The sequence below is a fragment of the Canis aureus genome, chromosome 16 (genome assembly GCF_053574225.1).
Source record: "Canis aureus isolate CA01 chromosome 16, VMU_Caureus_v.1.0, whole genome shotgun sequence".
NCBI lineage: Eukaryota > Metazoa > Chordata > Mammalia > Carnivora > Canidae > Canis > Canis aureus.
In genome coordinates this window covers 62492163-62762876 of record NC_135626.1, presented here as the reverse complement: position 1 = coordinate 62762876, position 270714 = coordinate 62492163, and the positions used below count along the sequence as shown (strand labels likewise).

Genomic DNA, 270714 nt, shown 5'->3' with positions numbered 1-270714 from the left:
AGACAGGTCTTCCCTGGAAGTAGGAGCATTTGTTCCCCTCAATAAGACTTTTGTTTTGTTTTGTTTTTTAAGAATTATTTATTTATTCCTGAGAGACACAGGGAGAGAGAGAGAGAGAGAGAGGCAGAGCCACAGGCCGAGGGAGAAGCAGGCTCCATGCCGGGAACCCGACGTGGGACTCGATCCCGGGATTCCAGGATCGCACCCTGGGCCAAAGGCAGGCACTAAACCGCTGAGCCACCCAGGGATCCCCTCAGTAAGCCTTTTGGGGGGGCCTTTCTCTGCACAGCCAGGGCTCAGCCCCAGGGGACCCCAAGGAGAAGAGAACACGTTCTAGTAGGGAAGTTCACGGTCCAGGAGCACAGCCGCACGTTAGTCAGGATGAGGCAGCCTGAGCCAGGGACCCGGAGGGGTTCAGAAGGGAGAGGACTCCTGGCCGAATGGGGACAAGGGAAGGGGGAGGCCCTGAGATGGCGCTGAAGGGCAGGTAGGAGCAGGGGCAGCGGAGGACGGGGAGCAAGGGGCGAGGAGGGCCCTGATCTTTAACTCACCCAGAGGAGCGGGGCCTGTGGGCTAAGCCCCGCGATTCATGCCCCCGCTGCGTGTCTGTGGCGGCTGCCTTGGCGCTGCTGTGTTGTATTCCGTGGGATGGGCGGGCCCTGGCTTCCTTTCCCGGGGTCCCCTTAAGGACGCGGGCGCTCTGCAGAGCCTAGGGTAGTGCATCCCAGCGCGGCACCCTAGCGGGGCTCCTGCGCCTGTGCCTGCCAGCTGGGCTGCTGGGAAGCCAGTGCTCCGCCCCCACCCATGCCTCCGGTCCTCCACGTGGCGGCCGGGGTGGGTGCTGGTGGCCTGTACCTGGGCCAGCCCTGGGGATGACTCGGCCCTCACTCTGCCGTTTGGGGTGGGGGGACACACTCCTAACACCCCCGGCACTCGGATGACTGCCTGAGGCGAGGAGTGTCACCCCACTTACGGGACAGAAACTCTGGGGAGTGAAGCCACATTTGCCAGTGAGCGCTGGAGCTGCTCCTGGAATTCCAGTCTCAATTCTTCCAGAAAATGAAATGTGGCTGGGATGGGTAGCTGGCCAGCCCTGCGGCACGCTGCTCCAGCATGAGGTCAGGACTGGTGCAGAGCAAAGCGAGCTGGGGAGGGGACTCTGGGCTTTGGGGGAGGGCGGGCAGCAGCGGGGCCTTGGGAGCTGAGGGCTGAGGAGGCCGGGCGGGGGGCAGTGGGGTCAGCAGGGTCAGCGCCCACCTGGTGGGGCTTTGCTGGGGGCACATTTGTGCCCAGAGCCCGAGCTGGGTGCAGGGACATAACGGTGAACCCACGCAGGCAGGGCCCCGCCGCACGGTAATGGCAGAGCAGGGCAGCCGGCAATCAAGGAAATCCACAATAAATACATAATTACAGGCTGCGATGGGCGCTCTGTGCTGAGGCCTGACCCGGCCTGACATGAGGACCGAGAATGAACTGCCCTCAGACATCACGATGTCCCGGGGACTCTTAAAGGAGGTGGCCCAGCAGAATGGGGAGGAGGGCCTGGGGAGGTGGCGGGGAGCCCACCGAGCCTGGGGGGGTCACTAAACCACACCTAAGCTCGGGATTCGTCTCCACAGGACCTCCAAAATATGGTGACGTAGACAAGGACGCATTTCTTTCTTTTACGAAAAGCCTCCAGGACAGCTCTGGGGGCTCCAGGGTCACCGGGAACCTGGGCTCCTCATGCCTGGTGGCTCTGTCATCCTCAGCCGGGGCTCCGTCCTCGTGATCCAGGGGGGCTGCTCCAGCAACCCCGTGGGCCTGGCAGGTGGCAGGAGGGGAGAAGGGACCAGGAGGAGCGCAGCCCCGACCCCTGCCCAGTGCATGTGGCACTGCCGTCCTCCGTCTCCGGCTGCAGCGTGGCCCAGCATCCAGCAGCGTCCAGCAGGGGCCCCGCCACGAGGTGGGGTGCTTTACTAAGGTCTCCGCCCCTCCCAGGAACTGGAAACCGGGAGATGCTGCTCAGGGCCAGAAAGCCCCAGCAGAAGGGACTCCTGTCCCTCCCTGCACATAAGGTGTCCCTTGGCACCCAGGAGCGGAGGCCACAGGCTCCCAGGGCTGCTGCAGCCCCTGCCCAGGCCCTGTCCTGCTGGCACTCCTTTCATCTCATGTTCAGAGATGGGGAAACCAGGTATCAGGGGAGCAAGGGCCCACAGCTGAGACACGGGCCAGGAGAGGCAGGCCCGATGAGAACTTTCCAGAACTTCTACCCATCTGGGGGGAGGTTCAATACCACGAGGCCCCTGTCATTCCCTCACCCAAGATGCTTCCTCTCTTCCTGTCCCTGGTGGGCCCAGGCCATCACTGCCTCTTCTGTAAGCAGGACACGGGACCCAGGGGTGGCCCTAAGCCCCCTCCATCTTCCTAGAGTGCAGGAGGCAAGGCAGAGACAGTGAGAGGAGGCCAACCTCTGGGTGACCTGTGTACCCTCAGCGTTGGACAGGAGCCCAGGCAGGTAGGAGAGGACCTGGGTGCTGCCCGTCTCAGCCCTGGGATGCTCCCCGCCGGCTCCCCGCTCTGCTCCCCACGCAGCATCCTCCCCGCCAGAACCCGCTCTCGGAGCGGAGTCACAGATGCTAACTCCGGCTCTGCCGTTTGCCATCACCTTAAAACTTACAAAGGGCCACACACCTGTAAAAATGAAAGCAGACGCTGCTGAGGTGCATGAGGTCAAGAGTCAAGTCCTGCTCCCCAGGTGTGTCGAAGCCTCGCCCACAGGAGCCAGGCGGACTGGGGGTGGCAGTTGCCAGACCACGTCCACACCCGTGTAAGTGCCGCCCGCACACACGCAGACGTGGGACGGGCTGTGAAATCAGGGGAACCGTGCACCACGCTCCCCTTCCCGGCCGGGTGCACGGCGCCGAGTGGGGTTGCCGAGTCCCGCGGACGGTTGCTGACGGGCATGTGGGTACTTCCAGCTTTCCGTGGGAAGTCGCGATTTCAGTACTTGTGCAGTGGCATTGGGGGGGGGGTGGGTCCCCAGAAACCACCGCCCTTTCTCCCTCATCAGGCCTCTACGGGCCCCGCCCGCCACCAGAGCGCTTGCAGGACCGGAGCAGGGGGAGGCTGTGCCTTGGCAGGAAGGGCTTGGGGCCTCCGGCTGCGCTGGGAGTACGGGGCGGCAGGGCACCGGGCCCCAGGGCTCGCACACCCGGGCCGATTGGAAGCCCGACGCCAGGCTGCTCAGCTGAGGTTGCCTCCGAACAGCGAGGGGCGGCCCCGGCCTCTGGGTGTCTGAAGCCGTCAGAGATGCAGAACTTCTCTTGGTTGGCTTTGCTTCCTCCGCACACTGGCCGGGCCACCTGTCCTCGCTTGGTTACCCGGTGGGAGCACAGGGTTCCCTCTGCACGGCCAGGAACGGGCTTGCTCCCTGGGCCAGGGGTCAGCGTGCTGTGACCTTCCAGGCCTGGTCCTGAGCACACCCCCGCGCTGGGGATGGTTGGTGGCTCTACAGAACCATGTGGATCTGGTGAGGGGATTTCCTGCAGGAAGCAGAGCATCTGCTGTGGGAAGCATGGCGAGGAGGCCCACGCCCTGGCCCCGTGGAAGTCACACATTCTCCCTGCACTCACACCCACGACTCTGGGGGCCCCGCCTGGCACAGTGCAGCTGTGCGAGGGTCAAAACACCTCCCTCCCAAGAGAGGTTGAACTAGGGCACTTGCCGTGGCAATGGGAGGTGACTGGGGCCATAGTCCCCTGGGGCGTGTCCACTTCCCTGAGTTCTGGTGAGATCCTGCCCAGAGTGTGCAGCCTCAAGTAGGTGCCAGAACTACCCACTGCCCGCAAGTCTGAGACCCCACAGCAGGAGGAAGGAAGAGCAGAGGAGCAGAGAGTAAGATGCATTCAACCCCAGACAAGTCAAAACGGCCCCCTTTCTTCTCCCCATCGGGTCACAAACTCCTGGTGGTCCCTGTGCTGTTGACCTTCCATATTGGTGCCTCGGGCGGTGGCCTCTCCCTGGTAGGCTGACCTAACCTTTATTGCTGAGGAGGTAGGAGCCCTTGTGCCTTCTGGCCTCCTGGGATTGCAAGGTCCGCCATGAACACATCTGCACACTATGGAGGATCGTTCCTGAGGTCCCCAGGCGCACCGTGTCCTCCTGCCCACTGAAGGCCAGACTGGTAACCCCACACCCTCTTTCCCCATTCACCCGGTGTGGCCCCAGCTCCCATCTCCTGGCCGGGCAGTGTCCTCCCTTGCGTAACACAGTGCCGCTCTGATCAGGACAGAAAGCAGAGCCCTCGTTTGCTGCATGACGGAAGAAGCTCTGCCCGCTCCTCCTGCTCCTGGACTTGTGTCTGGGCCAGGGTGAGAAATAGCCCTTGTGTGGGTCTGTGGGCCGCACCCCCTCAGCCTGAGCTGCAGACGCCAGGGCGGGCGTGGCACAGGGACGGACACGTTCCTTCCTGTTGTACCTGTGCTCAGAAATGAGTTCCTTGCTTGCAGGGGCCAGGTGGGGTTTCCTGAGCGGGAGGGGTTCACAAGGCCCACGACACACATCCGCATCCAGAGTGGTGCCTATTCCTGGCGAGGATGTGCCACGATGGAAGGGCCCAGCGGAATCAACTTCCTGCCGCACAGCTGCCTGGCTCCCCCGAGGCCTGGGATCCCAGTTGGGATTTGAGGTCTGTTGTTGTTGCTGACAACTGGGTGCGTGTTGGGGATCCAGCTCAGCTATTAGGAGCAAGGTTCACGGTGGGGTCCTTGTCATAGTCTTCCTGCCTGCCCGCTGTGTTCTTCGCTCGAGCCCTTTTAGCAAGCCTGAGGCTGTCTGGTGGGAAGGGAGCTGACAGGCCGCCCTGGGGCGGGTCACAGGCCTAGTGGACTAGCGAGGGCTCTTCTGCAGTGGACCTCCGATGACGTCACACGATGCACGGCCTCTGGGCACAGTCCACGATGTCTGTCCACGCTCCTTCTTCTGCCTCCTTCCGCCTATGCTCCTTCCAAGTCCCTCATGTCTGGCCAGATGGACGAGCCCTGCCCAGGACTCTGTGTAGACTCCGGCCTTGGACGTCCAAGCCTCTGCTCCATGTTCTTCCCCCCAGGGGCAGGTGGGATTGTCCTGCAATGGCTGTCACGGCTCGTGGTCCGCTGGGGCTAGGGCTGGCACGTCTGTAAATCCACTCTGCTTCTTCCTTAGCAGATCGCGGGGCTTCACAGAGGCCACGGGCTTGTGCAGGAGTGGACTCCAGTGGCCTCCCGTGCCTGGGGCCTCTGCTCCATGCTGGGCAACTGCTGGGTGCACCTGCTTGTGGTCAGGTGGGCTAGGCAGCACCCGGTGTGACAAACAGTTGGGATTCAGGGTCATCCCCTTGTCTCACAGTAGCAAATAAATATAAGATGTCCCGTAAGTCAAAATTTTAGACGAGGGGATGCCTGGCAGGCTCAGTGGGTACAGCGTGACTCTTGCTCTTGGGTGGTGAGCTCAAGCCCCATGCCGGGGGTAGAGTTTACTTTAAAAAGATGTAGATGGGGGATCCCTGGGTGGCGCAGCAGTTTGGCGCCTGCCTTTGGCCCAGGGCACGATCCTGGAGACCCGGGATCGAATCCCGTGTCGGGCTCCCGGTGCATGGAGCCTGTTTCTCCCTCTGCCTGTGTCTCTGCCTCTCTCTCTCTCTCTCTTTCTCTCTGTGTGACTATCATAAATAAATAAAAAATTAAAAAAAATAAAAAGATGTAGATGAACAATGAGTAATGTGTAGTATAAGTATATCCCTAATACTGCACGGACCATACTTACACTAAAAGTCCTTTGTTGTTTATTGGAAAGTCAAATTAGCCTTGGGGGGGGGGGTCCTGTATCTTACGCATGCGCAGTCCCAGCCGAGCACCAAGTCCGACACCGAGGATTCATGGGCGGTCCCCCCGGGGTGCAGGCGGCGTCCAGTGCAGGCCCCGCGCTCCCGCCGGGTCACCCAGGCAGGGGCCACCCACCTGAGGCCGTGCTCGCCCACACAGGTTTGTGGTCTGATGGGCTCAGAGGTCACATATCGGCCCCCAAAGCTGAGCACCTCGCCTGATTGGGCCACTGAGGTCATGCAACCGTCAAGGCCGCCTGCGTGCCCGGTGCTTGCAGGGGTTCGCGGGTGTTCGCAGGTGTTGGCAGGCAGAGGGTGCAGGGGGTGTTGGGCGGCAGGGGGGATCTTCCCGCGGCTGGAGGGCCCCGGGGCATCGGGTGTGCGCAGCCCTGGGGCAGGGGAGTCTGCACGGGCGGCGGGGCCGAGCTCCCTCCTTGGGGTGCCCCGCCAGCCCCACACCCAGGGCACCGGCCCGCGGCGGAGGGGTGGTGGGGGGCTCGGGCGCGGGGTAATTACCCTGTCAGTGCGGAGCCTCCCGACGCTCGGCCGCCCGCCGCCTCCCCGGGTCTGTTTCTTATAAGTGAAAACACATTTCCTGACAAGGGGCGAGATCTTAAACGTGTTCAAAGGCTCCCAAATAAAAAGGGGGGTTTTAACTTTCCCTCGCAGCGCACCTCATTGTGAGGAGGCCCCTAAAGCGTTGCATGGCTGCGGGAAGGTCGGGGTGCAGCCCCCAACCCGCACCCTGCAGCGGCCAGCGGGTGCCCGGGCTCTGGCCAGGCCGCCCCAGGGTCGAGGTCCCCGCGGCAGGTGGCTCCCCCCGCCGCCCGCCACCACAGCCTCCTGCTCTCCTCCCGAAGCTGCTTCAGCTTGAAGGTTTTGCTCGGTTGCAGCAGGTGGAGGAAGCTGTGCAGGTGCCCCAGGAGTGATTCTGCGGGGGCCGGGCTCCCACCGCACTCCCCCGCAGCTGCTCCGTGCTAAGGGGCGCCTGTCCGGCCCCCTTTCCTGCCACCTCCCGAGGCCTCTCGGTGCCTGGCAGCGGGCCCGGCACACAGTAAGTCCTCGGCGGACTCGTGGAGGTGACGACAGGTGGCTGAGCAGCTGCAAGCTGCGCTCCTGCGGGAGCCGATCGCATCTGATGGAGAAGCCTCTGTCCCGAGGGCGGCTGCTTCCAGGACGTTCGCGGCAGAGGCATGTGTTGGCAGCTTCGCCGCCAGCCGGGGGTCAGCGCAGAGGGAGACAGGACCCGTGGAGGTTTTCTCCGGACCCTGGGCCCTGGCCTGGGGCGAGAACGGGCCGAAGACCTGCTGTGCGCTGGGCCCTGCCAGGCCCCCATCCCCCCAGTACCAAGCCAAACATAGCGGGGAGTTTGGAGGCCACTGTGGCCCCCTTTTGCCCGCTTCATACCCTCTCAGGACTCCCAGCGGTGTGGGCTGGGACTGGGAGTCAAGACTGCAGGATGGTGGCGGGGGGGGGTCTGTACAGCCTGCCCCTGCCCACACCCCAGCTACGGCCTCTACCATTCCCGCGTCCCGCAGCGGCCCCCGACTGTCCTGGCCTGACCCGAGGTGAGGAGGGCAGAGGAGGGGCCGCAGGGCTGTCCCCAGGGCCCACCGTGCCCCAGCCATCCACCTCCTCCTGGGGCGTCTGGGCCCTAGCAGGTGGGATGGACACTCTACCTGGGGCCCACGTCCAGCTGGACACGGGAGCCGTGTGTGTCAGTGCTCCTGCCAGGGCGGGTCCGGGAGCTGGGCCTAGGGACAGGCAGCCAGTGCGGGGAGGGGGGCAGCAGGGGAGAGGAGAGGTGACGCGTCCTACCCCAGCTGCCACCCAGACCCCTCCTCACCTGAGGCGCCCCTGCTCACCGGGCCTGGGAGCCTGGGTGTTGATCCTGTTCGTCTCAGAGCGTTTGCCCCTGTGGCCCCCACGCTCCTGCCGTCTTCAGGGCTGGTCCGGGTGCTGCATGGGGCCTTGGCGTCCAGGCTAGTGTGGAGACGGGGAGGCATGTCCAGGGGCTTTGGGGCCCGTCCTCCTTCAGCAGGGTGGCAGGTGGGTGCGAGCCTGATGCACAGCCCCAGGGAAGCCCCTGTCGGTCCCTGGACCGAGCGGGGGTGGAATCTGGCTCTGCTGCGTGCAGCCTGGGGCCAGGCGTGTGACCCCACACCTGTCCCCACATCTGTCGTTGCTGGCCGGAGGGTGAGAAGCCCCTGTGCTGGGAAGTGTGACGTCCGTGCTCAGCCCGGGCCTGGCCTGGCCACTCTCCTTCCCACCCGGGGCCGTGGTGCGGGGCCCAGAGAGGGAGCTGTGCGAGCGTGCATGTGCGCGGCTCCAGAAATCCCTTTTGCCACCTCTCGTGAACTTCACCTTAATCTCATCACATTCTCATTGGCGACAAGAGCCGGGTACCCTGCTTTCCAGCCGAGGACCCTGAGGTCAGGGCTGTTGCCGGAAGAGTCGGGCTGCAACCCCCTGCCGCCTCGCCCTGCCTGCCTCCACCTGTCCTCTCTGGAGACCTGTGTCACTCTGCCCCAGGTGACCTCCCGGCCCTTCTGCCTGGAGCCCGTGCATGGAGCAGCCCTGCTTTCTGCCACTGTCGCGGGTCGGAGCACGTGGCCTGAGTCAGGCGCAGGAGGCCCGACGTTTAGAGGAGAAGCAGCTTTGGGAGGGGGGTGCTGGCTTCACTGGGACCCCTGGAAATGGGGGCTGGGTGGAGTGTGGAGGTCGGGACCCTTGGGGTCCTGGCAGGAGGCCCAGATGCCCCTTTGCTGGCTGGGCCGCAGAGCTGACCTCCTGCCTGTCCCCGGCCTGGGCCTGAGACTGGCTCCCACCCTGCCCCAGGCTGGGGCACGAACAATTAAAACCCCTCGTCCCCGATTGGTTTGTGGTATTAAAAACGAACGGCGATCAGCCGGGTTGTCATTTCTACCTGATAAAACATCACTTGTATTGATCTCGCTCACCCAGTGCCATCATTTATCTTGCTTCGCGTTTCACATAATGGCTCGTTTGTCTTGATCAAAGTGTAGTCCTGCATGTTTAACCCTTGGGGCCCTGCTGGCATCCACCCCCTTCCCTCGCCTGGGCCCCGTTCTGGGCGGTCGGAGGTTCTGGAAGGCAAGGGCCACCGTGTCCGAGTGAGGGTGGGCCATTGGAGGGGCTGGAGGCCCCGGGGTGGGGGCAGGCGGAGGTGGGGCTGCGGGGGCTCACCCAGTCCTGCTTTGGCTCCCCAGCCCCCCGCTCACCCCACCTGCCCGCATCCCTGGGCCCTCTGGCTCTCCGCCCCTGCCCACCCTGGGCCTTCCCGCGGCGCCGGCCCGGCCGCTCTAACCCTGACCCCGAGTCTGAGTGCGGTCCCCCTGTCCCAGTCCTGCTCTGGGGGCCCCTTCCCGTTGGGCCGCTGCCACACTCTGGCTCCCAGCAGGCCGCCGGCCGCTCCTCACCTTCCTGCCTGCCTGCCCTGTCCCGTTCTGCCTGCGGGATGGCCCGGGTATCCCCTCCTCCTCCTCTGGGAAGCCCTCACGGACTGTTCTGGGCTGGGTGGGGGGTTCCTCGCGGCATCTCTGGCAGGACGGCTGCAGCCGGGACCCGTGCTGGGCCTGCAGGCCTAGCTCAGCCCTAGTGTCACAGTGCGGTTCCGCGGGGGGCATTGTCTCGGCGGCACGATCGTCCCCAGGCCTCTGCACGACTGTCCCCAGGCCTCCCGTGTGTCTCTTGGGCGCAGGGGCGTCTAGAAGGCTGGGGCTGCTGCCTGGCGTGCTGCTGGCCCCGCGGTGGCTGAACAGAGGCTTCGCACCCGCGACCTGCCCACAGGGGCTTTCCCACGCAGCTCCTGGGGGGTCAGGGCCGTCCTTCCCGTGGCTCGCCACCCATCCCAGCCTGCCCCAGAACTTCCCCTGTGACCGCTGGTGCCCACTGGGCCCTGCACGGCCAGGCAGGCCTTGGTGTGGGCGGGTGGGTGGCGCGGTGGAGTCGCGGCTCAGGGATGCCAGAAGCCCCAGGGCCCCCGGAGTCTGCTCTTCACGTGGCCGGACATCCGGATGCTCCTGAGGCTGGGGGGTCCTGCGCCTCTGGCCTCGCCCCGTTCCCTCGTCCCCTGCCCACAGGGCCCCTCACCCGGAAGCCTAGGGGAGTGGGCCCCTGCCGTCAGGGCTGCCGGCCTGGGTAGTGGGCCCCACTGCGGAGCCGGGCCCAGGCTCCTGCAGGCCTACTCGGTGCCTCACCCTGCCACAGGCCTTGCAGGTTCGGGCCCAGGGTCCAGGGCTGGAAGCCCCCATCAACCTGCGTGTGGGGGGCTGATTCACAGCCTGAGTCCGAGGGAGAAGTCTGCTCGCCTTCAGGCAGGGCTGAATCCAGGCGTGCAGACCCTTCAGGCAGGGCAGCCCCGGGCCTCCCGCGCAGGTACCCGTTCTAATCCCCCCACCGCGGCTCAGAGCCGCCCAGGAAGAGCTTCCGGGGCCTCTCCCATCCTGTCTGCCTGCTCAGGGCTCTGGGCACCACCCAGGGTAGGGGTCCTGTCCCCTCCGCACTCCCCCGCCAACTTGGCCCAGGGGTGGACGTGAGAAAGCAGGGATGGATGTCCCTAGGGCTGGCCGGTTGTGTGTGTGTGTGCCCGTGCAAATGGCCCACAGCTCCTTGCACACCTGCAGAGGTGGGGGGTACATGTACACTCCCCACACTTACCCTGCCCCTGCACACCTGCCCTGAGTCCCCTCAATGGGGTCCATGATGCCAGCTGGGACCTCCCTCCCCGGGGATCCTGGAGGTGGAGGGAAACGGAGCGCCAGCTCCCTGGCTACAGGGTCGGGTTCCGGGAAGACCTGGGGCCTGCAGGTTGGCTGGGCGTGGCTTCCCAGACCCCCACTGTACCCTGCTTCCTGGCACCCTCCAGCCTGGGGGCTCAGCTGTCCATTAGCGAGCTGGAGCATCGTGTATTTGTTACCCCTACACACAGCTGCCAGCTGTTTCTCGAATGAATGAACGCGTGCTCTCCTTGAGGATGGGTCTGCTGTCTGGTCCGCCCGGACCCCGCCCCTAGCTGGCCACGGCACTTCGGGGACGACCCTCCCTCCGTGTGGCCGTGCCCCGCGGGGCCTGGCCCTCCGCTCCTCTGCCCAGGAGCACCTGCCCCGGCCACAGACGGCTGGCTCACTTCTGGTGGGATCAGTAAACAAGGGACCCTCAGCTTGGGAGCTCCCGAAGGCCAGAGCCGCCCTGAGGGGCTCCCCTCTGGCTAACGTGGGGGCTCCCCCGGCCCAGATGTGGGCACGGGGCTTGGGTACGTCGGCTGAGACCCCCCCAAGACCCCAGGGCCCCCAGAGTAACCGCTGAGGTGCACACGGACACCGAGGCACAGTTAGGATTCCGGACCACCGAACACCTGTACAATAGTTCATATATTTATTCTTAAGCAAGTTATCAATAAAAAATTTAATACTAAAATGCCTTTACATAGAGTTTGCTGTTCATAAAACCTTTGTGTTTTTTTTTGTTTGTTTGTTTGTTTTTAGTGTTTACATTGAAAAAAAAATCCAACCATCCTCTTAGTTTACACATTTACAATAGTCGTGCTTCGCCAGGTCTAACCGCCGTTACAGGGAGGGCCGCACCGCCCACACGCACAGATGGAGGGGGCAGGGGGCGCTGGGGGAGGAGGGGCGAGGAGGGCAGCCCAGCTGAGAAGAGGGGCTTTTCCTTCGCTCAGTGCCTGGGGTTGAAAATAGCCGGAGGCTCTAACTCTTGCGGCCGGGCTGTCCCCACTCAGCGCCTGGGCACCACGTCTTCTCCGCTCTGCTTGTCCAGCCGCGAGCAGGCCCTCGGGCGCCGCCTCCCAGGTGACCGCCAGGAATGAAATATTGCACTCGTGCCGAGACAAAGGGGAGAATGGGGGTGGGAGAGGTAAGCTGGGGTGCAGGGGACCCCATCCCTGCCCCAGCACTTCCCACGGAGCCAGGAGCGGGAGGAGGGGCCGGGGTGGTTTCCTGGCTGCAGAGGAAGGGGGCAGAGGGGCCGGGTTGGGGTGCCGGGCACCCGCCGACATCCCATGTTTCCCGGGGACCCGGGCTGCAGGTCCGTGGTCACACAAAATCTAGTCCTAAGGAACAGTGATGAACTTGGGGGGCCTTCCAGGGACTCGGGGGGTGGCACACGGAAATACACGGCCCTCAGTTCATTTCGGGACAAGGGCCACTGGGCCATAGACCTGCCCTGTCTCTCCTGCCACAGGGGAAGTGGGGGGGTGACGAGGACTCTGGGGCTCCTGGGGTGGTGCTGCGGGTCGGTGCAGGGGTGAAGCCCCCAGAGGGGTACTCCAGCACTCGGGCCAGGGCCTGGGGTCGAGGCAGGGGGGCCCGGGCTCGCCCCACGCCCCACACTAGCTGCCAGCCAGGCCACCCGCCCGGCCAAGTGGCCACAGAAAAGGCCCCGAAACCTCCACGTGAGTCGGTGGGGGCTGGTCCCTTCCCTGCTCTGAGTGGAGGCTGGGCAGATTGGCCATCAAAACGGAAATCAGACATGACTGGGAATATTCAGGAAATAAAATCAAAACATTGTTCTCTTGTATCGATACTTTAAAATATTTGTTCATTTTTGTTTTGTTTTAAACAGAGGTAAGATACATGTATGGCTGCTGTCACCATCCGGGCTGGGGGGACCAGCTGGTCCTGGTTTCTCCTTCAGCTTCCGGAATCCCTCTCTCCCCGGGGCCCCTCGTCCTGACCTGCCCTGCTCCCTGACACCCCGATCCATTCTTCCCAGTGGGTGGGGCAAGAGGGAACACACTGCAGTGTGACTTCCATGTCACGCGGCCCCCGGTCAACGCTGTGACCGTCCCCCCGCCAGCCGCTTCTGTTGCCACAGACGCCCCTGTCAGAACTCAGCTAGGCTGAGCAAAACAGTGCATTTTCAACGAAAACCCCCAGAATAAAACCTACACACACACACACACACACACACACGCACACACACGCACACGCACACGCATGCACATACACCCTAGTCACGCCTGTGGGGAAAAAAATCCTTTTCCGCTATTTTTTTTCCATAAAACTTCCCGCAGAAATACAATATTTACATAGAGAAATAAATAGACAACACACCTGATTTCTGCTTTCCCTGGTGGGAGACAGTCGGAGGTACTAGGGAGAATATGGCTTGGATTCTAATCTCTCGGGAACTGCTGATGGGGAAGTGGGGCGGGCGGCCGGGCCGGGCGACTCTCGAGGGCCGGCCTGCTCGGGGGGACTGCGGCAAGGGCCCGGCCGCCAGCACGCGAGCCCTCCGCCCCGTGCCCCCGGCTCAGCACAGGATGGGCGCGCCGTCTGCCGCCACCAGGCGCCCCGTGGTGGGGTCATAGGTGCCCGCCAGGTAGTAGAGGTCTCGCCGGTCCTGGCACTTGCGGCTCCGCGTCATCTGCTCGTACTGCTCCCGCCCCACCACCTGGCACTTGTGGGAGATGGTCTGCACGTCGTTCTCGTCCTCGTGGCAGGACTGGTACAGCGCGTTCTGCGGGCAGGGGCAGGGCTGGGGCTGGGAGGCGGCCGGAGGGAGGCCGCCTGGGGCCCGGGCTGACCTCTGTGTCCCCACGGGAGTCAGAGAAATGCCCCTCTCTGTGCCACCTATACACTCGGGTTCTTCCCAGGGCCGCGCAGACAGGGCGGGAGGGGTTCTCTGTGTGGGGGCTGCATGGGGGGGCGGGAGCCCAGGGAGGGGCCGTTGCCCCCCGGGACCTGCTTGCTGCTACGTGCCCCCTAGAGGGGAAACCGTCCCGTTTCACAGGGAGCCAGGGAGCCGGGGAGGGACCCTGGTGACCTGGCTCAGGCGCCTGCCTCAGCTGGGAGGCCTCAGGGTGTGCGGGACGGCGAGGGGGCGTTCACGGATGAGGGGACTCCTCTTATTTTGACTGCCACCCCTGGTGTCCTGTCCTGCCTGCCCCAGGCCCCTCCAGGCCCCCAGCTGCACCCAGACCCCTCATCTGCCTCAGGTCCCCTCACTGCCCCCAGGTCCCCCACCTGCCTCAGGTCTCCTTCCTGTCCCCAGGTCCCCCCACTACCCCCAAGTCCCCCACCTGCTCCAGGTCCCCCACCTGCCCCAGGTCCCCCCACTACTCCCAGGTCCCCCCCATTGCCCCAGGTCCCCCACCTGCCTCAGGTCTCCTTCCTGTCCCCAGATCCCTCCACTACCCCCAGGTCCCCCACCTGCCCCAGGTCCCCCCGCTACCCCAAGGTCCCCCACCTGCCCCAGGCTCCCCACCGTGCATGCTCCTAGTCTCACCTTCCCGTCGCTCTGCCTCTTTCCCAGCTTGGTCTCCTCAGGGTGATAGAACCACTTGACCTTCACCACCATGTTGCTGGCCCAGGACTCCCACATGCTCTCGATGCGGCCGATGTACGGCAGGTTGGGCCGCCCGGCCGACAGGAAGACGGCGCAGTCGCCGATGCGCAGCGTCTCCTTGCCCCGGACGATGGCCTTGTAGAACAGCTTCCTGGCTTTCCCCTTCATGCCCCGCCGCTGCAGGGGAGACAGGAAGCGGGCAATGAGGGGGCTGCGCTGGGGGGCGTGGGAGCGTGACAGAGGGAGGGACGTCTCGTGTGCAAGCGTGTGTGCGTGGACACCTCCAAGGGCTGGACACGGCCCCACCAGCACCCGCCTGCACACAGGGTCACGACCTAAGACGAACTGAGAAGGGGTCCTGGACCTGCCTGTAGGGCCGGTGGAAAGAAGCCACCCGCGTCACCGCAGGGTGGTTCACAGGGGCAGAAGGCTGCGTGTCCCCCCAGAGCGCTGGCCAAGAAGGTCCGTGTGCGTGCAGCCCTCCCCGCATCCCTCCCCGCACCCTGCACCACTCCCAAAGCCGCGACCCTTGTGTGCAGACTCCGAAAGATGTGCTGCCAGGTGGGACCGCCCCGCGAGAAACAAAACCCCGGGTACACGCCCCCACGGCAGGGTGTGCTCAGCGACTGCCCAGCGGAGGCGGGGACTCAGAGGGGGCGCGGCTGCCATCCGCCTGGTCACATCAGGCAGGGACCCTTGGTTCTTCCCAAAGTTTACTTGTTTTCTTTTTTTGGTTGAAATGAAACAGGAAGACCCAGCGAAGGAAGGGAGAGGGCGGACGCGGCTCCCTGGCACGGGGTCCTCGGCGCCAGGAGGGCCCACCTACCTGCGTGGGGTTCCCCGACCACTTCCAGAGCTGCCGGGCGGGCAGGAAGGCTGAGATCTTTGGCCGGTTTTCCACGGAGGGCAGCCGCTGCCTCCGGGAAAGCTCTTTGGCTTTGGAGAAGCTCAGGGCCTCCTTGCGCTTGAGCTTGGACTTGCCGCCGCCCGCGCCCGCGCCCGCGCCGCCCACCGCGGCCCTGGACAGGAAGCAGCGCTGCGCGTGTGCGTGGGGCCCGCCCCCCTTGGAGCGCAGGGCTTCGGGCTGCGCCAGGAGCGCAGGCACCGGGTGGGTGAGGCAGGTCTGCAGCAGCAGGGCCGGGTCCTCGTCGTCCGAGCTGTAGGAGGAGCCCTCGTCGTCCGAGGAGCAGAGGCTGGAGGTGGACAGGGAGCCCGACGAGGAGGAGGTGGAGGAGCCCGAGGACGACGACGACACGGACAGGCGGGCGAGGAAGCGGGAGGGCACGCCGGGGGCCAGCCCGGGCCCGTCCTCTTCATCCTCTGAGTAGGAGCTGTGACAGTCGCTGTCGCAAGGCAGCGGGAACTCGGCCTGGCCCGCGAACTTGCGCAGCGCCAGCCCCATGGGCAGCGGGTGCACCGGCGCGCGCCCCTTCCTGTCCTTGCCCACGAGGGCCGCGTGTGCGTAGCTCGGGCTGGCCAGGGGCCGTCCCAGCTTGGGCCCGGGGTCCTTGTCACCCACGAGCAGCGCCTTGCAGTTCTTGTTCTTGGGGGAGGTCACGCCCTCGTGGTCCAGCTTGACCAGGAACTCGCTGCCCGCCCGCCGCCGCGCGCCCTTCTCCGCCTCGGCCCGCTCGGCCTTGCGGGCCCGCAGCAGCTTGTGGGCGCCCCCGGGCAGCCCGGGGCCGGCGCCGCTGACGAAGGGGCCGTAGGCGCTGGCCAGGCTGCTGAAGGAGTCGGCGCGGAAGCCGTTGCCGAAGACGGGCGCCGCCACGCTGTGCACCGGGAAGAGCGCGTCGCGGGCCCGCAGCTTCCGGGCGCTGCCGTTGAGCTGGAAGAGGTTCTGCAGCACGCCCGGGCCCTTGCCGCCCGCCGAGGCCGCCGCCGCCGCTGCCGCCTTCCGCTTCGTCTGCGCCACCGCCGACCAGCTCAGTAGCGGGCTGCCCCGGCGGCCCAGGAAGTGGTCGGAGGCGCCCCCCGCGGGGGCCTTGGCACCTGAGGTTAGGAGCTCCGCCTTGCCTGGGGGGGGCGGGGGAGTCAGAGGCCCACCTGCCGCCCCCCCTCCCGCCCCCCCGAGGGTGCTCCACGCCGGGCCGAGTACCGGCTTTGTCTTTGCCGGCGGACTTCTTCCCCGGGGTCTTCGAGGCTTCGGGGCCGTCGTGCGCCTTGGGGGACAGGCTAGGGGCTGCGGCCTCGCCGGGCGGGGGGGCGTCGAAGGAAGCTTTCTTGGTTCTCCGGCAGCTGCTGGACACCAGCAGGGCGGGCGAGGGCTCGGTGCCTGCGGAGTGGACGCGGAGCTCAGCACAGCGCCAGGGAGGCCCGGCCGGACTCCAGCCCCGGCGGCTGGCGCGGGGTGGAGGCGGGGGCTGCCCACCCTGGCGCCCCGGGGCTCACACTGGATTTTGAAGTCTGGAGGCAGCAGCCTGATGTTGGAGACGGCGATGTGGCCGGTGTCGCCATCATCAAACTCCACCACCACAGAGTCCAGGTCCTCTTCCTCGTCACTGCAGGTGCCTGGGGATGAGGCCCCCCTGAGCACCGGGCCCCCTGTCGGGGTGCACACCGCTCTCCCCGGTGGCCGGGCGTCCGGGGCGGGGGGATGACAGGACGGGCTCCTGGCGCCCAGTTCTGCCTCCTGATCACACTCGACCTGGGAGCTGCCACGGCTGCCAGGACACGGACGGCCTCCCCTCCGCCACCCATCACCCCCACCTGAGGCCCACACACAGGGACGCAGGGCCTGTCACCCCCCACCTCCTACCCCCACGCCTGCCTGTAATCCCCCCCGGGGATCTGGGGGGTCAGGAGGATTCACCCCCGGGGAGCTGGTGCCCACAATTACGAGTTCGTGCCGCCCAGGATGGGGGCTGTGGCCCCTTCCCAGTCTCATGCACGCCCTCGCCGGTCCCCTGTGGCCTGGGAAGCAGGGCTACTGGGAGGCCCTCCATCTGCCGCTCTGCCTGGGGGCGTGCGGGAGGCCTTGATGGGGAACCTGAGCATGGCTCACCTCGGACCACGTTGCCCGGATACAGACAACGGGACTTCTGGCTCCAGTAGGCGCAGACCCTCGTGCCTGGCGGAAGGTAGCGGCTGGACTGCGGCCGGACATCCAGAACCTGCAGGGGTGGGAGGTGGACTGTGAGTGCAGGCGGGGCTGAGGGGTGCCCAGGAGGGGCCGGGGGCAGCCAGGCCCACCTCCCCGGGGCGGCGGGCCGACTGGGCCCATCCCCTCACCGCCTCCTGCAGCAGCTGCTCCAGCGAGTAGATCCTCTGCCGGTTGCCTCTCTCGCCCTCGATGACGATGCTGTAGCTGAGGGCAAGGGGGGGGGGGGGCATGAGGGGCCTGCGTGTGCACGGTTGTCCACCCAGCAGGGCCCGCTGCCCGCCCTGCCCACACCCGGGCCTCACATGTCGGGGGGCTGCAGGGTCCTGACGCTGCCCGCGTACAGCAGACTGTCCTCCTTGGGAATGAGCACGGGTAGCCCGTCCTGCAGGTCCTCCTTGTGGATGGTGCACGAGCGTGCTGGGGGGACAGGGCCGCCCCGTCGGTGTCAGCGTCCGCCCCGTCCCCACCCCCCTGCTGCAGCCTCCCGGCCCTTCGCCCAGGGCCACTCACCCAGGGCAGCGCTCTGCTCGGCGCTCAGAGGACCGCTGGCCGCGGCCGGCTCCTCCTCCGCCTCCTCCTCCTCCTCTTCCTCCTCCTCCTCCTCCTCAAAGCTGCCATTGTCGTCAAATGCAAAGTCGTCCTCCACAGCAAAGCTCTCCAGCAGCCGACTCACTGCCCGGCCCTTGCCCTGGGGGGCCAGAGAGGTCAACTCCCTCTGGAGTGGGGTGGGGTGGGGGTGGGGAAGGTCTGCACCCTGCCTGGGCACCCGGGCGGTGGGGACGCTACCTGCTTGCCGACGGCCTTGTTTTTCACCTTGCCCACCTTCCTGCCTTTTCCCAGGATGGCCTTGGCGTTGCGCGGCGACAGGGCGATGGACAGGGCCCCGTTCTTCCGCTGTTGGTATGGGTGGGAAGGAAGTCAGGTCAGGGTGGCTGCAGCCAGGGTGTGATCAGGGCTGTGATGCAGGCTGACCCCGGGTGTGAGCTCAGGGCTGTGATGCACCCCGACTCCGGGCGTGAGCTTAGGGGTGTGATACAGGCTGACCCCGGGAGTGCTCAGGGATGTGATGCAGGCTGACCCGGGTGTGAGCTCAGGGCTGTGACGCAGGCTGACCCTGGGCATGAGCTCAGGGCTGGATGCACCCTGACTCCGGGCGTGAGCTCAGGGGTGTGATGCACCCCGACCCCGGGTGTGAGCTCAGGGCTGTGATGCACCCCGACTCCGGGCGTGAGCTTAGGGATGTGATACAGGCTGACCCCGGGAGTGCTCAGGGATGTGATGCAGGCTGACCCGGGTGTGAGCTCAGGGCTGGATGCACCCCGACTCCGGGCGTGAGCTCAGGGGTGTGATGCAGGCTGACCCCGGGTGTGAGCTCAGGGCTGTGATGCACCCCGACCCCGGGTGTGAGCTCAGGGGTGCACTATGCACTGACCCAGGGGCAGGCCTCAGTGAGCTGGGAAAGAGGGTGGGGTGAGTACCTGGGCTTCACCCGCCGGGTCCCCACGGGGCCCACTGCCTCTCACCCTCAGGCCCGGCTGGAGGATTGTGCTCTTGCGTGTGGCTCTCTTGAGGCGCTCGCTGGCCAACTTGCTGCCCTCCTCGCGGCAGGTGAAGGCCCGGGCAGGGCTGAAGAGGGCGTCCCTGCTGGGGGCGGCCCCCGGCTCTGCCCGCAGGCTGCCTTTGGCCTTGCCCTTGGCTTTCTTTTTGCCTGGTGCGCCTGGGGGCCTGCGCCCTGGGGCCCGCTCCAGCTTGGTGCCCACCTTGGCCTTCACCGTGCGCCTCTTGACCTTGACCTCACTCTCTGGGCTAGACAGGCGGCAGGCCCCTGCGGGGGGAGGGCGGCTGTCACAGGGGCCCCAGATGCTGGGCTCCCCCCACCAGGCTGACCCTGGCCCGCCCTGGCCTCCTGGTTACCTAGCAAGCCCTGTCTCTCCTTCTTCTTCTTGGCCTTCTGGTTGGCTTCCATCTTGACCACGGAAGAGGGTGAGGGCCCCAGCATGGCCACGCTGGCCCCTGCATGCAGCGCCAGCCCGGGCTCCTTGGGGGGTGCCTCTGTCCCCAAGAACCCCTCGCAGTTCTCACTGTCATAGCCACTGCCTGGGGGAGGCAGAGGGTCCAGATGACTCGGCGTTGGAGCAGCACCGTGTTGGGGTAGGGTCGGGGGAGCTGATCGTCCGTGCGCACGTGGCTATGTTGGGGGGCCGTGAGGGGGGCCCGTCACTGTTGCCCTTGGGGCCGCTTTACGGGGCAGGCACCCGGGCCAGGCATCCGGGTGAGGGTGTTTGCTCCAGGATGGGGAGGGGAGGGGCCCCTGGCTGACCTTCCTCCCCCTGCCTGTTTCCTTTCTTACGCCCTGGGCGGCGGGGCGCCTGCCCTGCAGGCCTGGGGATCCCCCCTCCCCAGGGCTGCCCCTTCCCCTTACTGCCCTCCTGCTTCCTGCTTCCTCTTCCCCTCCCTTTGTTCTTTCTCAGGCCAGGACTTGGTGGGGTGGGCAAGGCCTGGAGGGGAGGAAGCATCTATTTTCCCAGGTGCCTGTTTCTGGACATGTGGGTTAGCTGGGGGCCAGATAACCCCTCCGGGTCAGCCCGGCCGGACACAGCAGGACGGCGGCCTACGGCGGGCAGAAGGGCTATATTTAGCCCCGTTTCCGGGATATGTGCAGGGCCCCCCTCCTTCCCCGGCCCCGCAGAGTGCCACTGGGCTCAGCTCGGGAGGGGTCTCCTTCCCCGGGGCCTGGCACGCTCCGGGAGCCCCGACCCGGCTCTGATGGCCGTCGCGGCCCGTCGGCCCTCTGCCCCTGACCCCGAGGGACCGTGGCCCAGAGGCCCTGGCTGTGGGCTCAGACCCGTGACTTGCCTGCGTCCTGTGCCGTGGCCACTGCTGACTGGGCTGGGAACTTGGGGGAGTCCCTGCTGCCGCCGCCGTCGCCAGGCTGTGCATGCCGGGCTGCCCCGGGCACCTTGGGACTCTTGGCTCGCGACAGCTTCTTCCGGATGCGTCCCCCGGAGGCGGCCTCCTTCCGCCTGAAGGGACTGAGGCCAGCAGGCAGCCCCTTGCTCTTGATCTTCGGCTTCAGCTGGGCCACCTTGTGGGCCACGGCAGATGCCAGCTTCCCCTGGCCGCCGTTCTTCTTGCACCGAACCTTTTCCTGTGGACAGACGGGCAGCCGCTGCACAGGACCCCCACCCCAAGGCACAGCCCCGTGGCCTCCAGCCTGCCCTCCGAGGGGGCCCGGGGGGTGCCTGGCCCACCCCCCATGCCACAGCACCCCCAGACTGCCCACCCCCCTGCTAGGGCTCGGGACACCAAGGGCCCAGGTGTCTGTTCTCAGGGGGATGGGCAGCGTGACAACACGTCCCTCCCAGGACCTTGGAGTTGGGGGGGCCGGAGGCGCCCCCGACTCTCGGAGGAACATGATGCTGGCGGCGTGAGGGAGGCTGCCCACTACACCAGGGGTGCACCTGGCCTCGGGCTGCTCATCTGAGCAGGGGACCCCAGCTGGGTGCTGGCGCAGGGCAGGGGTGGCCGACAGGGCAGGGCAGGAGCAGGGCAGGGGTGCCTGACACCCGAGACCCCGAGCCCCGAGCCGAGGGCGCGAGGCTGCCGCAGTGCTCACCGCAGAGGCTGGCTGTAGGCCCACATAGACGCCGGGCTCCAGTCGGCTCCGCTTCTTCGTGGGCTCGTCACCTCCACGCAGCTCAGCACATAGCAGGCTCAGGCTGGACCTCACCGCCCTGGGGACACGGGGGCACAGGTGGGCACGGGGCAGGTGCAGGCACACCCTGGCACCCTGGCCTTGTGCTCACGATGGTCCCTGCGGGGGCTCTGCTTCCTTCCTGGACAAAGCTGTGGCCCTGGGCCGGGCTCCTCAGAGCACCACACGGCTTCTGGGCGGCCTGGGGGCCAAGCCAGTGCTGAGAACCCCCCACCCCGCACCTGCTCCCCAGCCAGGGCCTCTGCTTGCTGACTGGGAGTGGGGAGGCAGCCCAAGGCTCAGCAGCCAGGGCCCTGTGGCCAGCTGGACCACTAGGTGGCCAAGCCGTGGCCTCAGTCTTCATACCCAGAAAATGGGGATGGGAACCACCGTGGCTCTCTGCAAGGCTGGGGGGCCATGCAGGTCCCTGGCCTGGCCCGGCCCTCGGGGGTGCCAAGGCCAGCTGCTGCAGCGGTAGGTACACAGAGGGGGCTAGAGAGGCTCTTGAGAATGGGGTCTCCTCCCTCTACCTCTGCCGCTGCTAGGAAGAGGCCGGGGGTGGGGTTGGCATGGTGGCTGCAGAAGCTCACGTCTAGGCTCTGCTCCCCAGCCTCCCCCAAATTAATTCCAGGTCTGAAGGGAGGGAACCCTGCACACCACCGCCCAAATCCCCTCACTGACACCAAGTCTCAGTGTCCCCTTGTCCCACGGTGGGGGGGGAGCTTGGTTGCCTGTGGGGCTGGGTTACTTGCGTGGCCTTCATGAAAATGGGTCACAGATGGGGGCTGAGGGCCCTGACTCTGGGGGGCCCAGAGAGGTGAGGCCAGGTGGGACACTGGCTGTACGTGATGTCCCCCTACCCATGACCTTCCACCTCCTGCCTGGTCCCTACGGCTGGCCAGTCCTGCAGAGCCCAGCCCCGTGGCAGGAAGGAGGGGGAGAAGCCCAAGATTTAGGTGGGAGCCCCAATCCTTAGGGAGGGAGGGGCTGAAATCTGTGTCCTTCCGGGTCCTGAGGCTGTTCCCCCCTTGGGGACGACCTGGCTTCTGGGTCAGTGGAGAAAGTGGCTGGGAGGCGAGCAGCAGGACTAGGGGCTCAGTGCCACGTGCACTTGGGCAAAGCGTGGGGCGGCCTCGCCAGGACTCCTTGTCAGGGCTGCTGGCCAGACCCTGGCCTCAGTGGGCTCCATCTTGGCCAGCGGCCCCGATGGCAGCGGGTTCTCAATAGGAAAGCCTGAGGGTCCCCTGCTGGGTGGCACCTGGGCAGGGGGCAGGGACAGCTCAAGGGGAGACCCTCAACCATTCGGCCTCGCCAGGCCCCCACCCATAGGCGGTGTGGACTCCCCCTCCCTATAACCTTCTCTGCATTTGCTAATGTTTTGTGACATAAAGCCCTGAGATTAATTTTTTGCCTCTGTCTTAATTGAAGAAACCATTTAGTGCCGATTTAACTATTATTACCAAATCATCAGGATTGATGCAGTGCGCACACGCGCGCGCCAATCGCGTTTGCGGGAGCTCGTTGGATTTATGCAAATAGGTCTGTCGGGAGAGGCAATTTGTAGCCGAGAAGGACAATTATGCCCGGCCCGGGAGCGTGCCAACGAGTGCGCCGGGCGGGTAATGGATAATAACACGGCGCCGGCCGCGTGAGCAGCGCCCCAGCGTGACCAACGGCGTGATGCAGTGCGGAGAAAGAGGCTTCTCCGAGGGGGCGGGCGGGCAAGGCCACGGCCGGGTGCGACCTGGGGTGGCCCTGCTCCAGGGCCCCCGTGGCACCTGGCGGCAACCAAGCCGCCGCGTGGGATGTCTGCACGGACACTCACGGCGGCCGGGGTTCTGGGAGGGGGTGCTGGGTCTTCGGAGGGGGCGGTGAAGGGGGCACAGCGAGGGGCCTCAAGGGCACCCTGGACCCACCCCAGCCCCACCACACGGCCCCCGGCCCGAGGCTGCCCCCGGCGGCCCACGCACCCGGGACTCACTTGACTTTCTTGCCATCGCCCCGGGGGAGCTGGCCGCCGGGACGCAGGGCGGGCAGCAGGCTGGAGTACTTGCGCTTCCTCGGCCGGCCGGGCCCTCGGCGCGCGGGGCTGCGGGAGCTCTCGTCTCTCCTGCGGGTGCGGGGCAGCGCTCAGGGGCTGCGCCCACCCTCCCTCCCGACGGGCCCTGCCAAGGCCGCCTGGGGAGTTGGCCCTCATACTGGGGGCAGTTGCTCGGCCTGGCCGGACACCCTCTCGGCCCTCCTGCTGCCCCTGGGGCCGTCCCAGACCGCAGCCTCCCGCCCGGCCTGGCACCCACGGTGGCTCCCGCCCCGCGGCAGCGCGCCCCACCCCGCGCCTGGCGGGCCGTACTCGTGGTCATGCCTGCGCTGCAGGCGCGCCAGCTCGCGCTGCTTCTCCTTGTAGCGCCGCTGCAGTTCCGCCAGCCGCACGCGCATCTCCACCTCCTGTGTGTCCAGCCGGTCGATGGCGGCCTTCAGGGGGCAGACCTGGGGGCGGGGTGGCAGCGGCCGTGAGCCCAGCTACGGGCCCGTGACGGGGCGGCCATCCGGGTGCTGGGGGTCCCCATGGGTTACAGCACTGGGCGCGACCAGGGCCCCCCACTCACGGGCTTGGTCTTCGGCGTCCAGGTGTCCTTGCGTTGCAGAATCTGCATGCGAGGCGTGAGCGCGGGAGCCCTGCAGGCGGCAGCGGCCGGTGGCGGGGCGGCGGCGGAGGGGCTGTCCAGGCCGGCAGCCTCTACCAGGGACCAGGCCGAGGCCAGCGTGGCCAGGCGCTGCAGGTCGAACGCCAGCACGTCCTCTTCCTCTGCAGGGGAAACGAGGGTCAGCGTGTGTGCAGGGGTGGGCACATACCGCCCCTCAAAGAGGCTCCCGATGTCAGCCCGCATCTCAACGTGGCCTCCAGGCTGCCCTGCTCCCAAGAACTTGAGGACCAAGGACCAGGTGGGGTGGCCGGGAAGAGCGAGACGCCCACCTGAGCAGGCACCCAGCACCCCACCTCTGCCCCGGGACGGTGGGCCAATGTCCCCCTTGGCTCCCGGGGGCCAGGCCAGCCGGGATGCACAGACCTAGGGGAGGCGCCCACACCGTTGACTAAAGGCAGGCGGCTTGAGATGCACACAAAGCGCCCACGTGCTTCCACCGCCCAGACCGAGGACACTGCGGGGAGACAGATGGTGCAGGGTCGGAGCCGAGCCAGTGGAGGGCAGCGTCCATCCAGGGAGAGGCCCGGGGCCCGGACTCAGGACAGGGCAGCAGCTGGCAAGGCACTGCCCCAGGACGGGACGGGGAGCCAGCCAGCGGGGGGGAGCCAGCCGGGGGGGAGCCCCGTGGGGTCAGACGGGAGGCCTGGGGCGGTGGGCAGCGGTGACTCTGAGCAGAGCTGGGCTCCCTGGCTCCCTGGTGCAAGGCGCACACCTAGCACCCTGACCGCGGCTTCGCCCGCTGCCCCCCCGGGAAGGAATCGGGCCCCGCGGAGAGATGACTGGTCCCAGGGACAGCGGAGGCGCGCGGTGGGCCAGGAAGGGTCAGAGGGTGACTGGGCCACAGCACACATGTGGGCGGAGGGGGATGGATCCGAGGACCCCATCATCAAACAGCAAGGAGGGCGATGACAGCCAACCAGGGAGAGTGGGAATCCAGGAGCCACGCGGGTGCCGAACAGCAGGAGAGCGCCCCGTGGGGAGACACCGCTAAGTGCCCAGGGGCACCTGTCCGGCCCGGCCGCAGGGACAGCGAGCCGCATCAACGGGGCCAGGCGGCAAGGTCGGTGCTGGCAGCACAAACCTCCGGACCCCGGTTCCCAGCTACGGCCGTGGGGGCCTCGGGCCACATGGCTGCTGTGTCGGAGGCACCCGGACGTGCGGGGGACACGGAGGCCGAGGGGCTTCCTCCTGCCCCTCGCACCAGGGCGGGGCATCCCAAAGCCCTAGTTCAGCTAGACGTTCCATGCGGTGTCCTATCCGTTGGGCTCACCGTGGTGGCCAAGAGCCCCCCACACCCCCATTCCTCAGGCGAGGCCTGCCAAGGGGTCCCACGGGTGAGCCTGCGGGGGTGCACATGGGGAGATGGGCGGGGGGGCTCTTCTTGGCTTCCAACAACACACTGCATGGCTGTCTCATCCTGGGGGCTGTGCAGAGAGACAGCTCTCACAGCCCCACCCCAATGCCGAGGTGGGGGGACACCAGCTCCGTCCCTCGAAAGGCCTGGACCGGGGCTACCTGCTTGCAGGTGAGGATGGAGCCCCAGACTTCCCGCCACAGTCCTGCAGGGCAGGTGGGAGCTGGCAGGGCAGAGGGAGGTCAGCCGGCGGGGGAGGGGCGTGGGGGTCAGCAGAGCAGTCCGGGGGGGGGGGTGGGCCCGGGCGCAGGGTGGGATCTTGGCTCAGCCCATCAGCTGGTTCCAGGCTGACTCAGGAAAAAGGGCAGCCGCACTCTGGGAGGGACAGGGCCTGGACTTCCCAAAATTTCAGGGTGGACGGGAGGCTCAGTGGCTCCCCCAAGGGTGGACTGTTCTGGGGTGCCTCAGGGCTGGGCCCCTGCGCGCAGGCCTCACCATCCAGGCTGGACAGACACAGGGTCTGACCACCAGCGCCTTTGCTGCCCCAGGGTTCAGTCTGGGGCCCCCAGTCCCTGCATCTGGTATGGAGGCCTGGGGCGGGGCAGGTGGGGTCCTGCAGCCGAGGCCTGCGGGGTGGGGCCTGAGGGGGTCTGAGCACCCAGGCTGCTGATGGTGCCCATGAGCCAGTGGCTTTGGGTTTGAGCACCTGCTCCACCGCAGCCCAGCTGCCAATCCCCACTGCCATTCACCAAACACCATGCCCGGCCTAGGGGGAGTTCAGGGGGTCCCCTCTGGGGAGGAGGGGGCAGGAGGAGACAGATTCCCCCTGTGAATCTTCTGCTCATCCGAGAACACAGCTAATCTCCTAATTCATTTCAGGGACCATGTTCCCTGACCTTATAGGGAACAGGTCTGAATCCCAGAGAATGTGCAGACTGGCCAATTAACTGGGACAGGGGAGGTGGGGTCTGGGGGCTCCAGGAGGGGAGAGGAGGGTGGGGTCTGGGGGCTCCAGGAGGGGAGGGTGGAGTCTGGGGGCCCCAGAAGGAGAGGGGAGGTGGGGTCCCAGGAGGGGAGGGGAAGGCGGGGGTCTGGGGGCCCCAGGAGGGCAGGTGGGGTGGAGACCTGGCCTTGGTATCTCCCTTGGTCCATGCACCCGGGTGACTGGGGCGCCTGGCCCGGCCGCAGCTGCACACCCACACGGGGACACACGTGGTCTCCACGTGAGCGTTCATTCAATGGACGGGCGCCGGTCCAGCAGGCATTCACATGCACAGACTGGGTGGCCACACACACGGCGCCCGGCATCCGCTCGGCACACTGTGCCAGCCACGCTCACGTGGTGGCTCCGGGCGGCACAGGCCCTGTCCCGGGCGCCCCTGCCTCACCTACAGCCCCCAGCCCTCTGTGAGCCCCTCCTAGGGGTCCAGCTGGGAGCCCGCATGGACGTGCTCCCCAGCAAACTCCCCTCGGCCCGGCGGTGGGCCCGTCCAGGGGGACGGGAGGAGAGTGACACAGAAGCCTCTGGGGAAAGTAACTTTTCGATAACATTTGCTTGATGTCCAAACAGCACAAAAGGCGCCGGTGACGGGCAGCAGAGAGCTTTATGCATCAGGGAAACAAGTGGGCAAGCCCAGAGAACTTCCTTGGGTTCTTTCTATAAATATCAGTGAGCACAATGCCTGGCAGGGGCGATCCCCCCAGGAAGGAGTCTCCTCGAGGCCCTCTGGGGTTACTGCTCGGGCAGGGGGAGGGTCCCCCGTGGGGTGGCACCAGCCCTGTGCCTGCGCCCCGGGGCTTTTCCGGATGCTGGGAGCACAGGAGCCTCTCGGCCTGCAGGTCCCCAGGCGGCAATGACCAGCACCCGGCCCCCGGCCCCGGTGAAGCTGCGGGCGACGAGGGGGTCCAAGGCCCGGGGAGTGCTGATCGGCCTCAGGCCACCTCCCCTGGGCCCGGGGGGCGGGGGGGCAGGAGCGGAGGCAGCCCTGCACACCCTGACGGGGGCGTAAACCTTCCTCCCCGTTAGCCACCTCGTCCCCCGAAGGCCTGGGCATCATTGTACGTGAGAGGAAGATGGCCAGGCCACTGGCCCTGAGTCCCCCACAGGGCAGTGTGGACGTGGCGACCACGGCAGCTACGCCCTACTAGAGGCCACCCCCAGCAGCCAAGGGCCCTGCCCCCACCAACAGGGCCACAGATGGGGCTGCGTGGATAACAGCCCAAGCCCATGGACAGACCCCCGCGTGCCTCCGGGGCCCCAGGGGGTTCACGGAGGGCTGCGTGGGGCTCACCTGGCAAGGCCGGCTCCCTCCTCTGCTGCTGGATCTCCAGGTCAGCCAGCTCACTGAGCAGGGCAATCCCGTGAATCCCTGAGCTGCAGGGCGGAGGGGCGGTGCGCGGGAGCCCCGGGGCAGTGGCACAGGCTGGGTCCAGCGGGCTGGTGCCTGGCAGGTCCCCCAGGTCGATGGTGGCTGCCACCAGGGCATCCAGGCCCAGGAGCACCCTGGGCAGGTGGCTGGTCTTGGAAGCTGAGCCCCCAGCCTCGGCCTCCTCCAGCTTGTCCTCCCGATACTCGGCCCCCTCCTCCGGCTCTCCTTCCCTGGGGGGCTGCTGCTTGCCTGGCCTGGCCTCCTCCAGGCCGCCTGGGCTCCTCTGCGGCTGCAGGGCCTGGGGGCCCGCCCCCGACGAGGGCCCTGGCCCCACCTCCCCACCCCCCTCCGCCGTAGCCCTCTCCTCTGCAGCCCCTCCCTGAGTAGAACGAGCCTGGCCAATGGCCTCGGGGGCCCCTCCCTCGAGGAGGGCCCCACATGGCAGTTCTCGAAGCCCCTCCAGCGGGCTGGGGTCTGCTGCCTTCCCCAGGGGTCCCCGCTCGGCAGGGTGGGGGGTGGCGGCAAGGTCCTGGGTGGCCTCCTGGGCCCCGGAGGGCAACCCTGGCTCCTGCGGGCTCTTGGGGCTTTGGGGGGGCAGCTCCCCGGGAGGGAACGTCCTCACTGGCTCAGGCTGGACCCTAGGGGCTGCAGTTTGCATAGTTTTGGGGTCCAAGAGGTCAGAAGAGTGCACGTCGGGGGACATGGAGAAGCCCGAGCTGGTCATGGCAGGGCAGGTGTATCCAGCAGGCAGGTCTGTGAAAGAGCAGGTGTGTCAGGAGGGGGCAGCTGGGGGCACAGGTGGCCCTGTTCTGGATGGGGAGACAGGGGCCTCAGATCCCTGGCTCACACCCGGGGTCCCCAGCCAGCCCTCTGCCCTCACTTTTGGAACAGGTGACATAGGAGCAGCAGAGGGGAGCGCCCCAGCGCAGGGGAAGGGGTTCCCCGGACCCAGGACCTCGGCCCCCAGCCCAGCCTGGGCTACTCTCCCTGGCCGGCGGGGGCCCCAGGGTGTTCAGGGGCCGTCTGTGGCATAGTGTGGCATGGCTAACCGGAGGTGGGGTTCAGATAAGGCATCGGGGGCTCTCCCTGAACCAGAAGGAGCATGCACCCTGTAAACTGCAATTTAAAAATAATCAAGAAAGAAACCCAGCAGACCACTCCACCAAAAACAAAAACACCCCCACCCCCTAAATGCCATCTCTGCTACCAGTTCCCTTCCAGTGGAACTGGGGTGGTTTCATATGCACCACACGGCTTTGCCGCGTGAACCTGCAGCCTCTGGCAGGGGGCCCGTCGGCCGTGGGGGCGTGGGCGGCGGAGGCAGAGCCGGGACCTGGGGAGCAGGTGGCGGGGACCCTGAGGGCTTCCCCCACGGCCTGGCCAGGACTGTGGATGGGGACGGACAGCAAGGACGTGGGCAGCCCCGCGCTGCCCACTCTCACCTGGTTCCAATGGACTGAGGTCGGCTCCGGCCCGCCGGCCCTCCCCGCTCTTGTCCTCGGAGCCGGGCAGCCTGGAGCCGGGCCCGGGGCTGCCAGAGGGGCAGACGGATAAAGTGCACGGGGCGCTGGGACGTGGTGGCGTCGGGGGGCAGCCGGGGGGGGGCCTCGGGGTCGGTGAGTGGCAGCAAGGGGACAGCTTGGCAGGGCCTACGGTGGCGGGTGAGGGGGTGCCCTTGGCTGTGGGGGTTAAGGCAACTGGCTTGTGGGTGGACTTCAGGGTCTTCTCCTGGACGGGCTCCTCCAGTTCCGGGTGGTGATCCTCGGGCTTCCGCTGTCAGGGTGAGGGAGAGGCTCAGCCGGCCGGCCCCTGCTCAGGGCATCCCACGGTGGGGGGGCTCCTGGGCCAGGCCAGGCTGCAGCGGGGCATGGGGAGCATGCCCCGGATCCCAGCTGGCTGCGGCCTGGGGGGTACCTGGACGGGGCCTGCCCGTTGCTGCTGCTGTTGCTGTTGCTGCTTCTGCTGCAGGGCATAGAGCTCTTGCTGCCGCAGGAGCTGGGACCGGGAGTACACGGGGAGCTGGCCTGGGTGCTGCACGTGGGAGGCGGGGCCCCGGCTCCCATACATGGGCGGCCACAGCGAGGCCTGGTCCATGACGTCAGCTGCGGACAAGGCCAGAGGAGCCGTCAGACCCAGTGAGGACCCCAGCGAGGACGGGGACCCCAGCCCTGACCCCAGGGCCGGCCTCGCTGCCCCGATCCCTCCCTCAGACCCACTTCTGACACCCCAGCCACAGGAGGCTCTTACCAAGCGCGTGGGGGGTGGTATGGGGTGTGGGCTCTGAGGGCAGGATGACCAGCTGTGCAGGGCTGTCCTGGGACAGGGGGAAGACCGAGGGCATGGAGCCGGGGACGGAGGTGGTGAAGCCTGGGGGCAGGTTCTGGTGCAGGGCGGGGTGCCCAAGGCCTGGGGACATGAGGCACAGCAGTAAGGCAGTGTGCGGACCCGTGCTCCTGGGCCCCCCGCGCCAGGCTGAGGGGGGTCAGCCAGGGAGGGTGCCCTGCCCCATGCCAACTGGCAGCCCCCCTGCGCACGGAGCACTGACCGTAGGAATGTCCCCCCATCCACAAGGAGGGGCTGCGGGTGCGGGGCAGCCAGGGAGGGTGGGCAGGGTGCGCGTGGGAGGCCGGGTCCCCGCCCAGCTGGCTGCTTTGCAGGGAGGAGCTGCTGGCGATCATGAGATGAGGGGCCAGGTCTCCAGGGCAGCTGCCCGGGGGGTGGATCCGGGCAAACTCCAGGCGGTCTTTGTTGTCTCTGTGCATCACGGGGGTGGAGGGGGCTCAGCTCAGCCGCCCGGCCGCCCACCCACCTCCCCGACCCTGGCCTGTCCACACCAGCCCTGGAAGGAGAGGGGCCTGCAGGGTCTCGGGGATGCCCCGGGGTCAGGCAGGCCTCTGTGGTGGGGATGCCCGCCCAGCAGCGGCCCTGACAGCAGAGGCAAAGTCCGCAGAGCACCCCTGACCCCGACACCAGCACAAACCCCAGCAACCCCCAGGGGTCGGGGGGCACAGTCCCGCCCAGGTGAGTCCACAAAGCCTGATGTCCCGGCCACTTCATCCCACACGGCCAAGCCCCGATGGCCGGAGCTCCCTCTTCTTACTGCAGCAGCAGATCCCGGCCGGTGAGCCCTAGGCGCTCCTCAGACAGACGTGCCCTCTCCTCCTCGGCCTCCAGGTCCAGCGTGTGGGTGGCACGGGGCGGACCGCCTGCTACATGGTAGGGGATGAAGGGATGGGGGTTGGGATAACCGGGAGCCCGCGGGGATGGCGAGCAGGGGCCTTGCTCTGAGCCAAGGGGGCTGATGGCCCGAGGGAGGGTCTCCTGCCCTGTGGGCCGTGGGGGTCCTGCCGAAGACAGGTGTGGGGGATCCGTGGCTTCAAGGGATAGGGGGCGGGCAGGTCAGGACCGCGCACGTGGGGAGAGCCTGGTCCCGGCAAACGCCAGACGGGCACCCGAGGGTGGGCAGGCTGCACTCCCCACCCCTTCCCTGCAGAGAGGCCTACCTTTGAAGGCAGGGGCTGCACGGCCCTGGCGTCCGGCGTTGGTGCCATAGGCCGTCTCCGGCCGGCTCACCGGGTCCTTCTGCCGGGACAAGGCCACCGCGATGCCCACGGGTGGCTGCCTCACTTCCGCGTCACTGTGCGGGGTGTCATGCTCCCGGCTTCGGGCGCAGTCGGGCCTCTCTGCCTCACTGGGGACCTGGGCTGGGCCCTTGGACGCTGGGAACTTCATATCCTGCTGGGCACAGCTGGCCTTGAGGCTGCCCAGGCCCACGAAGGGCGCCTTCTGCCCAACGACCAGGGCCTGGTTGCTGTACTTGAGCAGGTTCTTCATGGCTGAGACCTCATCAGGGGGCGCGGGCAGGTCCTGCGGCAGGAGGGCGGCCTGCTGCAGGCTGCCGCTGAAGGGGTCCAGGTAGGCGCCACCCTTGCGCTCCTCGCCAATGGCCATAGCGGTGCCCTGGCCCGACTGGATGCTCCACGGGGGCAGGTGGGGCCCGCCGTAGCCCAGAGACGCCAGCTCCAGGGACTTGCGCTTGGCTTCAGACCCGCCGCCCCCGGGCTCCACCTCGGGGGTCGCCAAGTGCTGCTGATGCCGGATCCGGGCCACCTTCTGCGCCCCAGGGGGACCCGAGGGTGTCTCCTTGCTGGCGGTTTTATCTAAAGTGCAGCAGGCCTGGGTGACCTTCCCACCCAGCGGGTCCTGGTGACTCGGCCGGGCACAGTCCTGCGAGTGGCCGGGCAGCTCGAAGTAGCCGCTTTTGTCCAGACCGCCTTTGGGGAGCCCGGAGAAGGAGGTCTCGGGGCCCGAGCTGTTGAGATACTCCAGGCCCTTCAGCCGGGGGTTGAGGGTGGCCTCGAAGCCCCCAGGCCGCCGCTCGCCCTTGCCCTCGGCCTTCAGGTGGGCATAGGAGACCCCGTAGGGCACGGTGTGCTCGGGGGCCAGGGCCGCATCCAGGTGCCGGTCCGTGCCCTCACCCGCCACGGCACACGCCTCGGCGGCCTGGAAGGGGCGGCTCTTGTCGGCCAGGTGTCCCACGGAAGGCACGAAGGTGGGCCCGCTGGCCTTCAGGTCCCGGGGGACTTTGTCCTGCAGCGGGCACAACCCGTCCGGGCCCGCGTGCAGCTGCAAGCAGGGGAAGGAGCTGGCGGCGGCTGTGCTGAGGGGCGGGGGCGGCCCGGCGGGCAGGCCGGACGGCACCGTGTAGGCCACGGCGTGGTGCAGCATCTGCCGCCGCTCCAGGCACTCGCTGAAGGCCGGCCCGGGCTCCGAGGGCCCCGCCGCCTCCTTGGAGCAGCGCCCCGGGGCCGCGCCGCCCACGCCGGGCCGCACCAGCACGCCGCCCGCGCAGCTGGCCAGCGCCGCCTTGCCCATCTCGCCGTTGAGCACCTTCGTGTTGAGGAGGCAGGAGGCCAGGTGCTTGGGGCGGCCCTCGCAGGCTCCCCGGGGTGCGGCGCCGCCCTCCCTGCAGTGGCCGTCGGCCGGCATGGGCAGCACGGGCTTGTGCCGCTCCTTGCCGCCCTCGTCCTCGGCCGCCGGCCTCTCCTTGCCGTCCGCCGCCTTGCCGGCCTTCTCTCTGCCCAGGAGGAAGCGGTCGAAGTCCTTGGCGCCCTTCTGCAGGGGGCCGGCCTCGCCTCGGTCCCGGCTGCAGGAGCCGATGGGGTGGCCGGGGGCGGCCCGGGCCACGCTGGGGAAGTTGTGGTTGGCAGGCAGGAGGGTGGGCTGCGGGGGCAGGTAGAAGTTATCTGCGTGCGAGAGAACCGAGGTCACTGGCGGGCCGGGGCGGCCGGAGAGGTCCGCCTCCCCCGTGACACGCGCCCAGGAGCCCGTCCACGTGGCCAGCCACCGGGGCCCCGAGGTTACCCGCTCCGGGAGGTTTACCCGCGACGTCACGTGCACCGTCAGCATGTGGCCTGGCGCACATCCCACCGTGCAACCCCAACACCACCCGTCCCCAGAACTCTAGCATCGTTCCAACGGAAGCTCCGCGCCCAGTAGACATTAAGTCATCGCCCCCCCCCCCGGAAAGTTCTGACTGTGTGCAGCTCCCAGGGGAGCCCCCGCCCTGCGCCTCGGTGGTTGGGGGAGGGCAGGCGGGACAGGTGGCCGCGTGCACTGACCAGCACGGGAGCTGGAGGTCTGGGGCAGTGAGTCCTCTCCCCCACCCCGGCCCCCCGCCACGCGGGGCAGGATGCTGGCTGGCAAAGCGGGCGGTGGCGCCCACGATGTGCGGCCAGACACCGTGATACCCGGGGCGCTGCGGGAGAGCCCGGTGATGGGGGCCAGGCGCTGAGGGCCGCACCTGACCAGGCCCCGGGAAGTGCTGAGACAACCTCAGGAGACAGTGAGCCACGCCTGAGGATGGGTGGGTGTGGAGGCCCCACGGAGGCCCCCAGCTGCCCTGCGTGGTAATGGGGCCCTCGGGCTGGGGCTCCAGCGACGGCGGCACAGAGAAGCAAGAGGAAGCGGCCCCAGCGGGCAGCCCCTATGCCGAGCCCATCGGCTCCCCACGTCCCTGAAGCTCTGGGCCCCTCCCAGCGGGTGGGTGGTGGGTGTACCCCCAGCTTCCCCAGATGGGCCCAGCCTGGGGCAAGCCCTTCCCCGGACGGCCCCGGGACGCCCACTGCTCCCAAAGCTAGGGCGGGGTTCCCGTGTCTGGGGCCCTGGGGGCCACCCCCCGACGCCCAGCTGGGGTGGCAGACGGGCTGCGTGAGGGCCTGGAGCCCAGAGGGGCACGCGGCGGGGAACAAAGGAACATTTGGAACTTGTAAAACCGTCCTCAGCCGCGTAAGTTCCTCATCAATTTCCTGCTAATTAAAACAAGGGGGAAGAGGGGATCCTGGGTGAACCCTAATTAGCTGGGTTTCCGAAACCCAAATGTTCTTGGATGGGACCCCACCGCAACACGGAACTACAAGGCCGCCAGTGACCCCCAGCCCCCCGGCTGCAGGCGGGCTCCGTTGCTGCTTCACCCGGTTGGGTTCTCACCCCTGACAAACGCTGTCAGAGCGGCTGCATGCGCGGGCGTTTGGGGGGGCTCAGCCTGTGGCCTGGGGGCGGCTGTCCGCTGGGCAGCAGGGGGGCGGGGGGCTTCTCAGCCGCAGGCGCAGTCCTGTCGGCAGCGGCCCGGGCGCCGGTCCTGGGCTGGGTCAAGGCCAGGGCTCTCGGCTGCCCGACCAGGCCCAGGGGTGCAAGACACAGCAGGGGGGCAGGCTGGTTGGGAGAGAGGGCTGGAGGACGTGCTGGTCGTCGGCTCACCCCCAAAACCGCCTCGCTGGGGTCCCCCTCCTTCCTGGAGACCCCTCTGATCTGACCACTACCTCCCGAAGCCCTGCCTAGTGTCCTGTCCACGGCCCAAGCCCCGCGGGTGCTTTGTGGGCTCCCCCTCTGCCCCCAGAGAGTCTCTGCCTCAGGGCTCCTTGGGGCTCCCCTGAGCTGCGTCTGCCCTCACGACCCTCCTCACCCAGGGCAGCTCCGTGCCCCCCGGCCCTGACCCCCACCAGGTGTGTCTGGATGGTGTGTCCCCTCCCACAGCCTGGCCTCGGGTGCAGGTCATCTGGGACCTCTCGACCCTCGTGTCCCCTCCACACTCTCCATGGGACCCCGTGTCCCAATTCAGTCCCCCTCCCAACAGCCTCCCTGCCCGTCTCCCAGGAGCCACCCCAGAGAGACCTTTCTAAAACCCAAATGAGATGTCGCTCCACCCAGGAAAGTTCGGTGAGAAGCGGGGACGGGTACTAAGGCCTCCAGGAACTCCCCGCGCCTGTCCCATCTCCAGGCGGCTGCACCCCCTGGGCTCCTGGATGGGCTCCACGCCCCGGAGGCTGGGCCTCTGCACGAGAGAGTGTGCACGAGAGAGCACGCACGTGCATACATCTTCATCCCTGCTTCTCTAGAGCAAATGACCTCAGCACCCTTCTCCGAGGACACCTCCTGGAGGCCCTGTCTGCCGGGACACATCGCTGCCCCCACGCCGCCTGCAGCCCTGTCTGACCTGAAGCCCCGAGGTGCAGTGGGGGCCTCCCCGACCCCTGCCCGGCGGCATCTTCCCTCGGAGCTGCCCAGGCAGTCGGGGACAGCAGTCAGGTGTGCGGGGCAAGGCTAGGCACTGGGGGAGCTGGGTGCCACCTCTCGGGGCTGCGGTTACTGGAGGTGCTTCCGCTGCCGCCGGAGAGGTCCAAGCAGCGTGGTTGTGTCTTCGGCGTGCTCACCTGGCCCCAGCACATAACCTGCCTCTTGGCCACGTGCTGGGAGTTTCCGTCCTCCTAGAGCCTGAGAAGCAGGCTCAGTCTCCCCCAGTCCCTACCCTGCTGTGACCTGAGACCCGCGGGGAGGCCTGCCCAGGCTGGCTGCCATGACGCAGCGCCCCCGAAGCACCCCGCCCCGCCCAACCCCACCCTCCAGGATGCCCCTGCGCCCCAGACCCCAGCGCAGCCCCAAGCCAGCACTTGCCTTTTTGGGTTCCATAGAAACGATGTTGCCCATAGAGAACATTGCTGTTTCCATGGTGATCCAAGTGGCTCATGGGTAGAAAGGTGGATGCCAGACTCCCCGAAAATCTGGGGTACCCTGGAGCTGGGGAAGCAAGGGAACTGGCTGCAGAGGCACCTCTGAGGCCCAGGCCCACAGCCGCCCAGACCCCAGGGAGGTGGGACGCGGCGGGCGGCCCCGGAGCGACGCCCCGCAGAGCCTGGTGTGCAGCCCGCCGGTGGGAACCCATCAATACATCATATTAACTCTGACTCGACTAACACCATCCCTCTGGTGCGGCACAAATTGAATTGCTGATGGGCTGGGAGAGGGGAGGACGGAGGATGGAGGAGGGGGCCTGTGGTCCCCCCAGCAGCACTCGGCGCGGGAGCTCCAAGGCAGGGCAACAAAGCGGCTCTGGGAGGATGGGGACGTCGCAGACGCACACGCTGGACAGAGGCCCTGGCGGCATGGGCTCCACCCCAGGACAGCCGGGGCCAGATGCCACCCTGGCCTGCATCAACCAGCAGGCACCCGGGTGACTGGGCAGCCCCGTCCTGCTGGAGGCTGCAGGCGGTGTGGCTCCGCACTGGCCGGGCCTCCTCGGTGCCTGAGATCTGCAGGGCGAGCTGGCCCCCGGCCCGAGACCCTCCCTGGAGCCTCTGAGTCATGCCAGGCCAGCCCTTCTCTGTCCCTCTGGGGGCCTGGCCCTGCCCAACACAGGGACGCCAGCCACCTGGGACACACACGCTGCCCCAGAAGGGATGGACACACGGCGTCCGGGCCGGCCGCAGGGCCCCCAGCCACCTGAAGGAGGCCCTTCGTGCTGGTCCTTCCGACCCGGCCCCGCAGGGAGGGCAGGAGGTGGCACCCAGAGCCGGGGCAGCCGGGGAGCCAGCGGGGCTGTGGCGGGCAGGACGCAGTCTCACTGCAAGACGCGTGCGTTGAGCTAATGCCCTCAACTTTCTCTCCACGGAGAACGGGCTCTGTAGGAGTTTCTCTTGGGGGCCCCACGACTGTCCCAAGAGCGACCGGCCCCTGGGCGCAGCCTCCCATCCTTCTGGGCGGCCTTGGCTGTGAAGAGGGAGCAGCAATCCAGGGGTTTCCCCAGGGAGCGGCGGCCACAGGGACGGGGACAGGGAGGCACTCGTGCAGGGCCCCGCACAGCAGTCCTGGGAGGGGAGCGAGGCCAGGCCCAGTCCCAAGGCCAGCGTGGGAGGGCCTGTCACAGCCGAGCCGGGAGCCACAGGCCGGGGGGCAGGGGCACGAGCACCCCCTCGCAGGGGGTCACAGCGGGGTCCTGACAAGCCCTGAAGCAGAGAGCTCCGTTCCATCCTGCTCAGTAACCGTTCTGCACACTCCGTTTACGACAGAAGCAAACATTCCTGTGAGCTGGTGAGCATCCCAAGGGGAACGGTGCTGCAGAAGGGGCAGGGTCAGCACCACAGGTCGGGCCTGCCCCCCGCCCCCCATCCCCCCCCATCCCCCCCCCGTCCTCCGAGGGCCTGGGGTGTTGGCTCATGGCCTGAGACTGGCCTGCCTGGACGCCGAGGCGGCCCGTGGGTGGGGTGGAGCGGTGGGGCCTGGGCTCGCTCTCAGCGCTGGGGGGCGGCTGCAGGTGCGTGGGGGAGCCTGGAGCCCACTGGAAGCATCAGGGGCCGGGGAGGCTAAGGGGGGAACCACCATGGGGAACTCAGCTCAGAGGTCAAGAACGGAGCTACGGGGGCAAAGCTTGGCACGCGGCCTCAGTGGCGAGCGGGGGGCACCCCGGGGTCCCTCAGGAGCAGGCTGCCATTCAGACCCTAGGATGCCGTCTGATGTTCCCTGGCCCAGCGGGTGGGCGGTGAAGCAGCGAGTCCCTCCCCGAGAGGTGAGCAACGCAGGACGTGTCCCGGGTCCCACGGGCTCCTAGGAACCCCATGTGGGGGCCCCAGAGGGCCCGAGATGCCTCCCCGTGCAGGGCTCACATCCCCGGGCACCTCGGAGGGCTCGGAGGGCTCGGGAAAGGTGCCAGGCACCACCCGGCCCGTCCCCCTGCAGCCCCTCCTGCTGAGGGCAGGGCTGGGTCCGCAGAGCCTGGCCAACTGGCCTGGTTTGTGTGCGGAGACGCATCTGGAACAGCTGCTGCCTAGATTAAACTCAGCTCCTGGAAGACTTGACAAAAGCTGAGAGCCGGACGGGGCCGGGAGCCGCCGGGTGGGGGGGCCGAGGCCTGTGTGTGCTGGGGGGGCTAAACCGCCACAGCTGTCCCCTTTTAATTGGCTGCTGTTAAATGTTTTACGGGGCCTCGTTTTGGTAAACAGAAGTCTGTAAATTCCTCCTTCCCAGAACCCGTTTCCCGGGCGTGGACGCCCCCCTCCTGCCGTGACCCCTCGGGAGGTCCGGGCCCGCCGCCCACCCGCCCCCTTGGGGGTTAGGCCTTCAGCACCCGGCCGGGTCGGGGGGGCAGTGTCAGGGTGCCGGCTCGGCGTGTCCCTGTCCTGCTCCTGAACCTGTGATGGTGGCCTGGGTCTGCTGGGGGCGCAGGGGGCCCCTGCCCAACCCGAGGCCCCACCCTCGGAGACCTCAGACAGGAATACGGGCTGAGGGGAGGAAGCTGGGGACAGATGAGAAGGAAGCAGCAGAAAGGGCATGGGCCGGGGTGGGGGAGGAAGGGGATGGGGGGCCTCCCCACCCAGACACAAAAAGATCCCTTCCTCTCTGAACTGAATAAAAAATGATTTTACGAACCGCAGCAGCTGTTCTGAGCCAGGGCTGCCAGGGCCAGGACCCGAGGCCGGGTGCTTGAGGGGCGATGGCGTGGTGGCTGTGGGGCTGGAGCCGTGGCGGGGGGCAGCTGGACACCCAGGGACCCGGGCCCAGAGCCCCTCCCCAGACCCTGGAGGTTACTGTGCCCGCCCGAAGTGACAGGTGGCAAGTGTGCGTAAAGCAACGGCCAACGGTGGGGAGGCTAGGCTGTCCCTGGGCTCCCGCTGCCCTGACGGCCCCGGAGGGCCTGGCCCAGCTGCGAAGAGGGGCCCCGGGCCTCAGTGGACATTTCACCGTGGACACCCTGTGAGTTGCCAGGAGACTCAGGCTAATCCCATGACATAAGTGACAAGAGGGGACAAAGGGTCTACGCCATCACCCGATGGCTGGGATGAACAGTCAGGGGCTGGGCAGGAGCAGCACCACCGGGTCCCTGGGCCGCTGGGAAGCAAGCTGACCACACAGAGCAACCCCTCCCGGCATCCTCTGGGCCTGTGCTGGCTGCCCGGGAAGGTCAGGGGTGCAGGTGGGAATGTGGGCAGCAGGAGAGGAGGCAGTGGGCAGCCCTGCCCAGCCAGGGGACAGGGGGGACAGGAAGAAAGGCAGGGGCCCCCTACAGGGGACATAGCCTCGAAGACGGGCGCATTGGAGGGAGGGGCTTCTCCCGACACCGCAGTGAGGACGTGGGTGCCTGCAAGGGTCCTGCTGCAAGCCTCCCAGCCACAGAAGAAGGAGGGGCGGGCCCGCAGCCACTCGGGGCCCCCTGCACCCCATGTGTGCCCTCCACCCAGCCCGCGGCACCTCCCCGCTCCGGGTCTCCCTGCCGTAATCCCCCACCGCCCCGGGCCAGACCCTCCCAGGGACCACCCTCCTGGGGGGCGCTGGGCACTGTCCTGGGGCTCTCAGGAGCCCAGGGCTGGGGGTGGGGAGTGCCCAGCCAGAGGACCCCAGCCCAGGCCCATAGCCCACGGCGCTCGGTGAGCGCTTCTGGAGGCTCCATCCCAGCACCGCTCCCCGAAGCAGCTCTCCACTGCGTGGCCACAGGGCCGGCGGGGCACAGGGGGCAGGCTCTGAGGACCTCGACGGCCCGTCTGACCAATCAAGGCCCCGTGTCCTCGGGGCCAGGCCCAGTCTTGGGGCTTCAGCAAGGGTCAGACCCTCCAGACAGAGCCCCCGCAGGCCCCCCCACGCCTGCTGGCCCTGACGGGTCCCACGATGACCCACGGAGGCCCCTAGGAGGAGCGGCCCTGGACCAATGGCCCCCGCCCCTGGCTCTCCTGCGTGAAGCCCTTGCCAGGAGGTCAGGGGGGTCACTGTGACACACGAGTCTACTCAGTGGTAGTGACCACCGGGTGCTGGGTTAGGAGAGGTCCTGGGGCTGCGTCCCCGTGCAGCCCTGTGTGACTGACTAATCACGTCTGCCCCGGGAAGGGGAGGGCCGGGCGGCCGGCGGGCAGGACCTGCGCATCCCTGGGCTAGCCTCCGCCGGGAGCCTCCTTGGCCCCAGCCCCCTCCCCGTGTCCTCCCTGGCCCTGTCCGTAGGCCCCTCACACCTGGTGGTTAGACCCCGGGTGTCCAGGCTGGGCTTTCAGGGTGCAGCTCCCAGGACCACCCCCGAGCGCTGGGGGGAGCCGAGTGAGCCCTCCTGTGGGAGGGGGTGCCCTCGCTTCAGCCTCCTGCAGCTGGGCACATGGTGGCCCTTTCAGTGCACCTGCCAAGCCGTGGGTCACGATGCCCCATGCACACATGCCGCCCCCACCGCCCAGGGCGCAGGCGCAGAGCAGGGCTGAGGCCCGGGGGATGGGGCCAGGCTCCGGCCGGGGGGTCCAGGCACCTCGTGGACAGTCCCGGACTCCTGGCACGCGCTCGCGGGGAGGAGTGAGGCCCGGGCTGCCCAGAACGCAGAAGCCGCAGGCCTCTTGCCGGGAAAGGCAATAGAACCTCAGAGCTGAGAGCTGGGGGGCAAACCAGCATGACCCCCAAGACCTTCACTGACATCCCACAGCGCACCTGTGGCTACTAGGAAGCCCTGTGCCAGGGGCCGCCACCTGCTGGTCATTGGGCCTGGGCGATCCTGGGGCTCTGGGGTCACAAGCCGGGCTGCAGACGGGCCTGGGAGGTGACACAGGGACCTCTCCCCGGCCCAGACTCGCTCCCGCTGCAGACGTCAGCCCAGGACGGCACCAAGGGCCCTGGAGCAGTGGGCAGCTGCTCCGGGGGACAGGCCAGCGGGGAGTGGCCGTGCTCAAGGAGGCCCCCGCCCGGCACCTGCTGGCCAGGAGGCAGCGCTCCAACCGTGTCACACGGGGTCGGGGGCTCTTCTGTAAGGGCGGCGGGCACACAGAGTAAGCAAGGCTGCGAGGGGCGCTGGTGAGGCCAAGCTGCCACGGCTCCCGAGCCCTGCAGATGACCTCACAAGGTGTAGGGCTTTGGGCCTGGGCCAGCACGGCCCTGACTCCCCACGGCCACCTGGGTGCGGGCAGAGGCCTTGCTGCGGGCACCCCGGCCTGGGTGCCAAGGGGGCCCCAACACCGACCAAGAGCCTGGCTGACGGTCTGGCACGGGGACCAGCAAGAGCTGGAAAGGGGGTACCTCCCCCCGACACGAGGGAGGTGGAGGGAGACAGGGTTTCAGGGACGCGTCCTGGGGCAGCTGGAAGGGGAGGAGGGGACAGCCTCCCGGTCAGGAGCTCTGGAATGGAAGCCACCCTTCCTCTGCCCTATGAAACGGGGTGAAGAGCCGCCCAGTACCCTGGTGCCACTCAGACAGGTAGACAAGGCAGGTGCCATCCCTGGGCCAGGACGAAATGCCCCAGGTCTGGGCACCACAGGTCTGTCCCTGGCCTGACCTCAAGCCAGTGACTGGCCCGGGCGTCCTGGCCTCAGGGCAGCCGTGGCCTCAGGAATGAGCCAGGGCCGGGTAGAGCCCCCCACTCCGCCTGGGGACCTGCCTCACAGCCATCTGGCTGGGACCTGCGCCCCAGCGACCAGGCGAAGGCGCAGGAGGGTCAGGCCCAACAGCAGGGCAGGGGACACTGCAGACTGGGACCCTGGTGGGAGGGTGGGCCAAGGCAGCCAGTGGCTGCGGGCGCCGGGAGGGGAGGGGTCAGGGAAGGCCCAAGGAGGGTCTGGAGGGAGCCGGGATCCCCAGGAGACGGCCTTCTGCTGGCCACATGCGGCCTACCCGGCAAGGCAGCCCTGATGTCTGTGTCGGGATCCTCCCCACACGGGACCCTCGGCAGATCTCAGAGCGGCCAGCTGTCCCCACGAGCCACCCCCTTCCTTCCGGCACGGGCAGGGGTCAGGGAGGCAGGGCAGGCATCTATGCCCGGCTCAGGGCGGGGGCACCAGGACGGCCATCACCAGCAGTGGTAGGGGCAGAGTCCCAGAAGGTCTGAGCCGCCGGGGACACTGAGGCAGGAGAGGGGGGGTGGAGCTGACTGGGCCTGGGGGGGTCCGGGGGTCCAGGGCAGAGACCCACCTCCGACAGCTCCTTAGACAGTTCTGGACCGCGACGCTGCAGGAGGCAGGATGGCCTTGGAGGGCTGGGAGGCGGCGGGTGCTGTCCCTCCCACAGCCTCTGGCTCCCTCCCAGAAGTCCCCGAGGGGGGACCGAGGGGGCAGAGAGGCAGCATGTGGGGAAGCTGAGGGTGCTGGGCGCAGCAGGGAGCACCGGGGCTGGCCTGGCCCGGATGGAGAAGCAGCCGATGCCCGTGGGGGCCCCAGGCCGGGGATGCCGCGGGCGCTGCTGCCCCGGAGGCGCCCCCTCCAGGTGGCACGACAGAGCGCAAGGAGCCCACGGTGCACAGCGGCCGGGCCCACCCCTCCCCAGCTGAGCCCCCAGGAACAGAATCCCCTTTCACCGGCCCTGTGGGTGGTCCCAGCCCCAGCCGGCAGCTGGGGGTGGGGCGGGCAGAGAGGGGCCAGGCTCGATGACAATGGGACCAGCTGTGCTGTGCCCCCCCAGCCCCCGCCCCTGCTCCGACCCACCCAGGGCAGGCAGGCTGGACACCGGCTCACCCCTGCCTGGGCCAGTTCCGCCGCCCACTCCCACCCTCAGCCTCAGCGGGGAACGTCCAGCTGCAGGCAGGACCCTTCACTTGGGCGGGCGAGGAGGCCGGGAGTCTGGGGCTGCACTCTCGGTCCCTGCCCCAGGCCAGATGTTCCGGGGCGGCTCCTCCGGCTCCGCGGATGCTCCCCTGCACCCCAGCAGCTCCCCCAGGGAGGCAGCGAGCCTGGACCCTTGCTCCGGCAGCTGCCCCCCAGATGCCGAGCTGGGCGCACCACGGGCCGGGGCGAGTCCCGCCTGGCACCGGGGGGTCGCCGCCTGGGCCCCCCCCCCCACGCTGCCCGCCCGGCCTCCCTGCCCTCCCCACGGGGCTCCAGCCACCTGGCCCGCCACAGGTCAGGGGGGGCACCTGGCACCCGGCGGCCCGGGGCGGTGGGAGGAGGGGCGGAGGGTGGGAGCCAGCCCGTAGGCGGCCCGCCCAGGCAGCCCACCGTGCCTGCGGCCCCCGCTCTCCGGCCGTGTCGCGTGCCCCCCGCCCGCCTCACCCCCCTTCTCTCCGAACACACACGGCAGAGAAACAGGCCCCGGCACGCGGGGAGCCAGCTGGCACCCAGTCAAACTAGCAGCCAGGCACGCTGCCAGGGCAGCCAGCCAGCGAGCGCTGCCACTCGCTCCGGCCCCGCCCGCCCGCCGGCCTTTCCGCTCCAGCTCCGGCGCGCAGCCGGCACCACGTGGCCCGTCGGGGGGCGAGGCTGCAGTCGGCGGGCGGCGGGCAGGGGAACCCCCGCAGGAAGGAGATCCCGAGGCGGGGCGGCCGAGTGGAAGGCACACGGGGGATGCGGTGACGGGTAAACCGAGGCACCAGCCCGGACGGCCCCCTGGTCCCCCGCCCCAGCTACCCTCGGGTGGGCCCTGCTCCCCCCAGGCCCTGTGCCCTGGAGGCTGGCCGGTGGGGGGGTAAGAGGCCACATCCTGTTTCCCTCTGTCCCTTGTCCCCCTGCGTCCCCCCGGGTCCCCCTGAGCTGGCCCACGGAGCCTCCCCACGCCGGGCCGCAGGTGAGTCCAGCCCGAGGCAGTGCAAGCGGTGTTTTGGGGCCGGGTGGGTGGACCGATGACCGCTCGGCCTCAGGGCTGGCCCAAGAAGGAGGGACGTCCTTGGCGAGGCCTGGCACTGACCCTCGTCCCACTCAGGCTGCCCCGTAGGATGCAGGGCAGAGGCCCGCCCAAGCCCCGGAGCCCCCCACCCCTGCCCTGCGGGGGGCTCCCCTGGGGCTGCCGCTTGCTCGGCTGCTGGTGCCCCAAAGGCGACAAGCCTCTTGGCCGAAGCAGCCGTTGGCTCAGGGGAAGTGAGTGGCGGGAGGCCGTTGAGGGTGCAGTCTGCCGGCTGCCTCCCACCCGCCCTCCCCGCAGCCCCCAGAGGGGCAGGACAGGGCCACCCTCTCCCTGGGCCCCGGGGCAGGTGGTGCTGCCCACAAACCGCCCTCCGCGCTGGCGGGGTCCCCCAGGGTGGGCCAGAAGGAGCCGTGCGCGTCCTGACACAGAGCTGCTCCTGCTCCCGCCCAGCCACCACTGCACAGAGGGGAAACTAAGTCAGCCAACCTGGGTGCGCCCGTGCACCTGTGGCCAGGCCGGGGTGGGGCAGGGGCCGTTATTCCGTTACTTGGTTATTTTGAGGTGGTCCTGGGCGGCTGCTGCAGGCCTCCCCCCTGCTCCCCCACGCTCGGCCACCCTCCTCCCTCCCACAGACATCCTTCCCAGATGCTCCTGCCAGGGCTGGGAGCTTGCCTTGCAGACATGGAGGGTGGGCGGGCTGGAGGGGCTGGGGGGAGAGGTGCACGGTGCACGGGGCGCACCGCAGGCGCCAGCGAAGGCACAGCCAGGGCCCAGCCGCATGTGCACCAGCCCTCCCCTGGGGGGCCCTCAGAGTGCAGAGGGCAGGGGGCCGGCCGCGAGGGCAAGTCTGGGCCGGGGACCCCGCTCTGCCCGCCTGGCTGCCCCGCCACCAGGAAAGAGAGCTGCTCCTTATCGCCTGCCCAACATGTGCACTCTGCACAGCGCTTAAAGCCCAGATTATTTTAACAACTGTCCCTCACTTGTCACCTGTCCTGTTTGGAAAACAGCCCCTTTCTTGTTGCACAAAGAGGTTTCTCTGGCTCTCCGGTAGCGCCGGGCGCTAATCTCCCTGCCTGGAACGCGGGCGGCGGGCGCAGTGTGTGGGTGCTCGCTCTGCAAACGCGGTGCTTGCCGCCCAGCAGTCACTGAGTTACGGCGGCGCTGGTGCCAGGAGCGGAGAGCCCTCTGTGCCCGCTGCCAAGTGCAATTACCTCTCCGCGTGCCAGCCAGCGCCGCCGGGCTTAACCCTTCCCGAGCCGCATGGATCCCAGTGACCTCGGGCGTGAGCTGCCACCCACGTCACAGCACCGCGGGGCCGGACAGACAACAGGGCGCTGGGAGCTGCGGGGAGCCCCAGAGTCCCCAAGGGGCCCCCAGGGGCCTCCCTGCTGGCCGCGTGCCCTGTGCGCACAGGACTCCATTCCACGGGGAGGCCAGGCCCCCGAGGTGGCAGCGGGAGCCTGTTGACAGCTCTGCCCTCCCCGCCCCTCCCTCCCAGCGGGCACATCTGGAACCCACACCTCTCCAAGTCTGGGGAGGTGGGTGCAGCCCCAGGCAGAGGGTGCAGCCCGGCCCCCGCCCGCCCAGCTGGGCTCCACATTTCCCTGGCCCCCCCAGAGCCCTCTGGGCCCCTCCTCCTCCTCTCCCTCTCTGCCCATCTGTGTGCACATCTGGCTGGGACCACTGCCTGGCGGGGCCCGCCCTCCGTTTCCAACCAATTACCACCTCCCCCGTGGGGGCTTCCTGGGCAGGCCACAGCAGGGGAGCCCCCTCTGCTCACCCCCGGCCCTGGACTTACCTTCATGGGAGTGAGAGAACCAGATCTGGGAGGTGGCAGGGTGGGAGCCGCGGTAGGCCTGCTCCGAGGGGGCCGGGGCGGGGCCGCTGGGGTGCGCGGGGGCCGCTGAGCCCAGGCTGCCGGTGAGAAAGCTGCCCATGAAAGAGGAGGCCGCAGAGTTTCCCATCAGGCGGCTGCCGGCTGTGGACACGGGGCAGGGGGGCGAGAGTGAGTCTGAGCAGGGCAACCTCACCAGGAGCCTCGTTCTGAATGCTCCTTCTGGAGCCCTGGGCTCCAGGGCTGTGGCCTTCCAGTACCCCCCGGGCCCCCAGATGCCCTCAGGGTCCCGTGCCCCCGTTACTGTTTGCACTGCTGCCACCACCACGTCCCTGTCCCCACTCCACCCCTGCAGCCAGATGCCAAGCCCTGTGCCCGTGGGGGGCATGCTGCGGTGTGGGTGGGCCTCCTCAGGGGCAGAGCCCCCGACCCTCCCAGGCTGAGGTTCCCCCGCCACCAGCACACCTGCCAGACGCCTCTGCCCACACCTCCCAGGGAGCTCCAGCGTCGGCGGAGGCCCTGCCCCAGCCCCGGGGGCCCCCCAGCTCCCGGGCAGCACCGGGGTGACTGGCCTCACCCCACAGTGGGGTCCTTGACTTTCTCCCCACTTCCCCCCAGTTGACTTATGAGCCCTGCCCCAGGTGAGCGACATGGAAACAAACGGCGGCGAAGAGGAAGAAGAGCCTGCGGAGGGCTGGGGACACGCTTCTCACAGCCCCCGGGGTCTCTCAGGGTCAGGGTCCGGCTGGCGGGCGGCACACCCACGGTCACCCGCCTGCCAGGACCCTCTGCACCTCCGGGGCCGCCAGCCTTCAAGGCCTGCACGGCTATGGCCACCTGCACCCTGCGCTGCCGTGCCCCCTCCGTGCCCCTCCCTCCCCAAATCCAGCGGCCAAGGCCAGGCTGAGCGAGCCTCCCTGGATTTCCACGCCGACCGGGCGTCTGTGCGCACAGATGCTCTTCCAGGAGCGGCCCCTGCTGCCCGCTGGGTGCCTGAGGGCCATCCTGCGTGGCCCCCACCCTGGCAGCGCCTTGTCACCTCCGTTCCCCGGCAGCGAGCCTGGCCTGGGACCATCCCGGGGGATGGAGAGCCGGGCCTGGGGGCTCACCACCCCACTGGGCTGCATGTAGGGGCCCCGTGGGGTTCGAAGGGGCGCTGGGGGCCCGGAGGCTGTAGGCCCTGCCCAAGGTGAGTCAGGGCAGCTGTTTCCCAGCCCTGGAGGCAGGGGGAATTTGTGAATTTGTGATTCCTCATCCAGCCTGGCGTGGCCCTGGGAGCTTCCCAGACTCGGGGTGACTCAGCACAGAGGAGGCAGGGCCCAGCGCAGGGGCAAGGGAGGGGCGGCCCCGGCGGTGGGGGGGAGCACCCTGGCGGCCTCCCGCCCCTCCCATGAGCAACGATGGGACCTACTCAGGAAAGGGGCCTTTCCTGGGCGCCGGCCACAGAGGCAGGTCTGAGAGCGCTGGCGGGGGACCAGGCTGCGTGCTGACCTCCGTGGCGGGTGTCAGGCTGCAAGGGGACCCTGAGAGGACCGGGAGGCAGGGGACGAAGGTGCCCAGGAGCCAGGGACTTCCCGGACCGCAGGGCTGGGACTGCCATGGGCCGTGGCCAGACCACAGGCGTCCAGCCAGGGGAGGGGACTCTGGGCTGGGAAGGGAAGTGTAGGCCTCCAGGGGCTGGGGTGGAGGGGCAGGAGGGGGCAGGCAGCCCCTGCCGGGCTCCGGGGACCCTGGGGGGGCCATGCCTGGGGGATGAGCAGGCCTCTTCCTGCCTCGCCCAGGCAGCCCCTAGTCTCCCAGGGCCTCCCACCCCCGCACCCTCCCAGGGAAGTCCCGCCCACCCTGCTCCTCCCGGGACAGTGGGAAGCAACCGGGTCCAAAAGTCGGGTCTGGATAAAGGATTTCTCCAGGAGCCCAGCCTGAGAAGCCCGCACCTTGAGCTCTCCCACACGGCGGGGGCAGGCGGCTGGCCAGGCCCGGGCTGGGCAGGAAGTGCAGCTGGGAGTCCCTGGGGCCGGGGAGCAAGGCTTGGAGGATGCTCGGAGGTGGGTCCCGCCCACACGGGGTGTCCCCAGCCTGGGTGCTGCCGTGGCCGGCAGGTGGCCTCTGAAGACCCACCGCCCCGGCCCCTACGCCGAAATCAGGTCGGGGAGGTCCCGGGACATCATGGGTGCCCTGTTCTGACACTATCCCAGGAGGAGGTCCCACTGCACAGGTGGGGGGAACCTGGGCTCAGCGGCCCCTCGTCATGGCTCCAGAGAGCGGGGGACACCCCCTCTGCCCCCGAGCCTGGGTCTATCTTGCCCCTGTCTACACAGCCTCTCTCAGATTGAGGGAACCCTCAGGGGGCCCCTCAGCTGGTTTCTCGGGGCCGAGGAAGGGACCCGAACCCCAGCCCTGCCCCTCCCCACCCTGGGACCTTCAGAGCCACCCCTCCCACACCCACCTGACCTAACCCAGCCCCCCATGGCTCTGCAGCCCAGGGCCTGGTCCACCGGGTCCTCCTCCACCCTCCCCTTCAGGTTGAAAACACAAGAGCCTTGTCATGCACACGTGAGGTCTGCAGCTTCGCTGTAAACTGCACACACGGAAGGAAGCAGAGGTCACCAGAGACCCCGCTGCCCCGGGAGCACCCACGTGTTCTAGGCATTTGTGCACTGGCCCCGACAAAGGTCGCTGGGGACACCTGCCACTCCCTGCTGCACAGACATCGCACACCCCGAGCCACCGTCGGAGACTCTCACGAAGACCCAGGGGGCCCCTCCCACCCAAACCCGTCTGCAGTGCTAGGTCCCACCAGGGGCTCCCACACCCCTGGCCCGCAGGCCAGTCCTCCCGGCCTGGAACCTGTGCGGTGGGGCTCTGCAATCCTTGCTCTGAAGGGCTCCATGTCTTCCTTCCCACCCGGGGCCTAGAAGCTTGGAAGCAGCTGGAGGTCCCAGGGCAGGGTGGCGGGTGGCGGGAGAGGGAAGAGGACCCCGGAGCCTCCCCTCCCCTAGCTGGCTCTCACTGTCACCTCCACCTCCAAGGAGTCTGGACATGGCAACGTGCCTGGCCAGCAGGGGCCTGGGCAGACCTGGCTGCCGCCTCCCCAGCCCCTCCCGCCAACCAGTAGCCAGCCCCAGACAGAGCGTGAGCAGAGGCGGCCTGGGCCCCGGCCAGGGCTGGAGCCTCGCGGCCAAGTCTGGCCGGGAACTGGGCTGAAGGCCTCTTTCCTCTTGGCAAGGTCCTTGCCCATGGACTGCTGCGGTCACCGGCCCGGGGAGGGACAGTGGGAGCCCCGAGCAGCAGGGAAGGCCAGAGAGGTCCTCGGGTGGACACCCCCGCCCTCGGCTGGGCGCCCTCACCCCGGAGCCTTGGGCTCCAGCCTCTCAGACCAGGGGCTCTGCGGACCTCACGCATTGCCTTCATGCAGTCCCGGCCGGGGGCCCACCGTGGGGCATCCCCGTGCGGACGCTGTGGTCCCAAGGGTGCCAGCTGGGGCTGAAGGAGGCCCATCCACTCCGAGGCCGCCCTGTCCCCCCCAGCATGCGTGCCCAGGTGGCCGCTGCCCCGGGATTCTCCGTCACTGTCGTCACAGACGTGGCCCGTGTTCAGGAAAGGGGCCTGGCCGCCGAGTGGGTGTGCGCAGGGCCGCCGGCCGCCCAGGCTTTGCCGCCCCAGACACAGGGCTCCGGTCCCGGCTCCGGCACCGCCCAGGCTGTGCCTTGTACCCCACGGAGGCCTGGCCCGGGCGCCGGGCTGGCTGAGAAACCCGCTCCCGAAGCCAGCATGCCCGGGGCGGGGGGGGGGGGGGGGGTACACGACACCCCCTGGCGGCCCAGCTCCTCAGCACAGCCCCGACCCCGAGCCCCATCTGACCCTGCACCCCGAGGCCCAGACCACCCGGACCGGGAAACTGGCCCTCCCTGGCTGGCCGCTGCCCTCACAGCTGCCCCAGCTGGACGGGGCTGGGCTGCAAGGCCCTGAGCACCCCGACATTGTCAGGTGACTGCTGAGCCCCGCCTTCGCCCCCGGGGCCTCGGCGCTGGGAGGCTAAACCCAGGCAGACAGCAGCCGCTCTGTGGGCCTGGCTGGGGTGGCCCCACGTGGCCGGGCACGCCCGAGGACAGCTGCGTCTTCCTCCAGCTACCCTCTGGCCAGGCCACCTGCCACCGCCAGGAGTTGCGGCTGCTCCCACCCGAGCACAGGTGTCACCCGGGGGAGCCTCCAGCCCAGGGCACTGACTGGCGGCTTCGCACCCAGAGCTTGGAGGGCCTGGTGGCCTGGGCAGCCGGGTGCCTGCAGTGCTTCTGTGTCCAGCCCCACCCCTGTGCCAGACCTGCGGGGGGCCCCAGGAGCCCGGCTGCTCACTGTGACCCCAGGCCGAGGGCCGAGGGAGCAGAAGTCGGGCAGGCGAGGGCCTCAGAGCTGGGCACAACCAGCTCTTGTTTCGTCTTGAGTGAGCCACGGGGACGGCACCCTCCCTTCTGGAAGCCGAGCTGTGTTGTGCAGAAATGGCCAGGATGGCTGCGGCTGCTCCTGAGAAGCAAGCCTCCCGGGGCTCCCCTGACTCCCCGAAGCCCAGTGACTGCCGCTGGCACGGGACTCCCCGGGCCCTGCATCCTCCAGCTCCCACCTTCCCGCTCATACCTGCTCAGGCCTGCAGGGCTCACCTGGGCGCTGGGGACACCTGAACACTGGGGCCATCCCTGGGTCTCCCCCAGGACACCAGAGGGACAGGAGGTGTGCCGAGGGGCTGAACCAGGCCCCCAGGGAGCTGTCGAGAACAGGGGGCAGGAAGGACCCACAGCCCAGCGCAGGGCCCAGCCACACCCCTCTCATCCGGGACAGGGAGCGCGGAAGGACAGTGTCCAGCTGGCGTCCAGCCTTAGTCCTGCAGGGACCGAGATGCTGCGGCCTGGGCAGCCTGCGGGAAAGCGGGTGGGGGGAGGGGGCCAGGGAGGGGGCACTCTGGGTGTGCACGGGGCTGGAGGATTCCCAGCGACCGCCCGGAACGGTCCCGACAGGGCTGGACCCCACTACGGCCCAGGCATGAGATGACAGGGCGTGCTCGCAGGGTGACCACGTGTGAGCGCCGCTGCACGGCCGCTAGTGTGTGCACGGGGCACAGATGACCCCGCGTGTCTGAGGCATGGGCTCTGAGGATGTGCACTGCACCTGGGTGTGGACACGAGGCACAAAGCACGCACGAGGGGCCCTCGAAGGCCTGCTTCCCAGGCCAGACTCCCGCCAGACTGGCCCCCTCGCGGGCCCAGACCCTGGCCTTTGGTTCCGTCTGCCCGACCCCCGGGGGACATGGGAGGGGGCAGTGGGCTGACCAGCTGCCTGGGTCCTGCCTACCTCCTTCCTCCTCCACCCTGGGAGGTGGGGGCACAGCCAGGCTCGCCTGGGGCGGAAGGGGACCCTAGCCTCTAGTCCACACCACACTGTAGCTCTAACACCCCCAGGCTGTTGGGGAGCAGGACCCTGACCAGGCCAGCTGCTCAGTCCCCCGCAACCTGGACCTAAAAGTGGCCCCAGAACTCGTGTGGCTGCTGGGGGACAGCTGGTAGGCCCGTGGCCAGGCCCACCCCCCAAAGGGCAGCCCATCCTCTCTGCGGTGGAGAAGCAGCTTGGACGGCACGGAGCCCTCTGGTCTGGGACGCCCCCCTGCAGGGCCAGCCTTGCAGGGCAGGCTCAAAGACCCACACACCCACTGTGGGGACCTGGGGGAGTCCCCTCCCTCCGGCTGCAAGCTGGCCGCCCCCAGGCATTGGCCTGTCCAGCGATCCCGGCTGCTGTGCACAACTCTGAGATGGTGGCTGGACCAGAAGAGGAGCCTGAGGCAGGAGCCGGGAGAGAGGAGGGAGGGGGAGAGTCCGAGGGGGCAAGGATGTGAAGCAGAGGTTGAGGCTGCGGGCCGGCCCAGCCCGAGGATGTGGAGCAGCCCAGGGTGAGGGGCAGCCGCCCAGAAACATGAGCGTGTCACATGGGAAGCCCCTCTCCAATGGCCCAGGAGAACGTTCCAGAAGCCCGGGTTGGCCCAAAGGCAGCGGTTCTCAGGCCATAATAGGAAAATTCTGTGGTTGCTGAGCCACCCAGCCGACCAACGTGGAGGCAAGATGACAGGGGAGGCCCAACCACCAACAGCCCAGAACTAATAAAAGAAAAGGAAAATCGGATATAAGTCTGGTTCTTATTAAAAGGGTAAATTTAGCCCTTTGGCTGGGCAAAGGGGCCGCCCTCGGCCTCAGGGCGGGGAGTGACTCAGAGGGCCCGGCCGGGGTCGAGGGTCCGGGCACAGCTCTCCTCCGTGCTCCCCTGCCCTTCACACAGCCTCCTTCCCTGCACCCTCCCCGGGGCAGGCGGCCAGCACCTCCCCCCCAGAACCCCCCTGAGGGCAGGCAAGCGGCGGGGCTGGGGGGCGGGCTGGGGAGGTGGCCGGGGCCGGTCAAAACCACCCCTGAACACCCCCAACAGGCAGAGTGTCCTTGGTGAAGCAAGGCCCTTCCCTTCCTGCCACCTTGAAAGAAGTCGGTGCGAGGAGCTGGAGGCTCTGGTCTAGACGCCGCACTTGGGGCTCCCGAGCCCAGCCCTCGGCCCCCAGCCCCCGGGCCTCCCACAGAGGGCCCAGCACACCTGCTCGCGGGGCCTGGTGTGACGTGCTCACACCAGCACAGTATGGGCCCCGAGTGAAGGCTCCAGGCCGGGGGTGGAGGGTCTAGTGGGCCTGGCCATCGTGTCCGCGTTGCCTGGCACTGGACCGGTGTCCAGGGGTGTGATCTTCCTCCTCCCACCCCCACCCCCACCCCATGAAGGTGAGATGGCTGCCTGCACTTGGCAGAGGCTCCAAGGTCAGCACAGCAGGAGGAGGCTCTAAGGGGTGAGGCAGGTGCTGGTGGAGGCCACCTGGGGTCAGGCTCACCATCCCATGGACCCATCCCTCCCTCCCTCCTTCCTTTCATCCCTCCCCTCCCATCAGATTATCCCTCCCTGGTAGGCAGTCACAACCCCCAGACCCAGGTATAGTTACTCCCTGTCCTGCCACCCTCAGCCCTACCTGGCGGCCGCCCCGGCCATGTGCCCACCTGGGCGCTGGCCCTGAGCAGGGGGCATGTGTGCTGCAGCTGCCCTGGCCCCAGCCCCCTGGCCCCGTGCCCCTCGCCTGCTGGCCACAGAGGCAGTCCCCTTGGCACTCGGCTGGCATGAAACCTCACGGAAGCCGGCCTCTTGCTCTCGGCTGGTTCACCAACCCCTTTGCCGTTCTCAGTAAATGCAGGACTCTCCCTGCCTGGAAGCTGGCAGTTCCAGGGTGGGGCGCTCAGAGGCACCTCGTCTTCCCAGGGTGAGGAAGGCTGGCGAGCTCCCTCAGGTGACATCCCACATCCTGCCCCGGGTCCAGCTACCAGGCCCGGAGGTCGGGCTGGCCTGGGTGGGCTGGAGGGATCTGAAGACAAACCCGTCCCAGACTCCTAGCAGGGCTGCGGGCTGACCCAGGCACCTGCACCCACCCCCAGGTGGGAGAGGCACTGGTGTGCGTCGTGGGCTCCAGCGGAGCCGTGGCTGCTGGGCAAGGGCAGAGGCGGCCGCAGGCCCTGGGGTGCTCCGTCCGGTGGCTACCACGATGCGCTGGGGAGCTCCGCCTGGCTGCCGCCCGCCCTCAGGCCAGCTTCTCGTGCCTGAGAAGGACCAGGGACCACGGGCCGGACCCCCAGGTGGGCTGGCTCGGCTGCAGCGTCCTGGAGCGGGGCCAGGAGGGTGGCCAGGAGGGCACCCGAAATCTGCCCGGGTCACTGTGTGGACCAGCCTCCGGTCTCTGAGAAAGAGAGGGCAGGCGGGCAGGGCAGGAGGGCCCTCTCAAGTTCTATAGGTCCCTGACGCCGGTGCCAACTGTCCTCGTTTCCCCACCCACTCCTTTAGGTATGGTTCGATCCAGCCACTGGGACTCTTGCTCCAGTGCCGCCCCCTCCGGGAGAACACGTCCCTTCCTGATTCTGTTTCTCGAGGCTCCACGTGCACCCGGGCCGCCCCCGCGCAGGGCCCTCCGCTAGCACCTGGCCAGGCACCGCGTGGCCGCCCGACCCCAAGTGCCCTGGGAAGCTGGTCCTGCCTCAGTGGTCAGCGCGTGGCCACCGTGGGCCTGGCAAGGGGCCGGCTCAGGAGGGGCCTCTCAGCCCAGGGGTTTGCCCGGGGGGGGGGGTGCGGGGGCTTGAAGTAGGAGAGACCAGCGGGAAGGGCAGGGAGCCAGGAGCAGCCCAGGGAAACGTGCACACACACCAGGGCGCGGAGACGCGGAGAGAAGTCACGACGAGCACGTGAGAGCCAAGCCGGCAAAGGCTCTGTGGGATGTGAGGTTGTGGGACGTGAGATATGATGCTGGGGGCGGGGGTGGGGAGTGGGGGGGGCGGAGGAAAGGCGGGTGTCATTAGCGAAAGATGCTGTTTATTTTGCAGGAGATGGCATCGCCGTGCAGGGGGGAGGGGGGACGGGCAGGGGTGGCCCACGTGACTCCCCCAAGGGCCCCGAGGGAGACCAAATCCCCCAGGGGCCCCTGGAGAAAGGCTGGATCCAGGCCTGCTCCCCACCACGCACCCTGCTCCCACAGACGGGTGAGCCCAGGGCCCCGGGCCCTCCAGGCAGAGACCTGCAGGAGCCCCAACTTCTGGCGCCCCCTTCCCACCCCGAGTCCCCGGGGCCAAAAGCAGGGAGGCGCTCGCAGGGAGGGCTGGCAGCGGGGTGGGGAGCGCCCGCAGCCCTGCAGCGGTGACAGGGACAACCTCGCTCCCCTACCAGCACAGAGAGGAGGTGTTCTAACCTCTGGAAACACTCAGCGTGAGTGGAAGGGAAATCTCAGCCCCCAGCGGTGACGCTCTGGCGTTTCTGGGGACTCTCGAGGTGCAGGGGCAAGAAGAGCAGCTTCGGGGCTGGGGGAACACACCACACAGGTCCACAGAGGGGCAGCCCTGAGGCGGGAGGGGTGGCCTCCAGAATGGGGTCGATTGAAGGCCAGCCCAGGGGGCTGCCAGCAGGAACTTGCAGCGCAGAGAAACGCCAGCAGCACCCCTGCGTACCCCTGTCCCCCTGCCACCTTGGTGTCCAGCCCCGTGCTCCCCGCTCCCCACAGGCTGGGGCCTGCGAGGGGCCGGGGTGGGAGGGCTGGGCAGAAAACCAGCCCAGGGAGACTGGGCTCCCGCACTGCTCCCAATGTGACCCCAGGGCAAGCGGGTGGCCTCACCAAGCTCGGCCACGTGGGCCCCATGCACCCCAGGAACGGTCCCTAAGCCTGAGGACTGAGCCCCTCCCCTCAATTCCCACCCCAAGCAACTGCATACAGAAAAGGCTCTGCTGCCTGAGGGGGAAAGGGGGCGTCTGCTGGGCTGCCCAGACAGGACAGGCCCCCCAGGGCACCGCCTCACACACAGCCTCGGAGGGTCCGGAGGGTCCGGAGGCCACCAGTGCACCATGACCTCTGGCTCCCCGTCCCCAGGGTCTGGCTGCAGCAGGCCCAGGGCACCTGCTGACCTCGCCAGGGCAGGCCGCTGGTCCACGCACAGCAGGGAAGGGCTGCCCAGACGTCACAGTGCAACACCCCTGTCACCCAAGCCACAGCCTGAACCCTGGGCTCCGTCCGGACAGTGAAACTCTAACCCGACTCATTCATTAGACACACAATTACCGAGTGCCCGCCTTGTGCGGGGTCAGCGGCCCTCGCCCGGGCCCAGCCCGGAATCTGAGGAAACCACAGGCCAGGCACCCTGGCCTCCAACAATGACCCTTGGATCTCGGTGGCCCACACTGTCCTCGAGGCTATTTTGGGGCCAAGTCGCTGCCCTGCTGGTGGCATCTCTCCAAGGGGACATCTCACAGGTGGTAAGACGATGCCACAGCCAGCACGTCTGGCCAGCCGGGCAGCAGGGCCACGTCTGTCTGGGGGCCTCCACGGAGCAGGGGTCGGGCTCTAGGAGGGGACAAGCCAGAGTGGGGTCACCGTGAGGAAGTGATGACAAGGTTGTGGAGCAAGGAGGGGTCTGAGCTGAGAGGGAGTGAGGTAGTTCTCCAGCGGCTTGGCCAGGTCACATGCGGGGAGCCGGGGAGTGTGGGTGGAGGTGGGGGACAGCCCCCCCCCCCCCGGGGCCGCCAGCTGGCCAGCAGTGGGACAAGAGTGGCGGGCATGACAGGGCACTTATGGCCTCAGGAGGGACTCAGGTGGGGGGGGGCTCCCGGTGACCCCTGACCTCTGGTATGTAACACCCCCCCCACCCCCCACCCCCGCCCCTTGAGCCCAGAGGCCTGTGGCAGCCACAGGGTGCAGGGGGGCCGGAAGGGGGCCCACCAGCACCAAGCCTGGAGATGCCCGCAGCCCTGGCGACTCCTTGACTCAGATTCCTGACCCACAGGAAGCGTGACACAATGACGCATGCCACTGTAAGCTGCCAAGTTTGGGATGACTTGTCACACAGCGATAGCTGACTACCGCAGAGAGGGGAGGGAGCCCGGAGCAAAGGAAGAACCTTCAGGAAGGTAAAGGGAGGATCAGGAGGGGAGTCAGCAACTCAGCAAACAGATCTGCTTCTCCAGAAAAGCCAGAAATCCAGGTTTAGGTGGGAAGTCCCCCTGAGCCCCACCTGCCTCCTGACCTCACCACACAGACACAGATGCACCCCCAGCTCCCCCGGGGCCCCCCACAGCCTACTTCCCTTCAAGCCAGGCCCAAGGTTAGTTACCTCTGTCCCTGACCGCTGCGGGCAGGCACAAGCAGGCGCCGTGAAGGGCCTCGTCCCACCCCCTGCCCTTCTGTTGGGGTCCTACGGGTCCTGTGGCCATCTCCTCCTCAAGGGCCTTTCGGACTCAGTCATTTCGGATTTCGACTACGTATCTGTCCTCACATCTGCGACAGGTGACGAAGGGTGGGATGGCCTGACTTCTCTCAATCTTACGTGTGTTCACATACATTAAGGACTTTTTAAGAGCTGGCCTAAGATGCATTACAACTTAATTTAGATTTAATTCTAATGTTAATTTAAAATAAATTGAAAGCTTATTTTTAGGAGACCCACAGGGATGAAAAAGTCTCAGAAAGGGGACTGGCTTCAGGCAAACTGCCCACGAGTGACCTGCTGGCCGGGTGGCTGGGGCACACGGCAGGCTGACGGCACAGGGCACCTGCCCCACTGGGCAGACCCAGCAGGCCCTGTGGGCTCCAGAGTCCAGCTCCTTCCACCGCGTCCTGTGCAGGGTGAGGAGGGCCGTGCACTGAGGCCAGGGACGAAGGGATCTGTTGTCATCACCCCCAGAAGGTGCCGCGGAGGCCAGAAGGGAGGTGGGAGCCCCAGTTCCACCCTCACCTGACTCACATCCCTGCCCGGGGCCTGAACCCGCAGCCTGCAGGCCGCCGGGGCCCTGGGGAGCGCCGCCGGTGAGGAGGCGCCCGGGCTGGTGCCACACGGTGCCTTCCTGAGCACACGTGCCAAGGCTACAAGGGTGCAGGGCCGGGGGCGTGAGCGCGGGGCTGGGAGGGAAGCGTGACGGGCGGGAGGGACCTGAGTGAGTCGCACAGGCTGGGGTGGAAGGTCTACAGGGCACAGGGGGACACTGATGGCCCAGGGACCACCTGGAGCTCCGGGCTCCCCCTGGGCAGGTGGGTGGTGCAGGGGAGGGGGAGTCCGAGCCACCTCCAGGGGTCACACATCTCCAACCCAGCACCCGGGGGCCACGACACAGCCAGGCAGGGGGGCAGCAGCCCACCGGGCCTCCCAGCAGATGTGGGGGGCCAGCTCCACAGACAGACTGGGCTGGGGCTGCCCTGCAGAGTCAGAGGAGGGAGGGAGGGGGAAGCAGAGAGGGAGCGGGGAGGCCGGCGCTGACTTCGAAGTTCCTGGGCCTCCTGTGCTCAGTGAGGATCCAGGGGCAGAGGACAGAGCCAGCAGCGGGTGGGTGACCCTCCCCACCTGTAAGTCAGTGGCCTGTGACCTCCCTACGGGTCTCCCCAGCCTCACACTCATTGGCCCAAATCAACCACAGGTGTGGGCGGGGTCAGGGTTTGGAGGCACAGAAAACGGGGAAGCAGGAAGGAGGCCACGCAGGGCACATCCGCGGAGGGGCAGGGCAGAGGGCTGGGGACTAGGACGGTGGCAGCCGGGGATAGAGGAGCAGATGCCTGGCCCCCGTCCCACTAGCATCTCGACGCACAGAAAGGAGGCACTCCTCCCTGCTGACCCGCCCGCCCGGGACCTGGCCCGGGTCATCTGCCCAGTTCCCCGGGGGCCGCCCTGCCTCTGGCCTCGGATGCTCCCCGTGGTCTCCAGAGAGAGATGCCGGCACCCCCACTCCACGCGCAGGTCCACGGCTCCTCGTGCTGCCCCATGGGGCTCTAGGACCTGCAGGCAGGTCGCTCTGCCCACCCCAGGGGTTGCACCTCTGTCCCTACGAGGCCAAACCCCCGTGAGAAGCCCCAGACACGTCCATTAGCCCCACTCTATGCCTATGGCCCCCAGAAGCAAGAGCCCACCCCGGTGGGCCATGGCAGGACCCCAGTGCCGGGGCGCAGGAGCCAGAACCCATTTCCTACCTCTGTGATCAAGACCACAAGACCTCAACGGAGAAGGGCTGGGGGGGCTGTGACCCATGAGGGAGGGGCCCCAAGTGCTTCCCTGCCTGTCCCCCCGGGGAAGCAGCCCCTCCTGCAAGACTCAGGCAGCACCTTCTCTGCAGGCCCCTGGGCGCATCCTGGGGCCGGGTTGTGCACACGTGTGTGTCCAGCCAGCTCCAACGGGCTCCTCGGGGACAGAGCAGGGGCCCCCGGCTGTCAGAAAGCCTGTGTACGGCCAGTCCCACCACGCACACCTCCCGGGCCAGGCGTCTGGCCAGAGAACCAGGAGCCAGCTCCCAGGGGTGAAAGGCCTGCCCCCTCGCATGGAGATGCCACGGAGGGCATGGGATGAGACTCTCGGCCCCGCCTGGGGGGCTCCTGTGTCTCTCCAGGGCCCTAATCTTGGGGGGGGGGTGGCCCCACCCCATCCAACTCCGCCTGCAGCCACAGGGGAGGGGAGGGCAGCCCTCCCCAGCTCCCCCCCTCACCCACCACTGCCCTATGACTCTGGTGAAGCCGCTGGCCTCTGCCCCCAGCCCCCGCCTCCAGGTGGGACTCTAACAGGGGGACAGCTCACTCTGCCAATCTGTTTAGCTCCGACACCTTTTAATATGTGGCGCACACAGCTTGGGAGCCTCTGCAAATGACGAGATGCTTCTGGAAGATGAGGAGACGCTGACCTGGCCCCTGGGAGGTGGCCACACAGGCTAGGGACACGCAGGGGGCACTGCCAGCATGCATGTCGCACTCAGGTAGGGAGAGGGCACCTTGGTTTTCGAGAACAGACCAAGGGTCAGGGCAGACCCTGGCACGTCTCCCATCCCTCTCCCCCTAACTCGGTCCTCCCAGAGACAGTCCTTATCTGCCCCTTTCTCCGACGTGGCTGTGAAATCATGGGAGGAAAACCAAACAGGGCCCTCCTCACTCCCCCAGGCATGTGCGTGCCACCCTGGCAGGGCACACATCCCCCCCTGGGGGCCCCCACCACCCTGGGAGGCCCAGCCCCGGCGGGCCTGGGGGAGGGGGGCACACCCAGGAGGGCACCCACCCCGCCGGCAGTGGGCAGGGTCTCGTGCACCGGGCAGCCAGGAGGTCAGGGCCAGAGATGGGCTGGAGGCCCAGGGAGGCCCTCCCGGGAAGGACAGGTGGAGTCTGAGCAGAACACGGTGGGGGTGGGGGTGGGGGGCTGGGTGGAGCTGCCCAGCACGGGCACCCGGGGGCTCTGAGAATCTGAGGCCAGGACCCTCTGGGACCAGCTGCATGACGAGGCCCGGGCGGCGGTGGCCGTGGAACTGGCTGGGGGGTGGCGCCGGCGGGGGGGGGCAGGGCAGGGAGCCCACTGGGAGTACTGGGGGCTGCCCTGGGAGCCACGGGGTGTCCTGCGGGAAGAGCTTCCAGGGTCCACGGTGAGAGGGCAAGAGGGAACTCGAGCAAGGCGACCAGTCCCCTCCTGCAAGGGCGGGCCCTGAGTGGGCACCACCCTGGCCGGCCGGAGCTCAAGGACAGAGCAGGTGGCGCGAATGGACACGGGCCAGCGCTCGCATTCAGGTCACCGGACGGCTGGCTCTCCCAGGGGCGCTGGAATGTGATTCCTTGAAGGCTGGTTGGGTGGGCACGTGCCACCTGTGGGCACGCGTGGGGCCTGTGTTAGGGGCAGCGCGGCCCCAGCCTGGGCTCCGGGCCCCAGCGGGCCTCCTCCCCGCTGTCCAGCTGTGCTCAGCACTCGGGGGGCCGCACCGCCCGCCCCTGGAGCTGCCTGTGGAAGGGAGTCCCTGGGAGGAAAGCCCCTGGCTGCCCCGGGGGACAGGCAGAGGGACAGGCCGAGGGACTCAGCCAAGACCTGCCTTCCCAGAAGATGGCAGGGGCCGTTCAGTCCTTATGCAATTTGCCTCAGGCATCTCCATCTCTCTCTCCATCTCTCTCTCTCTCTCTCTCTCTCTCTCTCTCTCTCTCTCTCTCGGTGGGGCGGCCCCAGGAAGGCATTGCTCCCAGGCCGCCCTCGGGCCCCAGCCAGCTGCTGAGAGGCCTCGATGGACAGCACCCGGGTCCTCTCCTCGGTCCCCCATTTCTGGAAATATCCAGCGGAAAACCAAGTTCCTGCCCTGAGGCGGGGAGGGGCCGTTTCCTCTTTCCTCCGGGGCCAGGCACGCAGTGGGTCCCCCCAGCGCATGGCACCGGCCTTCGCATCTGAAGACACTGGACTCTTTGTTGGGGGGCGGCGGGGGGGGGGGGGCAGGGAAGCCGACCCACCTGTTCCTTGTCTTCCCCTCCTCCCCCCACCCCAGGCCAGAATGAGAAAACCACTTCCTGGCTGATCCCATCTGGAACCTAATCGCCCGGACAGCTGCCGTGGCCCTTGGTGCCAGCTCCTGGTCCCGCTCGGCGCTGGACGCCGCCCCGCGGCCGCCCTCGCCCCCCCCCTCCAGCGCTGTCCCTGTCGCCGGCCGGGGCAGCTGCGCGCAGGGCCAGGGAGGCAGGATGTTATGTATTACAACCAACAGGGGCGGCCCACTGTCAAGCGGGCCCGCGTGATCTAAACGGTATATTATCCCATAAAAACGTCAGCGGGCAGAGCGGCAGAGCCAAGGTGCAGCGGCAGGCAGCCCCACCGAGCGCCGCAGGCGCAGGCCCAGCTTCCTCGGGGCTGGGGGGAAGGGGTGGGGGTGGGGGGAAGGGGGACGGGACTGGGAGAGGGGCTGGGGGTGCCGGGGAGGAAGGGGCTGGAGGGGAAGGGGCTGGGGGAGGGGCCAGGGAGGAAGGGCTGAGGGAGGGGGCTGGCGGGAGGGGGCTGGGGGCTGGGGGAGGGGGGTGGGGGAAGGGGGATGGGACTGGGGGAGGGGCTGAGGAGGGGGCCCGGGGGACAGTTTCTAGAGGCGGCAGGCTAGCTTTGATTTTGTTGTTCCCCTGCAATCCCCAGTCTTTGGCCCCAGAGGAACAGGGGAACAGGGGAACAGGGAACCGAGAGCTGCTCCCTGGTGGATGACGGGGGCGGGGGACATCAGACAGGTCACCTGTCTGCGTGCTATGCCTTGGCGGGGCTGTCTCCAAGGGGCATCCCGGAGAAGCCACCTCTCCAGGAGGCTGCAGGCCAGGACCGGAGGTTCGAGAACCTTCTCTTGACGGGTGGTGACAGGCCAGGCTGTCCTTGGACACCTGTCCTGGGGGGATGGTTTCTTCTGAGAAGCTGCCAGAAGTCACTCACAGGGTGCACACAGTGGACACGGCTTGGGCAAGGGCTAAGGACCCGAGGCCTGGGGAGCGCGCCTGCCAAAGGCTGTGAAGGGTCTTCTCTTGGGACTGGTGACGGAGACCAGCCCTTCATGCACGCCCTCGACGGGGAGACTGGGGCCCCTCTGAAGGACAGCACGTGCCTTGGGCTGAAATCAGGGGGCTGGGGGGGCGGTGGGAACCTCCGGGGGCTCTGCTCACGCCAGTCAAAACAGCGGCCACGCAGGGTCCAGGGTGCAGGGCAGCTCCCATCTGCTGGGGCCCAGAGGCCTCTCCCAGCGGGCTGTGCCTGCTCGTCACAGGGCGCTGCTGGGTGGACCCGGGGTGGGCTCCTTGGGCTTCCTGCCAGCTGTCCCCAGCGGGCCTTCTTCTCACCCCTGTCCACTGTGCTCCAGGGGGTGCCACCAAGGCCCCCCTCCGCCCACGCGGAAGCACTAGCCGGGCAGTCTCTGTCCTGGGGACTCCCCCCACCCCTGGAGCTGGACCGGGGGCGTCCTGGGAAGCGGGGTCTTTCAGGAGTTTAGGAGGGCCCGCAGAGATCTCCTGGGGGGGGGGTTCTACTGAGGCACAACCAAGGAACAGAAGAGAGCCAAGCGGGGGTGCTCTGACCCTAATCCCTTGGTGGAAACTTAACATTCCTGGAAGTGGCTGAACATGGACATCTGCCGCCTGAAGACACCAGCCAACAACGCTGCACTTCCGGCCTCGGGTCCTCCCTGCAGTGTCTTCTCCAACAAGCCCACCAAACTCTTACTTTGGCGGGGAGACCTGAGGACTCCCTAGAGAGGAAAGACTTCCACCCTCCTGCCCCCACCCCAGTCCTATCCTGTCCTCCTCCTCTGACCACTGACCCCAGACACCAGGAGAGAGAAGTGCCAGCAGGGGACAGGGGTGCTACCTGCCCGGCTCCGGGAGAGGCTGCAGCACATCCCGCACGCTCTGGCACATTATTTATGCTCACAGCCCGCTCTGATGACATATGTAAGTTGACAGCGAACATCCTATCAACTTGCTGGAGTGTATCTTGATTGTTAAAACACGCTCTTAAAGGTGTACGATCATTTATCAAATTAAAATAGCCGCACCTTGCCTGTCTCTTTCCCGTCGCCCCCAACCGCCCCCTCCCTGCAGGCAGCCCCCCTCCTCCTTCCACCTCCTAGGCATCCGGCCTTTGCACCCAGGCCCTCCTCCTCAGGAGCCTGGAGGGACCCGAGCTTCCAGGGACCCCAGGCCCGCCACCCCCTCCCCATCCCGCCCCAGGCCAGGGCAAGCCCACTAATCGCCAAGAAGTGACAAACGCCAGAAGCCCCACCAATTAAATTTAAACTCATGCAAAGCTCAGTGGCCAGTAAATTATTATTTTTATTAGCTTGAACCAAGTTCCCGTAAGAGAGAAAGTCAACTTGCTCCCATGAATGGCTCTTGTATAATTTATTTAACTCTGTGCTCTTTGCCAAAGCCTGGAATATTTTTAGCTCGTTCTGTTGTTGGATTTGGCTTTTTTATGTGTGTTTCTGAGGGGTATTTTTAGCCTCATCCGTGTTATTCTAACAGACTCCTATGCGTTTGGTCCTGTCTGTGCGGGCTGCTGAACCTAGTCTCGAAGCAGAGGAGGGAGATTTCTAAGAATAACCGGGGAGTGTTTGGGGGTGCGTGTGTTTTCCTGGGGAGATGGGCTCTCCGTACCAGGCCGCTCCCCGCCTCGCGGGCTAATTTGCTTTATTACTCACGTGACCTGAATATTCCTATAGGAATATCCTTATGGGCGATAATCAGACACGGGCAGCCCGAGCCCCAGTGAGAAAAAACCCACATTCCAAAAATGGCTTCGGCGGGGCCGCCGGGGTTCCCGGCTCTGCAGCGGGGCGGCCGCTTTGATGTCTGCTTCTGTCACTTCCAGAGCAGGATGGGTAGAGTCTTCAGAAAGTAACTCTTTTCACACCTACTTAATGTTGGTAACTGTTGCAGAAACACCATCCTGTCATTGAGTTAATGAGGTATTTACGAAAATGTATTTTTTCTCCTTTACAAAAAAAATCACATGAGGAGGGAGGGAGAACCTCTGATGGGGTCTTTTCACACTAGGAAATTATCTTTTTTTCCTCCAGTGTGTTTTGCTTTCTTTCTTTTGGAGGCTGGTAATCAGGAGTATGTTGAGCGACGGAGGGGTCGGCCGAACCCCCTACAGAAGGGACCTGCCGCCCTGCTCCTTCCCAACGTCCCCGCCCCCCCCACCCCGCAGCACCTGGCTTCCAGGCTGGGCCACGTACACCCCAAAAGACACGAGAAAAGAGGCAGAGGAGGACCCAGCCCACAGCCAGATCGCGGAAAAGCAAGACCTGCATGGGCACCTCCGCCTGCCTTGGGGAAGGGCCGGGTGCTTCTGGAAGGCTTGGCCTCAGGGGGGATGGACGAGGAGGATGAGGGCAGGGCCGGCCGGCCGGAAGAGGGGGTGGGGGCCGGCCTCTCCCAGGCCCGGCGCCTCTTTCTTAAGCGCCTTTCTTAAGTGCAGGGAGAGGCGCGGTCCCCAACCGCTCCAGGCAGTAGTGCTGATGAAAAATCTTGGGTTGATGCGTTGTTGATTTTCCTTTTTTTTTCCCCCTAGATTTCACAGCTTTGCCTCCGGACCATCTGTATTAGAGACAAAATCTAACACTGCACTAAAAATAATGATTCCAAACATTTTAATTGCACCTTTTGGTGACAAGGTTACTGGAACAGCACTTTACCATAAAACCCTACAGCCCGATTACAAAGCTACCAGCACTTTCATTTTTAGAAAGACAATGAAAGAAGCCTTGGAGCCCAACGTCCCATCAGGGTCCTCAGGCTGACATCCTGAGAGCACTGGGTGGGGCGGGACCGGCGGGCGGGCGGGCGGGGGCAGGGAGCCTCTGGGCCCAGCCCGGTGGCCACGCCAGGGATGAGCCGCCCTGGGAACGCAGGGACTCCACCCGGGCCGGCGGGACCCTACTCCCCGTTAGACCTGGACACACGAAGAAGCTGGGAGTGATTCTCCTTTCAGCAGGGCCGTCGCGGCGGGGAGGGGCGGCTGGGCTGCCGGCAGCCTTGGCCTGGCCTGCGGATCGGAGGCCATCCGCGGAAATGGGCAGAAAGTCCGCCAAACTAGCCATTTGGAAATCCGCACACAAATGGGGAAAATTTTTTTTAACTTAATTATACTTTTTTTCTTTCTAAACTATATCATATATGGATACAGACCAAAGCAAAGTGATCTGGGGTATAATTCCTTTAAAAAAAATTGATGTAGCTAAAATTTAAAAACCAATACGATATTCTGGCTTTCAGCAATTTCAAAAGGCTTTCAGCGGCAGATGTTTCTAGCTGGACGCCCGTTCCGCCAGCCTTTCCGTCACTAATGGGTCGGACACCTCCAAGCACAATAGGTCTCTCTGGTCCCCCAGGGGGGTGGAAATGGCCTCCAGGAACAAGGAACACGTGGCCCTCCGGCCCCCCTCTGAGGGTGCCCTGGGGACCTCCAGCGCCCCCTAGAGCACCCTGCGTAAGGGGAGGCGGGCTGAGTCTAGGTCAAGGACACAGACCAGGCCGGCGCCCACCCAGGATCTCCAAACCCAGCATGGCCTCTGCTCCAAGAACCACGTGGTCAAACTTGGAATGAGCAAGACAATGGTTCAGGCCACCCGACCACATTCCCACCTGACTTTGTGGTGCCTGTATCGGGCAAAAACAGCAAGAAAGGGACATGGCGGCTGACCGAGACCCGGCCCGGCTGTGGGTTGATGAGTGGGGACAGGGGAGGCAGCGGGGACCTGAGCTGACGGGGAACCTCACCTGGCTGTGCCTCCCCAGAGAGGGATGGCCCTGGGGAAGCCTTGGCGTCGGGGGCCCTTCTAGACCCTTGTTTCGGCGGCGATGCTACTACCTGCCCGGCTAGCCCGCACGGTGTGTGTGGGGGGGCGGGGGTTTGGGGGTGCAGCTGCTTCCTCCCATCCCCCAACCTGCAAGCTCAGCCTGCCCACCCTCAGCAGAGGCTGCAAGGCTGCAGCCAGGAGAAGGGGCTGGGAGGGAGGCCGCACCGTCCCCGCCAGCTCGCGCCCCAGCCCCAGCCGCAGCCCCCCAGCGTGGGCTGAGCTGGGTGGGCAGCAGCTCCAGCGCAGAGGCAGGAGAGACACTTAACTTCAGGGACAGCCAGGACAGATATTTTTAAATCACCAATTTCCCAAGCAAGTACGTTTCCTCTTTCGAGTTATAAATCTAGAGAGGAGAAAAGAAGAGGGCAGAACGAGGGGAACAGCAGGAAGAGAAAGAAGGGCGGCCTCGCCGAGGGCGCGAGGGCTGGTGCTGGAACAGGAAGCACCTCTCACGCGGAGCTGAGTCTAGGAGAGCCGGGGAGCCCAGCCCCTACCCTCCTGCCGCCTCCGTCTGAACTTTCTGAACCTCCAAACTAAAACCCCATTTGTAATTAAGCAATTTTGCATATTTTTTTCTTTTTAGGAAATTTATATTTCCCTTCCTGACTGCCCTCCCTCCTGACATCCTCCCTTCTCAGCCCGGCTCTTCCATCCGTTTTAATCCACACACTAATTGTAATCCCATTAAAGCAGATATAATTTTATTAGTATTCACAGTTCATCAAGCTAGCAATAATAACTGTTACTGCCAAATTAACAAACAAACAAACAAACAAAAAAAAAGTGGCAATGTTTCCGATGTTTGGAACACACTGTAAACAAAAGCCAGCCGGCCTCCGAGGCTGACCAGCAGGTCCGCACACCAAGCCCCAAACCACCCCTGCCAGCTCCGAGGGCGCCGGCCAGTGACCTCCGGGGTCTGCTGGAGGCGGAGGCACCCTGGCTCCCCGCGGCCCAGCTCTGCTTCTCCCGTGACCCCGCTCAACGGTCACATCGGGCGGCCCGGAGGGTTCAGGGTCGCTCTGGAGGCCTGGGTCAGCCCTGCCAAGGACCAGCCCTCTCCGGAAGGGGAGGGGGGCACACTCAGGAGATCTCTTGGAGCAAACTGGCAGCGCGCTCGCCTCCACCGAAATCCCAAGGCAGCTCCCCCGGCCCCGGGCCTCAGCCTCGGCCGCCAGCCTGGGCCGCGCTCCGGCGCGCTGGGGCCGGCGTTAGCAGGATACCAGAGGCGCCTGTCAAAGCACACGCAGCCCCTGCAAACCCATTCTCACCCTGACACTTCAAGGCTTTATATAGAAACAGGATTTGCTCGTCTTACCGCAGCAGTGCCCATTAGCGCTCGCCCCGCGCACACCGCCCTAATCCTCCGGCCGCGGGCCCCCCGCCCCCCGTCACAACAGCCGTTTTGTTCCCGCAGAAAGCGCCTCGTTGTCCCAGCCCCGGAATGTCTTAAGGATGTGAATGCAGCATGCAGAAAGGAGGTTTCCGGGGAATTTAGCTTTTTTTTTTTTTTTCCCCTAACCCCCTGCAGGAAGGGGTGGGGGAGGGGGGCCGGAGGGGAAAGGCTTTATTTTTAGCCGGCCCCGGGGCTGCCCCTCGGAGACCCCGGGGACCCCGGGGAAGGCCGGTGCAAACCGCGATGATCCGCCTGGGGCCCGCCGCCGTCGCCCGGGCAGGGAAATGAAACCGAAGGCGGCTCGGCGAGCGCTCGGGGCGCAGGAGGGGCGCGCGCCCGTCCCCCCGGCACCGCGCCCCGCGCCCCCCGAGCCCCCGCACCCCGCGCCCCCGCGCCCGGCACTGACCTGTGTGCGAAGCCATGGGCAGCGGCGACGGGAAGTACTTTCCGGGCTGGAAGTGCGCCGGGGGCTGCGCGGGGGGCCCGGCCGGGGCCAGGCGCGCGGCGGCGGCGCTGCGGTGGCCCAGGCTCCCGCGCTCCGACAGCAGATGCGGCGGCGGCGCGAAGTCGCGGCCATCCATGCCGGGCCCCGGCCCCGGCCCCGGCCCCACGCCGCCTCCGGGGATCAGCGCGGCCGGGGCCCGGGGGCGGCTCGGCGCGCGCGGGCGGCGCGCGGGCGGGCGGCGCGGAGGAGGCGGCGTCCGGGGTCACCGGCGGGGCGGAGGGCCGGTCAGCACGCCGGCGGGCTGGGTTCCTCGGCGGGCGGCCGCGCGCCGGGCCGGCGGCCGCCGTGCGGGTCCATGGTCTGCGGAGGCAAAAGCACAAGACACTCGGTGACTCCGGGGCTCGGCTCGCCCAGGGGGGTCCTCGCCCCGCCCGCCCCAGCGGCGGCCGGACAGGCCGCCCGGGCCCGGGGCTCACCGGCCGCCCGCGCGCGCGCCGCGGATGCCCCCGCGCACACGCACCGGCCCGGCCGCGCTCGGCCCCTCGGAGCCCGGGGGAACCCGGCTGCAGCGCTCGCCGCTTCCCCTTCGCGTCCCCGCGGGTCCCTGCGGCGAGGGCGCCGCGGCAAGAGGCTGCTGGCTCCGCTGGGTGATAAAAACCCAAATCTGCGAAGCCATCACGCACACACACACACAGACACACACACTCGCACGCACACCCTCTCCCCTCCCCCGCTGCCCGGAGGTGTCTCGGAGGAAAGGCCTGAGGTCCACGCTCGCCCCCCCCCCATTCCGAGGTCCAGCTTTTACTACATTCCGCTTAACCGAATAACCATGCTAATTAAGCGAGTAATTTTATTGATTGTAACTCAAGAGTTGTTTTTTTTTTTTATAACCTCTTTTCTGCACTTCTCCCATCCCCCCATGCGTCTTTCGGCCCATTCTTTAGAACCCGCCGCCACCCCCCCCACCCAGGGGGACAACCCTCCCCACCCACCCACAGCACCGAGGCAGGGCCTGGGGCCAGCTCCGCCGATCCCGGGAGCCTGCGTCCGCCGCCGGGGTCACCTGGGCGGCCACGCCGCAGTGCCCGGCCCACCGGCCCGACCCGGGAGCTTCCCGGCGAGGCTGGAACAATTACCCCGCCCCCCAATCCAATTCGCCCAGGATCTTCCTCTGCGGACTGGGGGCTTTGGGGCGGCGTGAGGGGTGGGGGTGCCGAATGCTCTGAGGCTCAGAATTTCCCTCTTAGCGCCCCAAATCGGCCACAGAATTTCCCCCTGCAGTGCCAGCCCCGGGGTCGCCAAGCTGCACGCGGGGGTCTGCGGTGCCAGCGCTGCCCACGGCCCCAAGCGACCTTCGCCCCAGCCCAGTCCCAGCCACCCCGGGGCTCAGTCCTGGGCTTCCACGTCCCGGCTGGGCCGCCCAGAAACACCCCCACCTCGCTTCTTCCAACCCCCACCCACCCAGGGGAGTGCACCCCGGGCTGCGCGTGGAACGCGGGGCAGGCAGGGCAGGCGGCGGACACCGAGAAGCCGCTCGCCCGTGTGCCCGCGTGGACCTCTTTCACTTTGCATATTTCCCCTCATTTCCTAAATCCGCAAAGCTGCATTGTTTGGGTGTTTGCTATCACCTCCAACAAAAGGGAGATGGGTGGTAGGCTCAAGATCCTTGATTGTGGACCGTGCAGAAAACCTGATTTAAAATTTTTTTTTTTTTTTTTTTTGCCGTCCCACCATGACAGCAGAGCCACGGAGATGTTTTCCATTTCGTGAATACCATTTTAAATTGCTATATTTAATGCTACGAGTTCAACAGCGTCTTATTTGCAGACTATTTTGTGTTTGATTTAATCTATAACCGAAAACATAATGTATTAAGTGAATACATATTTGCTCAGCTGATAAGCTTTTTTAATATTTATTCGGAGAACTTCTGCATTGTAAATAAATGGGACCCAGACAGAGTCCTCTTTGTCTCTCAACTTCCTACAAAGGGGTTTGGGGTTCCCTCGCCTCTAGGGATCGCCAGCTCTCTCCCCCGGTCTAACAAATCACTCGCCGCGCGGCGGCTCGGGCCTGCAAAGCGAGCGCCGAGCCGCCAGGGCCCAGGCAGCGCCGGCGAGGGGGCAGCCCGCGCCGGGGTCAGGGGAGGGGCTGCCCGGGCCGGGGGCCTCGGCCGGACAAAGGGAGGGCAGGAGGGGAGGGAGGTCTGGAGCCTGCGGCTTCAAAGGCGCCGAGGGCCCTGGGCTGCGCCCGCGGGGGTGCAGGGCTGCCCGGCGGCCTCCGGGGAGTCGTGTGCGCTACGCTTTTGTTTTGTGGGATTTCTTTTTTCCAGTAAAGAGATTTCAGTTCTGCCGAGAAAGCGCGAGCCGCTCGCGGTTCTCGGGATGCGGGCTGGGCGGCCGGCAGCAGCGGTCATGGTCCACCCCCGGCGGGCGGATCGCGGGCCCCGCAGCCCGCCAGACTTTTTACGCAGCTGGGGGGAGAACTGCAGTCGCCCGCCTGTGCAACCGCGACCCTCCCTGGGCTGGAGGGGCTCCCCTTTGTGCTTTCTGTTCGCGGGGACAGGCCGCGCAGCGCCTCCCCGCCGGCCTGCGGAAGCCAGGCCGAGGCGGGCGCGGGGCGGGGGCGCACGGCCTGGGCTCGGAGCCCCGGAGCCTCGGAGCCCCGGAGCCCGCGCCGGCAGGACCCCTCCCCCCAGCTCCGGAGAGGCCGCGGCGGAGGTCGGCGCTGCAGCCCCGGGCCTGGCCGCGCTGGGGGAGGGAATGGAGCGAGCGCGGCGGAGCGCCGGGGGCTGCGCGCGGGCCGGGGACACCATGACTAGGGCATTTTGGAAGGAACCGCACTTGGGAACGCCGGGCTGGCGGGGCCCGCTCCCAGAGCCGCCGTCCCCCCTTGGCGTGGCTCGCGCGCCCCTCGCTCTGGGGCTCCTCCAGGTCGCCTTCGGGTTTAGCCAAAGGACTAAAAGCCGCACGGCCGCATCTGCCGCCCTCGGGGGACGAGCACCCCCTTCGGAGCGCCTTCCCCGGCGCCGTCTCCCCGCGCGCGGACGCCGTGGGGCCTGCAGGCCGGGCTGCGGCCAGGGGCGCACGGGGGCGCGGGCTGCTCGGGCGCCGCCGCACAACCCGCTCCCTGCGAAATGGCCGCGCCCGCCCCCGCGGGAGGGGATGGGGTCCCCGGCCGCGCCGGAACCCGCGCCCCCAGGGCACGCTCCCCCGCAGACCCCGCCTGGAGGGCCGGGGCCCGGGACCCCGCACGCTGCCCGGAACGCGCGCGGCGAGAACGCCCCGCTGCGCTGGCCTCGCCGCCCCCTTCAGCGTCCAGCATCCCCCACCCCCCAGGAAAAGAATTTCTGAAATGCTCTGCAGTGAATCAGGCTCTGGAAAGCCAAACCCGAGAGCGCGCTCGCCCGTCCCCGCCCCGGCCCCTCGCCCGCACCCAGCCGGCGGCCGGAAAGCCCCTGCGGCCAGCGGCCCGGGCCCCGGAGCCACCCCGCGCCGGCCCGTTCCCAGCGCGGCTGAGCGACCGGGCGGGGCCGAGCGGAGCTGCTCGGGGGAGGGAGCGAGGCGGGGTGGGGGGGGCGAGCCACCGGGGCTCGTCCGCGGTCGGCCGGCGCCCGGGTCCCCGCCGACTGTCCGCTTGCAGCCACCCGCGCGCTCCGCGCTGGACGCAGCCCGGCCGTCCCTGTCCTGTCGCGATTATTTATTTCTAATGCTGGGTGTCGATCGAGACAACAAGCGCTCAGAGCAAAGCAAGGACGCATTACGGGGGGAGGGGGGGCGGAATTTCAAACCGATCGATACGATTTTTCAGAGGAAAAAAAAATCGCTCTTATATATATAGTCCATCTTAAAAAAAAAAAAGCCTACTCGACATTATAACGGAATCTTAAAAAGGGAAGATATATCTTTCTCAACATCACAACCCTGAATCTCTTGCTAAAGAGAAAAAAAATGTAAATCCCCGAAGCCGAAATAAAAAAATAAAATAATAATAAAAATACAAAAACAAAAAAAAAATGAAAGCAATTTCAGTTACTTACTGGAGGTTGTTTCCTGGATACAATTGAATGCAATACAATTAAATCAGTAAATGTGACTTTGTTTTGTATTCCTATTGGTATTTTCAATGTGCTGACTGTTGCACTGTAAAGGCACCGCTTCCACAACAACGACTCTAGCGAGCCCATCCAGAGCGGCTCTCAAACCTGCAGCCCGGCGCGGCGAGCCACGGGCCCTGCATACTAATAAGCTCGTGCCACTCAGCCCCGAGCAGCGGGCGCGCTGATTGGCCGCGCCGCCCTCCGCGGCCGGGAGCTCGTGCCACTCATTCGGCGTAAACAGGCCTCCCAATAGGCTGGCGCGGGGCCAGAGAGCTGCCAATCAGGGAGCAGCAGGGCTACTACTGAGCCCGATGGCGCCTAATTCAAGCCCGGCGACTGCGCAGCTCCTCTGCGCAGATCGTTGCTGCTGAATGGGAATGCGATGGCGCAGGGCGGGAGAGCGAGCGGGGCGAGTGGGAGCGCGTGTCCGCGCGCAGGGGACGCTTTTCCTTTTCCCTTTCTTCCTTTTCCTTTTCCTTTTCCCTTTTTAATGCAATCCAGCAGGTCTCACGTTGGCCTTCCGGTGCATCCAGGCCGGGACGAGAAACAGCAGCGCCCGCGAAGGCAGATGTTTTTGTTCCTACCTGGGACCGGCCTGGCAGGTGGCTGAACCGTGCGTACGTAGGCCCGATCTCGGCGCAGAGGCCTCCTCGGCTTTGCGGCCCCTCCACCGCTCCGGACCCTGGCCTGCTCGGACCGAGCCCGGGGATGCGCGCTCGCTGGAGGCCGGGACAGTGCGCGTGGGCCCCCGGAGTCACCTGCCTGGCCGCCTCTCCCCCAGCCTGCCCATCACACCTCAGGGACTCCGTCCTGCATCTCTGGCCATCTACCTGCGACTCCCATTTTCATCTCCCTCGGCCGTCCTTTGCCACGGAGCACCGACCTAAATGAAATACGGGGCTGTAAGGCGAAGACAAATATTGCCCTTTTCTTCATCTGCAGCTAGATTAAAAAAAAAAAAAAAAAGTTCACCTTGATATGCACAGGGCGAAGACCCTGCACGGTGTTTCTCGGTGCCACTCTTCTGCATCTCCGCTCCATTCTTCCCGCAATTGAAAGGAGCCACTGAACGATTGTCTTCCTCGTTACGAGACGCAAAGCACTTTAAAAAAAAAATAGTCTCCGAATAAATATTTCTGTTGGAATGTGGTTTCCCAACAAAATGCTATTTATTCTCGGGGAGTCCAGGTGGTGTCTCAGTAGTGATGGGTGCATTATTCTTGCCCCTCTTTCTCATTGTGAGTCTCGGCCCCCACCTCTGGGGGACCAAAAAAAAAAAAAAAAAGGATATTTGTTTTGTTAGATGCTGACAAACGCGTGCACACGCATTACGGCTTCTCCAGCGGCTCATTCCGATGGGGACACGAAGGGGTTAAGCCCGGGGCCTTCTGTTGTCTCCTTCCTTTCCCGCCCCCCCCGCCCCCCGCCCGCTCCCGCGGGACCGCCGGGATTGGCTGGCGCGCTGCCAGCAGGCTGTCCATCACCGAGTGTAAACAAGGCGCTGATTGGCTGTTGTCCAGTCCGCACTGGGCCTCCTGAAAAAAGCAATTACTGGCTCCGCGGTTTCAAGGCGCCCAAGGCCGCTTGATGAAAGGAGATAAGCTGGGGACAGTTTCCAGGACCCCCACGGGCCGACCCCGGCAGCCCGGGAGCCGAGGTGCGCCGCAGAGCCCGCGGATCAAAGGAATCCGGAGAGAAAGGGGAAGCAGGCGCACGGCCCGGGCCGGCCTTCCCCCGCGGGCACCGCTGACCTGGGGTTGGGGGGCCTGGGCTGCGCGCGGGGGCTCCGGGATGGGGCGGCGCGGCCGGCGGGGCGGCCCCGGAGAGCGCGGGGCGGGCAGGTAAGCGCCGGGACCCGGCGAGCGCGGGCCGGGGCGCGCGGTCCCGAGGGCAGTCTGCGGCGAGCCCCCGGCCCCCCCGCGCCCCTGGCGGGTCCCCAGGCCCGCGCCTTCGGAAACGACCCCGGGCGGCGCGCGGCGGCCGCGGGAGGAGAGGCGGCGCGCAGAAATCCATAAAGCGCCTGCAGATCCGATTAGCGCGCGGCTATTCATTAGGCCGTGGGCGATTGAATTAGGGCCCCGTTGCGGACCCGGGGGGGGCCGGGGGCGGCTCGGGCTGGGCGCGGCCCTCGGGGCGGGGGGTGGCTGGCGCGGACCACCGGGTTCGGCCGCGGCTGACGGCGGACCGAGGCGCGGCGGCGGCCCCGGCGGATGCGGGGAGGCCTGGGCTCCTGAGCTCCTGGGGTCCCGCCCCTGCTTCCCGCGCGCGTCCGGGAGAGGGGGCCCGGCTCGGGAGAAATCGCTCTCACCCGGGGTGGGCGGGCGGGGGCGGCCTGCAGGGCTGGGGGGGGGACCGGGAGCTGCCGGCAGCGCGGCCCTGGGGCGCCCCGGGCTCCCTGCGCGCCCCTGGCTCCGGTGGCCTGGTGCGCGGTGCTGCCCGCTCGGTGCGCCCCGGGGCCCCCACCAGCTTCCGCAGCCCCCCACCCCCGGCGCAGGCCTCCAGCCGGGGCCTCGGAGTCCCGACCCCCGCAAAGGCCCCTCGCCGACAGCACGTAGCCCACTGTGGTTCCAACCGGACTTCCCCATTCCTGACTTTCTCCAGTGAGGTTGCCGCCCCGGAATCTTTTACATATATATATGTATACATATATATATATATATATATATATTTAGGTTTTAAAGCTCCGTTTGGAATTAAATATTTAAGTGAGCAAAATACATATAAGAAAAGCGATCCTCCATCCAAGAGAGAGAAAACACTCTGACTCTGGCGACCGGTGGAACCCTGGGTCTCTCCGAGCTCCCCAAGTGTGTCCCGGGAGGGGACTCCTGGCCTCCAACCGCAGGGTCGGGAGTCGCAGCCGCTTCTGGTGTTCCAGGATCCCCCAGCGTCCCCCAGCGTGGGCGCAGAAGGGCCCCTGCTGGGAAATTCCCAAACCCTACTTGCACCCCCCTGGGCAGAAGATTGTCTGAAGGTCCTGGAGCCTGATGCGCCCCCCCCCCCCCAGCAGCGCTGCAGACGGCAGCTGGGGAGGTCCCCCGCAGGTTGCAGGTCACCCATTCTTTGCAGCTCACCCTCACCAGATTACTAATTCAGTGGGGGAGAGCCGGCTTCCAGAACCTCTCGAGTGCTGTGCTCTGCCCCTGGTGACTTGCATCCGGAGTCAGGCTGCAGGCCTGTGGAGGGAGGGCCTGCTGGCCTTGCATGTGCCTGGGCCTCACCGCTCCCTGCCCTCCTCTGCCCACCCCACCCTGCCCCCTCCTTCTTCCCCCAGCATCACTTAAAAAACAAATCTAGTAGGCTACCCCCCAGTGCTGTTTCAAAACAGTTGTTACAGCAAATACCCGCATTTGGGCCTGCTGGATGGGGCAGGGTCTGGCGGCCTCCCAGCTCGGGCCCTGGGCCGCTAGGCAGCTCCCGCCGCGCCACCAACATAAGCTCCCCGTGTTCTCCCTTGAGGCTGGGGCCGGGCCACGTCTGGCTGGGAGCACTATCGGCTCCGAGCTTTTCACTCTCCCTGCTGTCCAGAGCTAACAAATGTTTTTAATTTTAGAGAAACATGGTGTAGGGATCTGCAGACTCGCCTTCCACGAGGGCGGCAGAGAAAGCCAGGGAGAGGTCAGAGAGGAGACAAGAAGGGGTCCCGACGGGAGGCCAGGTTGAGCTGGCGTGTCCAGGGCTCTGCAGTCGCCGGCAGTTTCACAAGGGAATGGGCTCCCACAGCCCAGCAGCCGGCACGCCTGGCCGCAGCCTGGAACCCTGCCAGAGGCGTCCCTGAGCACCCCCCCCCCCCCCCCGCCGCGTGCTTCCTCCCTGCAGGAACCCCCGCTTCCACATGCCTCTCCTGGCACACACCACTCCTGGCTTACCCTCTGGCCTGGGAAGAAGATAAACAGATGCCCGAGAAGCCAGCTGTTCTCTGACACCTGGGCACACACTCGAAGACCACACTTAAGTCCACACTGCACACACACACACACCACCCATGTGCCACCTCACATGTGCACATGTACATCACACATGATGTGATCACACATCACATGCGTACACCTACATCACACTCAGGCACACGCTTGATCATCACACAGCACATTATACTCCCATGTGCACAAAACATACATGCACGCACTTCCACATCACCAACACGTGTTTGCGGCATGTGTGTGTATCAGCATCCTGAGAAGCTGCCTTCCCCAACGCGGCCCAGGGCCTCTGACATCCCTAGAGCCCATCCCCGGCCCTGGCGCCCCGTCTGCCGTGCTCCCCGAGAGGTGGCAATGGATCTAGGTCTCCCAGCTCCCAAAAGACCATGATTCTGCTCTGTCCAAAATCATGAAATAATCATTTTTTAATACAAGAGGGTGGGGGTTTCGGGTACATTACATAAAATTGTAAATTAGTCCCTGCGCCAAATAAACACCCGCTTGGGCCAGAAGCAGAGCTGCGTGCTCCGTAATTGTGCGTCGGGGGGTCTCTCCATTGTTCCCTGGGCCATTAGTCAAAGGGCCAAATTAGGGACTATTTCTTGACGAAAATTGACTCCTAATCCTAGCCATACCCCCCAGGCTCAGGGGGCCAGGGCCAGGGAGCAGGCGGGCAGGACTGCCTGAAGGGGGGGCCCTGTAACCACAGGTTTGCATTTGCCCAGCATCTAGAGGTTGGGCCGGAGGGGGAAGAGGGGTGCGCGGGCCTGCACCCCCTACCCTTCCTCACCGGGAACATGATGGATGTCCATCCTCTCTTTCCAAGGACAGTCTATGGAGGTTAGGAGTTTGCACACATGCCCTCCCCCCCCACCCCAGTAAAAGGGGTAGAAACAAAGTCAGACGCATTCCCAGAAGGGCCGTAGCTGGAGGAGCTCGGCCAGCACCACCGAAGCCTCCAGGACGCGGTGCTGGGCGCCCGCCCCAACTCCCTGAAGGAGGTCTCCTGCCACCAGACATGGGGGGGTCGTTCTGTTCATCGGGGTCTCCGGCTGGGACACCAGAGGGAGCAGAGGTGTGGGGGGAAGGTGGTGTGGGCCAGGCCTGCCCAGACCTGAGGAGCCCTGTGCACCTCGAGGCTCCCTCACTAGGCCGTCAGCAGAGCAGCCTGGACCCCTGTGCTCAGCCCTGGCTGGCTGGAGTCGGGAAGGCCCCTGGGACCCGCAGAGGTCCTCCCCAGGGTGCTGCAGCCCGGGCTTGGTGCCTAGACTGGAGGGTGCTCTTCTCTTGGACGTCTTCCTCGTGGGGCGTTAAGCTTAGGATGGGCCCACTTTGGAGAGGACGGGAAGGACCCCTCCCCCAGAAGAGGGGGCTGGCCCCCCAATAGTGCTTCCAGTCAGAGGCCAGGTGACGGGAGCAGCAGACTGCAAGGAAGGGTTGTGGGGCCAGGCCAGGCCAGCAGGGTCCCTACCACACCTCCCCCAGGGGCTCCCTCCAGCACAGCGGTGCCCAGGCTGAGTCCCTCCCAGGTCCAGCTCTGGGCCGAGCTGGGGGCCCTCAGAGTCCTGCTCACTCAGGAGCCGCCCCCCAGGCACAGCTGGTCCCCGCGGGCCACAGACACACTTGGGGGTGGGGCTGGAAGTTTCAAAAGGCACCGAGAGCTGCTGGGGAGCCAAACTTTGAAGTTGGATGAACAGCTTTCCTGGGCCCCTCCCCCCGGGGGGTTAATGCTGTTCCCGGTTGGCCCAACCAGGTCAGGAGGCTGCCCAGCCCCCTCAGCTCAGGGAAGGTGCTTGTTAAACACAGAGTTGTAATTTGTGGCTAAATATAACCCAGTGTGTTCACACGTAAAGTATAATTCAGGGTGCTGGTTGCGTGAGGTTATCAACGGGAGACCCATCTGGGTTAAACTGAAGTGATTTTCATAAAAGGGCAGGAGCGTCCCATGGCCCTGCTTCCCCTCCCGGACGTTTGATTAGTGGCAGCAACTGTTAATACGGCTGAAGAGATGAGGGGACGGGAGACGCGGGACCCCCAGGGGTGAGGAGGCCCCGAGGAGAGGGAGCACGCCCTTGCCCCCTCGCTGCCCGCTGTCGTCCCCCGCCCAGCCTCCTGGCCGCTTTCTCATGTCCTGGGGAGAAGGCCAGAAGGCCGGGGACCCTGGGGGAGGTCTGGGGAGGAACCAGTGTGTGTGCTAGGCCGCTCTCCCCGGAAGGCCAAGTGCTCCCCCTCCCCCCCAATCACCCTCTAAAGCCAAAACTGGGGGTGGAGGTGCATTTCAGGGGATCTCCTCCCAAGAGATTGACCCCAACTGGGCCCCCCATCTTCCCACGCATGTGGGGAGAGCCCAGCCCCAGCCAGTGGGAAAGGAGGAGGTGACCTAGTGGCTGGAGCCGCCCTGTGGAGGACAAAAGTCTAGTAGGACCTAAGGAGGGGACAGCTCTGTGGTGCTCCTAGGAGGCACAGACACGGGAGGCTGGCTGCACCCCCCCCCCCCAGGACACCTGCCTCCTTCCAGAGCAGGCCTCCCAGACCGACCCGCGGGAGTGCCAAGTAAGCAGTCGTGGCGGGCTGCTCCCTGGCGGCTGTGTTTGGGTGTGTTTACACATGTCGCTGTCAGGGTATGTCTGGACAGGGTCTCTGGGGCCGGACTTCCCGGGCCTGAGCTCACACTGGTGGGAGGGCCCCGAGAGAGGGGCTATGGGCTGGGTGTCAGGGTTTCCTCTGATAAAATCCAGCTGGCCCACGCAGAGCTGCCACAAGCAGGCGAGGCCAGGAGCAGAGCCGAACGGCGTGTCTGGGACCAAGCTGGCCCGCACGTTGGGGGCCACAGCTCATCAGACCCTGCTCCTCAGCCCCAGCCAACAGAGTCCTCTGAGCACCACTACCAGAGCTCAGGCCGCAGGAGGGCCCCCCAGACGGAGGGGGAAGGCACCTGCCCTTCCCACCCTGGCCTCCAGAGCAGGCAGGAACCTCTAAGCAAACTTCCCAGCTGGATTGTTTCACATTCCTGAAGGAGGCAAGCCCCCCAACCTCTGCTAGCCTCCCCTTCCTACTCTCCCAGCGCAGGGCTCCAGGGGTAAGGGGCAGCACATTCAGACTGGCTTCTGACACATAAAACCAGAGGCCGGGCCGGTGCAGCTCGGCAGGGTCGCATGCCCAGCCCTCCTGTCCTCCTGTAAAGCCGTTGCCAGCCAAGCTTCCCACTCACATCCCAGACCCACTTTCTGGGGTGGGTCCGGCTCACAACGTCCTCTTGCCCCTGGGCTCAGCGACACCCCCCACCCTGGCCTCCCAGGACTTTCCTCCCAGCTGATGGCCAAGGCTGGAGGCTCCCTCCCGGGCTGCCCTGGGGAGGAAAGCAGGGCTGGGAAGGCACCAGATAACGCCTCTTCTCCTGCTTATTGCTCGGGGGTTGAGCCCTTGGCCTGTTTACCTGCAGCAGATATGGACCAAACACCGATTATATTCCCATCCAAGTTCCCCTAGAGCTTCTGGGGCCTGCTGCAAAGGCCCTTCTCCCACTCCTCAGAGGCACGCCCACGGGCCCACCACCCTGGCCCGATTGGAGCACGCCCACCGCCTGCTGCTTTTGTTAACAGGACAGTAGATCCCTTTAATTGAAAATCATTCAATAGATCCGCTGTTTTAAAATTTTTGTTTGTTTTTGACCTGCAGAAATACATACTGCATCGCCGCTCATGACGCATCAACACTGGCTGCGGGCAGGAACTGGGGGGAGGGGGTTGTGGGGAGGGTCCCAAAGGGAGTCTCCGAAGAAGAAGAGAACCGGGCCCAGCCAGGCCGGGCAGAGGGGCCTGACCCGGGGCAGCATGACTGGGGCTGGTGCCCTCAGCCCCCAGGGGCCACTTCTGCTGGGCCTCCAAGGCTCACTGCTGCGCTCTGGGGCATGTGGCCGCCCTGGGCCTTGGACCAGGTCAGTGTCCACGTTGGGGCTGTGGGAGGGAGCAGATTGCAAATTGGGGAGTTCTCTTTCCACCTTCAGAATGCATCTTCTTGGGTTTCCACTTGTATTTTTTAATAGCAGGCATTTTTGAGGCAGAAAGCCACCCCCAGGCCTGTGGGAGAAGACATCCCAGCTAGAAACAAAGCCCTGTGCCCGGGGCCTGCTTCTCAGGCCTGGGGAGAAGCGGCACCCACCGCAGGGCACCCCGGTCCCCTCCGCTCCAGCCCCAGGTCCCGGCCCCGGCCCCGTCCCCATCCAGGTCCTGCCCCGGGGCGCCCGGTGCTCCACCATCCAGACCTACTCCCCGGAGCCCACCCGGTGCCCTGCGGGGAGGTGGCCGGACGCGCCATAATCGCAAATTTATGGCCCGGGTGACGCGCTTCCCTCTCCCACAATGGGGCCCGGTGACACTAAACGGAAAATTGATGAGAGAGGAGCGGAATCTAATCTCCACCGTCCACGCCGGCTCGACTCGCTTTCCAGGCGGGCCGCGGGGAGGGGGCGCCGCGAGGTGGGGCACTGGGGCCGGATGCCTCCCCCAGGTCCGCGCCCCCCGCCCCGCCCCCCCCCCCCCCCCCCCCCCCCCCCGCCGCCCCGCGGCTCCCCCGCAGCTCCGGGCCCAGCCGCTGGGGCTCCCCTGGAGCGAGCGGCCAAGCGGGCGCGCTGAGAGCCCCCCCACCTCCCGCCCCCACGGCTCCTCCAGGGCGCCAGGCGCCTCCTGGCACAGACCCCGCTGCGCCGTGTCCTTAAAGGCGCCGCCCGGCCCGCAGGCCTTTGTCCGCTCGGAGAAGGTCAGGCCCGCCCGGCGGAGAGGCGGCGTGCTGGGCGCTGGCCCCCATCCCCTCCGCTGGGCCCCGGGGCAGCATTCTGTCCCGCTGGCGGCCCGGAGGAGGAGGAGGCCCGGCCGGTGCCCACCTGGCCACGGGGAGCCTGAGACCCCCGGGCTGGGGCCAGATGCCTTGTCCGGCTGGGGTATGCGGTTGGGGCGGAGAGCCCGGCTTTGGACACCTGAAGGTGAGGGGTGTGCTTCTGGGAGAGAATGAATGAGGGACCCCAGTGGCCGTGGCTGGCAGAAAGGGAGGGCCGCATGCTCAAGAGCAAACACCCCCCACCAACCAAGCTGGCAACCTAGCTAAGCTGGGCGCTGGCCAAGAGGGGCCTCCCAGGGGTGGGACGCAGTCCCACGTGGGGGCCCAGACCAGGATCCAGGGTGCAAGAGTTTGGCCAATTCCGCTGGTCCACCTCTCCAGCCTAAATGACTATGTGGGCATCTGGGTGCCAGATGGTGTCCTAGACACTCATTCAATCTTCTGGACAGCCTGGGACACAGGTGGCATGGTGATCGTGCCCATTTTACAGATGAGCAAACTGAGACTGGGGCAGTAAATGACTGGCCTGTGTTCTCACCCAGGGGCTGGGTCTCAGATTCTGCAAAACCAGGACATGGATTGACTGCTTGTGGGTCCTGAGAGCCCCAGGGTTTGTGGACAGGCCAGACTGTCCCGACTCCTCCACGCCCCTTATGCTTGTGGATGGAAAGCAGAAAAACGTGGCCTCCTGTCCCCCACGGTGGGCCGCAGCACCCACGAGCAGGACGCCACCAGAGCCCCCTTCTCCCTGGAAAGTCCCCTCTGCGGGTTCTGCTAGCCAGGCCTGCTTTTCTGAGTCTCAAGGATGAACGCGCAGCGGGGCCAGTCACCGGCTCTACAGCTGGGAAGAGCTGCTAATATATGGGAAGAATCTGGAAGCCAGATTCCAAAAGGTCACATTGGACTGAAACCAGTAAGATTATGTTTAACAGGCTGGATATGAACCTCCACTTTTTAGGTTCTAAAATCAGTTGTAAACATGCAGGCGGTTCCCCCCTGAAGACATGCCACGCAGACTTGCAGCTGTCGGTACCTTTCAGGCAGAACCGCCCCGGTCAGGCCCCTCGAGCTTTCCCCGCGCCCCAGCAGCTGAGCCTGTGCCCTTGGGGGCCCTCCGGGGTGTCAGGCTCACGGTGGGGGGGACGCAGCTGGGGACGGCAGAGAATGGGGTCCTTGTGCTGCTATCATCAAACCCAGGGCTGGATGAACACAGCTTTGTCTGCACCCACACTCCCGTGGTCACCACGGGACCAGGGATCAGCGCCAGGGGGGCTGGGGGCGCTTCACAACAACAGCGGCTCTGCTTTTTGGCCTCAGTTAACCCTTGAGTGGGTGTTGCATACGTAGCGGTCCCTTGCCCACCCCACCCCATCCCCCCGCTCTGTGCTTGGGGGCTGGGGGCTGGGGGCACACAAGAGAAGGGCAAAAACAGTGTTGGGACCGGAAGTTTCGAAGGGGTCATCAAACCCATTTTTTCCCCCAGATTTCAATGGCTGCAGCCATGGGAGGAAGATGAGAGGGTGGGCCTCGGCCGCGGTGGGGGCGGGAGGGGGTCCAGGTGGAAGGAGCTCGGGGGCCGCTGGGCCTCTCCCACACAACGACCTGCCCGCCCAGGCCCATCTGGGAATAGCCGCCCGGTCCCATGGCACCCCATGCCTGGCCTGGCTGTGGCGCGCGCTTCACCTCTGGGGTGTTGCTGGCCACGCAGAGCAGGTCCCACCCTGGGATCCGTCAGCCCTGCCGGAGCTCAGCCCCAATGACCGGGAGGCCAAGGACCCCCAACTCCAGTGGGGACGGAGGACCTTGTGGTGGCTTCAGAGCAGGCTGGGGTGGGGGTCGATCAGCAAGGGCAAGTGGAGGTCGGGGAGGGGGGCGTTGCAGATGAGGATGACTTGCAGGCCTCGAGTTCGGGGGTCTGGGCTTGAATCGCCGCAGTGGATCTGGGCTAGGAAGTGGACGCTCCCTGCGAGGGGGGCATTGTCCTCTCTTAGTAAGTGGCAGTGGGGGCAGGGGCAGGGGGGCCGGGAGGACAGTGTGGGCCCTCAGAAGCCCAGGGCTGCAGTGTGTCCGGCCTACTGACCTTTTCCTGGGCGAGGGGTCTGAAGGAAGATCACCTAGGTCGAGGCAGATGGTTCTCTTCTTTCCCATTTCCTATAGCTCTCAAATGTCTCTTTTGAAATGTACCCATTTTGTAATCAGAGAAACCCAAAACAATAAACATTACCCCCAAGCACATCCCCAGGCCCAGAGGGAGGCCCTTATCCCCGCCTCACTGCTGGGGAGCCCCCGGGGACACCCTGCTCCCTCTCCTGCTGCCCTGGCTCAATGCCCACGGACCTCCCCAGCTACCTCAGCCCCACCCTGGCCCCACAGACCCCTTGATGGTTTGTAGGCCCAGGGTGCCTCTGTTCGCCCTACGCCCCCCCCACCAGGCCCCACAGAGCCCACCAGCTGGACTTGGGGTTCAGATGCCATCTGCTCTGGGTCCCTCAGTCCGCAGAGTCCACGGGGTACGCAGACCAGCCCCCAGAAGCCCCTCCCACTTCCCCAAAGCTGGGCACTTGTCTCCTGAACGCCCACAGTAAGGTGAACGCTGGGCAGTCAGACACCCGCTTGGGGAGGCCCGCAGCCCCGAACACTCCATGCCGGGGCTCAAGGCATCAATACCCAGTGACGGCAGGCCGTAGGGTCCCAGGCCTCGGGGCTGCGGCCAGGCTCCCTCACAGTGTCAAGGGCCTCGGGGAAAGGCTCCCCTAGGGGTCAGGGTCCTCTGCTGGCAGGCATACCTCGTGTGGGCCCCGCGGGAGGAGCCTCCGGGTGTGGGCAAGGGTGAGCTAGCTTCCTTTGGAGTCTGCAGTCGGGTCCTGTGCCGCCCGCACCCCCGCCCATGCTGAGGCCCCAACCTGTCTGCACAGGGCTCCTGGCCGAGGGGCGCCGTGGGTTGGAAACCCCCGTGAGGGTGACAGGGATGGGGGTGCTAGAAGATTTCCAGCAGGGCTGCTGGGTAAGACGTTGGCTCCAGGGACTTGCTGGCGTCGCAGGCGCTGGGGCGAGGGGTGCCAGGGTCCTGTGTGCGGACAGAGCAGGCCTAGGGCCCTTGCAACCCTGGGGAGGGGCAGGAGGGATTCCCCAGCAGAGTCAAAAAAGGAATCCAGTGGGGCAGGGGTGGAAAAGGATGAGAAATGGCCCTAGCCCCCAGCTAGGCCTTGGGGCCCAGCAGCCACTGGTCGTCCTCACTGACCCAGTGGGCTGAGCACTGGGCCTGACTCACCAGGTGGCCCCTCAGGGCTGGCCAAGGCCCCAGAGGCAGGAAGGGGGGCTGCCAGTATTTGCACCCCGGGCATTGGCCTCCATGAGAGCTCGAGCCACTCCCAGCCCCGAGAGCACCGAGAAATGCAGGATTGGGGGTCCGATGGGCAGGCGCAGAGGGGCCACTGCCGGCCTGTGCTCAGGACAGCCCGAGCTGACCCGGGCGTCTGAACGGCCAACGTGGGGCAGCTCTTCCCAGGCTGAGCCCAGCGCTTGGCCCTCCCTCCGCGGCCGTGATGCCCACGCTCCCCTGGCCCTCCGGGGGAAGGGGGAGGGCGGAGGGTGCTCTCCCGGACACCCCCTGTTCCCTCACCTGAAAGGCTTCTTGGGGGCAGAGGTGGCAAGGCTGGGCCGAAGGTTTGTGGGGAAGGGAATGAGCCGGAGGCCCGGAGCTCGGGGGGCAGGCGGGGGGCCGGGCACAGCCCAGTTCCTGTCTCTTCCTCCGGTTGGGAGACTTACATCATTAATAACCCGAGATACAAAGTTCAAAGTTTTGAGCGGCCCATCAGCGGCCGACGGCTCCCGGGCCTCGACCGCGCAGTCCCCCCGGGGCCACTAGAGAGAGGCTGCCTCGGGCCCCAGCCAGCCCCCCGGAGAGAAGTTGGGCCCTACACCCACGTGCCTCTGGCTGCCTGGGCACGTGCAGCCCCACTGTGCACCTGCACCTGCGGTCCGACCCCATCGCACACGAGGCCCGCCACACCCAGGGCCCACAGGCCCACCTCGCCACCTGCACCCCAGAAATGGAGTCTCAGGGGGCACTTCCAAGGTTGCTTTACCTCCCGTTTCTAAGGGACTGCCTCTCACCCCCGGGGCCCAAGGCCCTTCCCTTCCTGCAAGCTCGTTCTGGCCTAGTGGCACCTGCTACAGGACCACCCACCGCCAGGCGGGCCAGGGCCTCCTTGGTCTCAGGAGACCCGGGCCCAGACCCTGGCCTGCCATGTATTGAAGGGTCCCCCACCATCACGGGGAACACCCTCTAGGTGGGGATGAGATGGGTGGCGGGGTGGTCCTGAGTGACACGGAGAAGCCTGGAGGCAAGGGTGTGCACAGTGGCAGCCTGCGCTCTCCCCGCTCCTCCCAGGCCAGACCCGCCCTCGGGACGCTCTTTCCCCGCGCCCGCCTGTTCTTGTCCCGTGTTTGGGTTGAGGAGTCGGCTGACTTGCCCACAGCTCTCAGACCCCGTACCCCACTTTGCCAATCATACGGCTGGGGTGACTGTGTCCCAACTCTGATATTTGGGGAACCCTGCTGGAGTGGCTGGATGGTGACCCCAAAGCCGAGTCCACCTGGATCCTGAGGGTGCAAACTTTGTTCAGAAAACGAGTCTTCTTTGTGGATGTAACTGAGGTAAAGATCTCGAGGTGAGGTCATTCTGCGCTAGGTGGGCCCTAAGCCCCATGGCAAGTGTCCTTCTAAGGGAGAGGCAGAGGGACATGTCGGGAGGCCGTGTGATCACAGAGGTCAGGACTGCAGGGATGCGGGGCAGCGAGGACCTCGTGGGGGCCCCAAAAAGGGGAGGATGGGAGGAACGATGTGCCCCTGGAGCCCTCGAGGGAGTGCGGCCCTGCCCACACCTGCATCCTGGACCTCTGGCCTCCGGGGCTGAGAGGGTATGTTTGTGCCACAGTAAGCACCTGGTGCGTGGTCACTTGCATGGCAGCCCCAGGACGCCAACCCCCCGTGGGCCCTGGGCAGGCCGGCTCCTTGGATGCTGGGCAGAAGGTGAGCTCCTCCCCGGTAGGGCCCACAGGACGGCAGCGGCACTGAGCGGAGGGAGCGACCCCAGTGGGTCACGGGAGGTCGGGGGAGGTCGGGGGAGGACGGGGATCCCCAGCCCTGCTCTGACAGGTGGGGGGGTCTCAGTCACTGTGATGCTTGGTTGAATTTAGAGGTCACCAGGTTGGAATCTGGGGCAATTAACTGGGTTTAGGCGGCAGTTGACTTTCTCTCTGGAGACGGGCCGTTCCTCCCTGACGCATCTCCCAGGGCAGCGCCACCCCACGCGCTGCTGTGAGCCACGCACGCAGAAGGGAAAGCTTGCTTGTTTTTTTCCTTTTTTTTTTTTTTTAAAGATTATATTTATTCATGAGAGACACAGAGAGAGGCAGAGACCCAGGCAGAGGGAGAAGCAGGCTCCCTGCGGGGAGCTCGACGTGGGACTCGATCCCAGGACCTGGGGTCACGCCCTGAGCTAAGGGCAGACGCTCCGCCGCTGAGCCCCCGGGGTGCCCCAGGGAAAGCTTTCTGGTAGCCACAGCCCTTGCCCTCCCCAACGTTCACTTCCCGTTCGTGTGTTCACGCACATGCACATGCGAGCACACGTGTTCACGCAGGCACTCTGGCCTCCCGCCTTGACTCCGCCTTGGCCCTGGCCCCCGAGCACGCTCCACACACACCTGCGAGGCGGGCACTCACACCGGCGGCTCCGATGCTTCCAAGGGCGTTGCCGCTGACTCCCCCGAACCCTGACAGCACCCACCCCGCCCCTGCTCAGACCCAGAGGTGGGCACCGCTGGCCAGCAGGCCTCCCCGCCGCCCGGGGTCTGGGGGGCGCTCCTGTTCGGATCAGGGGACAGCACCTGTACTGGGGGCTTTGGTCTCCATGTGACCCTGCACCTCGGTGAACACGGATGTCCCACCCCCCGGGGCGCCCTTGGGGCCTCCGGGTTTTCAACCTCCCTGGCTCGCAGCTGCGCTCTGTGTGCCTCTGCCTTCACCTTCCTTCCTGGCCGCGTCGCTCCTGTGAGTCCCCCTGCGGGGCTGCGCGTGTCAGCAGTTCCTCTTCACGACCCGGTGACATTCCATCAAGGGGAGAAACCACAATTTGTTTATCCGTTCTCCTACTGATGGGCATTTGGGTTGTTTCCAGCCTGGGCCTCGCTGAGCAACGTGGCCCCAGCGCAGGACGCATCTACCACGTGCTCTGAACGTGCCTTTAATTGGGAGAAGGTGTAGTTAGTGATCTTGAGGTGAGACTACCCTGATGAGGGTGGGCCGTAAACCCGGTGACGAGTGTCCTCATCCGAGTGGGGCAGGGGGAGGGGGAGGCGCAGAGATGCAGGAGAGGTCACGTGGTGACAGGAGCGGAGACTGGAGTGATGTGACCGTGAGCCAAAGGGTGGCGCAGGTTGTCACAACCACCAGAAGCTGGGAGGGAGTCGGGGGGGACTCACGGACCGAGGGACAGGCCCTGCCAACGCCCTGAGTTCACACCTGCAGCCTCCAGAACTGTGACAGGGTGGGATGCTAACACCGGCTCCGTGGGACAGGAACGGCCCGCCTGATCGACCGGCAGGTCCGCAGCCCCGAGGACACCGATTGCAGCCGGGCTCCTTACCTCGAGCTTTCCCGGTGGCCATGGGACGCACGTCATTGGCGTCGTCGCAGTTTAGATCTTTGTTTCCCCGGTGATTAATGAGGCTGACGGATTCTACATCCGCACGCGGCCCCCCAGAGCCTAGAGGCCTGCGGACAGCCCGTTCCAGGGTCTGACCCCACAAAAAATGTTTGGTTTATCTCTTTCCTATACCTTTGTGGGTGTTCTTTATATGTTCTGGATAGGACTCCTTGGCTGGGTGGGTGTCTGTGTTCAGACACGGGGGCCCCCTGGCTGGCTCCGTCCGTAGAGTGTGCAACGCTTGGATCTCGGGGTTCTGCGTTCAAGTCCCATGTTGGGCATAGAGATTACTTAAAAATATAGTCTTTAAAAAAAAAAAAGATACACAAATGTATGGCGTGGACATTGTCTCCGGTTGTGGCCTACCCTCTCTCTCTCAATGGCACCTCGATGAGCCCACATTCTTAAATTTATTTATTTATTTATTAAAGATTTTATTCATTCCTGAGAGACACCCAGAGAGGCAGAGGGAGAAGCAGGCTCCCTGCAGGAAGCCTGATGGGGGACTCAATCCTGGGACCCCAGGATCATGCCCTGGGCCGAAGGCAGACGCTCAACCCCTGAGCCACCCAGAGATCCCCCCATTCTTAAATTTAATGACGTCCAATCTTTCATGGTGAGCACCTTCTATGTCCTATGTAAGAAGTCTTTGCCAGTGACAGTGTCTTGAAGGGAGTCTCATTTTTATTCCAGAAGCTTTTTTGGTTTTGCTTTGCACATTGTGGTCCGTGATCCATTTTTAATTAATCTTCGTATATGGCGTGATGCAGGGATCAAGGGTCATTTTCCCCCATCAAATCCAACCGATACGGCACCTTGAGTGAGAAACCCATCCGAAGGCCGCCTTTTCTCCCTCGCGCTGCAGTGGTCTTTGTTATAAACCAGTTTGGCCACAGGACCTGGCCCTGGGATCCAGGATCGAGTCCTACATCGGGCTCCCTGTGTGGAACCTGCTTCTGCCTGTGTCTCTGCCTCTCTCTCTCTGTGTCTGTCATGAATAAATAAATAAAATCTTTAAAAAACAAAATAAACCAGTTGATTCGAAGATGGGTTGGGGGGCGGGGGGGCCTCGTTCTGACCCTCTCTCCTGTTCCATTGGTCTGTTTGATTATTATTGTGCCAATCATCAGGGCCTTTTGCTCGCCGCTCGTGAGTCCACCCGCTGGCTGGAGAGAGGAGGCCGGAGGGCTGGCCCGAGAGCTTGTCGGACCTCCGGGCCTCGAAGGGTCCGCCCAGCTGGCTTCTCCTCACCGCGGACGGTGGCCTCCTCCTCTCTGCCCCACGGCAGTCTCAGCAGAGCCCAGGATGCCCTGGCCAGAGGCGGCCCGCGGGCCCGAGACCCAGCCGCAGCTCCCGAGCGTGCCTTCCGGAGGATGCCGTGCGTGAGAGTGGGGGCAGCTTCCAGGGAAGGGGCAGGCCAAGGTCAGCCCCCCTGCCACGCAGTAGTCCTCGCTGCCAACCCTCCTGTTCGGCCGCCATGCCGTCACCCTGTGCCAGACGTGGGCCGCTGTGTACGCCCGGAGAGCTGGGACCTTGAGGATCTGACCCTACCCAGGGGGTTGGGGGGGGGGGCAGAGTATGCACCGAATAGGTCAGCTGTAAGGCATGCTCAGAGGGAATGCGTGGAGCCCAGGAGGCTGGACGGGTGTTTAGCCAGGGCACCCAAGGTGACATTTGAGCAAAGCAGTAAGGGACACGAGGGACCCAGTCATGTGGGTGTGTGGTGGGTGGAGGAGGAGAGCATTTCAGGCTGCAGGACTGGCAGGTGCAAAGGGCCTGAGGCTTCTAGGGATGAAAGGAGGCCAGTGGGCTTTCCGTGGGTGGGGGGAGGGACAAGGCAGGGGCTGGGGCAGCCAGTGGCTGGATCCCACAGGTCGTCGCAGGCCCTGGACATTCTGGCAGGAGAGGCCAGTGGACAGCCCTGAGCGTGGGAAGCATGGCTGTGGCAGTTGGCAGGCCCCTTAGGGGAGGAGGCTGCCGTCCAGAGAAGAGAGGATGGCACCCGGCCTGGGGAGGGCCGGAGTTGGATTTTGCATGAATTTTGAAACTCAGAGCTGTGGGGATCTGCCACGGGTTCGGGGAGCAGAGTCAGGCATGACTGCAGTGTTGGGCCCGAGCCCAGGGAGACAGGGGGTCCTTTGCCGGGAATGGGTGCTGAGGGCCGGCTGGCTGGGGGGCAAGGGGCTCAGGGGCCCTGTGCACTGTGCTTGGCGTGAGGGAGGCCTTTGGGCAGCCGGGGAGTCTGGGGTGCTGAGAGCCCCTGCGGCTTGCAGAGCAGGCCCCGGGAGCCCGGGCAAAGCTCAGATGGAAGGCAGAGGTGTGGTGGGGGTGACACAGGAGCGAGGGGGACAGCCAGGTAGGTGTCATGCCCTGGTCAGCCCAGAGGAGGCCTGAGCACGTGGATGGCATGCAGCGCGGTCACCAGCCACCTGGACAGGTCCCTGCTTCCCTCCCCTCCCTCTCTAAGGCTGTGCGCCAGCGCACGACACTGAACCCCACCCCACCCAGTGTGGGCTGCAGGGTCCGCTCCCCGAACTGGCCTCCTGGCCCCAACCTCTCAGCCTTGCAGGGAGGCCCCTGCCCCGAGGACCACCCCCTCTGTGCCCTGTGAGCCCAGCCGTGTCCCCAAGGTGCCCAGGCACCTCCTTGGTCACAGCCGGCCCTCCTGGCCGGAGAGGACGCCCTGAGGCCCGGTCAGACCTGCATTGGGGACCCGTCCCAGTGACCCAAGCATTGCACGTGTTCCCTCCTCCCCTGCCCCCAGCCCCAGCCCAAGCTCGGAGGCTGTGGTGAGTGTCCCGGGGCGGCTGCCTTTGGCAGCTCGAGAGGCTGCAAGCCCTGGACCACGTGCAGCTCTGAAGGGCAGTCTGATCATGCCTCTTGGCCTCTGCTGGCCATGACAGTCCCCTCCCCGCCACCCGCCAGCCGCATCTCTTCTGTCTCAAATCTCCTTCTGCTGGGATGCCCGGGTGGCTCAATGGTCGAGCGTCTGCCTTTGGGTCATGCCGTGACCCCAGGGTCCTGGGATCGAGTCCCACATGGGGCTCCCCGCATGGAGCCTGCCTCTCCCTCTGCCTGTGTCTCTGTGTCTCTCAGGAATAAATAAATTAAAAATCTTTAAGAAAAAAATCTGCCTTGCTCTTTTTTTCTTTTTAAAGCTTTTACTTATTTTGTTTTTTACTTATTTTTTAAATTGGGGTGAAACGTACATAAAATGGGCCATTTTGACTGTTCGTAAGTGTACTGCTCAGAGGCCCGAAGAACCTTGTCGCCGCTGTGCAGCTGCTTCCACCCTCCATCCCCGGCGCCTCACTGGGTGAGGAAGACACCAGTCACCCAGTTAGGGCCTGCGGCCCTGGGAGCAGGGGACGGCGCCCCCACGAGCAGCGGGAGCAGGGAGCCAGGGCTCTGCTGAGGCCCTGGGCCGGCTTCTTCCCCCCCTGGATCCCCCCTGGGCGCTCCAGCCCCCCGAGCCTCATCTGAAAACTGGGCTCTCCAGCCTCCCTCCGAGGGCGCCGTAGGAGTGACAGCCCAGCCCACCTCGCAGAAACAGCCAGGAAGGGCCAGTGGCTTCCCTCAGGACCCCCGGGCCTCCCAGCCCTTCACCCCACCTGAGACAAGAAGCCCTGAGAGGCTAGAGGGGTGGGGCAGCCGGGGACCCAAGAGGGCAGGACGTGGGCGGGGGGGCAAGCTGGCTGCTCCCACCAGGGGAACTGGGCCCCGAGAGCTGATGGCTGATGTCCTGGCTCGGCCCCTCCTGTCCCGGCGGCTGGAGGGCACAGGGCTAGGCCCTGGGGAGGCCGGGCACTCACTGCCCAGGGTCCCAAAGGCCCGGGGCAGCAGCTGGCAATAGTGTGGCCCTGTCACCGTCGCCCTGTCTGAGCTGCTGCGGACGGCCTGGTGCAGGGAGAGCGCTGCCTCTGGGCCTCAGGGCCCTGGCCTCAGCTCACCCCAGTGGCTGTGACACATAGCCCTGTCTCCTGTCCGAGCTCCGGGCCTCATCCTGCTTCCCAAGGAGGAAGTGCCTGAAGCCTCGGTCGGGCGTGGGGCCTGGGCTTCCCTTCTGGCCCGGCACCTCGGCCCGGCCCCACACCTGTGCACGTAGGGGTGCCACTGTGGGCCTGGCCGCCTCCAGAACTAGGGGCGCACAAAGGGCTGGATGGGCCACCTGCCTGTTCCTCCCAAGGCCAAATCTTGGGTGAAGTCTGGGGGCCAGACCAAGTCAACCCCCACAGGCAGCCCCAGGGGCCCCGGTGGACGGGATGCTCCACCCACAGGTGAGGAACAGAGGTCAATTGCCAAGGCCCTGGGCTGCGCGCAGAGCCCAGGGCCCCCTGACCCCAGACACGGCCCCCTGCTGTCTCCAAGGCTACGTGGGCAGAGAGCCGGATGGTCAGCGGAGCCAGCAGGTCACAGCTGCACCATCCAATCCTCTCTCTGGGCCCCACTTGGTCTCTGCAGCACCTGGATCTGGTCTCAGATACACATAACGCTTTTACTGTGGCTCTTCTGACATATTCCAGCCAGGGCGTGCTGGGCCCCAGGAAAGGGACACTGGGAAGGCAGCCCAGCCGCCCAGGTGCCCAGGTGCTGAGGGCACTAGCCCGGGCCAGCTCCCTTCCAGGCCCACACACCTGCATTCGCAGAGGAGGAGCTGGCCTCCAGGTCCGGGGGCCCCTCCTGGTTCTGATTTACATCCTATTTTCACGTGAGGTCATCCCAGACTTAGGCTGGGCCCTAAATCCAAGACAGGCACCCTGTTAATAAGGGAAGGGCACAGGGAGGGAGCCATCCAGGGAGGAGGAGGCAGGGATTGCGGGGAAGCCTGGGGCCACCCGGAGCTGGAACAGGCGGGAAGAAGCCCCCCGGAACAGGAGCCTTCAGAGGGGCCCAGCCCCGTGGATACCTTGATTTAGGACTCCTGGCCCCCGCTACCATCGGAGCATAAATTCCTGCTGCTTTCGGGCTCCCGGTAGGTGGGAGCGAGTCACAGAGGTGGGGGGGGAGGGGAAGTAACCCAGTCCTGAGAAACGGAAGTCCAGGGTGTAGAGACGAGGAGACGAGAGAGTGAGGGATGCTCCAGGGGCCCGGCGCCCTCCCCGCGGCATGGACGGCTGGACCCTGGAAGGACAGCCCCCCACTCCCCGAGTCCAGCTCAGGACCCTGACCCGCCCCCCGTCCCCCCGCTGCTGTCCCTGGCTGCCAGGACGGCTGTCCCCGTCCCACCCTCTGGGCAAACATGGAGAGAGCCTGTCCTCCCGTCCCCATCTGGGCCACTGCACGGGAAGGGGTGGAGGGGGCCCGGAGCGCGGGGAGGGGGGCACGGCCGGCGTGGTGGGGGAGCTGCGGCAGGAGGCTGGCCGCCCCCCGTGGGTGATGGACGTGCGATTAACCTGCCTGTGGTTATGTTGGCAACTGAGCTGGAACAGGAAGTCAGCGTCATAAACCAGGGCCTTTCAAGTTATGACAAATTCATCAAACAAATGAACCTGTGAGCACAGAGGGCAGCGCGCCTCCATGCGCGGCGGGAGATAAGGTCCGCTCCAGCCTGGGACCGGACTGAGGTGCCTTCCAGCCCCTTCCAGCCCCCTCCAGACTCTCCCGCTGCAGACCAAACAGGAACAGCGCTGCTGCGGCAGGTGTGTGACACCCCCCTGCCCCCCCCCCCCCCCCGAGCGGCCATGCGGCTGGATTCCAGACTCTCACCTGGCCCGAAGCTGCCCCGGCCCAGCGCAGGCCCCACAGCCCCTGGCGCCCCTGCTCCACGGAGCAGTGTCAGAACCTGGCTCCCTATAGGGTCTGGTGGCTCTGAGCGGCGTCTCTGGGGCTCACCCTCTGCCCGGCCTCTGCAGGGCCCCCCACCCCCCGGCCTGGTCCCCAAAAGGCCTGAGCAGCCGACACCTTCATGCTCGGGGCTGTGCTCACAGGGCGGGCTGGCTTTTAGGTTTGAGGCCCAGGATGGGTTCGTGAGGGGCCTGATAGCTCAGCAGAGGCTGAAGGGTGGTGGGAGGGGGCACAGCACCCATGGGGAAGGGGTCACAGGTAGGACTGTGAGCCGGGGATGGCCCGGCTCTTGCACAAGGTCCCCGGGCCAGCACGGGCTCACGGCTGCCCTGGCCCACCGAGGACCGCTCTGGCTTGTCCAGACCTGAGGCCCGGAGCCGCTGCAGCATCGAGGCCGGAAGAATGAGGACAGGTTCCCTCTGGGGCTCGGGGCCCGATGCTGGCTGCAGTGCAGAGGGTCCCTGGCTACGGGCGGAGCGTGCGGACGCCGCCCAGCACGGGGTTCCCGGGTCCTGCCCACAGCCACCTGTCCCTCATCCTGGGTGAGCACCTACTGGCCCCCAATTTTTTTTTTTAATATAGAAATAGAGGCCGGGGGCGGGGGGCGGGTGTGTTTTCAGCTCTGTCGGCCGGAAGGGCCCAGAAACAGTGAAGTCCCAGGAGCAGCGAGCACACCTGGTGCCCAGATCTTGGTTTCCAAATTCCATTCTCTTCTAAAAGGCTTTTTGGAGAAGTGGCGGGTTCCAGGGCTGGGTCAGGGGAGGCTCCAGATGCGCCTGGTGGGACCAGGAGGCAGAAGAGGCTGGACGGGGCTCCTGGTGGAACAAACAGAGCAACAAAACACAGATCGTAGAGGGCTGCTCTCCCTACTCAGGGTGGAGGTAATTCACGAGGTAAATAAGAGAACGAATCCAGGACCGGGACGGGAAGCAGACCTTGCGATGCGGAAGGGACTCCACAGTTCGAGACCGCGACTTGGGCAGCCCGCACATTAATCACTGATTCAGGGAAAAATCCACAGCGAGGTCTCCGCTGTCATTGGCACAGGCTGGCGAAAACAGGATGTTTACACTCAGCGTATCTCCTTGCTAATTTTTTTTTTTTTACTAATCATTGCTTATTAATTTTTAAGTTCAAAGTACGAAGTAATTAACCTTCCGGTGGAGAAACCTGGCGGACGGGACCTTAGCCCGGGTGCCAAACACTGATACCACCTGCGCTGGGACGAACAGATGTTGCACGGCGCCCAAGGTGATGCGCCAAGTACACCGCGTCATTCCTGGGACATCCTGCTGGAAGAGTAGATGTGGGACCCGATGAGGAGGAAGCATCAGACACACCCAAACAGAGGGAAATTTCACGAAGTCAGCGGCCTGTACGCTTCAAGAAGATCACAGTCATGAAACAGAAAGGCCAATTCTGAAGATAAAGTTTTATTTATCAGGTTTTTCTTTTCTTTTTTTTTTTTAAAGTTCAGCTGTTTTTTTTTTTTTAATATTTTTTATTTATTTATGATAGTCACACACACAGAGAGAGAGAGAGAGAAGCAGAGACATAGGCAGAGGGAGAAGCAGGCTCCATGCACCGGGAGCCCGACTTGGGATTCGATCCCGGGTCTCCAGGATCACGCCCCAGGCCAAAGGCAGGCACCAAACCGCTGCGCCACCCAGGGATCCCTATTTATCAGGTTTTTCAGGTAGGCTCTACACCCAACGTGGGGCTTGAGCTCATGACCCCGAGATCAATAGTCGCACACTCCAGTGACGGAGCCCACCAGGCGTCCCTATGGATCACATTTAAAAAGTTTTTATTAAAAATAAAATAGGGCAGCCCCGGTGGCGCAGCGGTTTGGCGCCGCCTGCAGCCTGGGGTGTGATCCTGGAGACACGGGATCGAGTCCCACATCGGGCTCCCTGCATGGAGCCTGCTTCTCCCTCTGCCTGTGTCTCTGTCTCTCTCTGTGTTGCACATGGATAAATAAATAAATTTAAAATATATATATATATTAAAATAAAATAAAAAGTTTTTATTGGGCGGCCCCGGTGGCTCAGCGGTTTAGCGCCGCCTTTAGCCCAGTGTGTTACCCCAGGATCCTGGGATCGAGTCACCCATTGGGGTCCCCGCAGGGAGCCTGCTTCTCCCTCTACCTCTCTCTGTGTCTCTCAGGAATAAATAAATAAAATATTTAAAAAAAAAATTAATTAATTTTTTTTTTTTTTTTAATGATAGTCACACAGAGAGAGAGAGAGAGGCAGAGACAGAAGCAGGCTCCATGCACCGGGAGCCCGACGTGGGATTTGATCCCAGGTCTCCAGGATCGCGCCCTGGGCCAAAGGCAGGCACCAAACCGCTGCGCCACCCAGGGATCCCAAATTTTTAAATTTGAAGTAAAATTGACATACCCCACGGCACTATTTTCAGGTGCGCACGGTACATTTGCTGCAAGACGGTCACCACTCAGCGTTGTTCCTGTAGCGACGCCACACTCCTTGCCGCGCTCCTGTCTTATCCCCGCTGTAGCTGCGGGGTCACCCATCTCGTCCACACCGTAGGTGACCACCGGTTTGTGCCCCATACCTGCGAGTCTGTTTCTGCTGTGTGGTGTTCTGTGTGTTTTGCAGGCCCCGCGCGGTGTTTGTCTCCCTCTGACTTGCTTCACCCGGCAGAACGTGCCCCAGCTCCATCGCCCTTGTTGCAAACGGCACGTCATCCTGTGTTGTGGCGGGGTGACACTGCGTCGTGTGCGTGTGCGTGTGTGTGGGCGCGTGCCCACGCACCACTTCTTTATCCGTTCATCTGTCCGTGGATCTCTGGGTCGTTTCCACGTCCTGGCGATTGCGGATAATGCTGCGACAAAGAGAGGAATGCGTGAGCCTTTCGGAATTCGTGTTTTGTTTTCTTTGGACGAGTACCTAGAAGTGGAATTGCTGGACTGTCGGGTACGTCTGTGTTCGGTGTTTTCTGCAGAGTGGCTGCCCCAGTCTGCATTCCCACCAGCGGTGCACGAGGCCTCCTCTCTCTGCACCCTCGCCAACACTTGTTGTTTCTTGTCTCTTTGATTCCAGCCATGCTGACAGGTGTGAGGTGAGATCCCATTGCGGTTTTGATTTGTGTTTCCCTGATGATGAGTGATGAGGAGCATCTTTTCATGTGTCTGTTGGCCATCTGGATGTCTGCTTTGGGAAAGTGTCCATTCAGGTCCTCTGCTCATTTTTTAATTGAATCATTTGGATTTTTTAAAATATATTGAGTTATGTGTGTTCTTTTTTTTTAAAGATTTATTTTTGGTGATCCCTGGGTGGCTCAGCGGTTTAGCACCTGCCTTTGGCCCACGGCGCGATCCTGGAGTCCCAGGATCGGGTCCCACGTCGGGCTCCCTGCATGGAGCCTGCTTCTCTCTCTGCCTGTGTCTCTGCCTCTCTCTCTCTCTCTCTCTCTCTCTATCATAAATAAAATAAAAATAAAACATTTATTTTTTTAAATTTTTTAATTTATTTATGATAGTCACACAGAGAGAGAGAGGCAGAGACACAGGCAGAGAGAGAAGCAGGCTCCATGCAGGGAGCCCGACGTGGGACCCGATCCTGGGACTCCAGGATCGCGCCGTGGGCCAAAGGCAGGTGCTAAACCGCTGAGCCACCCCGGGATCCCCATGTGGGTTCTTTATACTTTTCAGATGTTAACCCCTTGTCAGGTATGTCATTTGCAAATACCCTCTCCTGTTCAGTACATTACCTTTCAGCTTTGTTAATGATTTCTTTTGCTTTGCGGAATTATTTTTTTTTAAGATTTTATTTATTTATTCATGAGAGACACAGAGAGGCAGAGACACAGGAGGAGCAGGCTCCCTATGGGGAGCCCAATGCGGGACTCGATCTAGAGACCCTGGGGTCATGCCCTGAGCGGAAGTCAGATGCTCAACCGCTGAGCCACCCAGGCATCCTCCTCTTTTTAAAAAAATAATCTCATGGGATTATTTACCCAACATGGGACTCGAACTCATGACCCTGAGATCAAGAGTCACATGTTCCATGGACTGAATCAGCTGGGCGTACCAGAGTGAAGAAGCTTTTTATTTTCATGTAGTCCCATTTGCTTTTTTTTTTTTTTTGCTTTGCATGTCCTTGTCTGAGGAGACAGATCCAAAAAATACCACTAAGGCCGATGTCAGAGAAATTACTAGGTTTTCTTCTAGGAGGCTTGTGGTTTCAACTCTTACATTTAAAGCTTGAATCCATTTTGAGTTTAGTTTTGGTTATGGTGTAAGAAAGTGGTCCAGTGTATTACTTTTTAAAAATATATATATTTTAACCTATTTTCTTACATTTTTTAAAGTAATCTCACTTTTAAAAAAATATGTATAGTTTAAAACTTTTTCTTAAATTTTTATTTTTTTTAGGGCAGCCCTGGTGGCTCAGTGGTTTAGCGCCGCCATCAGCCCAGGGCGTCAGGCTCCCTGCATGGAGCCTGCTTCTCCCTCTGCCTGTGCCTCTGCCTCCTTCTTTCTCTTTGTGTCTCTCACTAATAAGTAAATAAATCTTTAAATAAAAGTAAAATTTTTGGGATCCCTGGGTGGCACAGCGGTTTGGTGCCTGCCTTTGGCCCAGGGCGCGATCCCGGAGACCCAGGATCGAATCCCACATCGGGCTCCCAGTGCATGGAGCCTGCTTCTCCCTCTGCCTGTGTCTCTGCCTCTCTCTCTCTCTATCTCTCTCTCTGACTATCATAAAAAATTTTTTTAAAAAGTAAAATTTTTAAAAAATTATTTTTTTAACTAATGGAGTTCTAACTCATGACCCTGAGATCAGGAGGTGCACACTCTGCCCACGGAGCCAGCCAGGCGCCCCCAGTGTATCACTTTTTAAATTAGATTTTGGAAAGCTGACCCTTCTGTCCTCCAACCTTTGGGTTGCCTGATGGGTTGGCAGTGACATCCTGAGTTCCAGGGTGTGTGCAGCCCCAGATCAGGCTAGTGAGCCCGGAAACCCCACTGTCAGCTGGTTGTGCCACACTGAACAAGCCCCTGTGTTTTCTGGCCTCGGTTTACCCGTGTGCTCACCATGCTTTGCCTGGCCTGCCTCCCGCCCTGAATTCCAATGCGCTGACCCTGCCCAGCAGACCCACATGTGGAAGGCAAGCTTTCCCCCCAGGCCTAAGTGTCAAAGCCACAGAGGAAGACTTGAATCCCAGATCGACAGATGCTAAGGAAACATGACAACAAACCAACGTGTGACCCCGGATTGGATCTGGAGCTCTCAAAGACATGTTGGGGGGCAATCGGTGACATCTCTTGGGACTTGTGGGTGAAGAGCAGTGTCGCATCGATATTCCTGTCCTGATTTTGATCATGATGCGGTGGCTATGTGGGAGCCCGTCCTTGTTTGAGGAAATACACAGTCAGGCTTAAGGGGTGATGGGCAACATGTCTACGACTCACTCTCGGTGATTCAAAAAAGTTGTAAAACAGTAGAACAAGGAAAGGTGGTAGATGATAACACTTGGGGAATCTGGATGAACAGTACATAGGAGCTCCTTGCGCTATTCTTTTTTTTTAAAGATTTTATTTATTTAAGGGCACTTGGGTGGCTCAGTGGTTGAGCATCTGCCTTCGGCCCAGGGCGTGGTCTGCTTCTCCCGCTGCCTGTGTCTCTGTCTCTCTCTCTGTCTCTGTGTCTCTCATGAATAAATAAAATACCTTTTTAAAAAAGATTTTATTTATTTATTTGAGAGAGAGAGAGAAAGAATGCGTAGGGGGCAGAAGGAGAGGCAGGCCCCCTGCAGAGCAAGGAACTGGATGCGACACTTGATCCCAGGACCCCAGGACCACGACTGGAGCCGAAGGCAGGCGCTCCACCATCTGAGCTACCCGGGCGTCCCTCTTTGTAATCTTCTAACAACGTTTCTGTAAGTTTAAGAGGAAAAAGTTAAAAAAAAAAAAAAAAAAAAGAACCCCTCCTGTCCCAGCTGCAGACCGGAGGTGGAGCACAAAGCCCCTGAGGGCAGAGGTAAGCAAACTGTCCTCCTGGCTCAGCGGCCGGAAGGCAAACAACGGGATCAGAGGATGAGCAAGACGCGCCGGCGTCCTCACCGAGGACACGCAGGAGGCTAAGCAGCGCGTGAAATATGTTCAATGTCCTCGTTTGCCAGGGAAACGCAAGCTAAACCGCCGCGAAATGCCAACCCGCACCTCCAGAGGGGCTCTGGTCCCGCGGTGGCAGTGGCAGTGGCGGTGTCTGTAAAAACTAAGCCCATGGCTCCCTTCCGTGGGGCGGCGTTCGTGGGCATTACTCAGAGAAGCGGAGCCCCGAGTGCACGCGAAACCCTGAGCACGACCGTCCGCCACAGCTTCATCCCTAACGGTCAAGACCAGGAACCCGGCCACCGGACCCCCGGCAGGTGGGCCTCCCCCCGGGGACACTGCTCAGCCGCGCTTGGGGGAGCTCCCGGGAGTGACGCCGAGGCCCAGACGTCCCTACTCTCTGACCCCACTGACGTGCCATTCATTGGTGAAATGACGAAATCCGAGCTGACCCCTGTGCTGACAGGGCTGCCCTGCCTCTTACCGTGATGCTGCGGTATCGTTTTGCAAGACGCTGGCACAGGGCAGACTGGGGAGAGGGTCGGTGGGATCTCTCGGGGTTATTTCTGACAACTGCACGTGAATCCATAATCATTTCAAAGTAAAAAGCATAACGACAGCGAACCATGATGTTACGTGCGTGTATGCGTGCATCTAACGTGATTTCATGTAATTGCTAAGTATATACCGTGGCGCACTATCGTGTACATTTGCATGCACGAATACACTTTTAGGTGTCTAGGGAACAATGCTGGTTCCCGCGGCTCCTCCAAAGCCTCTAACTGGAGTCACTGGTGGCCTGGCCGGCAGGTTCCCGTTGGTTCTGGTCTTGTCAAGCCCACTCCTAGGATCTGTGAGCAGATGAAGGGCTGGTGCGGGGGGGCAGAAACCAAAGACGGGACCCTGCCCCCCGCACCAGCCCTTCAGGGGAGCTCACCGGCTGCGGGGGCCAGAGGCAAGGCCAAGCAGAGGCAGCCACCAAGGCCGTGCCCCGGGACCAGAGCACACCTGCCGGGCCCCCGTCTCGCGCCTGTCGGGGACCCTCGCCCGCGCCCCCGCCCAGGTCATAGCCTGCGCCCAGCAGGCCGGGGCCCACCCCCCTCACCTATCCGCCGGCTCAGCTGGGGTGGGAGTGCTGATCCCGACCACTCACACTCCCGGCTTGGAAAACCCGGAGAAAATCACCGTGATGTCTGTGGGAGTGCGTGTGCCCTGGGGCCGCCTGCGAGCTGCCAGGACCCACGCGGAATGAAGACACCAAACGTGCTGCCCCGGGTTCCTGCGCAGCCCGGACTGAGCGCCGCCAGGCTGCCCCGGCCTGGGGTTTCCCTCGGGCGGCCCGACCGGAGCTTCTGCGGCTTTTCCAGTGGGCGGGCGGGTGTCTGAAAGCAGCAATGCTCGCGACCGACCGCGCAGACACCCTGTCCACCAGGCCACAGGTCTGTGTCCCCGCCCCGGCCACCCCGTCGAGTCAGGGCCGCCTTGCCCACTGGCTTGGCTGGGTCTGAAAAGACCTGCAGCTTCCACCTAACTCTCTCGGGGTCCTGGCGCCCCAGGCTGCCGGGTGGTGGGGAGCCCAAGCCCCGAGGCGACACCCCTAGCTGCTATCCACCACCAGAAACAGGAGTGCAGGTGTTTCCAGAGGATTCCAGGCCCCCGGCCATTGGAGTCACCCCCAGCTGTCTTTCCAGCCCAAACTCCGGGCCTTGTGGGGACAGAGCAGGACCGGCCGTGCCTGGTCCAAACTCCAGCTCGCGCACCGTGTGAGCGTGACGAAGCGAAGGTTTCAGCCCTGAGTCTGCGGATCGTCATGCAGCGTTAGTGACCGGAAGAGGGCAGGTGCACCCCGTGGCGAAGCCTGAGCAAACCTCCCGGGGGTCCTGCCCCCCCCACGTCAGGAGCACCTGCTTCTGTCCTGTGGGGTGCCTGGATATGTGGCTCTTCCCTCGGACCTGTAGGCCATCTGTACCCTTCCATGTGAGCTCCGGGAACCCCACCCAGGGGAGGAGTGCCCACCACGCGGTGCTGCGGACACGGAAGAGGAGGTGGCCGAGGATCTGGGAGGCGGGGGCGGGGGGGCTGGGGTGCGAATCCAGCCCTTCTCAGCAGCAGGCATGGAAGATCCAGCCCCCAGGGTGGCCCTCCCGAGACAGCATGCAGATGCAGAGAGCCCAGAGCTGAGGGTGCACTGGGCGGCAGAGAAAGGGAGCCCAGGAGGACAAGAAGGGGAGGAAGGAGGGGGCACAGGAGAGTGATCTCTGCCCAGAAGAGGCGCAGAGGTGGTTTCCTGGAGCTGCCCCAGGAGGGAAGGACTCAGAAGCCGTGGGGAGCCTCTGCAGCACTGCCCTAGCCAGGAGGGTGCAAGCAGGGCCGTGGTGGTGGATCCGAGAGTGTGCGGGCCTTCCCCCCGCAGGCCACACCCCAGGCCCAGGGGAGCTGCCCGCGAGCCCAGAGCCGGCATTTAGCAAGCTGACAGGGGCATCTCGGGCTGAGGAATCCAGCGACACTAAATTAGGGCCCCACTGTGGATGGTTTTGGGGGTTTTATTTATTTTTTTTCTAGGAATTCATCTTACTATATTTTCCAGAGGAACTGGTTCCAATGGCTCCCAACCAACCCCCAAATAAAACAGAAGCCCCCAAGTCGACTTCTCTTTCCGGGTGCCTGGCTGAGGAGAGAGGGAGCTGGTGACAGGAAGGTGTTTGGGGCTGGTTTGTCGTTGATGATGCGGTTTACTTTCGGGGGAAGAGAATCCTGAGCACGTTTATACACAGAGAGAAAAGCCAGCAGGGAGAGAAGGATGACAGGACGCAGCAGGGATGTCACTGAGGGAGTGAGGGCCCCTAGGGGTGATCACACACACACACACACACACACACACACACACACACACACGGAATGAGAAAAGGGACCAAAGCACCAACAAAATAAAAAAGAAGTCTAGGGACGCCCGGGTGGCTTAGCAGTTGAGCATCCACCTCTGGCTCAGGGCGTGACCCCAGGGTCCTGGGATCGAGTCCTGTGTCGGGCTCCGTCCATGGAGCCTGCTTCTCCCTCTGCCTGTGTCTCTGCCTTTCTCTGTGTCTCTCATGAATAAATAAATAAAATCTTTTTTAAAAATCTAGATTATTTTCTAATGGGAAAAAAACCCTAAAATTGACTTCAGAGGAAGTAGAAATAACTACTGGAAATTGGCAAGATGGTCAAGAATCCACCCATAAAAATGCCCAAATGGTATTGAGGCAGATTCAGCCCCATTGTCACGGCCCAGGTAAGAAGCGTATATGGAGACCCCTGCCCAGCGGGGAAAACAGGGCTCTTGCTGGCCCTTCCACAAACCCAAAGTGGAAAAGACCCAGCAGAAATCTGTTTCAACGTCCTGTGTTCTTTTATGGACACAAATGCAAAGACCTTGGCTCAAACGTTGGGATGGTTTTGTTGCTTTTTTATAGGCTTCCCCAGCTGAAACTGAATTTGTTCTTTTTCAGTCTTTCTTGCCTTCCAATGACGCACTTAGGCTCTAAGGTTTCAGTTATTCCTTGGGGATGGAGCTCGGGTTTTGAGATATAGTAGCCTCATTGCTTCTTCATTTATGCATAGTTTACAATTGCTGTTTGGATTTCTGTCTTTAGCCAAGAGTTGTTCAGAAGGGTGTCCTTAAACATCCAAGTGACTAATTTTTATGTAACCTTTTTCCTCTTAATTTCTAAATGATTTCATCATAGTCAAGGAATGTGAACTGCATGATTTCAGCTCAGTTGACCCATCAGATTTTTTTTTTCAATTACATAGGCTCCACGCCCAACATGGGGTTCAAACTCACAACCCTGAGATCAAGAGTTGTGTGTTCCACCAACTGAGCCAACCAGGTGTCCCATCTATTAGAATTCTGTTTTTAAATTATTAATTTATTTATTCTAGAGGTAGGAGGGGCAGACAGAGAGAGAGAGAGAGAATCTTGACCAGGCTCCATGACCCACGTGGAGCCCGACATGGGGCTTAATTTCACGACTCTGAGATCATCACTTGGGCCAAAATCAAGAGTCGGATGCTTAGGCAGCTGAGCCAGCCAGGTGCCCCAATCGATTAGATTTCTTTTGTGGCCCAATAAATGGACAATTCTGTGACTGTCCGTTTGTGTGAAAATAGTAGAGCTTCTGTTCATCCATCACAAAGTTCTATTATAGAGATCTATTGGATCACATTCGTAAATGGTGCTTTTCGAAGCTGTCATATACTTGATTGTTTTTTGTTCACCGGGTCTCTGGGTGTCTGAGAATGCTGTGTTAAGATCTATGTGCAGATCTGTGTACACTATAATCTTTTAAAAGATTTTATTTTCAAGCAATCCCTACACCTGATGCGGGGCCAGAACTCACAGTCCTGAGATCAAGAATCGCGAGCTCTACCGACTGAGCCAGCAAGGCGCCCCCTATAATTTTTTGCTCTTTGTGTTTTGAAGGTGTGTTGGTTGGTTTATAGCAATTCGTGATTGTTGTGGCAGACTGTGTGCCTTGAAGACGGGGGCGTCCACGTGACCTAGTGCTGGCCAAGGAGATGTGGGCAGACACGTCTAAGGACTTCTCCTAAAAATAAAAAGGGGGATGCCTGGGTGGCGCAGCGGTTTAGCGCCTGTCTTTGGCCCAGGGGGTGATCCTGGAGACCCGGGATCGAATCCCACGTCAGGCTCCCGGTGCATGGAGCCTGCTTCTCCCTCTGCCTGTGTCTCTGCCTCTCTCTCTCTCTCTCTGTGACTATCATAAATAAATAAAAATTTAAAAAAATAAAAATAAATAAAAATAAAAATAAAAAGGAAACTTTGTCGAGATAAAGCTTTACCCCTTGGCCCTTCCCTCTTCCTCATTTTTGGAAACAGGATGTAACTAGAGGCGCAGCAGCCATCTTGCCACCATGAGGACACGAGACACATGTTGCCAGAAGGTGGAATCTGTGCCTCTGACCATTTCCTCAGGTAGCTCTCTTAATCTTGGACTGCCAACATCTGCGCTTTGCCTCATGAGACCAACAAACTCTGTGTGTGCAGGTCACTATTAAGTTTTATGTTATTTATTTTTTAAAATATTTTTTAGGATTTTATTTATTTATTCATGAGAGACACAGAGAGAGAAAGGCAGAGACACAGGCAAAGGGAGAAGCAGGCTCCCTGCGGAGAGCCCAGGACCCTGGGGATCACGACCTGAGCTGAAGGTAGATGCTCAACCACCGAGCCACCCAGGCATCCCAGGTTTTCTGTTATTTGCAACCAAACAGCTACGGAACACCTGATGCAATTGGCGCGGCTCTGTGGCGGCTGGACATGAAATGCGGTGGCCTTCAGGGGGTCTCTTCACGTGCCTTTTGCCTTGAATTCCATTTCTCTCACTAATATTACTACATATGTTCCTTTTTGTTAGCATTTGATTCAGCATGTTTTCTGTAATCCCATGAATTTTTCTTTCTTTTCGTTGTGGTAAAATATACACGCGAAATTCATCATTTTAACCACATATAAGTGTAGGATTCTGTTACACGAGGAACATTCACAATGCCATGCCACCATCACACTGGTCTGGCATTTTAAAATTTTGAATTGAAGCACAAAATACATACAGACACGCACCTATATTAAATGTGTAGCCTACTGGGGCGCCTGGGTGGCGCAGACCGTTGAATGACCGACTCTTGGTTTCGGCTCAGGTCATGATCGCAGGGTCTTGAGATCGAGCCCCACACTGGGCTCTGCACTGCGTGGAGTCTGCTTAAGAGCCTCTCCCCCTGCCCTTACCCCTGTACTCTGTCTGTCTGTCTGTCTTTCTCTCTCTCTCAAATAAAGACATCTTTAAAAGAGTATATGTGCAGCCCTACAAATTCCCATGTAATGGTCACACCGCACACCCCACATGCAGATCAAGCAGCCGCACATTTGCCCGCTGTCACCTGTGAGCCTCACTACATTTTCTCTGCTCGTGCAGCATTTTCTTTCGGGAGGGTGTACAGGGGCAGGAACTCTGTCTTGCACTGACTGGCGTCACCAATAATGAAGTTTAGCATTTCACACGGCAGACGGGGCAAGCACCGGAGGTCCCGCAGTGTCTTCCAGGCCTGGGGTCCTGTGCTCCGACTCAGAGGTGGGGAAGGGCCGGCTCTGCCCTCAGCCTGGTTGCAGGATTCCCACCCAAACCCAGTAGGATCCAGGGGGAGCCAGAACATCTCTTCCAGGAGCGCACCCAGAAATAATGAGCTTGTCTTGGAGCACCTGTCCCTTTGCAGGCATTCACACCCACCCCACCCGGATCCGCCTTCAGCAGCAGAGTCACCAAGATTGGCCTGGGCTCTTCTGGGCACCTAGGGGTCTGTGGATCCCTTCTCAGAATAAGGCCTTAAAAAACATGGAGCCTGCCTCTCCCTCTGCCTGTGTCTCTGCCTCTCTCTCTATGTCTATCATAAATAAATAAAATATTTAAAAAAATAAATAAAATAAAAATAATAAAATAAAAAGATAAATTCATAGTGACAGCACAGAACCTTAAAATGTTTAGGAACTTCTGACCACTATGTTATTATTATAAAAACCAGTTATATTGGAATACAATCACCAAAGTCTAGGGTTTGTGTATGTTTTGTACGTGTGTATATTGATATATTGTAACAATCAACATGTGATATTTGAGCATCTTCATTAACACATTACATCACTACAAAATTTTGGAAGTACTGGTGGACAGAAGCAGTATTTCAGGGGTGCCTGGGTGGCTCAGTCAGTTGGGCGTCCGCCTCTGGCTCGGGTCGTGATCTCGGGGTCCTCAGAGGGAGCCCCGCATTGGGCTTCCTGCTCGAAGGGGAGCCTGTCTCCCCCTCTGCCTGCAGTTAACCCTGCTCATTCTCTCTCTGTTGAATAAATAAATAAAATCTTTTATTTTTTTAAGATTTTACTTTTTTTTTTTAAGATTTTATTTCATTTACTCATGAGAGATACAGAGCGAGAGAGAGAGGCAGAGACACAGGAGGAGGGAGAAGCAGGCTCCATGCAGGGAGCCCGACGTGGGACTCGATCCCTGGTCTCCAGGGTCAGGCCGTGGGCTGCAGGCGGCGCTAAACAGCTGTGCCACCGGGGCTGCCCAATAAAATCTTTTAAAAATAAAAAAGAAACAGTATTTCAAGGGGTCTGCAATAATTGCAGTGTGGTTTGAGGGAGTGTCATTGCAGTCAAGTTGTGTATTCATAACCCGAGGCTACGCCAAGTTGCAGTTGGGAATGAGAGAAAAGATGGGAATAACTGTGTCCCAGGCAGCCCCGTGGGCCCTGGGACTCCATCCAGGAGCTTCCCGCCTGGGCTCTTTCCATGGGCCCGGGGTTGGGTGTTGGGGCCAGCCTCCCTGACAGCACAGGTCTGGACTTTGAACGTTTTATTTATCTTTTTTTTAAGATTTTATTTATTCATGAGAGACACAGAGAGAGGCAGAGATACAGGCAGAGGGAGGAGCAGGCTCCATGCAGGGTGCCCCATGTGGGACTGGACCCTGGGTCTCCAGGATCACTCCCTCGGCTGAATGCAGCCGCTCAACCTCTGAGCCATCCAGGCGTCCCTGGACTTTGAACTTTTATTTATCCCCTTTATTTATAAAGTCTCTGCCTTTGAATGCATGACTTTAACTTCTTCACATTTATTGTGATTCCAGTGTACTGAAACCCAGTCCTGTGATCTAGCCTCACGTTGCCATTTGCAGGTTTCCTGCCCGCACCCCCCACCCGCCGTCCCCCTCCCGCCTTCATTTCCTGTTTCTGTAGGATTCGAAATTTATCTTTGTTCTAATTTTTTCTTCTAATGGTTTGGAAGTTGTTGTGGTTTTTTTTTTCTTAAATCATATTTCTATTCACCTAGTGGTTACTTAAAATTTTTAGCATTCATATTTGAACTTACCTTTCCCTACCCATGTCGAGAATGAATCAGTATCCCGATTGTCCACAGGATTAAGACACACTTTCCAGCTTTATTTCCCTCCTCCTCTCCCCTCCCTGCTCAGGATGAGATCATCTGGATTTTCCTCCCAGACTGTTGAGAGTATTTTCCAGCACGAGTTCCCCGATAAAAATAGTTTCACTGACTCCTGTAGGCCATGTCTTCCTCTTGGATTCATTTTTCGTTTTGCTAGAGCATATAATCTAGTAATTATGTCAGATAGTATTTGTTGGAAATAAACTCTCCGAACACTTGGCATGACCCAAAAAAGTGTTTGTTTTTCCTCCCAGCTGAATGGCTGTTAGGCCTGGCAGAGAATCATAGGCTCAAATAATTTTCCCTCCAAACTGTGAAGGTGCCCCTGGATTGTTTGCAATCCAAAGTTGCTGATGTCTGACATCAGGCTTATCCTTTTCTTTCTTTTTTTGGAAGTAACATGTTTTCTTCCTCCACCGCCCTCCCCCGCCCCCACTGGGAGCTTTTATTTGCTCACTTTGTGTTCCAAAGTGTTGTCATGTGTCTTCTTGGGTCCAGGACGGCTTTCCTGTACTCTTCACTGACAGAGAGCGTTTCCCCTGGTCTCTGTCCTTTGGGATTCCACTTAAATAACTGGATGTAGGAAACTGTGAAATCATTTTCCTCGTTTCTTAAATTTTCTTCCTACATTATAACTTTTTACCTTTCACTCTGTGTTGTACAGAATTCTTCAGCCTGACGTCCCGCCTCACTAGTTTGTGGCTCAGCCGTTTCTAGACCGCTCCTTGGCCTACCTATCGAGTTGTGGTTGCTCGTCTCTTCATTTTTTTTAAAGTCATCTCTATGCCATACATGGGGCTCGAACTCACCACCCTGAGATCAAAAGTTACATGCTCCACTGACTGAGCCCGCTAGGCGCCCTTGAGTATTTTTTTTCAGCATTTTTTTATTTCAATGTCCAAATTTTTTACACCCCCAAGATAGTTGACTTCTGGAAGGTATCTTTTTATTTTATTTTATTTTTAAAGATTTCATTTATCTATTTTCCAGAGAGAGAGAGAGAGAGCACAAGCAGGAGCAGAGGGAGAAGGAGAAGCAGGCTCTCTGCTCAGTGGAGCAGGACTCGATCCCAGGACCCCAGGATCATGACCTGAGCCGAAGGCAGACACTTCACTGACTGAGCCCCCCAGGCGCCCTTGGAAGGTATCTTTTAAAACTCATTTTAATTTTTTTTTTCACAACAAACATGTCTTTGTTGTTTTTTCCTCTGAACATAAAAATAATACATTCCTGTAAAAATCTATGATACCTAAAATTATCAAAAAGAGTCGCTCCTCGCACATGCTGTTGGGCAGAACTAGTTACCCGGGGATCCGGGGAACGTCGAGCATCGGGGGCCCGTGCTGGACGCGGACACATCTGCCCTTAGGCCTCCAGAGGTCCAGCAGTGCCCAGGCTTCCCCCCCATCTCGGGGCGGGGGGGAGGTGCCCACCCAAAGCCCAAGTCTCTCACACGTGTGCAGCCTCCCACTGGGCTCAGGTGTGCATCCTTCCTGTCCACCTGAGGGGCTAGCTGTCCGGGGACCTGTCCCCTGCCCCCTCCAAACTCATCCTCACCGGATCTTTGCTGCAGCACCCCCCCCCCACCGTTGGCCGAGCTGTCTTCCCTGAAGGCCCGGGAGCAATCGGGGTTCCTGCTCTTCGAGGTCTAAGCGGTCGGCTCCCGTCCAGTGGGTCCCCGGCCCCGGGGCCACTCTGCAAGCTGGCCCTCGCTTTTCGCTAACGCCACAGCGAAGCAGCAGGCACCTGCCAGCGCGCGCCCGGGCCCTAGTCTGTCACTGCCCCGGTTTTCCCAAATGTGCTGCCGCGACATAACACGGGAAGTGTGTTATTGTTTCCAGCTCACCAGAGCCGTTTCCCCGGCATCCACAAGCTAACCGCTAAGCCAACACCACATAGTTTAGGGCTTTGTCACGCCAGCTCCCTGGGCACCCATTTCTGCATCAGTGAGGGTGGGCGTATTAGTCAGCTGTTGCCACAGCAATGCTGCATAACAAACCACTCTGGGTTCGTGGCAAAGCAGCCTCCCCGATGCTCACACCGCAGCTCTGAGGGTTGCTGCAGGCCAGGTCCCGGCGGATCTGGGGCTCCCCACCCCAGTGAACGAGGCGGACCCCACTGGCGCACTTGGAGCCCCTGCTCACTTCACGCCTGCCACCAACGTGTCGGCGGCGGAGGGAGTTGCACTGCCAAGTGCAAAGTCCAGAAGAGAGGCACATCCCACTCATCCCGAGGCCGCGGTGTGACTGGCAGACGTGAGATTCTGGTGCAGGGGAGCGATGAGCAGGGATCCCGGGAAGTTAAATCACCCCCAACGCGCAGGCCCTGGTGTGACAGCGCAAACCTACAAGAAGCTTCTTTCTCTCTGGCGAAGCCATAGGAAAGGCCCCAATTAGGCGGTGGCCTTAACTCCCGCCTTTGTTCAGGGCCCCACGCTGACAGCGACCAGTGGTCTCTGAAACTCTCGTCACCGGCTGCCGTCGGTTAGGCCCCGGGAAGGGGAAGCGTGCGGAGCAAGGTTCTAGCCTGGAAGGCGCACCTGTCCTTCTGCTCAGGCTCCTCCGGAGAGCGGCTGGTGTCCTGGCTACACTCCCCGGCTAAGGAAACTGGAAAACCGGGGATCTCTGGGTACCTCAGAGGTTTAGTGCCTGCCTTCGGCCCAAGGCATGATCCTGGGGTCCCGGGATCGAGTCCCACATCAGGCTCCCTGCATGGAGCCTGCTTCTCCCTCTGCCTGTGTCTCTGTCTCTCTGTCTCTCTGTCTCTCTGTGTCTCTCATGAATAAATAAATAAAATCTTAAAAAAAAAAAAAAAAAAGGAAACTGGGAAACCAGGACCGTCGCCCGCGCTCTTGGGGAGGGGCACGCGACCCGGGGGACAGCTGCAGCCTCTGCCCTGCGTCGCACCTCCACTAGTGCTGCTCAGTTGCCCACGGGTTGCCGATTCCAGGTGGGTGCTCCTCCTCAGATGCCAAGTTTGCCATTTGTCTGTCAGCAAGCTGTCAGTGGCCTCGAGCTGCTGGGTGGAGGTCCCAGCATGTTGCTGGGGGCGTCGGGGACCGCTCAGGGGGGTACACGGGCTCCCTGTGCCTTCCAGGTAGCAGTCACAATAGGGTTTCTTCCTTGTCCACCGTCGGCTGCCGGGCACACCCCAGACCCCCGACCCCCAACCCTGCAGCTGCTGCCCCTGAGCTACCATCACCGGCCAGCCTGGCTGCCTCTGCGCTTGTAGCTTGGTTTCTTCCCTCAGGCCAGGGCGACCGTTCCCACCATCACCCATCTCCCCAAAGGCCCTGGGATTTCTGGTCCACTGAGGGCACCTTATTGTTCTTGTGGTTAGAATGGATTTTATTTTATTTTTTTAAAGATTTTATTTATTTATGCATGAGAGACATAGAGGCAGAGACACGGGCAGAAGGAGAAGCAGGCTCCATGCAGGGAGCCTGACGCGGGACTCGATCCCGGGTCTCCAGGATCACACCCTGGGCTGAAGGCGGCGCTAAACCACTGAGCCACCCGGGCTGCCCTAGAATGGATTTTAAACTCTTCTGTCATTTCCTGGTTATTGAGGGTGGGAGTCCAGAGACTGCTAGGAAGGGTCTAGACCACCATCTGTACTCAATCTCCTTGTGGCATCTAAACCTGATCAGTTCTCAGGATGTGGGACGCTTCATCCCCAGGACAACTTCCAAGGCCAAGCTGATGGGGTCTGTGGGGCCTGGGCCATGGAAAGCTGCTGCTGGCCTTCTTGGACCTGCCTCAGGATCCCCTTGGCCTGGACTGGGGAACCCCAAAGTGGACACTTAGAGGTCACTGTCTTGTGGCCTTGGAAATAGGGAGCTGCCTGGTGACTTTGGTGGCATCAGCTCCAGTGGTGTGGGGACTGAGAATCCTGAGGCCAAACCCTACGAGTCCTGGGACGGTTGTGACATGGCAGGTCCCTCTGGCAGCCAGCACCTCACTCCAGTGTCCACCCCACCCCCCACCCCCCCCACTCCCCACCCCCCCACCCCCCACCCCCAGGAGGGTCCGCACCCTCCAGAGCGGACATTCCAGCATCTACTAGGTCCAGTGCTTTCAAAGTGAGCCACCCACAGACTGCAGTGCTCAGGTTTCTACTTTGGTTTATTTGCGATTTTATTCTGAGCCCAGATTTGGAAACCAAGGCAAGTTTGGAAGCCACCCTCTCTGAGGCCCGGGACCACGCGTCCTGATTGTGTCTCCTGGTGGAACTAAGGCTGTATCTTCTACCTCCAGAGAAGGTAGGGGAGCGGGGCGCGGAAGCCCCCCCAGGAAGAAGCAAGCCAACCTGCTTTTCGTGTGTCTCCCTGGGGAGGAGACCGGGAGGAGCAACTTGGCATCCTGGGGGGTGGGGGGGTTCACCTCCTCCCTCGGTGGGGAGCGAACAGGACATCATAGAGGGGCCAAAACGCGTCCCCCGCACGGGGCGGGGCGTGGAGGAGGGCTCGGCGGGGACCCTGCCCTGGGTGGGTGCTCCTGGTGGGGGGCGACCCCGCCTGCCCCAGGAGCGGGGCGCAGCAGTCACCAGCCCTGGGCATCTGGGAGGCTCCGGACCTTGCTCAGGGGCGACGGCAGAGCCGCCCCCTGCTCGGGGTGACCCCGGTGAGCGCGGCCACTCCCACCCTGGGGGACCCGGTCTGGGGCGGAGACGCCTCTGAGCCGCACGTCCCTGGAGGCTGCGGCGCTCAGGGTCCCCTCGCTCCCCCCGGGGACACGCGGGTCCCGCCGCGCACGGTCACGGCACCGGCAGCTCCGAGAGCCTCCGGCCCCGCTGCGGGCTGCCCGCCTCCGCCCGGCAGCGCACCGACCGGGGCCCAGGCTCCGCCCCCCGCGGCCCGTCCTGACAGCCCATTGGCCCAGGCGCGCGCCGCCCGCGTGTCCGCGCGCTGCCATTGGCCCGAGCCCGCGGCCCAGACAAAGGGAGCGGCGGCGGCGGGCGGTGATTGGGCGGCGGCGGCGGGCGGGGGCGGGGCGCCGGGAGGGCTCGGCGCGGGGACCGGGCGGGGGCGGGGGCGGGGGCGGGGCGGGGCGCCCGGGAGGGCGGTGGCCGCGGGGCGCGGGGAGCCCGCCCCTCCGCCCAGCACCCCTCCCGCCCCGGGGCTCCTGCCCGGACAGCGGCCGCCGCCGCCTCCTCGTCTTCCCCGAGGGCTCCGCGGCCGGCTCCGCAGCTCGGCGGGGGACGTGCGCACGCGGGGCCCCGGCCGGGGAGGACGCGCCGCTCCCCGGCCTGGGCGCCCCGGCCCCGGCCCCGGCCCCGGCCCCGGCCCCGGCCCGCGGGGATCCCCCGGGAGGAGGCGCGGGCCCTGGCGCCGGCAGCAGGACGCGGCCCCGGCGGCGGGCTCCGCGCGCGTCCGGGGAGGGAGGGACGGGCCGCGGGGCGACCGGCCGGGCGGGGAGTGGCTTCGGGGGCCCCTCGGAGCGCCGCCAGGTACGTGCGTTTCCTTGTTTCCCGCGCGCCCCGAGCGCACCCGGGTAGGGAACGAATAAACCCGGCTGGTGTGTACGAGCCTTTCGCTGCAAGCGTGTGTTTCCGCGGGCTCCGGGGGGCGCCGCCGGCCCTGCGGGGCACCTCCTCCCCGCGCCTCTGCCCCACCGGGGCGGGTTCCCTGGAATTCACCAAAGAGACCACGAGCCCCGCCTCGGCCCGGAGCTGGGGCGTCCGGCTTTGTTCCCCGCACTCTCCACCCTCCTCCCCTGGAAAACCCGGATTCCTTTGAGCGCTGCGATGCTCAGTTCGGGGGAAGCTGGAATGGGGAGACCCGAGCTCGGCCGGTGCAGGGCTGCAGCTCCCCTCGTGCTGCAGCGAGCTCCTCCTGGCCCCAGGAGCCCCGGACTTGCCAGTTAGGGCAGGCCGTGGGCTTGGTTTTTGGGGGGGTTGATAGGGGAGGCCGCATAGCCAGCCTGGGGCGGGCTCCGTCCCCTCCCCCATGCCCACGTCAAACAAAAGAAGTCCTCGGAGAATCGTTTTTGGGGGGGAACTCTTCTGATAGTGAACCTGTAACCGCCCCCCCCCCCCCCCACCGCCCCTGCTCTTAGGACGGAACTGAATCTTTGCAACAAAGGGGAGGAGGGTTGGAGAGAGTCGTCGGAAAGGGCGCGCTTTATTTGGGGAATACTTTAAGGAAGGGAATGCGTCTTCTGCCCACTCTCCCACCCTGACTGATGGTTTTTAGGTGATGTTCGGATGCGGGGTGTTTTTGTTTGGAGACTTTCACAAAAGAGTCCTACGTGGGAAACTGGGAATTCGGCCTCTACCAGGTGGGGGGGAAATTCCCCTTTGGAGTGAAATGTGTTCCTTGCCTAGAAGGGAGGCTGAAAAGGAAGAGATTTGATGATTAAAGCGGAGGGGGGCATTTTGTGGCCGTTTCTCCCGCTCCCCCCTCCCTCCATAAATGAGAACAAAGGGCCCAGGCGAAAGGGGTGGGGGCTCGAACAGGGAACACTCTTAAGAAAGGCCTCACCTCCCAGGCCCCCTGCACACCCGAATATTGTCTTTTGAGTCTGAACTGAGAAGAAAAGGAGGCCCCCACCCGGGCTCGGGCTGTGTACCGATACATAGTCCCTAAGACCCCGCTTCAGTTCGTCCCAAGTCGTGGTCACCCAGCTGGGGAGAGGGGCCCCGAAGGCAGGAAGGGCCCCTCCTCCCAGCAAAGTGCAGAGTTTCGGTTTCCAGCTCCAGGGCCGCGGCCGAGGGGTTCGCGGCGCCCTCGCCCAGCGCGTCCCTGGTTGCCCGGCGCGGCGGCCCTGGCGCAGACCCGCATCCACCAAAGCCCCGAATAAAACTCAACAAACCGTAAAGGCTCCCCATTCCCGGAGAAAAGGCGCCGAAGATTTATGGTCCCCCGAATTCCCCACACTCTAATTATCCCTGTTTTTAGTTGACTTATGGGTGGTGACCACTAAAGTCATTTTCCATTTTAGAATTTTTTTTTTAAACATGAAAAATGCAAGTTTCACTCCTTTCTTACCCGCTTGGGCGGATCTTTTATCTTGTGGGAAGAAAAACCCGGCCTCCCTCTGCCTTCTCTACTGCCTCCGGTTGGGCGCACCCGGCCGAGCCCCCTCCACGAACCCCTCCACTGCAATTTAGGGGAAGTATTTTTTTCTTTCTCCCGCCGCCCCAGGGCACTTACAGGGAATCCTCCCAAGGAGCCCTGCCTGCTGGCGCGTTGGACGCGCTACCGACGCTCCAGGCTTGGAGACCGGCCCGGGGGTCTCGGCCCCCACCCTAACCGGTGGCCGAGGGTGAGCCGGCCGGAGAGTGAGCTCCCCCCGCCCCCGGATGGTCACCCTCCGTGGGGGGACCTTCGCCTTCCTGGAGACCCAAGCAGGGTACCGCCTGGGGCATCCTGGTGCCCCCGCCGTGCTGGTGGGGGGGACCCCGCCGATTCCCCGTCACTGCCTAGAGGCCCATCCCCCATCCTCCCTTTGTTTGCTTCTCTGGACACTGAGTTGAAAGTGGCAGGAACAAAATAATTAGATGGAAGTCAAAGATTAGGCGGGTGCGCTGGCGGCCTCGGCCAGGCCTGGCCGACACTCCGCCGGCGCCTCATAAATTTGCGGCCGCCTGACACCCAGCCGCGTCCTCCGGTTACCTGGGAGTTTCGAGCCTCTCGACCCCCTCCCTGCCATCCCCCAACAGCCCTCTTCCGGAGCGCGGGTGGAGAGTCCCTGGGCTCCCCAACTTCTGGCCAGTGCACACGCTGGACCCAGCCTGGAGTCAGTTAATTCTGGAAAACAGACGGAGGTGTCGCCGAGGGAGGGTGTGGTCTGGGCAGCGAGGGCTCGGACCCGGCCCCCCCCCCCCCCCCCCCCCGGCGGGCACGCAGTGCAGCACCCCGCACCACGGCTGCCAGCCAGGTAACTGCTGCCGGGGTGCTGGAGGGCCCTGCTCTGCGCTGCTGCAGCACGGCCCAGGGTGGGCACGGACAAGGGGGGTGCCGAGTAACCCCTCGTGGGCGACTCCTTTGTCTGGCCTGGCCACCGCGGGGAGCCGCCACCAGCGCGCTAGGCCGCAGGCCCTTCTCCGGCCCAGGTGTGCAGGCTGCACGCGGGCACAGGGACGTCGGCAGGGGCCGGGCCACGCGGTCCCCGCACCGGGGCCACAGGGCCGGTGCCCGAGCTCTTCGGGGCCCATGTGCGATCCACCCGGGAGTCCCGTCCTGGACGCATCCAGCCACCGAGCAGAAGAGAATGCCGAGGACGTCCCGGCCGGTTCAGATTGTTTTAAAAACTCGAATTAATTGGTGAAACGGTCACCGCGCTTCCCAACACGGAGAAGGGGTGAAGGGAGGAAAGCCTTTTTTTAATTATCCCCCCTTGTTGTGGCAGTCCTACCTGACCTCCTCCTACTATTAAAAGAAATGTTGCCACATTTAATTTTTGTTGCCATGAGATATGGAGAGGGTAGCCCCACATTTTGAAGTAATTTGATAAGCCTTCAAGTAGCAAATCCGAAAGGGAGGCTGGCCCCAGGTATGGTTGCCTGATAGCCTGAATTTACAATGAAAGCATTCTCCTTTATGGATATAATAGATTAGATTTCACAACTTAATTCACCGGAATGGCTCCGTTTAAGGGAGCTCCGGCTGATTTTATTACGCCAAGCCAAATTGGATGTTTGTGGTCTTAACGAAAAGTGATTGTGACATAAAATATATAATTTTTTAAAGTAAAAAAGAAAAAAAACACACACACAACGGGTTCGACCCTGTCTCCCCCCCACCCCCATCCTTCCTTCCCACTCCCCGGCTCCCCAGTTTGGGAAATACCGGCTCCCCAGTTTGGGAAATACCGAGAATTGTTTGTTTGTTGATTTCTGCCCCAGAGACAGGAACTCACACCCCGGGCGGGGGCGGGGGGAGCAGGGGAGGAGCGGCGGGAGCTGCCGCCCTGTGTCCCCCGTGGCCTCTCCCGCCGGCGCCGCCCGGTACCGCGCACTCGGCGCCCTTTCCCCCCAGCTCCTCTGGGTCCTTCGCGGTGTCGAGAGCGCAGCACGGGCTCCGGAGTCTCGGGCCGTCCACGAGGGCAAACGAGCCCCCCCGCCCGGCAGGGCCCGCGGGGACCCTGGGGACCGAGCAGGCCCGGCCGTGCCACCGCGTGCCACCCGCCTGCGCTCCCCAGAGACCGGGGCTCGCGGGACCCTCGGCGCCCTGCCCCGCGGGCCCGAGCGGCCGGGGTGGGGGGCAGCCCGGGGAGCCTCCAGGCCCAGCCGGCCCGCCCGGAGCCCGCGCCCTGGGCTTCCCGTTAGCGGGCCCTGCCCGTTCCCCCACGTACTGGGTGCTTCCTTGAGCACCCTGCTCATCCCAGCCTCCCGGGGCACAGCCCCTTTCCCTTCCCCCAGGGCCCCGTGGGCGGCCTGGACCCGGCGGCCTGGATGCGCCCCAGGCTGGGGCTGGAGCCTCTGGGCCCGAACCCTGCACCCGGGCAGCCAGGGCGGTGCGCGCCTTAAATTAGATCTCCGCGGCGCCTGACCTGGTTTTTTTCTCGGCCCGAACACAGCAGCAGCTGTTTTTTCCAGAATTCCTGCTGCTGGGGGAGGGGCGTTATTATTATTATTATTTTTTTTGGTTGTCACAACCTCCTGGAAATATTCCCTGGCCTCGGAAAGTGTAACAATAGCCCAGCGGATTTCTGGAGGAAGCGCCCCCTCCCCTGCCTTCTGCCGGGATGCCTTTGCCCTCTGGCTGTGGTGGGGACCTCAGCCCCAGCCGCAGCCCCTGCCCCCAACCCCTGCTGGGCTTTGGGCTCTGGCCCTGAAATCTACCTCTGCCTTGGGGGCCGCAGGGCCCGGAACTGGGGACCCAGTGGCCTTCTCCACCATCAGCCCGGCTGCCTGCTGGGCCCTGAGGTAGAGCCTTCCCACCTGCCCCCACCCCTACCCGAGGCCCACTCCAGGTGGCCCCCAGGTGGAGTGTCCCTTCCCCAGGAATCCTATTCCTGTTTGCTTTCGGGGTCAGCGCTAGCCCAGAGGCAGTTAAAGATTAATGGGCCTGGGGCCCTGGGGGCTGGGCTGGGGGCGCCGGGGATGGAGTCCGCACAAGTGTTCTGAGGGCTCTCGGTGTCCTTCTCCGTTGGGCACAGAGTCTCGTTCAAACCCCAAGGTCGAGCCGAGGTTTTAAGAGGGTCACAGCCGAGCCGAGGTTTTAAGAGGGTCACAGCCGTGTGTTCATCTGTCCTGCCCGCGCCGAGATGGGGAGCTCAGTTGCCACCCGCAGCCGTGATCAGCCCTGCAGGCTCCTAGTGGATAGTGTAGAAGGAGGAGGGGACCCCCTGGGCCTCCTGGCCCTGTCCTGTCGTGGTGCAAGAAGCCCGGGAAGGTGGGCTCGGGGAAAGCCAGGCTTGCGCCCGTCCTTGTGGAGTGTGGCCGATCTAGGTCTCTCGTGTGAGCCTGGCCACGTCAATCCTGTTCTGCTCCTCGCTCCCTGGGGGTGTGCAGTGAGTGTGGAAGGGCTGCCGGGGCCCTTACACAGCCATGTTTGCATCGCCCTCCTTGGTCAGGAAAGAAAGTGGGGGGTGTCACAGCCCCCACCCCCTCCTGCCCCAGGCACAGAGCTCTCTCTTCCCAGGACCCCCTGACCCCTCACTCAAGGAGGCAGGGACTCCACCTGTAGCCTCCAGGACCAGCCCCAAAGCCTCTGATTCTGCCCATAAATTTATTTACGCTCGAGTTATGCAGGTGCGTGGACGTGACTCCAGCATCCCCCAGCCTGCGTGGACAACAGGAATTGAACTTTAGTCTTCAGGCGATTAAGGCCGCAGGGACTAGACTTCATTAGTAGTTGTTATGCAATAAAGGCGATAAAATGGCCCCTACTTATGATTTCAAAATGCGATTTATTTTAATTTACGTTTTTAAGTACTTCTGGGGTTTGATGGGGCGCTAGGGCATCAGCGGAGGGGCCGCAGCCCCTCCACCGGAGGGACAGGAATGGCCTGGCCCAAGTCGGCCTAGAGCAGCAGGAGACGGACGAGGGGAAGCTGCAGCTGCAGGCCGAGGCCATAGGCTGGCGGATGTAGAATATTCTGGGCTGCCTTTGAAAAATCGGTGAAAAGTCACTCTGAGGCCTTGCCCTTCTGTTCCTGGACCCTGCAGGGCGGGCCTGGGGAAGCATTCCTGAGCCAGACAGCTGGAAGCTTGCTGGCAGGACTGTCCCCCAGGGCCCTGGGATCTCGCGCACAGTGGTCCTCGGCTCATCCTGCGGGCAGCAGGGCTGCTTCCTCACGTTCACAAGGAGGCTGCCCCGAGGCTTTAGAAGCACCCCCGACCCCCGTCAGGAGCCCTACCTTGGCTCTACACGCCCCCCCCACAACTCCTGGCCTTATGTGTGGATCCCACTCCCGTTTCTGAAGGCTCTGGAGGGTCCAGCTGACTCCTGCGGGCTCTCTCTGCCAGGCTAAGGCCTGGGGGCTCAGGAAGCCCCTGCAGGTGTGCCTCCTGGTTTCCTTCTGCACCCCTCTGCCCCCTCCCCATCCTGTATGCGGACTTCGGGCCAAGGCAAGAGCCAGGACGGGATTGGGGGGGGCGTTCCTGAGAGGTGGAGGAGCCAAGGCTAGCAGAGTGGCCCCCAGCGTTGAAGTGGAGGGGCCTGGCTTTGCACAAAAGGGAGAAAGGATGTGAAGGACGAGGACTGGGGACTGTCCAGCAGGACATCTGAAAACCTGAAACACACTCGGGCCCTGGTTGTCACAGGATCCAAGGCCACCAGCTCCTGCATTCAGACGTGGTGCTGAAGTATCAGCTTTGCTGTTCACACGTGTACACTGTGAGAGCTAGGGCTCCCAGCCCAACCTACCATGTCTGGCCCCCAACACACACACACTCACAGTCTAGCAGCAACGGCCCAGAAGACCAGGACCAAGGCAGCCTTGCCCCTCCTGCCATTTGCCAGTGGCCATGGGTGGGTAGGGGCTGGGGGCGGCCTCCTAATTCCTCTGTGGCCCTCCGAGCTCCTGAGGATCATGGAGTCTATACCTGCTTCCCCCCACGGCCCTCGCCAGGACTGTCCTGGGTCTCTGCCTGCCTCTCCCTACCTACTCCGGGTGCCTCGGTTTGCTGAGTTAATTGGCAAACTTCCCCAGAAGTAAACTTGGGGATGGAAATTAATAATTTTCCTGCCATTGAACTCACTGCTAATCATGTCAGCTGGGAGTCGGGGGCCCGGGTGCACAAGGACCCCTGAAAAGCCATTAGTCAGGAATCCCCCATGCAATTTAGGGGCTGCACAGCCCCGGTGCCCAGGTGGAGCCGCAGCAGACGTGAGGGTGCTTTGGAAGGGTTCATGCCACCCCGCCTCCCTCCCACTCCAGATCTTTCGCTGGGTGACCTGGGCCTAACGGGGTCTTCTGGGTGCTTCCAATTGAGGACTGGAAGCCCTCACAAGAGAGGTGCGGGAAGTAGGGGACCTGACTGGGTGCCCAGAGACCTCCAACTGTGGGGGTGGGGAGGCCATGAGGGGAGGCCGGAGGGGGTGCCCAGGGGCCGGGGTGAGGGAGCAGGGCCACCTGCCCCTGTTTGGAGCTCTCCTTTTGACGATGTGATCGTGGTCTCACTGGTCCACTCGTGGCAGAGGGTGGCTGGTGCTGAAGACCTTGCCCCGGGACTCCCCCAACCTGGAAAGAGGCACAGCCTCCTCCCTCTCATCTTAGGACTCTGGGCTGGACAGGCCCTGTCCTGTTGGGGTTGTGAGGGGCACGAATGCTCTGGCCGAGCAGGCCTCCTCTCAGATCCGCCGTCCCAGGAGGGAGGCGGTCAGGTCCCCAGCAGGACCTCCGTCCGCTGCTCCACAGGTTCCTTGGCCCAGCCTTCAGCACCTTCCAAAAGATGTGACAGTGCAGGGGTTCTCGGGGTCCCTGGCAGAAACCCTGACGCCAGGCCCTCCCCTGGAGAGAGGCCTGGGAGGCGTGGGGGTGATGCAGGGAGTCCAGCTACCGAGCACCCAGGACACCGGGAGGCGCTGCCGGGCCGGGAACTGGGGCAGCGGCCTGGGATTCATCCGGCCCTGCGTCCAGCCCACCCGTCACCTCTGTGCTGCCGAGATGTGACCAAGTGCAGCTGGAGGGGCCAGGCTATGATTGAGGGGGAGGCAGTGAGAACGGAGCCAGCCCTGCTGGGCCGCATGGCATTGCTCCCAGCTGCCGGGCACCACTGGACGGGCCTCTCCGCTCACCTGGCAGGTGCAGAAGCCACCTGCGGCCACCTCAGCCGTCCTCTGTTTACCCCGAGCCGTGCGGACCCCACCTTGGGCTTGGTGGTCTGCTGGGCCACCGCCCTGCCAGCCCCAGGCACCCTGAGAGGACTGCCAGGCTGCTTGGTCTGGAGGCCACAGGGACAGGGGGCAGGAGAGAGACGGGGAGGAAGAGACCTGGCTCCTGCCTGCACCTGTACCTGCTGCATTTTCAGCATTAGCACCCTGGGTCCCCCTGCCTGGGGACGAGGAGCGCAGAGAGCTTCGGTAGCTTGCCCAGGGCCACACGGCAGGATTTGTTTTTTTTATTTTTTTTCACACGGCAGGATTTGAACCAGGTCTGCCGACCGGGAAGCTGGCCTCTGTCCAAGACCCGACAATACTGCAGATTACTTAAAATCGTCATCCCAGCAGGGCACCCGAGGGGTCCCTCCTCCCACCTGGGACTGTGTCCATGGCCCTGAGCCACCCAGCTGACCTGGCTTCCCGGGCTAGGCAGGCTGGACGGCCTGCTTCTGAGGGTGGAGGCTTCCCGCACAGCTCCGGGGCCCCGGGGTGGGCCAGGGGGCCGAGGGCACAGGAGGCTCTGGAGGACAGTGCTAGGAAAGGGGCGACCCTTCCAGGAACAGTCTCACTTCCCCCCTGCCCCGACCTGTCTCTGTCCCGTGGGGTGGCCGGGTGCGTGGGTCAGATCAGCACAGGACACACTGCCCCGGTGCTGACCCCGTATCCCCCAAAACACACACCATGGCTGAGGGCCTCCGCGCACCCAGGGGGCCTGTCCCTGTCACTGCAGGTGATGGTGTCCTTGCAGGAAGTCCCCACGGGCTTGGGGGAACTTTGCAGATACGGCTGCCCTGGCAAGGCCCCCCCGGCGAGGGCGTCCCCAGGCACCCTGGGGAGGGGGCACGCAGGAGCGGGGGAGCAGAGGGGTACCGGCTCTCTCCGGGGTTGCAGCCCCTTCTCCCCACCCCTAACCTCTGGTCACACCAAGTCCTGCCCATCCTGCCCCTGACCTCTTGTCTGTAGCTCCTTCGGGGCCTGATCCCTTATGCGTCACAGCCCTGCTCCCGGCCTCCCTGACCCAGTCTTTCTCCCCAGTGGATGTCATCCACCTGGACCCACGCATAGCCAGGAGCGTCCACAGTCCACACACCGTCCCCGGTGCCAGGCCTAGCAGGCCTCCGTCCTCCCTGACCACGTCCAGCCCCGGGATGGCCGTCCTCACGGCGTTGCAGCACCGGGGACATTCAGAGGGGCAGCGCTGGCCCTGGGGAGACCCCAGAACCAGGGTGGGCAGCGGGATGCACTCCCCTTCCCACCGGGGTGGCCCTGACAGGTGCAGGGGCCCAGCTGGGGCCGTGGGCTCTGGGCCCCCCATCCTGGGACTTGGGAATCTGCTGTTTGGTGATGCTTTCATCGAAATGGAATTTGCTCTCTGGTTGTTCATCGATTTGGGTTGCTGTGGCCAGATGGGCGTGGCTTGCAGGCGGGGGGGGGGCACCCCACCCGCTGCTCCGACCTTGAGTGAGTGGGTGCTGCTGGTGAGGAGGCGGGTGTGCTCCCCGTCCCCACTCTGGACCACAGCTCTCAGGGCTCCCGCCCCCCTGGGCTCCTGGAGGGCCTTCTGTCCAGGCCCCGGACCCCCGGCCCTGCCAGCCCCCTGCAGGTGCCCCCAAGGCTCCCTGTGGGCGGGCCCGTCGGGGGATCCCCCTGGCAGATCCAAACCACACGCTGCTCTGATGGCCTAGTGCCCACTTGGCAGCGGCAAAGTGCGCGGGCTGGGAGCGCCGGAGATGGCAACGGAGAGGCCCTCCCCAGGCCCCCAGAGCCCCCACACCTAACTGGCGGGGCTCCCCTCTGCTGCAGCCACAGCACCTTCGGGATTGTGTCGGAAGAGAGCTTGGGGAATCAGGGAGGCCGGCCTGACCCCACGCCCCTGGGGCTGCAGGCGTTCCACGCCCCCCCAGCCCTCTAGTGTCCCGTGTGCTCCCCGCTGGCCCCTGGGTCAGCTCCAAGGATGCCCCGCAGGCAGGTCACGCCACAGCGAGGAGCCTGCCGTCCGGGCCTGGAGGTGGCGGACAGCCCCGTGGAGCCCCTGCAGCAGGAGGGGGAGGCCAGGCCTGCGGTGGTGACCGACTCGCCCCACCTCTCAGAGCCTCCGGTCCCCCGGGTGCCTCAGGTCACGGGTGTGATGCTCTGTCCACAACACTGGACCTGAATCGAGCCCCAGGGAAGAATGAGGAAACCCCGACCATAGGACGTTCCGCCAGCAACCACTCTGGAGGCTTTCAAAGGTCAGCGGCAAAAACGGCGAAAAGGTGGGGTGTCCGCTCTACAGGAAAGGGGGTTAAGGACACGGGACAGTGCAAGGCCCGGGCAGGGTCCGGCCCCCGAGGACAGCGACGAGGGGACCTGGGAGATGGTGCCGGCTCCCCGCCAGGAGGGTGTTCAAGAGCCCTTCCCGGACACCAGCTGCCCACCTGCTGGGGCCCGCCCGTCAGATGGCCGAGCATTCCGGAGTGAAGTGTCACAGCCACCGACTCCCTAGTGGTTCAGCAATTTTCTCTCAAGAGAGGAAAGAGAGCAGATGCCACAGCATCTTTTAAAAAAGAGCTGCTGGGAAGAGGGAGGGCGCTGGGCTGGCTCAGCCAGGGGAACATGTGACTCTCGGTCTTGGGGTTGTGGGTTCGAGCCCCACGTTGGGTGGGAAGGTTACTTAAATACATAAACTTAAAAGGATTTAAAAAACCAAAAAGCGGGATCCCTGGGTGGCTCAGCGGTTTAGCGCCTGCCTTTGGTCCAGGGCATGATTCTGGAGACCCAGGATCGAGTCCCACATCGGGCTCCTGGCGTGGAGCCTGCTTCTCCCTCCTCCTATGTCTCTGCCTCTCTCTCTCTCTCTCTCTCTCTCTCTATCATAAATAAATAAATATTTAAAAAAAAAAGCTGTTGGATACAGAGTGAACGTGCACAAATATATTTTATTTGTAGGTACTCGCAGAAAAATGCCTCCTGGGGCCCTTGGGCAGCCCCCGCTCCTGCCAACACCCGCAGACTGTGCGGATCCCAGCGCCCGCTCTGGTTTCTGTGGCTCCAATGGCCCCCGCCTTGGCAGTCTGGGGTGTTCGTGGAGGGGGTTGTGTTGCTCAAGAGCACCTGAAAGGAGTGCTCACAGCCCCCCCCACACACACCTGTCCTCACACCTGAGGGACAGAACAGCCTTGAGGGCCCCCCAGAGGCACTTGAAGGGGAAACCTCAGTAGTCACACAGTCCTGTCTCAAATACAGACACCAGGAGTCTGCTGTTAACTCATTTTTATTTTATTATATTTTTATTTTTGTTTTTTATTTTTTAAATGGAATATTATTTTTATTTATTGAGAGAGAGAGAGAGAGACAGGCAGAGACACAGGCAGAGGGAGAAGCAGGCTCCATGCAGGGAGCCCGACGTGGGACTCGATTCCGGGTCTCCAGGATCACACCCCAGGGTGCAGGCAGCGCTAAACCGCTGCGCCACTGGGGCTGCCCTATTTTATTATATTTTTAAAATAAATATATTTTTAAAATATTTTATTTATTTATTCCTGAGAGACACAGAGAGAGGCAGAGACACAGGCAGAGGGAGAAGCAGGCTCCTCACAGGTAGCCCGATGTGGGTGGGACTCGATCCCAGGACCCCAGGATCACACCCTGAGCCGAAGGCAGATGCTTAACCGCTGAGCCCCCCAGGTGCCCCTCTGTTTCCTATCTAAAGATGAGTTAAGGGACGCCTGGGGGGCTCAGCGGTTAAGCATCTGCCTCTGGCTCAGGGCGTGACCCCGGGGTCCTGGGATCAAGTTCCACATAGGGCTCCCCGCAGGGAGCCCGCTTCTCCCTCTGCTTGTGTGTCTCATGAATAAATAAAATCTTAAAAAAAAAAAAAAAGGAAACCAAGGCCAGGAAAGACTAAAGCTCAGGAGAAGCTGGTGACACCGTGGCTCAAGCCGACCCAGACCTCACCATGCACGGGGCCCAAGTCATCCGAGCCTCACGGCAGCGCCGTTCCACACATGAGAAAGTGGAGGTGCGGACATCACCACTGAGCCCAAGGCCCCCAGCCTGTCTCCCTGCAGCCCCGCCGCGATGCCCCAGACTGCCCACGTCCCCACGTACTGGCAGGGAGGGCACATGCTCCCACCCGGGGGCCTTACTCTCGGCCCACGGGCCTGACACCCGGCTGAGAGTGTCTCATGAGGGCCAGGTGCAAACCACAGAGGAGAAACCGGCTCGGAGACGGTATGAGGCTTGTCTGGCTTGTGTGGACCCCCCTGGAACCCGCGCCTGCCCCTGTCCACGGTCCACAGCTCTGGGCGGGCTCCTCTGCGCCCACTGAGGACGAGGGTCCCATCCCCGGGAGGGAGGGCGGCACAATCAGCACTGAGGACTCGGGCCTGGGCCGCCTCATCGTCGTGAGGTGGAGCCTCCTGGACCGCCTGGGCCCTCCAGAGGCGTCAGGGAGGCCGCGGCCTCTCCTCTCCTGCCCTTTGAGACCCCGGGCAGCCTGCAGAGCCCCCTCAGCCTCCCCCTGGCTGCCTCCAGGCCCAGCTCACCAGAGTTTGCCTCTTCTCTTCCCCTGGTTAGCCTTTCCTGTGCGTGAGACCCCACACCCGCCGGGGGACAGTGGGCCTCGTGGGGGTGCAGGGGGCACGGAGGGCAGGGCCGGGGCTCTGGGCCAGCTTGCAGGCCTCCAGTCTCTGCTGTCCCCGAGGCCGGGGGTTCCAGACCGGGGAAGGACTCCCAGCCTGCTCCTCAGAGCTCACGTCACAGCCCGGCACCCCCAGGCCCAGCCGAGGCTGACCGTGCTGGCCTCCCCAGCTCAGACGCCTCCCTGGTCAGGACGTGCCCTCTGCCCCTGTCTGCTCTTGGGCACGCCTCCCCCACAGCCCTGGGCTCCACTTGGTCCCCTCGGGCCAACGGGCACGCCTGCGTCCGTGTGTCCCCGTCCCTTGGAGGTGGTCAGCAGGCTCAAGACAAGAATCCATATTTCTCTGATGGGGGGTGAGCCTGGAATGTAGGACTCTGGCTCTGACCCCCCATGTTATAGCAGCACTTGGACTGGGGGGTGGGGGACCCCAAACCCACGCCCGTCGTGTGGGCCTTGCCTCCCCCTAAGGGCTGCTCCCCTCCCACGTCACCGGGAGGCCAGAGAACAGGAGTGAGTCCCCCCGGCCAGAAAGGGAGGCAGGCGTGAGGCTCGGCCCGGGACACAGCCCTTGTGCACCCCAATGCCAGGAGGCCCTGGCCATCTCCCACCCCCTGTTCCCTACAACGTTCCAAGTCCTAGGTCCTGGTCCTCCGGACCGAGTCAGCCTGGCCCTGCCCAGGAGCCACCGCTCTTTGCTCTGCCAGGAATTTGTTCTCTGCTCCCCGGCAGCATCTCCTTTGTCAGGACTCAGCCAGCTCCGGAGAGGCTGGGTGTCCTGCTGCCACTGGGCCTGGCAGACAGGCCTCTCCTGCTGCCGCCTGGACTGGCCCCCCTCACCCCCCCGCCAGCGTGTCCTGAGTGGTCCCAGCCCCCTCCACCAGGGAGCGTGTGGGAAAGCTCTGATCCTGGTGTCTGCTGCCAGGGCCCGGAACGCCTAGCCCTCCGCTCCAGGGGACAGAGGGAGGGGGTCAGGCTCTAGGTCTCTGGAGCCTTGGGGGTCACCTGTGATGCCTGCAGAGAACCAGGACCAGGTGCAGAAGCCCGGAGAGCCAAGCAGCTCACCAGGGCTGGAAGAGCACAGGAGCCTCAGTTTCCAGCCCTGCCATCAAAGCAGGTGCTCCCCGCCTCTGGTGGAGCACCCCCCCCAGTTGAGTGCCCGGGACTCGGGCCTGGATCCTGGGTGCTGGGCCCCAGGGGGAGCGCAGCTGCAGTGCCAGTGCGGGGAAGCTGCCAGGCTGAGTCGGCCGCCCTGGCCTGAGGCCTGCGTGGGTGTGGGAGGCAGCCCGCAGCCCAGCCACACCTGTCCCGCCGCGGGCCCTGGGGTGGGGTTTCCCATCTGTGCTGGAGCCGGCTCAGGTTTCTCACTTCACCCGGGGGCAGGGCGCAGCGCGAGTGGACCCTGGCCAGCGAGGAGTGGCCGCCCAGCCTGCGGCCTGCCTGCCAGGGCTCCGCGGACGGTGGGCAGGGCCGGGCTGGAGCATCGGGGCACCTGCAGGGGCGGGGGGCTCCCTCAGGGCTGGGGGGGCAACTCCTGCCAGCCCGGCCCCTCCGGCCGCTCACCCGGGCCCCTGTGGGGGGAAGGGGGCACACATCCCGAACCTGGGTGCCCCCAGGCCCCAAACCGCTATTCGCCCCACACACCTCCTGTCATTGCAAGGGTTTCTTTTTCACCTGCTCTTGTCCCGGGAGTTAATATCTGTGCAGTTGAGGGCGTGACGTGTCAGTTTTGTTTTTTCTAGCACATGCTCAGAGAGATCATGCATTTAAACCAACTTCGCGGGGCCGTCTGTGGATCGGGTCAGGCAGCCCCGCCGGGGGCAAGGCCAGTCCCTGCTTTGCAAACGTGGGGCCCACAGGGGGTCCAGGCAGCGGCGCAGGTGATCTGAGCCCGTGACCCTGAGTCCAGTCTGGAGCCCCCCGCCTCACCTTTGACAGGCCTGGACCCCCAGAAGCAGCCTCTCTAGGCACAGCCGGGGGTGCCCGCAGTCCTGGGGACAGCGTGTGTGCAAACCCTGGGTCCCGAGCAGGCTTCCTGTGGGCCCCACAGCCGCACCTCCCGCCGACACGTGTTCGGGCTGCGCCCCTCATCTCGGCCTGCGCGGGGTGACCTCAGCCCCTGGGACCCACGTCTGGGAGAGACCAGCATGGCCAGACCTTCCAGCCAGGCCTGCAAGACTAGGTGGAGCACAGCTGGGCGCGCCCCAGGCCCAGGGCCAGCGGCCTATGCTGGGCGGAGTCCGCAGCCCCCTGGGAAAAGCCAGGGTGTTGGCGGGTCGCAGCGGCGCCCCCTGCCGGACAGAACCTTGGGCCGCTCTCGGCCTCCTGCCCTCCGCCGCTGGCCGCCCCTCTCCCCCTCCCCCTCTGCCCCCTCAGGGGCAGGCAGCGAGGAAGGGAGGAGCCTGCGCCCCTCTGCCCTCCTCCCTGCACCCCGGCCCCTCCTCCAGGCTGCCAGGTCCACCCCTGGGGCTCTGAGCCTGGACCTGTGGTGGGGGGGGCGGGCCTGGGAACAGTTTAGAGCCGGACACAGTGTAGACAGGGCCCCTGAGACACCTGGGCTGGGTACTGGGGGTCCGGGACCATGTTCCCCAGAGGGAGGCTGGGTGTCCCGAGGCCAACGTTATCAGGCACTGGTGACCTGCCAGTGTGGGACTTGTGTAGGCCTGTGTCCACACTCAGAACCTCCAGACAGGTACATGCTGCTCTGGGCACCTTTGACAGATGGGGAAACTGAGGCACAGGGTGAAGGAGTCACCCCTGGACTGGGTTGGGCAGGGCCGGGGGGAGATGCCCGCTGGCCCAGACTCCAGGCAGCCAGCAGGTCAAAGCGCCCCACACGGCTGCCTGCAGGACCCTCAGCCACCCGCAGCTGCTCCCTGACATCTCCCACCTTCCCGGATTCCCCTCTGGCCTCAGGGGAGACAAATATATTTTTTTTCAAAAGTAAAAATGGGTTGAAAGAGGAAGGGAGTTTGGTAGCTCCTTAAAAAGCCAAGCACAGAGGGGCGCCTGGGTGGCACAGTTGGTGGTGTCGGACTCTTGGTTTCAGCTCAGATGTGATCTCAGGGTCAGGAGATGGAGCCCGTGTCGGGCTCTGTGCTGCGGGTGGGGGTCTGCTTGGGATTCTCTCTCCCTCTGCCCTTCCTGCTTGCGCGCTCTCTCTCTTTAAAATAAAGAACTCTTGGGGGATCCCGGGGTGGCTCAGCGGTTTAGCGCCTGCCTTCGGCCCAGGGCGCGATCCTGGAGTCCTGGGATTGGGTCTCACATCGGTCTCCCGGTATGGAGCCTCTTTCTCCCTCTGCCTGTGTCTCTGCCTCTCTCTCTCTATGTCCATCATGAATAAATAAATAAAATCTTTAAAAAAAATAAAATAAAGAACTCTAAAAAAGCTAAACATGGAATTACCGCGTGACCCAGCAGCACCACTTCTAGGTCTACACCCCACAGAACTGAGCACAAGGACGCGGACATATGTGGACACCCATGTTCGCAGCAGCGTCATCCACAACAGACAAGAGGTGACACAACCAGAGTGTCCATCAGGGCGGGGCGGATAAGCAGGAGTGCTCCGTCCAGGGGTGGAGCAGAGGCACGGGGCCTGGGGCACATGGGTCTGGGGACGTCGCGCCGGGTGAAGGAAGCCAGATAGGAAGGTGACATAGAGGGTCTGATCCCGCGTCTCGGAAGCATTTAGAGTGGGCAAATCCGTGGAGTCAGAAAGCAGTCTGGAAGCTGCCGGGGCTGGAGGGAGGCAGAATGGGGAGTTACTGCTTGATGGGGCTGGCTTTCCATTTGGGGTGATGAGAATCCTGCAAATTGACAGCACCTAGGGTCCAGGATGCCGTGGACATGCTCAAAGTCCCCAAGTTCTACACGTCAAAATGGTTATGGGCGCCTGGGCGGCTCAGACGGCTGAGCGTCCCACTCTTGGTCTCAGCTCCGGGTGTGATCTCAGGATCAGGGGTTCGAGCCCCGCGTTGGGCTCCAAGCTGGGCGTGGTGGAGTCTACTTTTAAAAAAAAAGGTTAAAAGGGCTGATTACATGTTATATAGGTTTTACCACATTAAACCAATGATTTTAGAAGGAAAGGGCCCATGAGAGGCACGTAGGGGCTCCCTGGGCTCCTGTCCCTGCCCCATCCCTTTGAGGCCCCAGTCCCCAGCCCACCTCCTCGGCGACTCGGGTGCCAGACAGGCCCCACGGAACGGGAGACTAAAAGCAATCCTGTCCACTTTGCTTTTCTTCAAAGGTGGACGGGAAAGGACGACGCCACGGGCACAGATATGGGCAGGGCATCACCTGTAGCCTCCTACACCCCTTGTGGGTCGGCTGCTGCCAGCCTGGACTCGGGGACCCCGTCGTCCCCCTTGTGTACAGCCCCACCCCTTCTCGGTCGCTGGCCAGCGCCTGAGCCCCCCCAGTGGCAGGAATGCCAGCCTGAGTTAGGGCCTCCTTCCGCCCCTGCCCGCCGCGTGGCGTCGGGTGCACCGCGACCTTCCTGGGCCGCTGAGTCTGCGTGGAGTCACCCCACAGCATCAGCAGTGACCTCCGTGTGTGAGCCTGAGACACCGGGCCCGGTGGTGCTCCAGGACGGTGCTCCTCCCGCGGGGCTTTCAGATGGCGAGGCGGAGCCCCTGCTCTACCAGAGCCTCCGGTGTCACTTGGCAGGCCCTCCCCCGCCCCCCCCCCCCCCCCCACAGCCCATGGGAAGAGCACAGGCCTTGTGGGAGGCAGCGCCACTGCTTTCAAGCTGTGCTGCCTTGGGGAAGAAGCTTAACATCTCCAACTCCTTTTTCCTTTACCTATAAAGTAGGGTAACGCCATCCACGTCCCAGAAGTGCGAAAATTAGTGTAAGAAAAGCACTTATTGGTAGGACACTTATACAGCATATGATCCCTCACGAGTGGGTTCTGGGTGAGGCTAGTCTCTAAGTACTGGGTTGAATGGTAACCCGCCCCACCCCGATACATCTACCTGGAACCTGTGAGTGTGACGTAATTTGGAAAAAGGGTCTTTGCCAGGCCACCCTCACTCAACCCACTGACGCCCATCGTGCGGGGCCCATTGTTACACCGTGTTTCCTGCTCAGGTTGCCCTGTTCAGCCCCCAGGCCCAGGGCGAGGGCCACCATGGGGTATCCGGCCTCCTGGGAAGGAGCCCCGGGCCCACTGCTCCAGTAATTCTGCTTTGTCGCCTCCCCTGGAGCTCGGGGCCCGGGCGCTGGGTCTGACTGGCAGGCAGCGTGCAAGGCGCCAGCAGGCCTCGAGAAGAACCAGTCCGCCTGCAATAGGCCCTGGCACATCCAGGGTCCTCTGCGAGCTTCCATGTCCTCATTGGCTGAACCCGGGGCACCCTTAGCTCACGTAAGTGTTGGAGAATCACCAGCGTCATATTTACCCAAAGGCCTCTGTGGCTTGGAAGGCTGCTGTGCTGTTACTGCCTGGGAGCGTGCAAATGCTCCCCGGAGGGGGAAAGGCCCCGCACGCACGGTGTCGGCCTGGAAGCTCAGGGTGCAGAGAGCGCGCTTGGGACTCCCTGGGCCCAGGCAGTCCTTGGCTGACCTGGCTGCAGCCCCGGCGTGACCCCAGCTCCCCGGCCAGCCCTCTGAGTCCTGGGCGGGCTAGGACACAAGGGCCTGGCCCTTGCAGCTCAGCCTCCAGAGTCGGGGGACGGCGGTCCCAGTGAGAGGAGGAGCTCCGGCGGTGCCCCCTGCCTGTCCTGGCCGTTGTCACCCCCACAGGAAACAGGCCCCAGCGGCGGTGGCCTTGGCCTGGGTGCTGGGGTTCGTGCGCCGGGCTGCCCAGCCCCACGGGTGTGGAACCGATTTATTCGGTAGCTTTGCTGCTGATTAGTTGCAGGTGAGTGGATGGCACGTGGTTCGTGTTGTAACAATATTTTGGGACAATTAGATTGAAACCACATTGTTGGAGGGCCTGCTGGCAGCTCGCCGCAGCCCTGCACTCTGTGTGCCCTTTGCGGCTCCCGGGCTGGCCGGGCCACCCCCAGCCCTCTGGGGGCCCCGGGGCCGCGAGGCGAGGGGGCCGGGGCCTCCCCCCGCACCCCCAGCCAGCTCTCACCACTGGCCTCCGGCTGACCCCCGCCTCCCGGTGCCCCAGGAAACAACTGCTGGGGAGGTGGGGGGCCTGCGGGGCCCTGAGAGGGCTCCCGGGCTGGAAGGCCACCCCCGCCCCCAACGTTCATTATCTTGCACATCCCTGCCCCTCCTCCGAGAACAGCCCCTCAGAGCTCCTGCTCCACCCCTGCCGACTGCACCCCGAGACCACATGCCCTAGGAGACAGCTCCCAAACCCAGGGACCCCAGAGGAGGAGGGGGTGGGGTCAGGTCGGCCCGCTGCTGTGGGGGTCCTCGGTCCCGCCCCACCCCAGTCCCAGGCCATGGGCAGAATGGCCTAGACGCCAGGTCATCCCTCCCACCACAGACGGTAGGGGCCGTGCACCCTACGCAGGCCCTCCGAAGAGGCTGAGGGCCCAGGGTCCGTCCTGCGAGGGGGCCCCAAAGGCCAGGCTCAGACTCTGGAGGTGGGCAGGTGCTAATGTCCAAGCACAACAGAGTGGGCGGAGTGGGACAAGGCCAGCCCCCGCCCTGGAACAGCCAGTGGCACCCTTGGGCAGGGCCAGGGCGGCAGCGGGGGGGCACCTGCAGACGGGGATTTTACACCCAGACACACCAGGTCTGAGCCTGGACTAGTGCAGGATGGGAGGTGATGGGGGTGGAGGTATGCTGCCTCCTGGGGCAGCATCAGGGGCTCTGACCTGCCTTCGCTTCTAGAGAAGCTGGGGCGGCACACTTCAGGCAACAGCCCCTGCCCGAAGCATTCTGGGATAGCCCCTGGGGTGGGGGCTACACTGGGACCCTGCGTCGGGGGGTGCGGCGTGTGAGGGGCACTGGGCCCACCACTCAGCCCTCAGACCGGGGTGCTCCTGGGTGCTGGATGCGGGGTGGGAGTCTACCCCAGGGGCCCGCCCCTGCCCCCTGGAGACCCCCCAGGACCCCCGCAGAGACACCAGTAGGACCGTGGGAAGGAGAGACTGCGTTTTGTGACCAGGTGATGGGGGTTATCCCGACGCGGTCTCCACGAGGCTCCTTAGCAGCCTGTGTTCCTAACACTTCCAGAGCACCTACGAGTAATTTTTCCGAATGAATTTCCCTGGAGTTCTGCTCACTTGCCCACTTTAGCTCCTGCTGTTCCTTGCCTGGGACCCCGGGCTCTCCCGTCTGCCCTTCCGTTCCCGCGCAGGCCTGTGACGCGGGCCAGTTCCAGGGACCAGACGGGAACAGGCCCAGGGCCTGAAATCTCGGGCGTGTCTGACGTCCGGAAGCCACCTGGCAGGTCCCCGGCACACAGAGGGGACAGCCAGCTTTCCCCTTCAACCCCACACGCCTGGCTCCATCCCGGGAGGCCTAGCCTCGCTCTGGGGCCTAAGGCTTGGTGCTGTGGAGGCCCCTCTGCTACCTGGGCCCTTCACCTCGGGACTGTCTCTCTCTCCGAGTGACTCTGCCCTGTGTCACTGCCCTGTGTTCACGTCTGTGTCCTACCAGAACCCCTATCCTGGCCCAGGAGTGAACAGGGGGCTGGCGGTATGAGGGCCAGGAAATGGCCCTGTCCCGGGTGGGCAGAGGCCTCTCAAAGCTTCCAGAAGGCTGGCCCACGTCTCCTCCTTTCTGGGTGTCCCCAGAGTAGCTCTTCAAGGCCCTCCGCAGCCCTGGGGCCCAGCAGGGAGGGCACCTTCCCCAGGGGCAGAGAGAGTCCTGCTCCCCGTTGTGGCGTTGAGGAGGCCTCAGAGTTGGGGTGGGAAGTACGCACAGAGCACCCTTCTGGGCTGAGGGGGACCAGGCCAGGCTCCCAGCCCCGAAGCAGGAGCTCAGACCCACCTTGTCCCCAGATATGGAGTGCTGGCATGGGGACTGGATTCAGGCCCTGACAGCCAGCTCAGGGGGCCCCTGTCCTCCTGCAGCCTGGGGGTCCCCGGGCCTCGGCAGCCACGGGCGGCAGCAACCCCCCTCCTGCGGCTCTGGGCTGATGCTGGCTGGCGCCCTCACCCTGGCACACGGCCTCATTAGGATCCAGGGGTGTCTGGAACCGTGGGGAGCGCCTGCCCCAACACAAGCGCTCCCTCCCACCCCCAGCCCCAGGCAGGTCATTCGAGGGCATCTCTAGGGCCTGGCCTGAGTAGGAGTCACTGTGTGCTTGTCACATTGCCTGTGGGAGTGTACACACCTTGGGTGCCCCCAGGGCGACCCCACACTGACGGGTGTGGAACAGGAAGCGGGAGAGGTGGTGAGGCCCCCACAGGTGCACCCAGCCTCAGCTGCAAGCGGGGGTCTCCTGGGAACCAAGTCCTCCCCGCCCGGGGACTCTGGCCTGGGAGCCAGTGGCCTTGCCTGGGGACGGGGCATCTCCCTCCATCCCTGGCCATGTGCTGCATGAGCCCGGCAAGAGCACGCCTGTGACAGGCCCAGGCCTCAGGCTCAGGCTCATGCAGGCAAGGGTGACACCGCGGTCGCCATCCCTGTGGGGCACCCAGCCCCTCACCAGCCCTCAGGCCGCCACCAAGGACCCCGCATGAGAGTGGAAGGGAAGCTCTGGGAGGGTGCAGGCCTTGCCCGGCTGGGTCCAAAGGGCGGAGCCACACACCTTCCCTTCTGATTATAACCAAGGCCCTTGGGCAGCCCGGGTGGCTAAACGGTTTAGCACCGCCTTCAGCCCAGGGTGTGACCCTGGGGTCCCGGGATTGAGTCCCACGTCCGGCTCCTTGCATGGAGCCTGCTTGTGTCTCTGCCTCTCTCTCTTTGTGTCTCTCATGAATGAATAAATAAAATCTTAAAAAAATAAAGCGAGGCCCATGGTCGCCTCCCATCAGCGGGTCAGCCCGTCAACCCCAGGACCCCGCGGAGTTGGGGCAGGGTCACGGCCAAGCTGGCCAATCAGAGCAGGCTACACCTTGATCACCTGGGGAGAAGGTGGCCACAAGCAGGGGAGACACACCTGCTCAGGGTGGCCCAGCACCTCCAGTCGGGCACCTGCAATTAGGAATGCGGGGTGCAGACCTGTCTAACTGGAGGGGCGCTGGTCTGCGGCTCGTAGGGGGGTGGGGGGAAGGACCTCCTGCAGCGAGGCAGGCAGACCCCAGGAGCTGGCAGGGAAGAGGGCGGGAGGTCTGGGGCTCAAAGACCCAGCCTGGAAAGCATCTGTATTTCTTTTTTTTTTTTTTTTTTAATTTTTATTTATTTATGATAGTCACACAGAGAGAGAGAGAGAGAGAGGGGCAGAGACATAGGCAGAGGGAGAAGCAGGCTCCATGCACCGGGAGCCCGACGTGGGATTTGATCCCGGGTCTCTAGGATCACGCCCTGGGCCAAAGGCAGGCGCCAAACCGCTGTGCCACCCAGGGATCCCCAAGCATCTGTATTTCTGTAAAGACAACACAAGCCTGGGGAAACAGATGTATGATCACGAAGTTATAGGATGGGCTGAGAATGGGGGACCGGCCCCCCACCCCGATTTGCTTTGCTGGGCTAACAGTAGGGCAGGGCGAGCCGGGTCCTCCCTGTCACCCCCACGTGGCTGGGAGCCCAGTGTGAGGCTGCCTGGCTCCCAGTGGGTGGACCTGGGATAACCCCCCCAAACCACAGTGAAGCTCGCCCGTGCCCATGGGGGTGGAGGGGACACAGGAGGCCTGGCACCGTGGGGGCCCGGCGCACATCCAGGACTTGGAAGGGCTCTCGAACGGGCCTGTGGGGCTGGGAAGGGCCGCCGCACATGGGACCTTTGCGCTCCCTCCCTTCCAGATGTGCGGGGTCACCCGCTTTCCCCCACAGATCAACCCAGAGCCCAAGGCACCCCGGCATCCTCCCCGCCACCCCCGGGGTCTAACCCACATCCCTCCTCCTGCCCCCAGCCTGCTTCTTCCCGGAGGCTCTGCTCTGCTGAGAAGGTGCCATCTACCCACCCTCGGGGCAGCAGCTACATGTCTCCCCTCAGGAGCACCCCTTCATCAGCACCCGCCCCCACCAGCACCCCTCCCCCTACCAACACCCCTAGCACCCCTCCCCCACTAGCACCCCAGCACCCCTCCACCCCCTGGCCTGGGGCTGTTTGGGAGGGAGGGCTGGGGGGACACGGGGGGGTTTGTGTCTGAGTGGCATAGGGAGCAGGGAGGCATGAGGTGGCCCTGATGCCCAGTGCAACCCCCACACGGTAACGCCCTCCTGCACCCACAGCCCCCGGGGGGGGGCCCCTCTGCCCCCAGCACTGCCTCACCGGGGAGCCGCGGACCTGGTTCTTCGGCTAAAGCGTAAAATCAGAGACCCTGGTCCCCGCGGCTGAAGCCCCCAGCTCCGGGGGGCCTCACCCCCACCTGTACGGAGGCCACACTGCAGGCTGCCTTCCGGGGAGCTGGGATGGAACTGAGATGTGGTGAGGAGGCGGTGCCCGGGAGGCGGGGGGAGCCTCCTGGGGGAGCCCCCGCAGGAGCTGGAGTGAGAGGGACACATGAGAACAAAGGGCAGGGGGGCCCGAGAGCCCGAGGGGGCCAGCAGGGGGTGGGACCCCGGGACGCGCCCTCAGGGGAGGTCCCAGCAGGGGCACTGGGTGCTCCAGTGGCTGGGGGCCTGGGAAGGTCAGTGCCACCCCCCGTCACAACGGGTCTGGGCCCTTTGGAAGCATCGACTATCCGATTACTTCCTTGGCTGCCCTGGTTTCACCTCCACACACCTCCCTCGTCTGCCCGGTGGCGCCAGCATGACAGCGGGGCCCTCCCTGGGGTGGGCACACGGGGGGCCCAGAGCAGGACCCGGGTTCCTGGAGCTGCGGGTGCCTGTCTGCCCGCCGGGTCCCAGGGGCACGCCACGGCCTGGTGGCCTTCCCAAGCACACGTCGGCTCTGGGCTGGGGGCTGGGGGCCTCTATGCACGGCTGCCGTGGGCGCCCCCGAGCGTGAGCCTTTAGGGGACACTTCTGACACACGTGTTTGGCGGGCTGCAGCCCAGGGGCCCGCTGCTGACCCCTGTCAGCGCACCTGCATCGGGCTTTCTTCCGTCCCCTTCTCACCCCTACGCCCTGGGGTAGCTCCCAGGGCCCATAGGGCCTGCTCCCGGGGGCGCGCAGGGAAACCCCAGCAAGCCTGCTCGTCTCCTGGGGCTGCCGGCGCGAAGACCACAGGTCCGTGGCTTTAAACAACGGACACTGATTCTCTCCCAGCTCTGGAGGCCGGAGCCTGAGAGCTGGGTGCCCGCAGGGCTGGTCCCCTCTGCCGCTCAGAGGGGGAGCCCTGCCTCGCCTGTGTCCCAGTTCCTGGGTCTCTGGGCCGCTCCTGGCACCCCTTGGCTTGTGGCTGCTTCCCTCCAGTCCCCCCACCCCCGCCGCATTTTCACATGGCCTTCACCCCCTCCGTGCATGACGTGTATCCTGTCCTCCTCTTACGAGGACACCTGTCATGGGTTTAGGGCTCCCCTATTCCAGCACGACCTCTTCTCGGGATCCTTACCTGAGTCACATCTCCAAAGGCCCTTCCTCGACACTGGGTGGACACACCATTCAACCCACCGTGGCGAGTGACCCTGGAGACCCTGTCGTCATGGTATCAGGGAGACAGTGGGTGGCAGCTGGCCTGAGCCTGAGGGAAGACTCAGCAAAGCAGATGTGACAAGAGGAGGGAATGAGGGAGTGAGCCCTGGGGTGCTGGCTAGGAGTGGGGGGCCCTGGCAGGGCAGGGGGAGCAGGTCGTGGAACAGAGGCTAGGGCCCTGAGGGGGCATGGCCCGTGCTGACCGTGGCTGCACCTGTGTGCCAGGAAGGAGAGGCGACAGGTGTGGGGCTCCCTGAGCACGTGGCCTTGGCTCACAGGTCAGGCCCACTGGTCTGGACCGCTCCCTGAGCCCGCTGAGCGCCTCGGGGCCCTCCGGGCATCCAGCTCCCTCCCTGTGGCCCCAGGCACCCACAGACGGGCTCACTGTGTGGGCGCCTGCGGCTTCCAGTGGTAACTTCCAGCCTCCTCCAGCTGGGGACCCAGGGACAGCTGTGGTCAGAGGGGGTGACAGTTGGGAACGGGCGAGCTGTGCAGATGGCAGGACAGGACCCTTGGCGTGGGTGTCGGTGTCCACGGTCGGGGGTGGGCAGTGGTTGGGAGCCGGGGTAGGGGCCCCAGCATGTTGCAAACACCTGTGAGTAAAAGGGGCTCAGCCTGAGGGGCCAATTTCTGGGAACTGAAGCCGTCGCTTCACAACCTGGGTCTAAAGGGAAACCGATAAAACCCGAAACCACCAACAGAAAGAGAAATTTATTACACAAAATGTTTGAAATGTCTGCATGATAAAAGCATCATTATTAATAAATGTCAAAAGGCAACAGACTAATCAGGCAAACGCAGCTCAGAACCACAGGGAGACCCCCCCTGCCACTCCCGGGGAGCTGGGACCCAGCCCAGCTGTGGGGAGGCAGCCTGAGGCACTGGGAAAGCTTGGGTGCCCCGCCGCTCCCCCCTGCGGGCTCACCCTTGAACGAGCCGCCTCCTGCTGGGATGTTCCTTAATAGACAACCCCCCCCCAAAACAGCCCCATGGGCCGACCAAAGGGACACACCCTGAATGTGGTCCACCCAGGTCACGGTCCCTAGGCGGCAGTTGGAGGATACACACCACAAACAATGGATATGTCTCAAAATCGTTGTGCTGGATGTGGGAGCTGCTTGTTCTACATGATTCCATTTCTTTTTAAAATATCGTATTTATCGGGCAGCCCGGGTGGCTCAGTGCTGCCTTCAGCACTCAGTGCTGGCTTAGTGCTGCCTTTAGCCCTGGGCGTGATCCTGGAGTCCCAGCTCGGGCTCCCTGCATGGAGCCTCCCTCTGCCTGTGTCTCTGCCTCTCTCTCTCTCTCTCTCTGTGTGTGTGTGTGTCTCATGAATAAATAAAATCTTTTTTAAAAATCTTGTATTTATTTATTTGAGAGAGGCAGCAAGCGAGCGCACAACAGGGTGGGGGAGGGACAGAGGGAGAGGGAGAAGCAGACTCCTGGCTGAGCAAGGAGCCCAACAAGGGACTCGATTCCAGGACCCTGAGATCATGAGCTGAGCCCAAGGCAGACACTTAACCTGCTGAGCCACCTGGACGCGCTTCCATGATTCCATTTATATGAAATTCTACAAAAGGCAAAACCATGCTGTAGTGTCAGGAAGGGGATTGGTGGCCATGGGACTGCCATCGGGTGTGGGACTGATTGTAAAATGTCCTGAAAGAGCTGCCCTGGGGGGCCCGAAATGTTCCACCTTGATCATGGCGCCCATTACATGGCTGTAGACATTTATCCAAACTCACTGAACTATATACCACTTAAGATGGGTGCATTTTATTGTCTCTAAGGTATATATTAATAATGATTAAATCTTTTTTTTTTTTTTATTCATGATAGTCACACACACAGAGAGAGAGAGGGGCAGAGACACAGGCAGAGGGAGAAGCAGGCTCCATGCACTGGGAGCCCGATGTGGGATTCGATCCTGGGTCTCCGGGATCGTGCCCTGGGCCAAAGGCAGGCGCTAAACTGCTGCGCCACCCAGGGATCCCAAATAATTATTAAAATACATAAAATAAAGTAAAATAGAATAAATCCACCAGGACACGAGTTGTCACCTATCAGACGACAGAGGTCAAAATGATTGGTGAGACCCAGCTGCGCCAAGGACATGGGGCGCGAAGCTCGGGCCTGCGGTGGTGATGCTGGCACACTCTTGCTGGGCAATTTGGCAATAGCAATCGAGATTTGAGACATGCTTGCCTTTTCACCTAGAATTTTCTCTTCTAGGAATTGTATCTTCCAGATAGGCTTGCACAAGGGAGCAAAGATGTGAACAGAGGCGTCCTCTGCCGCAACATTTGGTACATGGAGAAACTAGAAGCGTCCAGCCGTGTAGGAGCGGGCGGGGCGCTCAGAAGCTGAACATCTGTCCCAGTTTCCCGGGACCGTCCCGGATTAGCCCTGAAAGTCCCCAGGCCTGGGAAACCCCCAGCGGATAAGATTAAATAAAATGACCAAGTTGCAGGTGGCATGGAGCCATTCACAGACGTTTCCTCTGGAGACCCGGGGTGCTGGGGAGACGCTACTTCCCCTTTGCACCTCCTCGTGCCACTGGTTTCATTTATTTTGTGCGTATACGGATTTTATAATTAAAAAAAATATTTTCTTTAGGAAATGTGACCTCGGTCTGCAGTCAAAAGCGGTGGGTGGGGCCTCTGAATTACAGCCCCCCCCAGGCAGGTGGGGGCGGGGGAGGGGCCCAGGACCCCTTCAGCAGAAGGACGGGGTCTGGGACAGGGAGGGTTGTCTCAAGGTCACAGCCTGGGGCCCGCAGGGGAGGCTGTGGACCTCTGGGCCGTCTCCAGCCCTCCGCTGCCTTTGGCTGGTGTGGACCCCTCTGGAGGCGCCCCCCACCCGGATCCGCCCCCCGGAAATTGGCTCGGCTGTGGCTGCCTTTGAACCCAGGGCCTCCAGCGGCCGCCCCCCCAGCCTCAGCCAAAACAACGCAGCCCAGGATTGTCACGCAGATCGGCTGGGGGGGCCCCTGAGCCGGGCTAATTCCTGTGTCTTAATGAGTAGGAAGAGGAGCTTTTTATTCATCACTGGGGCTTTAAAGATTGCAGTAAAGTGGCCCACTTTATAAAGAAAAAATCAATAGAGAAAACAGGAGTATGTAAATGGACAGAGTGACAAAAAGCAGGCCAATTACCCCCAAAACGAGACTCAGTTATGGCTCCATTAACTCAATTATATTTTCAAAAAGATTTCTTGCGAGGCCCCCACCCCAGCCCACCCCCACACGCCTGTAATTTTTACATCAACTTCAAGCCATTAAGTTGCATTAAATTATTTTGTGGGAGAGAGAGGTGTGTCTGGGGAGGGGGAGCTGCGGGCCTGTCCGGCTCTGCTGGGGGGCTGGGGGCACCCAGGGGTGGGGGCACCCAGCTCTCAGCAACCCCTTCCCCCTGCCCCCTGACTGGGCCCTGGGACATGGTGAGGAGGACGCCGCAGGCTCCCCACCACGTGGCCGCACCAGGTCCTGCTGGCGTCCAGGCCCGAGGCCCCCCACGCCCTGCCCCTGCGCTGGCATCCTCAGACCACCCCCCTCTGCAACCCACCCCTACCCCCACCCCAGGACTGGTCCTGAGCCTGCAAGTTCATGGTGGGTACCTAACCTTCCTGGCTTTGTGAGCCTTCTCTTTGTCTCGTTCCAGTTGGAAAACTTTGTTTTTTCGAGAAATAGGAAAATTCAGTATTTTTAAAAATCACCACCCAAACTGGAGACTGAACAGGGATATATCCGACTCTCTTTGCCGTCTCCCTGAAAGTGAGGACCCTAAAGGACACTGGGCAGGTGGTTGTCCCCATGTGGATGGCCCTTCTGTTTGCCCAGGGGTCGGGGGTGGGGGAGGCCTAGCAGCCCCCCCCCCCCGCCCACCCCCCCCACCCCCCACCACCCTCCCTGCCCCGCGCTGCCCAGAGCCAGCCCACCTCCGCCCCCTTCCTCCACCGGGAGGCCCAAGGCACTGGCTGTAACCTGCTTTTCTGCCAGCTGCCCCCAGGGAGCCCAGGCCTGCCCTACATAAGCCTGTGTCTGGGCCAACCGGGATGGCGCTTAATATCAAGGATTCCAGGAGGCTGGAGGAGGAGGAGGAGCGCTGGGTCACAGTGGGGCGGAGGAGCCGTCAGCCGCAGTGTCACTAGGCAAGATGTCCAGGGACACGGGACCAGGCCTGGGGCCAGAGAATATGAAACCAGCGGAGAGGAAGGCTGAGCAGGGGGTGGGCGACGCCAAGGCACGCGCCAGGGCCCCTCTAGGGCTGGCACAGCCAAGGCTTAGGTCACAACACAGACAATCACCGAAGAATCAACCCCCGCCTTCCATTTGGGGCACGAGACCCAGGCAGCAAGGGGCCCGCTCAGGTCAGGCTCCGGGGACAGGTCTCCAGATGTTGCCAGCACCTGCCAGGGGCTGTGGGGGCGGCGGCAGGGAGGGAGGAGGGATAAGGTGAAGACAGAGGCCTCTGTGACCTGGAGGAGGTGGCCGCAGGGGCAGCTACTGGGTGACGGCAGCGTGAGGGCACTTGTGTGACCTGAGGCTCCTCATAACCCCTGCCGCCCACACGCACTCCAACCTCATTGAGCTGATGCAGCTGCAAGACAGGCCAACCACTCCCTGCTGCCCACAGCGGCCCGCTCAAGAACCCGGGGCAGGGATCCACAGCCGGGGGAAGGGACAGGCACATGGACGTGTGTGTGCACAAGTGAGTGTGTGCGGAAGAGCAGCACCTACGCCCACTCCTGCCATCTGCGTCCATGCCCTGGGGAGCCTGAGGCTGGGCAGTGTGTGCGCCTGGACCCAGAAGTGGATCCCACAGGAGAATCAGTGCTCCAAGCTGGGGCCACGGCGTGGCGTGGGAGTCCCCAGGAAGGGGGGAGGCGGGGGGCCGGGGGGTGGTGGTACCAGGGAGTGGAGGCAGCTGGGGCACCAGGGCTGGCAGGCTGGCCATTGTCGGGGCCCAGAGGCATCAGCCAGGGGGTGCGGGGGTGACAGGCTGGTGGGGTACAGGAGACCTTACAAAGCGGGCTGGGGAGCGCCCCACCCCCACTGTAGCCCTGCCCCCGACCAGCGCTCCCCAGCATGTGCCCTTTTATCCCCTCATCCAGCCCAGCCACCCCCCCCTCCCCTGTCGGGTCAGGGACCCCCTCTCAGCCCCCAAGCCCTGAGGATGCCTTCCCTAGCTGCCCTCCTTCCCCCCCGGGGCCAAGCATCCCTGGCTGTGGGCGACCCCGCCTCCCTTGGGCCTGGACCCTGGTGTCTCCTTGCTCTGTCTTCCTTATCAGTCGTCTGTCTGCTGACTGCCAGGCCACAGGCCTCCAGCCAGACGTGCCCTTGCCAGCAAGTGGCCTGAAAGGGCCATTGTCCCGACGGGCTCGGCAAAGGCGTGGAGACCCGTCTGCTGTCAGCCAGCCACGAGGTCAGACCCAAGGACCGAGGACCGGGGCCGGGCCAGTCTCAGGAGACTCCCCAGGGCCAGCGGTGCCGGGACAGCCGGGGGCCCCCGGGGGCAGTGCCCGAGCGAGGCCTGGACTCCGCGGCCACCTTCTCTGCGCGTGGTCCTCCTCCCGCGTGGCAAGTCCAGGGCCCCGGAGCCTCTGGTCCAGCTGAGCAGCGGGAGGGGCTTCCCGCGGCAGCCCAACGTCGGTCAGTCCCCGTGTCCTCCTCCTCGTGTCTCTGTCTCCGGGCATGTCTCCACCTCTGCACCCCGTCCCGTCCTGCCCCCAGTGGCTCGGCCCCCACAGCAGTCAGGCCGCTGGGCCATCAGAGGACAAGGGGTGTCCAGGGGCACCACGCCGCAGTGGGCACCGGGTCACCTGCCGAGGGCCCCGCAGCTGGGCGCTGCCCCTAGGGGGAGGGTGCCTGCGCGGGTCTTCTCCCCGGGTCTGCTCAGGGGGAGGCCCCTCCCGTAACTTCCCCGGCTTTTCCCCCCACAGCATGAGCTGGGGGTCCTTGGGCCGAGCTCTGTGGACACAGCCCCGCAGCCAGAGGACGCGGGCTGGGGCGCGAGGCGGGGTGAGCACAGGAGCTTGGGGAGCAGATGCTGCGGTGGGTGTGGAGGCCCAGCCCTCAGGAGGCCAGCACCCCCTCCCGCCCCCGGGGACCTGAGGGGCAGCGAGGTCGCAGGGCCCCCCAGGGCTGGTCCCGTCTCCGTCCAGGGCTGTGTGTGCGGTGGGGGGGGGGCAGGTGCGGGGGTCACCCCAGTGGGAGTGGAGCCCGGCTAGGGGGCCACGGGCAGCCCCGGGCTCCCATCAGGCCCACGTGCTCTTCCCACCGCAGAGCCCCCCAAGCTGATGAGGGCGACCTTGAGGGCTCTGGCTGTCCCACACCAACGTCCAGGCATCAAGGTCACTGCCAGCCTGAGCTGCAGGAAGGGAGAGGGGTGGCTGGGAGGTCGGGACGAGGAGGGGGAGGGAAATAAAAAGAGATTAGATTTTGTAAAAGGTGCTCTCGCTGTCTGCTGACACCGTCTCTGGTCTCCATCCGTTTTATAGCCTGACGGCTCGGGCAGCTGGGCCTCCTCCGTCAGGGCGCGGGGGGCGGGGTAGCCGAGGAGCCCCCGGGGCGGCCTGCTGGACGTGCCACCCCTCCCCGCGGACGGCAGGACAAGGGCGCCCAGCGCAGGCAGGACCCCGAGGAGGGAGGAGAGCCCGGCCCCCCGCGGGCGGCCACTATCGCTGCCCATCTATCCCCCCTGACAGGTCAATTTTCTCCCATGTTTTACAGAACCTTTCAGAGCAGGAAATGTGATCCTGCGGCTGATTTATGTCCTTACCTGGTCTTTGTTCACAAGCTGCCCTCTGCAGGGCTGCGCCGGGTGTCCAGCCCGGCTGGAGGACATCTCCCCGAAGGGATTCCCACCCTCTCTTCCTTCCGGGGGCCGCGTGACTGCGGAGCTCACCTGGGAGACGGGGGATTGGGCCGCCACTGCGTTCTGTGAGGGGCTGTCTAGGGGGTGGTTTGAATTCCCCGTCCGCTGGGCTGGCCTGGGGACATCCTCCTCACCACCTGCACTCATGAGTAGCGTCTTGGGGCCCCATCTGGGTGGGGAGGGGTTGTCCCTTGGCAGTGTCTCCCCGTTTGGAAGGGACAGTGACGGGGATCATTGTGTTTTTTCTTTCCACAGTAAATCCACTTTTGTTTCTCAGACTGTGTTCTTTGATGTCGTAGCTGAGCTCCCAGGGCACACCTGGGCACAAGGGTCGCCTCCCAGCAGGTCCCCCCTGGAGGAGAGAGTTGTCCCTTCAGCAGCTGCCTCCAGAAATAACGAGAAATCTTTTGTGTACAACTGATGAGCTTGCAATCTTCCATAAAGTGGCGCAGAACGTATTTAGGAAACTTCCAGTGGACGTTCCAAGGGAAGACCACTCAGTGTGATGCGGCCCCTGCCCAGCCCCTGGCAGGCAGATTCTCCCTGGCTCTGTCACCAGGTGAAGGTCCAGATGGAGTCTCCCCGGTGTGGTTGACCAGGTGACCTGTCCAGGCTGTGCCTCCTAAGAGGTCGGTAATGCTCTTCCTGCTTCTCATCTGCCCGGGGTCTCTGCTCCCAAGTCCACGCTTTAGTCGCCTGTTTCAGCTGTGAGCGATCCCACTATCCTTCCCATCTGACTGATAGTGAGAACAGCCCTGGTTGCTGTCACCTAAAGCTGACTGAAGACATTTGGCTGACACAGGACCCACCAAGATAAAACTGACAGGGTTGGGACTTGAGATTCCACTTGGAGGAACCTGTAGTCCAGGTTATACCCACCCACCCATCTGTCCATTCATCCACCTACCCGTGCATCCATCTGTCCATTTATTCCCTCATCCATCCTTACCTATCTATTCCTACCTCTGCCACTCACCTTCCTGAACAGGCCACTAACGATATTCCAGGCCTGGTACTAGGCACCGAGACCACCATGGTACACAAGTCCTTCCATTAGTCTTGATCTAGGGGAAGAGACAGCAACACGTAAGTCCAGGGGGCTCTGGGTACATAGAACCCCTTCCCGGGGGAAGGAGCGGGCCAGAGAGGCTTCCAGGGGGAGACTGGAGCTTCCAGATGGGTAGGGAAGGCAGGCCTGCGGGGCAGAAGCCGGGAAAGTCTTGGTTTCTTCAAGGTGCACGGCCCGAGGAGGCCAGAGAACAGAGCTGGGGGCCAGGAGGAGGGCTCAGAGCTGCGGGTCTGACGTGATGGGGCTCACTCTACCGATGGGAGAGGCATGAGCAGTCCTGTTTTGGTGGCTGTGGCTGTTGCACTAGGAGTGGGGCTCTGAAGGGACAGGGCACACCAACCAGCTAGGACACCCCAACACCCAACTCCAAGAGACTTCCTGAGGTCCAGCAAGAGCCCTTCCTCCGTCCCCTGGCTTTCCTTCTCCCCGCCACCCTCCCAACCCTCCAGCCACGACTGGCATTTCAGCAAAAGTCTCCCGACAAACACTGGTTTCACAGACGAGCGGCCGGGAGTGTGGCACGGGCCCCAAGCCCAGAAGGGCCCTGTGCTTTATTGTTGTCTTGAAATTCTGAATAAGAAAGAAAGAAGAAAAGAAAGAAGGAAGGAAAGAAAGAAAGAAAGAAAGAAAGAAAGAAGGAAGGAAGGAAGGAAGGAAGGAAGGAAGGAAGGAAGGAAGGAAGGAAGAAAAAATTAATTCTGAAAAAATTAATTCTGAATAAATTCCTCTTTTAGCCTGGGTTTGGTGCATGGGACCCTGGAGCGCAGCGAGAGCAGAGGAGACAGGTGCGTGGCCCGTGCCATGCGCCTCGTGGGCAGGGTCCAAGAAGCCCCGGGAGCCGATCTGGGGGCCGTGATGCGAGAGCCCAGGGTGAGCACAGGGTGTCACGTATGGGGAGCAGGGGGGCCCTGCAGCCTCCGGGGCTAAAGAAGCCGGGGAGGGGGGCGCGGGGGGATCAGGTGACCCCAGGGCGTCTGCCTGGCCTTGGGGTGCACTCCGGCATGTGCTGATGGTTTACAGTTTTCTTCACTGAGAATGACCTTAAGGAGCCAATAAAAGCCCCACGAGGAGGGGAGGACTGCGGAGGAGGGAAAACTCTGTGCTGCATCTCCTTCCTTCCCCGACATCGTCCCCGCCTTCGGCGCTGGGCCCCACAGGGCAGGCGGTGGGTCCTGCAGATGACAGGGGGACGTGCTCTTACCCACGGCTGGGGGGCCGCTTGAGAGAGGCCCGGGCTGGCACCTCTCAGGAGTCACCTGTGGGGGTGACTCCCTCCCACCGGCTCGAGTGACCTCCGTCCCTTGTCTGCTAAGAAACTGAGGTGACCTTGTGGCTCAGCCTCCAGGGAGGAACTCCCCAAACAAAGCGTCCCTTTCAAGACCCCCGCCCAGGGCTGGGGCTCCCCGGGAAGGGTGACTGCTTTCCCCAGAAGAGTTGGGGCTTCTAGCCTGCGTGGGCCTCCTCTCTGTGCCCCCAGAACGCTGAGCGTGGACTGGCGGTCGTCTGCGTGGACAGGAGGGGGCAGAGGACTGGCACCGCCGTGATAAACGGCTGTGCGTTAGCCACTGTGCACTCTGAACCCCTGCCTGCTGGTCCGGGCCGGTGAGCACCCCACTGCCTGCCCTGCATCAGGGGAGGAGGAGGGGTCCTCCCTTCTCCAGACACACCAGGGGGTGGGGACGACTAGAGGAGCATGGCCAGGAACCCCGGGTCTGGGGGACCAGTGGGCCCTGGGTGACTAAGCTTGCTCAGTGCCCCCAGCCTGAAATCTCAAACCCACCTGTGTTTTTTTTTTTTTTAATTTTTATTTATTTATGATAGGCACACAGTGAGAGAGAGAGGCAGAGACACAGGCAGAGGGAGAAGCAGGCTCCATGCACCGGGAGCCCGATGTGGGACTCGATCCCGGGTCTCCAGGATCGCGCCCTGGGCCAAAGGCAGGCGCCAAACCGCTGCGCCACCCAGGGATCCTCAAACCCACCTGTGTTACATGAAAACGTCGTCTGTGTTTGTCCGGGCACCCAAACGACAATGACAGTGACACCAGCTGGCAGGGATGTGTCCCCAACACACCTGCTGCTTCACCTCTGACCCCTGACAAGGCAGGTGCTGCGACTGCCTCCTCCATTCCCAGGGCACAGGGGCCTGTGAGCCACCAAGAGCCCAGCAAGAGGAGGCCTGTTTCTCTGGTGCAGATAGTCGTGGCCCCACCGTGGCTACTTCCAGAGTGAGGGATGGGCGCCGCCAGGGGTGGGGTCCTGCGGTGCTCCAGCTTCTGTGAGACTTCATTCCTGCCACTGTCATGGGAGGGGTGAGTTAGCAGTACATTTCAGGAGAGGAAACTGAGGCAGGGGTGAAGACCCTGGTCCAGGCTGAGGGCAGCAGGGTGGGGAGAGGATGTGGGCTTCGTCTGGAGCCTGCGTGTGGTATGCGGGGAGAAGAGGGCTGAGGCCGCCTCCCCCCACGCTAGGCAGGGGAGGGGTGGGGGTCCTGCAGCAGGTCAAGGCAGAGACCACTCCCCACCATGGGAGGGGCCTGAGGATCCCCACAGTCCTCAGGAACTCAGGGGTCAGTCAGACCCCTGCCCCAGCCCTCCGTGGGGCCCCCAGTGGGACAGTCTGTCCTACCCCTCCCACCTGTGCTCCTTGTCTTCATCACCCCCAGGGTGTCACAGGCTCTAATTACCGGGGCTCCATCAGCCCAGGGCCCCCCCGCACAGCTGGGGAGGCTCTCAGGCTCGTCCCTTGCCTGGGCATGTCGCATTCCTGCATACCTCCCTGTGGCCCAGTGTCCTGCTCTAGTGCAGGGCAGCCTTGGGGGGGCTGCAGCTGCGGGTTGGGGGAGCCTGGATACAGCCTAACTGAGCCCCAGGGCTCCCAGCTGTGTCTCCCTCCCCTCCCCACCGCAGCCCATCTTCCAACCTGGCAGAGAGAGGAGGGTAATTCATCACTCAGGGCCCACGGGCCGCCTGGGGAAGCACTAGTGTCCTGAGGGCCAGGGGAGGACTTCCCCAGAAGGACAATGTCCCAGAGAGGCAGGACCATCTGCTTGGCTGGGGTCTCCCCCAATCTGCTGCGGGTCGTGGCCTCCCCTGGAGCCTGGGCAGGGCCCTGGGGCCTTGTGGGATGTGGACAAGCCCTCCCTGAGGCACACCTCTCAGGGGTGGGGAGGATCAGTTCTGGGGAGGCGTCCCTGCATCTGGGGCCCACCCAGGTAGACCAGTGTAGAAATGGGCATCTCCCCCTGGGGGTGCTGGAGAGGAGGGCCGGCAGGGACCCCCAGGACCTCCCGCCACACCTGCCCTGGGGGTGCTGCTGCAGTGGAAATGGCTGTTTCCCACTCTCTCTCAGAGACTTTGGGGTGTTTCACCACGTGGCAAGCCTGAGAAGCCTGGGGAGGGCCCAGCAGCGTGAGAGTGGCTGCAGGGGGCCAGCAAGGGTGGGGGGGCCTGGGAGGGCTCAGCGGAGGATGGTGGGGCGCTGGCTGTGCCGGCCCCTGAGTGAGAAGGGGCTGAGCGGCCCGCAGCCTGTGAGGAAGCCAGAGGAGCGGCTCCTCAGTGAGGAGAAGACTGTAGCGATCTGGGAGGCAGATGGTGGTAGCCTGGATCCCGGTGGGACAAGCCGAGTGTTGAGAGGTGGTCGGAAGTGAGGCTCTGAACACGGGCTCAGCAAGACTTCTCGACAGACCAGATGGGGGCTGTACTGAAAGGGAGAAGCTGAAGACGCCCCCGTGGCAGCTGGAGCTCCAGCCATCACATCCGCATTCCAGGCAGCAGGAGTGAGGAAGGAGGGGAAGGTGAAAAGGACACTGAGAAGCCTTGCGGAGGCCGGGGACAGTCATGTCTTAGCTGGCTGCCTGCTGTCAGCCCTGATGGCAAAGTGCAGCTAACAGGGGAGAGAAGAGCGTGGATGCAGGTCGGGGGGCCACTTGGGGGAGCACAGGGAGCATGCAGCCCAGGCAGCCGGCTGCTGGATACCCCTCCCCTCTGGAGAGGACCAGCAGTGACGTCACTCAGAGCAGAGCACGGCACCCGCCGGGGTCCCCATGCCTCCGGCCGAGCTCCAGCTCTCCCTACAGGGCCTGCGGTCCTCCACCCCGGAACCCCAGGGCCTGACACAGTTCCAACTCCAGGAGCAGCATCGTTTCCACTCTTGGGGCTCAAAAAGGAATGAGAATTTGTTTTCTTGGGCGGGGGGACTTTCATTTCCGTCGTCCAGCGGCTGGGAGGGGAGGGTCCTGCGTCTCCCAGGCACTTTTGCAGAGAAGCACGGCGGGGAGCGGGGCAGGTGGGAACCCAGCCTCCCTGCTCTGTCCTGACCAGGCCTGTCGCTCTGTGCTCCCTCGTCTCCCCACGCGAAGACCACGGAGACACCATGGAGTGATGGCCTCAGACCCCCAAGCCATCTAGGGGGTGGCCTCCTCACGCCTGCCCATCCTAGGGCTGAGCTCCGGTCCTGCAGCGTCCCCCCCTCACCCCATAGACCTCCCGCTGGAGCAGGTGCCGGAAGCGAGCAGCACAGGCTGGAAAGCTCTGAGAACACGGGAGGCTGCCAATGTCGAGGTGGACGCCCCAGCACCCTCTCGTTCCAGAATTTGCTCCAGGAGAAGAGAGCCTGCAAGGCTCTGGGCCTCTGAGCTGGGGTGCGTTTGCATGAGGGGAGCCCGGCAGGGACTCCATGGGACCCGCACCCACTGGGCGGCTGATGCTACAGAGAAGGGCAGAGGGCACGAGAGCCTGAGAAAGCTGGGCTCCTGCCAACGGGGTCTCCGAGGGTGGCACAGAGCCCGGGCTTCAGGCCAGAGTGGCCACCTGGCGGGGCAGGCAGGAAGCGACAGAGGTCAGAGCCGACGGGGAGCAACACGGGTCCCTGGTGGGCTCCTCACCTTCCCACCTTCTGCGCCCGCAGTCACCTGCTGGAATCAGGGCAAGTTTCCCCTCGGCACGTGCTTTCGGCAGGCGGCCCCCCGGGTGCTCCAGGGTGACTGCTTCCACTCAGGTGCTGGGTGTACGGCTGGCCTGGGCGGCCAGGGCGGTCAGGGTGGCCAGGAGAGACGGCGGGGGCGGGGGCGGCAGGGCCTGGAACCCGGGGGTGTCCCGAGCGGGCTGCATGCCCCCGTCCTGGGGCCCAGAGCCGAGTTCTGTGAGCCGGGGCGTCCAGGCACAGGGCTCTCCCGTCTGCCAGGTGCGGACACAGAGCCGGAGCTCAAGGTGTTGGGAGTTCTGTTCCTGCCGAGCTCTCTCCTGGCGCTGACGTTGCTGGCACCCCTGGCTCGAGGGTGAATGGCTCCAATCCCCCGCCCGCCTTCCCGGGGGTGCTCTCACTGGGTGCACATCGCTCTCCGCCCTTTTAGCTCACCAGTTACTGCATTCGGGCTGCCCTCCGCACCTTAAGCAATTACATCTGCAAGGATCCTATATCCTTCTCAAAGCTCCTCAAGGGCCCGCCTGCCCTGGGCAGCTGGGGCGTGGCCCTGGGCAGCCGGGGCGTGGCCCTAGTCGTGCCTGGCGGGGGCGAGGGGGGGTCCCAGAGGTGACCTGCGGAGGGGATGCTCAACGACTCCTATTCCTTCTGCTGGGCCTGCTGTCAGTTTTACGGCTGCGGGGTTGTATAAAGAGCAGGAGGTGGGGACGGAGCCATAGGCCTGGGCTTCCCCCAACCCTCCACCAGACACCTCCCAGGGTTTGGGGCAGCCTCAAGCTCTGCAAGGGGGAGAACCAACCCGAGAGGGATGCAGGCTACAGTTTCTAGAGGGTGCACCCACGGGCTGCAGTGAACAGTTAACCCGCACCTGCCCGGCCCCACACAAGGTTCCCCAACACCCACATAGCCCGCACCCCCCTCCCCGGGTCCCTGACACTCATTTCCTGGCCTCCCGTCATGCCTGCCCTTTATCACAGAGATAAAGCCGCTCTGTGGGAGAGAAGGGACCAGTCCTTGTTGGGTACGTTGCGTGCCCCCTCACGGGGAAGCCCGGAGTGGGGTCATTGGCTCCACCGTCCACTCACTAATGCAGGACTCATCCTGCCCACTGGCCCACGTTCTCCTGCCACGGGCTCTCCTAGGGCCCTCGCTGAAGTGGCCACAGCTTCCACACAGACTGAACCCAGGCTGGACCCCTGCGTTTCTTCGGTGAGGATGGAGGTTGGGGGAGCAGCAAGGGGAGACACACCCCTGGCAAAGCAGCACCCCACCCCCTCCTGCTGGGGAGGAACAGGACCCTCACTGCAGACAAGTGCCAGTGTCCTCTTTGAACACGGAGGCTGGCAGCACCCAGAGTCAGGACCCACACCCAGCTTCCTTCCCCAGATGGTGGTGGGGTGCCCCAGAGCAGCCTCACAGAGGGTCACAAGCGTGCCTGGGGTCACACAGCCTTACAGGTGTCTCCCATGTGGTCCATCGGCTGTGGTGGTCAAGCTCAGGTGCCAGTTGGAAGTGTGGACAGGGGTGCGGAGTAAAAAATGGCCACGGTGCTTCCTCTCCCTGCCCCTTCCTTTCCCTGACTTACACTCCAGTCCTAAAAACTTCAGGGGTGGGGGTGGGCAGGATGAGGTGAGTGTCTGTGCCAGCAGGGATTGGGAGGTGGAGAGGCCACCCAGAGCTGATGTGGATAGAGACACGGTCCAGGTAGGGAGAGAGGCGGCCAGGGGTGGGGACGTGAGCCCAAATGAGGTAGGAAGGCATCAACCAGGGTGTTACTGGTGCAGAAGGGGGGCTTCTGGGCCCTGGACCTCCAGAAATATTCAGAGGTCCTGCTGTCGCTTGTGGCCTTCACATATACAGACAGGCTTAGGCTGTGCTCTGGATGGGAGTGTGTGGTACATACACACCGACCTCCTGGCGCAGCCCACCGAGGTGCCCTGCAGCCGTGAGCACACCCGGGGCTCGGGCCTTGGCTTCTATCACCATTCTCCACCAGAAGGAACTAGGGTTCCCTGGAGGAACAACTGATGGCAGGAAAAGCACAAGATAGTGATAGTAATGGATCGTAGCCCACTGAATGCAGCAGGAAACTGCGAATCTGCACTGACACCAATTGATAAATCGGAAGTTGATAGGGATCGGGATATTTGGTTTCACATCACCAGCCTCCAAACCACTCTGTACTTATAAGGGACAAAGGGATGTCTTCACGATGGAGAAGCTTGTCTAATCAAGCTGTCCACGGGAATGTTACCCATAATTGGACAAAGCAAAATCTTGCAGCATCTGATAGGATTCAAAGAAAACATGGCATCACCTTTACGGTATTCCTGCCAAAGGAACATAACTTAAAATCTCAAAATGGGGGTGGGATAATGCCCTCTCCAGAGATGTGCACCTGTGAATCCCTGGAACCTGTGAATATATTTCCTTATATGGCCAAAGGGACTTTGTAGGTGTGACTAAGGTTACAGACCTTGAGATGGAAAGACTATCCTGGGTCATCTGATGATCTCAATCTAATCATATTTCCTTAAAATTGGAAAACTTCCTGGCTGGATCAGAGACATGCACTGCGAGAGGGAGCTGACGCCTTCCTCCCTGGCTCTGAAACTGGAGGGAGGGGGCCATGAGGTGGCCTCTAGGAACTGGGGGGCGGCTGTCAGTTTGCAGTTGGCAAGAAAATGGGGGTCTTGGTCCTGTCTTCCCGAAGAAGCGCATTCTGGCTACTGAAGGAGCAGGAAGTGGATTCTCCCCTCGAGCTTCCAGAAAGGAGGCAGCCTGCCTACACCCTGACTGCAGGCGCGGAGAACCATACTGGACTTCGGTCCTACAGAACAGTAAGATAAGGGACTTGTGTTGGGGAAGCCGACAGTTCAGTGATTTGTGACAGCAGCCATGAGAAACCAATACAGCGAGGAGATAGCGGACAAACCCAAACTGAGGGACACGGGGTTAGTTATCAAACACATAGAAGGAATTCCTGAAAATTCATAAGGACAGAGATAAACAGTTATTTAGAAAAATGGGTATTGCACTGTGCTTACTCCTGAGCAGAAGGAAAAGGAGTGTGTGTTATAGGAGAAATGCATCTGAAGAACTCACAAAGATGACAGATGTGAAATAAACAAAAATTCTTAAGGCAAAAAAAAAAAAAAAAAGAAAAATGGGTAAACACGAATGGGCATTCCACGAAAGAAGTATGACTGGACGATAGAATTTGAGTAGGTGATTGGCCTCATTTGTAACTAAGGGGAACAAAGTAAAAGCAAAATGAGATTTCATTTTATTCACCAGATTGGCCACATTGATGGTACCAAAGGAAGGGGATAATTTATTTTATTTTTATTTTTATTTAAAGATTTTATTTATTTATTCATGAGCTACAGAGAGAGAGGCAGAGACACAGGCAGAGGGAGAAGCAGGTGCCCTGAAAGGAGCCCGATGCGGGGACTTGATGCCCTGAGCCAAAGGCAAATGCCCAACCACTGAGCAACCCAGCGGGAGACCACAGCGTACAGCGCTCAGGCCAAATTGAGCTAGCCAGTGCTTTTGTAAATAAAGTTTTATTGGAACACAGACACTCGTCTGTTTATGTACCGTCTAGGGCTGCTTTCGAAGAGCTGCAACAGCAGAACCGAGTAGGTGTGACTGAGGCCATATGGCTGCACAGCAGAAAATACTTGCTCTCTGACTCTTAAAAAAAAAGTTTATTTATTTGAGACAGAGAGCACAGGCACGGGGAGCGGCAGAGGGAGAGGGAGAGAGGGAGAGGCAGATGCCCCACTGAGCAGGGAGCCTGGCACAGGACTCGACCCCAGGACCCCCGGATCATGACCTGAGCCGAAGGCAGGCGCTTCACCCACTGAGCCGCCCAGGCATCCCCCGCTCTCCGATTCTTTACAGAAAAAAAATTTCCAGCCTGTGATGTAAACGAGCAACCCTCGTAAGTCCTGCGAAGAGCGGTAGCTGGTAGCAGAGAGGCTGCGGCTGCTCTCGAACCCACGGCTCCCCGGGAGGTTTCCGCTCCGGCAAACTGATCCAGGGGGGAGCCGAGGCCACAGCCGCCACCGCGTCGCCACGCAGGGGCCAGGTCGCGGGGAGCGCTCTGGTGCCGTGGGCAGGAGCGAACACTCCGTGTTGCGGGCGGTGTGAAGAGCAGAGCTCCAGAGTGCAGGGGGAACAGGAGTCCGACGAGCAGTACGATGGTGAATCTTGCCAACAGTTGAGCGGAAAAGGATGTTGCAAAACAATACGTATGTATGAAGCCATCGGTGTAAAAATAAAACGTGCGAAGATGCTCTGCCCAGTACACTGCTGGGTTAGGGGGGCGGGGACCTGGCTTTCACGCAGCAGAGTCCACGGCAGCAGTGGCCTAAGCGGGGCTGTCCGTGTCCCCGTCACGGAGCAGCATGGCGAGGCAGCGAGGGCTGGGACGCGGCTCTGCTCCGTGACGTGGCCCAGGGATCCAGGTTCCTTCCAGCACTGTCCGGGTGGCCCCAGATGGCTTCCCCCGTGACCCCAATGTTGCCATGGGACGAAGCTCCTCTAGCTGCAAGGGAGTCTGGGAAGTGCGTTCTTTATTCTTGGCGGCCCTACGTGCCTGCAAACCTCGGGAAACAGAGTAAATGGATTCCAAGGGACAAACAGCAGTGTTCCCCGTAATTGCCTGGGGGACGCATCCATGTGCCGTAAACCTTTAAAGAATAGCGGAGTGATGGTACCCGACGGTGATGACACCAGGACAGCTGTGAGGAGGACAGGAGGGTGGACGTGTGGGGGCACCAAAGGGTGTTCTCTAAGTTTCTGTTAACATCCTGCCTCAGAGCTGCGCGGTGCAGTCATGAGAGTCATTACTTGCTGTTAAAACATACCTTCCTGGGCAGCCCGGGTGGCCCAGAGGTTTAGTGCCGCCTTCAGACCGGGGCGTGATCCTGGGGACCCGGGATCGAGTCCCACATGGGTCTCCCTGCATGGAGCCGGCTTCTCCCTCTGCCTGTGTCTGCCTTTCTCTCTGTGTCTCCCATGAATAAATAAATAAAATCTTAAAAAAAAAATGAAAACAAAAACATACCTTCCCGCCCCAGAGCCTGTCATAGAAATTTAAGAGGTTGCAGAATGAATGTATGGTTTACACAAAGGTGAACGATGGCATGGACTATTTTGGCTTTGAATTAAGTACTTTCTTTTTTTCAAGATTTTATTTATTTGAGAGACAGAACAGTGGGGAGCGGCAGCAGGAGAAAGAGAGAGAGTCTCAAAAAGACCCCTGCTGGGGGGATCCCTGGGTGGCTCAGCGGTTTAGCGCCTAGAGACCCAGGGTCGAGTCCCGTCGGGCTCCCTGCGTGGAGCCTACTTCTCCCTCTGCCTGTGTCTCTGCCCCTCTCTCTCTGTGTCTTTCATGAATAAATAAATAAAAATCTTAAAAAAAAAAAAAAACTCCTGCTGGGTGCAGAGCCCGATGTGGGGCTCGTTCTGGGGCCCCGAGGTCACCATCCGAGCCCAGCACCTAGAGCTGCCCCTTAGCCGAGGGCACCCCCCTCCCCACTCCAGGGTGCAGGACGCTTCCCCTGGGACCCCTCTTCTTCCCCTCCAGCGTGGGTGCAGCAGAGCCTTGTCTAGGGCTGCCCTGGGGAGCTGAGGAGTCAGCTTGTCCTAGGACATAAGGTCCCCCACGCCCCACAAACGCGGCGGCCCCTGTCCCCTGTCCCGCAGCCTCAGGTTCTTCCTGCACCCTTCTAGGGCCCACCTGCCTGTCCGGAGGAGGCCCTTCCTTCCAGCTCCCCTGTCCCCGCATCCGTTCCGCGGACACCGGGGGGCTGAGCATCTGCCAGGTGCCAGGAATTCACACAGGTGGCAGGGCCTCCCGTTCCCACTGCTCCCTGGCAGCCGCCTCCTTCTTGAAGCCCCCTGCATTTCTCCAGTCCTGCGCGCCTGTCACGTCGCCCAGTCCGCGTGCACTCCTGAAGGGCGCCGGCCCAGGGAGCAGACCCTCACGCGCTCTCCACGAGCTGTGTGCCCTCCGCGGAGCCGCCAGCCCTTCTGTGCCTGCACGTGTCCCCCCGCGAGACGTGGGTGCCGCCTCCGCGGACCGGGCTGGGTGTGCACCTGCAACGGTGACGCCGGGTCCCCACGGCCCGGCAGGCCCCGCCCCCGCCGCAGGCCCCGCCCACAGCCCCGCCCCCGCCACAGGCCACGCCCCCTGGAGTCCGCGTCCTCCGAGCCCCGCCCCTTCGGGCCACGCCGCATCCTTCCCCTCGCCAGCCCCGCAAGACTCCCGCCTGCCCTCCCAGGCGCGCCTCTCATTGGTGCGCGCCCGCGGAGCCCCGCCCCGTGACGGCACTTCCGGGAGGAGGAGCCTGCGGAAGGCGGAAGTGTGCGCGGAGAGGCGGCCCTGAAGACCAGGTGAGGTGTCCCTACCTGATCCCAGGCTGCTCTTCCGCGTCTGGGCGCGGGGACCCGGGGGCGCCCAGCGACGGCGAATGGGGGACGACGCCATGAGGCAGCCGCAGGGCCTGGCGGGGGCTGGAGGTTGACCGTCCCTGCTGCCTTCCTCGGGGGCCGCCGCCTCCAGGCAGTCGCCCGTCCCTCCCAGCGTGTCGCGTCCAGCCGTGGCCCCAGCTCCTCGGCCCGGGCTCCTGGACCCTCGGCCCCGCGCAATGACCGCGGCCGCCGCCTCCAACTGGGGGCTCATCACGAACATAGTGAACAGCATCGTGGGGGTCAGCGTGCTCACCATGCCCTTCTGCTTCAAACAGGTGAGTGCGGCGCGCGGGGCTGCGGCGGCACCTGTCGGGCCGGCCCCGGGGTCGCGGGTGGACGGTGGCCGCAGGGCTCCGTGGGGTTTCCCTTTATTACTGTTCCTTTTTTGTTTCTTTTCTTTTTAACGATTTTAAGTAATCTCTAGGCCCAACGTGGGGCTGGAACTCTGGGGTCTCCCGCACCCCCGACGGAGCCCGCCAGGCGCCCCCTCTTTGCTCCTTTTATTATTTTTAAGATTTTATGTATTTATTCCTGAGAGACAGAGAGAGAGAGGCCGAGACCCAGGCAGTGGGAGAAGCAGGCTCCCTGCGGCGGGACCCCGCTGTGGGACTCGATCCCGTGACCCTGGGGGTCACGCCCTAGGCCCAAGGCAGGTGCTCCACTGTTGAGCCTCCCAGGGGCCCCGCTACTGCTTTTTAAACCTCTGAGCAGACCCGCACCTGCTCCGGAGCCCACAGGTCCAGCCCTGCGCGCCCCGGGACTCGGTGGGGGGTGTTGGTTCCAGGGTGATGGGATTGTGGGTTTCACCAACGTTTACACGTTGCTGTGGCTGAAAAAAAAAATCTGAAATGTATTTCGAAAACAAGTGTCGTGCCAGCGTTACAGACCGCATGGAAAAAAGCCACGGGTTTTGCACCGTGGACCCATGTAGCTTCTGTTTAATCCGCAAGTAAATGGGTATTTGGGGCTTTACAAAAGGGAGGCTGGTGACGTCATCCAGCGGGGAAGCTTCTTTCCTAAAATTGAAGTCCTCGGCCTCACCTTGACTGGGGTGGGTGCGGTTGCTGGTCCCCCTGGGCGCTGGAGGGGGCTGGCAGCATGTGGGGGAGGAGGAGTGCGGCACCTGGGAAGGGCAGGTGGCTGCAGGGCACAAGGACCAGCCTTAGGCAATGAAACCAAATAAGGAGAAAAATTGAAATAAAATGCATACTTTGGAACTGAAAGTGGGCACCCATAGTTTAATTTTAGATTAACAAACATTTTGCCTTTTTGAACAAAAAGCATCTTTAGCATCTTTTGGACAAAAATAGCACAAACTTTTTTTTTTTTTTTTTTAATTAAAATCTGGTGATCACCGATCCCCTACTTCGAGCCGACCAGCCTGAATTGCTTCAGAGTTCCCATGTGAGTTATTGATGACTGCGCTGGCAAAGGTGTGGGCAGGAGGACAGGGCTGCTCTAGAGCCCCGGGGGCGGCCGCTGTGACCTAGCACCGTGGATCCCATCGTGCACGGCCACTTGTGGGCATTTCTGGAAGGGACCACGTGTCCCAGGGTGCACTGCCACTTGCTAGTATGGAGCTACCTCCTGAGGCACGTGTGGCTGTGCATCTGCAGGCCCAAGGCCTCCATCCTCCACCGGGGTCTGACTGTGCTTTGCATGCACTTGGAGCCTGCCGCGTGGTGGGCACAAGGCCCCTGTCAGGGCATTTAAACGCGGGCCAGACCAGCGCGCCTGGGAGGAGCGCACACTTAGTGGTGGAGCCCCATGTTCAGGCAGAGAACCACAGGCGCTTCCCCCTGTCCTGAGGGCCTAGCAGAGCGGGGACCCCTCTCTCGGGTGGACTCAGCATCTTCTCCCGGGAAGCCCTTGGCCGGAGCACAGCGGAAGGCCAGTGGGCAGCTTGGGGATGCGTGTGTTAGCCTTGGACAGCCATGTCATTTATTTATTTACTTATTTAAAAATTTTTTTTTTTTTAATTTTTATTTATTTATGATAGTCACAGAGAGAGAAAGGCAGAGACACAGGCAGAGGGAGAAGCAGGCTCCATGCACCGGGAGCTCGACGTGGGATTCGATCCCGGGTCTCCAGGATCGCGCCCTGGGCCAAAGGCAGGCGCTAAACCACTGCGCCACCCAGGGATCCCTACTTATTTTAAAATTTATTTGAGAGTAAGAGAGTGAGCACAAGCAGCAGGGAGGGGCAGAGGGGGAGGGAGAAGGAGAAGCAGACCCCCTGCTCAATAGGGAGCCCCACGTGGGACTCGATTCCAGGACCCCGAGATCATGAGCTGAGCCAAAGACAGACGCTTCGCCCACTGAACCACTCAGGTGCCCTCAGCCATGTTATTTAAAAAATTTTCGTTTTGGGGTTTTTTGTTTGTATATTTGTTTGGTCTTAGTAACTTGGATACTTTTCATAAAAATTAGCATTTCACTGAAGTATAACACACATATAGAGAGTGCCCTCTTGGGTGTATTCTTGGTGAGTTTTCCAAAAGTGAACAAAATCTTGAACTAGCTGCCAGATTAAGGAACAGAGCATGGCTAGCCCCCCTCGTCCCTACTGCCGGGCCCACCAGCCCACCTGTGGCACCCTAGGTCAGTAGTACCTGTGTTGTAACTTTGTTCTGTGCCTCCTCCTGGCTCCCTGTAGCCCTGTGTGGCCGTGCTGCCGTCTAGGCCTTTGCTCAGCCTTCAGGGTATTTCTGACCTGGAGTTCTGCAAACACCTGTGTACAGGCTTTGACGCCATGTGTGTAATTCTCTGGGGTGTTGGTCTTGGAGCAGAGTAGCTGGATCGTAGGGTATGTGTGTGTGTTCACCTCTGGGTGAGACTGTAGGACGTTCGTTTCTTAAGTTTCTATTTATTTTTTCTCTGCGAATATGTTTGATACCGTAGATTACACAGAAGAGGGAGCAGGGCAGCCCCGGTGGCCCAGCAGTTTGGTGCCGCCTTTGGCCCGGGGTGTGATCCTGGAGACCTGGGATCGAGTCCCACATCGGGCTCCCTGCATGGGGCCTGCTTCTCTCCCTCTGCCTGTGTCTCTGCCTCTCTCTCTGTCTGTCATGAATAAATAAATCAAATCTTTTAAAGAATAAAAATAAAATAAAAAGAAGAGGGAGCAAGAAGGAAAAGACATCTAAGGGAGACACCCAGAAATTCTTACAAAAGTCCCAGGCTGGCTGCAGCCCTCAGGAACCGAGTCACCATTGATGTTAGACACTAATATAAAATTTTACAAAAGTTTGCTTTTTGCAGCACTCAGCAGGTACTTGTCCAAAAGGAGGGTTCTCTCTACAGGCTCCTGACTGTGATGGGGACCCAGGTACCTCACCTGGCGCAGGGGACCTGGAAGCCAGAGAGGAAAGACAGATAGATAGAAACACACAGTCAAGGGCGTTCTCTGCTGGTCCTGCCTTCGGTTTTTTCCTTGCTCTCACCCCAATCTCAAAACCTGGTCCCAAGACCCCATGCTTATTTTTAAAAATGCTCTAGCCCTTTAGACTTTCCCCGAGGCTTCCTAGTTCCTGCCCTGAAGCTGTTTCTTCAGCTTTAAATCACGGATGAACCCGCTATATATAAACACGGGCAGATAAGTTTCTGCATGAACACGTGTTCGTTTCTTCCGGATAAATAGCGAGGAGTGCAATCACTAGGTCAGATGGCGTCTATTTAACTCATAAGAAAGGTGTAAATGTCATTTTTAATCTCTCCCTGCCAAAATGTGTTCACCACTCCTCGCTGTTGATCCAAGTGGCTAGAAGGTGCTATATCGGGGCGTGTGCAGGGAGCTGGGGAGGCTGGTTGTTGGCAGTGCCTCACTGTTCGCTGAGACTCGGTGGGGCCGTGGAGGAAGTGGTTCCCTGGCACTCTTTCAGGGTCACAAAGCATGTGGCCACCACATGCAGAGAATTGGTCCCTTTCAGTGCTAGGAATTGTCACCCGTAGGCAGGGAAGTGAAGCAGAGCCGGGGCCTGGCATCTGCAAGAGTCTGGGGTGGGGGCAGCAGGGGCGGTGGGGGGGCAGCGGAGAGGGCTCTCAGGAGCCATGTGTGTGAGGCAGCAATACCAGGTCATGTCATTTTTTCTCTTTACCTTCCCACTCTCCAGTGTGGCATCGTCCTGGGGGCCCTGCTCTTGGTTTTCTGCTCTTGGATGACACACCAGTCCTGCATGTTCCTGGTGAAATCCGCCAGCCTGAGCAAACGGAGGACCTACGCAGGCCTGGGTGAGGATAGCGGCGCTCGGCTGGGCAGTCCTAAGCCCTTTCTTTTTTTTTTATTTATTTATTTATTTATTTATTTATTTATTTATTTATTTATTTATTTATTTATTTTTATTATTTTTTAAATTTTTATTTATTTATGATAGTCACACACAGAGAGAGAGAGAGAGAGAGAGGCAGAGACATAGGCAGAAGGAGAAGCAGGCTCCATGCACCGGGAGCCCGATGTGGATTCGATCCTGGGTCTCCAGGATCACGCCCTGGGCCAAAGGCAGGCGCTAAACCGCTGTGCCACCCAGGGATCCCCCTAAGCCCTTTCTTGGGAAGCGCAGTGTTCGAGATCTGGGTGCAGGGCCTTGCTCCTTTATTTACTTTCCATCCACCGTATGATTAAAGAGTTCCTTGAACAGCAGGTTTTCTTCCTTATTTTAAAATTTAATGCCGTTTTTAAAAACCATTATGAGAGACACATGCTTCACCGGGGTGACACTTACTCTCCTGTCTCCCGTTTATGAAAATTCCAGTAGAGCGCCTCCCTTTCCAAATTCAGGCAGGACCAGCGGCCTTCAGCCCCACTGTGCACTTGCTCATCGTCTGCCTGTCCTGAGCACCCAGAGCCTTCCTTCAGAGCTGCCTGCCGGGGGTCTGTGGCACTTCCCTGCTTTGACGGTGTGGAGGTGTGGAGGAGACGGCCGTCGGGCCCAGGCTGGTGGCTGGGATCCAGTCCCCCGTCTCTAGCACTGCTGTTTCCTGATGTTGTTGGTTGTAATTTCATTTCCTTTAGGTCTTTCTGCCTTTGATATCGGCCAAGGGTGAGGAGGCTGTGCTTTCTGCTTCCTTTGGGTTTGGACTGCTTCCTGGGCCACTTGGCTCTGAGAGCAGGGCCCTTACATTCCCACCGCCCTCGGGCTGCTGTGCTCTGCATCCCGTGCTGGCGGTATTTGCATGGGGGTTCTCAGGAGCTGAGGAGACTCCCCGGGCTCTGGATGAAAGCCCCCCCCCCCCCCCGCCCTACCGCCTGCCTCCAGCCAGTGTGTGGCCAGGTCCATGCAAAGCTCTCACAGGGAGAGGAGGCGGCGAGAGGAAGTGGTGTGCAGATTCCAAGGGGCCAAACAAAATAAAAACATCTGCAAGGTCCACGCGTGGGCTTTTGGCAGCACCACCTCTGGTTTCCTTCCAGTTCGTCTGCTTTTCATTGGCACCAAGATACTAGCATCTGTTCTGACCTCAGAGCTGAAGGAGTGCCTCCTTCTCTCCTTCCCCATGAGAATGGTGCCGTGAGGCTCTCTCACTGTTGCTGGAGTCACTTGAGGAAGTGACAGTTACAGGTAAAGGGACCACGCTGATGTGACCTGACGCAGTTCAGGATGCCACGTGCTCCAGGGCACCCCTTCCTCCGCCTGCAGGGCCGTGGCCTTCAGGGTAGCCTATTTCTCCCCTCCAAGGGTCTACATATGCCAGGGTTCCTGTGGCACGTGCCCCTCGAAGTGCTTGGCTGTGCCCTGATGGGACAAGTGGCCCTAGACCACGGAGGCTGGTGGCTCTTGACAGCGGGCTGTCTGATTATTCTTAGAAAGTCTGGTTTGGCCAGGTGGGAGAGGCTGAAAGGAAAGTGGGCAGTGGCCACCCTCACACTTGGCCGCCTGGGGCTCCTGAGCTTCAGCTGCTGGCTGTGACTGCAGCCCCAACTGCTAGAAGCACAAAGATCCCAGACCACCCGGGGTCTTCAGTTGTGTCTTTGGTCTCAGAGGAGAGGGCTCCATTGTGTGAGCTCCCACGGACCCCGTGGCCCTGTCTGCAGCATCAGCTGCCTTGGATCCAGGCTCGGGGCCCAGGACCGTCTCTCAGAAACAGAGACCCCACCGCTTGGAAAGGAGCCCTAGATGGGAAGAGCTGAAAGTCCCTCGGGTCAGCTGAGAGTCCCCTGTGGGTCAGCAGCCCTCCAGCACCTAGGCAGACTTACTGAAAGGGTCTTTCTCCTCGCCCTCTGCCTTCTCCTGGGTGGGAGACCCCATGAGAGCTTGCACCACAGCTGGAGAGGGTTTCCTGAGAGGAGGCCCCCCTGCATCATCGGCTGGATCCGTGGGCATTGGGCAGCCCCTGGGGGCAGGGATGTGACCAGATGGCCTTCAGCCAGACCTGCAGAGGGAGCAGGGCCTGGAGCGGCAGATGTCACTCAGTCTCCACGACAGGGCTGGGGTGTGTGTGGTGGGGGAAGTTCCATGGATGTGTCTGCCATGCCCAGAAGTGAGTGAGACTTTGCCCCGTTTCTCGGTTTGGTGAGGCCCCTCCGCTGGGACCAGTCCGCAGTTACAGCTCTGGGGCAGCGTCTGTTGACGTCACTTCGGTGTTCTGGTGGCTGCTCTGGGGGCCCGTTGGTGACTTTCATCCCCTTCTTACCTGCTGCTCCCTCGCCCTCTGTGTCTTGTTCACGGAGACTTCTCTAAACCTCCTTTTCAGGAGGTAGACGTGCCAGCCAGCCCGTCTCCCCTGGTGTTGCCAGCCCCCACCCTGCTGACTGGGGCTCTGAGCTCTCAGTTGTGAGCGCCCATGCTTTTGGCACTATGTCTGCGGGCCCATCGTTTGGCCACCTGGGGTCCCGGGGTCCTGGTCTGCCTGCTGCCTGCCCCTGGGCCCAGGTGGGGCCTGCAGAGGGCCTGTCCAGCCAGTTTTCTCCCTGCCGGCCTTCAGTTGCGTGACCTGCATGTGTGGCTACCTGGTGGGCTGAGGGCTGTAAGGCCAAGCTTTCTGACACCCGGGGGTCTGTACGTCCTCATGTATCCAATAAGGGCTTTCTTGTCCCCTGAGCGTGTGGTGCTGGAGAATCAGATGCAGCCCAAGGCCTGGCTCTGGGGACGACTGGGTCGAGGTTACCCTCATATCTTGAACAGCGCAGTTTGGCGTGTGTCCCACCTTCTCCGGCCTGCTGGTGCTGGGCAGTGGTCAGGAGGAAGCCTTGGACTGCTGGGGGAGAGCGGGTCCTGCACTGAGCCGGGTAGCCGGAGCGTTAGCCCTGTGTCCACAGCAGCCTTAGAGCCGCGGGCCAGGGAGTGGCCCCAGGGGGAGAAGCTGCTGCCCGGCCTCCCAGGGGAAGACGGGGAGAGCCCTCCGGATGCCCATCCTCGCTCTGCACAAGAGCACTGGTTAGACTGGGATGAGGCCCGGCCTCTTAGCCGCAGAGTTCCTGTCACAGGGAGGGCTGACCCAGGAGCTCTGGACTGCACCGAGGCATGCTTGCTTAGAAATCCTTTTGCAGACACCTGCCAGCCCCCCGAGAGACAGTCCTGGGCCCCCTCCGCCCTTCCAGTGCGTGCTGGGTGGGAGGCTGAGGGCTGGGGGCTGCTGGATCTGCAGCACATGGATCTGCACATATGAGGTGGGGGTGGGGGAGGCTGGGGCAAGAAAGGGGGGAGGGGGGAGCGGAGAGGCCAGAAACTGGGATGGTCCCATCCAGGAGGTCGTCCTGGGCCGCCCCCTGCCTTGCTGAAGTACCTCGCTGTCCAGGGTGCAGGTGTGTCCTGGAATTTTTCTGGCAGCTGCTCTGAGCATTTGGAATGTGCTGTAGATACTCAGCTTCCTCGAGGGGAAGGGATGGCCGGAGCGGGGCCACCTCTGTGGGGCACGGAGTTCTGAGTCTGGTCTAGAGGTGTGGCCGTCCTTGGGAGCCTCTGAGTGCCTCCCTTTGGTGACAGCGGGCCTTGGGCTGCTGGCTACTGTCTGGAGTCCTTGGTTTGTGAAGGTCTCAGCATGGCCTTGAGTCTCCGGCATCAGACCAGCCAGGGAGGCCGGCGTGACCGTCAGGGCGGGGGCCTGTGCTGCTCACCGGCCCTCTGCCCGTGCGTAGCCTGTGTCTTGTGCCAAGCTTCCTTGCTTTTGGCAACGCTGTACCTCTTCCTAAGTAATTTAGAAGTGACGAGTGTTGTTTGGACTCATTCACAGCAACTGGCTGCATGTTTCCTGCTCTCCGAGCCTCCTGGGACCGGCAAGCTGGGCTGTGCTGTCACACGCACCCCTTTCTGGTCGCTCCGGGGAGATGAAAACTTCCTAGAGGGTGGGAGGACGCAGGGTGCCCGGGCCGTGCTTGGGTCCTGGGACAGGTCTTGCCGAGCCAGCTCTTGGTGTCTCGTCTGCTCGCAGACTTCTGTCAGGAAGGGAGGATGGGCAGCTCCTCTCCGCTGGAGGACGTGCAGAGCTGCACTGGTCGCGCCATCCCCCCTCCGGCCCCAGTGTGCGCAGCTTCGTTGTGGGCACCCCCCACCCCAGACTGTGTGCGGAGGCCGCCACTTCACCCCAACAGCCTTTTTTTATTTTTTAATGAAAAAATTCAACTGCCTGTGTCTTTCCCTCTTTTTTGTTCTTTTTTTCTGTGGTTTCCATTTGGATGGTAGAGCTGAAAAAAACACGAGACTAAAATCTTATTTTTTTTTTTTTAATTTTTATTTATTTATGATAGTCACACACAGATAGAGAGAGAGAGAGGCAGAGACACAGGCAGAGGGAGAAGCAGGCTCCATGCACCGGGAGCCCGACGTGGGATTCGATCCTGGGTCTCCAGGATCGCGCCCTGGGCCAAAGGCAGGCGCCAAACCGCTGCGCCACCCAGGGATCCCGAGACTAAAATCTTAAAATGCTCTCCTTATACCCTTGAAACGCCAGATTGGCCTTCCTGGCTTCCCTGGGTGGTGTCTTGACCGGTGTGCTTCTCATGCTGTCAGACTGAACGCTGATTCTCTCTCTCTGCACTAGCCCTGCACGCGTACGGAAAGATGGGGAAGATGCTGGTGGAGACCAGGTACGTGGTGCCGCTCGCCGGCCTCACCCCCTTCCTCACCTGCCCCGAGGAGGAACCTGAGCGCTGTTCTACACCCACCCACATGTCTCGGACATGGACTGCTGTATGAAGTCATACTTGCCTCAAGTGTCCCTAAATAGTTTAAAGTTCAACTTATCGTATCCTTAAAATGAGTGTCGGGCAAAAGTCTTATTTAAGTCTTACTGAAGAGGATGTAAAAGTGGGGAGCTGGGGGCTCAGCAGAACCAGAGGCTTGGCTGTAGCGCCTGTCAGCATCGCCCCCAACACCTGCCCCCAGCCCTGCACGCTGTCGCCTCGAGGTGGCATTACATGGAAAATATCCTGTCATTCTCCCTTTGTTTGTTTTTTAAAGATTCTATTTATTTATTCACAAGAGACAGAGAGAGAGAGAGGCAGAGACACAGGCAGAGGGAGAAGCAGGCTCCATGCAGGGAGCCCGATGTGGGACTCGATCCCTGGACTCCAGGATCACACCCTGAGCCAAGGGCAGGTGCCAAACCACCGAGCCACCAGGTGTCCCATGTTTTTCTCCCTTTGGAGTGAAGTTTTAGAAGATGAAAAGAATTGCTGGGAAATTACACTTCTAGGCTTATAAATTAGGGAATTGTGAATGCAAAAGAACAATCCTCTGAGAGCAGTCGATTGTTATTTTAACTTGTGTAGCATCACGGTGGGTCTTGATAGCCCTGGAGAGAACGTGCACAGTCTCCTTGGAGAGAGAAGTGTAGTTATTCAGTGTTTGTTCCAAGTAAAAGAGCCACTTGCACCTGGCGCACCCCAGGTCTTCAGGCCGGCGAACGCTGGAAACTCCACCTTGCGTTGGGCCAGCCCCGGGCGGTGATGGGCCGGTCGCATCGGCGGGGACGGGGCTCGGCCAGGGGAGGAGACAGTGGACTCCTGCTAGGATGGGGCCCTTTCAACGCCACCTCCTTCTCCGCAGCATGATCGGGCTGATGCTGGGGACCTGCATGGCCTTCTACGTTGTGATTGGCGACCTGGGGTCCAACTTCTTTGCTCGGCTCTTTGGGTTTCAGGTGAGAACCCGCTCAGGGGCCTGGTGCGTTGGCAGGCTGTGGCTGCTCCTGTGGCAGCTCCGTGTGATCTCCTGCAGGGCCATGTCTCAGCCCCATGGGGACAGGTGAAGGTGAGACCAGCAGCCTGAGGTCGGTTAGGAGAAGCTTCTGGATGCCCCGGGGTTAGTTCCGGGCCTGCGGGTGGGAAACTCTGGGGGCTCAGTGAGGTGATGGCTGCCCAGCACGCTCGGCTCCCCCCAGGTGACTGGCACCTTCCGTGTGTTCCTGGTCATTGTGGTGTCCCTGTGCATCGTGCTCCCACTCAGCCTGCAGAGGAACATGATGGCCTCCATCCAGTCCTTCAGTGCCATGGCCCTCATGTTCTACACCGTGTTCATGTTTGTGGTGAGTGACAGGGGCCTGGGGCTGATCTGGCCACCAGCTGCTTCCTGGGGGTGACGGGGAGGTGGTTGAAAGTTGGGGAAGCGTTAGAGTTATTCCGGTGAACCCTGGGAGGGCACACGGGCCGCCTGGACTTGGGCCAGCACCGCGAGGGCGCCGGGGGAGGGGCACGGCTGATGCCCCAGGAAACCGAGTGTAGATGCTCCTCATTTTACCGAAGGGTGTTCTATGTATCGTTTGTGCTCAGAAGTCAGGGTGCTAGCGCTTCATCACAAGGGGCGGGTTGTTTCCTAGATGAATGTTTATAGCCGGCCAGTTCTGGGGGGTCCCGTGTGGAGCGCCCAGAGGCCTCTCAGTAGGAGCCCCTGGAGCCTGAGGGTCAGAAGTCTCAATCCTGAGTGAACGGCGTAAAAATCTTTGCCGCTTTCCTTAGAAAGCTGAGTGCTGGGTGGACGTTCCCGGTCCCCCAGGTGTGAGGGCTGCCCAGTGGTGGTAGCACTACTCTCCAGACAGCCCGGTCCTCTGAAGCTTTGTCTTAAAATGTGGGGGTGGGGGGGCACCTGGCTGGCACAGTTGATAGAGCGTGCGACTCTTGATCTCAGGGTCGTGAGTTCGAGCCCCACATCGGGCACACAGGTTACTTTAAAAAAAAAAAATTGTCCAGATGGGCCTGGGAAGGGCCTGCCCAGTCTGCAGGGACCATCCTTTCACCTGAGGCAACAGAGGTGGGCAGGCAGGTGGGCCTCACTGTGCCCCCTCTGTGCTATGTGTTTGGAGCGCGGGCAGCTGCCCCGAGTGCCAGGAGGCCCTGCGGCAGGAAGTCCAGCTCGCGGCACAGCACGGGGCAGCGAACTGGGGGGCTGTGCGTCTTTAGGTGCCCAGCCCGGCATGGGGGTCCCGAGTCCTGCCCTGTGTGCAGGTCGGTCCTGAGCGCTCCATTCTCGTCCTCGTGCAGATCGTGCTCTCTTCTCTCAAGCATGGCCTGTTCGGGGGGCAGTGGCTGCAGCGGATCCGCTATGTGCGCTGGGATGGTGTCTTTCGCTGCATCCCCATCTTTGGCATGTCCTTCGCCTGCCAGTCGTGAGTACCGTCTGCCCCCGGGGGCCCGAGGCGCGGGGGTGCTCCTCGGGCAGGGGTCTGAGGCCCGGGGAGGGGTGTCGTCTGCTCTCTGTAATGGGCGATGCAGGCCACTGACTCGTAATGTCTCATTCTGCTGTGACTTGTTCCCCCTCCAAGCTGAGGGAGAGAGCTGTGTGTATTTTTATCGAGAGAGAACTCGACTTTATTCCTGAGATGTGCTGTCGGCAGCACTGGGGACAGTGCCCAGTTCGCCCCCCTCCCCCCAGAAGAGTTGGCTGTGGGGAACACAGAACAGCCCAAAACCATCTGATTCACACAGTCCCAAGCATTTTGCCAGAATTGAGCTATTCGTGTGAGAATATTTAAAAGGAAATTGCACAAACATTGACTTCCGACTGCCACCGGGGCGCCTTTGGAGGGGTGTGCGCGTGCGCGAGTGTGCTTTCTCTCTGGCACGCGGAGCTCTGTGAATGCAGATCAGGCTATTTCCATAATTCCAGCAGCATTACCTTCGCCACCGAATGACAAGAGCCAGTGATTCATGCCCGGTCGGAACGGTAACCCGCTCAAAAGAGAGGCGTAAATCCGGCACGGACGGGAAAAGACCATCAGTGCACGGGGGGGTTGGCAGAGCCAGCCCCCCCCGGAGCTCCAGTGGGCATGTATTGTGCCAATCGTAAACTAATGTGGCAGATAGAATTTGCTCGTGCTGCTGTGTTTACACCCACATGCGAGATCCAAATCGTCATTTCCCACTTACTGTCTCTCTTGGCAGCTCGGTTTCCACCAGAACATGCTCCTCTCTTGCTGTTCAATGTCCCCATTATAATTGGTGACAGAAGTTACAATCTCTTATGGTGTACCTTGTTACCAGTTGTCCTTTTTGTCTGAGTTTGCTTTTTAAAAAATAAACCCGCGGTTGGGCTTTTTGCTGGTGGCCACGTCGTAGCCGGCGCACATCTGTTAGGTTTGGTTCTTAGGTCAAATTACAGCTTCTGGAAGGGCTGTGAGCCCACATCCTGTTCTTCTGTACGAAGGGGGCGTCGGCCCTATGGCTATGCCCACGTTCTCCGCAGTGAGTGGCTGGCAAGGGGGGTCCACAGAGCTTGGAGTGATTAGTTTGCTGACCTCCCCGTCCTTAAAAACATTGGTCTTTGCCAAGGGCCGAGACAGAGCTCTCCGCTCCTGCTGTGTCTCTGCACCAGAGTGCATGAGAGACAGGGACTTGCTCGGTGACCCCCAGGTGACCACCAGGCCCTGCCTGCCTGACTGGTGGCCTTTTTGCAGGGATGGGCCAGGCCTCTGCTTTGCTCTTCCTGTCTGGCCCTTTCTGGTCTTACTTCATCGTAAACAAGTCCTTTGTGGTGCAGAGCCAATTAGGCCCTGTGGGCCAGAGAAGCGGCCAGCACAGTGCTGAGCCCAGAGGGGCCTTGTCCACGTGGAGGCCCGGGGCTGTGTGTTGGGGCTACATGTGCAAAATCCATCTGACTGGGGTAAAGTGAGTCTTGGGACTGCTACACAAGGTGGAGGGCCGAGCTGGGTGGTCACGGACATCTGTGGCTCTCACCAGTGGGTTCCTGGGGCCTGGGCAGGATTAGACGGGCCCGCCACCTTGGCCTTTCTACACTCGTTCATGTCCCCGCACAGGGCACAGCCCTGTCCCCATAGTACCTGCAGCTCCTGGTGTGTGCTGGGGCCTGGGGGAGGGAAGGCCCGTCCCAGCCCGAGGAACGTTCGTGCTATTTCCCCTCTGGGCCTTCTGCCGTCTGCTTGGAGTGCACGGCAGCCTCTGCCTGGCACCCTCCAGCCAGGCCGAGGGGAGGGCGGCTGTCCCGGGTGCCCTCTGCCCACTGGGTGCCCCGGCGGGATGGTGTGCCTCAGCTGGGAAGCACGGGGGTCAGCTTCTACCCACCGGTTCTCCCACCAGCTCCTGTGTGCTTTTCAGTGACGTTTCCTCTTACTTTCTCAAAGGTGGTTTTGGGGTTTGGCTCAACTGACTGTTATGCTTGTCCATGTATTGGCAACGATTGTCTGTGTCCTGACGCACCCCTGCCAGCTGGCATCCTGCATGCGTGACCGCTGGCCGTGGCTCCCTCTCCTCCCGCCGGGACGCCAGGGTACCCAGGGTGGAGAGTGCCGCCTCTCCATCCCTCACTCTCCGCACAGCTTCAGCCCCACCTCTTTGTCTTGACTCCCCGAGTGTGGCCTCCCTTCCCAGGTCTGCACACAGCCCTCCCCTGTGCCCCTGCCCCCCGCCCCTCCCACCTGCTCCCCTCAGGGACTCTGTTTGCCGAGAGCCCTCTGGACGTGTCTCTTCCACCGCCGGCAGCACCGTGTGGCTGGCCCTGGGCCGTGCGTTGGACAGAAGCTGCTCTTCTGTCCCTGCGGGCTCCAATTTCCAGCACGGAGGCGAGGGCAGGTGGCCCGGCCCTGCTTCTGTTTGTTTAACTTTCTGTCCTCTTGACGGCAGCGCTCTGAACCGCATCCTGCTTCCCCTGTAAACACGTGCTGCCTCAGTGCAGCCCAGCACTCTGCGCGGTGGTCACGCTCCTACTTCGGCGGGACAGACGGCCTTTCATTCTGTGGCACTTCTGAAATGTTTACAGAGAGCCCGTCGGGGGGGCGCTCCGCCATCCAGACCCCGGCGGTGGCCCCGCGTTAACCGTGGCGGTGGGTGTGGTTGGAAGGAAGGTGCTGGAGACTCGGCGGGGGACCTGGGAACCAGGCAGCCAGGGGTGTGTCTGTCTCTGGGATCCCCTTGGTGAAGTTGCTCGTTTCTCTACAGCCAGGTTCTGCCCACCTACGACAGCCTGGATGAGCCGTCGGTGAAAACCATGAGCTCCATATTTGCCTCCTCCCTCAATGTGGTCACCACCTTCTATGTCATGGTAGGAGCCCTGGTGCGCCGCCCCCGCCTGTCCCGGGTCAGAAGCCGGCTCGCTCTCCACCCCTCGACCCCTCGCGGGCTTGCCCTTTGCTCCTTCACAGCAACCCTCCCCCCGCGGCCCCGCTGTCCCCCTCTCCCCCCAGGTTAGGGTGGGTGCTCGGCGGCACCCTGGCTGGGAGTCTCCTTCCTTCTCTCCGAGACCTTTGCTGATCCACTGTGGAAGGGGCTCTGTTTACTGACACTGAGAAGTGCAAAGTAGTGGAGGAAAGTTGTCTTTGATTCCAGCCCGTGGGTGTGGTTACAGTTAACATGTTGGTAGACTTCTCATCCGGCCTCCGTGTTCCCGTTTGTTCTGTTCCCTGAGCTGCGTGGCGTCTGCGTTCCCGTTAGTTCCTACACCTGCCCCACGCACTGTTGTCCGCACCGTGTGTCCGTCCATGGCGAGCACGGCTGGCCCCTGGCTCCCAGGTTTGGATTTCGCCCCAGATGGAGGGCAGCTTCCCTGTGCCTGCCGCCTGCCGCTGTGGGTACAGTTCCCTGGGCAGGAATCCCATGAGCGGGTGGTCTTGCTGCAGCCCCCGGGCTGTGTCCAGGGGGAGTGTGGCCCACCACACGCCCCCCACTGTCGCCCTTCCACAGGTAGGCTTCTTCGGCTACGTGAGCTTCACTGAGGCCACTGCGGGCAACGTGCTGATGCACTTTCCCTCCAACCTGGTGACTGAGATGATGCGAGTGGGCTTCATGATGTCGGTGGCCGTGGGCTTCCCCATGATGATCCTGCCATGTCGACAGGCCTTGAACACGCTGCTTTTTGAGCAGCAGGTAAGGTTCTTGAGGCTCTTCAGGCGGCATTTTGCCAGGAAAATGTTACTCTTCTCATCTTAATTATGTTCTCTTCTGTTGGCTTGCAGGGGTTCTCTAGTTTTCGGGGCTGTGGCAGGGGGAGCTTTTCCTGGTTAAAAATGGAAAAGCTGGAAAAATAAATAAATAAATAAATGGAAAAGCTGGGATCCCTGGGTGGCTCAGCAGTTTGGTGCCGGCCTTTGGCCCAGGGCCCGATCCTGGAGACCTGGGATCGAGTCCCATGTCGGGCTCCCTGCGTGGAGCCTGCTTCTCCCTCTGCCTGTGTCTCTGCCTTTCTCTCTCTTTCTATGTCTATCATGAATAAATAAATAAAATCTAAAAAAAAAAGGAAAAGCTTTGCTTAAAGTGAAATCTCTTAATAGGGTTTTTTTTTTTTGAATCAACTCTGGAGGAGAGAGACTGTCAGAGCACACAGGGGTCTGCCCACACGGGAGGCATGGAGCCGTGCCCAGTGTCCGAGCAGATAGGGCCCGCCTTGGGGGCTGTCACCCCCACATCAGAGGTGGAACAGGAAACCCTGAGGGGGGAGGAGCAGGAACGTGGAAGAGCTGGCTTTGCAGGCAGGCGTTGACCACAGCCAGGTCAGCAGCTGGGCACTGGGGTCAGTACACTTTGCTTTTTATGTTTATATAACTGAAAATTTTAACAGTTTGACAAGAAACAGCTTAAGAGGCTGGGTTTCATTCACTTTCACATGTGCAGCGGTGGCACTGCTTTAATCCTTCATTCATTCATTTATTTACTTTAAAGATTTTATTTATTTGTGAGAGACAGAGAGAGAGGCAGAGGGAGAAGCAGGCTCCCTGTGGGGAGCCCGATGTGGGACTCGATCCGGGACCCCAGGATCAGGCCCTGGGCTGAAGGCGGCACTAAACCGCTGAGCCATCCGGGCTGCCCATGCTTTAGTCCTTTATGAGAACTTTTTTTTTTAAGATTTTATTTATTTATTTATTTATTTATTAATTAATGAGAGACACAGAGAGAGGCAGAGACCCAGGCAGAGAGAAAAGCAGGTTCCATGCAGGGAGCTTGATTCGGGACTCGATCCCGGGACCCCAGGGTCACACCCTGAGCTGAAGGCAGACGCTCAACCACTGAGCCACCCTGGTGTCCCTTATGAGAACTTTTCAAAGGTATAAGATTGGAACTAAAAGTCGACTCTCTGTTGCTGAGTTAACAACAATAGGTCCGCGTGTGATAGCTGGTGTCCTATGACGGGGGGGTGACCCCGCGCCTACCTTGGGAGCCCACAGACCCACCCACAGCTTTTCTCTGTGGTTGTGTCTCCTGTCTCTGGCCTGAGGTCCTTAGTGTGGTCTGCGGTGTCAGCAGGACTCCTGGCAGCCACACAAGTTGAACTGGGGGCTTGGGGTCTCAGACCTCTAAGAGAGGGGGTCCAATAGCCAGACTGGGGAATGTGGACCACCTGGGCCTTCAGAACAGTAGAATTGGGCCCGCTGTCCACGTGGTTGGCATGTGCTCAGGGCAGCTTCCTGCCAATTTTGCCACCAGAGCCAGCACCTCACAGCAGAGGCTGAGCCCTGAAGGATTGGCCAGCCTCCCCACTCTTCATCCCCCACCCTGTTAGCTGTTCAGGCACCTAGGCACCAAGCGTGGCATGATTTGGTGCAGTCCCTGGGGTCTGCTCCCAGGCCCCGCCTCTGCACTGTGAGTCGCTGGCTTCCCTCTTTACCGGTTTGATGCAGACCTGTGCTTTGTGTATGAACGGCATTTGTGTTTCCATATATAATACATTTTTATCATTAAAAAATATAAAATCCAGAGTGGCCTGAGAGGCAGTGTGAAATCAGGAAAGAAAATGCAGCTCCGTCCGTCCTCCCACAGATGACGTGGCATTTGTGCGGGCCTCTTTAGAGTCCTTTCACTGAGCTCTCCTGTCTTCCCTGGGTGTCTCCATGGAAACCCGTAGCACCTCTGCGCTCTTGCTCTTCCAGCTTTTGTGGGATGCTCTGGTTGTTGCAGTCCTTCACGCTTGACCTCTCAGGGATGACTCTCGCTGGACCTTCACACACAGAGTTTCCCCTTCTCCCTCTCCTCTTGGGCCTCTAGGTAGATTTCTAGGCAGGAGTTCTTGGGTCCAAAGGTCCAAAGCCCTAACACCCCTCCTCGCCACGATTGGTTCAAGTTGTCATCCTCAGGTCGATCAGAAATCTGGGTTGCAGTCGCCCCTGCCCATCCTGAGACAGCCGCCTGTGTAAAGATCTATTGTGGAAATGGGGTGCTTTGAAATTCTACTTACAGAAAGGTTCTGAGGCTCGCCTGGAGTGGGGTTTTCCCAGCCCAGGAATGGGAACCATGCGTGGTTGGCCCTTCCTGGTGCCCAGCACTGCTCTAGAAGCTTCACTCCTGCTACCTACCTGATGGGGAGATGCATCTGCTGAATGGGCCCTGGGGGAGGAGTAACTTTGGGGTTGGCGCAGTGTCCACTTTCCTTCTCCTGGGACTGCATGTCAAGCACCTGGAAATGAGGACAGACTGCAGGGCAGTGGGTGTGTGTGGGAGTGTGTGCCACCCTGGGAACCCTGTGCCGCCCTTGGAACCCAGCAGCCTGGCTCCGTGGGACTGGGGCTGGGCCTGGGTCTGGTGGCCACGCTCCTCACCTGGTCCTGTTTTGAATCTTTCAGGCTCTGCTCTGATGGAACATGGAAGGCCCGATGCCGTCCTGGCGTTGTGCTGCCTTGGGTTCTGGGCTGGGTCACCAGTTCACAGGAACGCTGCTCAGCCAAGTCATAAGGCTCTGGAGTCACCTGCCGGTCACGCACTCCCACCCACCTGGGACACCAGCCCTTTAAGGGAGCAGGGAGGAGATCCGTCATTTCAAAACCTTTTTGTTTTTGTTTTCTTTCACCTAGCAAAAAGATGGGACCTTTGCTGCTGGAGGCTACATGCCCCCGCTCCGGTTTAAAGCGCTCACCCTCTCAGTTGTGTTTGGAACCATGGTGGGTGGAATCATGATCCCTAACGGTAAGTGGGAGGGCTGCCCTGGCTACGGGTTTCCTGCGGGCTCTCTCCTCTCCCCTGTCCTCTGTCCCCGACCTCGCTGTGATGTGGAGGGACCTGTGGTGGTTGCTGCTGGAGTCTCGGTGTTTAAGTAAGACACCCAGAGCCTCACACTACACTCTCTGGTCTCAAAAAAAAAAAAGAAAAAAAAATCTAGAGACTCCTCGTGAATCTTTCCTTTGGCTCCCTGAGAAGCACAGGACAGGGCAGCAGCCTCCGGGACCACGGGCAGGGGTACAAACCTGAGCCGTTGACCCTGGGTAGGGACTGAGACGCAGGGGCACTGGCCTGATTGGGGAGATCGTGGTGATGTGGCGGCTCCTTCCTTGTTGTTTGTTGACTCCTGATTTTGATGGCACGTCACCAAGGGAGGGGGAGGGCCTGAGCGAGGCCGAAGCTGTCACACACTTATCCCAGACACAGCTTCTCCTATCAGACACCGAGTGGAGCCTGCATGGGTTCCCCCAGGCAACCAGCCGGGTGCCGATGCTCTGTCCACGTCCTGTCGGTCACTTGCCGAGAGGGTAGTGATCTTAGTTGAGCCATCAAGAAGCCCCCACTGGACCCCAGGTGCTCTGTGCTGCAGGCCTCACTCTGTGCTGGGCCCTGCGGGAGGACACCTGCTCCTCCTGCCTCCCTGCTGCTCTCACGATCAAGGGACAGAGCTACGTTGCCTCCATTTCACTGGCCAGAATCCTGAGGTGCAGGGAGCGTGGAGCTTGCCCGAGACTCCTAGCTGGAAAGGCATAGCCTCTGCTTCTCATGGGGCTGCTGACCCCCACACTGTCCTTTGCGGAATCAGACAGGATACCCTTCAGGGTGCTCGGGGCACAGAGCCGTGGGTCTCTGCTCCCGCCAGCGCTCTGGAGGCATGTGAACTTGGGCCTGGCGGCAGGGCTGGCTTGCCCACCTGTGCTTGCTGGAAGCCTTCGTTTGCTTCCTCACCGGAGCCCCTGGCGCTTACCCCTTCCTGTTGTTTCTTGTTCCCAGTGGAGACCATCCTGGGCCTCACGGGCGCGACGATGGGGAGCCTCATTTGCTTCATCTGTCCAGCTCTGATCTATAAGAAAATCCACAAGAACGCCCTTTCGTCCCGGGTGAGTGCTGCTCAGTGCCCCCTAGGACTGGCCTGGGGTCGTGTTCCCAGATGAGGTTCTAGTATAAAAGGTTCTGAGGGTCTGGGAGGCTCAGGGTTAGGCCAGGCCGCTACCACGTGTATGTGGAGGTCCCCGGGGGCCTGGTGTGTGTATACAGAGACTGGATGGTTCGTGTGCCCCCGCCCTGTTCCCATTCCCCTGCTGGGGCCGCCCTCACTGTCTCGCTAGGGGACTGATGGGGTCACCTCTGCGGTGCTCTGCCATCAGGGAGGAAGCTGTGCCGATCCTCCGTGGACATGAGTGTTGGGATGTATTTGAGAGCGTGTCTGTAGGAAGCTTTCTGGAAATGGAATCCCGGTGTCTGAGAGTGAGTGTGTATACCCGCAGTGGCTTTCAGCCGAGGCCCACGCAGAGGTCCGCACCGTCACTCCATAGCCGAGCCCCGGCCTCTTTCCCTCTTCAGCCTTCAGGGACGTCGAGCGTCTTTTCCTGTGTTTATAAGCTACTGCATTTCCTTATCTGTGAACCGTCCAGGCTTCTTGCTCATCTTTTATGGACTTACTGAACTTTACCTTTTCAAGATGTTTTGGTAATGGTTTCAGGAGTGCTGCAGAGCCAGCAATACAGCAAAGCACCTAATTCTCCATGCGGCTTGATGACCGTTTGCCAAGTGAACCAACCACAGGGCCACCGTCTAGGGCAGGTTTAGAACCTTCCAGCATATGCCAAAACTTCCCTGCGGTGTCTCATAGTCTTTCCCCTCCGAGGGTTACTGCTCATCTGTCTCCTAACATTTGGGAGTAATTTTTTAAAAAAATATTTTATTTATTCATGAGAGACACAGCGAGAGAGAGGCAGAGACACAGGTGGAGGGAGAGGCGGGCTCCCTTCGGGGAGCCCGATGTGGGACTCCATCCCGGATTCCGGGATCACACATTTGGGAATAATTTTGCCTGTCCTTGGAGTTGGTGTAAACGGAGTCTCACAGTGCGTGGCTGTGTGTGCGTATCTGGCCTCCTCACTCCAGCGTCACGTCTGAGCCGAGTCGCGTGGCTGGAGGTGGAGCAGCCCGTTCTCCCTGCTGCGCGATCCTGCCCGGGTCCCCGGAGCACACGGTGGGGCTCTCGCACGACTCGTCCGCGATGTGTGTCCAGTGTGTCGGTGACCCACGGGGGCAGGGTTATTATCGGGTCCTGGGGTTGTGACTGTGCAGCTTGAGGAGATTTCGCCGGCCTTCTCCTGGTCTTCCAAGGTGGTCCTCTGGCACCGAGTTGGAATTCTAGCTGCATTAGCATCTGTGTGCCCTTCACAAACGCCAGCCGCTAGCCCTTCCCTTCCGGAGCCTGTGGTGGTACTTCTTTGGGTTTTAATTTGTGATGACTAATGATGTTGAGCACTTTTTCATGTGCTCGTCAGCCACGTGAGCACCTTCCTTTGTGAACATCTTTCATGTTTTGCCCCATATTACCTCCTAGGTTGTCTTCTTCTTAATGATTTCTGGAAGTTTTCAAATGATTCTAGATCTAAATCCTTTTTTTTTTTCAGAAATACAGATTGCAAATGTTTTCTCTCACTCTTGGCTACCTTTTCATGTTCTTTATGATACTTTTTCACCAATAGGTGTTCTTAATTTTATCTTATTTATTTTTGTTTTACTTTTTTGAAGGCTTATTTATTTCTGAGAGGGAGAGCGTGTGCAAGCACCTACAGTGGAGAGGGGCAGAGAGAGGGAGTGAGAATCACTAGCGGATTCCGTGCTCAGTGTAGAGCCCCACCTGGGACTCAATCTCATGACCCTGCGATCACGACCTGTGCAGAAACCAAGAGTCCGATGCCCACCAGGCTGTGCCACGGCCACCCAGGCGCCTCAGGTGTTCTTCGTTCAAGTGTAGTGCAGTTTGTCGCCTCTTGTCTTGGCTGGGTGCTTTTTACATGCTGCCCACTGCAGGGTCCTGCAGGTCGCCTCGGAGGTTATGTTCTGGTAGCTTATTATTTTCTCGTTCACACTCAGATGCGTGCTCTGTCTGGAATGGTTGGGAAGGTAAGGTGAAGGCTCTTAGCTGATGGCGCCCCTTTCCCTGGCACTGCAGTGGCATTGCTGTCACCTGTCACCTGTGCACACAAGGGACTGCTGGGGACACTTCTGCTGCTGGTCTCTTGGTCTTGTCCTCATGCAGCCCTCATGTCCATGCATGTCCCCACGCTCTGAGTGCTGCGGCTTGACAGTGAGTCTTCTTGGTGGGCGGTAGGAGCCCTCTACCTTTATTCTCCAAGAGGGTCTTTGCATCACCGGCCCTTTGCATTTGCAGCTAAGTCGCAGCGTCTGCTTGCCAGCTGCCTCCCACACAGCCGTGTTGGATTTCGATGGAGTTCCACCAAACCGTGGATGGAAGGACTGACCCTATCCTTCAAGTCATGGCACTTCCAAATTTTCCTCGTGTCTTCTTTTACCCAAGTCTGCTTTGGATTTCCAGACCGTGGAGATTTCCTAGTAATCTCTTGTACCAACTTCTGGTGCAATCCCACTATGCTTGGAGAACACACACTGAAAAATTTGAGTTTTGGTCCTTTGACATTTGTGAGACTTGCTTTGTGACCCAGCGTATGGTTTGCTCTGATGGATGCTCGGCAGGCTGTGTGTGGCCAGATCGGGTTACTAACTGTGATTGTCAGATTTTACATGTTCTTGCTGTTTTTTAATCTTGTTTATCAGTTATGGGAAAGATAGGGCAAGCTCACCGTAATTGTAGATTTGTTTATTTCTCCTTTTAGTTGTATCAGCTTTGCTTTTTATCTTGAAGCTATGTTGTCAGCAGTATACAGTTTTAGGACGGTTATATCTTGTTAAACTGACCCTTTTTCTTCTGAAATGTCTCTTTTTATCTTTGGAAATGCTTCTGTCCTTAAAGTTGGCCTTGTCTGATATAGTATGTAACCAACCCGGTTTTGTTTTGGATTTATATTTACACAATACAGGTTTTTCCTCTTTTCTTTTTTGATCTCTCTGTGCCTTTATATTTATAGCATATCTCAGATAACAGCATATTTATCCAGTTTGTTAATAGGAGTATTTAAGACTCTTTATAATGAATGTAATTACTGATTTGGGGGGGGAGGATTAAAGCTTTCGTCTTGCTCTGTTTTTTACTTGTCCCATCTGTCCTTTTTTGTTTGTTTCTTTCTTGCTGACTTTTGGATAAATCAAGCATTTTAAGTATTCATTTTTTATTTTTCTATTAACTGGAGTTGCACATTTCTGTTCTGATGGTTATACAAGGCAGTTTATTGAAGTTGACTATTAAGTTGTTTTACCACTTTCCACACAAGGCAAGAATCCCATGATATTTTGCCTCCACTTCCCCTCCTCTTGCCTTTGGTGGTGTTGTTCTTGTGTATTTTGCTTTTCCACAAATTTTAAATATCCTAAGACATTATTACTACTGTTTTAAGTTGTCAGCATTTATTTTTCTTGCTCCTTTGCAGCCTCTTGGTTTTCTGTCACTCAGTCCTGCCTTCTGGTGTGCTTGGTAGTTTGCGGCCACTGTGTTTGAGAAATGGTAGAGGTTCTGGGTGATGGGGTCTTCCAGCAGAAGGCCTGTGTTCAGTTGAGGGGAGTCTTTTCCTGGTTTGCCTCACTCCTGGGGCACAGCCCTTCCAGGGTCTCAGCTAACACCCTGCCCTCACGTTCCTAAGTTCTCTTCTTAGCTTCCATCGTCTTGGCAGCTGCTCTTTGCGCCTGTCTGCATAGCTGGTAGCTGGCATGTGCCTCGGGGGGTGGGGGGTGAATTGCACACCGAATGTGGGTGCCCTTCGCTGAGGATGGTGGCTGCCCAAGTTCTGGCTGCTGGAGAGCCCTCAGCCCTGACCCCTGGAGTCTGCCCCAAGCATCACGCAAACTCCAGGCTTTTGCTCTCTTGCCCGGTGCTCAACACCACAGATCCTGGGGGAGCCTGAACTCACAGGGCCTCCATGCTTAGCTCTATCCTCTGAGGTGTCACCCCAGTCTGAGTGGCCGGGGTTGTCTGCCAGTGTCTTAATAAGGCAATTTTAGTGAGTTTGGGAACTTACGGCACGAGGAGATTCCACTAGCCTGCTGCTGCCAGATTGCAAATGTTTTTCCATTGGTCAAGTCCCTTGGACTCTTGTAGGGGAAAAAAAGGTCATTGTTAGAAAGGCTCTTCTTCTTCAGTATTGTTTTTAAAAATTCTTTCCTCATTTCTAGTACTTTCATGACTTCATTTTTTTATTTAAATCTTTGATAAAAAAAAAAATCTTTGATCATCTGTGTTTTATTTTGGGGCTCCCTAGACACCGAATCACTGGTGCTGTCACGGATGTGCAGTGTTGCCACTCCTACAGACTACATCTTCTACGTACTCGGGGCTCCTTTGGGACTTGGCATTTGAATGTGCCGCTGGCCTGCCCGGTCATGCAGCCTTCCATGCTGCTTGCTGCCATGGCTGTCGTAGTGCCCCCTGCACGGTGACGCATCACTCTGGAAATCGTTTCTTCTTTTTAAAATTTGGATCCAACTTTTTAAAAGTTTATTTATTTATTCTTAGTAATCCCTACACCCAGGGTGGGGCTTGAACTCATGATTCTGAGATCAAGAGTCACACGCTTACTGGTGGAGTCTGTAAGGTGCTCGGCTCTGGAGACATTTTAATTCTTTTTTTTTTTTTCTTAAATATTTTATTTATTCAGGAGAGACACAGAGAGAGGCAGAGACACAGGCAGAGGGAGAAACAGGCTTCTCAGCGGGAGCCTGATGCGGGACTCGATCCCAGGACCAGGATCATGCCCTGAGCCGAAGGCAGATGCTCAACCACTGAGCCACCCAGCTGTCCCAAGATATTTTAATTCTGGTCCTCTTCCTCACTTTTATTCATGACATTTCTGGATATGCTCGCCTGTTCGTTTTCCATATAAATATTCGAATTAGTCAATCTGACTCTTAACAAAACTAAATCCAGTTTTTTGGGTTTTTTTGGTCTAATTGGAATTCATTGAAGCTGTAGATTAATTTAGAAAGTGTCATTGTCTTTGCGCTCTGGTGAATCTGCTGTGTGTACCTAACAGCCTCCCTGTGCAGTCATGGGGTGTGGTGTCCAGCCCGCATGTCCCAGACCACCAGACGGTCGCATGACCGTGTCTGCCATCCCCAGAGCTCCTCTTCCACTAACTCTCCCCCTGCTCGTGCAGGGAGCCTCCCTGTTTCACGTATTAACCCTTTACCTTCCTCACTTATTGCACTCTTAGGGCACCTCTGGGTAATCTCACCCCCTCCTTCCCAGTTGCTAGGACTTGTCTTTTGTCATCTGTGTGGCCTGCACCCCTGGCTGTGCTGCTGGCAGCGTGAGGGGCCAGCTCGCCATCTCCTGACTCAGCCGCGACAGCCCCAGGCACTGTGGAGCCCGGTGAGGCTGTGGCTTCACGCATGGGGAAGAACATGCACATTCACACAGCTCCACACACACTCCGCAAACACACGTGAAATCATGTTACCGAAGCATCTGTCTACGCCTGCTTCACTATGGTTTTTAAAATCCAGAAAGCACACAAACCGAATTAACCAGCTGTGGAGATGGTTGAGTCTCTCCCTCTGGAGAGTCAGGTCACAAGGCAGTTCTGGGCCATCCGACTGTGGCATGCTGTCCGCACGTGCTGCTGTGTTTTATTTCCAAACACGCAGCTTTAATGTTTTGAGGAAAAGAAATCTTCCGAGGTATGAACTTGGCAGTGTGGCTGGAGTTAGGTGCAGACCTCGGTCCGGGGGTGCACCTGCTGGGCTCCTGGCTCCTGTCCCAGGAGCTCTAGCTGCTGCTCTGATGGAAGGCACAGTCCTGGCATCGGGCCTGGATCCGCTCTCCCGGCCCACCGGAACGCTCCTGGGCACAGCGGCACTTGTGCGTGGACAGGGTGCGTGGGTGCTGGGTGCGCCGGGCCTGGGCTGCAGATGGTCTCAAACAGAGGAGCGTCCTGAGAAGCATCCTCGTGGGAGGAGCAAGGACCATGGACACACCGTGAATCCTTAGTGAATCCAGAAGTAACTTTGCCATCGTGAGTTCATTTATCCCAAGAATTGGAGAAATTGGACGTGGGGGGAGGTGCTGCGACCTGGGAGCCAGCAGGGGGAGCAGGAGCTGCCCGTCCCGAGGAAGGAGCCGAGCTGCGGGCTCACCCTGCGGCCCTTCTCCGGGCCTGAGTTGGTCGGGAGCCCAGCGGGCAGCGGCGCCCAAGCAGGGACCCGAAGGCCGGCCCGGTGCTCCTGGAAGGGTATAAGTGCGTGCATGCACACCGGGGCTCGGAGACAAGTGAGCCCCCCGCCGGCTTTGTCCCACCTCGGCCAGGATCAGCAGGCTGGGGCCGGGTGGCTGTCGGATGCCGAGCACACTGGCCTGGGGACCAGAATCGGGCCGTGTGGCTGCAGGGCGGCCGGGCCCCCGCCCCCAGGGCTATTTGAGCAAGAGGTACGGGGTTGGAACCAGTGTGTAGTTCAGACAGGCTCACGTGTGAGAAGTGGAAGTGAACCTCTCCATCCTTATGAATCCACCATACGTCAACAGTCTTCTCTCCAGGAAGCTTGCCATCCCCCAGCATTGATGGGGTTCATGTCTTTTATTTTGAGTGTGATGTATTTCTTTTAAGCCCAGAAAGCCGAGGGTTAAAATGAGTCATTGCAAGTCACAGGTGAAATGTTGCTGTTCCAGTCTCCTGTGGGAATGCTAAGGGATGTGCCGCGAGGGTCACATCAGGGATGGCCCCAGCGGGCGCCAGCCTCAGGCTGCTCCGGAGCAGTGTCCTCCCTGCACAGCCGGTGACACCGGCAGAGCGGCTCGTCCCTCCATGCGAGTCCTGGGGGCTCTCACCCACCTGTCCTTGCCCTGTCCGCACGGGTCCAGGTTAGGAGGTGAACTTCTGTTGTTGCCTGTCAGCAAGGCCATTTCTGCTGTTGGTTGGAGAAATATAAAATGCAAGGGATTTGGGGATACCTGGGTGGCTCAGCGGTTTGGCGCCTGCCTTTGGCCCAGGGCATGATCCTGGAGTCCCGGGATTGAGTCCCGCATCGGGCTCCCTGCATGGAGCCTGCTTCTCCCTCTGCCTGGGTCTCTGCCTCTCTCTCTATGTCTATCATGAATGAATAAATAAATTTAAAAAAAAAATGCAAGGGATTTAAAGTGTCCTTTTGACCTTTAAAAATGACCTTGGTCACTTCTGGACACTGTCATTGCCCCACTCATCTTACCTTCCCGGGGAGAGGACGTGGTGTGCTAAAGCTGAGCGTCCTCAGGCTCTCGGGACAATCACTTAGTGGGAGGTCGTGGTCCCGGTCATACTGTGGAATCTGCAGGCACTGCTCTGGCCTCCCAAACCCCTGCGTGTACCTCTGGTGGCCCCCTCACAGCTGGCCGTGGCAGGTCGGGGGTTCACCGTCAGGGGCCTCCGGTGTCCACAGGCCTCCAGGACTGAGGGCCGACCTTGGGAGCGTGCCCTGTCCTTGGCCCCTGAACACCCAAGCCGTGCATGGACTTGTTCTGGAGGCTTCTATAGCTGGCCTCACCCACCTTGGTGAGCGGAGGCCCTTCCTCCGAGGAGCACCCCTTCTCCCCCTGGGTTGGACCTAGGAATGGCTCCTGGGTTGTTTTGAACCGATGCATTTTAAAGTCAACACGCCTTCTAGAAAAAGGTTTGCATCCTGGTTCTGAGGCTATGTAGAGGTGAGGAGTGGTCCCCCTGGCTCTGGGGGCAGGTCTCCTCCAGGGCCTCTCCCACAGCCTCTGTAGGACCAGGAACCAGTGCTCCCTGGAGAGAGCCCGGTGGGCCGGGGCAGGCAGGGCACGAATGGCCGTGTCCACTGCTATGGCAGCACAAATAATTGTGCGCGCTGGTCCAGCGTGTGCGAGTCCTAAAATAGGCGCTGCAGGAGGCGACGGCGTTGCATAATGCAGGGCTTGGGGCACCGCATACCGAGGGCTGCGTCTCATCAGCTGTGGCTCCCCAACAGGAGGGCCGGGGTTGGGGTCGGGGTGGGGATTAGGCTCACCCGGAGTAGGGCTAGCAGCCGCCTCCTCCATGGCTTTCTTCCATCCCTGCCGGCGGCTCTGGGCGTGTCCGGCCCAGTGGGTGATGTGGGGGGCAGAACGATTGTGCCTAGGAGCCAGGTACCCAGGGGCCTGGGCTGCCTGCACACCTGCTGGGTCGGAGGGCGGGGGTGCGGGGGGGGTGGCAAAGTGCCTCCTTAGGGTTGGGCAGCTGCCCTGAAGTTCTTGCTCATCTGACCAAGGCATTTGGGAGCCTGACCTCTGTAGCCATGGGTGCAAGTGGGTTTGGCCCCTGCTCTCCAGGAGGCCTGGTCAGTGGGCTTGGGGGACTCCTCTGCAGACCGCCCTCGTGCTGCCCCAGCCCACCCCTTCCCCCCTTGCTAGCCCGGCTCCAGCAGGTTCAGCTGATGACTGGGTCACGCTCACTAGTTAGAGACCATCGTCTCCTAGCGGCCAGCGTGAGTGGTGGGCAAGCCAGCAGGACTGCGGTACCGGTGCGCACCGTGGTCCCCATGCCCCCTCCTCGCTTGCACAGGGCAGGGGCGCACAGACTACCTGACCCCTTTTGCTCTTGGGTCTTTGTCTCGTCCAGGTGGTGCTCTGGGTTGGCCTGGGCATCCTGATGGTCAGCACACACACCACCCTGTCCGTGAGTGAAGAGGCCCCGGTGGACTTGGCCAAGGAAGCCCTGGCCGGCCGGCTTGAAGAGGCTGAGGGCATCATAAAGGCAGAGGCAGCGCGACTCCCAGGTACGCGACTCCCAGGTATGCACACGGCCGCCCAGCCCCGCAGCCTTCTCGGGGCCCCGGCAGCATCATCTCAGGTTGTGGCCCGCAGGTGGTGCTTCCAGGCTGTCTTACCTGCCCCTGTACCATCTGGGTGATAGAAGAGGGCGGGGGGTTTGCACGCAGGGGACAGGCGGCACACGTTGGGCAGTGGACAGCGGGAATGGGTTCAGGGCCGCTGTTCGCTGTGCCTGCAGGTGAGCACAGGCGGCTGTTGTCACGTTTGCTGGCTCTGTTTTGGGGATAAGGGTTCAAGCCAGGTTTTGCTTTGGACAAAGTCAGCAACACCCCTTGGCTTCGTTTGCTGTTCTGCGATGCTGGTGACCACTTGGCCTCTACAGCTACGGGCCTGCACCGTGTGGCTGTCACCCCGCCTGTGGCCATATCTGTCATGGTGCAGGGTGGTTTCTTTTTTCTTTTTAAATTTTGTTTATTTGAGAGAGAGAGTAAGCATGAGCAGATGGGAGAGGCACAGGGAGAAGCAGACTCCCTGCTGAGCAGGGACCACCCCACCCCTGCAATGTGGGACCCGATCCCAGGACCCCAGGATCATGACCTGAGCTGAAGGCAGACACTTAACCTGCTGAGCTAGCCAGGCGCCCTGCTGGGTGGTTGCTGAGCGTGGCTTTCCGTGGCACAAAGGGGGCTCCATGGTGTTCAGAGTTGGTCGGGAGAGAAAAGTGTTCTGTGAACCCCTGGCTGTCCCAGGCATTGACAGGAGGGTACAGGGAGAGCCTCCTCCGAGCTGGCCCCTCACCACCAGCAGCGCTGAGTGGTATCAAGCTGGGGCACTCCCTGGTGGATTGTGCTTCTGTGGTGACGTTCATTCTGGGGGCTTCTGCTCTGACGATGGTTGGGTTTTATGCATTCACACCAATCGTGTGTCCATGTGGGTCCGACTCCCCTCCTCTGCAGATAGACCCCCGCTTGGATTGAGATTTGCCAGGATGCATGCCCCTGTCGGGGAGGCCCCTGCAGGGGGACAGTGCCTGTGCTGGTGGGTTTGACAGTGTTGGGAAAGGAGAGCCTGCCCCAGGTAGGAGCCCTGGTCACCCCACCTCCATGATCAACAAAGAAAAGGTCCCAGAAGGCTGGCAAGAGAGTTGAATGTGTCCTGGGTCCCTGCTGGGCTGGGCCTGCCAGCAGTGTCTGTGCCTGGACTTCGAGAGCCCCTGGCTGGCATCGGCGCCCCCACAACCTCCCCTGTGGGAGAACAGTCTCTCCTGGGGCTCCGAGGAGCAGGCTCTGCTCTCTTTTGCCTTCTTGGGATGATGAGGGCTGGCAAAAAGATTCCCCTTTTGGAGTCTGCAGAGAGGACCCCTGGGAATGATGGGGTTCACCAGGGAAACAGAATGGTCAGCAGCCACCTGAGTGTGTCTTGCACCGAGCTACATGGATTCAGCAACTTGGAGAAAGTCCACTTGAAGAGGGAAGTGTGTGGCATGCACCTGCCCCTGCTGACGGCCCTGGCAGAGCTGGACTCGGGCACCCGTGACCCCGGCTCAGCCGGCCGTGGATTCCCCGGCATCGGGGGCACCGGGCTGCCTGTCCCCATGGCGCTGTGCCGCCGTGGTCCACGGCCTGTGCCGGCAGCTGCATCCTGTCGTGGCAGCCGGCCGCGGGCTCACCTGGAGCCCGCCGAGGCCACATCTGGTTTCCATTTCTTCCACGAGCCCGTAACAAAACACATGGCCCCCCTCAGGAGCACATGCCGTGTGTTTTTAGCGCGTTCTCTGTTTCTTTCGCCTTCGGCCTCCCCCGTAATTGACGGGCCGCCTCGTGGAAGCAGGGCTGGGACTGCGGGGCCTGCGCCGTGCGCGCCCTGTCGGACTTCTGCCCGGCAGCCTGCAGTGGGGTTTTATTGGTCCCTTTGATGTTGCAGAGGCCAGAACGGTGCTAGCTTCCCTTAGAGCCCCGAACTGGCCCTGGGACAGATGATGGCGGTCCCGCCCTGCTGGGGACACGGGGACTGGCACTCCTGGAGAGTTGAGCCCGGGATGCGTGGTGGTGTGGTGAACAGCACGTGTGGAAGAAAGAGGTTGCTGGGCCCTGCGAGGCAATTATCTGTTAAAAAGCCTAATTAGACCATTTATCTCCTATCTGGTAGCACCCCGGAGGGTCCGGCAGCGCAGGTCGGATTCTGTAACACGTTTGGCTCCGTCCTCCGAATGCGGCCACGTCCCCTCTCCCCCTTCCCCTCCCAGTGTCCCCATCCTGTGTCATGGTGTCTGGGCACCCCTGATGCACGCTCTCCCCGCCCCCCGGGCGCGCGGTTGCTTCTGCTCTGGGGGAAGAAACAAGAAGGGCCAGGATGGGGCCTCTGGGTGTCAGGCTGGGGAGCCGGCTGAAGGCTGTGGGTGGCAGCACAGCCATGGCCCTGGACGCAGCTGGCAGAGGGTGACCCAGGCCCGAGTGGGAGCTCGTCACAGGGCCCCCTGCTCCGTAATCTCCCAAGGGCTCGCCCCTGCACAAGGCAGGAAAGTGTCCCCACTCTGTGGCAGGTACCACGCGTGTGTGAGGGAGACAAAGCTCTACACACGTCTGCCTCCTCTCCGCCCAGCGGCTTGGTCCCTGCCGAGAGGGGCTTTCCTTGGCCACGTGTGTCAGGAAGCCACAGTGAGCTCGTCTCACCCCTGCCCTCCCAGGCGACCTTGCCAGCCCCTCCAGACCACATTTGCAGGGTCCCCTGGGGCAGGGAGGGCACTGCCTCACGTGTGCAGCCCCCAGTGACCTGGACCTGCCCTCGGAGGCCCCTGGGGAGCCACTTGCCCACCTCTGCCCATGGGTAGACCTTCCCACTCTAGGGGACCTTGAGGAGTGAGGCCGGGGCCCCTGTGGCCCCTTGAGCAGGAGGCTGGGGTCTGGGGAGCCGTTGCAACTCCACACACTTGGAAAGGTGAGAAAATGCAGAAGTCAAGGCTGCGCGCGCCTGCCAGCCAGACCACGAGGGGGGTCTGAGAACCCCGCGCTCCCTAGCCCGCTCCCACAGCCACCTCCAGGGCAGGCGCTTTGGGGGGCGCCAGAAACTGGTCACACGGGAAGCCACCTGAACACAGGGCCTGGCTCTCTCAAGTGCTGTCAGGCGGCTGCTCTGGGTTTACAAGTGCGTGGCCCTGGGGTCCCGTGTGTCTCCTGAATCGGGGTCCTCTAGGGGGCCAGGGACCCCATCTGTGGACTCCGGTATGATTGGAGCTTGATGGTCTGAGATGATTGCCTTCTGTCTTAACTGACCTCCGGGCCCCCGGGGAAAGGCTGGTTGATAGCAGCCACCCACAGCACGCCCCCCGACCCGGGCCCTGGCTGCGGGCTTCCTCGGCGGTGGGCAGGGCCACTCTAGGGGTCATGCCGTCCACACTGCCTCCCTGATTCTAAAGACAGCCCGGAGCACAGTGTCGGGGTCTTTGGGCGTCCTTCCGGCTGAGCTAGAGTTACGGCCTTGATGCCCACGTGGACCCTGGACAGGAAGGCCGATGGGTGACCGTCCGTTGGCCTATCCCGGGGGTGCACAGCCTGCAGCACCGTCAGGTGGATCCCTTGTCACGTGCAGTGCAGTTCCGCTGAAAACCACTGGTCTCCGAGCACCGGGTGGAATGTGGCAGAGACATGGGCTCGGCGTGGGTCTGCCCTGGGTCACTGGGTTGCTGGTCCCCGGGGGTGACAATCCTGATGGCTCTCTGTATCCCATCTGCGTGGCCCCAGCTGCTCTTCGGTCACCCATCCCGAGGCTGTGTTTGGCTGGCGGGGAGGCCCTGCTGGCAGACTGTGCCCCTGGGGAGCCGTTTCCAGCTTGGGGAGCGCCTCTGGTCGCTGTGGACTGTGGGGCCACCCGGCCAGGTGCACCTCACAGGTGGTAGAGTCGTGTCCCCCGCCGCGGTTTCCAGGGGCCCCGCAGGCTGACTCGACCACCATCGGTCCCCGCCTTGCCACCTGCACGGGGGGCCCCCCTCGGCCCAGCCCCCGCCAGGCCTCCCTGGCTCTCATGGCGACACCCTGGGTCCTGCTGAGACAGGACCATGTGCGGGCTGCTTGGTCCTATGATAGCACGGCAGTTTCCTGTTTTCTCTGGTTTTTCCTTCCCCTTCTGGCCCTTTTTCTTAACTTCGTGATGTGCTGGACAGACCCCTTGATTTACAGTGGTTCCTGGGTGAGCATGGAACCTCTGGGAAGGGGTTAATTGTGTGACTGAGACTGGGACGATTCACCTGCTCGGGGACGTTCACACGCTGACTGTTATCAGTCACTTGGTTAAACTGTAGAGTCCAGAGTCTGCTTCCTGCTGGCTGGCTCTGCCCCACCACCTGGCAGGGCCCTGTCCCCGCAGCGATCCAGTGAGGGTTCTGTCCCCGCTGCCACCTGGCACCCATGCAGGTGAGGGCACCGCCCCGGGCCAGCAGATCGGTCCGCCTGGGACATTTCCTCTCCTTGGGGACAGCCAGAGGCCCGTCCCTTCTGGCCTTGGGGCGGCTGGTGTCCTGAGATGGGTCACAGAGGCTGCTTCCGGTCTCTGGGATGAAATGATGGTTCTTTAAAGCATCTTTTCCCAGGATGTTTAGTTTCTGCCACATTTGCCAACTTTTTAAATAGAGACCATGTCCTAACAGACTCCGTTCTGCTGTGCAGGCGAGCTGGCATGGACAGCCGCGTGGGGACGGGCGTGGGGCAGATGCGGGGCGTAGGGGCGGGGGAGGCGCTGCTTCTCTGGCTCTGCGTGTGGCCCTCTCTCTCTTCCTTGGAGCTGATCTTACTGTGGGCGGGGTCATGCGTGGGTTTTCCCAGCAGCATTCTCCTTGAGCATCTCTCAGCCCCCCCACCACCCCCAGTGCTGGCTTGTAGTGGGGGGTGTGGTGTGGCAGGGTGGTTGTCCCCAAGGGGGGACCCTGGGCAGATGCTGGCCCCAGGCGGCAGCTCCCATTATGTGGCAAATGCGGGCTCGTGCTGCCATCTGGTGGCAGCGGCCGGTGCTCCATGGCGCGGCCGTTTTCTGCACCCAGTTAGGTATAAATTACATCTTGACATATTTTTGTTATGAATACACATGAAAAATGACAGTTTTTTGTGGTACTTAGCTGCTAATGATTGAACAGGAAAAAAAATAACTGTTTAGGCTCTGCCATTCGACTAGGAAATGTGATTACAATCTAGGGAAAACCGCCAGTCCCATGCTGACGGGCGGTGTAACCACGCGGAAACACTGCTCAATTAGCTGTGCCGGGCTTGCAGGCCAGAATCCAGTCGTGGACGTGGCCGAGGACGGCCGAGACAAGCCGAAGCTGCCCAATGACAAAGATGAGATGGAGCAGGCCCAGATTAAGGGCCCCGTGAACGTGCCCCAGAGGGAAGGCACCAAGGAGAAGCAGGAGCAGGCGCAGCTGGACCGCCCGGGCCAAGGTGGGGTGGCATTTGTGGCGGGAGGGCCGGGGAGGGGCCTGCCTAAGTTCTGGGCCTTCCTGCTTCCTCCTGTGGCTCAGACGCATGTCGTCCCCCGGGCCCCTCCAGCTGGCTCGCAGCTGCGCCTTTTCTCAGTCTCTAGAAGTAGCCTCAGCGCTCAGGAAACAGTCCCATCTGGGAGAGGTAGCACTTGCCTGCCCGTGTCACCGGGACTCCGTTCACACTCCTGGGAAGGAGGGCCGGGCCAGCCTCCCCTGCTGGCTCCCTGACGTGTCTATCTCCTCCAGGTGTGGCGGTACCTGTGGGCGAGGCCCACCGCCACGAGCCCCCTGTCCCTCACGACAAGGTGGTGGTGGACGAAGGTCAAGACCAAGACCAACCGGAGGAGAGTGAGCATCCGTCCAAGCACGTGGATGAAAAGGCTTTGGGGGGCAAGGCGCAGATGGTACCTCCTCCGCCAGAGTCAGAGAGAGACCGACCCAGACAGGACCAGGTCTTGGAGGTAGCAGGAGGTCTCCCTGAAGATCCCCAGAACATTCCAGAAGGAAATGGTCAGCCAGCCATCAAGCCCATGAAGGAGGACCATGAAGGAGACCCCAACAGGGGTCTGCAGCCAGGGCCCCAGGCCTTGCCCCCCGACGGGCAGGACGCTCTGGCAGCCGGCGCAGGGGAGAGAGCCGCTGCAGTCCCACTGCCGGGCCGGGCCGCAGGGGCCTTGGGCAGGCTGGCGGAGAAGAGCGAGCCCGGTGGGTGTCATCTGGGCCCCTGAGGCCCCTCTGGGGGGAGGAATGTGGGGCAGCAGGAATCGATCGTTCCTCCTTCCGCTCAGACACCCCCCCACACTCGGCTCCCAAGATCACGCGAGCGTGTGAGTGCAGTGGCCCTGCTGCAGCTGCTGGGGAAGCTGGGGGTGGTGGCCTGACAGCTGCCGTGGTGTCTGCCACACTGTTTGCAGGACCACTAAGTGTCAGGTGCTGCGCTGCTCCCATGTGTCTGGGCGCTCATGGGGACGCGCTGGAGCGCTTGACAGGTAGCACGTTGTTAAGTGCCGTCTAAGCGCACTTAGGACGGTTCTCGCATGTTAATTGGTGAAGGTAGTTAATGCTGGCTCGCCGCCACGAGCCCATGGGATTGTTAAATATGTTTTTATTACTTCCCCGGTAATCATCGGGTCGGATATAAACTGACGGGTGGGGGGGTTGGGAGGAGGGTGGTTTTAGGAAGCATCTACCCCCCTTCTGCCTCCCCACCTCACTCCTCTGAGTTCTTTGCCAACCTCTCCAATCTCCATGTGTGTAGGCGGGAAGGCTCCCCTCCTGTTGAAGCTGGCCCCTGAGGCTGGGCCTCAGGCAGAGCTGCGAGAGCAGAGGAACGCGGAGGGCCAGGGCGGAGGAGGCCAGGGCGGAGGCCACGCTGGCAGCAAGCTGGAGGGTAAGGCTTGGCTTTTTTGCCGCATCCTCCTTGGGGCCCCGAGCCATCTGCCCCTTCTTTCCAGCCCCGCAGCCATGACCGGGAAGGAGCCGCAGGTGCCTGTCCTGGGGGGGAAGCTTTCTCTGTCCCCTGTCCCCCCCACCGCCCCCCGCCACATAGGTTTTGCCTTTCTTCTCTTTTTCCTCTTAAAAAACATCTCTCATCATGTCACATGGTTTTCTGTTCCCATTTGTAGCTCTTTTAAAGCGGCTGTGTCACTGCTCCTAATAGGAGTGGCGTTCAGCACCGCCAGAGTGGGGGTGTTCGTGCCCCCGGACGCTGCTTGTTTTCAGGATGTGCCTTCCCGGTGACCCGGTTGGGAGGGCTGGTGGTTGGTCCTGCCCGCCTCACCTCCGCCCCTGTGTATTCCGCCCCCTCAGCTTGGGGGGACGTTTGTGCCCGTCTGCTGTGAAGACCTAGCACCTGTCCTGTGAAACAAAAGCTTGTCACACCTTATCTCTCCGGTAGTTAATCCTCCTTCAGACCTTGGTGCCTGTTCTGGGGTGACTTCAGCTGTTGGTTTGATGACCGCCCCCTCCTCACGGCCCCGCCCTGGTGGGCACTGCCTCCGTAGTGTGGGTTGGGGCAGCCTTCCTGACTCCTGATCTCCTGTCCTCATTTGGTTGGTGACCAAGGGGCCTGTGCACAGCTGCTCCCCAGTTAGAACTCCATCCTACCACCACCCCACCCGCCTCCCGGCATCACCGAGTCTGTCTGCGGAGCAGCCCCACCCACCCCTGTGAGCTGTGCGAGGGTGTTTCTTGCTGTGCCGCCAGGGTCTGGGCGCGTGGGTCTTGGTGGAGCAGCACTGGGGGCTGTTCCCGAGACATATGTGCTCTGCTGCCCCCCTGGGCTGCCTCCCAGCCGGAGCACTGGGCTTGGGGCTGCCCGCTGAACCCAGGGACAGCCAGAGGCCTGAGCCAGGAGACCCTGGAGGTTGTCTGGAGTTAGGGGGCTGCTCTAGGGGTTTCACACGTGTTGCTTCGTGTCTGGTTGCCTCCCTGTGTTCGCTGATTCCTGTCCTTATACTCTGTTACCTAAACCTGTTTGATTCTTTTGATTTTTTTTCTTTCTGAAAAGACAATTTTCACAGTTTCCTACTCTGCCTTTCTTCTGTACGCCTCTCAATGGGATGAGCAGCTGAAATCAAAAAGATAGTAGCAGGTACGGACCCAGATGAGTGTGCTCCAATCGAAGGCCTGCTTGGGGGGGATCTAAGAGGCCAGAACGGAGAAGGCACAGGCTGTGTTCACACGTAGCCTGCCCCCCCCCAGGCTTGGCCCCGGCCCCTCAGTTGGGGCCCCCTGATGTCCCAACTCACGCCTTTCCATAAGTGCCCCGGTCCTGGAGGACGATGGGTGCCGTCTGTATGTGCTGACGGGGGCCTGTGTGGAATTTCCGCCCTGTGCATGGCCGGGTACTAGTGTGTCCTGCATGTGCATTGACATCCCATCTGTGGTCCTGGTGGGCCGGGGTCTGCCCGAGGACATGGCTTGTCACCACTCTGTTTCGCATCTGCCCTACCTGTTGCTTCTGGCTGGACATGACAGGCACCACTTCCCCCCCCTCCAGCACCTGCCCTGGGGATGGGCAGTTGTGGCAGCATGTGAGGCTGTCCCTGTACTGTTGACCATTATATGGGCATGAGCCACGGGTATCCAGGGTGACAGCGAGGCTCATGGCCGGTGGCTGGTGTAGAGCCCTGGGGGGACGACGCTGCAAACGTCCCCCATATAAAAGGCTGTGTGTGGAGCCCTGGTCCCATCCACAGGATGTGGCCCTTCTGAGGCAGGCACCTTTGTGACCCGAGGGTGTCTGGATGACAGCGGGCTGGGAGTGGGGACTGCTGCTCTGGGGCTGGCTGAGGGGCCTCATGCTCACAGGGTCCGTCCTCCACGTACCTCGTTCTTGCTATGGGCCTCTTGGTGGGGAGGCCAACCCCTGTGCTATTGTGGCAGGTCACAGGTCACCATGGGGAGGACAGGCCAGCACGTGTGTGCCCAGCACGTGGGGCCTCACTGGGATGTGTGCTCTCACCACTCCTTGTGAGCTTGCCCACCCACCTGCCCTAACCGCTCATGTCACCTTCTCAGCCTCCTGCTTAAGGACACACGTGTCATAGCAGTTACACGAGCCACGGCTGCCCGGAACATAGCTGACCCAGGGCTGAGGCGTTGGTAGTGAAAGGCGGGCTCCCTCATGCACATACTGCTGGCGCCGGGTGCTCAGACTCGGGGCCTCCTCCTGGGCCCAAGTTCTGGGTTAGGGATGTGGGGAGAGTGTGGCGAGGCCTCTGACGCACACCTGCTGCGCTGCCCGCCACCCCCTGTGCCAGCCTGCACCAGCCTCCCGGGTGGCGGTCAGGAGCAGCGTCAGGAGCCCTGTATTATCTGCAGCTGGCCTTTGCCTCATCGAGGTTCCAGTCCTGGTCACTGCTGAAAAGGAAGACAGTTTGTTTCTTGGATTCTCCCCTTGGAGGAAACTCTCCAAGGGCTGCTATTCTGATTTTAGAGCAGTTTGTAGCTTGTACCCTCTAGCCCAGGACCCTGCTGTCGTTCCCACTGTGGCAGACCTCCTCTCTAGCTTCTCCCAACATTTATTCCCAGCGGGCAGCAGTCTGAGCAGTGGGGCCCACGGGAGCCAGTGCAGGCGTGGGGCATCCCAGGGCGGGCATCCCATCACCGTCTGCCCGGCACCGCACTTGTGTGGCCGGGACAGGCTCTGACTGTGCGCCTTCCCCTTGCCAGAAGCGGGCCGGGCGGAGCTGCTGGACCACGCCGTCCTGTTGCAGGTGATCAAAGAGCAGCAGGTCCAGCAGAAGCGGCTGTTGGACCAGCAGGAGAAGCTGCTGGCGGTGATTGAGGAGCAGCACAAGGAGATCCATCAGCAGAGGCAGGACGGCGAGGACGGCAAGTCAGGGCCGGGTCGGGGAAGGCGGCTGTCACTGGATGTGTGATCGCCAGCTGGGGCTCCCGGTGGCTCCGTGTGGCTGGGTCTGTGGCCCCGGGACCTGTAGTCCTGTGGGCAGAGCTTTGATTTGTGTGTGATTGCTGCAAGTTCCCCTCTCTGGTCCCCGTGGTGGTAGCTTCTGCTTATTTCTGTGGCTAAACTGAGACTTATTTGGTTTGCAGCTGAAGCGCAGCCAGAGCCTGGGGTGGCTGTCCCCAGAGGTAAGGAGGAGTCCCACGATGGGGAGACGGTGGAGCCTCATCCCCAGCAGCCTTTGGAACCTGCACGTGGAGCTCCTGGGCATCCCCCCGCGCCGCCCCAGGGACACGGCCCGCGCTCAGTGGAGGAGCCCGAGGGGGCTGCAGGCAGAGCTCCAGCTGCTCCTCTGGGCGCAGCCCGCACAGAGCCCCGGGCAGCCCAGGCCGAGCCGAGGGAAGGCCGGCAGGGCGCTGTGCCCGAAGCCGCCGACGCTGGCGTGCAGGAGCAGGTGCCTGAGCCAGGCCCTGCCGAGGCGCCCAGGAGCCCAGAGAAGCTTGTTGCTGTCGAGGTCCTGGAACCGGGTCAGGACTCTCTTGGCAGAGGCTCCCACGAAAGGAGACGATCCAGAAAAGAGGTGGGAGCCACTGGTGCCAACGTTCAGGAGGCAGAGGTCTTGGGAGCAAGAGAGACTGGGGACCTTCCCATGAAGCCCCAGCCAGTGAGCCGAGACTGGGGACCTGCAGGCCTGTCCAGCAGGTCGGGAGGAGCAGCCCCTGGGGCCCAGGCCGAGACCGGTCAGCTGGCACACCGGGCTGTTTCTGCCGGGGGCCAGGCTGGGCAGCAGGGCGGTCACCTGGAGGCCAGAAAGGAGGCCGTTGGTGGGGACCGTGTGCCTGTTCTGGGGGTAGACCCTGCCGTCCAAGAGCCTGAGCAGAGGCAGGACCCTGATCTTGGGCCCAAACCAGCCGTCCCTGGGGCTCAGAAGCCAGACCATGCCAAATCTAACCGAGACCTGAAAGTCCAGGCCGGTTCTGACCTGAGGAGGAGACGGCGGGATGTGGCTCCTGGGGCAGGAGGGGACCCGGCCCCAAGGGACAGGGTCATCATCAGCTTTAACCCTCTGCCAGATGTGCAGGTCAATGACCTCCGCAGCGCCCTGGAGACCCAGCTGCACCAGGCCGCGGGGGGCGCGTTGCGGGTGGTCCACGGCCGCCAGGTGAAGCAGCTGGCCGGGGCCCGGGAGGAGTCCTGAGTAGCCACTAGCCGCCACGGTCCTCCTGGTCGGCAGGTCTCCTCCCCCAACCACGCGGGGACCACGTGGGTGCCGAGTCAGAGGTCCCGCGGTGGCGGGGGTTTGGACGGCCTATGCCTTTGCCAGCCCGCATCTTAAACTTGCCGGGGTGACCGAGCTCACCAGGACTCAGACGATGCAGCGGCCGGCCGGGGAGCGTGGCCCCGAGGTGACACAGGCTGCCGTGAGGCCCACTGCCCGCCGGACTGCCTCTCGCTCTACATAGTCGTGGTTCACGTGATGCTCCGAGTGTGTGGAGAACTGTCACAAACTCGGCCTCTGCTCAGCTGCTCGGTGGCCACGGCTCCACGTGGGAGGACATGGGGCTGGGACTGCAGCATCTCGGTTAGCCAGCTGCCCGAGTGTGTGGCCGCCTCGGCCCTTGTCACGGTCCCTCTGCGCTCCCTGTGCTTTCCCAAACTATAAAGTTGTTTTACAAATAAGAAACATCCCAATGTTGGGTCAGTGAAGCCGGTGTTGAGAGGAGCCTGTGTGGCCACCACGTGCAGGGAGTCTGCTGATCAGACTGGCGGTGGTGTGCAACTGGGCACGGCACAGCCCCGGAAAGACCCTGCGGGCAGCCGGGTGGCGTTTGTGGTGTCGTATTTTCAATGAACGGGAGAGCCGGTGGGCAGGGGTGGCCGTGGCAGGCTGTCCACCTGCGTGCCAAGGGCCCAGCAGCTGTGCCCCCCACCCCCCCGAGGGCCATGTGTGCCCCAGACCCTGCCGTCAGGGGCTGCTGGCTGGAGGTGCCCAGGCCCTCGGGAAGACCACCACAGCTCGGCAGCCCCAGCCTTGGCTTCCCGTCTCGTCCTGCCCCTGCGCCTTTGAAATCCTGTTTGTTGTGGTTCCCGTGTTCTCGGGCAGCCCGAGGACTAGACCCGAGTAGTTCCTCCCGAGGCCGGGCGCCAGTGCTGCCAGGGAGCCCCTGAGAAAGGGGGTGAGTCTTGGGGTGCTTCCTTGCTTCCTGGCCTTCGCTTAAGTAATAACTATCCTAGACAAACCCCGCTCAGTGGGAAAACACCTTCTGGAGGTTGCCGAGATCGGAACTCTACGTGTTCATATGTTTTCAGGGTGGGATTCTATTCCCAGGTGTATTTACCTGGATGTCTTACCTCAACCCAAGTTTTATGTCTTCCTGGAGGTAAGGCCTTTCTCCTGCCACAGAAGGTCATTTCCTTAGAGCAGGGACCCAGTCCCTGTCCCCTGCCCCCCGACCCTTGGGGTCTCCCTACCATTCATTCATGCTCTCCCGGCCTCCCCAGCCCGATGTCCCTCAGGGAAGAACTGGGACCTGTGTGTGGGGCTCCTTGCCAGAACCACAGGGAGCTGGCAGGGGCTGGGGGCTGTGGTCTGCTTTGTGAGCACAGAAGACTGGTGTCAAGACCAGCAGGTGCAGTGAGTGGTCCAGCCAGAGCAGCCGCAAGCAGGGCCATCAGTGAGTGACTGTCCTCGTAGGAGCTGCCCCAGACGACGGGTAGGATCTCATGAGGATTCCCTTTCTAGGGCAGGGCCACCAAGCCCAGAGGGCCGGGTAGGAGTAAGGATGGAAACCTGGTGCACACAAGCCTTGAGTTCAGATGCTGCCTGAGGACGAAGGGTTCTATGTGACGATGCAGCTCCAGGAACGGCTGCATCCAGACACCAGTTCTCTTGTATTTCCCCCAATAAACATGGTCTTGAGGATGGAGTGAGTTTGGGGATGCCAGAGAACTAGGACAAAGGCCAAGAAACTTGGGAGTTTGGTGTGTAGCCCGAAGAGGAGGGACACACAGGAGGACGCCTGTGGAACGCGTCTTGCAGGCTCCTCACAAGAAGCTGCAGAGGTCGGAGTGGAGAGCGTGAGGGGCCAGAGAAGCCCGGCGTCATGGTGTCACGGATGCCTGGCTCCAGCAAGCCAGGGGCTGGGTGGTGCCCAAGGGCAGGGTGACCTCCATGCTTCAGGAGGGGCTCCTGGAGCACAGTCCCCAGGCATCCAGCAGGTGGCGCCCTGGCCCTGTGCCAGGCATTCAGGGGCGGTGCCACCCCTACTTTCATACCCAGGTCAAGGGCGCGGCAAGGAAAGCCAGAAGGGCTTAGGCTCTGACCCTGGGGGGCCTCAGAAGGGCAGGCACCCCGCACTGCCCTGGGTTCCTAAACCCAACCCTCCCTCGAGGTCACCTCTCAGAAACCCACAGGAGGCAGCTTCCCTTCTCTGGTGTGGCTGTGCTTTTATCTTTGGCACATCCTGTAAACTGGCAGCTACATCTGGCGGCTCCGTTAGGCTCAAATAAGGTATTTTGGGTAAGAATTCTTGAGAAAGTGAGACTCCTGAGCAGCATGTTCCCACAGCCGTGTCCAACAGGACAGCTCTCACATGGTCTGCCGTGGTCTTTATTATCGCTTCAGGATCTTACTCTAACCCAAAGCCTCACACACGAGGCAGAAAAACCCACGCCCGCTCGCCCACCACTTCCCTGACGCGCCTGCAGTCCTTCTAGCTCTAAAAGTGTCAGACGTTTTGGACGTTTGCCCTTGGTGGCCGTCAGCACCAGGCGCCCGGCTCTGCTCCCTGGGGCAGTAAACAAGTGCAGTGCTCGCTCGTCCATCCTAAAGGCCTCCCCTCAGGGTCTTTTTGGCCTAGAAAATAAAGAATTTGGTGTGAACAGGTTAAGTTAGAAGAGACCATAAAACAAGAAAACCATCCCACCAAACGCCGTCCGGCAGCAGCAAACATCTTCCAGAGAGCCCGGCTGCGGGCGCCGGCACGGCCGCGTGGCTGGAGGCTCAGGTGCTTGGAGCTGCCGCAGGCCAAGGCCCTCAAGCCACGCCGCCCTGGACCAGGCCCTGTGCAGGCCCCCCAACACAGCGCGCTCAGTGCTCACGAGGCGGCGGGAGTTCCTTACAGAGAACGCTGAGGTGAAGCACCGAAAACACTTGCCCAGAGACAGGGCTCCCTGGCACGGAGCTGGACGGGACCCAGCACCCTCTCTGCCTCCTCAGGCAGCTCTGTGCAGGGCTGGGGACTGCAGCAGACTGGGCAAAAAGGTGCTCATCGGTGCATTTCCTCGTGATGACAAACACTCAAGCACCCTCGTCCTGAACGTCAGGTCCCCCAGCTCTCAGCAGGGTCATCTTCCGTGATGGGGGCATGGGAAAGAGCCCCCAAGCTTAGGGCGCACTGTGGGAGCATCTGTAGACGACCATGGCAAAGGAGCATACAGGCGCCTGGAACAGGTGAGCCCTCACCACAAAAGGTGCCACGGAGAGACCTGTGTGTAGGGAACGTGTTTGGTCCTTCCACGGAGCTTCTTCCAAGCTGCAGCCCAGAGTGGAGAGTCCCCCGGGGAAGACTGTAGAACCGGGGAGGAAGCGCAGGGGACAGGTGTGCCTGGCTGCACGGCCCACGTCATATGCGAGGCTGGCCACGGGTGGGGGGGGCTGGCTGGGGGCAGGACCAGGCCTGAGCGTCCCCGGGGAGGTGCAAGATCTCCGAGCCCCCGGGAAGGGAGCCTCGCACTGTCCTCTCCCGGACAAGCGGCCAAGGCACAGCTACCCGCTCAGGATGATCGATCCCGGAATGTCAGGGGACGGACGGCCTGAGGTCCCCGGAGTCCGCCGAGCTCAACCGCCCTGTCCGCGTCGGGTCCTCTGCACCGGCAGCTCCGGGGGACACAGGGGATCGCGGGCATCCCGGCCCAGCCCAGGGCCCCCTCCTCGGGCGCCGGGTTCCTGGAGCATGTCCAACCCCATGTGCTCCACGCGACCCGTACTCTCCGCTTTGGGGCAGGGCAGGCGGTCACAGCACCTCCGCAGGCTGCGCGTCGGCAGCAGAAGGGGCGTGATGCGGCGCGGCTGAGTCCCGGGCCCGGAGCAGAAGCCCCGCGGGGGCCAGAGGGCCAGCGAGCGCCGCTCGGGGGCTGCCCTTCCCGGGGAGCGGCCTCCTGAATGCCCTTCGCCGTCGGGGGTCGGGCGGCGCGGCCGGCCTGAGCGCACGCGCGGGAAGGAGACGGCAGCTGCCGCGGCGCCCGGGCCCCCCCCGCCCCGCGCCCCACTGTCCCCCGGGGGCGCCCACCTACCGCGGCGGCGAAGCAACGCCGCAGAGCCTCGAACTCCGGCGCACAGAGGTCCTTCGCCAGGCGGCCGCCCGGGGCCGTGGACGCCTGCACGCACCTGCCGTAGGCCGCGGCCTGGAGGGCGGGCGGGACGCGCCGGGATCGCGACGGCCTCCGCGCCCGCCGGTCACCGCCCCGCCCGTGCGGGCCCCGCCTGTCCCGCAGGCCCCGCCCCGCCCGGCGGCTCCTCACCTCGGCCCCGCAGGCCGCTAGGCGCCCGGGGAAGGCGCGGAGGCGGCCCCGCACGCGCCCCCACACCGCTCCGTTCCCGGACATGAGCGGCTACTCCCAGCACCCGTGGGCGCCGCCATCTTGCGCCCGCCCTCTTCCGGCGCCCAGCGTCCCGTGCGCCCCCTGATTGGCTGGGCCTCAGCCCCACCCCACCGCTAGCCCCGCCCCCTTCCGGAACGGCGACCCGGCTCCGGGAACACTGCAAGTGGCTGGCGGGTTTGTCTGTCTTTGACCTGGGACTTCGGATTGGTTCAGGCTCGCGTGGTGTGCCCGCCCCGCACGGGCGATTGGCCAGCTGGGCCAGGCGTGCGCGGGGATTGGAGGGGGGCCGCGGCGGCGGGCGGGGCCGGAAGGTGACCGGCATGATGGCGGCCACGCCGGCGCTGCGGGACCGGCTGAGCTTCCTGCACCGGGTGAGTGCGGGCGGCCGCTCAGCCCCCGCCGGGGCCTCTTGCCTTCGCCCTCGGCCGCCTCCCCGCGGCGCTCACGCCTCGCGGGCCGGGCCCTGTTTCCTCTCCAGCTCCCGCTCCTCCTGAAGGGAACGTCGGATGACGACGCCCCGTGTCCGGGCTACCTGTTCGAGGAGATCGCCCGTATCCTTCGTGTCCGCCGCTCGCCCGCGGGCCGGGCCGCTGCAGCTCCTGCGCCGGAGGCCGGGGGGGCGGCGGGGCGGCGGGGAGGCCCGCGCGGGGCCGGGGGGCGGGAGGCGCGGCCGACCCCGCTCAGCCCTTCCCTAACCACGGCCGGCCAGGCATCTCCCACGAGTCCCCGGGCAGCAGCCAGTGCCTCCTGGAGTACCTTCTGACCCGGCTGCACAGCGGCTCCGGCCGCGTGAAGCTCAAGGTGAGTCCCCGCGCGGCCCCCCACCCAGGGCAGGCCCAGCTCCCACCCGCGGGCGGCGGATGCAGGCGGGGCGCGGCGGGGTGCGTGCCGCCTGCCCCACCTGCCCGCCCCCCAGGTGCTGAAGATCCTGCTCCACCTGTGTGGCCACGGCTCCCCGTCTTCCGTGCTCATCCTCAAGCGCAACCCCGCTTTCATCCAAGAGGCTGCAGGTACCGGGCGCGGGGCGGGGGGCCCTGCGCCGACCCCCAGGGGTACCCCCACCGCAGGACCCCTCCTGGCAGCTCCCGTCTGCGCCCCAGCCCTACTGCGTCTGGCCCGTCACTTTCTGCCCGTGTGTCCTGCCCGGCCTGGGCGGCCCAGGCCCGTCCTGCCTGTTCTAGTGCCCGACCCGCCAGAGATGATCCGTGTCCTCAGGGCCCGAGCCAGGGAGCGCTGTGAGCTTGCACGAGGGGGGCCTGGCCTGTCGCGGTCTAGGCGACAGATGGGGCTGCAGGGGAGCCGCTGGTCTCACCCCACCCACGCCGGGGGCTGTCCTGTTTGTTTCTCTTTAACTAGAACTTGGGAGGCGTGGCCCGAGACCTTCCCTCAGGTGAGGCAGCTGCAGCATCTACAGACCCCGCCGCCCGGCCTCGGGGAGTCTTGGAAGGGCCCACGTTCAGGCAGGAACCGTGCACACCGAGCTGGGCCCGTGAGAGCCCCGGGGAGGCACCTGGTGCGCTCGGAGGACCCCCATCGTTAGGCAGCACCTCCCCGCCCTGAAGCCACCGTCAGCCCTTCAAGGACAGGCTGGGCGAGGCTGGGCACTCGGCACCCCGGAGAGCATCCTGCCCCCAGACTTGGCCGCTGCCCCCGGTGTCCACCGGGGCTCGTGCTCGTCACCAGTGCCCCCCAAAACTCCTGTGCAAAAACAGCAGGCCTGCCTCGCTTACTTTCGCCGGCCGGGGCGTGTCTGTGCTGCCAACTTGCACACAAGCCGTCCCCCAGTCCTGCACCCCAGGAACACGTGGCCACAGCCTCCATCTGCCATGCTCCAAGCCCAGGGGACAGCGCCAGGCTGTGGGGAGGTGGCCCCAGGGCAGGAGTCCCATGGGAATGAGGAGGTGCCATCCCCACTCACTGGAGGTTCGGCTCCCGGCTGCTGGTCCTGGGCCACCAGCCGCAGTGGAGACAGCATGGTGCCAGGGGGCTGGGAAGAGGGGTGCGTCTGTGACGGATGAGACAGAGCCTAGGGTGGGCTCGTTTTTTCTGGAGAATCTCACTTGCTGTAACCCTGAGCTCAGACCTTCGAGAGGTGGAGCTTGTGGGTCATGATAAAGAGCGGGCTTTTGTCGCCCGGCCCCCCGGGACCTCTGTGGGGCTTTGGATTGGACGAGATCCTCTGTGTGTCTTTCGGGTAGAAGGGGGTGCAGAGGTAGTAAGGCTGCCCCTGCAGGAACTCAGAGAGACGGTGGGGTCAGGGAGGGGGCCACCCTCGTTGTGCTTTGCAGGTCGACACGCAGGCCTGGTGTGAGCATGGGAGCTGGGGCCTGCAGGGGTGCGGCTCTAGAAGCAGCCTGGGGCAGGGCGTCCTGGATGAGGGGCTCTGGGTGCTCTCCAGGCTTTGTCCATGGGGCAGAGCATTCTGGGGGGGTGGCAGCTTCCGCGGGCTGATGGCTGCTGTAAGGACTTTGACCTGGAAGTGCTGTCATGTGGGGGATTTGAGGTCCGACCTGTGCTTTAGGGAGCTAACCCTGACTCTGGGGCTGCCAGGGCCACCTGCCGGGGATCAGAGTTGTAGGGGCCCCTGGGGGGCCTGGTCATGGCCGGGATGGGCTGCAGCTCACCCCCCCCAGGGAACGCGAGTGTTGGAGCGTCACCCCTGCGGTCACCAGCGCCCGCTCAGCCTTGGTTCTCCGGCTCTGCCCGCAGCGTTCTCAGGGCCCCCGGATCCTCTCCACGGGAACAGCTTGTACCAGAAGGTGCGGGCGGCCGCCCAGGTGAGTCGGGACTCAGGTCGGCTCTAGGGCAGCACTGGGCCTTTGTTCTCCAACCGCCTGGGACCCTGGCTCTGTTCCTGCTGTGGGACCAGCCCCCCGTCCCCCCCACCCAGCCTGGCCTCTGAGAACCCTGGGGACGGGGGGATGGGGGGGGATGGCAGCCCGGCTGCACGTGCTGAGCACCCTCCTCCTCATCTAGGACTTGGGAAGCGCACTATTCTCTGACAGCGTGTCCCCTCCGCCTCACTCCCAGGCTCCCAGGGGCCTGCTTCCAGCAGGTAGGCCGCCGTGTCCATCCCTGCCGCTGGGTGTTCCCTCTGGAAGGCCTGGGGTCCCTTCTCCCCACCTGCTGTCCTCGGCCGGCGTGCCACTCTGCGCTGGGCTGAGGATGAGTAGCCACACTTGCCTGCAGGCATGGGCTCGCAGTCCAGACCCCAGGGCTCCCTCCAGGGCTTCGGCTACAACAAGGAGCGGGGCCACACGGGTGAGTGCTGCGTGGGCTCCCAGAGCCGTGGGGGCGAGGGCCTGGCAGCTCAGGCCTGCCGAGCCCTGGAGGGTGATGTGGCCAGCTGGCGTGCCCTGCCCACTCCACCTTCTCTGCCGGGGCCTGTGGGACGAGGCCGGCCGGGTCTGCTTAGCCAGCAGGGGAGAAGCCAGGCTGGGCCTCATTTGCACACACGGCTCCTTCCAGGGCCCAAGGGCAGAGGGCGCTGGGCCTGGCTACCACAGGTGACTCGGCAGGTGCGGTGCTGAGCTGGCTCTGCATGCCCAGCTTGCCTCGGTGGCCTGTTGCTACTCATTCTGGTCACAGCTCTGACTCCCCGGCCCTCAGGGGGCACTGATTCCTAAAGCGGGTCTGGCTCGGAGGCCTGTCCTCTCCTGAGGTGGGGTGACAGTGCTCGGTCCTCGTAGGGCACAAGGGTGGGGAAGGGCATGAACCACAGCTGGATCGCAAGTGCAGTGTGGGGCACCCAGGCTCCATCAGCCCCGGGAGCATTCTGGAGCAGAATCCACCAGTTCTGTATGTTCTGCAAGAACTCCGGTCCCCCACGTAGCCTCTGCTCTGTAACTACAGCTCAGATCTCTATCTTTCAAGCCCAGAGTGGAAGCAGTGCCTCCTTTTGGGAGACACGAGAGAGCACAGGGGACGCGACCAAAGTAGGCCATCTCCCTCTCCCTGTGGCGCAGGCTCTGCGGGCGAAGCCTTCCTCTCCACCATCCAGAAGGCTGCGGAGGTGGTGGCCAATGCCGTGCGCCCGGGGCCCGAGAGCCCCGGCACCCAGAGGCCCCTCCCGCGGGGCGATGCCTACCAGCCCGCCGTGACGCCTTTAGCCAGCCAAGGTGGCTCAGCTGCTGGGAAGCCGCTCTCCAGGGGCTTCTTGGGTGCCCGAGGAAGCGGTGAGAGCCTTCTGGGGGGTCTAGCTTCCCCCTGCCAGGGTCTGGGTGAGCAGAGGAGGCTGCGGGGACCGAGGGACGGGACTCCTTTAGTGTCAGCGGCCGCAGGGTGTGGCTCGGGGAGGGATCTGACTAGAGGCCGGGGAGGGCGGTGCGCCCTGGGTGGGGTCAGGGAGCCCTGCTGTCCTGTCCTGTCCGGCCCCAGAGGCGGCATGTTCTGCGATGTTCCCGTGGCCAGAGCCCTCCACCAGCATGGTGCACGTTCACTGTGGTCTGTGCTGGTTTCCTTCTCTCACAAAGCTTGTGCGTGGCGCACAGACGCTACCCTGCCAGCGTCTCACCAGTTGCTTGGAGTTGGAGCTCGGGTGTTACGGCCCCAAAGCAGGCAGGGCTTCCAGAGGGTCCCCCCGTTCAGATATGGACCCGGGACCCCCGCTCAGCTTCTGCTGGTTCAGCTGGGGCCACAGTGACACCAGGGCCAGCCTCCACAGCACTTGTATCCTAGCAGGGGCAGTAGGCAGTGCAGGTGCAACACAGAGCACGGTGAGGGTGAGGAAGGACGGCGGGACAGGCGTCGGGGTGATCTGCACCTCCGCAAACCGCCTCCCACTTGGCCTTCGGTGCCTGGCACTGCTGTGTGTTCACGAGCTGGCCCTGGGGCAGGCGTGTTCCATGTCACCTCATACCAGGCATTTTTCTGGAGCTCAGGGCCTTCCTGAGCTAGTCCAGGTGCCACAGGAAGGGGCGCATGAGGCGAGTCAGAACCCCCCCCCGCCCCCCCCCCCGCTCCACTCTGACTCCCAGTTCCGTCCCTCACAGTCCTGAGACCCCAGCCGGGGCAGGCTGGAGGGGGCTGGGACGAGCCGGACAGCAGCTCCAGCTCCCAGAATTCCTCCCAGGAGAGCGGTGACCGGAGCAAGGCCTTGGACTCTGGCAGTCGGTCGGGCAGTGACAGCCCCTCTGCGGCCAGCCAGGCACCCAGCGACCTGGCGGAGCGGTGAGTGGGCCCCCTGGGCGCCCTCCCTGGGTGGAGGCGTGACCCGGAGGGGTCTTTCTCCGACCCTGACCACTGTGCCCCCCACAGGGTTGAGGCCGTGAGCCTGAGTGACTGCCAGCAGGAGCAGAACCTGGTGCAGACCGTGACGTGTGGGCCACATGCCTTTCTGAGCCAAGAGGAGGCACAGCGCTTCATCAAAGGGTGGGTCCCCTGCCCGCTCCCCGCCCCCCCGTCCTCCGCCCCGGCCCCCTACCCCCCATCTCCTGGTTGCCCCTTCCTGCAGGTGTGGATTGCTCAACTGTGAGGCTGTGCTGGAGCTGCTGACGCGCCACCTGGACGGGCCCAGCGAGTGTGCACAGATGGTGAGGCCCTGCCTATGAGTGGGGGGTGGCCGTGGGTATGAGGGAGTGAGCAGGGGTAACTGGGGACCTCTTCACGTGGGGAGAGGGGGCTCCGCCCTGGGAGACGGGCAGCAGGGAGAGTAAGCACAGGATTCCAGGGGGCCTGCCCTGGGCTTCCCCAGTGTGGGGCTGTAGTTGGGCCAAGAGGAGGAAGGGAGCTGGTCAGATGGGTCTCCATCCTGGGGGGGCCCTGCTGACCTCCTGTCTCCCTGGCAGAGAGCCCTGGGTGCCATTGCATCCCTGGGACGCACCGACCTGCTCTCCCAGGAGCACATCTTGCTCCTCACCCGGCCGCGGCTGCAGGAGCTCAGTGCAGGCAGCCCTGGACCTGTGACCAACAAGGCCACCAAGGTGGGCAGCGGGGCCCAGAGGAGCGGGTGACGGGGTGCCTCAGCGGTTTCATACCTGTTGGGGCCAGCCTTCCCCAGACGTACCTGTACATGCCCGCTCCTGGCTGCGTGGGACAAGTCGTGCCCTTAGGACAGCTGTGGTCCCTGGTTCGTGGAGCCTCTTCCAGTTCCTGAACTTCCCAGTTCAGCTGCCTTACTGCTCAGCAGCTCTGCTCTGCAGGCAGCCCCCCACCCCTCCTTGGCTCAGCTCACGGGCAGCCTTCTGCAGGAAGCCCTCTGTGCTTAGATGGATTTACTCTCCTGTCCTCCACTCTGGGTCGCGGTTCACGTATGTGCCGGGCGCTTCGATCCCTCCCCGGCCCCTAGGGGGCGGAATGGTCTCATTCACCTGGAGTCCCTTTAATGTGCCTGAATTGTGTGCAGGTCTCCTGACTCTCACCGGGCAGGGAGCCTCTGGGCAGCCCCCCTGCAGCTGGGCCCCCACACCTCCTGCCTAGTGGCATCCTGGGCATCTTGTCTTTAAATTGTCCTTCATTGAAGAATCAGTGACCTGGTCATAGTGGTGTTTGTGGGCATGAGAGGGCGGGAGTAAGCTCTGTGCACAGCAGTGGGGAAGGAGCAGAGGGTTTAGGGCACGTTCCTTCCTTCAGCGTCTGGGTTGGCGCTGGCATGGTGCCAGACAAGGGACACCCTCTCCCTGAGCCGGCTCGTCATGCAGCCAGGCTTGCTGACAGGTGCGGCCGTGCATGCGCAGAGGGTTTGGCCGGTGTTGAAGGAGGTCGGGGGAGGACAGGAGGAGGAGGTCTGGGTGGGCGGCCGTGCTGGGGAGGGGTGTCTCTGTGCCCCTAGGGCACACGAACCCTCAGCCACCCCCCTTTCCTTCTGCGTCCAGATCCTCAGGCACTTTGAAGCTTCCTGCCGACAACAGCCCCCTGCCCGCAGGCCGCCCGCTGCACCCAGCCCCGCTGCTGCCCGCGTGGGCCTGTCAGACCTGCTGACCGACACCGTGCCTTTTGCTGGGAACCAAGCCTTCCTGCAGCCTCTGAGTTCCACTCTCTTCTCGCCCGAGGGCTCTGCACTACCCCCTCCCCTGGACAGCTGCCCCCCGTCAGTCCCTGGGGACGCCAGGGAGGCCGAGACGAGGCTGGCGGGTTCTAGAGAGCGGGTGGCTGGATCTGAGTGGAGCCCGTTGGGCGTGGGCCCCCAAAAAGGAGCACCGGAGTCTAGCCTGGGGCCCAGCTGCTGCCTGCAGAGCCCAGTGCCCAGTGGCAGCTGTAGCTCCCTGTTCGCTGGAATGGAGCTGGTGGCTTGTCCCCGCCTGGTAGGGGCCGGGACTACCACAGAAAAGGCGCCCCAAGTCCCATGGACATTGTCACAGAAGGCAGCAGCGAGAGAGCCTCCTGGCCCAGAGCCGTCAGCTTTCCCATTTCTAAACTCATGACCTTGCCGCCCTGGGCCACACGTGGAGTTCTCGTGGCCCCCGGCCTGGAGCTCCCAGGACCCCTGACTCTGTGCTGTCCCATCTGACCCGGCCCCCACGGCCCACCAAGCAGTGGTTCCCCTTGGGTCTGTGGCCGGCCCTGCTCTGTCTGGTGTCTTCCCCTTGCTTGCGGAGGACGAGGTGCAGGCCACTCAGCACAGCAGATAGGACAGAGCCAGGTGGAGCCAGGTGGCATGGTGCGAGGGAGTCCTCGGGTCGGCTCCCAATCCAAAGACAGGTTTCCCACTCCCCCCACTGGGGAAGATGAACCCCCTCATGGGGTGGGCCCTCTGGCATGAGGGTCAGAGTAGCACAGGGGCAGTGCAAGGAGAGCAGGCCCCACGCGGACCCTGCGGGTTTCTAGGCAGAACCAGGATCTGAGCTGCTTGTTCAGGTCGGCCGCTGGGCCTCCTGCGCAGCACCTGGCCGGTCATCCTGTCTGCAGACGCTGTCAAGCCCGTTTCCCTGCAGCCAGAGGGGTCAGAACGGGGCAGAGGGCGCGGTGTGACGCCTGGCGGGGCAGGACGGGAGGCCTGGCTCTTCACTCAAGAGCTCGGTCGTTGTGGGCACCCAGCTCCTCCGTGAGGGGACACGTCAGAAGGAGATGGAGCCCCGGCTGTGGCCCTTGCCAAGCTGCTACTGTTTCCAGTGACCACCCTGAGAGGAGGGCGTGAGGCTGCCTCAGTTTCCCTGTGTCTCTTTTCAGAGGCTAGCTGTTGGGACTTGAATTCCTGTAGCAGCAGGCAGGCTCATGGCAGGGCCTGGCAGTGGGGACCTCAAGGGTGCCCTGGAGGCCTGTGCCTGCCTCGCAGCAACCAGGCTTTACATGGATTGGGAACCACGACTTGGGTCTTTATTTTCAGTTCAGATCGCTGCTCTGAGGTGGAGCAGGGCTGTCTACAGCGGCAGGTCACTGTGCGGCCGTGGTCCGTGCTGTGGCTGCAGACTGCGGGCTGGCCTCCCAAAGGATGCTGCTGCTGCAAGGCTCACGCCTCCTGCACGTTCTAAGTAAACACTAGTGTTCACACAGACCTGCACTGGTGCCTTTTTGTGTGTGTGTGTGTGTGTGTGTTTCAGTGAAAACAGCATTAACAAGGGGCACACTTAGAGGCCTCCTGATGGTAAATGTCGGGGAGAACTCCCTGCTGGAGCCATCTGGTCCCTTAATGTTAACTGTGAGGTTTTAACCATGAAACGGTTTCTCAAGCAGGTGCAGGGCTCTTCAGGTCATCTCATCCCATGTGAGCATCGGGAATCTGTCTTCCAAGAAGCCGGTCCATTCCACAGAAGCTGTGTGTCTGTAGGGTCTGTAATGGTGCTCCATCCTTCATTTCTTAGGTTGATGACTTTTTCCACTTGTTCTTGATTAGTCTGTTTAGAAGTTTGTTAATTTTTTTTTCAAAGATCTAAGCCTTTGGTTTTATTGTTCTACTGCTTTTACGTTTTGTATTTCATTGCTATCTGCTCTTTATTTTTCTACTATTTTGAATTCATTTTTCCTTTTTTTTCTAGTTTCTTAAAAGTGGAAGCTTAGATTAGTGGTTTGGGACCTTTATTATTTTTCTAACATTAAAATCTTAATGCTATGTTTTTCTCCAGATTGCATCCCATGAACTATGATAGTTTTATTTTTTTTAAGATTTTATTTATTTTAGACAGAGTGAGGAGAAGCAGATGGAGAGGGACAAGACTCTGCTCAGTCTCACGACCCTGAGATCATGACCTAAGCCAAAATCAAGAGTCAGACAATAAACCTACTGAGCCATCCTGGTGCCCCTTTTATAGTTTTATTTTCTAATTACCCTTGGGACGTCCTTTTATCTGATGGATTGTTAAAGGTGTGTTTTTCTGTTATTACTATTTTAATCCTGATACAGTAAGAGCATGTTTTCTATAACTTCAGTTGTATTCTCCAAGATTTGAAACTTTTGTTGAAGTTTGTTTTATGGCCCAGAATAGTCTATCTTGGGGAATGTTCCATGTGCACGTGGTCTAGACAACTAGACCAATCTCCTTGATGAACATAAGTTTTGTTTTGTTTTGTTTAATTGTCAAAAAAATATTACCAAAATGAATCCAACAGCATATTAAAAGGTTAACATGTGGGACACCTGGGTGGCTCCAGTTGAGCGTCTGCCTTCAGCTCAGAGCGTGGTCCTGGGTCTGGGGATCAAGGGAGCCTGCTTCTCCCTCTGTGTCTCTGCCTCTCTTTGTATCTCTCATGACTATATAAATTTTTTTTTTAAGGTTCATATGTCACAAGAATTGGAGTTTATTCCCAGGATATAAGGCTGGTTCAACATCTGAATATCAATCAGCATAATTCACCAAGTTAACACATTTACAAAGAAAAATCACATTTTTTTTTTTTTTAAAGATTTATTTATTTATTCATGATAGGGAGAGAGGCAGAGGGAGAAGCAGGCTCCATGCTGGGAGCCCGACGCAGGACTCAATCCTGGGTCTCCAGGATTGCACCCAGGGCCAAAGACAGGCACCAAACTGCTGCGCCACCCATGGACCCCTGAAAAATCACATTTTATGCAGAAAATGCGGGAGACCTGAAATTTAACATTTCATTCATGAAAAAAAAAAACTTCACATAGGGACCCTGGGTGGCGCAGCGGTTTGGCGCCTGCCTTTGGCCCAGGGCGTGATCCTGGAGACCCGGGATCGATTCCCACATCGGGCTCCCGGTGCATGGAGCCTGCTTCTCTCTCTGCCTGTGTCTCTGCCTCTCTTTCTCTCTCTGTGACTATCATAAATAAATAAAAAAAAAAAAATTAAAAAAAAAAAAAACTTCACATATGAGAAATATGACAGTTTGTTTCACCTGGTCCCAGAGCTGACATCATAATGGTGTAGGACTGATTGGGAACAAGGAAGTCCTATCCATTCTAATCACTTCTGTTCGGCGTTATACTGGAAGCCCTGGCCAGTTCAATAAAGCAGGAGGAAAGGGGGACAAGTATGTCGGAAGGGGAATTTATTCACAAACATTACTGTCTATGTAATGTAGAAACCCCCATAGAATCTACAAAAATTCCTAAAACTGATGAGTGAGGTTAGGAAGGGTGCAGGCTGCAGGGTAAACTATACTGCCAAATATTTTTGCATACTAGCAATAACACGGTGTGCAGAAAAGCACAGGAGACTGACAAGAAGGCAATGAAGGCCTGAATGCTCAGGCATACCATGCTCATGGAATGGAAAACTTTCCCCAAATTCATCAACAGATTTAACATAATTCTCATCAGAGTTCCAGCTGGGTTGTTTTTGTAGATGCTGACAAGCTGATACTGAAACTTACAGGAAAAGTTAAAAATTGAATAGCCAAGGCAATACTGAAAAAGAAGAACAAGGATCCCTGGGTGGCCCAGCGGTTTAGCGCCTGCCTTTGGCCCAGGGCGCGATCCCAGAGTTCCAGGATCGAGTCCCACATTGGGCTCCCTGCATGGAGCCTGCTTCTCCCTCCTCCTGTGTCTCTGCCTCTCCTCTCTCACTATCATGAATAAATAAATAAATCTTAAAAAAAAGAAAGAAAGAAAGAAAAAGAAGGACAGGGGATCCCTGGGTGGCGCAGCGGTTTGGCACCTGCCTTTGGCCCAGGGCGCGATCCTGGAGACCCCGGATTGAATCCCACGTCGGGCTCCCGGTGCATGGAGCCTGCTTCTCCCTCTGCCTGTGTCTCTGCTTCTCACTCTCTCTGTCTCTCTGTGTGACTATCATGAATAAATAAAAATTAAAAAGAAAAAGAACAATGAGGATCCCACTACCTGACTTGATTTCCTACTCAGGCAGCACTAATGGAGACAGTGCGGTGTTGGCAGAAGTTCCCACAGGCTCAGTGAGCCAGTGTAGACAGTTCAGAAACAGACCCATACAAATGTGGTCAGTTGGTTTTCCACAGAAGCGTTGAGGTAATGGGATGGAGAGAAGAACCTAACAGACGGTGCATGCTTGAGAGACGAGGGGCGGTGGGCCTGGGGTGCGGGTCGGTGACCAGGTACCCGGGGTAGGGCTGCCTGAGAAGGGGCGCCAGCGGGGCTTCCAACCCGCAGGTAAGCGGTAAAGGGAGCTTTGTGGGTAGGGGACGCAGCAGGACCTGTGTCCAGACGCAGGGAGGGTGTGGGCAGCAGGAGATGGTGCCGGGCTCGGGTGTCGGCGTGGGCGCCCGGGGATCGGCGCGGGCGACCAGGACTGTGGGCGCCGGGGGCCCGCGCAGGCCGACTGGGTCCCAGAGAAGCAGGCCGGGAGAGCCCCGCGCCCCCCGCGGCCCCCGCGGCCCCCGCGGCCCCGCCCACGGCCGAGGCCGAGGCCCCGCCCCCTCCGGCCGCGTCCAATCGCCGGCCGCTGCCCCTGGCGGGAGGGGGCTCCTCGCCGCGCGGCCCCTCCCACGCCGGGCGCCCCGACGGACAGCCCCGCGCCCAATGAGCTCCGGGGCGGCCGGGGCGGGCACGCGGGCGGCCAATCGGGGCGCGGCGCGGCAGGAAAGGCGGGCCCCGCGGCGGGCGGGGGAGGGGCCGGGCCGGGGCCCGAGGCTGGTTGCTGGCGGCGGCCGCTCGCCCTCGGCCCGGCGGCTTCATTGTCACCTGGGCCTCGGGGCCGGGCCGGGCCGGGGCGCGAGGTCGCCAGCGCCGAGCCTGGGCCCGGGGCGTCGCGCCTGGGAGGGCCTCGCACGGGCCCCGCCGCCCGCCCCGCAGGCTCCCCAGGCGGGGCTCGCGCAGGTGAGGGCGCCGCGCAGGTGAGGGCGCCGCCGCCTCCCCCGTGCAGGTGCGGGCGGGGCGCTCACGGGCCGCGGTGGGGGGTCCGGCCCCTGGAGCCGAGCGCTCGGGGCCCGGAGCTGCCCGGGGGAGACTCCGGGGCTGAGGGGTCGGGGCAGGGGCTGGGACCCCGGCTCGGGGCGCGGGGCGCGGGGCGGACGGCCTGTGCGCACGGCCAGGTCGGCCCGGACGTCTCCAGGGAGAGGCTGTGTTTACCGCCTGAGCCCCGCGCGCTGCAGCTGCAGCCCAGGGGCCGGCCTGGGTCCCGCGGGGTGTGGCCAGTGCTCTGGGGACAGACGGTGTTAAAGTCACCCCCGCAGCCGGAAATGCTCCAGTGAGGCCTGGCGTGAGTGGCAGGGACAGCCCTGGGCTCCCCTGGCCAGGGCCCCCCACTCGGCGCCTGGGCCCAGGCGGGGAGGCCGCTGCGCTGCCCTGGCGGTAACGGCGAGCCACCCGCAGTGCTCCTGGCCGGAGGGCCGTGCCCTTCCCTCCCTGGTGGCCGTGTCCTGCCCGCGCACCCACTCCTGCTGCTGGAGTGCCTGCCACGTGCCGGGGCCGTGTGGGCCCTGTCCTCGCGGAGCTGACGTTCTTACGAGGGGTCAGACAACACAGACCGACCTGTGTGGCCAGGCCGAGGGAAATAAAGCAGGAGCGGGGAGCACCGTGCCGGGCCTGGGGCTCTCTGAGTGGAGGGGTGCCCGGCGGAGGGCCGGCGGTGCAGAGGCTGCCATGGGAACCAGTTCCGAGGAGCAGCGGGACGGCTGGTTTGGCTGCAGCAGAGCGACGGCCCCCCCGGGGGTGGGGGCAGCGAGGAGGTCACAGAGAGAGCAGAGTCAGATCCGAGGGCTGCCGGGTGTTTAGACTTCATTCTCTGTGCCCGGTGCGGGGCCCTCGGACGGGTTTTGGCAGGGACACAGTGTGACCTGAGACCCACTGCAGAAAGGTCAGCTCTGGCCACAGGGAGGGGGAACGAGGGGCTGCTGTGCTGGTCCAGGTGCAAGGGGAGCTCGTGGAGGGAAGGGCTGTGTGGGGAGAGGGCGCCCACTGGCTGGCCGCCGGGGGAGCAGGGGTGCTGGCCAAGGGGGACATGTCAGCCTGGGGCCTAGGGCCTGGCCTGGGCCGGCCACAAATTGTGGCCCCTGGAGGCGGAAGTCAGCGCCCTGTTTTGGTCTCTTTGGGGCCAAGGCACCAGATGCGCAGGAGGTCCTGAGGCAGGGGTGAGGGAACAGGGTGGGGTGGGAACCGCCAGCGTCTGCATGGAGCTTGGAAGCCAGATGTGGGCCCCCAGGTGAGAGGGTGGGTGGAGGGGAGGCCAAGCCTGAGCCCGGGACCCCCTGACCTGAGGGGTGAGAAGCAGGAGGGAAGGGACAGCCCGGAAGACTGGAGGGTGGCGGGTGCTGGGAGGGTGCAGGGCCTGGGAGTGGGCGGCCGATGCCAGGACGCCTGGGGTGCTCCTGGGGGCGCTGGGGAAACTCAGGGGTGCCGTGGCCAGATGAGTTGCAGACCCTGGGTCGGGTGGCAAGCATCAGACCGGGTCCCCGTTAGAACATCTCTCGTGGCGCGTCCTGCCCGCCGGCCTCAGGATGACCCCAGGGGGCGGCCCTCTGTAGACACCTGCCTGCCCCCCCGATGAAGGAAGGCAGCTGCCCCCGGCCACCCTCGAGGGGGTCCCTCCGGAGAGGCGAGCCTGCTCTGCTTCATGCCTTCTCCTGGCCCTGGGACCCCCACCCACCCCGCAAGGAGGTGCCTGCGAGGCCGGGCGGGAGGTGGTGGTGGGGCGGCCCGGCTCTCAGAGGGCGCCCGCTGCATGTCTTGCCTGCTCAGGGCCTGCTCCGCCCCCATGAAGGGCTCCCGCCCCGCCAGCCGGCCCGCCAGCACCCCCAAGGGCAGCTCAGAAGGCGTGGACCTCAGCCTGACGGGCCTCCCCCCGCCGGTGTCCTGGCGCCCCAACAGCGCCTCCACCACCAAGCCCATCGCCCGCTTCTCCGTGGTCGCCGGCAGTGAGCCAAGGAGGAAGGCGCCGGTAAGTGCCGGAGCCGGGTGTGCGGGCGCCCCGAAGAGCCGCCGCACCCCTCACGGCTGTTGCCTCTTCCTTGCCTGTGGCCGCCCCGAGATCCGGGGAGACTCCAGCTCGTATAGACCAGAGACCTAACTCCCATGGGTTCAGGCCAGTGTCGGGGCCTAAATCCTGCTGGCACCAACCCCTCGGTCCCTCCTGCTCCACCAACATTTGGATTAGTGAGGCGCTCAAGGAGCAGGAGGGGATGAGCTCCAGCGCCCTGAAGGGACCTGATGGGCAGGCTGGCAGCAGGTGCTGCGGCAGGAGCGAGCGGGCCACGCTCCTCCGGCCAGGCCCACCCTCTTCCTCCTGGACCCTCACCATACCGCATCGCAGGGAACCACTCTGCTCAGGGAAGACGAGGCTTCTAGAGGCTGAGGACCTGCCCGCGCCCCGGGTCATGCCCAGGACCCCGGGGGTGCCGTCCTCAGAACCGGGAGACCGCGCTCCTCTCTCTGAACCCGTTCTCCGAGGCCCAGGGAGCCCCAGGGAGCCCCAGGGAGCCCCAGGGTGGCATGCGGTGCTCCGGCGAGTGTCTGCAGCCCCCGCCACGGGGTGCTTGTTTCTCCTTGTCTGCAGGAGGGGCCCGGGGGTTCCCGAACCGTCAACAACCTCCGCAGATCCAACAGCACCACGCAGGTCCACCAGCCGCCGGCTAACCAGGCCTGGACCGGCCCCCCCAGGTAGCCCCTGGCGCCCTCCCCTCCTGCCTCCGTCAGCCCCTCTTGCAGCCTCACCAGGCTGGGCCCCAGCTGGACACGGGCCTGACGCGACCTGCACTCAGGCCAGCCCCACGGGGGGCAGGGGGCAGGCGGGATGTGCCTTGACCCATCCTACCTGCAAGTAGATACGCGGACCCCCAGGCCAGTGGCCCTCTGCCTGCTCGTCTCCCCCTGTCCCTGCGGCGCCCTTTGTGCAGGTGTCAGGGTGGCCAGGGCGCGGCGGGAGTGCTCGGGGACAGAGTTTCCTGGTGGTGACCTGGCCCCTCCCGTCCCCCGGAGGATGTGGCGTCCGTGCTCCTGGAGCTGGCTTCCCGGGGCTGACTGTCCCTGCTTGCCGTCCCCTCTCCCGACACAGGCCGGCCGAGAGCCCCCATGTCCTGACGCTCTCTGAGGGCAGCCCCGGTGGGAAGAAGAGGGCGGCTGGTCTGAGCAAAACTCCCAGCGAGAAGGCAGCCACGTGGAACGTCCTGGTGAGGGCCGGCGCCAGGGTCTGCGAGGTTCCCTCTGAGTTCTGGGGGCACCTTTGATCCCAGCATCAGACATGGGGGAGGGGCACAGAAACCCGCAGCCTGTGGGGGAGCCAGTGGGGGATGAGCCAGGGGCCTGGGCAGCAGGTCATGGTCCGAGGAGGTGGCATCTGTGTCACCGACAGGATGACCAGCCCAGGGCCTTTGCCTCGCCACCCGACTCCCGGAGCCCTAGCACTGTCGGCGCGCCCGTGGGCCCCCGGAGGAGAGAGTGCACCGTACCCCTGGCCCCGAGCTTCACTGCCAACAACAGGTGGGAGCCGCGGTCGGGGCCCAGCCACCTGAAGCCCTGGGGGGTGGGGGGCACGCTGCATCTGTCATACTTGTCCAGGACCTGCGTGCTCCAGAATGAACGAACCAGTGGGGAAACCAGTGACTGAACTTGTCACCCGGGGCCCAGGGAAGGAGGCCTCGGGGGAGGCGTCTTGCATGCGGGGGCTCCTCTGTCCTGCGCCGCCCTCTTCCGCACAGGCTGGGCCTGGCGAGGCTCCTGGGGGGGCCCCGGCCGCACTGCGAGGCCCGACCCGCATCTGGGGAGGGGCGCAGCGTGTTAGCCGGGGCCCTGGCTGGTCAGCGTGCGGGCTCCAGGGTCCCTCGTCGGCCCCCACGGCGGGCTGGAAGGCGGGGTTTGCTGTCCCGTGGCCGCCCTGCGCACCCCTGCGCACCGCGCCTCGGCCGCTCCATGGGCAGGTGCGCGCCCATCTCTGGGGCGGGGCTTCCACGCAGGGCCAGCACCTGCTCTGCTTCATCCGGTTTCTGGGATTTTGCGTGTTTTTTTTTGTGTTTCGTTTCTGCCGTGGAACTTGTGGACCCGGGCCCTGGATCCTCGCCCTGCGGGTCATGCTCTTATTTGCCCCGCGGAGTCGGGAGGGTTTGCCGGGGAGTGCGCTGCGCTCGGGTGCCACTCCTGTGGGGCAGGCTCGCGGCTCGCGGACCCTAAAATGATCTTTTTTCCTGCGTGTTGTCTGCGTCCTGGCCCTTGTCCCGGACTTGAGGATAGAACCCTGAAGCTCCTCTGCGCAGAGCAGAGAAGGCCCTCGGGGCCTGGCTCCTCCGCTCGCCCCACCCCCTGCCCCCCCTCCCCGTGCACGTGCCCCCGCCTTGGGGGGGCGGGCCCTCCTTCCTCTGTCTTCTGGGCACAGCCTCCTGCAGACCCGCCTCCCCCCCCCCCCCCCCTCGCGAGGGCACCGGGTGGCGACAGGAGAGCCGGGTGAGCCCAGGGCGGGCCGGGAAGGGAGCCGTCAGGGTCACCGTGGCTCCAGGGCCCCTGCTGCGGAGTCTGCCCTCCCGATCCCCGTCCTCTCCGGGTGCCACGTTGTCTCCAGACACGCTCTGTGTCGTCCCCTTGCTCCCCCACGTGGAATCTCGGGGTGCCTCTGCACCCTGGGGCCTCCGCGCTCTCCTCGGTGCCCCCACCCCATGCTGATGCTCAGGCTGCTCGGTCCCGGTGTCAGTGGCCCAGTGAGCCTGCTGGAAGGTTCTAGAGAGCCAGCACCTCCCCAATCGTCGTCTCCTTTGCCTTCAGCATCGCCCCGAGGGGCCTGCGTGCCCCGTGCTGCAAGCCTGCCCTGCCCCAGCCCCGCGTGGGCCTCGTCCCACAAGCTCCTCCTGTTGCCGGGGCGGCAGATCTTGCTCCATCTCCCAGGGCTCCGACGGCAGCAGGCGGGGCGGTGGGGCCGTGGGCGCCGCTGCAGGGTCACCGGCTGGGGGGCTGCGCTCCCGCCCCGTCTGCGCTGCACCGTCTGGGGTCCGCCGTGAGGGCTGCGTTGAAATCGGCGCAGGCCACCAACAGCCCGTGCCGCAGACGCTGTCCCTAGGGTGTGTGGACACTGCCCCGGGGCCCGTGTGGATTCTCCGAGACACCCTGTCCCGCCCCCTCTGGTCATCCGCCCTTCACACGGCGTCTCCTCATGTCTGGAGTCTGGCTCTGGGGCCTTTCCCAGGGGTGTCCTCAGTGTTGCCTGGTGGCTCACGTGGGGTGACCAGGAGGGCCGGGCTGCCGGCCTGGGGGTCCGTGCCGTCGGCGTCTGGGGCTTTTCTCCGGGCGGCTCGGTGCCCCTGGGGAGGGATTCTCCGGTCTCCCGCCCGCCACAGCGTCACCGGGAGAGCCAGCCTGTCGGAGCGGAGGGACGGGCTCGGTGCCTGGGTGCCGAGGGAGGAAGGGGTCTGTGGTGCAGCGTAGCAGAGCTGGGGGCCTCCACTTCCCGCAGCTCTGTGGGGCTCCCCTGGTCCCCAGCTCCCTGTCCCCAGCCCTCCACCTGTCACTCACCACTGGTCCTTCTGATTCTCATCTCGTTAAGCTCTGTGCTCACGTCTTCCGTCCTCGTGTGTTTATACCACGTGTGTTCCTTCCCGGGCGTTTGAGGGGCAGAGAGGACGGTGTGTGTCTTCCGCCCTGTTTCGCTGCCCCAGGAAGGCCCATCCCTGTCGACAGGTGGTCTCTGACCCATGTCCCCACTGCAGGCATGTCCGCTGCCAAGGCCCAGGTGCTCCCTGCGCAGCTCGGGTTCTGCTCAGTGGAATGCCTGGGGGCGGGGAGGGGGTGCTGTCCCGGGCCCCGAGGAGGCCCCCGCTATCGGTGTGGCGGCCGTGGAGGGGCCCCAGGGACGCCTGGATGACGCCACCCCCTCCCGTGTCTTCCGGCAGGAGCAATAAGGGCACCGTGGGCAACTGCGTCACCACCATGGTGCACAACCACTACACGCCCCCAGAGAGGGCGCCGCCCCCCAAGAGCTCTAACCACACAGCTCCTTCCCTCAAGTAAGGCCTGGCTCTGGTCTGGGGCAGGTTGGGGCGCTGGTGCTGCTGCCCTTGCCCGCGACGGGCACCGGGGTGGGGCGCGGGGGGGCACTGTACAGGCCAGACCTGGTGGGCAGTCAGGCCAGCCTGGGGCTCAGCCCCGCATGGGGTCCTGCTGGGGAAGCCGCGGCCACCCTAGAGTCTCCAGAGCAGCTCCGCGCAGGCCAGTCGGGGGCCGGGACTGCCCATGGGTGGTTCGGGTCACTGTCCGGCTCTGGGATCCTGTGACTCTTGAGACCGCTTTGCTTTTTTGAACGTAATGAGCTCGTTAATCACGGGGCCACCAAAGTGGATGCCACCGAATGGACCCCGGGAGGGGGCGGGGGGGCGGGCAGGCGGTCCTGGGGATCTGCTGGCGCTCGGGCCTGGGCCCAGGGAGCAGGCTGTGCTCACTCCTGAGGTCCGGGGGTGCGGGGCCTGGGCCCACCGCGAGCCTTTTCTGCCCTTCCCGGTAGCAACATCCTCAAGGCGGCCACTGGGGCTGGGGGCAGCGGCAGCTTCGGGAAGCCGCACGGGGACCAGGCCGGCAGCAAGCATGTGGCCCAGAACAACGCAGGGGGCGCCCCGGGCCCGCTCAGACGGAAGGAGGTGACAGAGGAGGAGGCCGAGAGGTGACCGGGGGGCTGGGGGCTGGGGGGAGTGGCGGCGGCGGGGCTTGAAGCTCCTGTGAGAGAAATTTCCAGTTGATAATAGTTTTAGAACACGGAGGCTGCCAAGCTCAGGTCACACGACGGTGAGGTCAGGCGCCGGCTGCTTGGTCACCTGCCTGGCCGTGTGCTTGTCCTGTGGTGGCCACAGCCATGTCCTGGGTGCTCCCGGGGGACCTTTGCCGAACAAACCAGCAAATGGTCCCAGGAGCTGAGATCAAGGGTTGACTCTGCTTTACCCAAGTGAACTGATTTATGAGATGGTCCCGCAGGCTAAGGGGTGGGCTTGGTGAGTTTGGGCACACATGTGCACCTGTGTCGTCTACACACACAGCCGCCAAGACACAGAAGGTCCATCACCCCTACAAGCCCCCACATGCCTTTTATCCAGCTGCTCCAGGCCCGACCCTGGCCACAGCGATCTATCCCCTTAGGGCTTTGCGTTTTCTAGAATGTTCTGAGGGGGCAGCACTTGGTCCGTGGCCTATCACGCCTGGCCGTGTCCTTGGCTTGCCGCTCTCTGCGGGGAGTTGCCATCTGTGTCAGGATGCAGCGTTCACCCCCAGCCAAACGGTGGGCCTTTGGGTTATTCCTGGGGTTTCATTTCTGCGGGAACGTGCAGCCGTTAGCTTCCCTGCCCACCTGGGCCTTCGGGGATCCAGGGACAAGAGGCCGTCGCTCAGCTGCCTGGTTCCACGGGACACGGGGCCCAGGCTTGGTCCCGAGCCCTGCTGCCCCCTTCCCCCTAGGTTTATCCACCAGGTGAACCGGGCAGCTGTCACCATCCAGCGATGGTACCGCCACCAGGTGCAGCGGCGCCAAGCCAGAGCTGCCCGCCTAGAGCACCTGCCAGCATCCAACCAAGAGGTCAGCGTGGGTGTGTAAGCCGTGCCCCGAGGAGGCGGGCGAGGGTCCCGGGGGTCTCAGCTGCATATAGTGGGGTTTCTGGGACCCGTGGGATTGTGGCCTGGAATTGCCCGTGGCCCGTACCCAGTCTGGGGGCCCCCTGCTCCCTCCCTGCCCCGGGTCAGGGCCTGGGGATCGGGACACGCCTGCCACCTACAGTCTGAGTGGGTTTCTGGCTGCAGGGCCCCCGCCCTGAGGTGCAGAGCGGCCTCCCCACCCAGAGGAGCCACTGGCTGCCTGGATGGACGCTTTTCTCCTCTGGGGCAGAGAGACGGCAGGTTGGGGGCCGGGGTGTCCCGTGGAAACCAGGTCTGCACCGGGCGGCTCCATCTTCCCAGTCAGACCAGCTGTGGCTTTGGCTTCCACAGGAGCAGCGGCAGCAGCTGGGAGGGGACAGCCTCCTGGACCAGCACCAGAAGAAGGAGGCAGCCAGGAGGAAGGCCCGGGAGGAGAAGGCACGCCAGGCCAGGCGAGCGGCCATTCAGGTACGCCAGGTGACCCAAGGCGTGGGGACCCCGTGCCAAGGCAGCAAACACTCGCTGGGTCTGCCCTCTGTGGCTGAGAGCAAGACCGTGCCCCCGGGGGACCCCTGCCCGCCACCTTCCCGGAGCCCTCCTTCCCCATGCCCCTGGTTGTTGGGCGTTGGGCAGCTCGGCACAGGGTGGGGGGACGAGGGGCCTGGCTGTGTCCAGCAATGCTGCTCAGAGCTCCCCCTCACGGCAGGAGCTGCAGCAGAAGCGAGCCCAGAAGTCAGGTGACCCCGAGCTGAAGGAGGCCTGGGGGCCAGAGAAGCCCCGGCCTGCCCAGGAGCTGCCCCCAAGGCCGGGGGGCACCACCCACACCCCCCAGACCCACAAGGCCAACAATGCCGGTGAGCACAGCAGAGCCCGCGGGCCACACCTCTGCCTCCGACCTGTGCACCCTCAGGGTCATCAGCCCACCCCCACCCCTGTCAAGGTCATCATCTCACCCCGACCCCCCTCAAGGTTATCAGCCCACCCTGACCCCCCCCAAGCTCATCACCCCGGCCTGACCCCCGTCAAGATCATCATATCACCCCGACCCCCCTCAAGGTCATCACCTCCCCCGACCCCCCCCTCCCCGGAGGGCTGTGGTCCCTCCCGATGTCCCCTACCCCACTTTGTGCCACGGCCCGTTTGGCCACGTCCCCCCATGGAGGAGGGGCCTCAGCGTTAGGCTTTGCTGCCCTGCTCCTCTTACTCTGCAGCTGGTCAGGGGACCCACGGAGCAGTGAGGCCTGCCTGGAGTCCTAGGGTCGCACTAGTTCCCCTGACCCTTCACCCAGAGGAGCCCGTGTTGCCCAGACTCCCCGATGGCCCGTGTTGTCCTGCTGTGCCTTCCTGAGTGTGGCCCCTTCTCAAGGGCTCCTCTGGATTTGCTGCCCCGGCCGGGGGGACGCCCAGGTGGGCCACCACTGTGCTCTCTTGCACAGGCGCTGGCTTCCCAACCGCGCGCCCAGAGGAGCCCTGCCAGTCCGCCTCCCCTTCATCCCCGGAGCCCCAGCAGTTGGCAGAGGACAAGCCTCAGGTGTCCCTACGGCTCCTCCTGACTTCCCTCCCTGGCTTCAGCTTCGGGGCGCGTCCATGCCTGGGGCCACTCATGCCAGGAAGGGCTGGGTCGTTGCTCCAGTGCGGAGCTGGGGAGTCAGAGCTTGCTCTGACGTCCCCCCAGACTTTCACAGACACCCTGGGGTGGGGCCCCCTGCACCCGCTTGCAGAAGGGAGCGGGAGGCTCTGAGGTTAGGTGTGGGCCAAGGGGCGAGAAGGCCAGCCCCAGGGGCGCCCTGCCTGGCCACCCTTCTCGTTTCCCTGGAGGTGGGTCGGGATGAGTCCAGGCCGCGTGGCTTGAGTGGCTTCAGTGGGTCTCCCTCCTCTGTGTCCGCTGCAGGATGCCAGCGCCCAGGGCATGCCTGGTGAGGATCTGGAGGTGGGGGGCCCTGCCCGGAGCAGGGCCAAGTCCAGGGTGACACTGGACGAGCTGCTAGACACACTGAAGCTGCTGGAAGAGGAGCCCGAGCCGCTGCCCCGTCCCAGGGCCTACCGCAAGGACAAGTACTCCTGGACGGATGAGGTGACTGTGGGCTGCGACTGCACAGGTCACGGGGGCACCGTGGGGGCACCTGCCTGCTTCATTCGGGACCCCAGTGAGGGCCACGTAGGGCTTCATTGAGTCCCCCCCACTCTTCTGAGGGCTCGCTGAGATTTAGGATGCTCAGTAATCCTGGGGTGGGGAGAGAGGGCCGCCTCCTTGCTGGGGGCCCTCAGCGATGCCCTGCAAGCACCTGGGCAGCTGGAGAGGCCCTTCCTTCCAGACCAGGTCCAGCCGCCTTCCCCAGCTGCGCCTGCGCATGCTCCTGCCCTAGGGTCCTGAGCTGCTCCTGGAGGCCAGAGCAGAGCCCTCGGCCGCCCCGCAGCCTCTGATGCTGCGCCCCTTCCCCTGTACCTGTAGGAGGACGATGCCAGCAACCTGACAGCTGACAACCTGGAGAGATTTGGGAAGCTCAGCACGTGCGACGGTCCCTCCGAAGACGGGACCCTGCTCTCTGAGGCCAAGCTGCAGAGCATCATGAGCTTTCTGCACGAGATGGAGATGGAGCAGTTAGGGCAGGACCGGCCGGCCTCGGCCCCCCAGGTGTGGAGGGGCCCCGGGAGGGACGGCAGGTCCTCACCGGGGGGCCAGGGCCTGCCTGACATATGCTGCCTCCCCAGGGGCTGGCGCTGGAGGATGGGCGCCCGGAGCCCGGGTCCACGGTGAGCACATCTGTGATGCGGCTGAAACTGGAGGTGGAGGAGAAGAAGCAGGCGGTGGGGCTGCTGCAGAGAGCGCTGGTAACGCCCCCGCCCCCGGCCTCGCCCACACGCACGCGCACGCTGCACCTGCTCCCCAGCTGGGCACCCTGCCAGTGCTGCTCCCTGAGAGGCCTCGCCTTCCGTGTCCCCCTCCTGGCTCTCTCTGCCCCGTCGCCGCCCCCGCACCCCTCGCAGATGCAGCAGCGGGACCTCACCGTCCGGCGGGTCAAGGAGACCGAGAAGGAGCTGGGCCGGCAGCTGCGGCAGCAGAGGGACCACTACGAGGCCACCATCCAGCGGCACCTGTCCTTCATCGACCAGGTGCCTCCGCCGGGCAAGGGGGCACCAGCGGCGGGGGAGGGGACCGGGACCTGCTGGGCACATGGGGTCGTCGGGGTCCAGGCCGGCTCGGGCCTCTCGGAGACTTCTAGATCCACGGGCCTCCTCCCCTCTGCGGAAACAGGCGGCACCTTCCCCTGTGGGAACTGCTTGACAGGTCATCCAAGGCATCATGGTGTTCCCCCCACGGCCGTGACCTGCCCCTGCCCCGTGGCTGTGTCCCCCACCCATGCTCTCCGTCTGCTTGCCGCCTGCCCTCCCAGCCCCAGGGCCCCTCGCAGGCTCCCGCAAGGTGGGCAGTGACCACGGGGGCAGGGACCCTCTGGGGGCAGCAGCTTCAGCCCCGGCCCCTGATTGCAGTTGATTGAGGACAAGAAGGCCCTGGCGGAGAGGTGTGAGGCTGTGGTGGCCGAGCTGAAGCAGAGGGACCAGAGGCGCAAGGACAGGGAGGCCCAGGTGCAGGAGCAGCACGAGCTGGTGAGCCTCTCGGCCCGGTGGCCTGCGGCCTGAGTGGCCGTCTCTGCACCGGCCGTCCTATGGCCTACCTCCAGCCCCGCAGTGCTCTCAGGCCCCGTGGGGGCAGGTCCCTGCCTGGCCACCCCAGAACCGGGCCGCCTTGGAGTGTGAGAGTCACGGGGGCTTGTGCACCCACCATGTGGAGCCAGGAGCGCGCACGTGAGAGCCTCGGGCCTGTGGCCCACACACGGGGTGCCAGCCAGCGGCCCAGGCAGTGGACATGCCGCCCCAGCACCAGCATCTGTCCCCTCCCTCCCCTGGAGCAGCTTCCTTCTGACCGCCTGGGTGCTGGACGCTAGGGTGGGGGCCAAGGGACTCGCAGTCCCCCTCGCTGTGTCACGTTGGAGGTGGCAGGCAGTGCTGGCCACGTGTGAACCTGAGCGGCCCCCGGTCTGGGCCCTGGGGCAGGGGACCTCCCCTGTTTTTCCTGGTTTTGCTGGCCGAGGATTGGACCCCTGCTCATTGTGCTGTGCCGGCGGCCACCATTCACAGGCTCCCTCCCCCGCACGGCCACGCTGCGCACACTGTGGGCAGCTAGTCCCCACGCCCAGAGCTGACTCTGCAAGGGCGGGCACTAGCAGTTTTTTTTTTTTTTTTTAAGATTTATTTATTTGAGAGAGCGTGCCTGCAAGCAGACACACAAGTGGGAAGGGGGCAGAGAAAGACGAGGGAGAGGATCTCAAGCAGGCTCCCTGCAGAGCGTGGAGCCCAATCCAGGGCGTGACCCCACGACCCTGAGATCACTACCTGACCCGAAACCAAGAGTCGGGCGCTTAACCGACCGAGCCACCAGGCGCCCCAGCACCAGCATGCCTAAGGTCCACCCTGCCCTGGCCAGCGCAGGGTCAGCTGGTGCTAGGGACTTGGGGTGCCCTGTGGGGCCCCCGCTTCAGGCCTCCAGACTGGACCCTGCCTCCACCTCTGGGGAGGGCCGAATGGGGTCATGGGCATGTGCGGGGGAAGGGGTGGGTGAGGCGCAGGGGTCCCTTTGCGTCTCTAGCTTCCTCACCGCTGCCCTGGGGACTTCCCCGTGTCCTTGCTGGCAGGAAATCAAGAAACTCAAGGAACTAATGAGTGCCACCGAGAAAGTCCGCAGGGAGAAGTGGATCAACGAGAAAACCCGAAAAATCAAGGAGATTACAGTCCGAGGTGGGGGCCGGCCAGCCCCTGGGGCGGGTCAGAGGCTGATAGGCCAAGGGCCCAGAGGCAGGCACGGGGGGGCGGGGGGGTCCTGGGCAAGGACAGTGGTTTCCGTTACAGCCACGGGAGTGACCACATTCCCGGGGAGCCCCAAGGCCTCAGGGTGGGTGACCGCATCCAGCTGGCTTGGAGGCCTGGGTGGCGGGCGGCGGGGAGGCAGGCCACAGGCCTCACACGCAGGTCCGGGAGGGGGGCCCTGCTTCCCCTCTGCACCCTGAACTCCTCCACCTTCCAGGGGAGCATGGGGGTGCCCCGGGGTTCCCTGCCACCTGGCACCATCGCTGCTCCTCCCGCATATAGAGAGTGGGTCTGGGGGCTGACGGGCCCCCTTCCACTGTGCCCACTAACGCCTGGACCAAGGGGAGACCCCGCAGGCCTGAACTCCAGGGCGGGGAGTCGGCGGGGAGTCGCAGTGCTGCAGGCAGAGGGATGGGCCTGCCCACGGGGACTCCGCCGTGCTTTGGGCTGGAGCCTCCAGTGTGGCCGGGGTCAGGGACCCCCTGGCCGGATGGCAGCCCCAGTGTCCCAGCGGGTGGGAATTGGGAGTCCCTGCAGCCCCGGGGGCAAGGCTCGGGGCCCTGGGTCAGGGGTCCTCTGCGGGCCCCGCAGCGTGATGCCCTCCCTCCAGGCCTGGAGCCTGAGATCCAGAAGCTGATCGCCAGGCACAAGCAGGAGGTGAAGAAGCTCAAGAGCGTGCACGAGGCGGAGCTGCTGCAGGCGGACGCGCGGGCGGCCCAGCGCTGCGCTCGCCAGGTGGAGGAGCTTCGGGAACAGCTGGAGCGCGAGAAGGAGGCGCTGGGCCAGCAGGAGCGGGAGCGCGCACAGCAGCGGTGGGTGCCCCGGACACGCGGGCCTGGCCCGGGAGAGCTGGGACGTCCGGGGGGCGGGGGGCGGGGCTGAGCCCTCGGCCCTCGGTCCCGCAGCTTCGAGCAGCACGTGGAGCAGGAGCAGCGGGCTCTGCAGCAGCAGCGGCGGCGGCTCTACGGCGAGGTGGCCGAGGAGAAGGAGCGGCTGGGCCAGCAGGCAGCCAGGTGCCACCCGGGGGGGCCCGCCCGCCGCCCCCTCCCCCGGCCGCCCTGCTGGCCTTGCTGACCTGTCCCGGCCCACAGGCAGCGGGCGGAGCTGGAGGAGCTGAGGCGGCAGCTGGAGGAGAGCAGTGCGGCCGAGGGCCGGGCTCTCAGGGCCGAGTTCGAGAAGGGCAGAGAGGAGCAGGAGCGCCGGCACCAGGTCTGCGCGCCTCCCTCCCCGCCCCTCCCCTCCCGCTGCAGTGTGGGGCGCGCCCGCCTGGGGTGCAGGGGTCACCACCCAGCCCCGCCGGCCGGGGAGCTGGGCTGAGCCGGGCTGGAGTGGCGGGGCTCCCCGGCCAGCGCCCTGCGCACCCACAGCCTGGCGTGCGCGCCGGGGGCTCGGGGCCTGCTCTCACGGTGCTGCCACCCCCCAGATGGAGATGAAGGCCCTGAAGGACCAGCTGGAGGCGGAAAGACAGATGTGGGAGGCCAACTGCGCCAAGAAGGAGGTGGGGAGCAGGAAGCAGCCCCTGGCCGGCACCTCGGGTGTCGGAACAGCTGCGTGCGGGTTCCTGTCCCGTGGCCTCCCGTGGGCCCGGTCTGGGTTCCCCGGACTGGCCGTTCAGGGTTGGTGGTGGGGTTGGTGGATGCACCGGACCTGAGTGCGCTGGTTCAGGCCTCCTCCGGGGAGACTGGGGCCGGGGCGGGTCCCTCTGATGGCAGAGGAGGACCTTCCTCACCCTCCCTTCACCCACGTGGCTGCCCTTGAAACTAGCAGACACCGCCCACCCGTGTTCGGGGAGCACCAAGGAGGCTCCCTCCTCAACTTGCGGTGCCTCCCTCGGGAAGTGCCGGCCTGCACTGCCGGGTCTTCTGGAGAGAGGCTGTGTGGACAGGCGCTCGGGGCCATGCAGGAGCCGGTGACCCATAGGCCTGGGGACCGAGCAGCCTCCTGTCTGCCCCGTAACCATGTGCAGGCATCACTGCATTTGTGAGGCACGTTTGTGGACGCGGGGCGGCTGGGTCAGAGCGTGAAGCCTGACGCGAGTCTCCCAACTGCCTGCCCTGAGCCCGCCCCGTCGGGGCCCTGCCCGCCCCAGTCTGGAGGTGTCCAGTCCCCGCCTCGGACCCCGGGCCCCTGCCAGGTCCTGACCATGGGGCCAACGGGGTGCAGGGCAGGGCGAGGTCCTGTGGGCAACCCTGCGCCAGCCCCACCGAGCCCCTGCACCCCCAGGAGGCATGGCTGCTGACCCGGGAGCGGGAGCTGAGGGAAGAAGTCCGCAGGGGCCGGGACAAGGAGATCGAGCTGGTCATCCACCGGCTGGAGGCCGACATGACGCGCGCCAGGGAGGAGAGCGAGAGGGCGGCGGAGAGCCGGTGAGGCCCTGTCCCCGGCGCCCGGCTTGGCCCTGAGCGCCCGGGCCCCCTGACCCCGGCCCTGCCCTGTCCGCCCGCCAGCGTGCAGCGCCTCCGGGACAAGTACGACGCGGAGCTCTCAGAGCTGGAGCAGTCGGAGCGGAAGCTGCAGGACCGGTGCACGGAGCTCAAGGGGCGGCTCGGGGAGGCGGAGGGCGAGGGCCTGCGGCTGCAGGGCCTGCTGCGGCACAAGGAGAAGGAGCTGGCCCGCGTGACGGCGGTGAGCAGGGGCGGACGGCGGCCCCATCCCCACGCCCCCCACCCCGGCCACACGCTCACTCCCTGCGCACCCCCCCAGGTCAACGAGCAGCTGGTGGGCGAGCGGAGCGGCCTGGCCGAGGTGCTGCGCCGGGAGTTTGCCGACCGGCTGGCCGCCTCCGAGGAGGACACCCGGGTTGCCAGAGCCGAGCTGGCCGAGCTGCGGGCCCGCCAGCGGCTGGAGCTGGAGCAGCTCTCCCGGGAGAAGCAGGCGGAGCTGGAGGAGGTGCACCAGAGGTGGGCATGGCCCTGGGGGCGCACGAGGGGGTGGGTGGGGGGTGCTGGGTCTGAGAAGCGGATGCGGGCTGCGGGTCCGCCTCTCCTGGCAGCTGGGGCGGAGCTGGGCGTCCAGGCCGCTGGGGGCTCCGTGTGACGCGTGGCCCGAGGGCCTGGCCGGCTGAGCACCAGGCCCCCCAGCAGGACCGGCTCCCCAGGAGCACCCCACGTGGGTCTGCAGAGAGGCAGCTCCCCGCACCCTCCACCCCCACACCCCCAATCCCGGCCTGGATGAAGCAGCTCCTGTGTGGGAGGAGTCTAGGCCCCGAGGGGTTAGGGGGGCAGCTCCCCTCCGTCCCAGGGCTGGGGTGGGGTGAGCACAGCCATCCCCCTGGCCCTTCTGGGACGGGGCCCCTCCCAGCCACTGTGCTGCTCCTCTGAGCTGCACACGGGCCCTGGGGTCTGGCCGGGGGTGAGGCCCCGAAGCCCACCGCGTGCTCCCCACAGGGTGAAGCTGGCCCTGACGAAGAAGGAGGAGGCCGTGCGCAGCCTCCGAAAACAGCATGAGGTGGGTCCCCGAGGCCGGGCCTGCCCGGGGGGCACGGGGTGGGGGCGACTCGGGCCTGACCCCTGGCAGACTGCGTGTTGCAGGCCGCGGTGAAGCGGGCCGACCACCTGGAAGAGCTGTTGGAGCAGCGCAAGTGGCCGTTATCGAGCGCCAAGTGACCACCGCAGCCCGGAGGGGTCGACAGCAGCAGGGCGGGGGGTGCCTGGTGTGAGGCGGACCCCAGCCCGGCCCCAACCCCACCGACCCCTCTATTCCTCCGCCCTGGGCTCCGGTCATCCTGACGTTAGAGCACCATGCCTGCATTTTAACAGTAAAGAGGTGTTTTTCATACTTTGTGCAGCCCCTGCCTCGTCTCTTTCTCCTGGGCTGCGGGCTGGGGTAGCAGGGGCTGGAGGCCAGGCATGGGGTGTCCCCAGCCCCCCCCGGTGCACGTGCCTGCTGCAGCCCCTGGGGCTGGGTCCCAGGCCCCCAGCAGAGAGAATGGCTCTTGTTCCAGCCTGGGCCTCGATGGGCCCTGTGGCTGTTGGTCCCCGTGGCTCCTGGGCCCCATGGCTCTCAGCCTCCGTGGCTCCTGGGCTCCGTGGCTCCTGGGCCCTGTGGCTCTCGGCCCCCGTGGCTCCTGGGCTCCGTGGCTCCTGGGCCCTGTGGCTCTCAGCCTCCGCGGCTCCTGGGCTCCGTGGCTCCTGGGCCCCCGTGGCTCCTGGGCCCCGTGGCTCTCAGCCTCCGTGGCTCCTGGGCTCCGTGGCTCCTGGGCCCCTGTGGCTCCTGGGCCCCGTGGCTCTCAGCCTTCGTGACTCCTGGGCTCCGTGGCTCTCAGGTCCTGTGGCTGGCCTGCTCTGCCCCAGAAGAGGCTCGGAGGCTCCTCCCCTTCCTCTCCAGCAGCCCTAGCGCCTGCTGTTCTCTCCCGATGGCTGGAGACAGTGTGGCCCTCCCAGGAGACCCTCGTTTTCCTTCCCTCACTTGAGGACACCCCCCCGGAAGTGCAACAGCCGGGAGCCCCTGAGGAGTGGGCACTGGCCAAGAACTGCCCGTGAGGAGGGGGGAGGCATGAGAGGGGAAGGCCGAGGTGCTCCTTGCGGACGCGCCTCCCCTCCCTCTGCCGGCCCTCGCTCACCACGGGCCTCCCCCTTCCTGCCGCCGCCCTCCCCGCTGCCTTGGGGTATGTCCAGCTGCGGTTTCCTCACCTGCACGAGAGTCTTTTCCCTCTTTGGTGCTGGGGCGGGCGCCGCGGGGACACACACCCGCTCCCTCTGGCCTGACCCCTCCCGGGGCGGGAGCCTGGGCTGGCCCCTGGACAGCGTCCCCGAGCCCGAGCCCCTCCTCACGGGGCTGTCGCGTCCTGTGAGGTGCCTGGATGGGGAGGAGAGCTTGTGGCCATGCAGCCGGGTGTGGCTGGGGCATCCAGTTCCGGGGCGGGAGGTGAGGGGGGCTGTCCGGGTCTCTGCGGAGCTCCGGCCCCCACTCCCCGCTCCGTCCCTCGGGGCTAGGGTTGCCCTGCGGCTCACCCTCTCCACCGGCTGTTCCAGGATCCAGGCTGGCCTCTGACGCCTTCTGCTGGAGCCGGGAAGGGCGCGGGGTGGGGCTCCTCTAGGGGAGGGCGGCGGGCACAGCTCAGACCCCTCCCTGGGCTGCAGCTGCAGGCAGAAGGAGCTGGCTGGTCATTGACTGCGGCCAGGCTCCCAGGAGCACGGCGGGGACGGCACGGGGGAAGACAGGTTTTCCTATCGAGGCTCTGACCTCCCTCCACCCACCAAAAAAAAAGGTATTTTTGTCTGAAGCTGTTATTAGGAGTTGCCATGGGGAAGTGGCTGTAAATTACTCAACTATGTAGTTTTGCAAGTAAGGTATTCAGCACATGGGAAGACGGTGGTGTCCAGAGAGCAGGGCAAGCAGGAAAGCCAGGAAACCCGTAGAGATGGGCAGAGGTGATGCTCCAACCAGAGGCAGGCCTGACCTCCCGGCCCAGGTGGCACTGGCCACCACCAGCAGGAGCACCCCAAAGCCCCCTGTGGACAGAAGAGGGAGACACCCTGGGTTTTTGGCAGGGTCCCTTCCCTGGATGACTATGGGTTATAGGGGCAGCTAGAGGGATCTCTGGCGCCACCTCACCTGGACCCCCTTACCAGGCCCCCTGCACCCGTGGCCCTCTGACAGACAACCTGCCTCCGACCCACCACCCTCTCTGGATACAAGTGACAGCACAGATAGGTCGTTGAACTTGCGGTTGGATCTGTGCTGCGCAGAACTCGGAGCCAAACAGACCCCCAGCCTGCCCTGTGGGGTGTGCGCTCCTGCAGGGGCCAGGCCAGGGGGCGGGGGCACTGACTGGCCTTGACCCTTCAGAACTCCTCTACTCCCTTCCCTCGCCTTTAAATGGAATTTTCTTTCCTTTCTCTGACTTCTTGGGGAGAGTTCTTAGACCACTGATGGTCGGGCTTTCCCTTCCCAGTCCATGCAGCAAACACTGAGTTTTCTTCCAAGCAACATGAGGTTTTGGTTTATTGTAGTTTGGTTATTCTTGGGTTCAAGATATTTTCTAATTTCCACAGTGGTTTCTGTGAACTGGGAGTTGTTTTGTGCTGCATTGCTTTTCTTTTTAGTTTACAGTTTCTAACTTGATTTACCTACGGTCAGAAAGTGCGTTCTCTATGTTTCTTCAATGCTCTGATTCAATTGAGACTTGCTTTATGGGCACCATTTGGGCAATTTTGGTAAATATTTGTTGATTTAAGGAGAATGCAGTTGTTGGATGCAGAGTTGATCTGTATCATTTGGGTTGAGTTCATTCATGGTATTTCTAGTCTCCTGTATCCTTTTTTTTTTTAAAGATTTTATTTATTTATTCATGAGCAACAGAGAGAGAGAGAGAGAAGCAGAGACACAGGCAGAGGGAGAAGCAGGCTCCGTGCAGGGAGCCCGACGTGGGACTGGATCCCGAGTCCCCAGGATCACACCCTGGGCTGCAGGCGGTGCTAAGCCTCTGCGCCACCGGGGCTGCCCTCTCCTGTATCCTTAATGATTTATTTTCCCTCCTTGCTCTGTTGATTCCCAAGAGAAATGCTAAAATGTGCCACCATGATTGTGCATCCTCTCTTTCTCATTCCAGTTGGCTCATTTTTGCTTTATGAATTCCGAGGCTGTGTTAGTGGGTGTGTACATGTTTAGAGCTGTGTGTCTTCCTAGTGAACTGACCCTTCATCTTTATGAAATGGTCCTTTTTGTCTAGCAGTGCCTCTTGCCTGTGGTCTCTTTCATCTGATAGTGGTACCTGTACCCACTTGCTCATGGTAGTGTTTGTGTGGTGTATCTCTGTGATTCTTTTTACTTTCAGGCTTTGTGTGGTCCTCCAGTTAAGTATAACTTGAAAACGACCACAGATACTATGCAAATAAATGAGTGTGGCCAGGTCTGGCCTGCACTGGGCCATTTTTGGCCCCCGGTCCACAGGGACTTCTTCTGCTCTGAGGGGTAGTGAAGCAGAAGGATTGGCCTAGCTGTAGCCAGACTCCAGTCTCTGTGAAGACTGGCTTGGTTCTCCTGTCCACTCCCCACTTCTTAGAGCCCCAAGGCAAGCCTCTCCTCCTCCTCCCTGGCAGATACCAAACACCCAGGAGGCTGCTGGATGCCCTCCTCAGCTTCTCAGTCTCTTGGGCACTGTTACCAATGACTGATGAGCAACCTGTGCCAACATCAGGCTTACCTCTCAAAGCCTTTCTTCCCTGGGGTCTCAGATCCCCATGTCCTTGACACTTTTCTTACTCATAGTAAACATAACAAATACATAAATATTATGGTATATTAGTGGGAGGTGAGTACTATGGGGAAAGATATCAGGGCAAGGAGATGCAGAGCATGTAGCGAGGCGAGTGTGATGTGCAAACTGTGGGTTAGGATTGACTTCTTTGGGAGGTCACATTTGAGGGAATTTAGAAGGAGACAAGGGAGTTAGTCATGCAGATGTGAATCTAGAGAAGAGCATGCCAGGCAGGAACAGCCATGCAAAGGGAGCAGCATGGCTGGAATCAGGGCCTGGAGGAGAACCAGGACATGAGGGGCATTCCAAGGACTCAGCTTGACAAGGGAGCCTCTAGAGGGTTCTGAGTGGAGCGATAGATCTGACTTGTTTTTTCTAAGTAAGCTCTATACCCATCATGGGGCTTGAACTCATGACACTGAGATCAAGAGTTGCGTGCTCTACCAACTGAGCCAGCCCGGCGCCCCAGATCTGACTTCTATTTTTAAAGGACCTCCCTGCTGCTGGGTTGAGAACCACCTGTCAGAGGGTAGAGGCCGGGCAGCTAATCTGCGGGATATGGTAGCCACCCAGGCAAGAGGGGTGGTGATCAGGATGGTGGCAGGGACAGGGGGGCGTGGCTTCCTGAGGGTGGAGCCAGTGGGATTCTCTGGAAGGTGAGGAGAGGAGGAGGAAGGTCGGGCTGGTCAGGCCACCTCAGGCTCCTCCTTCCTAGAGGGTGTAGAGTCCCACACAGCAGTGGGAGGATGAAGCCCTCCTGTAAACCCGCCCCGATGCTCACCCCCACTGGTGGACCTGGGGGCCAGGTGGGGGGCCCAGTGCTTTCCCGGGTCCAGGTCCGGGATGGACGGGGAGTGCAGCCAGCGCTCCCCGGGTGTGGGCCGCAGAGCTCCCGGCCTGATCAGCCCAGGCCCAGGAATGATGCACAGCCGACTGGACTGGTGGGACTTGGGACTCCGTAGAGCTCGGCCTCGGGCTCTGAGATGACATCTTCACATGACCTGGGGCGTCAGGAAGCCACGAGGGCTCAGGAGTGGGGAGCAGGGCGCAGGGGGCAGGGAGCCCCAGCCCACAGGTGGGGCCTAAACCACAGGATGGAGCTCCCCCTAGGGGGCAAGCAGCAGAGCCCGGAGGCCCAGCTGGGGGCGGAGGGAAGCAGGCGGGCAGAGGACTGACCGCAGGTTTGCGGCTTGGGGCACATGCCAGGTCCCCCTCGGCTGCACCCTGGGGTAGCAGGTGTCCCCGCGCTGTGTCCCTGTGCAGCTGTATGAAGCCAGGGCAGCCTAGCAGAGGCCAGCTGGGGCTGGAGAAGGGGTGTCGGTACAGAGCACTGCCAGGAGTGGCGGGAGGCGGTGGGGCCGGGGCCGCTGCACCCACCCAGCCAGCCTGTGTGCCCCCCTCACTCCCACACTGGCCCACCCCCCCAGCTCACACACTCCACCCAAGAAACACTCGGGCTGCATCGTTCATTTAATGACACTGTTCTTCCATTTTCCTGGCATGCGCTGTGTCCACCCCCATGGCCCCCTCGGTCAGGCATGCGAATGTCCCACGATGCCCAGGGCCGAGCGTGGTACTACTTCTTCTTTGGAACTTTTTCCTTTTTGATCAGTTCAGAAAATTCTAGGATAGGAGACAGATTTCTAGTAAATAATCCCCTGGCCTTGTGCCCCTCAAGGCCTGCAGACCCAATGGGGAGGCACGCCCCATTTTATGAGGGGGAGTCTCACCTGTAGGGGATCCCGTGGCCTGCCCTGCTGGGCCCTGAGGAGCAGGGCCGACCAGAGCTGTGCCGTCTGCACCCCCCGCGGTTGCTGTGGGCCCTGTGTCCCCACCCAGGGCCTGCGTGGTGGACTAATGATGGACTGGGTCATCCTGCCTTTCTCAGTGGGGAAACTGAGGCCCAGTTGAGAGGCTGGGGCGCTGAATCCTGAGCCATCCCCTCGGCCAGGCTGCCCTCTGCGATCCTGGGGCTACCTGGCAAGGCAGGCTTTGCGGGCCCAGAGAGCTGAGCTCAGGCTCCCAGCGGGCGGGGCAGTGTGGAGGCCTGTCCGTCCTGGGCCCTGAGCCTCGCTCCGCTGTTCTCAGGGGCCACCGTGCTGCCTTCTGCCTTCTGGTCCCCGAGCCAGCCCGAAGGGGTGCTGTGTGGGGACCAGACCTCGGGGCCTTGGGCTCTGGTTCCCACCTTCAAACCTCCCCCTGCCCCTCAGACCACCCCGCCCCCGCCCAGCCGACCCTCGCCCACTTAGAGACCGTGGGCCCCCCGCCCCCCGCACACTCAGCATCTCTGACGCTTGGTTTCCCGCTGTGCGGGGCTGCACCCACCCAACATGGCCGAGCGCCCCGTGCCCGGGGGTGGGGGCCAACTGGAGGCTCCTGGCGTCCCCCCCAGTCCGCACCCACCCACCTTCGAAGTCAATCCTCCCGTCGCCGTCCGTGTCGGCCACCTGGATCATGGCCTCGGCCTCCTCGTCCGTCAGCGGGGCAGTGGGCCCGCTGCTGGGAATGGTGGACAGGATGTACCTGGGGTGGGGGGCGGGGGCGGGCTCGGGTCAGAGCTGGGGGTCCGGCCGGCACCCAGTGGTTTGCACAGGGCCCCCTCCCCGTCCTACAGGTGGGGAACGAGCCCTGCTGGAGGGGGTGTCCGGGCCCGGCCCCAGCGTGGGGTGCCTAGACTTTCTGGCCGGGCCCGGCCCCCCGGGGTGCTGGGGGGCTCAGTACCCCACCCCCGGCCGGGGGCCATTACTTGATCTCGTTCCACTCGATGAAGCCGCTCTTGTCCTTGTCCAGGGTCTGGAAGGCCTGGCGGATGGCACTGTCCAGCTGGCCCGCGGCCTGGAACTTCTGCATGTACTCCAGGAACTTGAGGTAGTTGAAGGAGCCTGGGACGGCCGGGCGCGGGTCACCAGGGCCCAGGGGGACGCTTCCGCCCTGCGGTGGGGACAGCCCCCTCCCCCCACCCCGCGGGGCTGGTGGCTCAGCCCCGGGAACGGGGAGCCCGCCGATGGGGCTCCTGCGGCTCCTGCGTCCCCGGCCCGGCCGGGCCCGGGGCGGGGGGACAGTGCCGGGGACGCGGGGCGCGCTCTACCGTGATGCCTCATGTCCGTGGGCAGCAGCTCTATGTCCTTGTCCGACAGGGACGTGCCCATAGCCAAGGCCATCTTCTTCATCTGAGAGGAGAATTCCTCGTCCATCGTGGCCCTGCGGGGGATGGGAGGCAGCTTGGGGGGCGCGCACGGCAGGGGACAGGGCGCTCTGCTGGGACCGGAGCAGACACAGTCCCTGCAGGTGCCAACTCCTGCCTCCTGAGCAGGGTCCCCAGGGGCCCAGACCAGGCGTGCGGCTGCCCTTGACCACAGAGGACACTCCTGTGCCCGGGGCCCCCCTCTTGCCGGCGGGCCATCCTGAGTGTCACTTGCTCTCACGGAAGAGGCCGAGGCCCCCAGACGGTCAGTGAAGAGCACAAGGCCCTTCCCTCGGCTCCCAACAGGTGGTGGCTGCCCTCGGCCCCCTCAACGCCGCCAGGGAACTTCTGTCTGTCCTTTCAGGCCCGTCTCAAAGCCGCCTCCTCCGGGAAGCCGCCCCATACCTGAGGCCCCACCTCCTTCCCCCGTGACTGCGGCCCACAGCCCTGGCCTCGCCCTCCCAGGCCCCGCAGCGGGGCGTGCTGACAGAGGCCAGCCTTGGGTTGGCTCCGGGAGATGGGCGCCCGGGCGCCCCAAGCGGGGAGGCCCGCTGCCCCCTGTTCACGGAAAGTCGCTGTCAAGCAGGAGCCACTGAGGCAGGCCAGGCTTCCAGCCGAGCGGGTGGGGGTCTGGTCACAGGCTGACGGGCCAGCAGGTGGGGACCGGGCTGTCCTGTGGCCCTCAAGGCAGTGCCTTGTGACCTGCCGGGCTCTCGGGTTGCTGTCCCCAGGGGGGGTTGGGTTCTGGGGCTTGTGGCAAAACAGCTATTTCAGAGGCTCCTTGGCCTTCTCAAAAGTTCACGAGGTTGCAGAACTTTCCGGAACATACTCCCAGGACCAGGGGGGCAGCCCAGGGGCCCATGCATCCTGCGTGGGGCTGGGCAGTGGCCGGAGGGATCTCTACTCTCCTCCCGATAGAGGAGCCACGGGTCAAAGGTTGCGGCTCAACCCTGGCAGGAGCCTGTGGGGGGCAGGGCGTGCTGCCTATGCCCCCGGACTTCCTGGCCCGGGAGCACCCCACGGCTGCCCTGGGCCTCGGTCTCCTCATCTGTGGAGTGGGGAGACCCCTGCCCATCCTGCCCCTTCTCAGGGTCAAGTGAGGAGCCAGGAAGGAAGGTAGATGCTGGGGGAAGGGCTCCGGGGCCTGAGATGGGCCTGGAGCGGGTCCCCGGCCGTCGTGCCCGGAAGGAGGCTCCTGGGGGGCTGGCCTGGGAGGCGGGGGGCAGCTGCCATCGGAGGCCCGCTCAGAGGCGAGACCCGGCTTCTGCTCTCCCGGGCCAGGGTCTCAGAGCTCTGTGCTGCAAGGAGGTGCCCTGCCCGCCCCCCTGGGCGCCCTGGCTGTGCCTTGTTGCCAGCCAGTCCCACACGGCTGCTGTCAGGGGTGCCCCCGCAGGAAGGCAGGGGAGCCCAAGCTCGGAGCTGGAGCGGGGGCGAGCCCGGGGCCTCGGCCGCCCCGTTAGTTTATTTATAGCCCTGATCCAGGGCCCGGGCCGCAGCCGCACTCACCCCAGAGGGAGGCTGACGTGTCCCGCCAGGGCTGGGGGCTGGGAACTGCGGACACCACACAGAGCCAGCGTCTGGTGGCCCGGGGGCCCCCCCAGCCTCCTGGGCTGCTCCCACTTGGTGCCTCCCGAGCACGACCCCTCCCTCCCTCCCTCCTCACCCGGACGCCCGCCGTCCTGGGGCCGCGTTCTGCTGGCATCTGCCAGCGAGTCACCCACCAAGCTCAGGTGCTGACGGGAGAAGAACGCTGCACGGGCTGGGGGCGGGGGTAACTGAGGCAGGGGGCCCAGCAGGGGGGGCCTGGGTCCCAGGGAGCGCGGGGCTGGGGGCTGACAGAGGCAGGGACTCACGTGAAGCCGTGAGGGTACCTCCAGAGTCAGTGGGTCTGTTGGCCCTGGGGGCTCCCGGTCCCCCACTCCGCACCTGGGGTCCTGAGGTCTCGGCCTCCCCACACGGCTCCCCAGCTCCTGGCGCTGTCGGAGGCCACGGAAGCGAGGTGCACCCCGGGCCCACCCCTGCGGCCCCCAGCTGCCTCCAGACTGGGGCTCCCCCGGGGCCGCCCCTCCCCCTCCGCCTCCTTGCCCTGCATGCCCTGGGCCTCCCTGCGGCCTCCTCGGCCCCCCGGGCCTCTGCTTGTCCTGTGGATGATAACGCAGCTGGGCAGCCCGGCTGGGCCTGGAGCCCACACCGCCCCTCCCGGGCAGGGCTCACCTCCGCCTGGTTTCCCTTGAGGGTTCTGGGGAGGCAGGTCAGGCTGGGGTGCTGGGAGTCTGCCCCAGGGGCCCCAGCTTTTATACCTGCGAGCACTGGGGCTATTGACAGCCGGGCTGCACCTGTCCCCCAGCGCCTGCCCCTCCCGGCCACTCCCGCCTGGCGCTGCCTCCCCCAGGGGCTCACTGGCACTTGGCGCCTCCACGCGGGGCAGGCTGACCCTGGGCAGCGCCCGGCCTCCCCGAGCCCAGGGCGGGGGGGCGAGTGGGCAGCTCGGGGGCAGGTGCGGTGTCCGCCACGTTAGGTCCACCCTGCCCCCGGCCGTACCGTGTGAGGGAGGGCATCCAGGACGGGCTGGCCGGGGCCGCCAGGGTCACGGGGGCGTGCAGACTCACCTGCATGTCCGAGAAGCCACTGGACCGGGGACCTCCTCTGGTGAGCAGCCAGGCCGGGCAGCTGTCCTTTGTCCCTGGGTCACCGTGGGGGGCCAGGGAGCCACGGTGGGGCGGACCAAGCGGGGGAGGGCAGGGGAGGGTCCGTCAGCCCCAAGGTCCTGGGGAGCAGGGCCGTGGGACCCCAGGCAGTGCTGGCCTCTCCCTGGGGGGGGCCTGAAAGACAGTCACCGGCTTGAGCACAAGGAGACCAACGCAGACGCACCCAAGGGCTCCTGCCCGACACCCCTCAGGTCCTCTGGTTTTTAACAAGCTGCACAGACCCCCGGGGCAACCTCTTCCCAGCCCCTGGCCACCACCAGCTGCCCTCCGTGCGGCTTCCCTGCTCCGCATTTTGCACGGCGTGGACGCGGCTCTGAGATCTGCTTTCTCTGCGTGAGAGTCGCTCGCGCATCCCCGGGAAATTCACACGTCCTATGCGCCGCCTCGTGTAATGGCTTCACACGAGGCCGGCCATGCTCCAGAAAGTTCCTCCACTGGCCGCCTGCTGCCGGACCCTGAACCGATCCCAGCGTTTTGCTGGTAGAGATGCTGTTTCAGCGTGTGTCTCTGTGGGGGGGCGTCTCTGGCTCCGAGGCCGCCTGGGAGCTCTCCGTCGTGCCCGTGTGCTCGGCCCAGCGCGGGGTGCACACCTGCACACGCCCGCGAGGCCCCCAGCAGGCAGCACTTCCCCGCGCCGCACGTGGCCCTACGGGGGAGGCCGTTGCGCACAGGCAGGAGGAGCCACACGCTCCCCAGGCCGATGGACCCCGACCCTCACGCGGACGGGAAGAAGCCAGTCACGGAGGAGCCCATGGCGCACGGTGCAGTTTGTATAAAATACCTCGAATTGGCAAATCCACGGACCTACAGAGACAGAGGGCAGGTCGTGGCTGCCGAGGGCTGGAGGGAAAGGGAGTGAGGAGTCAGTGCTGACCGGGTACAGGCTTTTCTTCTGGAGAGGGGAGAATGTTCTAGAACTGAATAGAGGTGGTGGTTGCACACTGTGAACGTGCTGAATGCCCTTGAATGGTTCATGTTAAAATGATTTGTTTTACATCATGTGCATTTCCTGGATTTAAAAAAAGGGGGGGGGGCAGTCCTTGTGGCTCAAGGGTTTAGCACCTGCCTTCAGCCCAGGTCATGATCCTGGGGTCCCCGGATCAAGTCCCACGTCGGGCTCCCCCCAAGGAGCCTGCTTCTCCTTCTGCCTGTGTCTCTGCTTTTCTCTCTCTCTCTCTCTGTCTCTATGAATACATAAATAAAATATAAAAAAAAAAAAAAGGAATAGGGGCCCCCGGGCAGCTCCGTAGTTGAACATCTAACTTTGGCTCAGGTCGTGACCCCGGGGGTCCCGGGATGGAGTCTCGCATCTGGCCCCCTGCTCAGTCTACTTCTCCCTCTCCTGCTCCCCCTGCTGGTGCTCCTTCTCTCACTCTCTGTCAAATAAATAAATAAAATCTTAAAAAAAAAAAAAAGAAAGAAAAAGAAATATGCAGAACAGGAAACGATGCTTTTAATGAAGCATAAATCAAACAGAAAACATAAATAAGCAGCAGGACTGGCCAAGCGCTGAGCCGGCCCGCCTGACCCCACGAGGGAAGCCCCTGGAAGACCCAGTCTGTGTCCACCTCTGTGGGGGCTGCACATGAGGGGTGGGGGAGCCTGCTGCGAGCTCCCGGGAAGGGGTGCGGGGTGCGGGGTGCGGGCAGCCCCTCTGCTTTCATTTCTGTCCGGAGTCAGGCCGCACCTCCTCGCCCACAGCTCTGTGGCCCCCACGCTGGGCTGAGCTGGCCTGGGGGCAACTCTGGGGACACTGTCCTCCCCCCACATATGCAGGCCCTACAGCCCTGCCCCTCCCGCGTGGAGCAAGTGTGGGGTGGGGGGCCGGCCCTGGGCCCCCCCGTGGCCCCCCAGCCCTGCCCCGAGCCCCAAGAGTGTGAGGCCAGTCAGCCCTTCTGTTCTAGCGAGCAGTGAGGACAAGAGCCTCGGCCTCCTCCCAGGTCACGGCGTAACCCCCCGGGGGTGCTGGGGGTGCTGGGGGCACCTGGCTGGCTCTGGGCACTGGCACCCTCCGCAGAGGCCCCCTGCCCTCTGAGGCCTCTTGGGGAAGAGCCGGGACCCCTTTCATCCTCACCCCGCCGAGCACAGCTGGGGTGGGCAGGCTTGTGGAGGAGACTTCTGCGTCTGGGGCCTGTCCACCAGCAAGTTCACACAGATGGGGGCAGGCTGTGAGGACAGTAAGGAGCACCTGACCCCCTCCCCCACCCCCAGCCTGTGGCCACGTCCCCTGTGCAGGGGGCCTGGGGGTGCAGGGGTGCCAGGTCCCTTGGGGCTGAAGGCCCAGCAGGCAGGGTGTCCCCGGGGCAGTGCCCACTGTGGTGCCCACATGAGGGGTTGTGGGCGGGATCCGGGCAAGCTCAAACGCTAACATGTCTTCTTATTATAGGCGGGACTCTACGGACACCCACACCCACCCTGTGCCCTTGGCCCTGCCCCTGTGTCGTGGGATGGACGGTGCCCCCAGAAGGTATGTCTGTGTCCCAGTCCTGTCAATAGGATCTCCTTTGGAAATAGGGTCTTCATCAATGTGCTCAAGTTAGTGTGGGGCCCTATAGTTAGCACCAGGCCCTACAGTGAGCCCGGGGCCCTACGGTGAGCCCGGGGCCCTGAAGCCAGCATGGGGCCCTTCCGGATCGGGCTGGGCCCTCAGTCCACTGGCTGGCTCCTTATGAGAAGAGGAGAGACCCAGGGGATGGTGTGGCAGGGCCGCAGGCACAGACCGCTGGTGCCCCTGGGAGCTGGAGGAGGCAGGCGGGGGTCCCCTAGCCCATCAGCGCCCGGGGCTGCCAACAGCTCAGTGCCAGGCCCCAGAGTCGTGGGTCCATTTCTGCTGCTTTGTGGCCCCGGTTCGTGGTCATTTGTGAGGGCGGCTCCAGGATGTCCAGCCTCAGGTGAGGACTCGGGCAGTGTGGCTCCTCCCTTATTAGGGGCCTGGATGCCCCGGGGGGGGGGAACACAGGAGGCCTCCCCCCCAGGCTGGCCGGGCTCCCGGGCTCCGCGGCGCCTGGCATGGCCAGACCAGGGTGCGCATCTGAGGCTGGATGTGAGGGGTGCCCGGCTGACGGGTGAGCGGTCCGGGCTCCCCAGGCCTCAGGCCGCGCTGGCTGTTCCCGCTCTTGCGTGGGTTTCCTCAGTGATTCTGACTCTCTAGCGTATTTTACATTAAAATATCAGCCACCTGCTTACGGAGTTTGACGGCTTTGCTGAGCTACAACTCCTACACCACAAAGGTCAGTGCTCAGAATGCACAATTCAGGGTTTTGTGCGGATAGTCACAGGGTTGCACAACCACCTCCTCTGTTCCAGAACACGGTGATCACCCCAGAAGCGGGCCCTGCGCCCCTTCGCGGGTCTGCCCCTCCCTGCGCCACGGCTCTGTGGTCAGGGGCAGTGTGGTCCCTCACACGGATGCCCATGGCATCTGTCCCTCCTCGCCTGGCTTCTCTGCCTGAGCACGTCTCCCAGGTCCCCATGTCCCAGCAGGTGTTTGAGGACAATGCACCACACTTCGTGGGCCCACTCACCTGTAGACAGACATAACCCCCGAGTTTCTGGGGCCCCTTGGTGCCCCCCTCATGTCACCCCACCTGGCCCCAAAGGGAGGGGCCTCCCCTCTCCTGCATGTCCTCTGGGCCCAGACTCCTTTCTGTGGACACCCTTCCCGGCCCGGCCTGCGCCCTCGGGTCCTGGGTGGGGCAGGCAGGACGTGGGCTTGCCCCCGATGGGACCCCTGGGACCGTAGGTGCAGAGGCTCTTGGCCATGACCCCGGTCTCCGTGGGCCGAGGGAAGCTCACTGTGTGTCCCGTGGTGGAGAAGCCAGGGAGGAGGCGTGACTGCCAGCCGGGCCTCTGTGGGTGGAAGCAGGGCCTTGGGCAGTGGCCACTCAGGTAGGTGGCAGCCCTGCCCCGGCCCTTATCGGGCCCAGCCCCCGCTCCGCTGTGGAGGGCTCTGGGGCATCCTGCCTGCCCCAGCTCAGGGGAGGAGGGCGCGCGTCCTCAGGAAACTGGGGCCACCCCAGATTGGCCTGCCCTGTTTCTTCTCAGAGGTCAGGGGACTTGACCCCCGGCCCGGAGGCCAAGGAAAGATTCCCAGGCAGCCCGACTGGCCCCGAGCAGCTCAGCTGCGCCCTCCGCGGGGCTGCCAGGCCCTGTCCACCCAGGCGGTCTCATCACAGCCGGGGCTCCGGAAACCCTGGACGGACAGCAGTGCCCGTCTGGGGGGAAGCAGGCAGACAGACGTCCCCTGAATTCCAGCGCCAGCCTCCCTGCCCCACGCTGGGCCGACAGTGAGCGCTTGCTGGTGGGCCACACGTGGGAAGCACTGATCCAAGGGACAGATTCATGGGCGGGGACACCTGGGACACCTCTAGCTCAATGGTCACTGTGCCGGGGGAGTAGCTCCTGGTCGCCCGAGGGGGAAGGGGTGTCACTCTGGCCAAAAGGGGTGGGAGTGTTGCCCCTGGAGCCCCCGGGGTCTTCCCCTGCCCTGCCTGGACCCCAGAGGACGGTCCGTGGCCCCAAGGCTCCAGGATGTGGCCCACCCTCTGCCTAGGCTTGTGCTGCAGGCGGCCGGAGGGTTGGGAGTGTGTGCACATGGTGGCGCACACAACTGTCTCCTGACCCTGGTCTCTGAGGCCGGCCACAGTGATGCAGAGGCTCGGGGCAAAGGTAACTCAGGGCCACGGGTCACCTCCCCCGCCTGTCCCCAAGGGGCCTCCCCGGCCTCGTGGGTATCTGGGGTGCCCCCTTGGGTGGGCAGAAGCAGGCCCCTCTACACGGAGCCAGGCGGCATTGGGCTTGCCTCCTGGGTGGGGAGGGGAGGTCGCGGACCGTGGACCCGGCCCCCTTCCCGTGGGTGCTCTCCTGGGGCAGAGACCTCAGCCCGCCTCACCCCCAGGGGCCTCCCTGCTCCTGGGGCTGGGATCAGAGCACCTGCCACAGGGCAGGCCGTCTGCCGGGCCACTCCACCTGTGGCTCTCTCACCGTCCACAGCGGCCTGTGGGGCAAAGCCTCTTAGAGCAGCTGCCACACAGCCAGGGCCAGTTGGAAGGTTCTGGATGCCCTGTCCTCCACGGGCCTGTGGTGGCGGAGAACTGCCCGCAGCCTCCGGGAGGGACTTTCTACACCGGGAGCCCCCTCAGGAGAAGGGCAGGTTTAGGCAGCCTCTCCCTAAGGGGCTGACTCCTCGCCCGGAGCACCAGGCTCCCTCCCGCTCCCCAAAGCCCCCGGGCCTGGGAGGGGGAGCAGGTCCCTGGGGGGGGGAGCAGGTGCCCCCTCCTGCGCCCCCCCTGCCCTCCAGCGGGCCCTGCGCAGGGGCTTTGCTCACCACCCGGGGGATGGACCGCGCGGAAGGAGCCTGACCCGAGTTACATAAAACCCAGATGCTCAACGCCCCCCCCCCGCCCCCCCGCAGCGGGCGCGCATCGGGCAAGATGGCGAGGGGGGGCGGGGAGGGGACGGTCCCCGGGTGCCCGGCTGTGCGCCCCGGGCGGGGGCGGGGGCGGCCTCCTCCTCTCCCCGGTCGCGGGCTGCACAGGCGGGCGGCTCCTGCAAAAATACCCCCAAGGGCGCCGCCCCAAGGGCGCGGGCCGGACCCGCGCCTCCGAACCTGCGTGTGCGGCCCGCGCGTGGCCCCCCTGCGCGCCTTCGCATCCCCCTGCGTGCTCGTGCGCCCCGGTGTGCCGCCCGCCCGCAACTCCCCGCCGCGGGGCGCCCCCCAGCCCCCGGCGCGTCTCCGTGTCCCCCAGCTCCCCCAGCTCCCCCCGCCCGTGCCCCCCAGCTCCCCCAGCCCCCCAGCTCCCCCCGCCCGTGCTCCCCAGCTGCCCCCGTGCCCCCAGCTCCCCCCCGCCCGTGCCCCCCAACTCCCCCAGCTCCCCCAGCCCCCAGTGCTCCCCAGCTCCCCCCGCCCGTGCCCCCAGCTCCCCCCGCCCGTGCTCCCCAACTACCCCCGTGCCCCCCAGCTCCCCCCGCCCGTGCCCCCCAACTCCCCCAGCTCCCCCAGCCCCCCGTGCTCCCCAGCTCCCCCCGCCCGTGCCCCCAGCTCCCCCAGGCCCCCGGCTCCCCACGCCCGTGCCCCCCAGCTCCCCCAGCTCCCCCCGCCCGTGCCCCCAGCTCCCCCCGCCCGTGCCCCCAGCTCCCCCAGCCCCCCAGCTCCCCCAGCCCCCCAGCTCCCCCCGCCCGTGCCCCCCAGCTCCCCCCGCGCGTCTCCGTGCCCCCCAGCCGCGGAGGGAGCTCCCCCCCCCCCCCCCCCCCGCCCGCGCGCGCTCCCGCCAGTGTTTTCGGACTGCACCAGCCCCAGCCCCGCGGCGCCGCCGAGCCTCCTCGTCCGCGCCCCGCCCGCCCCGCCCGCCCGGGCCCGCTCCTGCGGCTGCGGCTGCGGCGGTGGGCGCTCGGGGGGCGCTCGGGGGGCGCTCGGGGGGCGCTGCGGGGCGCTCGGGGGCGCTCGGGGGCGGCGGGCAGGGCGCGCTCCGCACCTGCGCGGCCCGGCGATGGCGCGGCGCGGGCCGGGGCCCCGGGCGTCCTGAGCGAGCGCCAGCCGGGGTGCCCGCGCCGCCGGCCCTGGCCATGTCGTCGTCCTTCTTCAACCCCAGCTTCGCCTTCAGCTCGCACTTCGACCCCGGTGAGTCCGGCGGGGAGTCCCTGGCCCTGCTGCCGCCGACCGGCTGCGCCCCCAGCCCCCCACTGCGGACATGGTGCCTTCCTGAGCCGCGGTTTCCTCTTTTGCATGGAAATTAACCCTTTGGGCACCCTGAGCCCAGCCGCAGAAGGAGCTGCTGGCGGGAGGGCCCCGGCGGCGGGCAGGCGGGCAGGCCGCGGGGCTGGCACCTGGCAGGGGTGGGCGCGGAGGGCCGGCGGCGTCTCTGGGGATGCCTCGGGCACAGGTAACTGGGGCAGGAGGGCCCGCATCGGGCCCAGGTGTCCAGGGGAGGAGGTGGCCAGGGGCGAGGGTCCCCTGGGAGGGTGGGAGTGTCACCTTTGGGGCCCAGGCCTCCGTGGCCCCTTGCCCGTCCGTGGTCTCACCGTGGGAGCCTCTCTTGCTGCCCAGAGCCGGTTCCGGGGAGCCCTGCCCGGCGGCCCAGCAGCCTGCACCGGGAGCTGGGAGCAGCGGCCTCCCGCAGGACAGAGCCCACCGGGCAGAGGCTCGGGAGGTGGAGCCCCGTGGTGCCCAGGCCCCCTGCACGGCCGGGGGAGGTCCAGGTGGCCGGCCTGGGGGGTACAGCGTAGCTGGCTGCGAGGCCCCGGGGCCCGGGCTCTCACCTTGCCGGGCAGCTGGCACCGGCCGCCTGTTTACTCATGGCTGCTGGCATCCTGGAGGGGTGGGTACCGCGGGGGGCGCAGGGGGCACGGGGCCTGGGACAGCAGGAGGCCCGCGTCCGTCCCCGGGAGGGGGTAGGCTTCCTTGCCTCTATGTCACCAGCTCCAGCCCTCCTTGGTCCGAGTGGGAGAGAAATCCCTGCCCTGGAGCCCTGGCCCAGGGGCCGGAGTCCCACCCACATGTCACTGGAGCTCGGGCACAGGCCAGTGCAGCCAAAACAAAGCCAGGCACATGTGACAGGCTCTCCTGGGTCTCCCGCCTGGAGCCGGGCCGGCGTGTGCGGCCATGCGCGGCGTCCCCTGGGCACAGCCCCATCTGAAGGCATCTGCTCCTGGGGGAAGGGAGCTGACGTGAGGTCTGTCTGCTGGGTTTAGGGTGTGGGTGTCAATCCCTCAGCAAAGCCTTCCCAGGCCATCGGCCCCCAGGGCTCGGGAGCTCGATGTCACCCGCGGACGGCCCAGCGTCTGGGTGGCAGCAACCCCAGGCCCCGCCAGCCTAGGCACAGCCCTCCGGGCGGCTCCGGCCACTGGTCCCCGCAGCCTGCGGGCCGGGAGGTGGGGGGCCGACCCCAGGACTGCGGCCGTGGAGCTGCCGGCAGGGTCGGGGATGCGTGGGCACATGTGCCAGGACTGGCCCTGGGATCACCACCCCCTCCCCTGCCCTCCCCCGCCTCTCCCCGCTCTGTGGCGCCCGAGCTGCCCTGTGTGGGGTTCGGCCGCCACGTCCCTACGCTCGGTGTGTCCTGGCACTAGACCCTGCCCCCACTTCCGAGGACCAGAGCTTTGCGGGGCTTGCAAGTGTTTGCGTAAACAGCTGCGATCGTCGTAATTATAACGTGTCAGTTTAACGACGTACAGGGAAAGTTGTCTTCAGGAGGGCAGGGGGAGGTCCCCTCGGCAGCCCTGGATGGCGGCAGTGGGTGATGGCTGGGGTGCAGGGCTCCGTGCCGGCCCCCACGTGGGCGAGGCAGGGCCCCCTGGCCTCCCGCTAGATGCCCGGCCCCGTGGAGTGTCTCTGGCGCTGTCTTCTCATCGGTAAAAATGGGACAGCAGGGCCTGTCCCCCCCCCCGCCCCCGCCCCCGGCCCTCGTGCGGTGGAGTGCTGGGGAAGCTTGGCGCTCCGTGAACAAAGATGCTGTTTGGAGGGGGTGGCGGTGAGCCCACGGTGGCTCCGTGGCGTTCCTCTGTCCCCAGAGTGGAGGGGGGTTCCTTCTGAGGGCTGCTTGTGTGTGGAGGGCTGGGGCGCCTTGCTCGGGCCAGCAAGCCCAGGGGGCAGGGAACACCCGCGCCCTCGGCCACCTGGGAGTCTGTCCCTGTGGCTCCCCCTCCAGGGTGGACGGGGAGGCCGGGCCCAGGCCGCACCTTCACCAAGTCACCCGCAGGCCACGTGTGCTTCCTGGGATTCCCTGGAGGTTGCCGCGGGGGGTGCAGCAGGGACGGTGGCAGTTGTGTTGAGAAGGGGACTGAGCTTGAGGCTCAGGCTGTGAGTACGGGTTCCAGGGGGGCCCGGGGCTGGGGAGCCCTTGCCCAAACCAGCGCCCTGCGGGGCCGCCACCAGCTCTCATGTGTGGGCGGGACTGGGGTGCGTGAGGGGGCAGGCCTGCACGCGTGCTCTCGGGGTGGGCTGCCACTTGTGGGGTCCAGTGCTTTCTCCCACGGTGTGGGTGGCTGTGGGGGATTTCCTCATGCCCTCGGGGCTGTGTGGCCTTGGGCTGATCCCTCAAGCTCCCGAGACTCGGCTTGGCGCAGGTGACCCCTCACCCTGGGGAGACCGGCTGGACAAGGCCTGAGGGGTGCCGGGGGTGCCACATGCTGGGTCGGGAGCAGTTGGGACGGGATGGCCCTGGGGGACTGGGGGGTCCCAAGGCAGGAGACTGGGCGGGTGGGGCCTGGGGGGGCCTCGGTCAGTGGCTGGCAGGTCCAGGCCTCGCTGGAGCTGCTGCGGGTCCCTGACCCACCGAACACAGCGAGTCCCCGGCCCGTAGGGTGCCGGCTGACCGGCTGGGGGACCTGGAGGTCAGGGACACTGCGCAGACCCGGCGCCCCTGCCCCTTCCCCCAGCCCCTTGGCTCCCGTCCTGCCTGGGTGCTCACCTCATGTTCCCTCCGGGGAGAGGCCTGCCTGGGGGGCACTGGGGGGCAGGCGGGGAGCCCTCTCCCTGGCGGCAAGTGCACAGCGGCCGCAGTTCTCGAACCTGGTGGCCTCTGCTCTGCGGCCTGGCTGGGGCGCCAGGGACCCACCCTGCGGCCGGCGCCGCCACCCTTCCTCGCGCCCGGGAAGGGCGGCCCCCGGGTGGGGGCCGCGGGGGGCTTTGCTTCGGGCACCTTCTCCAGGGAGCCAGCCTCTGCCTTTCTCCCCCCGGGGCCCTGCTCCCACACCAGCAGGTACGCTCACACGCATGCACACACACGTGCACACACATGTCCCCAGAAATGTTAGTAAATGTTTGTACGCCTCTCATGGACACTGTAAACACGTGCTCACACACACCGGCACCTCTCACGTGCACACATGCATAGGGGTGACCCCGGCGTGTGCACACCTGCACACGTGCTCTTCACACAGCTGAGCACACACAGGTGCCTGGTGCGTACACCTGGGGCAGAACCCGTTGTTTAAAATATGTGGTTACCGGGGATCCCTGAGTGGCTCAGCGGTTTCGCGTCTGCCTTCAGCCAGGGCCTGATCCTGAGGTCTTGGGATCAGGTCCTGCGTCGGGCTCCCTGCATGGAGCCTGCTTCTCCCTCTGCCTGTGTCTCTGCCTCTCTCTATCATGAATAAATAAAATCTTTAAAAAATTAAAAAATAAAAAATAAATAAAATAAAATATGTCGTTACCTCCTTGGGGGCGGAGGGTGTCTCCTGGGCGAGGTGGCCCCGTGTGTGGCCTCTTGACCCTCTGGCTGCCCATCCCCCCACCCGCCGTGGGAGAGTCCATGGGGCAGGGCCCGCACTGGGGCTGGACCCCAGTCCCTCCGAGGCCTGACCGGCTCCCCAGCCTTCGGTGACCTTGAACTAGGCGCAGTGGTGCCCCTGGCTTTTGAGTGTGGCCTTCCCCGCCACCCTGTGGTAGGCACTTGGGCTCCTGACTCGCTCAGGCGGCCCCCGGGGCTCCCAGCCGCCCCCGCCCTCCGCGGCCTGCGGTGCCCTGTAGACGCGGCGCCCGTGCCCACCCGGGGGAGGCTTCAGAAGAAAGGGAGGGAGGCAGGTGCAGCGGCCTGGGGACCTGCGCGTCCACCGCCCGCCCCTCGTGCAGGACCGGGCGCCAGCAGGACGCGGCCTTGCCTCCCCGCCCCGGCAGAGGAAGCGGCAGAGGAAGCCGGGGCAGGGCCGCGGCCGAGCCAGTTCCCAGGCGGCCTGTGTGGGCCGCGGCCGCCGAGCCCTGGGGCCGGGCGCCTGGTGCCCTGAGCGGGGTGGGGGTCTCCCGAGGCCACCCTGGGTGGGACCGCCAGCCGGAGCACATGGGAGCACCGCCTGAGCCGGGTACGGCGGGGTGGGGGGTTCCTGGGAGGACGCGGTGCCCGGGGCGGCGGCTTGTCGTCACGAGGGCTGGGCCCTGGCGGAGGAAGTGGCAGGACAGGAACGGGCAGGGCTGGTGCCCTGCTGGTCCCACCTCAGGGCCACTCACCTGTCATGGCATGGGGGTGAGGCGGTGGGGTCCCCGTGAGCCGGGCCAGCAGCAGGGAGGCGGGAGCTGGCCCCAGACTCTGCCCAGGCCTCCCCTGCAGCGGCCCAGGGCCGAGGACCCCGTCCTACATCTGAGGAGTCCTCGCAGGGGGCCCGGCCTGGGGAGGCCCCACGGGGCTTCACCCCTGCTCCCGTCACTCTCCGATCCTTCGTGATTTGGCACAGGGGCCCTGGGGTTCCGATTGCAGCAGCCCTGCAGGCCCTGCAGCCAGTCCTGGGGGGCCCTGCCGGCTTGGGGCCCCGGCTGGGGGCACCGGGCAGGTTCACCTGCAGGCCCCGCGGTGACTGCTGTGGAGGCCGTACGCCTGGGGCCATGGAGCCGCGGGGGTGGTGGCAGGTGGGGGCTGTGCTGAGCGAGCCCCTGGGGAGACCCCCCCCAGGAAGGCGGGATTCGACCCCATGGGAGGCAGTTCCCAGTGCGCCCGGCTGCTCTTGCTCAGACTCACGCGGCCCGCGCCGGTGGGCCTGCCCGAGGCGTCCTGGCTCGCGCCGCTGGCCGTGTTCCCTGGTGACACGGCGCTGTGCGTTCCCCGGCCCCACGGTGGACTGCCGTCGCCTTCTGTCCCCCAGGTCTCTAACTGTGTCACGTGACGCAACCCACCCTGCAGAGGACTCCTCCCTTTACAGGGTGCGCTCCGGCGTTTACTGGCCTCTGGGCATGTGCAGCTGTCCCCGCCTTCGTCCCCCAGGACCAAGCCCACGAGCCTGCCGGTCCCCCTCCCTTCTCCCCCCGCACCTCGCGTGCATGTACAGGGTCGCCTCACGAGGTCACGTCATAGCAGCAAATCGTGTGACACGGGGCCTTCCTCGTGTCCCCTGATTGGCTGGCTCGTGGGGCCTTGCTCCGAGAACGGCAGGAGCAGCTCGGGCCCCGGGGCAGCGGCGGTGGCCGCCGTGGGCAGCCCCTCCTGGGGCCCGCGTCTGCCCTCCCGCGGTGGCCGTGCTGGGGCGCAGATGCCGTCCCCCTTCCCCCGCGGCGTCGCCCGTGTGGCGGTTCCTTCCGTGATGCCCCTCTGGGCCTCTCCTCCCCCGTCCTTTTGGGGTGGCACGTCTGTACCCTGGAACCCGGAGCCTCGGTCCCACGCGTGTGTCGTGGCTCACATTTGCTCTCCCGGTGCTGTGTGGCCGCGGAGTGTGCTGGCGCCAGCCGCCCATCCTTCCCGACCCTGCGCTCGGTGACGTGGCGCTGGTGGCCGTCGGGCTGCAGTGGAGGCTGCGCCCCAGGAGCTGGCAAACGCCGCCCATGGAGACCTCCCCCCTTTCCTTTTTCCTTTTTCCTTTTTCCCACAAAGCTGGTTGTGGGGCATTTGGGCCGCCTAGTTCATCCTGGGGACGTGCCTGAGCCCTGCTGGTGGCAGGCTGGCACCCCCAAGCCGCAGCTCCTGGCCGCCACGGGGACGCCTGGAGGAACGATCCTGCTCAAAGCTGCGTAGCCTGGGAGGGGGCTGTCCTGTCCCCTGGCGGGGCCTGCTCCGGGCCTGCGGGGTCTGGGCTCCTTTCCCAGGCCCACGGGCGTGCTCCTGCCCCTGGCGAAGGCCGCAGCTGGCCCGGCAGTGCCCCCACTGCCCCCGCCCCCAGCCGGCCGCCCCCCAATAGTGCCCTGCATGGTGTCCAGGCAGAGACGTGGAGCCAAGGGCGGCGGGGCGTCCGAGCCTGGTGGCCCTGGGCCTCTGTCTACCAAGCTGCTGTCCCCCGCGTCCCCCGCCCCAGCCGTGCTGGAGATGGACTCCTCCGTCCGGCTCAGCTGCCCCGGGACCTGGTGCCCAGCGTGTGTCAAGGCAGGGTCCCCGGGTGAACAAACAGGCCTGTCTTCCCGAGGTGTCTCCCACAGGCCAGGGGGCGTGGGGGGCGTGGGGGCCGTGGGCGCGTGTGCCTCGGAGGGCCAGGTGGGCGAGGCTGGGGGCCCGTGGGGGGGCCGTCCGTGCAGGGGAGACCGTGTGGAAGGTAGAGGCAGCCCCCGTGCTCCCCGTTGTCACTCCCACCCCCCAGGCCCCCCACCCCGGGACCGGCCATGCGGGTGGGCCCCACGCTGTGTGGGGGGCTCTGTGGGGTCGGCGGTGGCACCCTGGCCTGGGCCTTCTCACGTGTCACTGGACAGTGTGGAGATTGCGGAACTTCCTTCTGTCCCCGTGTTTGTGACAAGCTGGCCTGATGCGGGGCAGGGCCAGGGCGGCTGCTCAGCTGGTCCCGGCCGGGCCCCCCCAGACCACCAGGCCTACGCCCCCGAGCGTCTGTCCGTGCTGTGGAAACGTGCGCAGGTGTGTGCGAGTGGGAGCGTGAACATGTGTGAGTGCGAGTGGGTGTGTTCCCCTCCCCCAGGCCCCCTTGGTGCTGTCCTGCCCCTGGGGAGCCAGGGCCCGAGGGTGCCCCCCGTAGGCTCCGTGTGGGGCCTCAGCGGTGACCCACACGGACGGCAGGAAGGGGGCGCACCGCATGCCAGCTGCCAGGCCACCCTTGGCGGGTCAGGGGCCCGGGGTCCGGGAAGGGGTCCTCCTGGGTGAGCCCCTTGGCCCCAGTGCGCCCTGTGCACCCTGCGGGGGCAGCACCCCGGGGCTGCTGAGCGGCGTGGTCACCGGGGTGGGGGCGGGGCACGCTGGCACCCGGGCCTGGGACACGCGTGCTTCCCTGTGTTGGAGGAGGCCGGGCCTTGGCCTCTCAGCCCCACCCTCCGTCTTCGGGGTGTGCCCTCCCTGTCGCCCGCTCCCCGCACACCCCCTGCCCTCTCAGCGCCTCCTGTGCCCTCTGTCCTCATGCGGCGGGTGGTGCCCTCGACCGGGCCTCGGGGCTGAGAGGTTTGGAAGGTTCTGGAGTGGGGGCAGCGGGGCACAGCCACCCCAGCCGGACGCCCCGTGGGCCTCTCTCATCTGCTGGGGGGTGGAGGTCGGGTCTGGCTGCACCCCGGCCCAGAGCCCGGTTCTGAGGGGGGAGGGTGTGCCTCAGTTTCCCCCACCTGGCTCTGGTCAGCTGAGCCTGGCAGCGGTCCGTGATGGTTCTGGGTGCAGTGCCAGCTGTGGGGCGGGGATGTGTCCTGCGGGGGTGGCTTTGCCGTGGGAGGCTGGGGTTGGGGGTCCGGAGCCCGCGTGTCGGAGCCCACGCGTGTGGGCAGGTTCGTTCCGGCTCACAGACGCCTTAGGGCCCCGCTCTCAGCCCCTGCTCTGCCCTCTCGTTCATCAGGTGGCCTCTGAGGTTCGGGGGACGTGGGGCAGCAGACGTCCCCTGCGGTCACCCTGGAGCCTGAGGCCCCGAGGCCCCGAGGCCGGGTGGCTGACCCGTGGAGTGAGCTCCCCGTGGTGTGAGCAGCGGGGGGCGGGGGGCTGGGAGCTCTGGGGGCCAGGCCGCCGTGCCAGTGCGCCCTGAACACTTTCTTAAATTGAGGTGAAACGCGGGGATCACTGGGTGGCGCAGCGGTTTGGCGCCTGCCTTTGGCCCAGGGCGCGATCCTGGAGACCCGGGATCGAGTCCCACGTCGGGCTCCCGGTGCATGGAGCCTGCTTCTCCCTCTGCTTGTGTCTCTGCCTCTCTCTCTCTCTCTCTCTCTCTATCATAAATAAATAAAAATTAAAAAAAAATTGAGGTGAAACGCACAGAACAGAGTGACCTGTCAAAGAGAGCAACGCCCAGCGCTTAGTGGGTTGACATGTCATGCAACCACCCCGTCTAGTTCCGGAACATTCTCCTCACCCAGTAAAGACACAGTGGGCCACCTGCAGCCCCGTCCCACCCCCGGCCCCTGGCGCCACCCCCGTTTGCCGCAGACGGTCCACACTGGGGGGGGTGGTGCATGGCGATGTCCAGAGGAGCCCCCACTTTCCCTCGGGGTCACTGGCCGGGACGGGCTTCCCGCTCTCCACGTCCTCGCCACACTCACTTCTCATTAAACGATTTGTGACCGTCTTGGCGGGTCAGAGGCCTCGCGTATGCTTCAGAGCAGCTGCCGGGTGGGACAGCAGGCTGTGGCCCTGGGGGACGCTGGGGAAACAGAGGCACGGGGCCGCGGGGCTGGAGGGCTTGACTGCTCTGCCCTCGCTCTGCCCAAGTCGTTCCGGAGTGCTGTGTGTCGCAGGCCCCCAGCCATGTCCCCTCAGGCTGCAGGGACAGTGAGGGGAAGGGCCAACCTGTGGGCAAGGGGGTCTGCGTGGACGGCCCGGAGGGGGCGTTGGTGGGCGCTGCTTTTGGAGATGGCTCTGGTGCTGCGGAGGGAGGGCCTAGACACCCCAGACCCCCGGAGTTGGCAGGGTCCTGGCTATGCTGGTGGCCGTCCGGGCCTGGGTGGGGTCACCCGTGGGGAGAGGTGACAGGGGTGCAGGGGCAGCTGGCTGTGCGGTTCCGGGAGTGGGTGGGCGGGCACGGGTCCAGGGAACGGGTCCACCCGAGGGAAGGGCCCACCTGGGGGTGGCGAGGAGGGTCCAGGTGGGGACCGCGGGGTGGGGCCGACGGGGAGGCCTGGGGGGTCTGCCCCATGGCCCAGGATGCGGCTCCGCCTGCTGCAGACACGGCCCAGCTGGGCCCGCTGAGCTCTGGCTTGCTGTGCCGTCTCCCCGCTTCCTTCTGGGTCCCCGTCGCGTCCCCGGGGACACCTGGCTGCCCTCGGCAGGTGGCTCCCGGCGGGGGATGGATGGGTGATGCTGAGGCCCTGGGCTCCTGATGGCATCGAGCGCGGGGACGGAGATGTGGCTTACGCACGTGTGACCGGAGGCGCTGCGTGCTCGTTGGGGCCACGAGGCGCAGATGGCGGGAACGGAGGCCGCTGCTTTGCCTCCCGACAGGTGCCGTCCACGCGTTGAGGGCTTTCTTGGGGGTGGTTTGGTCTTTCTTCGTCCCTTGACGTCCCCGGGACCTGGATTTATGAGCGATTGCGGTCCCGCCTCGGGTTCCACTTAGTGCAGGTGTAACTGAAGTGAACTCTGCGAGGTTTGGGTTTTCTTGGGGTTTTATTTGGAGGGAGCGCGTGCGAGTGTGCGAGGAGTGGGGGGCGAAGAGAGGGGGTCCCGGCCGACTCCACCGTGACATGACTGACGCCTGGCGCCCCGACGTGTCCTCGTGGCCTCGCAGCGTCTCCGTAGCGTGGCGGCGAGCTTTCCTCTTTGGGAACGCCGTCTTCGGTTCGCTGTGTAAGGCTTCCTTTGCAGATGTACTGATTTTTTCTTTTTTTAATCCTTCCCTCTTTTGTGGACTGTTCGGGCTCTTTTTGTCCTAAAAACATCACCTCAACGAACATCTCTTCTGTCTGCGGTGGTGACGCGCTCAGTCCTGGGTTCGCCTCGGTTCTGGCTTCCCGTGCCCTCTGGGTTAGGCTCATGGTTTAAATTCCCAGACGAGGGATCACTTGGCCAACGAGGGGGCCGGTCCCCCAGGGGGGCCGTGAGGACGGCTTTCCCGCTTTCCTGATGCTGCCGGGTGCAGGCCGGGGAGACCGGCGGCAGGGCTGGAGCGCAGGCTGCGGCCGAGATCGCCCCCCAGGCCTGGAAGAGGACGTGGCCTTTTGGGTTGCGCTGTTTTGATTATGGATGAGGCCAAGTGTGTTTTTTTTTTAGATTTTATTTATTTATTCATGAGAGACACAGAGAAAGGCAGAGACACAGGCAGAGGGAGAAGCCGGCTCCCTGTGGGGAGCCCCATGTGGGACTCGATCCCAGGACCTGGGGTCACGCCCTGAGCCAACGGCACACGCTCCACCGCTGAGCCTCCCGGGCGTCCCTGATTTGGGGCTTTTGTGGAACATACGTGTTTATGGAGGCAAATCCATCGATATATTTGATTTCCTCTATTGCTTTTATTTTTTCTTAAAAAGATTTTATTTATTTATTTGAGAGTGATACAAGCAGGGGAAGCAGAGGGAGGGGGGAAGCAGACTCCCCTCGGAGCAGAGAGCCCGCCGCGGGGCTCGAACCGAGGTCCCCGGGGCCCGGTCCTCCACTGCTCGTTGCCTCAGCGTCGTGCTCCGCGTGGAAACCTGGTGACGTGCCTCCCTGGCTCCCGCCGCCGGCCTGGCCCTGGGCCTTTCCTTCTGCGCCTGGCCTCCCGCGTCTTCCCGCGGCACCGTGTGCGCTTCGTGGTGGCCACGTCCTCGCGTGGGGTCCGCTCCGGCCCACGCCCTCCCCGGCTCTGTTTTGCTCCCTGGCCCTGTGTGGAGCGTCATCCCCCACAGGGTCACAGGACTGGGACAGGGGCTTGGAGAGGGCGTGGGGGCCACCCGGACGTGTGACAGCCAGTCCCACCCCCTCCCGATGAAGACGCGGTCACGTCTCCCTCTCAGGGAGGGCCGGCGCCGGTTCCGCTCTGCGCTGGGCCCCCTGCTTCCCGCACCCGCACGCAGCTCCCTTCGCATCCTGCAAGGGGCCCTGAGCACACGGGGGAGGGTGACTGGGCGGGACGGCTCCTCGGCGCGGGGTCCCGGGGGCAGCACTGGGGGTGCGGTCCCGGGTGCGTGGCCACCGTGCCTACTGCCCTCCTCAAGGGCCAGCGGCCAGAAGACCTGCCCAGTGGGGGGGAGCGGGGACGCACGGGCCCCCGTGGGTGACCCCCAGGGCGCTGGCTGCTCCCCGGGTGCGGGGCCGGGGCTCCTCCCAGGGGACGCTGCGTGGACGGGGCTGTGGAGGCACTGGGAGGTCTCTGCCTTGGGCCCCCTGGGCTCGGGTCGCGGCTGTCCCCGCCGCCCTTGCCCCCCAGTCCCCTGGCCCCGTGGGCGAGGGTGGGGCCCAGGGACCCGGCAGGTGCCCGGTGCTTGCCCTCGGGCTCCCGTGGCCTCTGGGCAGCCCCCCAGTCAGCCCCCCAGATAGCCCGTCAGCCCGCGGCCCGGGGTGCCCATGTGGGCGCAGGAGGGCAGCTGTGCCGCCTCAGGCTCCTCGCTCTCGCCGGGACGCCGTTCCCTCCTGTGTGGGGGAGCAGGCCCGGGGTCACCTCGGGGGCTTTGGGTCCCCTAAGGCCTTGCCGAGACCAGGGATGACCCGCACGGACGCACCTGGTGTGGCCGGCTGCTGCATCGGGTGACGGGGTCTCGAGGGGTCGGCCACGGGGGGCAGGGGGGGTCGGCGTGACAGGTTGGGGGCAGGCCGGGGTGCCTGCTTGTGTCTTGGGGCCGTGGGGGCGATCCTCTGTGTCCGGGGAGTGGCGCTCTCCCGGCACCCACGTCCCCACACCTGGTGACGCTCAGGGCCGAGGCGCCAGGTGGGCCGGGTGCGGCCCTGGGGGTCCCTGCTGCTCCCGGGACAAGCAGCATCAGGGGGCCTTGGGGACGCCAGGCCGGGTGCAGGAGGCCCGCGGTGCACCCTCCGGGGCCCTGGGGTCCCCCGCCCCCCGCCTCGGCTCCAACCCCGCCGCAGAGCCTGGCGGGTGCCTCGCTCCGGGCGCCTCTGGGATCCTCACGGCTCGGGCAGGATGACTGGCCTTGGGGCGGCGCCGGGAGGGCAGGCGGGTGACCGGGTCTCATGGGCGGGCGTGTCAGTGCCCCATCAGCCGCTGCTCCGCGTCCTCGGACTGAGGCCAGAGCGGCGCCCCGTGGCCATTCCGGGAACTGCGGGTCCGGGCGGCGGTGGCCGTGTGTGCACCTGCGGAGCCTGTGGGTGGCAGGTGTGGCGGGCCCGGGGCGGGGGGCAGGGGGCCGGGAGGCCGGGGTGGCAGGGGTGTGGGGCCGGGCGAGCTGCCCCTATAACCCCCTCTCCCTCGGCAGACGGCGCCCCCCTCAGCGAGCTCTCCTGGTCGTCCTCCCTGGCTGTGGTGGCCGTGTCCTTCTCCGGGCTCTTCACTGTCATCGCCCTCATGCTGGCCTGTCTGTGTTGTAAGAAGGGCGGCATCGGGTTCAAGGTGAGGGCTGGGGGGTCCGAGGCGGGTGGACGGGATCCCAAGGGCCGGGCCCTCTTGTGCCCACGCAGCGTGGGCTTCCCTCCCTCCTGGGGTCACCTGCAGGCCACGCAGACCTGGGACCCCACAGCCTCCCGGGGTCCACCGACGGGAGGGGCCTGCAGGCTTTTGGGGACCCCCGCCCACTACCTCCCACACTTTGGGTGCCCCGTGTGGGCCCGGCCCCGTGCTGTGGGATCCCGGCTCGGGGCCCGGCCTCAGCGCCGTGCGCAGGTTGGGCGCCCTGGGACAGTGAGGAGGGGCCTCGCGGGCGGCCGTGGGGGTCCCGAGCACCGTGGGAGGGGACTCGCTTCCCCAGGGGCCCCTTGCTTCCCGGGGAGGAAGTGCCCCCGGCCCCTCAAGCCCTGATCGTGGGACCCAGCAATGAGAAACCACAGCCGCCCGCACACGCTTCCCGCGCACCAGGACCCCCCGGCCAGCTGGAATCGCAGTCCTTGGGGCCCCCGGGCCCCCACAGGGAGGGGCTGGGTGCCGGAGATCGGGGCGACCGCGCGGCAGTAGCCAGCGCTGCTGTTCATGGAGCGTCAGCCAGACGCACGGCCCTGGCCTCTCGAAGGCCGCCCCCAGGGTCGCTTCCAGGGAGCCTGGGCCGGAGTCAGCGCTGAGGCCCGGAGAGTGGCCGGGGGCTCCCCGGGGAGCTGCTCGGGGAGGGAGGACCAGGCGGAGGAGCTGCCCGCCCAGAACCACCCAGAACCTTGACCGGAGGCCCCTACCCCGGCCGCCTGGGCTGGAGGCAGTTCCCAGGCCTGGCGGCTTTAAGAGGGGACCGGCCATGCACGTCCCCGCTAAGCGGCCCGCACCGCAGCCGCGACGCCCCCGTTTAGAGAGACAGCACCCCTGCCACGTAGGCCGTGGCGCAGGAGGCCCCGCGGGGGGCTGTGCACCTGTCCGGCGAGGATGAGGAGGTGCCTTTCACCCAGCCGCCCTCCCGGGTCCCCCAGTGCCCCTGTGGCCGGGCTGTGCCCTGGCAGCTGCGGGGTCCGTGCCCCTGCCTGCGCTCCCTCGGCCGGTCCTGGGGAGGCCGTCTGCCTGTCCTGCGTCACCTCGCAGCACTCTGGGCAGGATCCTGGAGCCATGAGGCCGTGGGGGTGGGGTGGGGGGCCCATAGAGGTCAGCCCCTCCCCAGGGCACGGTGGGAACAAGGCCCCAAACAAAGGCCAGCCTCAGCCCCTCCCACCCGTGCCCTCCTCACTTCCTGGGGAACATGGTGCCCAGAACATTCCGGCCCCAGTGCGCTTCGGTGGGCGGGCCTGCCTGCACGGGGACTCTTGCCTGGTCTCTGGGGGCCCGGGGCTGGGCACCCCCGTGGAGCTTGCTGGGAGCAGGGGCCGGGCAGTGATACTCACGCTGTCCTACGTGATCGCTTGCTCTGCTGGCACCATCCGGCGGGCTGCCAGGCGGCACCGTCAGGTATGGGCCGGGGGCTGGGGCCAGGCGTGCTGGGGGGTGGATGGGGCTGCAGTGGGTACCCCAGGGCCCCCAGGGAGGGCTCATGGGCCCTGGGAAGGGGAGGCATCGCAGGGGATGCTTCCTGCTGTTCCCAGGCTCTGTCCTCTCTGGGTCGGTACCAGGACTGGGGTTGCCTGCAGTGGGCTTCGGGGACGAAGGAGGGTCCCCGGGGGCACGAAGGGCCAAAGGAAGAACCTAGGCCGTCTGGCTGCCGGTCCAGCCACCTGCCCACATAGGGGCTGTGCTCTGGGCCTCAGTCTACCCACCTGGGCAGTGGGCTTGTGGGCTCCAGGGGTGGGAGCTGCTCTTGTTTCTGTAGGAGGGGATTCCTGAGCCTCTGGCTCTGCTCTGGAGTGCGCTCTGGACCCGGGGGAGGGGCTTCCCCACCGACAGGTGCAGCAGCTGCATTTCCAAATAGCAGGCCGGCCAGGTAGGGCCCCCCCGCTCCCCACCCAGGCTGCCATGGCTGGGCCAGGCTCTTCAGGAGCCCCCGGAACAGAGGAAGGCCCTCCTGGGTCGAGGTCCAGGGCGGCCCGCAGGCAGGTGGCTGCAGAAGGTGGCAGGGAGCCTGGCCTAGGCCTGCAGCCTGGGGGGTGGGCTCCCTGTTCCGGGCCCTCAGGAATGCAGCTTGTGGAAGGGGCAGGGTGGGCAGGCTGACGGGGCCCCTGTCCCTGCTCCCCAGCCCTGACCTCGAAGTTGGGATCACAGGCTGCTGGGGGGAGTGGGGGCGCAAAGAGGGTTGGGGGGCTGACCAACCGGATGGGCAGGGGCAGCCGGCCTGGGGCTCCGGGCACCCATGCTTGAGGCCCCCCCCAGGCCTCTGGGAGGAGAATCACCCTCCCCTCCGGCCAACACAAAACAAAGCTGTCTGGTCCCCTAGTGCCCGGGCAGCTGGGGGGAGTGGGGGAGTTCCCTGCCCGAGGACTGGGAAGGTGGGGGGCGCTGGCAGGTGCCCCACCTTGGTCAGGCCCCCAGCCTGCTCCACCTCCGGCTCCAGAAGGAGCGGAGAGCTCGGTGCTTGCCGAGCCTGGCCTGCACCCCTTGCCCCTGCCCTGCCCCCCATCCCCGGAGCCCTGGAGTCACTGCCAGCGGGCGCCCACCTACCGCCGCAGGAGTTTGAGAATGCCGAGGGGGAGGAGTACGCCGCGGGCTTCTCGGCACAGGGGTCCCCTGCGACAGGGGCTCAGAACGGGCCAGACGTGTACGTCCTGCCACTCACCGAGGTCTCCCTGCCCATGGCCAAGCAGCCGGGGCGCTCAGGTGAGTGGCCCCCCCCGGAGAGGCCGGGTGGTGCGCACCCGTGTGACTCCGGGGTCCAGCCTGGCCTCTGGGCTCAGGAGGGGAGAGGCAGGAGAGGGCTGGTAGGTGCCCCCTTCTGGTGGGACCTGGGGCACCGCGGACAGGCTTGGGTCAGCCTCCTGCCCGCCCCCCGGGGGCTGCTGTGCAGAGGGGCAGCTCGGGCCACAGGGGCGAGGAAGCTGTGGGCCTGGTCCTGCGATGGGCTACCGTGTGCTGGGAGGAGGGGCTCCCCGGCTGTCCCAGGATGGCTGCCCCCACACGACCCCCTGAGGCCAGCAGGGACATGGGCCCCATTGTGCCCAGTGGGCAGGGCCCACCTACTCAGGGAGGAGGGGCTTGTCGGGGCCCCTCCGTGGGCGGGCTCGTGAATGGGCCTTTCACTCAGGCCTTGGGGTGGGGGCAGGAGCAGCAGGGCCTCTTCCGTGGCCCCCTTGCCCTGTGTCCCGTTAGTTCCCCGTCCTGGGGTCCCCCCCAGGGCGAGCACCCACAGGACAGATGTGAGTTCAGGCTGGAAAAGTTAGAGGTCAACATCCAAGCTGGGCTTCAAACCCATCTGCCTGAGGCTGGTGCTGTGGGCACCACTGGTCGTGTCCGGGTCTGTAGGGGGAGGTCCCGCGCTGACCCCCACCTCCGAGGCAGCTTGACCTCAGTCCCTGCGGGCTCCGAGGCAGGGCCGTGCCCACCACCCTCCGCTCCTCCAGGGGCACGAGGAAAGGGTGTCAGGCCCTGAGGGGTGATGAGCAGGCCCATCCCTGTTCTGTTCCAGGCCTTGGCAGGCCCATGACCACGAGGCTGCCCACTGTGAAGCCCAGACTTCTTTGAGGGCTGGGGACCCCCAAGGTGCTGAGTCCTCAGAGCAACCCTGTGGGCCCCCAGCTGCCGGCCCTAGGGCCCGGGTTTCCATGGGTGTCACAGCCCACCCTCCAGCCCGCGTCTCCTGGAGGAGAGGTCACCGGTTAGGCAGGAGCCAGGGCTGAGGCTCAGAGGCATGTGCCCCCCGCAAACTCCAGAGGGTAGGCCCCCTGCTGTAGGACGCTCCCCTGGCCTTCCTGGATGGCCCCGGGGCTCTCTCAGCTGTGCTGGCCTGGACACTGCGGCTGGTGGGGAGCCAGGGGTCACCTACCCCCAGCCCGGGCCTGTCACATGCACACAGTGTCTGGGACCTCGAAGGATCTTTGAGACGTGGCTTCTCCCCCCGCTCGGGGGGCTGTCCCTGAGGGTGGGAGCAGAGACCAGAGAGAGCAGCGATTGCTTGCTTTCTCCATTTCCATAGCCCATGTCTCAGATCTGCAGGATACCCCGTGTCTGGGGAGGTGATGTCGGGGGGCAGCCCCCCCCGGAGGTCAAGGCTGAAAACCCGAGTAGCAGGTGCCACCTGTTGAGACTGTAAATGGAGGAAGACAGTGCAGGGGGAGGACCCCCGAGGCTCGAGCCCCAGTGGGACCCTCCCCACCCTAAATTCTGCTTAGCGTCAAGGTCCGTGTTCCCTGGGAGCCGCCCCCCATCCCCGGGGCTCTCCTGGCATCCTCGGCCCAGCCCTGTCCCCTGGGCCCTCAGGGCGGTTGGCGTGGGAGCAGAATTCGGGGAATCCCTCGGGGGACAGGGTGTGAGTGGGCTCGGCAGCCGTGGCCCATCCTCCAGGGCCCCCGCTGACCCTTCCTCCCTGCTGACCTCACCCAGCGAGGCTGCAGGAGAATGGGCCCAGTGTGTTCCGTGCACGGCTGTGCCAAGCAGCCCCCAACAAAGGAGCCTTTGGTGTGCCTGGTGCTGGAATGCCAGCCTGCGGCAGGGGTGAGGGGACGGGCGGCTCCAGGGCCCTCCTCCCCATGGGCTTGGCCCCGGCCATCCCGCCTGCCTGGCATTGCCCACGCACTGGTCTTGGCTCCAGGCCCTGCTGTCTTTGCGGCTTGTCCCTGTAGTTTGGGGACCAGCCTTCCCAGACCCACCCAGAAAGATGCCCGGATGCAGCTCGCAGGTCCACAGCTCTCCTGGGCAGCAGGCATCCTGCTCCTGATGGCAGCCCCCCAGCTGTGGCCCCGGCGCTGGGGGGCTGAGGGCAGGTGCTGAGTGGGCAGCCCCGGGAAGGGCAGATGGGGGCGCTGACAGCCCGAGCCGGGGTTCCTGAGCCCCCTGCCCTGTTACAGTGCAGCTGCTCAAGTCCACGGACCTAGGCCGCCACAGCCTCCTGTACCTGGAGGAGGTTGGCCACGGCTGGTTCGGGAAGGTGAGTGGCTGACCCCGGGGGCGGGCTGGCGCGCGCTGACGCCGGGGGCCGGTCTCCTGCCCGGCAGGCACAGGGGCAGGATGGAGACCCCCTCCCGGGGGCGTCCCTTCCGGGCAAGTCCTGGTGTCAGATGCTGGGAGGCGCCCTGGGAGCGCCGGGTTGGGGGCGGCGCGGGGTCTTGGTCCTGGCTGCTCCCCTATCCCCAGCCTGGGGATCCCCACTTCCTCCCTGCGGACCCCCAGAGAGAGCCGGAACAGCCGGGGCCTTGGGATGAGCACGAAAGGGAGGATGTTACAGCCGGGAGGGTTCCCCCAGGAGGGGCCCAGAGCCCCTTCTGCAGATGAGTAAAGCAAGGCTTCCAGGTCGGGGCTCGGGGGGAGCGAGGAAGGACAGGGCCGCCGTGACGCCTGCCCCCACAGGTGTTCCTCGGGGAGGTGAACTCGGGCATCAGCAGCACCCAGGTGGTGGTGAAGGAGCTGAAGGCGAGCGCCAGCGTGCAGGAGCAGATGCAGTTCCTGGAGGAGGCTCAGCCCTACAGGTGGGTGGCACCTGGGGCCGGGCGGTGGCAGGCGGGGGCTGCCGGGCACGGGGCCCTGTGAACAAAGGCAAGCTCTGTGCTGTCCCTGCTCCTCCCCTACCCCTGCAGAGCCAGCCCCCCTCCCCGCCCGCCCGCCCCCTCCTGGCCTGAGTTCGAGTCAGGGGGGCAGCCTGTTGGCTCCTGCAGGGCCCTGCAGCACAGCAACCTGCTCCAGTGCCTGGCCCAGTGCGCGGAGGTGACGCCCTACCTGCTGGTGATGGAGTTCTGCCCCATGGTGAGTGGCCGCTCCCGCCTCCATCCCCTGCTCCCTGAGCGGGCCCGGGGCGCATGCCCACCACGTCCCGCTGCGTCTGGGCCCCGCCGCCTGTCCCGCTCAGTTAGGACGCTTTCCTGCAAGCCCTCACCTCTGCGTCCTGGGCCTCACGTGGCCCATGCTCCTCCCAGGGCGTGACCTTGGCTGCCCTCGTCCCCCGTGGCTCCAGGCGTGCTGCAGGCTCCCCCCCCCCCACCGCCCCGTCTGCCAGTCTGGTTTCTGGACGACTCTGGGCCGTAGCTGTGACCTCCGGCTTCCCCAGCGGCTGGGCCCTTGCTGGAGCCGGGCGGTGTCCGCAGGTCAAGGCTGTGCCCGCTGACGCTCGGGTCGTCTGCCCTGGGCCAGCAGTGAGGTGGCGAGCACATGGGCCCCAGGGCGGTACACGGGGCGTGCTCCTGTGGCCCCGGGCCCTCCACCCGTGGGGTTGTCCTCCCGCGAGCAGGCCACTGGGGCAGACCTCGTGGCTGTGGGATGGCTGTGCGGCCACCAGGCCCTGGGGGGGAGGGGCGCCTGGGGGGCTGGCCGGGGTGCCCGCCCCGATCGGCGCATGACGGTGCCGCCTTTCTTGGCAGGGGGACCTCAAGGGGTATCTGCGGAGCTGCCGGGTGGCAGAGTCCATGGCGCCTGACCCCCTGACCCTGCAGCGCATGGCCTGTGAGGTGGCCTGTGGGGTCCTACACCTGCATCGCAACAACTACGTGCACAGGTGAGGGCGGGGCAGGGTGCCGGCTCTCCGGGCGTCCCCGTGGGGCTCAGGGCGGCTCTTGCCCTCGCGCCGAGGGGCCCTGGGTTCCCGTCTTGGGGCTGTGTGAGGCTCAGCTGGTCCATCTTTATTCAGCCTTTAGGGACCATGGTGCTTTAATGAAGACCAGACAGACGGGGCGCGGGGTGGGGACCTGCTTCTGCAGGACGTCAGGCTGGCCCGGGCGAGCACAGGCAGGGCCCAAAGCCCATCCACCGTCCCTGGGGTGGCCCCACACTGGCCCTTGCTGGCCTCTGGATCCCTAGGCCCCGGGGGAGGGATGGCTCTGTTCTGCTTCCCACCCTGGCCCTGGAAGTCAGAAAGACGGACCAGGGTGCCCAGCCCAGGGGGACGTGCCAGAAGAAGTGGCGATGGACAAGCGGCCCACCGGCCCCGGACGCCGCACGGGCCGTCCTCCCCAACAATATCCTGGTGCTGAGTGATGACACATGCAACTCCAGCATCAGTGATTTTGTTGAAGAGGGCAGCTGCCAGCCTCCCGACCTGCCCGCCGGGCCCACCCAGGGGGCCCAAGCACCCGCACGCCCCACAGGCGCGGGCCCGTCTGTGGCCCCCGGTGGATGTGCGCTGACCCCACCTTTGCCGTAGGGGCCCATGCCCCCCACACCCTGTGGCCCCCGAGCAGGTTGGGGGGAGGTCCGCAGCCCTGGGCCCGCCGTGCTCCAGGGGGGCACTCCTACCCCTACCCTGTCCTGGGCCGGGAGGGGCCCAGCCCCGTGTGAGCAGGGCCGGCCCGGATGCCCTGGGCTGCTCAGACCCCAGGGTGCCGGTTGCCGAGGGGGAGGGTGGAGCGGGCGGGAAGAAAGCCTGCGGTGTCCCTGGCTGGCTGGCTCCCGAGGGGTGGCTCAGTGGGCAGGGGGTCGGAAGCCAGGACAACAGCAGGGGTCAGGAGGGAGGGGCTCCAGCAGGGCCGTCCGGGCCCCCGTGCGTGCTCCCGCCCTCCCTGGGCCTCATTTTCCTTGTCTGTGGTGTAGCGTGTGCGGCCCGTCCCCGTGGGCCCCCGGGGCGCCCAGTGCTGGGCCAGGGAGGGGGCTCGGGGCAGCTGGGGGGACAGGCTGCCTCTCAGATGCCCCTTCCCACCCGCTCGTGAGCGACAAGGCCTCGGGGACACGCGGCCCGCCCCGCGGCCCCGCTGCCCCCCACGGGCCCTGCCGCTGACCCACACCCTCCCGCCCTCTAGCGACCTGGCCCTGAGGAACTGCCTGCTTGCGGCTGACCTGACGGTGAAGATCGGCGACTACGGCCTGTCCCACGGCAAATACAGAGTAAGAGCGCGGGGCCGCGTGGGGGGCAGGGCCAGCCGCCCGGCGCCCCCGGGTAACGCCGCCCCTGCGCCGCAGGAGGACTACTTCGTGACCGCCGACCAGCTGTGGGTGCCACTGCGCTGGATCGCACCCGAGCTGGTGGACGAGGTTCACTGCAACCTGCTGGTGGTGGACCAGACCAAGGCCAGCAACGTGTGGTGAGTGGGGGGCCGGCGGCGCTGGAGGACACGCCTAGGGAGACCCCGAGGCCGCCAGGCCCTGGTGTGTGGGTGCGTGTCCGGCCAGGACGCGGGGCCTGCCGGGTTCCAGGGGGCAGAGACGTGGGATGACCTGCTCATCTGCCCACCTCACCTCTCCATGGCCCCCCGGGGAGCTGGCGGGGCTGCTGGGCCACCTGTAGCCCACGGTCCTGCCCCTCCCAGATCCACGGACACCCACAGACCCCAGGCCCGAGCACACGTTCAGGTGGGGAGGCCACCGGGACTGAGATGGGGCCTCAGCGTGGCCCCCGCTGTCTGTGAGCAGGCCGGGCTCTCCTGTCTGTAGTCTGGAGCCCCCCTCCTCCCTGAGCACCCGGCACCGGGCGGGGCACAGAGGGGCACGCAGACCTGGGACTGCAGCTGCCAGAGGCTCTGGCACAGTGGTCCCCTCTTCCTTCTCCACCTCTCCCTTGCACCCCGCCAGCCTGTAGCTCCCGGGGCCTGTCTGGCCTCCCTCTGCTCCCATTGAGTGCTCAGAGCCTGGACCCATGGACACCCCCCCTTCCTGAGCACCCCGGGGCGTTTCCCCTAGTGCATCAGCACTGCACCCCTGTCCCCTGCCGGCCCATCCTGACTGGGGACCTCTGGGTGGCTCTGCTTCGGGCCGCCCGACTTCTCTGTTCCTTATGCTCTGGGTCTCTGGGGTCAGCCTGGCCCTGGAAGCTGGGGGAAGGACCACGGAAGGAACCCAGGTGCCATTTCCCAGCCCTGGAGGCTGCGGCCGCCCCTGCCCACTCCCTGGGCCCATGCGTGTTGTGGACCTAGACCCCCCTCTGCCATCACCGGGCCCCTAGCACCAGGAGCCTCACCGGGTCGCTCCAACCCCTGGTGCAGTGTCCAGCCTTCACCGCGGCAGTGAACAGATCGACAAGTGAATGGACTTGGGTTTGGGGAAAGGCCGGCGTGGCTTTTATTTGCCTGGGTGACCTGGGCGCCGCCTTGGGCCTGGCCGGGTCACGCATCCTGCCAGTTTACCCAAGGACCGTGCTACCCTTTGGGAGGGGCGTCCGTAGGATGCTGGCGGGATGACAGGAGCTGCCCTGTGGTGGCCGAGGCTCTGAGACCCCGGGCAGCCACGCCAGCCCCCTCTGAGGGCCGTCGTCTCCGCAGGTCCCTGGGCGTGACCATCTGGGAGCTCTTCGAGCTGGGTGCGCAGCCCTACCCGCACCACTCAGACCGGCAGGTGCTGGCTTACGCTGTCCGGGAGCAGCAGCTCAAGCTTCCCAAGCCCCAGCTGCAGCTGACTCTGTCTGACCGCTGGTGAGGACCCTGGGATGCCAGGCTGGGTGGAGCGTCCCCAGCCGGAGGGGCGAGACCGAGTCTGACGGCCTGGGTTTCCAGCTCACGCCAGCTCCCTCTCTGCCCAGCACTGACCTCTGGGCCCTGTCCTGTGCCCACGGCCCAAGTGGTCTCTTTACCCAAAACACAAACGCACCTGCGGCCAGGGTGGGGGCGAACTAAGGGGAGAGCCCTGTGCCCACCACTTTGGGAGAGTTGGGGTGTCTGGGAGTGAGCTGGAGGCTCTCTTCCCTGTCCTTGGGGGATTCTGGGTAGGAGGAGAGGCCCCAGACCTTGGTGCAGAGGGCCGCTCCACTCGTCCCGGCGGGGACTGGCGTCCAGGCTGGCGGTGCCCCCGGGCAGCAGGTGGGCGGGCGCGCGGGCAGGGCCTGAGCCCTGGGCCTCCCTCTGCGCAGGTACGAGGTGATGCAGTTCTGTTGGCTGCAACCTGAGCAGCGGCCCACGGCCGAGGAGGTGCACCTGCTGCTGTCGTACCTCTGCGCCAAGGGCGCCACTGAGGCGGAGGAGGAGTTTGAGCAGCGCTGGCGCTCCCTGCGGCCGGGTGGGGGTGGCGGGGGCCCCGGGCTGGCCGGCCTGGCTCTGGGGGGCGCGGGCGAGCTCGCGGCCACCTCGTCCTTCCCGCTGCTGGAACAGTTCGCGGGCGACGGCTTCCACGCGGATGGGGATGACGTGCTGACCGTGACCGAGACCAGCCGCGGCCTCAACTTCGAGTACAAGTGGGAAGCGGGCCGCGGCGCCGAGGCATTCCCCCCGCCCGGGGGTGCGGGGAGCCCCGGCCGTGCCTCGCGCCTGGAGCTCTGTGCCCCTGACGGCGCGCCCCCCGGCGTGGTGCCCGTGCTCAGTGCGCACAGCCCCTCACTGGGTAGCGAGTACTTCATCCGGCTGGAGGAGCCCACACCCGCCGCCGGCCACGAGCCTGACTGCGCCGGCTGCACCCCCAGCCCCCTCGCTGCGGACCTGCTCCCCGACGCCGGTGACCAGGACAATGACTCAGAGGGCAGCACTGCCGCCTCGTTGGCCATGGAGCCGCTGTTGGGCCACGAGCCGCCCGCTGAGGGGTCCTGGGGCCACTGTGACTACTATGGGCGGGGGAGCCATGCCCGAGACCCGCCCTGCCCGCTGGGCTCGCCATCACCAGGGACCCTCGGGTTGGCACAGCCTGGGGAGGAGGACACCGACTGGGGCGCGGCTGCCTTCTGCCCACCCTTCTTGGAGGACCCATTGGGCACGTCCCCCTCGGGAAGCTCTGGGGCTCGGCCGTCCCCGGGTGGGGAGGAGGTGGGGGAGGCCGAGGCATGCAGGGCCGCCCAGCTCAGGCACTGGAGTTCCAACGTGTCCGCCAATAACAACAGTGGCAGCCGAGCACCAGGCCCCTGGGCCCCGGGATGTGTGGGGGGCTGCATGGGCTGTTGCCCGGGCGCAGAACACGCCCTACAGGCTGTCCCTGAGCTGGCACGCCCCCTGGCCCTGGAGGACGCCAGAGAGCCTCTCCTCAGGCCGCAGGGGGCCTCCTCTGGCCTGGAGCTAGGCCGCTGCCTTGGCCCCCCTCATCTGTGTCCTGCTGGGGGCCTGGCACCTGCCACCTGCCTGGTGACCTCGTCCTGGACACAGGGGGCTGTGGGCTGGGGTGACAGCCCCCAGACAGAGCCCAGGCTTGCTGAGGAGGCCGAGGGCTCCAGCAGAGCTCAGCGACCCCTTCCCTCCATCCCAGCCCCATCCCAAGAGGGAGCCCTGCTGCCTGCCGAGGAGGCTGGTGCCCTCGCCACCCTGCCTGCCTTGCCCCTGCCTGCTGGCAGCTGGGAGACTGCCCCTGAGGTAGCCCTGAGCCCAGAGAGCCGCACTGGTTCCCCTGGGCTGGAGGCGCCAGTCAGAGAGGATGAGGACACAACAGAGGCCACTTCCGGCGTCTTCACGGACTTGTCCAGCGATGGCCCACCTGCGGGGAAGCCGGACTTGACGCCGGCCTTCTGCTCCCTGCAGAAGCAGGTGGGGACCCCTGACTCCGTAGACTCCCTGGATATCCCATCTTCTGCCAGCGATGGCGGTGGCTGCGAGGTCTTCAGCCCGTCGGTCACTGGCACTCCCGGCGGGCAGCCCCGAGCTCTGGACAGTGGCTATGACACGGAGAACTATGAGTCCCCGGAGTTCGTGCTCAAGGAGGCACACGAGCCGTGTGAGCCCGAGGCCTTTGGGGAGCTGGTCTCCGAGGGTGAGAGCCCCGGGCCCAAGACTCAGCTCCCCACCTCCCTCGGCGGCTTTGGGGAGAAGAACCCCTACCGTGACTCAGCCTACTTTTCGGACCTCGACACAGATCCCGAGGCCAGTTCGGGCCCCCCGGAGAAGGGAGGAGGTGCCCTGGCCTCCAGGCTAGAACTGGATCTGGAGAGCCCTGGGCTGCAGTCTGCACAGCCCTCGCCTGAGTCTGGGGTGCCCGGGGGGACACAGGGCCCTGGCCCCAGGGAGGTGCCGCCCCTGCGACTGCTGCCGCCGGAGGACGCGTTTCCGGAGCAGAGCACCTGCCCGGAGAGCCCCAGACTGGAGCCTCCCTGGGCTCCAGGGCTCAGCCCCGGGCGCCCCAAGGTTTTCCAGCTGACCCCAGTCCCGCTGAGCTCCGAGAGCCCCCGCCCTGACCTCCAGGAGGCCCAGCAGGGACGGACGGGGGGCCCCGGCGCCCCCAGGACCCCGCTCGGCTTGGCCTTGCCCGCACTGCCCGCGGCCGCGGAGGGCCGGCCGGAGGAGGAGGAGGAGGACAGCGAGGACAGCGACGAGTCCGACGAGGAGCTGCGCTGCTACAGCATCCAGGAGCCCAGCGAGGACAGCGAGGAGGAGGCGCCCCCGGTGCCCGTGGTGGTGGCCGAGAGCCAGGGCGCGCGCAAGCTGCGCAGTCTGCTCAAGATGCCCAGCCTGCTGTCCGAGGCCTTCTGCGAGGACCTGGAGCGCAAGAAGAAAGCCGTGTCCTTCTTCGACGACGTCACCGTCTACCTCTTCGACCAGGTGGGCGGGCGCCCCGGGCTCTGCGGGGCGGCGGGGCTGGGGGGGGTGGGCACGGCCCCGCCCCCGCCCGGCACGCCCCGCCCCCGCCGCCGGCCGCTGCAGCCCCGTGCCGCTCTGACCCTGCAGGAGAGCCCCACTCGGGAGCTCGGGGAGCCCTTCCCCGGCGCCAAGGAGTCGCCCCCCGCCTTCCCGGCGGGCAGCCCGCACGCCCCCGGCGCCCCCGCCCGGCCTCCGCGGGCCGACACCGCCCCCGACGGCTCCGCGGCAGAAGAGGGTGAGCTGGGGGCGGGGCGTGCCGGGCGGGGGCGGGGTCTGCTGGGCGAGGGGCGGGGCGCGGAGGGGTGGGGCCTGCCGGGAGTGGGCGGGGCGTGTCGGGCGGGGGCGGGGTCTGCTGGGCGAGGGGCGGGGCGTGCCGGGCGGGGCGTGGAGAGGGGCGGGGCGTGCCGGGCGAGGGGCGGGGCGTGCCGGGCGAGGGGCGGGGCGTGCCGGGCGGGGGCGGGGTCTGCTGGGCGAGGGGCGGGGCCTGCCGGGAGTGGGCGGGGCGTGTCGGGCGGGGGTGGGGTCTGTGGGGCGAGGGGCGGGGCGTGCCGGGCGGGGCGTGCGGGGCGGGGCGTGTCGGGCGGGGGCGGGGTCTGCTGGGCGAGGGGCGGGGTCTGCCGGGCGGGGCGTGGAGAGGGGCGGGGCGTGCCGGGCGAGGGGCGGGGCGTGCCGGGCGGGGGCGGGGTTTGTCGGGTGAGGGGCGGGGCGTACCGGGCAGGGTCTGCCGGGCGCGGCGTGGAGGGGGGGAGGCGGGCCGGCCGAGGGGCGGGGCGTCCGGGGCGGGGCGGGGCGGGGCGGGGCGGGGCCGTGACGTCCCCGACGGCAGTGACGTGCGGCCCGCTTGCAGGCGGCGGGCTGGCGTGGGGAGACGGCTTCCCGCGGGGCGCGGTCCCGGAGGCCGCCCCGCCCGCCGCCCCGCCCGCCGCCCCGCCCGCCGCGCCCCCCAAGCCGGCGGCGCCCGGCCCGTTCTCGCGCTTCACCGTGTCGCCCGCGCCCGCGTCGCGCTTCTCCATCACGCACGTCTCGGACTCGGACGCCGGGCCCGTGGGAGGTGAGGTCCGCGCTCGTTATTTCTCGTCTCCGGGTCGAGCGCGGTTTTCAGACGGGGAAACTGAGGCGCGGAGCGTCCGGCCGCCGTGCCACCTCGCCCGGGGGTGGGCCCGCCCGGTGGAGATGCGGCGCGACCTCGAGCGGCCCTCCCTGGCCTCAGCTCCCCGGGGCCTGGGCAGCCCCTGCGGCTTCCCTGGAGGCTCCGGGCAGGATCCCTGAGCGATCAGCCGGCCACCAGGAGGGGTTCGTGCCGCGGCCGGCTGCTCCTGCCCGGGCCTCAGTTTCCCCACCCGTAAGAGGGCGAGGGCAGGGCCGAGCTTTGCTGGGCCTGAGGGTCGGGTCTGGAGCCTGGTGACGCGGTGGGAGGAGACCCGGTGCGGCCCCAACCGGGCGCATGGGCAGGCCCCTTGCAGGGGAGGCGCCAGGCCGCAGCCCCAGGGGTCACCTGGTCCCAGGAAGGGACCCCGGCAGGCGACTCTCGGGGACCGCTGTCTGCAGTGTGTCTGCAAATGCTCACGCGGCACCTCCTGTTGGCCAGGCCCGGTGGCAGGTGCTGGGGGCAGCTGTGAGGAGGCTTGAGCCCCTGCTGGTCCCGCTCCAGGCAGCGGCGAGGACGGTGGTCGGCGTCCAGCACCCCGGCACCCCAGCACCCCGGCACCCGCGCGGCGCTCTGGAGGAGCGGGGCAGGACTACTCTGGCCGCTCGGGTTGGTGGCGAGCGGCTGGGGGTGCCCAGAGCCTCAGGCCCGAGCAGCCCCTGCCCCCAGCAGCCCCCGCCACCCCCGCCCTGCGTTACAACGGGCTGCTTGGCTTCTGCGGCCCGAGGACCTGCTCCCGGCTGGGGGCCTTGCATGCCCGCCTGCCAGCTCCTGCGGTGAAGACAGGGCGCTGTGTCCTCGCCCGGGGGGAGAACGGGCACAGGCCTGCTGGGACGGCGTCTCTCTGCCCCCTTTGCCCCTTCTGCCGGGTTCTGGGTCTGCTCAGCAGGAAGAGGCCCCCCGGGCTGTGTCCCCCGCCACCCTTACCTCAGAGTCTGTGGCTGTGTTTTCCCTGGGCGACTCCACTACCCCAGGGCTCCCTCCCTACGTGGTCTGGGCCAGCTCCCATCTGGGTCCAGGGTCTGAGTCCACGGCTGGAGGCCCGGGGTGGGGGCCGGGGGGGCTGCCCGGCCACACCTGTTCTAGAGGTGCCCGCGGCTGGCCCCGCACCCAGCTCCCCTGCGGGGCACTGCCCGCACCGGCCCAGCTGCGACGGGAAGTGGGGGCTGCACCTCCACCGTGTCAGGGGCTCCTGCCTGGCAGGCGCAGAAAGGGGTGGAGCTGGGAGGGGCGTGGGGGGTAGGGCAGCACAGGGAATATTTTTGTAACTGCTGTTGTCTGAGCGAATGGATACGGGATGATTTTAAGTTATTGTTGCCAAAGAGATGTAAAGTTTATTGTTGCTTTGGGGGTGTGGGTGGGGGACTTGTTTTGGGTTTGTGTTTTTTGTTTTTTATTAGTTTGAGGCTTAGGATGCTGGTGCAATGATTTTCTTGTTCCTTTTACGTTTGTTTTTTAAAAGAAACCAAGCTAAGAAAAAAAAAGGCTTCATGCTACACGTGTGTTTTCTTTTGGGGGTTTGCATCTAAAGCCCTGGGCAGGAGGGGGCCTGGATGGTGCCGAGGAGGGCACGGTCGTCCTTCCTGACCATGGCAGGGTGGGGGGATGCGAGAGGGCGGCCCCCGCCGTTCCCGGGTGGAGGTCTGCACGGAGCAGGGGGGAGACCGGACTGCAGCTGCCTCTTCCTGTCCTGCGAGGAGGGAGACCCACACACCTCCCCGATGGCCTTTCCCCTTGCCTCGCCAAAGTGCAGCAGCGGGGGCAGGACGACTCAGGGCTTCCGTGCATCTCTACCCCAAACATCTGCCCTGAGAGCCCGCCTGGCCCGTCCCCAGCCCCTGCGAGGCCAGAGGCCCGTGTCCCCACCTGCCCTACCTGCGGCCCCTTCTGCTTCTCTTCCTGGGCCGCGGACTCGGTGTCGCTTCAGGGCT

General features: G+C 63.8%; 7 protein-coding genes and 3 long non-coding RNA genes across 26 annotated transcripts; 5 read left to right on the top strand and 5 right to left on the bottom strand.

Moving 5' to 3' along the window:
• Positions 1 to 11217: 11217 nt before the first annotated feature.
• Positions 11218 to 66753, bottom strand: BAHCC1 (BAH domain and coiled-coil containing 1). Of its 2 annotated transcripts, none has more exons than XM_077854582.1 (27): positions 66564 to 66753; positions 45034 to 45213; positions 35349 to 35471; positions 30899 to 32641; positions 30496 to 30604; positions 29941 to 30149; positions 29643 to 29801; positions 29310 to 29497; positions 28838 to 29168; positions 27318 to 28148; positions 23574 to 23773; positions 23318 to 23454; positions 22949 to 23077; positions 20890 to 21007; positions 20126 to 20421; positions 19188 to 19366; positions 18797 to 19098; positions 18060 to 18167; positions 17784 to 17961; positions 17576 to 17690; positions 17402 to 17477; positions 17175 to 17283; positions 16562 to 16681; positions 16269 to 16445; positions 14997 to 16186; positions 14111 to 14347; positions 11218 to 13342 (listed from the first exon to the last, which is right to left on the bottom strand). In XM_077854582.1, exons 1-27 carry the CDS (start codon positions 66736 to 66738, stop codon positions 13136 to 13138), a joined length of 7926 nt encoding a protein of 2641 aa, XP_077710708.1. In that variant the 5' UTR covers positions 66739 to 66753; the 3' UTR covers positions 11218 to 13135. The 2 variants fall into 2 exon arrangements, with proteins under 2 accessions (XP_077710708.1, XP_077710709.1); XM_077854583.1 differs by having other exon boundaries at positions 30496 to 30601.
• Positions 66754 to 66836: 83 nt separating this feature from the next.
• On the bottom strand, positions 66837 to 72077 carry LOC144287167 (uncharacterized). Its single transcript, XR_013355051.1, has 3 exons — positions 71677 to 72077; positions 70645 to 71587; positions 66837 to 66962 (listed from the first exon to the last, which is right to left on the bottom strand). It is a non-coding gene; the product is annotated as an uncharacterized LOC144287167 (long non-coding RNA).
• A 19586-nt stretch (positions 72078 to 91663) lies between these two features.
• Positions 91664 to 95202, top strand: LOC144285414 (uncharacterized). The gene is made up of 3 exons (XR_013353689.1): positions 91664 to 91811; positions 93089 to 93400; positions 93644 to 95202. It is a non-coding gene; the product is annotated as an uncharacterized LOC144285414 (long non-coding RNA).
• A 16934-nt stretch (positions 95203 to 112136) lies between these two features.
• On the bottom strand, positions 112137 to 113804 carry LOC144287166 (uncharacterized). The gene is made up of 3 exons (XR_013355050.1): positions 113647 to 113804; positions 113020 to 113130; positions 112137 to 112363 (listed from the first exon to the last, which is right to left on the bottom strand). It is a non-coding gene; the product is annotated as an uncharacterized LOC144287166 (long non-coding RNA).
• Positions 113805 to 154724: 40920 nt separating this feature from the next.
• SLC38A10 (solute carrier family 38 member 10) lies at positions 154725 to 194613 on the top strand. Of its 6 annotated transcripts, none has more exons than XM_077854571.1 (17): positions 154726 to 155134; positions 158971 to 159088; positions 163832 to 163877; positions 164839 to 164932; positions 165173 to 165316; positions 166269 to 166393; positions 169179 to 169281; positions 169920 to 170102; positions 173018 to 173129; positions 174156 to 174262; positions 182897 to 183053; positions 188310 to 188477; positions 188765 to 189223; positions 189777 to 189908; positions 191088 to 191111; positions 192695 to 192856; positions 193079 to 194613. In XM_077854571.1, the coding sequence occupies exons 1-17, from the start codon at positions 155036 to 155038 to the stop codon at positions 194125 to 194127; spliced, it is 3282 nt and encodes a 1093-aa protein (XP_077710697.1). In that variant the 5' UTR covers positions 154726 to 155035; the 3' UTR covers positions 194128 to 194613. The 6 variants fall into 6 exon arrangements, with proteins under 6 accessions (XP_077710701.1, XP_077710700.1, XP_077710697.1 ...); XM_077854570.1 differs by having other exon boundaries at positions 182897 to 183068; XM_077854575.1 differs by lacking the exon at positions 188310 to 188477 and having other exon boundaries at positions 154725 to 155134.
• A 1908-nt stretch (positions 194614 to 196521) lies between these two features.
• NDUFAF8 (NADH:ubiquinone oxidoreductase complex assembly factor 8) lies at positions 196522 to 198611 on the bottom strand. Of its 2 annotated transcripts, none has more exons than XM_077854579.1 (3): positions 198453 to 198611; positions 198221 to 198335; positions 196522 to 196785 (listed from the first exon to the last, which is right to left on the bottom strand). In XM_077854579.1, exons 1-3 carry the CDS (start codon positions 198534 to 198536, stop codon positions 196691 to 196693), a joined length of 294 nt encoding a protein of 97 aa, XP_077710705.1. In that variant the 5' UTR covers positions 198537 to 198611; the 3' UTR covers positions 196522 to 196690. The 2 variants fall into 2 exon arrangements, with proteins under 2 accessions (XP_077710705.1, XP_077710706.1); XM_077854580.1 differs by having other exon boundaries at positions 198225 to 198335; positions 198453 to 198610.
• A 160-nt stretch (positions 198612 to 198771) lies between these two features.
• TEPSIN (TEPSIN adaptor related protein complex 4 accessory protein) lies at positions 198772 to 206964 on the top strand. 2 transcript variants are annotated; one of them, XM_077854577.1, is made up of 13 exons: positions 198772 to 198904; positions 199012 to 199084; positions 199243 to 199334; positions 199450 to 199543; positions 201243 to 201310; positions 201510 to 201588; positions 201723 to 201794; positions 202499 to 202708; positions 203525 to 203702; positions 203790 to 203903; positions 203986 to 204064; positions 204320 to 204454; positions 205346 to 206964. In XM_077854577.1, the coding sequence occupies exons 1-13, from the start codon at positions 198854 to 198856 to the stop codon at positions 205892 to 205894; spliced, it is 1794 nt and encodes a 597-aa protein (XP_077710703.1). In that variant the 5' UTR covers positions 198772 to 198853; the 3' UTR covers positions 205895 to 206964. The 2 variants fall into 2 exon arrangements, with proteins under 2 accessions (XP_077710703.1, XP_077710704.1); XM_077854578.1 differs by lacking the exon at positions 201723 to 201794.
• Positions 206965 to 210504: 3540 nt separating this feature from the next.
• CEP131 (centrosomal protein 131) lies at positions 210505 to 227016 on the top strand. 2 transcript variants are annotated; one of them, XM_077854561.1, is made up of 26 exons: positions 210505 to 210660; positions 212521 to 212719; positions 213335 to 213438; positions 213833 to 213947; positions 214130 to 214257; positions 216651 to 216764; positions 217259 to 217414; positions 218200 to 218317; positions 218725 to 218841; positions 219080 to 219227; positions 219810 to 219904; positions 220265 to 220447; positions 220826 to 221008; positions 221086 to 221205; positions 221362 to 221487; positions 221866 to 221982; positions 223068 to 223170; positions 223850 to 224051; positions 224145 to 224252; positions 224331 to 224448; positions 224663 to 224737; positions 225463 to 225605; positions 225687 to 225864; positions 225943 to 226139; positions 226626 to 226686; positions 226770 to 227016. In XM_077854561.1, exons 2-26 carry the CDS (start codon positions 212537 to 212539, stop codon positions 226842 to 226844), a joined length of 3267 nt encoding a protein of 1088 aa, XP_077710687.1. In that variant the 5' UTR covers positions 210505 to 210660; positions 212521 to 212536; the 3' UTR covers positions 226845 to 227016. The 2 variants fall into 2 exon arrangements, with proteins under 2 accessions (XP_077710687.1, XP_077710688.1); XM_077854562.1 differs by lacking the exons at positions 210505 to 210660; positions 212521 to 212719; positions 213335 to 213438; positions 214130 to 214257.
• A 4876-nt stretch (positions 227017 to 231892) lies between these two features.
• On the bottom strand, positions 231893 to 237917 carry PVALEF (parvalbumin like EF-hand containing). Of its 5 annotated transcripts, none has more exons than XM_077854553.1 (5): positions 236234 to 237917; positions 233529 to 233641; positions 233187 to 233322; positions 232848 to 232963; positions 231893 to 232063 (listed from the first exon to the last, which is right to left on the bottom strand). In XM_077854553.1, the coding sequence occupies exons 2-5, from the start codon at positions 233632 to 233634 to the stop codon at positions 232017 to 232019; spliced, it is 405 nt and encodes a 134-aa protein (XP_077710679.1). In that variant the 5' UTR covers positions 233635 to 233641; positions 236234 to 237917; the 3' UTR covers positions 231893 to 232016. The 5 variants fall into 5 exon arrangements, with proteins under 5 accessions (XP_077710679.1, XP_077710678.1, XP_077710677.1 ...); XM_077854552.1 differs by lacking the exon at positions 236234 to 237917 and adding an exon at positions 235925 to 236057; XM_077854551.1 differs by lacking the exon at positions 236234 to 237917 and adding an exon at positions 235839 to 235998.
• Positions 237918 to 242791: 4874 nt separating this feature from the next.
• AATK (apoptosis associated tyrosine kinase) lies at positions 242792 to 270279 on the top strand. 4 transcript variants are annotated; one of them, XM_077854557.1, is made up of 14 exons: positions 242792 to 242951; positions 255003 to 255136; positions 257755 to 257902; positions 260086 to 260165; positions 260585 to 260703; positions 260890 to 260977; positions 261589 to 261722; positions 262960 to 263044; positions 263120 to 263241; positions 264415 to 264564; positions 264999 to 267597; positions 267724 to 267871; positions 268484 to 268687; positions 269225 to 270279. In XM_077854557.1, the coding sequence occupies exons 1-14, from the start codon at positions 242897 to 242899 to the stop codon at positions 269263 to 269265; spliced, it is 4107 nt and encodes a 1368-aa protein (XP_077710683.1). In that variant the 5' UTR covers positions 242792 to 242896; the 3' UTR covers positions 269266 to 270279. The 4 variants fall into 4 exon arrangements, with proteins under 4 accessions (XP_077710683.1, XP_077710684.1, XP_077710686.1 ...); XM_077854558.1 differs by lacking the exon at positions 242792 to 242951 and adding an exon at positions 247111 to 247129; XM_077854560.1 differs by lacking the exons at positions 242792 to 242951; positions 257755 to 257902 and having other exon boundaries at positions 255034 to 255136.
• The last annotated feature ends 435 nt before the right edge of the window (positions 270280 to 270714 follow it).

What these genes read in the sequence shown, in the direction of transcription:
- AATK (XM_077854557.1), top strand. Translation starts at nt 242,897, where the DNA reads ATGTCGTCGTCCTTCTTCAACCCCAGCTTCGCCTTCAGCTCGCACTTC. An exon ending in GAGGAGGCTCAGCCCTACAG is followed by an intron (nt 260,704 to 260,889) that starts GTGGGTGGCACC and finishes TGGCTCCTGCAG; the next exon opens with GGCCCTGCAGCACAGCAACC. An exon ending in TGTCCCACGGCAAATACAGA is followed by an intron (nt 263,045 to 263,119) that starts GTAAGAGCGCGG and finishes CCTGCGCCGCAG; the next exon opens with GAGGACTACTTCGTGACCGC.
- CEP131 (XM_077854561.1), top strand. Translation starts at nt 212,537, where the DNA reads ATGAAGGGCTCCCGCCCCGCCAGCCGGCCCGCCAGCACCCCCAAGGGC. An exon ending in AGCAGGAGCGCCGGCACCAG is followed by an intron (nt 224,449 to 224,662) that starts GTCTGCGCGCCT and finishes GCCACCCCCCAG; the next exon opens with ATGGAGATGAAGGCCCTGAA. An exon ending in CCAACTGCGCCAAGAAGGAG is followed by an intron (nt 224,738 to 225,462) that starts GTGGGGAGCAGG and finishes CTGCACCCCCAG; the next exon opens with GAGGCATGGCTGCTGACCCG.
- NDUFAF8 (XM_077854579.1), bottom strand. Translation starts at nt 198,536, where the DNA reads ATGTCCGGGAACGGAGCGGTGTGGGGGCGCGTGCGGGGCCGCCTCCGC. An exon ending in TAGCGGCCTGCGGGGCCGAG is followed by an intron (nt 198,336 to 198,452) that starts GTGAGGAGCCGC and finishes CCCGCCCTCCAG; the next exon opens with GCCGCGGCCTACGGCAGGTG. An exon ending in TTGCTTCGCCGCCGCGGTAG is followed by an intron (nt 196,786 to 198,220) that starts GTGGGCGCCCCC and finishes TTTATTTTCTAG; the next exon opens with GCCAAAAAGACCCTGAGGGG.
- PVALEF (XM_077854553.1), bottom strand. Translation starts at nt 233,634, where the DNA reads ATGGACGAGGAATTCTCCTCTCAGATGAAGAAGATGGCCTTGGCTATG. An exon ending in CACGGACATGAGGCATCACG is followed by an intron (nt 233,323 to 233,528) that starts GTAGAGCGCGCC and finishes CGGCCGTCCCAG; the next exon opens with GCTCCTTCAACTACCTCAAG. An exon ending in ATCGAGTGGAACGAGATCAA is followed by an intron (nt 232,964 to 233,186) that starts GTAATGGCCCCC and finishes CCCCCACCCCAG; the next exon opens with GTACATCCTGTCCACCATTC.
- SLC38A10 (XM_077854570.1), top strand. Translation starts at nt 155,036, where the DNA reads ATGACCGCGGCCGCCGCCTCCAACTGGGGGCTCATCACGAACATAGTG. An exon ending in GAGGACCTACGCAGGCCTGG is followed by an intron (nt 159,089 to 163,831) that starts GTGAGGATAGCG and finishes TCTCTGCACTAG; the next exon opens with CCCTGCACGCGTACGGAAAG. An exon ending in TCACCACCTTCTATGTCATG is followed by an intron (nt 169,282 to 169,919) that starts GTAGGAGCCCTG and finishes GCCCTTCCACAG; the next exon opens with GTAGGCTTCTTCGGCTACGT.
- BAHCC1 (XM_077854582.1), bottom strand. Translation starts at nt 66,738, where the DNA reads ATGGATGGCCGCGACTTCGCGCCGCCGCCGCATCTGCTGTCGGAGCGC. An exon ending in GAGGGAGCCGGCCTTGCCAG is followed by an intron (nt 23,774 to 27,317) that starts GTGAGCCCCACG and finishes TTTCCCCTGCAG; the next exon opens with AGGAAGAGGACGTGCTGGCG. An exon ending in TCCTCCAGCCGGGCCTGAGG is followed by an intron (nt 18,168 to 18,796) that starts GTGAGAGGCAGT and finishes CCATACCAACAG; the next exon opens with CGGAAGAACGGGGCCCTGTC.
- TEPSIN (XM_077854577.1), top strand. Translation starts at nt 198,854, where the DNA reads ATGATGGCGGCCACGCCGGCGCTGCGGGACCGGCTGAGCTTCCTGCAC. An exon ending in GGCTGAGCTTCCTGCACCGG is followed by an intron (nt 198,905 to 199,011) that starts GTGAGTGCGGGC and finishes TTTCCTCTCCAG; the next exon opens with CTCCCGCTCCTCCTGAAGGG. An exon ending in AGGTGCGGGCGGCCGCCCAG is followed by an intron (nt 201,311 to 201,509) that starts GTGAGTCGGGAC and finishes CTCCTCATCTAG; the next exon opens with GACTTGGGAAGCGCACTATT.